Source organism: Taudactylus pleione, unplaced genomic scaffold, assembly GCF_031769625.1.
Source record: "Taudactylus pleione unplaced genomic scaffold, aTauple2 ptg000079l, whole genome shotgun sequence".
NCBI classification, from domain to species: domain Eukaryota; kingdom Metazoa; phylum Chordata; class Amphibia; order Anura; family Myobatrachidae; genus Taudactylus; species Taudactylus pleione.
Genome location: NW_028284481.1, coordinates 5678456 through 5966813, shown reverse-complemented (window position 1 = coordinate 5966813; position 288358 = coordinate 5678456). Strand labels below are relative to the sequence as shown.

At 46.4% G+C, this 288358-nt stretch overlaps 1 protein-coding gene across 1 annotated transcript; it reads left to right on the top strand.

The window, feature by feature from the left end:
• The first annotated feature begins 57328 nt into the window (after positions 1-57328).
• On the top strand, positions 57329-287279 carry CAPN13 (calpain 13). Its single transcript, XM_088467992.1, has 26 exons — positions 57329-57571; positions 79395-79646; positions 134389-134458; positions 136046-136164; positions 147781-147914; positions 149155-149329; positions 150323-150397; positions 163240-163325; positions 167241-167315; positions 170411-170571; positions 174799-174953; positions 176073-176084; positions 181594-181796; positions 184142-184210; positions 186407-186475; positions 194823-194891; positions 205172-205214; positions 211269-211331; positions 214361-214418; positions 217836-217906; positions 221359-221427; positions 224363-224441; positions 226542-226658; positions 232768-232823; positions 244730-244778; positions 286902-287279. The coding sequence occupies exons 2-25, from the start codon at positions 79410-79412 to the stop codon at positions 244754-244756; spliced, it is 2292 nt and encodes a 763-aa protein (XP_088324118.1). The 5' UTR covers positions 57329-57571; positions 79395-79409; the 3' UTR covers positions 244757-244778; positions 286902-287279.
• The last annotated feature ends 1079 nt before the right edge of the window (positions 287280-288358 follow it).

Genomic DNA, 288358 nt, shown 5'->3' with positions numbered 1-288358 from the left:
GCCCCCTGTAGTGGTCCTCCCTATTTAGTGCCCCCAGTAGTGGGTCCCCTAGTAGAAAACCCCTTATATAGTGCCCCCAGTAGTAGTTTTCCCCCCAGTAGTAGAGCCCAGTAGAGGTTCCCCCTCCCGATGCAGTGGCCCCAGTAGTAGCCCCCCCAGTTGTAGTCCCCAGTAGTGTCCCACCCCCAGTAGAGGTCCCCCCCAATAATGGTGCCCCTAGTAGTAGTATCTCTCCCCCCAGTAATGGTGCCCCCAGTAGTAGTAGTAGTAGCTCCCCCCCCAATAATGGTGCCCCCAGTAGTAGTAGTATCTCCCCCCTAGTAATGGTGCCCTCAGTAGTAGTAGTGTCTCCCCCCCCAATAACGGTGCCCCAGTAGTAGTAATATATCCCCCCCAATAATGGTGACCCCCAGTAGTAGTAGTATCCCCCCCAAAATAATGGTGCCCCCATTAGTAGTAGTAGTAGTATCTCCCCATGTTCCCCGTAGTGCAGACACAAGTTACACACAAAAAAAAAATACACTTACCTCAATCCACGCTCCAGCTCCGGCCACTGCTCCTGCCGCACGTCAGTCCTCCCGGGCTGGCGCGCTCTGCATTATAGGAGAGACGTCACAACATCTCTCCCATTACCCACTGCAGGAGCCAGAAGGGAGCCAGCTCTTGCAGCAGCAGTCAATGAGTGGGTGCTGCAGCAGTCAATGAGAGTCTGTCTGACTCTCATTGGCTGCTGTTTAACACACACATCGCCGCCAGCGCTGGCGGCGATGTGTGTGTCAGCACAGCCTGAGCCCGCCCGCCTGCCACCCTCCTCCTGGCACTATCGGGCAAGCGCTCAGGGGGAGGAAAGGGCACATGCCCCGCTCGCCCTGCCCTAATTACGCCACTGCTGGGACCTGTAGTACTCCAGCAAAAGGCAATATTATGAAATCTAATTTTTAAACCACACTTTTATACACAATCAACCCAGCACCCACTGGCCAGGGGTGCCGGGGATAGCCATTGGCTATCAGCTCAGGCCTGGGGTGCCCTGGAGAGGGGGAAGCCCTTTTATTGGGTGGGTCCCCATCTCCCCAGGGATCCCTGGCCTGGGCTGACTAGCGGTCAGGTATAAGGCTTTGGCCAGTAGACCCGGTGATACGGTACCTAGGCTGTGGAATTACACCCCCATTAGAAAGAGTCCAGTGATTGTTTTGGAAAATACGGCGGACCCCTACTCATTTTGTCCCCGGTATTTCCAAAAACAGGACCAGCTTACTGAGCCATAAAAGCCTCAGTGAGCCAGTCCTGGTTTTGTAAATAAAGGCGACAAAATCAGAAGGGGTCCCCCTGGTTATACAAAATACGGGGAACCCATATGTCTTTTGTACCCCATATTTTCACTAGGACCGGCTCAGAATAGCCTGCTGCTAGTTGTGCATTTAGGGGGGCACCCATAATTGAACAAGAAACCACTAGTCAAATCGCACCGGATCGAATTCTATTTAAAAAAGGCTTAAAAAATAAAATTTCTGTAAATGTGGGATTTTGACAGGGATTTCTACATGTGATTTGATTCGATTTCAGGTGAGCATAATCGAATGCAAAATCGAACTTTGATAAATATAGCCCTAAGTCAGTGATTCCCAACCTCGGTCCTCAAGGCACACTAACAGTCCAGGTTTTAGTGATATCCATGCTTGAGCACAGACGGTTAAATCAAAATAACTGAGAAACTAATTAAGTCACCTGTGCTCAAGTATGGCTATCCTTAAAACCTGGACTGTTAGTGTGCCTTGAGGACCGTGGTTGGGAACCCCTGCCCTAAGTGTATAACTGTGAGTACGGCTGTTCAAACAACTTCTACTACGCTTAAATAAACCTCACACCTGGTTATTTGAGTTGTTTAGTGTATCTGGATTCCGCTGATGTTGCTGTTATACTCTGCATTCCACCAATTGCTCACACATACTGTATCAACAACAAAAATTATTTAAATGCTGTTATCAGTAGAAATGGGTGAGGTTAGCAGAGGTGCAAAGTCTATTGACTGGAGTTGGTATTATGACGTTGACATTGTGGGTGAATTTACTAGATTAGTGACACCAGTGGTAAAATTGAAGACTGGGACATATGCCAGTGGCGTATCTATAATGGGTGCAGGGTGTGTGGGGCACACGGGCCCCTGGGTCCAGGGGGCCGTGCACTGCACACCCTGCACCCATATAATTTAAGACTCACCCGTCCGTGGTCCCGCGTCGGGTGTCAGCGCTGCACAGAACACCAGAAAATGGCCGCCGTGGCCATTTTCCGGTGTTCTGCGCATGCGCAGAAGACTCCGGGCAACACTCTAGTGCAAAGAGTCTACTGCTTCTGCGATGGCCAGCCAGCCGCGTCAGTCGGCTGCCGGGGAGAGAGGAGGGGGCCCTGCATGGAGAATGCGCACGGGCTCCCTCCTCTCTTAAGACGCCCCTGTGCTGTACTGCTAATAAATAGATCCATATTGTAGCAAAGCTCATGGACTCTGGCGGCCGTTGTAGTAAAGTAGTCAGTGATTGTTGTCACACCCGATCCATATTGTAGCAAAGCTCATGGACTCTGGCGGCCGTTGTAGTAAAGTAGTCAGTGATTGTTGTCACACCCGATCCTTATTGTAGCAAAGCTCATGGACTCTGGCGGCCGTTGTAGTAAAGTAGTCAGTGATTGTTGTCACACCCGATCCTTATTGTAGCAAAGCTCATGGACTCTGGCGGCCGTTGTAGTAAAGTAGTCAGTGATTGTTGTCACACCCGATCCTTATTGTAGCAAAGCTCATGGACTCTGGCGGCCGTTGTAGTAAAGTAGTCAGTGATGGTTGTCACACCCGATCCATATTGTAGCAAAGCTCATGGACTCTGGCGGCCGTTGTAGTAAAGTAGTCAGTGATGGTTGTCACACCCGATCCATATTGTAGCAAAGCTCATGCACTCTGGCGGCCGTTGTAGTAAAGTAGTCAGTGATTGTTGTCACACCCGATCCATATTGTAGCAAAGCTCATGGACTCTGGCGGCCGTTGTAGTAAAGTAGTCAGTGATTGTTGTCACACCTGATCCATATTGTAGCAAAGCTCATGGACTCTGGCGGCCGTTGAAGTAAAGTAGTCAGTGATTGTTGTCACACCCGATCCATATTGTAGCAAAGCTCATGGACTCTGGCGGCCGTTGTAGTAAAGTAGTCAGTGATTGTTGTCACACCTGATCCATATTGTAGCAAAGCTCATGGACTCTGGCGGCCGTTGAAGTAAAGTAGTCAGTGATTGTTGTCACACCCGATCCTTATTGTAGCAAAGCTCATGGACTCTGGCGGCCGTTGTAGTAAAGTAGTCAGTGATTGTTGTCACACCCACATCGCAGTTTAGGAGATAAATTACTTTGTGTTCTAATTACCTTTAAGTAGATGTGAACCCCTGGACTTTCCTCCCGAATAACTCACTACTCAACCCACACAGTAAAGTGACACATTAACATATCCAAGTATTTCAGCTCTACATCTTATCCTTAACGACTTAATAAACAGCACTCACAAGATCCTCCCCAAAGCTGAGCACCAGAGCAAACACTTCTAGGTGGCCGTAATATTTACATTTATAAACTATATTTACATGTATACACAATATTTACATGTATACACTATATTTACATTTATACACTACTGTATATTTACATTTATACACTATATTTACATTTATACTCTATATTTACATATATACACAATATTTACATTTATACACTATATTTACATTTATACACAATATTTACATTTATACACTATATTTACATGTATACACTATATTTACATTTATACACTATATTTACATTTATAAACTATATTTACATGTATACACTATATTTACATTTATACACTATATTTACATTTATACACTACTGTATATTTACATTTATACTCTATATTTACATTTATACTCTATATTTACATATATACACAATATTTACATTTATACACTATATTTACATTTATACACAATATTTACATTTATACACTATATTTACATGTATACACTATATTTCCATTTATACTCTATATTTACATATATACACAATATTTACATTTATACACTATATTTACATTTATACTTTATATTTACATATATACACAATATTTACATTTATACACTATATTTACATGTATACACTATATTTACATTTATACTCTATATTTACATATATACACAAAATTTACATGTATACACTATATTTACATTTATACTCTATATTTACATATATACACAATATTTACATTTATACACTATATTTACATGTATACACTATGGGGGTCATTCAGACCCACTCACAAGCGGCAGTGCGCTAACAAGTGGATCGATGTTCCCCACTGCGCATGCGCACGATGGAGGGAGCTCCGTCGTGCGCATGCGCGAGACCCGGCGAGCGACGGGGAATCCGTCGCTCGGAGTCTCGCACCAAAGGGGGCGTGCTGTCGATGGTGACTGACAGCACGCCCCCTTTGGTGGGCGTGCCGGGGGCGTGCCTGCCAGACGGAGGCGTTCCCATGGGAACGCCTACCGTCTGAAGCCGGCCCCACTGACATCACTAGTGATGTCAGTGGGAGTGATTTTGGCTCTGAAAGAGCCAAAATCACTCCAGGGCTTGTGGCTGAGAAACCCGACTGCAGGGTTTCACTCGCAAGTCCGATGGTCGCGATGGTCAAGACCGTCGCGGCCATCTTTTTAGACGCTCGTATATGCTGTGGGTGGTGACCCACAGCTATACGAGCGTCCAGGAGGACGCTCCATTTTAATGGAGGAGGGCCCTGATTCAGAGCGAGCGCTCTGGTCAGAGCGTCCGGCTCTGAATCAGGGCCTATATTTACATGTATACACAATATTTACATTTATACATTATATTTACATTTATAAACTGGTGAAAAATGTCTTGAAAGAGCCAAAAAGGCTGCTCTTAACCAAAACCAACAAAAATAACAAAACTAAAAAAAAACAAAGGGGATCTAGATTTGAAAGACTATTATCGATATTTATACAGTAGTTAACATTTTAACAGTATAAACAGAGAGAATTTAACATTTCTGTCATTATGACACATTTAGAAATATGTTGCAAAACTAATTTTGTGCATGAAATATTTTCTAGAACAAATAGAATTTTTTTATTTTTTTAGATTTTTGGCATTTCAATACTGTTAGAGTGTGTTAGTGAATCTGGGTCTTCTCAGCTGCTGTAGGACTACAAGTCACAGCCACTCATTTCAAACCAGCTATTGATGGAGGAGTCAAAGATCGCTTATTGCGGACATATGCAGAACGGCACCCAGGTGCTTATACCTCTGACTAGCCGTATTATTATTTGCTGGGTGGCCAGGTGCTGGTGTAAACATGATAATGGCGGCTAGCGCAACGAACCCGCTTCTGATTAGCTGAGTTGATAAATAAGGCCCTCACTGAGGATTGCATAGGCAAGAAGCTATATAGGAGACCTCAGTTTTTTGTGATTGGTCAGGATTATGTAACCTGTTGCTAGGTAGTTTTCTCTGGTGTTAGGTTTTATTATTTGTTGACAGTTAGCTAAGCAGTATTTTAAGGGGGCGTGCATAATTAACTACCTACTTACTGTAAGGCTGGATTTTGAATTGGCCCAGCCTCTTTCCCAGTTGGTTAGTAGCGCCGGGAAGGCACATCCTAGGTGACTGTAACCTTGCATAACAAAAGAGGATCTTGGTCCACACAGTCACCTGCCCCTGCTTTCCCTAAATTTATAATGGTGCTCACATTGGACTGGAGCTCTGGGACCACTGGACTACGTCAGGGATGACCATTGGAAGGGTCATAAAAAAGTGGCAGCATTGCAGCAATCGCACGGCCATTACTTATAAACCATTCCATGGCCCAACCAGTGATAGTGTGCAAGCAGCAGGCATACGCAATGGAGCTCTGCTACGGGCACTAAGTCCCGGTGACCGCAGCATGGTGACGTCTGCAGCCATCAGAAAGAAGCATACATTGGTGGCAATTATTAGAAATCCTGGCATTGAATGGAAAAAGCAATTCCATTGTATTGGGGACATCAATGGTTGCCAGTCATATTTTTCCGATGATCACCCCTAGGCCATGGTTAGTTGCTGTCTCTGCCCCATGTGTTTTGGAAATAATCTGCCTGCTCTGCATTATCTCATATAAAGTGTTCACGTGTGTGACTGTGTGGTGTGGCTGTGTGTGGCTGTGTGTGACTGTGTGGTGTGGCTGTGTGTGACTGTGTGTGGCTGTGTGGTGTGGCTGTGTGTGACTGTGTGTGACTGTGTGGTGTGGCTGTGTGTGACTGTTTGTGACTGTGTGGTGTGGCTGTGTGTGACTGTGTGGTGTGGCTGTGTGTGACTGTGTGGTGTGGCTGTGGGTCACTTTAGACGGGAGATCCGCACCGCGAAAGCAATTGAATACCGCCCTGTGTGTGCACTGTGTGTGTGGCTGTGTGTGACTGTGTGTGACTGTGTGTGTGCACTGTGCAGACATCTGAGTTTGTGTTTTTTTCAAAGCATCTGAAAGATTTAGCATAACAAATCAGGAAATGGGGCACAATTAATGGGGAAAATATAATTAACTGTGATTAAGGAGATATAGTGAGACTTCATATTATTATGTAATAGATCAAACATTTAACAGTTTCTTATCACTCATTTGCTTTCACAAGAATTGTCAACAATCCATATATTGATTATCTGCAGTATGTGTTTCCCTGGTAGTGGTTTTATTAGCATATTACATACTGTAAATTCTTTTTCCTGGTGAATGACTCAGTTGGAATTGTTAGATGGCCCTAAATAGCCCGACACTAACCGAGTTCATCTCCAGGGCGGATCTTGCACCAGCGATTCAGCAGCTCTAGTTCTTGGCATGCACGGCACGGGCAGTACAAATTTGCGCAGTTTACGTGCCCGCAAATTAATATCAGCCCATTACCGGTAAAATGTAATCAACTAATCAGACTGAAAAGATAACATCGTATAAGTCCGCATTGCATTAAATATGTTTAGTTAAAGAGAAGTGATCATTTGGGAAGCATCAAAGGCAAAAAGGTCATCAAACCTCCGCAAATGCAGTTTTCTGAGTTTTGGCAACATTTCACATATGTCCCCAAGGTCCAAGCTCCGGAAAATAAAACTTTCCGGAGACTGGTCCCACAAGGCAACACCAGTTACAGATTTACCATCTACAGATGGCATTGTCTAATAGAAGAACATGAGCTTCTTTTTTGAGTTTTCCCCTGGAGGGATCAATAGGATCCCTTTCAGGGTCCCCCTCGGCTTGCACATGTGCTTGCTGACGACCGCGCATGCACAGAAGGACACCAGAGGGACTTTTGGGTAATAAACCTGGAAATCCCCACACTACAAAGAACAGGTCTTATTGGGAGAGCTGTCCTTTGCTTAAATGATATGCATATGGTGTTACTAAACGCATGCAATCATTGGCGGGATGGATCCCGCTCCGTTGTGTTTTAATTAGCATTTTTCACAGTTCCTGGTAAATGACACAGCTGGAATTGTTCACAATTCTGGGCTCCTACAGCAATTGTAACTCCTATGCGGCTATCTGCCCGTATCCTGTCAGACACATCTATGTCATGACGTCGCACCCAGCTGCAAGAGTACCCGTCATCAGGCCCGCCAAGAGCCCCCTCAGCCCGGCACAAAGCCAGGGGGCGCGATCAGTGTGATCGCTCCCCCCCCACAGGCATAGAAGAGTGCAATGGCTGCCACGAGCAGTCTCCCACTGCAGCTCAGCACACGCTGTGTGCTGGGCTGCTGTGAGGGAGGGGTGGGCGCATTGTACCTGGGCCCCCGCCGGGCCCCTCAGGAAGCCCGGGCCCGGGTAATTTGTACCCGCCCCCCCTCGGCGCTCATGCCCATCATGACTAGAAGCAGCCCTTACACCTGCCCCATCCTAAATGCAGAAGCTGTAATTGAAAATGGCGTGTGCTGTGCATACACCCAACCAGAATAGGATGTAACTCTGGTTACACGCCCACAGGACATTTCTCTTATGCCTCGTTACCACCCTGTTGCCACCCAGTAATATCTGTGTACAAAGCAGCAGCTTTAAGATATGTATGTCGGCTGCAATGCATGCGTAGTTTGTGAAACAAATTCCTTGATACAATATGGCCACATTCTAAAGTGCGTGTCACACAGAAGTGTGCCCTCAGGGCCTGATTCAGAGTCGGACGCTCTGACCAGATATCAAGAATAAAGCACCTGGAAGAAAAAATGCATATAGTAAAATACTGTTTTAATCAATAAAAAACACAACATGAAATCAATATCCAGAAAGTAAAAAGTGGCAAATTCTCCATCGGATTCATATGGATATAAAAGGGCTAATTACCAGCAGGGCTTTCAGAACTGGATGGAAACTATCTGCTGGAAATGATCCTCCGTTCCTCTGCACCACCAGGGGGGAATAACCACAATCGTGCCGACGCGTTTCAACCCTCATCTAGGGTCTTTTTCAAGGCAAGTTAAATGTTCAAAGATCCCTCCCCTCCTTAAATATGGCTATCAGCCAATCAGCACATGAATGAATGCAACCTAACTATACTCAGAAATCTGCTACCTAATGCTAAGTCTCCTCCTCACCCGGTGGGGGATAAGCCAATAAGATGTTGTGTCACTATAAACGACTCTCTAAAGAGCTCCACTAGTCTGATCACGTGACATCATGTGATCGGCTAGTGCCATGGCAACAGTGTCTATACGGAAGTGTCCCTCCATGCGGCGTATGAACAAAGTCCTGAGCGCCCTCCAAAAGACTCCGCTCACGTGATCAGACCTGGTGATCCTATGAATGGTCCATCGTCGCCATGGAGATATGTAAACAAGGAAGTCACTCCGTGTACACTGTCCGGACACTTCTCCGTTCATGAAACACCTCGAGGAATGCATAGGTGAATGGGTTCTGTTTAGTCTCTGAATCAGTCCCCTTTCATCATGAAAGCATCAATAAATATAACAATAAAACGTGCCAGAATCACAAAATACAATGAATATAATATAATAAAACAAAGAGGCTAAAATTACGTAGAATATATGAAATTTATAAAAACCATTTTAGCTCAAAATCTAAATTTATGCCTCCTGGTTGCAATGTGTTAAAATTAGGGGTGAGCGGGTTCGGATTTCTGAAATCCGAACCCCCCCGAGCCCCCCCGATCCGAGTCCGATCCGAATCAGGCTCGACTTTTCCCGCCTGACTCGGATCTGAAATCGAGGCAAAACGTCATCATCCCGCCTTCCGAGTCTCGCGGGTTTTGGATCCTATATAAGGTACCCGCGTCGGCGCCATTTTCTCACTCGGCTGTGGACAGTGAAGAGGGAGGGTGGGAGTTAGGGCTGTGTAGTGTAGTGTAGTGCTGCTGTTGTCCACTACTTCAAAGTCCATAGGGGCTGGCTGTGTTGTGCTGTGCTGCTGTTGTTAATAGGGGCTGTGTCCACTACTTCAAAGTCCATAGGGGCTGGCTGGACTGTGTTGTGCAGTCAGTTCTCCATAGGGGCTGTGTCCACTCCAAAGTCCTGTGCAGTGTCCCAGTCCTAAAGGGGTGCTGTAGTGTTGTCCAGGGGGTGCTCTGTCCATCAGGGGTGCTCCCCCAAGTGCTAAAAAAATAATATATTTTCTGTGTTTGTGAATTGTGTGCGCAGTAGGCGCACGTGCATCAACAAAGTAGTACCAAGCGTGCGCCTGTGTCATAAGTAAAGGGCCGGCTGGCTTGACCGTTAAGGGTGCTGTAACCCCCGAAAGTACACTCCAGTCCAAACCAAAAAAAAAATTATTTTCTGTTTGTGAATTGTGTGCGCAGTAGCCGCACGTGCATCAACAAAGTAGTGCCAAGCGTGCGCCTGTGTCATAAGTAAAGGGCCGGCTGGCTAGACCGTTAAGGGTGCTGTAACCCCCGAAAGTACACTCCAGTCCAAACCAAAAAAAAAAATATTTTCTGTGTTTGTGAATTGTGTGCGCAGTAGCCGCATGTGCATCAACAAAGTAGTGCCAAGCGTGCGCCTGTGTCATAAGTAAAGGGCCGGCTGGCTTGACCGTTAAAGGGTGCTGTAACCCCCAAAGTACACTCCAGTCCAAACCAAAAAAAAAATTATTTTCTGTGTTTGTGAATTGTGTGCGCAGTAGCCGCACGTGCATCAACAGAGTAGTGCCAAGCGTGCACCTGTGTCATAAGTAGGGATGTGCAGGCTCGGTTCTACTCGGTTCTGTTCGGTTCTTTTTACCGAACCTTATTGGCTATCCAAAACTCGTGACAGCTGAAACCCAATAAGATCCGGTAAAAAGAACCGAACGGAACCGAGTAGAACCGAGCCTGCACATCCCTAGTCATAAGTAAAGGGCCGGCTGGCTTGACCGTTAAGGGTGCTGTAACCCCCGAAAGTACACTCCAGTCCAAACCAAAAAAAAAATTATTTTCTGTGTTTGTGAATTGTGTGCGCAGTAGCCGCACGTGCATCAACAAAGTAGTGCCAAGCGTGCGCCTGTGTCATAAGTAAAGGGCCGGCTGGCTTGACCGTTAAAGGGTGCTGTAACCCCCGAAAGTAAAGTCCAGTCCAAACCAAAAAAAAAATTATTTTCTGTGTTTGTGAATTGTGTGCGCAGTAGCCGCACGTGCATCAACAAAGAAGTGCCAAGCGTGCGCCTGTGTCATAAGTAAAGGGCCGGCTGGCTTGACCGTTAAAGGGTGCTGTAACCCCCAAAGTACACTCCAGTCCAAACCAAAAAAAAAATTATTTTCTGTGTTTGTGAATTGTGTGCACAGTAGCCGCACGTGCATCAACAAAGTAGTGCCAAGCGTGCGCCTGTGTCATAAGTAAAGGGCCGGCTGGCTAGACTGTTAAAGGGTGCTGTAACCCCCGAAAGTACACTCCAGTCCAAACCAAAAAAAAAATTATTTTCTGTGTTTGTGAATTGTGTGCGCAATAGCCGCACGTGCATCAACAAAGTAGTGCCAAGCGTGCGCCTGTGTCATAAGTAAAGGGCCGGCTGGCTTGACCGTTAAAGGGTTCTGTAACCCCCAAAGTACACTCCAAACCAAAAAAATATATATTTTCTGTGTTTGTTACTTGTGTGCACTGTGGCTGCACGTGCATCAACAAAGGAGCAGCGCCAAGCATGCGCCTGTGTCCCATAAGTAAAGAGCCGGCTGGCTCATTTCTTAAAGGGTGGTGTAACCCACAAAGTGCACTACTCTCCAGCAAAAATAAAAAAATATTTTCTGTGTTTGTGTGCGCTTTAGCCGCACGTATATATATCAATATAACATAAATGGAGGACCAAACTTTCTCCGATAAAAATAAAATATGGAAAGATCAAGAACCACTTCCTCCTAGTGCTGTTGCTGCTGCTGGGAGTTGTTCATCATCCCAGAGAGGAAGTAGGAACATCACTACTTTTACTAAACAATTGACCCTCCAACAGTCCCTAGCGATGAGGATGAAGTACGACAGCAGTCATCCTGAAGCAAAACGTATAACTGAGGCCTTGACTGCTATGTTGGTGTTAGACGTGCGTCCGGTATCCGACATTAGTGCAGTGGGATTTAGACAATTGATGGAGGTAGTGTGTCCTCAGTTCCAAATCCCGTCTAGATTCCACCTGCATCCTCAAAGCAGCAGCGACAAGCGTGCGTCTGTCTGTTAAAGGGTGGTGACACCCTCAAAGTGTGCTACACAAACAATTAAAATATTGTTCTTTTTTTTCTGTCTTTGTGAATTGTGTGGGCAGTAGCCGCACCTGCATCCTTAAAGCAGCAGCGACAAGCGTGCGTCTGTCTGTTAAAGGGTGGTGACACCCTCACAGTGTGCTACACAAACAATTAAAATATTGTTCTTTTTTTTTCGGTCTTTGTGAAATGTGTGGGCTGTAGCCGCACCTGCATCCTTAAAGCAGCAGCGACAAGCGTGCGTCTGTCTGTTAAAGGGTGGTGTAACTCTCAAAGTGCTCCAAAAAATAAAAAACTATTTTTTTAATGTGTTTGTGACTTGTGTGCGATGTAGCCGCACTTGCATCCTCAAAGCAGCAGCGACAAGCGTGCGTCTGTCTGTTAAAGGGTGGTGACACCCTCAAAGTGTGCTACACAAACAATAAAAATATTCTTCTTCTTTTTTCTGTCTTTGTGAATTGTGTGGGCTGTAGCCGCACCTGCATCCTTAAAGCAGCAGCGACAAGCGTGCGTCTGTCTGTTAAAGGGTGGTGACACCCTCAAAGTGTGCTACACAAACAATTAAAATATTGTTCTTTTTTCTGTCTTTGTGAATTGTGTGGGCTGTAGCTGCACCTGCATCCTTAAAGCAGCAGCGACAAGCGTGCGTCTGTCTGTTAAAGGGTGGTGACACCCTCAAAGTGTGCTACACAAACAATTAAAATATTGTTCTTTTTTTTTTGGTCTTTGTGAAATGTGTGGGCTGTAGCCGCACCTGCATCCTTAAAGCAGCAGCGACAAGCGTGCGTCTGTCTGTTAAAGGGTGGTGACACCCTCAAAGTGTGCTACACAAACAATAAAAATATTCTTCTTTTTTCTGTCTATGTGAATTGTGTGGGCTGTAGCAGCACCTGCATCCTTAAAGCAGCAGCGACAAGCGTGCGTCTGTCTGTTAAAGGGTGGTGACACCCTCAAAGTGTGCTACACAAACAATTAAAATATTGTTCTTTTTTTTCGGTCTTTGTGAAATGTGTGGGCTGTAGCCGCACCTGCATCCTTAAAGCAGCAGCGACAAGCGTGCATCTGTCTGTTAAAGGGTGGTGACACCCTCAAAGTGTGCTACACAAACAATAAAAATATTCTTCATCTTTTTTCTGTCTATGTGAATTGTGTGGGCTGTAGCCGCACCTACATCCTTAAAGCAGCAGCGACAAGCGTGCGTCTGTCTGTTAAAGGGTGGTGACACCTCAAAGTGTTCTACACAAACAATTAAAATATTGTTCTTTTTTTTCGGTCTTTGTGAAATGTGTGGGCTGTAGCCGCACCTGCATCCTTAAAGCAGCAGCGACAAGCGTGCGTCTGTCTGTTAAAGGGTGGTGTAACTCTCAAAGTGCTCCAAAAAATAAAAAACTATTTTTTTAATGTGTTTGTGACTTGTGTGCGATGTAGCCGCACTTGCATCCTCAAAGCAGCAGCGACAAGCGTGCATCTGTCTGTTAAAGGGTGGTGACACCCTCAAAGTGTGCTACACAAACAATAAAAATATTCTTCTTTTTTCTGTCTTTGTGAATTGTGTGGGCTGTAGCCGCACCTGCATCCTTAAAGCAGCAGCGCCAAGCGTGCGCCTGTGTCCCATAAGTAAAGAGCCGGCTGGCTCATTTCTTAAAGGGTGGTGTAACCCACAAAGTGCACTACTCTCCAGCAAAAATAAAGAAATATTTTCTGTGTTTGTGTGCGCTTTAGCCGCACGTATATATATCAATATAACATAAATGGAGGACCAAACTTTCTCCGATAAAAATAAAATAGGGAAAGATCAAGAACCACTTCCTCCTAGTGCTGTTGCTGCTGCTGGGAGTTGTTCATCATCCCAGAGAGGAAGTAGGAACATCACTACTTTTACTAAACAATTGACCCTCCAACAGTCCCTAGCGATGAGGATGAAGTACGACAGCAGTCATCCTGAAATAAAACGTATAACTGAGGCCTTGACTGCTATGTTGGTGTTAGACGTGCGTCCGGTATCCGACATTAGTGCAGTGTGATTTAGACAATTGATGGAGGTAGTGTGTCCTCGGTTCCAAATCCTGTCTAGATTCCACCTGCATCCTCAAAGCAGCAGCGACAAGCGTGCGTCTGTCTGTTAAAGGGTGGTGACACCCTCAAAGTGTGCTACACAAACAATTAAAATATTGTTCTTTTTTTTCTGTCTTTGTGAATTGTGTGGGCAGTAGCCGCACCTGCATCCTTAAAGCAGCAGCGACAAGCGTGCGTCTGTCTGTTAAAGGGTGGTGACACCCTCACAGTGTGCTACACAAACAATTAAAATATTGTTCTTTTTTTTTCGGTCTTTGTGAAATGTGTGGGCTGTAGCCGCACCTGCATCCTTAAAGCAGCAGCGACAAGCGTGCGTCTGTCTGTTAAACGGTGGTGTAACTCTCAAAGTGCTCCAAAAAATAAAAAACTATTTTTTTAATGTGTTTGTGACTTGTGTGCGATGTAGCCGCACTTGCATCCTCAAAGCAGCAGCGACAAGCGTGCGTCTGTCTGTTAAAGGGTGGTGACACCCTCAAAGTGTGCTACACAAACAATAAAAATATTCTTCTTCTTTTTTCTGTCTTTGTGAATTGTGTGGGCTGTAGCCGCACCTGCATCCTTAAAGCAGCAGCGACAAGCGTGCGTCTGTCTGTTAAAGGGTGGTGACACCCTCAAAGTGTGCTACACAAACAATTAAAATATTGTTCTTTTTTCTGTCTTTGTGAATTGTGTGGGCTGTAGCTGCACCTGCATCCTTAAAGCAGCAGCGACAAGCGTGCGTCTGTCTGTTAAAGGGTGGTGACACCCTCAAAGTGTGCTACACAAACAATTAAAATATTGTTCTTTTTTTTTTGGTCTTTGTGAAATGTGTGGGCTGTAGCCGCACCTGCATCCTTAAAGCAGCAGCGACAAGCGTGCGTCTGTCTGTTAAAGGGTGGTGACACCCTCAAAGTGTGCTACACAAACAATAAAAATATTCTTCTTTTTTCTGTCTATGTGAATTGTGTGGGCTGTAGCCGCACCTGCATCCTTAAAGCAGCAGCGACAAGCGTGCGTCTGTCTGTTAAAGGGTGGTGACACCCTCAAAGTGTTCTACACAAACAATTAAAATATTGTTCTTTTTTTTTGGTCTTTGTGAAATGTGTGGGCTGTACCCGCACCTGCATCCTTAAAGCAGCAGCGACAAGCGTGCGTCTGTCTGTTAAAGGGTGGTGTAACTCTCAAAGTGCTCCAAAAATAAAAAAACTATTTTTTTAATGTGTTTGTGACTTGTGTGCGATGTAGCCGCACTTGCATCCTCAAAGCAGCAGTGACAAGCGTGCGTCTGTCTGTTAAAGGGTGGTGACACCCTCAAAGTGTGCTACACAAACAATAAAAATATTCTTCTTCTTTTTTCTGTCTTTCTGAATTGTGTGGGCTGTAGCCGCACCTGCATCCTTAAAGCAGCAGCGACAAGCGTGCATCTGTCTGTTAAAGGGTGGTGACACCCTCAAAGTGTGCTACACAAACAATTAAAATATTGTTCTTTTTTTTTCGGTCTTTGTGAAATGTGTGGGCTGTAGCCGCACCTGCATCCTTAAAGCAGCAGCGACAAGCGTGCGTCTGTCTGTTAAAGGGTGGTGACACCCTCAAAGTGTGCTACACAAACAATTAAAATATTGTTCTTTTTTTTCGGTCTTTGTGAAATGTGTGGGCTGTAGCCGCACCTGCATCCTTAAAGCAGCAGCGACAAGCGTGCATCTGTCTGTTAAAGGGTGGTGACACCCTCAAAGTGTGCTACACAAACAATAAAAATATTCTTCATCTTTTTTCTGTCTATGTGAATTGTGTGGGCTGTAGCCGCACCTACATCCTTAAAGCAGCAGCGACAAGCGTGCGTCTGTCTGTTAAAGGGTGGTGACACCTCAAAGTGTTCTACACAAACAATTAAAATATTGTTCTTTTTTTTTCGGTCTTTGTGAAATGTGTGGGCTGTAGCCGCACCTGCATCCTTAAAGCAGCAGCGACAAGCGTGCGGCTGTCTGTTAAAGGGTGGTGTAACTCTCAAAGTGCTCCAAAAAATAAAAAACTATTTTTTTAATGTGTTTGTGACTTGTGTGCGATGTAGCCGCACTTGCATCCTCAAAGCAGCAGCGACAAGCGTGCATCTGTCTGTTAAAGGGTGGTGACACCCTCAAAGTGTGCTACACAAACAATAAAAATATTCTTCTTTTTTCTGTCTTTGTGAATTGTGTGGGCTGTAGCCGCACCTGCATCCTTAAAGCAGCAGCGCCAAGCGTGCGCCTGTGTCCCATAAGTAAAGAGCCGGCTGGCTCATTTCTTAAAGGGTGGTGTAACCCACAAAGTGCACTACTCTCCAGCAAAAATAAAAAAATATTTTCTGTGTTTGTGTGCGCTTTAGCCGCACGTATATATATCAATATAACATAAATGGAGGACCAAACTTTCTCCGATAAAAATAAAATAGGGAAAGATCAAGAACCACTTCCTCCTAGTGCTGTTGCTGCTGCTGGGAGTTGTTCATCATCCCAGAGAGGAAGTAGGAACATCACTACTTTTACTAAACAATTGACCCTCCAACAGTCCCTAGCGATGAGGATGAAGTACGACAGCAGTCATCCTGAAATAAAACGTATAACTGAGGCCTTGACTGCTATGTTGGTGTTAGACGTGCGTCCGGTATCCAACATTAGTGCAGTGGGATTTAGACAATTGATGGAGGTAGTGTGTCCTCGGTTCCAAATCCCGTCTAGATTCCACCTGCATCCTAAAAGCAGCAGCGACAAGCGTGCGTCTGTCTGTTAAAGGGTGGTGACACCCTCAAAGTGTGCTACACAAACAATTAAAATATTGTTCTTTTTTTTCTGTCTTTGTGAATTGTGTGGGCTGTAGCCGCACCTGCATCCTTAATGCAGCAGCGACAAGCGTGCGTCTGTCTGTTAAAGGGTGGTGACACCCTCACAGTGTGCTACACAAACAATTAAAATATTGTTCTTTTTTTTTCGGTCTTTGTGAAATGTGTGGGCTGTAGCCGCACCTGCATCCTTAAAGCAGCAGCGACAAGCGTGCGTCTGTCTGTTAAAGGGTGGTGTAACTCTCAAAGTGCTCCAAAAAATAAAAAACTATTTTTTTAATGTGTTTGTGACTTGTGTGCGATGTAGCCGCACTTGCATCCTCAAAGCAGCAGCGACAAGCATGCGTCTGTCTGTTAAAGGGTGGTGACACCCTCAAAGTGTGCTACACAAACAATAAAAATATTCTTCTTTTTTCTGTCTTTGTGAATTGTGTGGGCTGTAGCCGCACCTGCATCCTTAAAGCAGCAGCGACTAGCGTGCGTCTGTCTGTTAAAGGGTGGTGACACCCTCAAAGTGTGCTACACAAACAATTAAAATATTGTTCTTTTTTCTGTCTTTGTGAATTGTGTGGGCTGTAGCCGCACCTGCATCCTTAAAGCAGCAGCGACAAGCGTGCATCTGTCTGTTAAAGGGTGGTGACACCCTCAAAGTGTGCTACACAAACAATTAAAATATTGTTCTTTTTTTTTTGGTCTTTGTGAAATGTGTGGGCAGTAGCCGCACCTGCATCCTTAAAGCAGCAGCGACAAGCGTGCGTCTGTCTGTTAAAGGGTGGTGACACCCTCAAAGTGTGCTACACAAACAATAAAAATATTCTTCTTCTTTTTTCTGTCTATGTGAATTGTGTGGGCTGTAGCCGCACCTGCATCCTTAAAGCAGCAGCGACAAGCGTGCGTCTGTCTGTTAAAGGGTGGTGACACCCTCAAAGTGTTCTACACAAACAATTAAAATATTGTTCTTTTTTTTTTGGTCTTTGTGAAATGTGTGGGCTGTAGCCGCACCTGCATCCTTAAAGCAGCAGCGACAAGCGTGCGTCTGTCTGTTAAAGGGTGGTGTAACTCTCAAAGTGCTCCAAAAAATAAAAAACTATTTTTTTAATGTGTTTGTGACTTGTGTGCGATGTAGCCGCACTTGCATCCTCAAAGCAGCAGCGACAAGCATGCGTCTGTCTGTTAAAGGGTGGTGACACCCTCAAAGTGTGCTACACAAACAATAAAAATATTCTTCTTCTTTTTTCTGTCTTTCTGAATTGTGTGGGCTGTAGCCGCACCTGCATCCTTAAAGCAGCAGCGACAAGCGTGCATCTGTCTGTTAAAGGGTGGTGACACCCTCAAAGTGTGCTACACAAACAATTAAAATATTGTTCTTTTTTTTTCGGTCTTTGTGAAATGTGTGGGCTGTAGCCGCACCTGCATCCTTAAAGCAGCAGCGACAAGCGTGCGTCTGTCTGTTAAAGGGTGGTGACACCCTCAAAGTGTGCTACACAAACAATTAAAATATTGTTCTTTTTTTTCGGTCTTTGTGAAATGTGTGGGCTGTAGCCGCACCTGCATCCTTAAAGCAGCAGCGACAAGCGTGCATCTGTCTGTTAAAGGGTGGTGACACCCTCAAAGTGTGCTACACAAACAATAAAAATATTCTTCATCTTTTTTCTGTCTATGTGAATTGTGTGGGCTGTAGCCGCACCTACATCCTTAAAGCAGCAGCGACAAGCGTGCGTCTGTCTGTTAAAGGGTGGTGACACCTCAAAGTGTTCTACACAAACAATTAAAATATTGTTCTTTTTTTTTCGGTCTTTGTGAAATGTGTGGGCTGTAGCCGCACCTGCATCCTTAAAGCAGCAGCGACAAGCGTGCGTCTGTCTGTTAAAGGGTGGTGTAACTCTCAAAGTGCTCCAAAAAATAAAAAACTATTTTTTTAATGTGTTTGTGACTTGTGTGCGATGTAGCCGCACTTGCATCCTCAAAGCAGCAGCGACAAGCGTGCATCTGTCTGTTAAAGGGTGGTGACACCCTCAAAGTGTGCTACACAAACAATAAAAATATTCTTCTTTTTTCTGTCTTTGTGAATTGTGTGGGCTGTAGCCGCACCTGCATCCTTAAAGCAGCAGCGCCAAGCGTGCGCCTGTGTCCCATAAGTAAAGAGCCGGCTGGCTCATTTCTTAAAGGGTGGTGTAACCCACAAAGTGCACTACTCTCCAGCAAAAATAAAAAAATATTTTCTGTGTTTGTGTGCGCTTTAGCCGCACGTATATATATCAATATAACATAAATGGAGGACCAAACTTTCTCCGATAAAAATAAAATAGGGAAAGATCAAGAACCACTTCCTCCTAGTGCTGTTGCTGCTGCTGGGAGTTGTTCATCATCCCAGAGAGGAAGTAGGAACATCACTACTTTTACTAAACAATTGACCCTCCAACAGTCCCTAGCGATGAGGATGAAGTACGACAGCAGTCATCCTGAAATAAAACGTATAACTGAGGCCTTGACTGCTATGTTGGTGTTAGACGTGCGTCCGGTATCCAACATTAGTGCAGTGGGATTTAGACAATTGATGGAGGTAGTGTGTCCTCGGTTCCAAATCCCGTCTAGATTCCACCTGCATCCTAAAAGCAGCAGCGACAAGCGTGCGTCTGTCTGTTAAAGGGTGGTGACACCCTCAAAGTGTGCTACACAAACAATTAAAATATTGTTCTTTTTTTTCTGTCTTTGTGAATTGTGTGGGCTGTAGCCGCACCTGCATCCTTAATGCAGCAGCGACAAGCGTGCGTCTGTCTGTTAAAGGGTGGTGACACCCTCACAGTGTGCTACACAAACAATTAAAATATTGTTCTTTTTTTTTCGGTCTTTGTGAAATGTGTGGGCTGTAGCCGCACCTGCATCCTTAAAGCAGCAGCGACAAGCGTGCGTCTGTCTGTTAAAGGGTGGTGTAACTCTCAAAGTGCTCCAAAAAATAAAAAACTATTTTTTTAATGTGTTTGTGACTTGTGTGCGATGTAGCCGCACTTGCATCCTCAAAGCAGCAGCGACAAGCGTGCGTCTGTCTGTTAAAGGGTGGTGACACCCTCAAAGTGTGCTACACAAACAATAAAAATATTCTTCTTTTTTCTGTCTTTGTGAATTGTGTGGGCTGTAGCCGCACCTGCATCCTTAAAGCAGCAGCGACTAGCGTGCGTCTGTCTGTTAAAGGGTGGTGACACCCTCAAAGTGTGCTACACAAACAATTAAAATATTGTTCTTTTTTCTGTCTTTGTGAATTGTGTGGGCTGTAGCCGCACCTGCATCCTTAAAGCAGCAGCGACAAGCGTGCATCTGTCTGTTAAAGGGTGGTGACACCCTCAAAGTGTGCTACACAAACAATTAAAATATTGTTCTTTTTTTTTTGGTCTTTGTGAAATGTGTGGGCAGTAGCCGCACCTGCATCCTTAAAGCAGCAGCGACAAGCGTGCGTCTGTCTGTTAAAGGGTGGTGACACCCTCAAAGTGTGCTACACAAACAATAAAAATATTCTTCTTCTTTTTTCTGTCTATGTGAATTGTGTGGGCTGTAGCCGCACCTGCATCCTTAAAGCAGCAGCGACAAGCGTGCGTCTGTCTGTTAAAGGGTGGTGACACCCTCAAAGTGTTCTACACAAACAATTAAAATATTGTTCTTTTTTTTTTGGTCTTTGTGAAATGTGTGGGCTGTAGCCGCACCTGCATCCTTAAAGCAGCAGCGACAAGCGTGCGTCTGTCTGTTAAAGGGTGGTGTAACTCTCAAAGTGCTCCAAAAAATAAAAAACTATTTTTTTAATGTGTTTGTGACTTGTGTGCGATGTAGCCGCACTTGCATCCTCAAAGCAGCAGCGACAAGCATGCGTCTGTCTGTTAAAGGGTGGTGACACCCTCAAAGTGTGCTACACAAACAATTAAAATATTGTTCTTTTTTTTCGGTCTTTGTGAAATGTGTGGGCTGTAGCCGCACCTGCATCCTTAAAGCAGCAGCGACAAGCGTGCGTCTGTCTGTTAAAGGGTGGTGACACCCTCAAAGTGTGCTACACAAACAATTAAAATATTGTTCTTTTTTTTTCGGTCTTTGTGAAATGTGTGTGCTGTAGCCGCACCTGCATCCTTAAAGCAGCAGCGACAAGCGTGCGTCTGTCTGTTAAAGGGTGGTGACACCCTCAAAGTGTGCTACACAAACAATAAAAATATTCTTCATCTTTTTTCTGTCTATGTGAATTGTGTGGGCTGTAGCCGCACCTACATCCTTAAAGCAGCAGCGACAAGCGTGCGTCTGTCTGTTAAAGGGTGGTGACACCTCAAAGTGTTCTACACAAACAATTAAAATATTGTTCTTTTTTTTTCGGTCTTTGTGAAATGTGTGGGCTGTAGCCGCACCTGCATCCTTAAAGCAGCAGCGACAAGCGTGCGTCTGTCTGTTAAAGGGTGGTGTAACTCTCAAAGTGCTCCAAAAAATAAAAAACTATTTTTTTAATGTGTTTGTGACTTGTGTGCGATGTAGCCGCACTTGCATCCTCAAAGCAGCAGCGACAAGCGTGCGTCTGTCTGTTAAAGGGTGGTGACACCCTCAAAGTGTGCTACACAAACAATAAAAATATTCTTCTTTTTTCTGTCTTTGTGAATTGTGTGGGCTGTAGCCGCACCTGCATCCTTAAAGCAGCAGCGACAAGCGTGCGTCTGTCTGTTAAAGGATTACATCGGTGACAGCATCCAAGTAGGCATGTCAGACAGTCCGTACCTGTACTGGCAGGAAAAAGAAGCAATTTGGAGGTCCCTGTACAAACTGGCTCTATTTTACCTGAGTTTCCCCCCCTCCAGTGTGTACGCCGAAAGAGTGTTTAGTGCAGCCGGGAACCTTGTCAGCGAAAGGCGTAGGAGGTTGCTTCCACAAAATGTGGAGAAGATGATGTTCATAAAATGAATTATCAACTCTTCCAGGGAGACCAGCCTCCAGAACGTACAGAGGGACCTGTGGTTCCAGCAGGGACGAATTAATACTCTGTGAGGATGAGGATGTACTCACTGAAGAGGGTGAGGAATCGGTGGATGAGGAGGATGAGGATGACATCTTGCCTCCGTAGAGCCAGTTTGTGCAGGGACAGATAAATTGCCAGCTTGTTTTGTGGGGGCCCAAACGAACCAATCATTTCAGCCACAGTTGTGTGGCAGACCCTGGCGCTGAAATGATTGGTTTGTTAAAGTGTGCATGTCCTGTTTATACAACATAAGGGTGGGTGGGAGGGCCCAAGGACAATTCCATCTTGCACCTCTTTTTTTTCTTTGCATTATGTACAGTTTGGGGCCTAGTTTTTCAATGCCATCCTGTCTGCCACTGCAGTATCACTCCTAGATGGGCCACGTGTTTGTGCCGCCCACTCGTGTCGCTTAGCATAGTCATCCAGCTACCTCGGTGCAACCTTTTGGACATAAAAACACTATTGTGAGGTGTGAGGTATTCAGAATAGACTGGAAATGAGTGGAAATTAAGGTTATTGAGGTTAATAATAGCATAGGAGCAGAAAAACCTACAAATTCTGTGATTTTAGCTGTTTTTATGCTTTTTTTCAAAAAAATACAGATCCAAAACACAAAACCCAGAACCCAAAACACGGAAGGGTGGTTTTTGGCAAAACCAATCCAGATCCAAAACACGAAGAAAGATCCAGATCCAAAACCAAAACACAAAACACGAAAAGTGGCCGGTGCACACCCCTAGTTAAAATCACAAATAAATTTAATTTCACTGTTTGCAAGTTGTGTGACTAGGTCATTTCTTCTCCAGTTTCCTTTGACCAATTTTATGCCAGCAAATCATTTGATATTAGTAATAGAACAATTATGCATTAATTTGAAGTGTTGGGATAAAGCATGTGAATCTAAGCCTTTTTTAATATTTCTAATATGCTCACTTAGGCGTATTTTTAAAGGCCTAGATGTTCTACCTATATACACCAAATTGCACGTACATTCTATCATATATATGACACTCTTTTACTCATTAATGGTATGTTTGTTCGGATTTCTGAAATCTGAACCCCCCCGAGCCGCCCCCGATCCGAGTCCGATCCGAATCAGGCTCGACTTTTCCCGCCTGACTCGGATCTGAAATCGAGGCAAAACGTCATCATCCCGCCTTCCGAGTCTCGCGGGTTTTGGATCCTATATAAGGTACCCGCGTCGGCGCCATTTTCTCACTCGGCTGTGGACAGTGAAGAGGGAGGGTGGGAGTTAGGGCTGTGTAGTGTAGTGTAGTGTAGTGCTGCTGTTGTCCACTACTTCAAAGTCCATAGGGGCTGGCTGTGTTGTGCTGTGCTGCTGTTGTTAATAGGGGCTGTGTCCACTACTTCAAAGTCCATAGGGGCTGGCTGGACTGTGTTGTGCAGTCAGTTCTCCATAGGGGCTGTGTCCACTCCAAAGTCCTGTGCAGTGTCCCAGTCCTAAAGGGGTGCTGTAGTGTTGTCCAGGGGGTGCTCTGTCCATCAGGGGTGCTCCCCCCAAGTGCTAAAAAAATAATATATTTTCTGTGTTTGTGAATTGTGTGCGCAGTAGCCGCACGTGCATCAACAAAGTAGTGCCAAGCGTGCGCCTGTGTCATAAGTAAAGGGCCGGCTGGCTTGACCGTTAAAGGGTGCTGTAACCCCCGAAAGTACACTCCAGTCCAAACCAAAAAAAAAATTATTTTCTGTGTTTGTGAATTGTGTGCGCAGTAGCCGCACGTGCATCAACAAAGTAGTGCCAAGCGTGCGCCTGTGTCATAAGTAAAGGGCCAGCTGGCTTGACCGTTAAAGGGTGCTGTAACCCCCAAAGTACACTCCAGTCCAAACCAAAAAAAAAATTATTTTCTGTGTTTGTGAATTGTGTGCGCAGTAGCCGCACGTGCATCAACAAAGTAGTGCCAAGTGTGCGCCTGTGTCATAAGTAAAGGGCCGGCTGGCTTGACCGTTAAAGGGTGCTGTAACCCCCGAAAGTACACTCCAGTCCAAACCAAAAAAAAATTATTTTCTGTGTTTGTGAATTGTGTGCGCAGTAGCCGCACGTGCATCAACAAAGTAGTGCCAAGCGTGCGCCTGTGTCATAAGTAAAGGGCCGGCTGGCTTGACCGTTAAAGGGTGCTGTAACCCCCAAAGTACACTCCAGTCCAAACCAAAAAAAAAAATATTTTCTGTGTTTGTGAATTGTGTGCGCAGTAGCCGCACGTGCATCAACAAAGTAGTGCCAAGCGTGCGCCTGTGTCATAAGTAAAGGGCCGGCTGGCTAGACCGTTAAAGGGTGCTGTAACCCCCGAAAGTACACTCCAGTCCAAACCAAAAAAAAAATTATTTTCTGTTTGTGAATTGTGTGCGCAGTAGCCGCACGTGCATCAACAAAGTAGTGCCAAGCGTGCGCCTGTGTCATAAGTAAAGGGCTGGCTGGCTTGACCGTTAAAGGGTTCTGTAACCCCCAAAGTACACTCCAAACCAAAAAAATATATATTTTCTGTGTTTGTGACTTGTGTGCACTGTGGCTGCACGTGCATCAACAAAGGAGCAGCGCCAAGCGTGCGCCTGTGTCCCATAAGTAAAGAGCCGGCTGGCTCATTTCTTAAAGGGTGGTGTAACCCACAAAGTGCACTACTCTCCAGCAAAAATAAAAAAATATTTTCTGTGTTTGTGTGCGTTTTAGCCGCACGTATATATATCAATATAACATAAATGGAGGACCAAACTTTCTCCGATAAAAATAAAATAGGGAAAGATCAAGAACCACTTCCTCCTAGTGCTGTTGCTGCTTGTGGGAGTTGTTCATCATCCCAGAGAGGAAGTAGGAACATCACTACTTTTACTAAACAATTGACCCTCCAACAGTCCCTAGCGATGAGGATGAAGTACGACAGCAGTCATCCTGAAGCAAAACGTATAAATGAGGCCTTGACTGCTATGTTGGTGTTAGACGTGCATCCGGTATCCGACATTAGTGCAGTGGGATATAGACAATTGATGGAGGTAGTGTGTCCTCGGTTCCAAATCCCGTCTAGATTCCACCTGCATCCTCAAAGCAGCAGCGACAAGCGTGCGTCTGTCTGTTAAAGGGTGGTGACACCCTCAAAGTGTGCTACACAAACAATTAAAATATTGTTCTTTTTTTTTCTGTCTTTGTGAATTGTGTGGGCTGTAGCCGCACCTGCATCCTTAAAGCAGCAGCGACAAGCGTGCGTCTGTCTGTTAAAGGGTGGTGACACCCTCACAGTGTGCTACACAAACAATTAAAATATTGTTCTTTTTTTTTCAGTCTTTGTGAATTGTGTGGGCTGTAGCCACACCTGCATCCTTAAAGCAGCAGCGACAAGCGTGCGTCTGTCTGTTAAAGTATGGTGTAACTCTCAAAGAGCACCAAAAAATAAAAAACTATTTTTTTAATGTGTTTGTGACTTGTGTGCGATGTAGCCGCACTTGCATCCTCAAAGCAGCAGCAACAAGCGTGCGTCTGTCTGTTAAATGGTGGTGACACCCTCAAAGTGTGCTACACAAACAATAAAAATATTCTTCTTCTTTTTTCTGTCTTTGTGAATTGTGTGGGCTGTAGCCGCACCTGCATCCTTAAAGCAGCAGCGACAAGCGTGCGTCTGTCTGTTAAAGGGTGGTTATACCCTCAAAGTGTGCTACACAAACAATTAAAATATTGTTCTTTTTTCTGTCTTTGTGAATTGTGTGGGCTGTAGCCGCACCTGCATACTTAAAGCAGCAGCGACAAGCGTGCGTCTGTCTGTTCAAGGGTGGTGACACCCTCAAAGTGTGCTACACAAACAATAAAAATATTCTTCTTCTTTTTTCTGTCTATGTGAATTGTGTGGGCTGTAGCCGCACCTGCATCCTTAAAGCAGCAGTGACAAGCGTGCGTCTGTCTGTTAAAGGGTGGTGACACCTCAAAGTGTTCTACACAAACAATTAAAATATTGTTCTTTTTTTTTCGGTCTTTGTGAAATGTGTGGGCTGTAGCCGCACCTGCATCCTTAAAGCAGCAGCGACAAGCGTGCGTCTGTCTGTTAAAGGGTGGTGTAACTCTCAAAGTGCTCCAAAAAATAAAAAACTATTTTTTAATGTGTTTGTGACTTGTGTGCGATGTAGCCGCACTTGCATCCTCAAAGCAGCAGCGACAAGCGTGCGTCTGTCTGTTAAAGCGTGGTGACACCCTCAAAGTGTGCTACACAAACAATAAAAATATTCTTCTTTTTTCTGTCTTTGTGAATTGTGTGGGCTGTAGCCGCACCTGCATCCTTAAAGCAGCAGCGACAAGTGTGCGTCTGTCTGTTAAAGGGTGGTGACACCCTCAAAGTGTGCTACACAAACAATTAAAATATTGTTCTTTTTTTTTTGGTCTTTGTGAAATGTGTGGGCTGGAGCCACACCTGCATCCTTAAAGCAGCAGCGACAAGCGTGCGTCTGTCTGTTAAAGGGTGGTGACACCCTCAAAGTGTGCTACACAAACAATAAAAATATTCTTCTTCTTTTTTCTGTCTATGTGAATTGTGTGGGCTGTAGCAGCACCTGCATCCTTAAAGCAGCAGCGACAAGCGTGCGTCTGTCTGTTAAAGGGTGGTGACACCCTCAAAGTGTTCTACACAAACAATTAAAATATTGTTCTTTTTTTTTCGGTCTTTGTGAAAAGTGTGGGCTGTAGCCGCACCTGCATCCTTAAAGCAGCAGCGACAAGCGTGCGTCTGTCTGCTAAAGGGTGGTGTAACTCTCAAAGTGCTCCAAAAAATAAAAAACTATTTTTTTAATGTGTTTGTGACTTGTGTGCGATGTAGCCGCACTTGCATCCTCAAAGCAGCAGCGACAAGCATGCGTCTGTCTGTTAAAGGGTGGTGACACCCTCAAAGTGTGCTACACAAACAATTAAAATATTGTTCTTTTTTTTCCGGTCTTTGTGAAATGTTTGGGCTGTAGCCGCACCTGCATCCTTAAAGCAGCAGCGACAAGCGTGCGTCTGTCTGTTAAAGGGTGGTGACACCCTCAAAGTGTGCTACACAAACAATTAAAATATTGTTCTTTTTTTTCCGGTCTTTGTGAAATGTGTGGGCTGTAGCCGCACCTGCATCCTTAAAGCAGCAGCGACAAGCGTGCATCTGTCTGTTAAAGGGTGGTGACACCCTCAAAGTGTGCTACACAAACAATAAAAATATTCTTCATCTTTTTTCTGTCTATGTGAATTGTGTGGGCTGTAGCCGCACCTACATCCTTAAAGCAGCAGCGACAAGCGTGCGTCTGTCTGTTAAAGGGTGGTGACACCTCAAAGTGTTCTACACAAACAATTAAAATATTGTTCTTTTTTTTTCGGTCTTTGTGAAATGTGTGGGCTGTAGCCGCACCTGCATCCTTAAAGCAGCAGCGACAAGCGTGCGTCTGTCTGTTAAAGGGTGGTGTAACTCTCAAAGTGCTCCAAAAAATAAAAAACTATTTTTTTAATGTGTTTGTGACTTGTGTGCGATGTAGCCGCACTTGCATCCTCAAAGCAGCAGCGACAAGCGTGCGTCTGTCTGTTAAAGGGTGGTGACACCCTCAAAGTGTGCTACACAAACAATAAAAATATTCTTCTTTTTTCTGTCTTTGTGAATTGTGTGGGCTGTAGCCGCACCTGCATACTTAAAGCAGCAGCGACAAGCGTGCGTCTGTCTGTTAAAGGGTGGTGACACCCTCAAAGTGTGCTACACAAACAATAAAAATATTCTTCTTCTTTTTTCTGTCTTTGTGAATTGTGTGGGCTGTAGCCGCACTTGCATCCTCAAAAGCAGCATCGACAAGCGTGCGTCTGTCTGTTAAAGGGTGGTGTAACCCTCAAAGTGTGCTCCACAAACAATAAAAATATTCTTTTTTTTTTTCTGTCTTTGTGAATTGTGTGGGCTGTAGCCGCACTTGCATCCTCAAAGCAGCAGCGACAAGCGTGCGTCTGTCTGTTAAAGGATTACATCGGTGACAGCATCCAAGTAGGCATGTCAGACAGTCCGTACCTGTACTGGCAGGAAAAAGAAGCAATTTGGAGGTCCCTGTACAAACTGGCTCTATTTTACCTGAGTTGCCCCCCCTCCAGTGTGTACTCCGAAAGTGTTTAGTGCAGCCGGGAACCTTGTCAGCGAAAGGCGTAGGAGGTTGCTTCCACAAAATGTGGAGAAGATGATGTTCATAAAATGAATTATCAACTCTTCCAGGGAGACCAGCCTCCAGAACGTACAGAGGGACCTGTGGTTCCAGCAGGGACGAATTAATACTTTGTGAGGATGAGGATGTACACACTGAAGAGGGTGAGGAATCGGTGGATGAGGAGGATGAGGATGACATCTTGCCTCCGTAGAGCCAGTTTGTGCAGGGACAGATAAATTGCCAGCTTGTTTTGTGGGGGCCCAAACAAACCAATCATTTCAGCCACAGTTGTGTGGCAGACCCTGGCGCTGAAATGATTGGTTTGTTAAAGTGTGCATGTCCTGTTTATACAACATAAGGGTGGGTGGGAGGGCCCAAGGACAATTCCATCTTGCACCTCTTTTTTTTCTTTGCATTATGTACAGTTTGGGGCCTAGTTTTTCAATGCCATCCTGTCTGCCACTGCAGTATCACTCCTAGATGGGCCACGTGTTTGTGCCGCCCACTCGTGTCGCTTAGCATAGTCATCCAGCTACCTCGGTGCAACCTTTTGGACATAAAAACACTATTGTGAGGTGTGAGGTATTCAGAATAGACTGGAAATTAGTGGAAATTAAGGTTATTGAGGTTAATAATAGCATAGGAGCAGAAAAACCTACAAATTCTGTGATTTTAGCTGTTTTTATGCTTTTTTTCAAAAAAATACAGATCCAAAACACAAAACCCAGAACCCAAAACACGAAAGGGTGGTTTTGGCAAAACCAATCCAGATCCAAAACACGAAGAAAGATCCAGATCCAAAACCAAAACACAAAACACGAAAAGTGGCCGGTGCACACCCCTAGTTAAAATCACAAATAAATTTAATTTCACTGTTTGCAAGTTGTGTGACTAGGTCATTTCTTCTCCAGTTTCCTTTGACCAATTTTATGCCAGCAAATCATTTGATATTAGTAATAGAACAATTATGCATTAATTTGAAGTGTTGGGATAAAGCATGTGAATCTAAGCCTTTTTTAATATTTCTAATATGCTCACTTAGGCGTATTTTTAAAGGCCTAGATGTTCTACCTATATACACCAAATTGCACGTACATTCTATCATATATATGACACTCTTTTACTCATTAATGGTATGTTTGTGCCCATTCATTTAGAGTAGGGGTGAGCGGGTTCGGATTTCTGAAATCCGAACCCCCCCGATCCGAGTCCGATCCGAATCAGGCTCGACTTTTCCCGCCTGACTCGGATCTGAAATCGAGGCAAAACGTCATCATCCCGCCTTCCGAGTCTCGCGGGTTTTGGATCCTATATAATGTACCCGCGTCGGCGCCATTTTCTCACTCGGCTGTGGACAGTGAAGAGGGAGGGTGGGAGTTAGGGCTGTGTAGTGTAGTGTAGTGTAGTGCTGCTGTTGTCCACTACTTCAAAGTCCATAGGGGATGGATGTGTTGTGCTGTGCTGCTGTTGTTAATAGGGGCTGTGTCCACTACTTCAAAGTCCATAGGGGCTGGCTGGACTGTGTTGTGCAGTCAGTTCTCCATAGGGGCTGTGTCCACTCCAAAGTCCTGTGCAGTGTCCCAGTCCTAAAGGGGTGCTGTAGTGTTGTCCAGGGGGTGCTCTGTCCATCAGGGGTGCTCCCCCCAAGTGCTAAAAAAATAATATATTTTCTGTGTTTGTGAATTGTGTGCGCAGTAGCCGCACGTGCATCAACAAAGTAGTGCCAAGCGTGCGCCTGTGTCATAAGTAAAGGGCCGGCTGGCTTGACCGTTAAAGGGTGCTGTAACCCCCGAAAGTACACTCCAGTCCAAACCAAAAAAAAAATTATTTTCTGTTTGTGAATTGTGTGCGCAGTAGCCGCACGTGCATCAACAAAGTAGTGCCAAGCGTGCGCCTGTGTCATAAGTAAAGGGCCGGCTGGCTTGACCGTTAAGGGTGCTGTAACCCCCGAAAGTACACTCAAGTCCAAACCAAAAAAATATATATTTTCTGTGTTTGTGAATTGTGTGTGCAGTAGCCGCACGTGTAACAACAAAGTAGTGCCAAGCGTGCGCCTGTGTCATAAGTAAAGGGCCGGCTGGCTTGACCATTAAAGGTGCTGTAACCCCCGAAAGTACACTCCAGTCCAAACCAAAAAAAAAATTATTTTCTGTGTTTGTGAATTGTGTGCGCAGTAGCCGCATGTGCATCAACAAAGTAGTGCCAAGCGTGCGCCTGTGTCATAAGTAAAGGGCCGGCTGGCTTGACCGTTAAAGGGTGCTGTAACCCCCAAAGTACACTCCAGTCCAAACCAAAAAAAAAATTATTTTCTGTGTTTGTGAATTGTGTGCACAGTAGCCGCACGTGCATCAACAAAGTAGTGCCAAACGGGCGCCTGTGTCATAAGTAAAGGGCCGGCTGGCTTGACCGTTAAGGGTGCTGTAAACCCCGAAAGTACACTCCAGTCCAAACCAAAAAAAAAATTATTTTCTGTGTTTGTGAATTGTGTGCACAGTAGCCGCACGTGCATCAACAAAGTAGTGCCAAGCGTGCGCCTGTGTCATAAGTAAAGGGCCGGCTGGCTTGACCGTTAAGGGTGCTGTAACCCCCGAAAGTACACTCCAGTCCAAACCAAAAAAAAAATTATTTTCTGTGTTTGTGAATTGTGTGCACAGTAGCCGCACGTGCATCAACAAAGTAGTGCCAAGCGTGCGCCTGTGTCATAAGTAAAGGGCCGGCTGGCTTGACCGTTAAAGGGTGCTGTAACCCCCAAAGTACACTCCAGTCCAAACCAAAAAAAAAATTATTTTCTGTGTTTGTGAATTGTGTGCGCAGTAGCCGCATGTGCATCAACAAAGTAGTGCCAAGCGTGCGCCTGTGTCATAAGTAAAGGGCCGGCTGGCTTGACCGTTAAAGGGTGCTGTAACCCCCAAAGTACACTCCAGTCCAAACCAAAAAAAAAATTATTTTCTGTGTTTGTGAATTGTGTGCGCAGTAGCCGCACGTGCATCAACAAAGTAGTGCCAAGCGTGCGCCTGTGTCATAAGTAAAGGGCCGGCTGGCTTGACCGTTAAAGGGTGCTGTAACCCCCGAAAGTACACTCCAGTCCAAACCAAAATAAAAATTATTTTCTGTGTTTGTGAATTGTGTGCGCAGTAGCCGCACGTGCATCAACAAAGTAGTGCCAAGCGTGCGCCTGTGTCATAAGTAAAGGGCCAGCTGGCTTGACCGTTAAAGGGTGCTGTAACCCCCAAAGTACACTCCAGTCCAAACCAAAAAAAAAATTATTTTCTGTGTTTGTGAATTGTGTGCGCAGTAGCCGCACGTGCATCAACAAAGTAGTGCCAAGCGTGCGCCTGTGTCATAAGTAAAGGGCCGGCTGGCTAGACCGTTAAAGGGTGCTGTAACCCCCGAAAGTACACTCCAGTCCAAACCAAAAAAAAAATTATTTTCTGTTTGTGAATTGTGTGCGCAGTAGCCGCACGTGCATCAACAAAGTAGTGCCAAGCGTGCGCCTGTGTCATAAGTAAAGGGCTGGCTGGCTTGACCGTTAAAGGGTTCTGTAACCCCCAAAGTACACTCCAAACCAAAAAAATATATATTTTCTGTGTTTGTGACTTGTGTGCACTGTGGCTGCACGTGCATCAACAAAGGAGCAGCGCCAAGCGTGCGCCTGTGTCCCATAAGTAAAGAGCCGGCTGGCTCATTTCTTAAAGGTTGGTGTAACCCACAAAGTGCACTACTCTCCAGCAAAAATAAAAAAATATTTTCTGTGTTTGTGTGCGTTTTAGCCGCACGTATATATATCAATATAACATAAATGGAGGACAAAACTTTCTCCGATAAAAATAAAATAGGGAAAGATCAAGAACCACTTCCTCCTAGTGCTGTTGCTGCTGCTGGGAGTTGTTCATCATTCCAGAGAGGAAGTAGGAACATCACTACTTTTACTAAACAATTGACCCTCAAACAGTCCCTAGCGATGAGGATGAAGTACGACAGCAGTCATCCTGAAGCAAAACGTATAAATGAGGCCTTGACTGCTATGTTGGTGTTAGACGTGCATCCGGTATCCGACATTAGTGCAGTGGGATATAGACAATTGATGGAGGTAGTGTGTCCTCGGTTCCAAATCCCGTCTAGATTCCACCTGCATCCTCAAAGCAGCAGCGACAAGCGTGCGTCTGTCTGTTAAAGGGTGGTGACACCCTCAAAGTGTGCTACACAAACAATTAAAATATTGTTCTTTTTTTTTCTGTCTTTGTGAATTGTGTGGGCTGTAGCCGCACCTGCATCCTTAAAGCAGCAGCGACAAGCGTGCGTCTGTCTGTTAAAGGGTGGTGACACCCTCACAGTGTGCTACACAAACAATTAAAATATTGTTCTTTTTTTTTCGGTCTTTGTGAAATGTGTGGGCTGTAGCCGCACCTGCATCCTTAAAGCAGCAGCGACAAGCGTGCGTCTGTCTGTTAAAGTATGGTGTAACTCTCAAAGAGCACCAAAAAATAAAAAACTATTTTTTTAATGTGTTTGTGACTTGTGTGCGATGTAGCCGCACTTGCATCCTCAAAGCAGCAGCAACAAGCGTGCGTCTGTCTGTTAAAGGGTGGTGACACCCTCAAAGTGTGCTACACAAACAATAAAAATATTCTTCTTCTTTTTTCTGTCTTTGTGAATTGTGTGGGCTGTAGCCGCACCTGCATCCTTAAAGCAGCAGCGACAAGCGTGCGTCTGTCTGTTAAAGGGTGGTTATACCCTCAAAGTGTGCTACACAAACAATTAAAATATTGTTCTTTTTTCTGTCTTTGTGAATTGTGTGGGCTGTAGCCGCACCTGCATACTTAAAGCAGCAGCGACAAGCGTGCGTCTGTCTGTTAAAGGGTGGTGACACCCTCAAAGTGTGCTACACAAACAATAAAAATATTCTTCTTCTTTTTTCTGTCTATGTGAATTGTGTGGGCCGTAGCCGCACCTGTATCCTTAAAGCAGCAGTGACAAGCGTGCGTCTGTCTGTTAAAGGGTGGTGACACCTCAAAGTGTTCTACACAAACAATTAAAATATTGTTCTTTTTTTTTCGGTCTTTGTGAAATGTGTGGGCTGTAGCCGCACCTGCATCCTTAAAGCAGCAGCAACAAGCGTGCGTCTGTCTGTTAAAGGGTGGTGTAACTCTCAAAGTGCTCCAAAAAATAAAAAACTATTTTTTAATGTGTTTGTGACTTGTGTGCGATGTAGCCGCACTTGCATCCTCAAAGCAGCAGCGACAAGCGTGCGTCTGTCTGTTAAAGCGTGGTGACACCCTCAAAGTGTGCTACACAAACAATAAAAATATTCTTCTTTTTTCTGTCTTTGTGAATTGTGTGGGCTGTAGCCGCACCTGCATCTTTAAAGCAGCAGCAACAAGCGTGCGTCTGTCTGTTAAAGGGTGGTGACACCCTCAAAGTGTGCTACACAAACAATTAAAATATTGTTCTTTTTTCTTCGGTCTTTGTGAAATGTGTGGGCTGTAGCCGCACTTGCATCCTCAAAGCAGCAGCGACAAGCGTGCGTCTGTCTGTTAAAGGGTGGTGTAACCCTCAAAGTGTGCTCCACAAACAATAAAAATATTCTTTTTTTTTTCTGTCTTTGTGAATTGTGTGGGCTGTAGCCGCACTTGAATCCTCAAAGCAGCAGCGACAAGCGTGCATCTGTCTGTTAAAGGATTACATCGGTGACAGCATCCAAGTAGGCATGTCATACAGTCCGTACCTGTACTGGCAGGAAAAAGAAGCAATTTGGAGGTCCCTGTACAAATTGGCTCTATTTTACCTGAGTTGCCCCCCCTCCAGTGTGTACTCCGAAAGAGTGTTTAGTGCAGCCGGGAACCTTGTCAGCGAAAGGCGTAGGAGGTTGCTTCCACAAAATGTGGAGAAGATGATGTTCATAAAATGAATTATCAACTCTTCCAGGGAGACCAGCCTCCAGAACGTACAGAGGGACCTGTGGTTCCAGCAGGGACGAATTAATACTCTGTGAGGATGAGGATGTACACACTGAAGAGGGTGAGGAATCGGTGGATGAGGAGGATGAGGATGACATCTTGCCTCCGTAGAGCCAGTTTGTGCAGGGACAGATAAATTGCCAGCTTGTTTTGTGGGGGCCCAAACGAACCAATCATTTCAGCCACAGTTGTGTGGCAGACCCTGGCGCTGAAATGATTGGTTTGTTAAAGTGTGCATGTCCTGTTTATACAACATAAGGGTGGGTGGGAGGGCCCAAGGACAATTCCATCTTGCACCTCTTTTTTTTCTTTGCATTATGTACAGTTTGGGGCCTAGTTTTTCAATGCCATCCTGTCTGCCACTGCAGTTTCACGCCTAGATGGGTCACGTGTTTGTGCCGCCCACTCGTGTCGCTTAGCATAGTCATCCAGCTACCTCGGTGCAACCTTTTGGACATAAAAACACTATTGTGAGGTGTGAGGTATTCAGAATAGACTGGAAATGAGTGGAAATTAAGGTTATTGAGGTTAATAATAGCATAGGAGCAGAAAAACCTACAAATTCTGTGATTTTAGCTGTTTTTATGCTTTTTTTCAAATAAATACAGATCCAAAACACAAAACCCAGAACCCAAAACACGGAAGGGTGGTTTTGGCAAAACCAATCCAGATCCAAAACACGAAGAAAGATCCAGATCCAAAACCAAAACACAAAACACAAAAAGTGGCCGGTGCACACCCCTAATTTCGAGGTCATCTATTTTTGATGTCTCACCTAAATTTTTAACGTTTTTACACATCATACAACTCCCACACCTTTAAAAACCCTTAGATTTCACATTGCACAATGGTTTGGCTAAAGGTAAAGCACTCTTAACTTATTTCTTAGCCAAATTAGGAGCTTTTTTATATATGCATTTGGGACGATCCGGCAATAAAACCCCTATAATGGGATCCTTTTGTATTAAAGGTCAATATATTTTTTAAAAGTATGCGCTTGTGTCTGTACCAAGTCTTCATATCAGAATTAAGCACATTTTTTTTGGAAACAGTTGTAAAACCATGGACATTCCCTGCACGTAAGGTACAGTAGCCAACTATGATGCTAACAGGCGCGAATATGTTTGCAGGCAGCCCTATTGTACAGGTACTGTAATAATCACAAAACAAGTTTTCCAAGTCTGCTGTGATGTTAGGGTCATATAACTAATTACTAGGGATGTGCGCCGAACTCCGTTCTTTGGTTTTGGATCCGTATCTCCTTGTGTTTTGGATCTGGATTTGGTTTTGCCATAACTGCACTTGCTGTGTTTTGGTTTTGGTTCTGTTTTTTTTTTTTTTTTTTTAAAAAGCATAAAAACAGCTAAAATCACAGAATTTGGGCCTCTTTATGTTCCTACAGTATTATTAACCTCAAAAACATTTATTTCTAGTCATTTCCAGTCAATTTTGACCCCCTCACAGCTCACAATATTGATTTCATCTAATTTAGACCAAAAGGTTGCATCCAGCTAGCTGGCTGACTAAGCTAAGCGACAGCAGTGGGCGGCACTAACATGTGGCAGTCCAGCTTCCAACATGGCACAGAGTAGCATTGCAGTGGTAGACAGGATGGAAGTTTAATAAACTATACGACCCCTAGGAAGTTTAAAAACCAATAATGTTTTCTTTAACTAGGTCAGAGGCCCGACGGAGTTGGAATATGTTTATGGATTGAAGACAGGGAAAGGACAGAAGGATTGGTTAGTTTTTAATTTATTTATTTTAATGTTTTGATTCTTGAAAAATAATATGAGGGAAGATCAATCTAGGATCAAGTTCTTCAGTTCCTAAAAGACAGCTTGCTAACGCACACACACAAAAAAAATATTTATATTTTTATTTCTTGTGGTTTGATAATATTAATTTTATTTCACTTTTATTTTTTTTACGCTGGGGAAGAGCACTGCTGAACCAGGCAGCAGCCCCTTGATGAACAACACAGACAGGATCCCTTTCTTATGGACAACAAAGCACCCCTGCTGAGTGCGGACAGACCACCTGCAGAGTCACAAATACGTGGACGATAAACTGCGGCAGCCTCACTGAACAATAATAGCGTAGCTGTTACTAACGCGCACACACACACAAAAAGAAAGAAAGAAAGAAAAAAGAACTTTTATTTTTTTTACACTGGGGAAGAGCACCCCTAATTGACAGATCCCCCCCACTGGGCAACACCAGAAATCCTTTATGGACCGCAGCCCTAGCCTGATGGGCAGGACAACAACACAGCAACAGCCACAGTTAATGGACAGGATAAGTAACACAGCAGCTGCAGCACCCACTGAAGGAAGCCCCCCCTTTATATACTGCAGCCTAAGCAGGGGCGTATCTATAATGGGTGCAGGGTGTGCAGGGCACACGGGCCCCTGAGTCCAGGGGGCCCCCGCACCGCACACCCTGCACCCATAGTATAACTTACCTCTCCGGAGTCTCACATCGGCGGGGGGGTCCGGCGCTGGAAATTGGGCGGCGCGGCCATTTTCCCATCTTTTGCGCATGCGCAGTACAGGGAAAATGGCCGCAGTCTAGTGCCCAGAGTCTATAACTCCGGCGCTGGCCGCGCACAGCTCAGTGCGCTTCCGGCCGCCGGACAGGGAGGAGGGGGCCTGTGTCGGAGACTGCACACGGGCCCCCTCCTCTCTAGAAACGTCCCTGAGCCTAAGCCCCTTTATGGACAACACAGCAGCAGCCTTCAGCCCAAGACCCCCGACTGGACACACACACTGACTGACAGTGACTACACGTCTGCTAGATTCTCTCTCCACAGCCTGTGTAGTGGGTGAAAATGGCGCCAATCGCGGGCACCTTTATATAATCCAAAACCCGCGAGAATCCGACAGCAGGAGGATGATGTTTTCCCTCGTTTTGATGGGATAACCTGAGCCAGTCTTGAATCTGACTCGGAATTGCAATGTTCGGGTGGGTCCAGTCTTGGAGAACCGGACCCGCTAATCTCTACTAATTACTTATTACTTTTAAACTGTCAGAATGGAAGGTCCGCACTGTACCAGGGTTATACGGTTGAATTATAAATTTTCATTGGTCAACTGAGCAAACGGAACAAGCTTTAAAGACCATTGTTCCTAATGCTAGGTACCGTACACCTGAGCAATGGCACTCGAGATCCAGATAACTTTATAATTATCTCAGTGATGAAATGACCTTGAGGACATCCGGTTTCCATTTGGCACAGCAGCGATTTATCATTCCGATTAGAACGATTATTTGTCATAGCGCTCGACACAAAGGTGACGTTTTTGAATGAACTGTGGACAGAAATGTCGGACAGATGGTGGGGAATGCGCACACACTACTGAATGTGCACGAAATCGGCTAATCGTTTTCAAAAATCGTTGCGCAGCAGGCGAGATCCAATCATCTGATTCATCTGCTTTTGGAATAATCAGTCCTATGTGCTGCGTACACAATGGGCCTGATTCTGAATGGACACCTGCGCCCGCTTTTCCGTAGGCCCGTGGCATTCTACTTACTTTCACATGCAAATGCGAGAATCTGCCGAAATGCGCAGAAAATCTGTGTGACTGATATTGGCAGCCCGTCCCGCCCACAGGGTATCCGTCTTCCGGCGCAGCTGTCATCACTAGTAAATTGGCTTGCACCAGCTGGGTGCTAAAGATCCATCAGAAACAGACATGGTATCTCCGTCTGAATGCCACAGTCACGCACGGAAGCTGAATTACCCACTCATGACACTCCCATCAAATGGGGCTGGGGCTGTTCCCCCCCCCACTTTTCTTTGCGGAAGCATCCGTACTGTGCCATAGAAAGAGGCAGTGACAGTCTGGGGCATGAAGGCCCCACCTGGGGATTGCAATAGCAGCGGCCCGCTGAAGGGGCGTAACCATCTGCCAAAGTGGTGTACCCAGTGAATAGAAAAAAGGGGGGAAGGGAATTGGAATATCACCGCACAGGTTCAAATAATAAGCTATTATATAGGTCAATCCTTATGAAATATTGAGTGTAGGTGTCCTGCTATAGCCACTATCTAGAACAGAAATTTTTGCGACATATATGTGTAAATGTGGTTGTGGCGGTGCTTCTCAGAGTGAAAGTATTATGGAAAGAAAATGACTTGTGGAAGGACTAGCCAACCACAGATAGACTCTTTAATGAGAGCACACAAAATAGCTATACCTAACCTCTATAAAACTTAACCTTTATTAGGTATCATGTGTAAAAAGGACTCACAGACATACACAACAATCAATATATAAACACATGTAAATCGGTAAGATGGAAGTGTGACGGTCACTTCAGTAGATATTATTACATAATAGGCGAATATATGTATATATCTATAAAAGATATGACATGTAACATCTTAAATCTATCATAACAAAGACACAAGGTTCATCAAAGTGAAATAATTAGTCCTCTTGTGGGACATATAAAGACCACCGTTAATTTTTGTCCATAAAAGTAAGAAGAGTAATTGAAATAAGGAAGTAGAAATGAAGATAAGGTGGATGTATCCTTGGATGCAACTGGGCTCTACTATCTTATCTCATACAGTGTAGTGGAGAGAGAATGAGAGATTTCCCAGTGCAGGCATCCCTTGAAAAAAATCAACAGTGAACCACTGCATCAGACCCAATCTCTGCTGTTGATTATTATACGATTCGCATTGGATAACCAATGAGAGGATTGTAGGTTCATGAAGTGAATAGTAAGACCTGGCAATAGTATCTGCAAATAGATGAAGGTGGAGTTAACTAGTGATAGACCTCCAAAAAGTCCCTCTCCCATAGTGCAGAACCAGGAGGACGGAGGAGCAGACAACGGTGGGCGCGGGAGGAGTGGGGATTCAGGTAAGTGTTTTTCTCTTTTCTGCATGTGTCTTTGTCCTATTTATGTAAATGTCACTGCATAAGGGGGGGCTACAACTAGGGGCACTATATAAGGGAGGCTGCATAGGGGGGACTACTACTAGGGGCACTATATATGGGGCACTGCATAGGGGGGCTACTACTGGGGGCACTATATAAGGGGTACTACTGGGGACACTGCATAGGGGGGACTACTACTGCGGGCAATACATAGACGGGCACTGTATGTGGGGAACTACTGGGGGCACTGCATAAGGGGCACTACTGTGGGCACTGTATAAGAGGCACTACTGAGGGCACTGCAAAGAGGCTTTACTGGGGCACTAAGTCCTGGTGACTGCAGCAGGGTGACGTCTGCAGCCATCAGAAAGAAGCATACATTGGTGGCAATTATTAGAAATCCTGCCTTTAATAGAAAAAGCAATTACTTTGTATTGGGGACATCAATGGTTGGCAGCTGTTGGTTTCCGATGATCACCCCTAGGCCATGGTTAGTTGCTGTCTCTGCCCCATGTGTTTTGGAAATAATCTGCCTGCTCTGCATTATCTCATATAAAGTGTCCGTCCACGTGTGTGGCTGTGTGCGTGACTGTGTGTGTGTTTGTGTGTGGCTGTGTGTGACTGTGGGGCCTATTCATCATACCTAAACATACGAGGGAGGTAATTAGGTTTAGAACTGGCATGGAGTTCTACCTAATTACAGGAGGAATTCTTCATTCCTCCTCTCCATAACTATCTATTCCGAAAAGCTGTCATTTTTGCGATGACAGCTTTTCGGGAAATAGATTGTTTTCCCTCTCTACTCTAACTTACCGCAGCTGGAATCCATGCTGCGCATGCGCTGTTACAATCGTAAACCCAGCGCATGCGCAGCACTGCCTACAGCTGCGGTAAGTTAGTGTGCGCCCCCCCAACGCCCCCTCCCCCCTCTGCTCACCTCACATTTTTTTTTTTTTAAACTTTATTGTGTTCTGCTGGTAGAACACAATGTCAGCATTGCAGACGGAGCCAGAGGACGCATCAGAGCGCCGGAGGGAGACGCCGGGGGACCTGCACAGCTGGAAGCAGGTAAGTCTGTCCTGCTATTCGCCACCTCACAGTGGCGGATAGTACACACATGCCTACCCTCCCGGTTTTCACGGGAGGCTCCCGATTTTTCGGGTACCCCCCCGCACCCCCGGAAGGGTAGGCATTTCTCCCGCATTCTGCCCACTTCCTAGTGAAGTGGGCAGAATGAGGAGAATATCCGCGGCGATCGCGGGTCTCCCGTTAGGGGGCGGGCTTAAAATGTGATTCTTCATGAATCACATCATTTGGCCCAGCCCCCTATGCAAATTCTAGCCAATCGTGGCAATTTTACCACGAGGGGGCGGGGCTTAATGACGTGAATCGTCAGGCCCTACCCCCCATTGCCTCCCTCCTGCTTCTCTTACCCGGGCTTCTCCCGGGAAGAGATCTTCAAAGGTAGGCAACTCTGGGATAGTAACTCCATCAAATTCCGAAAATACATAATTTTCGGAATTTGATGAATACCATAATTTCCATATCCCCATACTAATGTACTAATGTACTAATGTACTAATGTATGGGGAGTGTGGAAATTAACGCAGGGGAGCTTAGCAAGGAGATATCAGTGATATCTCCTGTGCTAAGTGGCTTCATGAATACTAAAATAACGTTATTTAAGGAAAATGTCCTTAATAACATTATTTTAGTGTTGATGAATAGGCCCCTGTGTGTGGCTATGTGTGGCTGTGTGTGTTTGTGTGTGGCTGTGTGTGTTTGTGTGTGACTGTGTGTGACTGTGTGTAGCTGTGTGTGACTGTGTGTGACTAGAGATGAGCGGTTCGGATTCTGTGGAATCTGAACCGCTCCGAACATTGGGGATCCGAGTCCACCTGAACCCTGTTCGGGTGTTCACCGCCTGACTCGGATCCCCGTTCGGGGCCGAACGGCGGCCGCTTAATGTCGGATTCTCACTAGAGAATCCGACATCAGGGCTCCTATTGTGTAGGGCAGAGCGCTGTGATAGCGCTCTGCCCTACACAGACACAAACACACAGCCGCCAGCGGCAGCTGTGTGTTTGTTACAGCAGCCAATGAGAGTCACACAGACACATGAGCTCCGTCTTCCGGCTCCCTCCTCAGCGTGTGACAGCAAAGCGGACGGCGCGGGAGCGGGGATACAGGTAAGATTTTTTTACATTTTTTTTTTACTTGTGCAAGGGCCGGGGGTGCTACTGGGGGGGGTCTGCTACTGGGGATGCGGGGGGGCCATACTACTGGGGGGCCTGCTACTGGGGGGCTATACTACTGGGGGGGTCTGCTACTGGGGGGGCTATACTACTGGGGGGCCTGCTACTGGGGGGGCTATACTACTGAGGGGGGTCTGCTACTGGGGGGGTCTGCTACTGGGGGTCCATACTACTGAGGGGCCTGCTACTGGGGGGGGCTATACTACTGGGGGGGGTCTGCTACTGGGGGGGTCTGCTACTGGGCATCCATACTACTGAGGGGCCTGCTACTGGGGGGGCTATACTACTGGGGGGGTCTGCTACTGGGGGGTCATACTACTGAGGGGCCTGCCACTGGGGGGGGCCATACTACTGGGGGGGGCATACTACTGGGGGGGCTTACTACTACTGGGGGGGCATACTACTTTGGAGGGGCTTACTACTACTGGGGGGGCATACTACAGGGGGGGCATACTACAGGGGGGCTACTACTGTGGCAGCCTACTACTGGGGGGGGCCTGCTACTGGGGCAGCCTACTACTGGGGGGGAATACTACTGGGGGGCCATACTACTGGGGGGCTGCTAATGGGGGGCATACTACTGGGGGGGCCTGCTAATGGGGGGCATACTACTGGATGGCATGCTAATGGGGGGCATACTACTGGGGGGGCCTGCTAATGGGGGGCATACTACTGGGGGGCATTCTACTGGGGGCACTGCATAGGGGACCCTACTACTAAGGGGACTGCATAGGGGCCACCACTGCTGGGGGCATTGTGTAAGGGACACTGCTACTGTGGGCATTGTGTAAAAGGGGCACTACTGTGGGCATTGTGTAAAAGGGTCACTACTGTGGGCATTGTGTAAAAGGGGCACTACTGTGGGCATTGTGTAAAAGGGTCACTACTGTGGGCATTGTGTACAAGGGGCACTACTGTGTGTCGTAACATAAATTAGAGACACTACTTTATGGTGTAATGTGAATCAGGCCCTATGTGCGGTGTAATGTGAATAAGATTGTGCACTGTGACTCTTTGGGCCATAGCCCACTATGTAAACAAGTAATGTGATTCTGCTGGCCGTACCCCACTGGGTGGGTGCACTACTTTTCATTTCTGCCACTGCTGTGTGGCAATGTGTCATAGATGTGCTTTATACTGTGGTGTCTGTGTCGTTGTGCCGCTGCTTTGTCGCTTAGTAACCAGTCAGCTCACTGCAACCTTTGGCCAATAATGTTGAAAACAATATTATAAGCTGTGATATGGTCTAAATTGACTGGAAATTAATGTTATTGAGGTTAATAATACTCTAGGAAGAAAAAAAAGACCAATTTATGTGATTTTAGCTTTTTTTGTCAATTTTTGTAAAAAAATCCAAATCCAAATCCAAATCCAAAGCCAGTCACCGCAGTTTGGCAAATCCAAATTCAAATCCAAAGCCGGACGATGAATTAGAACCAAATCCAAATCTGGCAAAAATGGTCCGGCGCACATCCCTATGTGTGACTGCATGTGGCTGTGTGTGACTGTGTGTAGCTGTGTTTGACTGTGTGTGGCTCTGTGTGTGACTGTGTGTGACTGTGTGTGTGACTATGTGTAGCTGTGTGTGACTGTGTGTAGCTGTGTGTGTGACTGCGTGTGACTGTGTGTGGCTGTGTGTGTGGCTGTGCATGACTGTGTGTGGCTGTGTGTGTGACTGCATGTGACTGTGTGTGTGACTGTGTGTGGCTGTGTGGCTGTGTGTGTGACTGTGTGTGGCTGTGTGTGTGGCTGTGTGTGGCTGTGTGTGTGGCTGTGTGTGGCTGTGTGTGTGGCTGTGTGTGCACTGTGTGTGTGCACTGTGTGTGTGACTGTGTGTGGCTGTGTGTGTGGCTGTGTGTGGCTGTGTGTGTGGCTGTGTGTGTGCACTGTGTGTGTGACTGTGTGTGGCTGTGTGTGTGGCTGTGTGTGGCTGTGTGTGTGACTGTGTGTGTGGCTGTGTGTGTGCACTGTGTGTGTGACTGTGTGTGACTGTGTGTGTGCACTGTGCAGACATCTGAGTTTGTCTTTTAATCAAAGCATCTGAAAGATTTAGCATAACAAATCTGAAAATGTTGCACAATGAATGGGGAAAATATAATTTACTGTGATTAAGGAGCTATAAAATGATCTAATGGATCAAACATACAGTAATTTCTCATGACTCACTTGGTTTCACAAGATATGTCAACAAGCCAAATGTATGATACAGTATATTGCTTATCTGTGCACTATGCTTTTCGCCGGTAGTGTTTTTATTGTCATATGTAAATCATTTTCCTGGAATCATTAGATGGCCCTAAATAGCTTTACACAAACAGACTTTGTGGTCGTCATCATCATCATCGTCATCATCATCATCATCATCATCGCCATCATCATCGCCATCATCATCATCATCGCCAGCACAGATTTTGCACCAGTAATTCAGCAGCCCCAGTTCTTGGTACGCTCGGGCAGTACAAATTGGCGTGGTTTACAGTAAACAAATGAACGAGCGTCCAAATCAAGTTCAGCCCATTAGCGGTCAACAGGGCTACCATCAGATATTGTGGGGCCCAGGACTGACAAAATAGGCAGGGCCCCTGGGCCCCCCTCCCGCTACTGCTGTCTAATTAATTATGACTTACCTTATCGCCTTGTGCTTCTTCCTTCTAGCTTCTTCTCCTCCTGGGCTGGCTGACGCTGCTCCTCACGCGCCGCGGCTCATCTGTCCTCTCCCTTCCAGTGGCGTGAAGTCATGCACCCCAACGCCAAAGGAAAAAAAAATTATTAAACAAGTGCAGGGGCAAACGCAGGATTTTCTGAGGGAGAGGGGGGGGTTTCTAATAATACATATACATATATTATGTATATGTGTGTGTGTGTGTGTGTTTTGTTAAACACACACATATACATATAATATATACAGCATAACACACATGTACATGTTATATATAACACATATATCCACGCTAACATAAGTACATACATCCACACTTAAACATACATACACTCTAACACATACAGATATATGCATACGCATATATACACACGAACACATAGACATACATACCCATATAAACACACTAACACAGACCTATACAGTACATACACATATATACACACTAACACATACAGACATATACAGTACATACACATATATACTAGGGGTGTGCACCGGCCACTTTTCGTGTTTCGTGTTTTGGTTTTGGATCTGGATCTTTCTTCGTGTTTTGGATCTGGATTGGTTTTGCCAAAACCACCCTTCCGTGTTTTGGGTTCTGGGTTTTGTGTTTTGGATCTGTATTTTTTTGAAAAAAAGCATAAAAACAGCTAAAATCACATAATTTGTAGGTTTTTCTGCTCCTATGCTATTATTAACCTCAATAACCTTAATTTCCACTCATTTCCAGTCTATTCTGAACACCTCACACCTCACAATAGTGTTTTTATGTCCAAAAGGTTGCACCGAGGTAGCTGGATGACTATGCTAAGCGACACGAGTGGGCGGCACAAACACGTGACCCATCTAGGCGTGAAACTGCAGTGGCAGACAGGATGGCAGTTTGAAAAACTAGGCCCCAAACTGTACATAATGCAAAGAAAAAAAAGAGGTGCAAGATGGAATTGTCCTTGGGCCCTCCCACCCACCCTTATGTTGTATAAACAGGACATGCACACTTTAACAAACCAGGGTCTGCCACACAACTGTGGCTGAAATGATTGGTTCGTTTGGGCCCCCACAAAACAAGCTGGCAAATAATCTGTCCCTGCACAAACTGGCTCTACGGAGGCAAGATGTCATCCTCATCCTCCTCGTCCACCGATTCCTCACCCTCTTCAGTGTGTACATCCTCATCCTCACAGAGTATTAATTCGTCCCCGCTGGAACCACAGGTCCCTCTGTACGTTCTGGAGGCTGGTCTCCCTGGAAGAGTTGATAATTAATTTTATGAACATCATCTCCTCCACATTTTGTTGAAGCAACCTCCTACGCCTTTCGCTGACAAGGTTCCCGGCTGCACTAAACACTCTTTCGGAGTACACACTGGAGGGGGGGCAACTCAGGTAAAATAGAGCCAGTTTGTACAGGGACCTCCAAATTGCTTCTTTTTCCTGCCAGTACAGGTACGGACTGTCTGACATGCCTACTTGGATGCTGTCACCGATGTAATCCTTAATTTTTATTGTTTGTGTAGCACACTTTGAGGGTGTCACCACCCTTTAACAGACAGACGCACGCTTGTCACTGCTGCTTTGAGGATGCAAGTGCGGCTACAGCCCACACAATTCACAAAGACAGAAGAAAAAAAAAAGAATATTTTTATTGTTTGTGGAGCGCACTTTGAGGGTTACACCACCCTTTAACAGACAGACGCACGCTTGTCGCTGCTGCTTTGAGGATGCAAGTGCGGCTACAGCCCACACAATTCACAAAGACAGAAAAAAGAAGAAGAATATTTTTATTGTTTGTGTAGCACACTTTGAGGGTGTCACCACCCTTTAACAGACAGACGCACGCTTGTCGCTGCTGCTTTAAGGATGCAGGTGCGGCTACAGCCCACACATTTCACAAAGACCAAAAAAAAAGAACAATATTTTAATTGTTTGTGTAGCACACTTTGAGGGTGTCACCACCCTTTAACAGACAGACGCATGCTTGTCACTGCTGCTTTAAGGATGCAGATGCGGCTACAGCCCACACAATTCACAAAGACAGAAAAAAGAAGAAGAATATTTTTATTGTTTGTGTAGCACACTTTGAGGGTGTCACCACCCTTTAACAGACAGACGCACGCTTGTCGCTGCTGCTTTGAGGATGCAAGTGCGGCTACATCGCACACAAGTCACAAACACATTAAAAAATAGTTTTTTATTTTTTGGAGCATTTTGAGGGTTACACCACCCTTTAACAGACAGACGCACGCTTGTCGCTGCTGCTTTGAGGATTCAAGTGCGGCTACAGCCCACACAATTCACAAAGACAGAAAAAAAAAGAACAATATTTTTATTGTTTGTGTAGCACACTTTGAGGGTGTCACCACCCTTTAACAGACAGATGCATGCTTGTCGCTGCTGCTTTGAGGATGCAAGTGCGGCTACAGCCCACACAATTCACAAAGACAGAAAAAAAAAGAACAATATTTTTATTGTTTGTGTAGCACACTTTGAGGGTGTCACCACCCATTTATCAGACAGACGCACGCTTGTCGCTGCTGCTTTAAGGATGCAGGTGCGGCTACAGCCCACACATTTCACAAAGACAGAAAAAAAAAGAACAATATTTTTATTGTTTGTGTAGCACACTTTGAGGGTGTCACCACCCTTTAACAGACAGACGCACGCTTGTCGCTGCTGCTTTGAGGATGCAGGTGGAATCTAGACAGGATTTGGAACCGGGGACACACTACCTCCATCAATTGTCTAAATCCCACTGCACTAATGGCAGATACCGGACGCACGTCTAACACCAACATAGCAGTCAAGGCCTCAGTTATACGTTTTGCTTCAGGATGACTGCTGTCGTACTTCATCCTCATCGCTAGGGACTGTTGGAGGGTCAATTGTGTAGTAAAAGTAGTGATGTTCCTGCTTCCTCTCTGGGATGATGAACAACTCCCAGCAGCAGCAATAGCACTAGGAGGAAGTGGTTCTTGATCTTTCCCTATTTTATTTTTATTGGAGAAAGTTTGGTCCTCCATTTATGTTATATTGATATATACGTGCGGCTAAAGCGCACACAAACACAGAAAATATTTTTTTATTTTTGCTGGAGAGTAGTGCACTTTGTGGGTTACACCACCCTTTAAGAAATGAGCCAGCCGGCTCTTTACTTATGGGACACAGGCGCACGCTTGGCGTTGCTCCTTTGTGGATGCACGTGCAGCCACAGTGCACACAAGTCACAAACACAGAAAATATATATTTTTTTGGTTTTGAGTGTACTTTGGGGGTTACAGCACCCTTTAACGGTCAAGCCAGCCGGCCCTTTACTTATGACACAGGCGCACGCTTGGCACTACTTTGTTGATGCACGTGCGGCTACTGCGCACACAATTCACAAACACAGAAAATAATTTTTTTTTTGGTTTGGACTGGAGTGTACTTTCGGGGGTTACAGCACCCTTTAACGGTCAAGCCAGCCGGCCCTTTACTTATGACACAGGCGCACGCTTGGCACTACTTTGTTGATGCACGTGCGGCTACTGCGCACACAATTCACAAACACACAAAAAATATTATTTTTTTGGTTTGAACTGGAGTGTACTTTGGGGGTTACAGCACCCTTTAACGGCCAAGCCAGCCGGCCCTTTACTTATGACACAGGCGCACGCTTGGCACTACTTTGTTGATGCACATTCGGCTACTGCGCACACAATTCACAAACACACAAAAAATATTTTTTTTTTGGTTTGGACTGGAGTGTACTTTCGGGGGTTACAGCACCCTTTAACGGTCAAGCCAGCCGACCCTTTACTTATGACACAGGCGCACGGTTAGCACTACTTTGTTGATGCACGTGCGGCTACTGCGCACACAATTCACAAACACAGAAAATTATTTTTTTTTTGGTTTGGACTGGAGTGTACTTTCGGGGGTTACAGCACCCTTTAATGGTCAAGCCAGCCGGCCCTTTACTTATGACACAGGCGCACGCTTGGCACTACTTTGTTGATGCACGTGCGGCTACTGCGCACACAATTCACAAACACAGAAAAAAATTTTTTTTGGTTTGGACTGGAGTGTACTTTGGGGGTTACAGCACCCTTTAACGGTCAAGCCAGCCGGCCCTTTACTTATGACACAGGCGCACGCTTGGCACTACTTTGTTGATGCACGTGCGGCTACTGCGCACACAATTCACAAACAGAGAAAATAATTTTTTTTTTAGTTTGGACAGGAGGGTACTTTGGGGGTTACAGCACCCTTTAACGGTCAAGCCAGCCGGCCCCTTACTTAGGACACAGGCGCACGCTTGGCACTACTTTGTTGATGCACGTGCGGCTACTGCGCACACAATTCACAAACACAGAAAATAGCACTTGGGGGGAGCACCCCTGATGGACAGAGCACCCCCTGGACAACACTACAGCACCCCTTTAGGACTGGGACACTGCACAGGACTTTGGAGTGGACACAGCCCCTATGGAGAACTGACTGCACAACACAGTCCAGCCAGCCCCTATGGACTTTGAAGTAGTGGACACAGCCCCTATTAACAACAGCAGCACAGCACAACACAGCCAGCCCCTATGGACTTTGAAGTAGTGGACAACAGCAGCACTACACTACACTACACTACACAGCCCTAACTCCCACCCTCCCTCTTCACTGTCCACAGCCGAGTGAGAAAATGGCGCCGACGCGGGTACCTTATATAGGATCCAAAACCCGCGAGACTCGGAAGGTGGGATGATGACGTTTTGCCTCGATTTCAGATCCGAGTCAGGCGGGAAAAGTCGAGCCTGACTCGGATCGGACTCGGATCGGGAGGGCTCGGGGGGGTTCGGATTTCAGAAATCCGAACCCGCTCACCGCTAATATATACACACTAACACAGACATATACAGTACATACGCATATATACACACTAACACATACAGACATACATACCCATATATACACACTCACACAGACCTATACAGTACATACACATATATACACACTAACCCATATATACACACTAACACAGACATATACAGTACATACACATATATACACACTAACACAGACCTATACAGTACATACACATATATACACACTAACACATAAAGACATATACAGTACATACACATATATACACACTAACACAGACATATACAGTACATACGCATATATATACACTAACACATACAGACATACATACCCATATATACACACTCACACAGACCTATACAGTACATACACATATATACACACTAACCCATATATACACACTAACACAGACATATACAGTACGTACACATATATACACACTAACACATAGACATACATAAACATATACTGTATACACACTAACACAGACATATACAGAACATACCCATATATATATATACACTAACACAGACATATACAGTACATACACATATACACACTAACACAGACATATACAGTACATACCCATATATAAACACTAACACAGACATATACAGTACATACACATATATACACACTAACACAGAGACATATACAGTACATACACATATATACACACTAACACAGAGACATATACAGTACATACACATATATATACACTAACACAGAGACATATACAGTACATACACATATATACACACTAACACAGAGACATATACAGTACATACACATATATACACACTAACACAGAGACATATACAGTACATACACATATATACACACTAACACAGAGACATATACAGTACATACACATATATACACACTAACACAGAGACATATACAGTAGTACATACACATATATACACACTAACACAGAGACATATACAGTACATACACATATATACACACTAACACAGAGACATATACAGTACATACACATATATACACACTAACACAGAGACATATACAGTAGTACATACACATATATACACACTAACACAGACATATACAGTACATACACATACACTACAGACTAACACAGACATATACAGTACATACACATATATACACACTAACACAGACATATACAGTACATACACATACACTACAGACTAACACAGACATATACAGTACATACACATATATACACACTAACACAGAGACATATACAGTACATACACATATATACACACTAACACAGAGACATACATAAACATATACTATATACGCACTAAAACACAAACATACTTATTACTTACACTTGTGCACAGCAGCTGGTTTCTATTGGGTGGCGGGCACCTTGCATTATTAGGCCCCGCCCCTAAGGAACGACGCGATTCGCGGATGTTTGGGGGGCGGGGCTTGATCCATTGGCTCCGCCCCCGTTACAAGCCGACCGAAGAGGGGAATCGTGAAGGAAGGGGGAGGGAGGGGTTTCTTCAGACTCGAGCATGGCTACTTAATCACTGCATGCCGGTAGGCAGTAGCTGTGCCCCACTCAACCTTTCACTCAAGGGGGAAGTGCGGGGGACTATGCAGCAGTTGCAGGAGCAGGCCAGGGCCCCCTCCCGTTCTGCCAGTGTCCGAGCCCGGGACTCTAGTACCGGCAGTCCCCCCCTGATGGCGGCCCTGGCGGTCAAATGTAATTTCCTAATCAGAAGGAAAGGATAATATTTCATAATTCCCCAATGGATTAAATATTAGTTAAAGAGAAGATGTGGGAATGCATTCTTTATGTATTTGTTTCTATCTATGGGGTGGGATGCACTAAAGGCAAAACTGCGCTCTAGCCTCAGAAAATGACGTTCTCTAAGTTTTGGGCGCATTTCGCATATGTCCCAAGCTCCGGACAGCTTGGTCCCGGTAGGCAACGCCATCTACAGATAACGATACCTAACAGGGCCGGATTAAGGCTTGTGGGGGCCCCAGGGCAACTAAGTTGTGGGGGCCCCATCAATAAAACTGTTAAGGCCTCACGTATGACTACTATGCCCCTTTCCTTGCCACTGGATTCTCCACCGACCAGCAAGATGGCAGCATACTCAATAATTTCCGCGACACTGCTGGGTACCGACTCCCGGCAGCATAGCAGACATGATTTCTGTCCTGCTGCAGTCGTTTTCTTGCGCTGACGAGTGCTATGCTCCCAGAATGCACTGCATCAGCAGATCCCCTTTCCCAGTACACAGCACCTCTCCATCCATTCCCACCCCCATCCCATTCTCTCCACAGTGCACGTCACCCAGTGTACCCCATTTCCCCAGTACACAGCAGCATTCCATTCACCCCCCACAGCACCCTGCAGACCCCTCCTCCCCAGCAGCGCCCGACCGCCCCTCAACCCCTCCCTCCCCCAGTACACACCATCCAGCGCCCCCACCCAAGAGAGGTTTGCCGCGGTGGCCAGGCTTCTTTCTGCGGACTGATGCTGATAACTTGCTGCCATTACAGCTCAGTTACGCTAGAGGGGAGGCAGCCAGGGACAGATAAGGGAATCAGCAACAGTCCGCGAAAACAATATGGCTCCCCTCCCAAATCACCTCAGCGTCTGGTCTGCTGGACTACGCATGCGCCCAGTTCACACATAAAAAAATCAACTTCATTCGGCATCGCTGTTTAAAGAGAGAAACAGCTCTGCCGGGTTTTTTAACACTAGCGCTTGCCAGCGAGCGCCTCTATGATGAATTCTGGATTTTAAAAAAATGTTGGCAAGCGCTACTGCTAAATATCTTTAGAGTAAAAAATGTGTTAGTAAATGGAGCCCTTAAATATATATATATATATATATATATATATATATGATAAATAGATATATAGATAAAGATAGATATGAGGTAGATAGATAGATAGATAGATAGATAGATAGATAGATAGATGTGAGATGGATAGATAGGTGGATCGATAGATATGAGATAGATAGATAGATATGAGATAGATAGATAGATAGATAGATAGATATGAAATAGATAGATAGATATGAGATAGATAGATATGAGATAGATAGATAGATAGATAGATATGAGACAGATAGATAGATAGATATGAGATGTAAGAGCGCAGAGTGGCCAGGTTCCAGCCAGGGGCTGGCTGGCAACTTTTAACCTGGGGGGCAAATGCATGCAGGCGGCCCTGGCAGAGGAGTAGCGTGTAGCCAGGGTGCCCGAAGGATGTGCGTGCTACGGCGCCGCCCCCCTCAAGTGTTTCAGGGAGGAGGCGGGCCCATATGGGATTAATGTAAGGTAAAAATAAAGATTAGCGGCAGCCCCCTGTCGTAGTGCCCATATGCAGTGCCCCCGTGTGCCACAGGAGAGAACACCCTTATGCAGGCCTCCAGTAGTGCCCCCAGTAGTGATCCCCCCCTATGCAGTGCCCCTTGTGCCCCCAGTAGTAAGCCCCTTATATAGTGCCCCCAGGAGTGGTCCCACCTGTGCAGTACCCCTTGTGCCCCCAGTAGTAAGCCCCTTATATAGTGCCCTCAATAGTGGTACCCCCTATGCAGTGCCCCTTAAATAGTGCCCCCAGTAGCAGTCCACACCCAATGCAGTGCCCCCAATAGTGGTAACCCTTATGCAATGCCCCTTAAATAGTGGCCCCAGTTGTAGTCTCCCCCCTATGCAGTACCCCCAGTATTGCCCTTTATATAGAGCCCCCAGCAGTGGTCCCTCGATGCAGTGCCCCCAGTGGTAGTCCCCTCCCCCTATATAGTGCCCCTAGTAGTAGTTCCCTCCCCTTGTAGTGCCCCTAGTAGTAGTCCCCCCCTTGTAGTGCCCCCAGTAGTAGTACCCCCTTGTAGTGCCCCCAGTAGTAGCCCCCCCTTGTAGTGCCCCCAGTAGTAGTAGTCCCCCCTTGTAGTTCCCCCAGTAGTAGTAGTCCCCCCCTTGTAGTGCCCCCAGTAGTAGTAGTCCCCCCCTTGTAGTGCCCCCAGTAGTAGTAGTCCCCACCCTTGTAGTGCCCCAGTAGTAGTAGTAGTCCCCCCCTTGTAGTGCCCCCAGTAGTAGTAGTCCCCCCCTTGTAGTGCCCCAGTAGTAGTAGTAGTCCCCCCTTGTAGTGCCCCAGTAGTAGTAGTAGTCCCCCCCCTTGTAGTGCCCTCAGTAGTAGCCCCCCCCTTGTAGTGTCCCCAGTAGTAGTAGTAATAGTCCCCCACCCCCCTTGTAGTGCCCCCAGTAGTAGTGGTCTCCTCTCTCTCTCCCCCGCAGTAGACACACGTAATATAAAAAAACAAAATTAAAAAATCTGCTCCTCCCGGGCCGGGCCGCTCTACATTATGGGAGAGACGTCATATGACATCATGACGTCTCTCCCATTGCCTACTGCGGGAGCCGGAAGATGGAGCGGCTCCCGCAGTGGGCGCAGCAGCAGCTAATGAGAGTCTGCCAGACTCTCATTGGCTGCTGCTTACAGCAAACACACAGCTGCGGAGCCAGCGGATGTGTGTTTGTCACTTGTGTAACGCTGACCGAACTCCGTCCGGTCAGCGCTACACACGCGGTGCAGTGTGTGTCACAGTGACACAGACTGCACCGGCCCGTGGCCCGAATGACGCTGCGGCCCGGGGGGCACATGGCACCCTGCCCCCCAGCCCAGCCCGCCACTGGTTCCAGCCAATATTTGCGGCGGTGTGGGGGCCCCTGGATGACCGCCCCATCCACCCCGCCTATTATCCGGCCCTGTTGCCTAATAGAAGCCATGGGATTTATTTAGGAGTTTTCCACGAAAGGGATCCAATAGGGTGCATTTCCCTGTAAAGCTCTGCGGAATATGTGTGCGCTATATAAATAACTGGTAATAAATAAATAATAAATAAATTTCCCTCTGACATGGATCCAATTGGATCCCTCTCAACACCCTCCGCAGCGCATGCGTCACTCGACACGTGCAGAAGATCCTATCACAAAGGACGTCACTTACCGGGAGAGCTGCCCTATGTGATTTTCTGCAAGCATACGGCATTGGTAAATAGTGTTATGCTTGCGATGAATGGCAGGATGAAAAAAAGCATTAAATATATGACGCTTCATGCATCCCGCCCCATGGTGTTTTAATGAGCAGTTTTCCCACAGTTCCTGGTAAGGCCACAGCTGGAATTGTTCACATTTCTGAGCACCTCTGGCTTACTTCTGACACAGAATTGTGCCCTCAGGGTGGCTGTCACTTTCAGTGTGTATGTGGGATATGAGATAGGCAGATGCCCCTTTTTGGTGGCATGATCAATTTCTAGCTGAGCACACACAATGACCCTGATTCAGAGCCGAACACTCTTTCAGAGCGCTCGCTCTGAATCAGGGCTTTTTTTTTGTGTCTCGGCCTCCTGGCCACTCGCATAGCTGTGGGTGACCACCCACAGCTTTTGCGAGCGGCCAGGTGATGGTCGCGATGGTAGGGTCTCGTTCCCGCAAGCCCCAGTGAGCTTCCGGCTCTAAATAGAGCTGGAAGCTCACCACTGACATCACTGGTGATGTCAGTGGTGCCTCCCACAAACGGCAGGCGATCCTTCAGGAACACCTCTGTTTGTGTAGCCACACCCCCTGCCTGCCTCCAAAACTCGCCCTGAGCTATCAATCACAATCGACAGCCGCCCCGTTTTGGTGTGAGACCCGTAGCGATGGAGCGCCCATTGCTGGAGGGTCTCGCACAGCGCACGCTGGAGGCGCCACATGCGCAGGGGGAAACATTGACCCGCTTGCGAGCACATAGTGATTGCGAGCGGCTCTGAATCAGTCCCCATGTCCCATGGATGTTGGACGGTATGAATCCCATAATGGGCAAAAATTTTTTATTGCAGAACGTGACCTGTTAACTGATCGATGAGAAATGGTTATTGTAATGAGTGACACTAATATAAGGGACTTGTTCTGTTTGCGTGACTTTCCCATTACTTGGTGCATAAACATGTATGTGTGCGTGTCTGTGCACCAGGCCTGTTTCTCAGTATGTATATTAGGGCTGAGCACAATTATATCGGAAACAGTTGTAAGACCAGGGACATTTCTTGCACGTAAGGTACTAAGGTGCTCATGGCTGCAACTAGGGGGGATAAAGGTCACGTGTCCCGGGTGTTGGATTTTAGGAGATGTAGAGAAGATGATCAGAGACAGGATTGAATCAACTGCCAAGGGGGCCCAGATGGCAGCAGCCGCAGGCAGGCACGCACTAGCAGGCAGCCGCACGCAGCCCTTGAGAGACACCACGCTGCCGTTATTCTAATGTGAGGACCATCGTGAGCCAATCAAAGCTCAAGGATCAGCAGCCAGTCAGCAGTGGCTGCAGTTTCTTGAGCTCTGATTAGCTCATAACATTACAGCTGCCTGTCGGGTGCGGGGATGTTCTGCTCCAAAACCACACCTGCTGATGCAGACAAGAGGCTGCTGTTTGTGGCATAATGTTATAAGGGGAATACTGTGTGTGGCATAATGTTATAAGGACAATACTGTGTGTGGCATAATGTGTAGAGGGCATTACTGTGTGTGGCATAATGATATAAGGAACAATACTGTGTGTGGCATTATGTGTAGAGGGCATTACTGTGTGTGGCACAATGATATAAGGAACAATACTGTGTGTGGCATAATGTTATAAGGACAGTACTGTGTGTGGCATAATGCGTAGAGGGTATTACTGTGTGTGATGTAATGTTATAAGGGACATTACTGTGTGTAGCATAATGTGTAAAGGGCATTACTGTTTGTGGCATAATGTTATAAGGGGCATTACTTTGTGTAGCATAATGTGAAAGGGGCATTACTGTGTGTAGCATAATGTTATAAGGGACATGATGTCATGTGTGTTGAAGAACAGGGGGAGAGATCCAGGATACTGCAGTGATATGTGATGTGGGAGGGGCATAGTCTATAGTTACAGAATGGATGGCAGGTGGGGGGAGGGGGCATATTACTGCCTTGCCCCAGGTGTCAAAAATCTTAGTTTCAGCACTGATAGTGGTTACAGGCATGAATATGTTTACACAGGCAGCCCTATTGTTAGAGGTACTGTAGTACTCACAAAACAGGTTTTCCAAGTCTGCTTTGATGTTAGGGCCATATAACTAATTACTTGTTACTTGTAAACTGACAGCATGGAAGGTCTGCACTGCATATACGTTTGAACGATAAATTCCATTGTCAACTGAGCAGACGGGGAACAAGCTTTAAAGACTATTGTTCCTAATGTCAGGTACTGTACACCTGAACAATGTCACTGGAGATCCAAACAGCTTTACCATTATCTCAGTGATAAAATGACCCTGAGGACCTCAGACTTCTAGTTGAAACATATCAACAATTTATCATTCCGATCAGAACGATTATCTGTCCTAGTGCTCGATACAAAGGGGACGTTTTAAAATGAACTGTGGACAGAAACGTCGGACAGATGACGGGAAATGCACACACACTGCCAGCTGGGTGCTAAAGGTCCGTCAGAAACAGACGTCCCATCTCCGTCTAAACGCTACGATCACGCACGGAAGCTGAATCACCCGCTCACGGCACTCCCACCAAATTGGGCTGGTTCCTTAAGAAAACATTGACGTCACTCGTCACCCAGTTATCCACCCGAAAATTTCCCATCTCACAGAAGTGTGGTCTGTCTGTTTGCAGGAGCGATCGCCATCAGTGTCAGTCTCCTCCAGCACATGCGCAGACCACGATTTCTTTCCCACGTGGGTATTATGCTGAGATCCGCAAGATCCATCCGCTTTCCCACTGGCGCCCGATTCAGAATGAGGACCTCTGGGATGATTGGGCCAAGCAGCAGAAAATCATCTGATTGGTCCAATTACTGAATAGTGTGTACTTATCTGAAGCTGGCCACACAAGGAGCGTACACACTACACGATATGCTCCCTGAGCGATATCGTGTAGTGTTGTCCCCGGCAGGGTGTGCTCAATGTCGTTCATGACATTGAGCACAGCCGCTGAACGATATCATTAACGATATCGTTCAGCGTCGGGCTCTCTCCCCCATTCCCTGACATGCAGCAACCTGACGAGATCGTCAGGTTGGCCTGCATGTCAGCACGATGAATGATGATGACGAACGACCCGCGGGAACACGCGTCGTCGTTATCGTTCATCTTTTTGGGCTTAAAAATGGACGATAAAGTGGACGACTGAACGATAACGATATCGTTATCGTTCAGTCGTCCACTTTATCGCCCAGTGTGTATGCACCTACACATGACGTTGTGCACACGATCAGCCGATGTGTACGATTTCCCTTGAAACTCTCACCGGCAGCTCAGCGCACGATCTGCACATGATTTGGTGTCCAATCTTCATACGATCTCTCCTGCAGTCAGACTTTCACAGTGCGTCGCCTCCTAGATTGTCAGATCTGCCCTACTGCACGGCAAATTTGAAGATGCGATGTGTGACCCTCGGGGACGGGCATTGCATCGTAATCGTGAGTGGGGACTCACGATTTACTCAGGATTTGGCCATATTTTACACGATCTGTCGTTCCAATGTGTCGGAATCGGCAATATCGGGTAAAATATCGCTTTGTGTGTGGCCAGCATGACTGTAAGTCCCTGCAACAGGTTATCTCACTTGCCAGGTGGCCGGATGTGTTAGAACTAGCCCTGCTAACCTGTATAGAACCAGAAGTTGTGGTTTGCAACCAGAGCGACCTGTACATCTGGCTGTTCTGCTATTTGCGTCTCTAAGAATAAACCGGTACATGGTCCAGTCTGCACTGAGGAGGCTGCTTACAGATATCCCCTGTGGTTAAAAAAACAAAAACTAAAACAAATCAGGCAGAACCTCTGCATTGCACGACTTTAGGAAAATGAAGCCAGGGAGGGAGCCTGGCCTGTCACTGCTGCAGGTAACACTATCACCCTGGCTGATTGCTTCCTGAGTGACGTATCCCCCCTTCCCAGAACATGCTACTCATTAGCCTAACAATAACAGGCAACACACAGGTAAAGCGTACACCTACATACACACAGCCGTGTCACCTGCCAGCAATACCCAGAACTCAAGTCCGTAATCATCACTGGCTGATATACATATAATAAATACAGGTATATATCCAGTCAATGTTTAACTAAGGCGAGGACGCCACTGACAGATGTATAAGAAGAAAGCAGGACGAGAAAAAGGAAATATCGAGGCAAAACTCTCAGCTGAACCAGAGGACGTCGATCATTTCCAGATCTTGTTCATTCTGGTTTTGCCCTCAGGTAAATTGTCATTTTCTATAGAATGATCTGTTGTACAGTAACATTAAGGTGTCTAATTACTAAGCAGTGTTAGGAGACAGAGTGAAAAGTGATAAGGTGCCAGCCAATCAGCTCCCAACTGTCATCTCACAGGCTGTGTTTGAAAAATGACAGTTGGGAGCTGATTGGCTGGCACCTTATCACTTTTCACTCTGTCTCCTAACACTGCTTAGTAAATAGACCCCTAAGTGTTGCCCATAGGATGCCGGTCGGTTCCCTGCAGACAGAGCTCACAGTACAATGACAGACGCAGAGATTCTGTCATTCCCACTAACATGTGATACCAGGGACAGTTAGTACTGGCATGTGCCACACAGCAGCGAGAGATGGTGTTTAGTATACAACATCCAATTATTATTATTATTAATAATATATTATTCAATAATATCATTTATATTTATTTCGTTTTTGCATTTATGCGCATTTTGGTGCGTTTATTACTGTATTAGCGCGGTGTTTACACTACAATGTAGTGTGTCTCGGTTATGCAGTATTCCTCTTTAGGAAACGTAATGCGTCATATTCTTTGGTTGCGTACTGTGGAGACGTAAAGGAATTATATTGTTCTGTAATTTCTAAAATGATGATACTGTATCATGTTATATTGTGTCTAGAGATGAACGACTCATCATTGGTTTTCTACAATTATCAGTGTTCTGTGTCCAGTGAGATATGTTATAAATATGTTTTGTTCCACAGTAAAAAAAATTGTACAAAAATTAGAGATGTGCGCCGACCCCCGTGTTTTGGTTTTGGATGCGGATTCATCTTCGTGCTGTGGTTTTTGTTTTGGATCTGTATTTAAAAAAATAAATAAATAAAAAACAGCTAAGTTTATAAAATTTTGACCTGTCTACATGCAATCCAAACCCCGATTTCGTTTTTTACATCTGAGTTTCAAACCGTGGGAAGATCCGAACCAGGATTCAGTTCGACTCGGTACCTTAAAGTGATGCCGAACTCGGACTCAATTCGACTCGGAACCCCTAAAATTGGTTGTTGTCGGTTTTCTGGGAACAGAACCTGCACATCTCTAATACAAATGGTTAAAATATCCACAATTTAACCACTGAAGCTACTGTACACTATGGGTCTGATTCAGTACGGATCGCAATTGCTATCGCAGCTGCGAAATTGCACGCAAAGCAGCTGCGAAAATATGCTAATGTCTGCCACAGCTCAGCCGACATAGAGACGCCCACTGCTGCTTTCTCAAATCCGTCCACTGACGCTCTTCTGCGCAAACATCGTTACCATTGATGCACATCGGCCAATCACGCAGCATTTACAGCAGGTCTGACCAGCCGCAGAAACTGTGAGTCTCGTCGCACGCAGTGGGCTCTAAAGCTGCGTATGCCACGGCAGTGGCTAATTTATGCGCGCCCATGCAACGGCGCTCACACGGACAGGCGCGCCTGCGTTTCTTCCGACCACTCCCCCATCACCACCCCCAAATGCTCACAGCCTGTCACTCACTCTGTGATGGATTCCTTTGTGCATCTGTAATCACAGTGCGTTTTCCACGCACTCGCAGTGCGGCTTATATATTCATGCGCAATGGCTAACAATCGCTTGAACTGCTTACGCAGTTGGAATTTGAGATCGCTGCTTAATCCGACCTTATGTACTGTACTTTATGAGGAGTATTTTAAAAGAAATGTCAGCTAGGAATATTAGTTGGCAGAAAGCTGGGAAGCAGCGCACAGCGCCAGGCAGGGACTGTAACGGCGAATTCAATTTAGCTCTATTCGTTGGGACTATAAATTCGCCAAAATGAGTATTTACAAATCAAAGGGTCCGGTTCATAGCAGCATCCAATCCTGGCCCATCCGCCATCACAGGGAATCGCTCACAGTGTTGACATTCAGAAATCAGAATGTCAACAGTCAAAATGCCAAAACCTGAATGTTGACAGTCAGAACGTCGACATGGACTTCAGGATAACAAGCAATTTGTCAACGTCCAAGAAATGTCGACATGGTTAAAATGGCCATACAGGCATATAGGTGCAGAGGCCCTGATTCAGAGCCAGTCGCTCTGATAGAGCGCTCTCTCTCAATCAGGGCCGGTCTTTTTTTTTTTTAGAACTGCCTCCTGGCCGCTCGCATAGGTGTGGGTGATTACCCACAGCTATAATGCGCGGCCAGGAAGATGGTCGCAATGGTCAAGACCATCACGACCATCGGGCTTGCGACAAGACCCTTGTGGTAGGGTCTCGTTGCCGCAAGCCCCAGAGAGCTTTCGGCTCAAACAGAGCCGAAAGCTCTCCCACTGACATCACTTGGGCCGCCCCCAGAAGGTAGGCGTTCTCATGGACAGCCAACCCCCCAGCCCACCCACCAAAGGGGTCGTGCTGTCACTCAACATCGACAGCACGCCCCCTTTGGCGTGAGACCCAGAGCGACGGCTTGCCAATGCTATACGGGTCTCATGCATGCCCACGACGGAGCCGGCTCCGTCGTGCACATGCGCTCTGGGCAACCATCGACCCGGTTGCGAGCACTCAGTGCTTGCGACCGGGTCTGAATCAGGCCCAGAGTCTGCACTAGGACAACAACAGTCTGTGTTGGTCTGCGCGGGAAAGGAATATATATGAAAAATCTTGGAAATGATATACTGATGTTTAACCGCAGGCTAATTGAACATACCTTGCCACACTTCTGTGTCATCGGACAAACTGGATCAGTTTAGTATTACACAACACTAATATAGAGTTACATAGGGGTCTATTTACTAAGCTGTGTTAGGAGATAAAGTGAACGGAGGTAAGGTACCAGCCAATCAGCTCCTAACTGACAAGTCACAGGCTGTGTTTGAAAAATGTAATGAAAAAGCAAAAGAAAGCAAAGTATTCCTATAATGGGGCACACACGGACTAATCTGGATGGAAAATTTGTTATTTGTGACCCATCAATAAATGAAATAAAATACCTGTTGTTATATCCTTTTAAAATTAGATTGGCGAAATATATCAAGAAATTGAAGTGTAAATAAAATAAATTATTTTTATTTATATATTTATATCGAGTTAAAACTATTAGTCTCCACAATGACCAACTCTTATTTAATTGTATTAGGATTATACATCCTTTAGTGTCACTTCTGTATTTAATGTGTTGTGTACATAAATCAACAGTCTGTCCATTAGAATCGTTATGGTGTGATAATGTTATCTAGATTGCACAATATCCAAGATGTTATTCAGATATAAGCCACCCTGGTAAATACAGTCTCATATATCATTACTTGATCTCAATATTACTGTATGTACTCTAACTATCCTCTACTGAGTGCCAGTGACTCAATATACATCCGGACACTCTGTATCACTGGGCCTGATTCAGAGCCGCTCGTAAGCGGCCGCTCGTTCGCTCCGAGCGATGTTCGCACATCTGCGCATGCGTATGGGTCGTAATGCGCATGCGCCAACCAGTCAGTGCGGTCGGAAAACGTGTGTTCGCAAAATTGCGAGTGCCTGCTAATTTGAGTGACAGGATGAGGCGTTTGTGGATGGTAACAGGGGAAGGTGCTTGAAAACGGGGAGTGGAGATCCGAACGCAGGCGTGCCAAACGGACAAAACGGGCATTTTAAGGGTGTGCATAATTAACAAAGCAGTGTCATCGGCCACGTCACTTGGTTGTTTCTTAGCCTGAACTGTTCACACGATTGCGGTAGGAAAATCCAACCACAAGCACTGTGAGCAGTTCAGACGCCTTTCGATGTACTCGATTAATCTAATAAATAGCGGAGATGACGTATGATGCGAGCGGCCAGGGGGCGTCTTTACAAAATAGCGAGCGCATGTTTCGTTCGCTCGCTCAGACATAGAGGCGTCAACAGACCGCAAAGAGCGAGCGCTCAATTTAAATAGCCGGCCCCTTTTTCTGAACAAGCGTCCGCAAATAGCATCTGGCTCTGAATCAGGCCCACTGTCCAGTGTCTGTGTTTAATTATGTCAATTATCTGCAATCTAACAATTAATATGCAATATCTAGTTATGAAGGATATAGTTGCAGGCAAATCTCCCTTCACAGGGCTTATTGGTTTCACTCTGATGCTACACAGTGTTCAGTGTGTATCATTAGTCGTAGGGATATATGATATATTGATATTATATATATGAACATGTTGTTACATGATTTCAAATCCATATATCCAACCAAGACAGCTAGGGCACTTTAGTTATGTCATTACCCTGCTCATTCGCTCTCTAATATTGGAACAATATGTTGTAATTATAACTATGCCTTAACGAGAAGTATACACTCCTCTTAATTTACCCTCGTAACATTGTTCTGACACACTGCTGTTCTACTACAATCACTACTAAAGGCAGTGTAACTCTACCCAAACAGATAGCAATTGTGACCATTATAAGGCTACCCTAGCTAACCAACAATATCTAATTATGAGGGATATAGGGCCTGATTCAGACCCGCTCGCGAGCGCATAGCGCTCGCTAGAGGGTCGATGGTTGGCCAGTGTGCACGAGCGGCGTGCGCAATGCGCGTGCGCGAGCCACGGAGCGAGTGAGAACTTCACTCGCTCCGGGGCTCGCTACAAAACGGGGCGGCTGTCGATGTTGATTGACAGCTGGCCTCGTTTTGTAGGCGGGGAGGGGGGCTGGCTGGACAAGCGGAGGCGTTCCTGAAGGAACGCTTGCCCTTTGTGGGTGGCCCTACTGACATCATTCGTGATGTCAGTCGTGAACTTCCTGCTCTATTAGGAAGTTCACTCGGGTTTGCGGGAGCCGAGACCCTACCACAAGGGTCTCGTCGCAAACACGATGGACGCGTTAATCACGACCATCGCCAGGCCGCTCGCAAAAGCTGTGGGTGGTCACCCACAGCTATGCGAGCAGCCTGGAGGCAGATTTTTTTTTTTTTTTAAATCCGCCCTGATTCAGAGCGAGCGCTCGCAAACAGTGAGCGCCTCTGAATCAGGCCCATAGTTGCAGACCAATCTCCCTGCAAAGGCTTATCAATTAGACTCTTATACCAGACAGCGCTCAATGTATTGATATAACCATGGGGATATGTGGTGCACTAGTACTATACTAATAACCATATTGTTGCATAGTTTCAAATTCATATATTCATAATTTTAAATCACATCATTATTACATACGTGTGCCCCCAAACAAGAGTCTTCAATCTTTCTCTCTCCCTCTTCGAATGGTTAAAAAGGTAACATGTTCCTAATGCCGACATTTAACATGTTGACACCAGAATGTCGACATATATTATGCTCATGGCGTCATTTTAACCACGTTGACGTTTTTGAATGTCGATGTATTTGCTGTCAATCTAAAGACCATGGCGACATTTTCTACCGCTCCCGTGATCACATTGCATGCCCAGGAATAAATACAGATCTCTGCTCGTATTTACAGCTGTCCGCATCCATTTAGTCGCCATCACTATTAGCGTGAACTTGCGCCAGCCTTATCCTTGGTGCAAGAGATCTGGTTGAAGCCAGCCGTACCACGTGTACCCTCACCTCTGAATAGAACGCAATACCGCCTACCTGCCCATGACTCTCTTATCTTATGTGCAAATACCCAGCTGCCACTCAGTTGCACCCACAAGTGGCAGCTGGGCACAAGCTGATATGTGCACAAATTACACGTAGAAGCTCAGAGTTATGTATGAAAGCTCCGACGCCTACGAAGTTGCAGAAAATAGCTCGATCCGCCTGCAGAGCGTTACTGAATTGGGCCCAAAGTGTGTAAGGGGGCATTCTTCTGTAATGCTGCAGTAAAGGTATGTTTTTTTACAGTCACAATAAGGTACCTGAAGGGATTTTCCACAATTTCCCTAATTTTGTTACAGTTTACAGATTTTCAGTAGTTTTTGACAATTTACACCTCACTGCTAAAGCGATACATTTTGTGGCCCAAAACGTCTAAGTAACTAATACATCCATGGCCCCGATTCCCCGATCTGGCGAACCGACCCATTTTCCCGATCCATCAGCAGATCGGGGGAAAATATCCATGTTAAAAAATCCCCGACTTGCCGATGCCGACCATTTTTGGGTTAGGGTCAGAAAATCGAGATTGTTCAACATATTGGATATCCCTGATTCCCCGATCCCGGCGACGGCAGAACGGGGAATTGCGGCAATCAGTCACAGATGTATGGGCCCCTTTAGTTATAAAAGAAGACAGATGTGTTTTACCCATCCCTAAGAACAAGTTATTGAAGTCCTCAGCAGTCATCCAAAATTTGCTTAGAGTGACTCGTCATTGCGGTTTGGAATGCATGATAGGCAAAGTGTTTTGCATGATCTCTCATCAAAACATGAAGGGGTCTATTTACTAAGCTGTGTTAGGAGATAAAGTGAACGGTTATAAGGTACCAGCCAATCAGCTCCTAACTGCCATTTTTCAAACACAGTCTGTGACATGGCAGTTAGGAGCTGATTGGCTGGCACCTTATCACCGTTCACGTTATCTCCTAACACAGCTTAGTAAATAGACCCCTAAATCTGCCAGGAGCAAGTCACAAGCCAAATGGCTAAGCAATATATTTAAAGGTTGTATACAGTACATCTCATCCCAGATCAATTAATAATTAATATACTATATATTCAGAGAAATCTAAATTTACCATATATTCTCCTTCATTCTATCAGGCTCTTCCCAGGCTTCATTGCTTCAAACTCTCCTGCAAAACTCACTTATTCACTAAAGCCCACCCACCCTACCCCCATAATAATACCCTTTTTGTATTACCTCCTTTTATATCTACTCCAACCTCCATGTGAGTTATAGGGGGGTATTCAATTAGGCTGCGAAAAGTCAAAATCTGCGATAAATTATCGCCGATGACGTCATTTTCGCATGTTTCAATTATCCCCGTATTCAATTTCAAAGACTTTTCGCAGGTTCCAAAAGTCTTTGAAAAAAAAAAACGGGACAAGTTTTCACCATGTTTTACATGGCGAAAAAAAGTGCAGAATTGGTGTTTAGGGGTGCAGGCTTTAAAATGTAGCCTGCGCCCCTGGGAATGTCATTTAAAATTAAACTGTGTCAAAAAAAGTTTAAAAAAAAAGTAAGGACACCCCAAAAAAATAAATTAAAAATTTGGTGTGAAAAAAAGTGCAAACAGTGTTTAAAAATAGGGAAATAGGTTCAGGGCTATTGTGTAAGTATGCGGCAGGTGTATTCTAGAATAGGCTATTAGCGGCAGGTGCATTTTTGCAGAATTTGAAAAAAATGACTTTAGGGACTTAAAAATATGCTGGTACCCATTTTCATGTACCCCAAATTTGATGGGACCACTTAAAAAACAAAACCTAAGTGCTCTTCTGCATCATTTGTCGGGAAAAAACACCTGCCGCAGCTATTTATACCCCCCGACTTTCTTTTGCAGCCAGAAGCAGGGGTACTCACTGTGATCCCCCATGTCTGGACATCTTTAGGGGGGGTCCTACAATTATTTCCCGAAAATTCCCATTTTTTTTTCGCAGCTCCCAATTCGCCGTTTCCCGTTTTTGCTGATTTTAAATTGAATACGGGAATAAAGCGGGTGCGCGCCCGATACTTTATCCCAGGAAAAGCTCCGATGTGGAGCGAAAAGTCCAGCACGGACTTTTCGCTCCCATATTGAATACAGCTCATGTTACAAGCAGGGCCCTCCTTCCTCTTCCCTTATATCTCTCCCCTTGACCTTACCGCACCTGGGGCCTGATTCAGAGCCGGACGCTATTTGCGCTCGCTCGTTCAAAAAAAGGGGCCGGCTATTTAAATTGAGCGCTCGCTCTTTTTTAAAAGACGCCCCCTTGATCGCTCGCATCCTACGTCATCTCCGCTATTTATTAGATTAATCGAGTACATCGAAAGGCGTATGAACTGCTTGCAGTGCTTGTGGTAGCATTTTCCTACCGCAATCATGCGAGCAGTTCAGGCTAAGAAACAACCAAGTGACGTGGTCAATGACGCTGCTTTGTTAATTATGCACACCCTTAAAACGCCCGTTTTGACCGTTTGGCACGCCTGCGTTCGGATCTCCACTCCCCCGTTTTCAAGCACCTTCCCCTGTTACCACCCACAAACGCCTCATCCTGTCACTCAAACTAGCAGGCACTCGCTATTTTGCGAGCGCTCGATTTCCGACCACACTGACTGGTTTGCGTATGCGTATTACAACCCATACGCATACGCAGTTGTGCGAACATCGCTTGGAGCGAACGAGCGGCCGCTTACGAGCGGCTCTGAATCAGGCCCCTGGTTTCCTTCCTTTCTTCTGCCCACCTGATGAATAACGATATACAAAAAATTTATGATAATCTCCAAAATAAAAAAAATTCCATCTTTAATTCAACATTTTCCTTTCTTTGGCTTTTAACATTATTGAACTGGCTAAACCCTTAAATCTTTACATAACGATTCACGCCGGAAGCAGAACAAATTTTTGTACATTGATTTTTGCTGCAGCAGACTAAGTACATTGATTCTGATGTTTTATATAATGCAATTAAACCGCAAGGAAAGGGATTGTTGTCAGACCTCATCCTCAGGCTGTGTTAGTTCTAACCTTATTGATTTTGATTAGAAATACATTTTGCACTCACAGTGTGAAGAGACAATGATGTAATATTCATGCGCCCTTTAGGAGAAGCCCCTGATGCCGACCTTTCAGGGAACCCATTAGGGCTGGTTGCTCCATGTTCCTGTACCGCTCTTTTACGAATTACATTTATTGGGCCTGAAGAAAATTAGGATGGATATTGGGCATGTTGCTCCCAAACTGCGTACATGGAAATAAAATAAATGCGCATATTCGCACGTATTCAGTGTAGAGATGCGTGGTACGGTTTCTCTGAAATGCGAACACACTCAAACTTAGGGTATCCGAGTAAAATCGAGTCCCAGTTGGGAATCACGTTGGGGTTCTGAGGTGAACCGAGTACTGGTTTGGTTCTGTAGTCAGTTCAGAACTGAAATTTGAATAACGAACTCTGGGTTTTGTATTGCATGAAAACAGGTCCAAATTGCATGATTTTGGATGTTTTGCAGCAGATTGTGGATCTATGAACAAAATACGGGGGTCCACGTCAATCTCTAATTCAGAGTTGTATGCAATTTTGCGTATTTATGCTTGCGCCCAAGTCTCCATAGCCCTTGCTGAGACCCAGACAATTTACCAGGAGCTCAGCAATTTTGGTAACCAGCTTTAAATGGCAGCAGAGAAGGTGGACCAGTCACATACCATGATTTCCCTATTCCAGACCTGTAAGAGCAGCCCCATGAAAACAAACAGCTAGGGTGGGGGAGGGGTACCTTACTATAATCTTTTGCTACAGTAGGTAGTACAGCAGCGTTAAGGTGTAGTAATCCACCATCCAAATCACAATTTTTATTGCAATTATCCAGGAGATTTTCCTGGTAGGATGTGCACAGGTCATGTGATGTGCTTTTCTCTATAGCCAGGTCTGACGCTACTGGTATAACTCTCTGTCTGGGGGTGCCTCTCTCTCTGTAATCTGAGAGAGTAGAAGGAAACATAATGAAATAACGGATGTATCACAAAACTTGACATATTTGAAACAGCTAATATAGAAAGTCAAACCTAGCAGAGTACAGTCATGGGCAAAAGTTTTGAGAATGACACAAGTATTGGTTTTCACAAAGTTTGCTGCTTCGGTGTATTTAGACCTTTTTGTCAGATGTTACTATGGTATACTGACGTAACATTACAAGCATTTCATAAGTGTCAAAGGCTTTTATTGACCATTACATTAAGTTTAAGAGTCAATATTTGCAGTGTTGACCCTTCTTTTTCAAGACCTCTGCAATTCGCCCTGGCATGCTGTCAATCAACATCTGGGTCACATACTGACTGATGGCCGCCCATTCTTGCCTAATCAATGCTTGGAGCTTGTCAGAATTGGTGGGTATTTGTTTGTCCACCCACCTCTTGAGGATTGACCACAAGTTCTCAATGGCATTAAGGTCTGGGGAGTTTCCTGGCCATGGACCCAAAATGTTGATGTTTTGTTCCCCGAGCCACTTAGTTATCACTTTTGTCTTATAGCAAGGTGCTCCATCATGCTGGAAAAGTCATTGTTCATCACCAAACTGTTCTTGGATGGTTGGGAGAAGTTGCTTTTGGAGGATGTTTTGGTACCATTCTTTATTCATGGCTGTGTTCATAGGCAAAATTGTGAGTGAGCCCACTCCCTTGGCTGAGAAGCAATCCCGCACATGAATGGTCTCAGGATGCTTTACTGTTGGCATGACACAGGTCTGGTGGTAACGCTCACCTTTCCTTCTCTGGACAAGCGGTTTTCCAGATGCCCCACACAATCTGAAAGGGGATTCATCAGAGAAAATAACTTTACCCCAGTCCTCAGCAGTCCAGTCCCTTTTGCAGAATATCAGTCTGTCCCTGATGTTTTTCTTGGAGAGAAGTGGCTTCTTTGCTGCCCTTCTTGACACCAGGCCATCCTCCAAAAGTCTTGCCTCACTGTGCGTGAGGATGCACTCATACCTGCCTGCTGCCATTCCTGAGCAAGCTCTGCACTGGTGGTGCCCCGATCCTGCAGCTGAATCAACTTTAGGAGATGGTCCTGGCACTTGCTGGATGTTGTTGGGCCCCCTGAAGCCTTCTTCACAACTATTGCACCTCTCTCCTTCTTGATAATCCGATAAACTAGCAGCAATGTCCTTGCCTGTGAAGCTCTTTTTGTGCAAAGCAATGGTGACTGCACGTGTTTCTTTGCAGGTAACCATGGTTAATAGAGGAAGAACAATGATTCCAAGCTTCACCCTCCTTTTAAAGCTTCCAGTCTGTTATTCAAACTCAATCGGCATGACAGAGTGATCTCCAGCCTTGTCCTTGTCAACACTCTCACCTGTGTTAACGAGAGAATCACTAATCAATGATGTCAGCTGGTCCTTTTGTGGCAGGGCTGCAATGCAGTGGAACTGTTGTTTTTGGAATTAAGTTCATTGTCATGGCACAGAGGGACTTTGCAATTAGTTGCAATTCATCTGATCACTCTTCATGACATTCTGGAGTATATGCAAATTGCCATCATAAAAACTGAAGCAGCAGACTTTGTGAGAACCAATACTTGTGTAATTCTCAAAACTTTTGGCCATGGCTGTACAGTCTGGGACAGTGCAAGCTTTAGGGACACCCTAGGTGGTGTCGCTCCACCCCCGCCTATGGGAGTGTGCAGAATCCCAACTGGTGAAGGTAAGTAACCTAACCCTCCCCTCTCCCTCCCTTAGTGGTGCCTAACCCTAACTTCCCCCCAGTGGTGCCTAACGCAAACGCCCATTTCCTGCACCCTAAACCTAAGTCTCCCAGGGGGGTGCCAAACCCTAACCTCCCCCCGGTAGTGCCAAACCCTAACCGCCTCTCCCCGCAGCCTAACCCTAACTCTCACCGGGGGGTGCGTACACCTAATTTCCCCCCTAGGGGTCTCTAAACCTAAACTCCTCCTTCCCCGGGCTAACGTGAATACTTACCCGGATTTTACGTCCCGGATTCCGGCGGTAGGGATGATCCTATTTGGGAAAGCGGCGTCTGCATTTTGCAGGGCAGCAGGATTCCGGCGTCGGTATAACGGCGGCTGCTATCCCGTCCGCTGGCATATTCACTACATCCCTTTGGGAGTGGCACCCACCTAAGGTGCTGCACCACCACCCACTCTGCCTTTTACCATAGCAAGCTTCCCTTGCTCCTGAGAATGGCACTTGGCTGTGACATCACACTCCCATTACATCACTGACATTGAGGACAGCTTCATCAGTACAGTAAGAAGTCACGGGGGCATTGAGCAACATTATGCCACTCATTCAGTGTTTTAGTGTCCCTTATACCATACTCACAAATTTGGACAAGAGTCTCCCGGCTCCCGGGAAAGTGGGCAGTTCTCCCGCATCCCAAGTGCCAATCCATGAAGTGTGCAGGACACAGTTCAAGAGAACAATTCTCCCATTATACGGTGTATTTCCATCATGGCTTTCTAGCCTTCCATTCCCCTTGGAACTCAAAAACAAACTTCTTGTCTAGACAAACTGTAAAACATAAACATACTGTATGTAAACACGTATGAAGGTAATAGTCGCTCACATGACATTTTTATGGTCTGTTTTTGACCCGTGTTCTGAGCTATAAAGTCCTGCCATATTTCTTTAAAGCTTAGATAAAGCACAAGCTCTGCAATTTTTGTTGTACATAAAGACTGACATACGACAGACAGTAATCAATTTAACATACAGTGGCATCCATCACGCCATTGGTTTTGTGTCAGAACAAGGTCACGATCCCTAATTCCGGCCTCATACCGTAGATGATACAATAGAATTTTTACTTTTTTAGACACAATGTAGAATTAAATAATGTGTCAGTAAATGATGGTTGTGTCAGCAAATATTTTTAAAAAGTGAGAAAATAATTATTTAAGCGACCGGCAAGGGCCACCTATATGGCTGTATAAACTGTTGGAAGTATGTTATGTTATATTTTTATTAAATAGTAAAACTGATGCATCAGTTCCTACGCGATCTTACAGAGTTGGTTACAAGGCTGTAAAGAAATAAAAGGTTAATGATTGTAGAACATTTGTTTTTATGGGAGTGCACGGTGTGATACAATATGAAAACGAAAGGTAATCTACGCATTGCAATAACTTAGGCATACTTGCCAACTCTCGCTGATTGTCAGGGAGACTCCCTGAAATAGCAACAATCTCCCTGACTCCATGAAAGGTCTAGCAATCTTCCTGATTGCACCTTACCCCCATTATGAAGCTGTTATATATTTATATAAAAAGAGATATATACATTCAAATGGGATCATTAGTATAATGTCCCTGCCAGGGGCGTTACTAGAGAGGAGGGGGCCCGTGTGCAGTCTCCGACATGGGGCCCCCTCCTCTCTGTCCGGCGGTCGGCAGCGCACTGAGCTGTGCGTGGCCAGCGCCGGAGTTATAGACTCTGGGCACTAGAGTGCCCCCAGAGTCTATAGACTAGTATGCACAGGTCAACGGGAAAATGGCAGCGGCGGCCATTTTCCAGTCGTTTTTAGAGCGCTGGACCCACGCTCCTACGTGGAACTCTGGAGAGGTAAGTATGCTATGGGTGCAGGGTGCCATGTGAAACCAACATTTCTCTAGCATGTTACCTGGCAAAAGCTATACTTTTCCCTTCCCTAAACTTAGAAAATCGAAAAGTGCAGAGAATGTAACTATTTTTCTGCCTTTTTGTTTCACTATTAATGTTCCTGCAGACCCCCAGCCGGCTCTCTGCTTCCCAGGCTGTCTCTCTGCTCCCTAGGCTGGCTGTCCGCTCACCAGTCTGGCTCTCTGCTCCCCAGGTTGGCTGTCCTCTCACTGGTGTGGCTCTCTGCTCTTCAGGCTGGCTGTCCTCTCCCCAGTCTGGCTCTCTGCTCTCCAGGGTGGCTGTCCTCTCTACAGGGACTGACTCTCTACTCTTCAGGATGGCTCTCTGCTCCCCAGGTTGGCTGTCCTCTCACTGGTGTGACTCTCTGCTCTCCAGGCTGGCTGTCCTCTCCCCAGTCTGGCTCTCTGCTCTCCAGGGTGCTGTTCTCTCTACAGGGGCTGACTCTCTGCTCTTCAGGCTGGCTCTCTGCTGCCCAGGTTGGCTGCCCTCTCCATAGGCTGACTCTGTGCTCTCTAGACTGACTCTCTGCTCCTCAGGCTGGCTATCCTCTCCCCAGTCTGTCTCTCTGCTCCGCAGGCTGTCTGTCATCTCCCCAGGCTGGCTCTATGCTCTCCAGGCTGGCTGTCTGCTCCCCAGGGTGGCTGTCCTCTCCCCAAGCTGGCTCTCTGCTCTCCAGGATGGCTCTCCTCTCCCCAGGCCGGCTGTCCTCTACCCAGTCTGGCTTTCTGCTCCCCAGGCTGTCTGTCCTCTCACCAGGCTGGCTCTCTGCTCTCCAGGCTGGCTGGCTGCTCCCCAGGCTGGCTATCCTCTCCCCAAGCTGGCCCTCTGCTCTCCAGGCTGGTTGTCCTCTCCCCAGGCCAGCTGTCCTCTCCCCATGCTGGCTCTCTGCTCTCCAGGCTGGCTCTCCTCTCACCAGGCCTTCTGTCCTCTCCCGTCTGGCTTTCTGCTCCCCAGACTGGATCTCTGTTCCCCAGGGTGGCTGTCCTCTCCATGGACTGACTCTCTGCTCTCCAGGCTGGTTCTATGCTCCACAGGCTGGATCTCTGTTCCCCAGGGTGGCTGTCCTCTCCATGGACTGACTCTCTGCTCTCCAGGCTGGTTCTATGCTCCCCAGGCTGGCTATTCTCTCCCTTCGCCGCCTCCTCATTGCCTCCCGGTCACACATACACAGAAGCCGGCCATGGGGAGGTAAGTTACACTGAAGTAACCGTGTTACTGATTACGGGGACAGCTGCTGTTCAGAGCAGCAGTCCCCGCATCGGAGCAATGCTGAATTGCTCCGGTGATAAGTATCACCTGCGGAGATGTGGGTCCCCATCACCAACCTGCAGCTGGATAAATATGTAATGTAAATTTCAAAGACAGACACAAAGCACCCAATATTTAGAGGCAATGATCACATAGAAACCAGTAAATGAAGGCACTCAAGTAGGCCTTATGCAAACTTATTTTTAGAGATGTGCGTGTCTGATTCTCAGAGAACCGACAACAACCGAATTTAGGGTTTCTGAGAAGAGACTAGTTCGGAATCACTTTGGGGTACCGAGTCCCGCTTCGGATTTTCCTGCAGTTCAGATTTAAAACCTGATCTCTGGTTTTGGATTGCATGCTAACTAACAGGTAAAAATGGCGTCATTTTAGGTGTTTAATTAAAAAAAAAAAAAAAAAGGATCCATTAGAGTGGTTTTGCACAACCAAAACCAAAACACAAAGATGAATCCAGATCCAAAACCAAAACACGTGGGTTGGCGCACATCTCTGCGTATTTTATATAAAAGGCACAGCAGCAACATTTCAGAGAAATAAATTCCTTTCTGAAGCTTGAGAAAAGAGTCCGTTAAATTGGGTTATTATAATATTTATTTTGTTGGGAGTAAATAAAAATGGTTCATTTATGTTATAGCTACTAATATAGTATAAACAGTGGCGTCATGAGGGGGGTGCGGGCCACACCCGGGTATCACCCTCAGAGGGGGTGACACCAAAATGCTGACTCCTCTGTAGTGACGGAACAAGAGGAGCCAACAGTGCAAACTGGCCAGTTTCCAGGTGCTGCCCCCGGAGTGATGTTATTGGGACCATGTCCCCTTTATTTAGGCCACGTCTCCTTTTCGGCCGGGGCGCGCCTCCAGTGGGGGTATCCAGAGTGCGCACTAGGTGACGCCTCTGTCGTTTTAGCAGATGATTAGCTTCCTATATAATTTTTTTTTAATAAATAATATTAATATGAAGGGTCATTTCTTTTTCTTAAAAAAAAAAGTCCTGTTTCATCTCAGGGAGAGGAATACTGATAAATAAGCTACAACGTGTCAGTCACTTGTACAATGTTTTGGACATTCCACATGCAGTTTAAGGGCTCTATTTATTAACATTATTTTTACTAAAATAAAGTGAAAAAGGATGTTTTCACACCCTTTTCACATTATTTTAGTTTCACCTGTAGTTACTATAGGGCAATTGGAGTAGAATTAGTAAAATTCTACTCCAACCCCCAGTATCACTTATTTTTAGTAAAGCAGATCGCATTTCCCATTATTGTAATGGGAAATGTGATCCGACCTAAGTTACTAAAAATAAATTGTAAAAAAATACCGGGGGAAGCCCTGTGATAATAACGCCACCTGGAGGTGGCGTTATCCAGGGTCTCCCCCGGTTACCGGGCTCCCACTCTGCTCTAATGGGGATAGCAGAGGCGGGAGCTGGTACCAGTAATCAGCTATGTGGTCTAAGCAGACCGCAAGCTGATTGCTGTACAAAAAAGAAAAAAAAAATTAAACATTTTTTTTTTCCTTACCTGAATCCAGGGACCGGTGATCGGGCCTCCGGTGATGGCTCCTCTCCGGTCAGCTGGTCTCCCATAGTACACTGGGGCCCGGTCATCAGGTGATCGGGCCCCAGTGCAGTATGGGAGATCACCTGATCGGGAAGCCCGGAGAAGATCACCGGAGGCCAGGAGGATGCAGGCAAGTGTAATGAAGGGGGGGGGTCGCGGGGGTCCGCAATCGCGGGGGGCGGGGCTTAGCACCAGAGGACGGGGTTTAGCATCGGTGGGGGGTAGTAGCGGTGGTCGGTCGGCGCATGCGCGGGCTCTTAGTCGCGGTATTTTTTCCGAAAATACCGCGACTAGAGTGCGGATGGGATCCGCAGGGACAGAGCTTTATCACAAGCTCTGTCCCTGCAAGAGATTTATAGTAAATCCCTGTGATATTGCCTGAATTCGCAATGCGAAATCACTCGGTAATATCACACTACAATCCACATTCAATATGCGGATTGTAGTAAATAGAGCCCTTAGAGAGAAAAAGATACAGTATGCCACATTTGACATATAATAAAAATGCAGGTGATAAAAACATTGCAGTTAGAGATGTGCTGTTCAGTTCTCCAGAAATCTGAATCCAACCGAATTTTGTGAATCCAGACAAATCCGAGTCATGGTTCTGATCTTCCTGCAGTTTGGAATTTGGATTTTTAAAACCAAAATTTTGGGGGTTTGGACTGTAAAAATTACAAACTTTTTAAAAAAAAATGTCAAAAACTTTTTATCAATTTAAAAAAACAAAAAACAAAACTCAGATCCAAAACCAAAACACTTGAGGGTGGTTTTGCAAACCCGAAACATGAAGAGGAATCCAATACCAAATATAAATCCAAAATACAGGGGTCAGCGCACATCTCTAATTGTCCACCTGGTAGGGGTACAGCGCTCTAGCCCTTCTATGTAGTATCCCTAGCTGTACCACATATAGAGGTATCCCAATCTCTATTGAATTAGAATTATATAAAGAAAAAGCTGTGGTGCGCTCTGGACTTAGGGGTCTATTTACTAAGCAGTGTTAGGAGACAGAGTGAAAAGTGATAAGGTGCCAGCCAATCAGCTCCCAACTGTCATTTTTCATATACAGCCTGTGAGATGGCAGTTAGGAGCTGATTGGCTGGCACCTTATCACTTTCTTATCACTTTTCACTCTGTCTCCTAACACTGCTTAGTAAATAGACCCCTTAATATGATTATTCTTCCTGTATGTCCTGATAAGGCTCCCTTATTAGTAATTAATACTGAGAGGTTTATTTATCAAGCAGTGAAAAACTTTGTGAAGCGGACCAGTGGAGAAGTTGCCCAAGGCAACCAATCAGCTCCTACCTATTATTTTCTAAGACTGTACTTAATAAATGTTACTTCAAAGCTCATTGGTTGCTATGGGCAACTTCTTCAATGGTCCGCTTCACTAAGTTTTTCACTGTTTGATAAATAAACCCCTGAGGGAGGTAACTGCCATCCCTAGAAAATTCTACGGATGGCAGTTATCTACCTCAGTGTATAATTAATTACTAATAAGGGAGCCAGCAGGCCCGGCTCTTTAACTCAAGGAGGCAATGCCGGTTGTGGGCTGTTCAGCGGTGGTAAGAGCGCGTGGGCCCCGGCAGGCCCCACCACCATTCTGACAGTTTCCGAGCCGTTTCCGGGCCCGGGACTCCAGTATCGGCATTCCCCACTGATGGTGGCCCTGATACTACTTACAGTATTTATTCATTAATGAGTACACACTGTCGGGTCAAAACCTGGCAGTGTAAACGTTCGCTACTACTAACTAGTGACAAAAGTAGTGCAATAGGGTTTTCAGAGCAGCTGTCCCTACACTAGAGTAATTCTGAATTGCTCCGGTTGTTTGGTATCTACCACCGCAACATGCGGCAAGTCGGATGCCATAGTAACACGGAAGCTGATGTGGCCCCAAAGACAGGGCTAAGAACCCCAAGCACAGGAAGAAAAAATAAAACAATTGCAGGAAACATTTACTGTATTGTAAAATAAAATAAAAACATTTTTATTCGGAGCGTCAGTGGGAAGACTGAGGAAAGGGCCCTGATTGACCTTGCTTTTGATTTTCAAAGGCTAATTATCTTCGGGCCTGATTCAGCAAGGAACGCATTTGCTTATACGCACGAAAATGGCCGTTTGTTGCGTTCTACACATGCAGTGCACGAAGTAGTCATTGCGATCGCCGAGGATACACAGACCGATGGCAGAGTGATTGACAGGAAGTGCAGTTTGTGGGTGGTGACGGGGGGGATGGTCGGCTGAACGCAGGCGTGTCAGTGCGTTTCAACGGTGTTACAGGGGCGTGCATTTATTATCCACTGCGATACCAGAGGTCGCCTGAAGCCTCATAGTGTGTGCTGAAGTTAGCAATTCCTGAGTGAGGTCTGACCTGCCTTACTGTGCGTGAGACTTCGGTGGTACTCGATTGTACCGATGACTTCGCAGTCTCGCTATCCATTATGAATGTGCGTGTAGGTGAAGTAGGCGTCCTTATAAAGTGGTGCGGCTGCAATGCGATCGCTATGGATTAGCACCCTAATGCAGTGGAACTGCGTGCGTACGCTATATTGCGATCCGTAGTGAATCAGGCCCTTTATTCGCCGTAATTATTATACGTGCTCAAGCACAAAAAAAACAACAAGTTCTTGAAAAACAGATGCAGAGATAAAAACCAGTAAATGGAAACTTGGAAACTGCGGAACAGCCGGTAAATTTGACCCCTGCTGGTTATGCAGGAAATCAGGTTGTTTACATGCACCGAGAAACACGTAACAGCATAACTGATAATATGCTTCACAAAATCTCCTATTCATTGATAATTGGATAGAAACAAGTTCCTTATTTTAGCTGCAGGTTTCCTTGTTTTTCTTGGAAACTTAGCAGCTAATCACCAGGGTTATTGTTTTGGTTTTAAAGGGAATTTCCTAGCACAAAGTAGATTTCTACTCTTTATCAGAAATAACACATGCTGCTTTTTACCACAGCGCTGTTTTTGTAACTCTTCTTAATAGAATTGAATGGGTACAGAAGGGAACCCGGAACGGGATGCGCTCAATATCCCACCGATCCGTCAAGTGTGCCCGAAGTCTACTGCGCATGCGCAGTTCACCAGGAAAATGGCGCGGCAGACAATTTCCTGGTGATTTCCTATTGCGCATGCTGGGAATATGGCCATTTTCCAGGCGTTTTCAGCAGGGCTACTCCGTTGGACATCGGAGAGGTAAGTAGGAAATGAAAAACTATGGGTGCAGGGCAGACTTGCCTACCCTCCCAATTCGGGCCAGGATCCTCCCGGCCCCCCAGAAAGACAGGCAAGCCTCGCGGCACCTGCCAAACCCTCCAGCCCCACTCTACAGTAATAAGAGGATTCCCTTGCAGCAGGGGGCGCTGGAGACGCGATATTCACCAAATCGTGTCATTTTGGCCCCGCCCCCTGCTCACAATGCCGGTGATCTTGGCATTGTGCAGCGGGGCAGGGGCAAAATGACGCACTCACATGGCCACGCCCCTGCTCTATCCACACATGCCGCCCACGCCCTTTTGATTTGCCGATTTGGCTGCCCCCTCCCGGAAGTGGCAGCCAGAAAGTCGGCAACCCTGGTGCATGGTGTGCGGTCTGGGCCCCAGGGGCCCGTGTGCACCGCACACCTTGCACCCATTATAAATATGCCCCTGATTCCGGCACTTAGAATTCCGGCACCAGAAACCTGACACTTGTCAGTATCCCGGTGCCTGCATCCCGACTGCCGGTACTAGGGTTAGGGAGAGAGTTAGGGTAAGGGTTAGGCACTAGGGGGAGGGTTAGGTACTAAGTGGAGAGGGTTAAGTTTAGGGTGCATGGAGGGGTACAGATGGGCCCAGCTAGTTTATTGATCATAGCGCGCCATTCAGGCTTCTGTGTCGCTCCATGGAATGTTGCATGATGGCTGTACTGCGGCATACCGTGGTATTCTACAACAAAAGAGAATCCATGGCATGTACAATAACTGCTGGGTGTTTAGTGCTCCACTGATGAAATTTGATGAGCGGGCCAATCACATTCACGCAGTGCATTTGCATGTTGCATGTTCGCACAACCAATCTTTTTAATAATATCACAGAAAGCTCTTAGAACGAGACGCAAATACATAACTGTACAGTAGTGTAATTGCCGTGTTCTTATGATGGTATACCCTAACCGATGGTGTTCATTAATGAGATGCACACACAGCTTTCAATGAGACGGGATGAATTATTCTCTAATGGTGGGGTACTGTGTCTACATGTACTAGTATAATACTTTGAAAGGAAGACATTTTTTTATTATTAAAAACAGAAAAACAGCTGGAGTGCACACGGATGAGCCCGCTATTGACATTGTACACACTGCCTGCTGTAATTCGCACACGTCACATCACATACATGACAGGTGCAGGTTTTAACATGACTGGTGTGTGTGGGCTAGAGGTTTGGGTGAGCACCTTGCAGAGTAGGCGTCCTGGGTTTGAAACCAGGAAGGGGACAAATATATATATATTTTTTAAATCTTCACTACAGGATTAAAAAAAAATCACTTGGTGGTGTGTGAGTTCTGCCATTTATACAAATACATACAGGTATCTATCTGTGTTCACCAAAACACGCACACACAGCATTGCATAAATACCGAGCAATTGAAGTTCAGTATTCTTAAGTAAGTCTACTGAAGTCAATACATTGTCCACAACTTCCCACCACCTGCCATTTCTATGCTACTCTATCCAACCCAGCTGTATTTTACATGAAACCGCCCTGCACTAGACATTGTATTGTACACATTACAGGGTCTTCTCTCTGCGTGTATGGCCACCCAAGTTCCTTCACCACCTCCCCCCAACATCACACATTACTATTCAACTCCACTCAGCTCATTGTATGGCTCACCACCATCTCCCACCATCATTCGCTTCTATTCAATGCCGCCGCATTCTGAGCCCGCTAATGACGTTGTACACATTGCCTGCTTTAATTCACACACATCACATCACATACACGTCAGGTGCAGGTCTCAATATGACTGGCGTGTGTGGGCTAGAGGTTTGGGGGAGCATTAGTGAATATTTATTCATCCCATCTCATTGAAAGCTGTGCGTGCATGTGAAATATTTATATAAAATAGTACAGGACTCACACACATACTGTACTGTAATGATTTTAAACTTTATTACACATTCTTCTACAGCCCTGATTCCATTACGAAAACGCTGTACTATAGTGTACCCAATCACAGTCAATCATTGGGCGGTGATACAGAAAATGCATTGGAAATCTGACGCATGCGCTGTGTAGTTTAGAAAAAGCGACACCTGATGGACAAGTAATTGTATTACATGCTATTACTTTTTCCAGCGCCACGCTACGTTCCGTTACGATACATACTGGGCGTGTTACATGGCGTATGGAGCAACAAACTAGCTGGGCCCATCTGTAGGTTTGGTTTAGGCACTAAGGTGGGGGAGTTTAGGGTGCGGGAAGGAAGAGTTAGGGGTAGGGATACGGGGAGGGTTAGGATACTGACCAAAAAGTGTTGGTATCCTAACACTGTCGGGATCCCGTACCTGGGAGCCCTTAAGCAGTATTACTAGAAGGCCAGAGTAAGGAAGTTCAGGCCATGTTGGATCCAGTAGTTTGTTCAGGTCTTAATGCAAATTCCAAACATTTAGTTAAACAAACTGAACAAATTGCTAAATTACCAGCTAAAGGGACCAAATCTATGGAAAACGCTGAATAATCGGTTTGCTAATGCGCTTCTCCTGTGGCTTATCACAATATAAATGGTTTCATTTCTCTCCATAAACAGCACTGTGCGATAACCATGCCGATCCCCGGGGTGTATCAGAAAGTGGCAGAGGGGCAGCAGTCGCAGAGAAAGACGGGGACAGTGGAGAATCCCAAAAAGTTCAAAGGACAAGATTTCCTCAGCATTCGCGAAACCTGCATCAACCGGAAGCAGCTGTTTGAGGATGACGTGTTCCCGGCCAACCTGTATTCTATCGGGGAGCACTTGCTGACCCAGGATAAGCTGCTCAGCATCAAATGGAAACGGCCAACTGTAAGTTACCTGCTGCCCAACCTTTTATTTATCAGACAATTCATGGGCCTTTCAATAATATATACCTCCATGTACTAAGGCAGCAGTGCCCTCACAATCACACAACTCAATCAGCTTTTACATGCAGATGTATATCTAAGAGCATTTTGCCATAACAGTTCAGCCCCACCAGCTCCCATTTCTAAGATGAGCAGGGATGACAGGGGGTGTGTGTGAGTAGGGGGGGTACAAAATACACGAGCTTGCCAGGGGGGGCCACACCTCCTTTGTACAGAGGACCCCAGTATTCACAATGGGGTGGGCTCACATCCCACACCTTGACCATTGCCCCTGTACCGGGACCTGGAATATCTCATGACAGACCTAAAAAATTATCGCGACCAAAAAATTAATAGCGACTTTCATTATTAACGTACAAGTGTTTAAACACATAGGGGGGGAATGTAATAGAGTCCGAGTTCTAAAAATGTGCGAGTTTGCTTCTAGAAAAATGCGAGTTTGTAGTCATCGCATATATTAGTGTGTGAGAACCTTCTCGCCCCAGGAAAACACGCCATAGAGATGTTGCCCATGTTAAATATACAACTTGCACAATGTAATAGGGTGTGAGGTGTAAGCTCACACAAAAATAGTAAAAAAAAAAAACAACTCACAATAAAATCATTCAAGACTCATTTAAGGCTAGCGGGATTAGCCTCAGCAGCAGCATGTTTAGCAGAAGCCTGCACAGATCAGAGAGATCTGTGCAGGCTTCTTTGTGTTAAAAGTGAATGAAAGTGTTAAAAGCAAGGAAAAAAATGACATCCCCACCCCCACAGCATAACCAGCACTGGGATATGTGAACCGGTCCTGGTTGTGAAAATACATGAAAAAATAACGTAGGGGTCCCTCGTATTTTCATCGACCAGCAGCAGGCTTCTTATTGTCTACAACCAGCACCTAGGGATCTTCCCTTTGGGGCTATCCTCCGCACCTCTGGGCGATGGGTGCGGAGTTGATTGTGTAAAGAATAGAAATAATATTGTCCTTTAGAGGGGGACTACAGGTTCCAGCAAGCTTGTCCTGCTTGCTCACACTTGGAGAACTACAAGTGCCAGCAAACCCAGGCAGGCATTAAGGGGGAAGAGGACCGACCGGTGCTCAGGTGTGTGGAGAATAACCCTGAGCTATCTGCTTGGGCCCTGCTGGGGGAGGGGCCCTTAATTGGGGGGTTCCCACTTCCAAGTAATCCTCGGCCTGGGCTGACTAGTGTGGGGTTATGAATGCTTTGGCAGGGGTACCCTGTGCTGGTTGTGGATAATATGGGGTCTCCTGCTCATTTTGTATTTCCACAACCAGGACCCGGCTCAAAGTGCCTGGTGCTGGTTGAGAAAAATAAAAGGGACCCCTATGTTTTTTTCCCTCCGTATTTACACAACCAGGGCTGGCTTGCAGAGCCCAGAGCTGGTTAGGCTTTTTGAGGAATGGGGGGGGAAGCCACGGCATTATTTCTACTTAATTTTAACACTTTCATTCCCTTTAACACACAGAAGCCTGGCTGGAGAGCTCACTGATCTGTGCAGGCTTCTGTCAAACACGCCGCTGCTAATATTTACATTGGCCAACTGTAATGAAACTCGCATTACAATTTCTGAGTTTTCCCGCAGTGACAATAGCATAAAACTTGCATGAACTCACATTTCATATAAACTCACAACTTTCAACTCACAGTGCGAGTTTCAGAACAAACTCAGACCCTACTACATTTACCCCATAGAATGACATTGACAGTTAAATATTAAATTATCATGTTGTATGAGAATCCCCCACAGCGGGGGGACTGGTGACATGATTCACGCCGAATTGCATTATTTAGCCCCGCCCCCTGCTGCACAATTCCAGAAATCTCTGCATTGTGTAGTGGGGGGGGCAAAATGATGTAATTGTGTGGCCACACCCCTGCCTCGACCACTACTGCCGGCCACGCCCCCGATTTTGCAGATCTTGCTGACCCCTCCCGGAAGGGGCAGCCAGAATGTCGGCATCTATGACATACTGTGGGTTACCCTGCATTACAAATATAAGCATGTCTGTATTTTGCATGTTGACATTTTGACAATTCCAAAATACTGTACAGACAGTCAAAATGTCGACCTCGACAAAACAGGTCACTGCGCATATGGTAACCTGCAGTCAAAATATAGGCAAGGTGTACATTCTTTGATTATCATTTATTTAGTGCAACTAAACAGGTGATTAGTGCTACTGTTCTTGTCAATTAAGGGCGCCGTGGCAAATTAATGTATGCTTCTGTGGAACTACATATGCCAGCATGCCCTGCTGAGTTTGAGCAGGCCCTAACAGCAGCACTACTGTGATGGGGTTTAGTGGCCGCGGCAATTAGTGTATGGTGCGGTGGAACTATACATGCCAGCATGCCCTTTTCCAACAGTTTCATTACAATTAGCACTACAATGGAGTTGCTAATACAATCAGCCTGATGGGCCAGGCTCACTGTTTACTGTCTACATTTATTATACCCCTGCTACACCGGAGCTAAAACCCGGGTTATTGCAGGATTAACCCGGGTCGCTCCTTGGTGTAAAAGGGGAGAGGGTTGGATTGCTGGGTCGAGTGGCCCGGCAATCCAAACCAGGTAACTTGCAGGGTTTAACACGGGAGTAACCCGTGAAACCCTGCAGTCTGAACGACGCGCTCCGCGTCAGACCCGGAATTTAGGTGTAAAAGAGGTATAACTGTGTCTACTGGGCCCATTTATCAAAGATCATTTGAGGTAAATTCCCCGAAAACACCTGTTTTCGGTGGTTTACCTCAAATACTTAGTATCCCCCGAATGTATGAAGGAGGGACCGCAGCAGGTATCTCCGATACCTGCTGCGATCCCTCCATTGCCGCCGACAGCCGCCTCCCCCATAGGTTTCTATGGGGGATGCGATGCTGCCAAATGTATCAATATCGGGAATGCTTCGCATTCCCGATATTGACCCCAGCAGCTAACGCCATCTGCAGATAGCGTTAGCCGCTGTGTCCTATGGGCACTTACCGCATTTGAGCAGGCGGAGGGATCTTCCAGATCCCTCCGCCGGCAATGGGCGCCGCTCATGTGCAGTCCGCGGGACTGCGCATGCGCAGCAGCCCGGAATGCGCTCCGGCCACATCGCAGGGACGGGCTCTTTTCGGAGCCCGTCTCCGTGCATGTGCCGGGTCATACATGCGGCCGGTATGATCGCATTTTGCAATGCGATCATGGGCGATACTGCATGCCCTGATCACATTGCAAAATGCGATCCTTAATAAATGGGCCCCTCCATTTCGGTTGGTCCTTAAACATAGTAATAATGAAGACATATGAAAATGACTTGTTACAACCAACTTTCAACTATGTTGGCATAGGGCTAATTTTTCTGACATATTGTGGGGCTTATCGAATGTTGAACTATAAAAAGAACAATGTTGCATAACACCGCCAAAATCAATATGTACAGTATGAGTCAGGCTAACACCACATGTGTCTGTGAATAAGGAGATTACCACTATGAGTATCATATAATCATGTCGACGTATATTCATGACAAGTCACGTGTAGTAATACTAGTGTGTCATTCTCTGCTCTCTTTCTGGTAAGCGTTTAATGTATTAGCTGTCGAACTAGCAGGATGCGAAACAGTTTCTTCCCTGCTGTAATTATTAGTTTAAACCTTTACATTTTGTTTTTATGTAATTTATTTGACTGTGAGTACAGTATCTTGCATGACATTTTCGCTGACGCATTGTATGTGGATGTGACAATAAATTGATTTGATTTGTGTATACTGTATTTGACTTGAGTTTGCATCTGCCAATAACTACTACTGGATGCTAAATTTGTTTCTGTTTGTTAACAGGACATTTTTACTGCAGTTATTAATTCCTCACTGGGCGCTTTAGTTGGGTGCGATGTTCGGCTGCCATATTGCCGACGGTTACGGCGCACAATCTTCGCTAATGTTCCCGCGCACCTCTGTGGGGTACAAGGAAAAATTAGCAAAGATATTGATCACAAAGGGCCTGATTCAGAGCCGGTCGCTATTTGCGCTCGCTCGTCCAGAAAATAGGGGTGGCTATTCAAATGAACCGTTCGCTGTTTGCGGTCTGTTCACACCTCTAGGTCTGAACGAGCGAACAAAACTTGCGGACGTTTTTTGGGAAACTACGCCCCCTGGCCGCTCGCATCCTACGTCATGTCCGCTATTTATTAGATTAATCGAGTACATCGAACAGGGTATGAGCTGCTCGCTATTGTTGTGGTTGGTTTTTGCTACCACAATCTTGCGAGCAGTTCTGGCTAAAAAATAACCCAGTGACGTGGTCAATGACGCTGCTGTTTTAAATATGCACACCCATAAAACGCCCGTTTTGACCTTTAAGCACGCCTGCGATCGGATCTCCACTCCCCGTTTTCAAGCACCTTCCCCTGTTACCACCCACATACGCCTCATCCTGTCACTCAAATTAGCAGGCATTCGCTATTTTGCGAGCACATGAATTTTGGCCGCACTGACTGGTTCGCGCATGCGTATAACGATCCGTACGCATGTGCAGTTGGGCAAACATCGCTCGGAGCGAACGAGCTGCTGCTTACGAGTGGCTCTGAATCAGGCCCAAAGTGCCTTCACCTGTTCCGCTGGCACGGAGAATTGAATCCCCCCCTCCCCCCTCCGCTTGGAGACAGCTTTTACTAAAACAATCAGATATTTTTCACAATGGAAATGTACTGTAGCATCTATTTGCCTGTGATTTCATTTTAATTATATATACACTAATTGGTCTTTGTTCTACAATACTTCCTCCAACAGGCAGTAATATAAAGTAGTCACTTGTGAGATACTTTAGATACTATAGATTTCAGATTCCATCAGTAAGAAGCACTATAGCTTTTTTACATGCTCAGTAACAGACCCCTAAAGCTGACTATGATTACCGGCTAACAACAGGAAGATTATAGGGGATGGGTACGGGACGACAGCGTTCGGGTTAGGAAACCGACACCCTCCCCCTCTCCATACCCCTCCCCAGTGCCTGAACCTAACCCCCCCTTTAGTACCTAAACCTACCCCCCCCACACACCATAAACCTAACCCTTCCCCCTTAGTGCCTAATCCTAATCCTCCCCTAACCCAGCTACTTACCTTCGGGATTCCGCTGGTCGGGATTCCGGCCCCTGGATTCTGATAGGTGACAGGATTCTGGCGCCGGCATTTTGACCGCTGGAATCTCAGCGGTCGGGATATTGACCGCATCCCGTTTATAGTCTATCTCCAGTATTTAATGTTTTTTTTTGGTAACTGCCGCATCATCCTACATTAGTTGTTCTAGTCTGTTCCCTGTGGGCTGATTCATTAAAGGTCGAAAAATGCGCCAATTGTTTGGATCACCCTATGGATTGTCTGTTGTTTTAGTCTATACATAAAAGGGTTACTAGTGGCGATGACACTGCTATCATTGGCGGTGAATTTTGACAACTTCTATTACCGCCATAGCCTTGCCATGCCTTAGCAGATTTAGCAATTATTTATTTGTACCGCTGCAATATCAGTTCTGTCTTCACCATCTGAGTAAAGCACTTTCTTAATGAACAAGATTTTTCTAATATTTTTGTAATATTGAACTATAACTATTTAAAAAAACAAAACAAATGTAAATAATTATTTTTTTCCAACATGTTGGTGGAACTGGGAGGTTAAGCCTGTATTTCCAGACTGTCCTGGTGAAATGATAAGATAACCGTTTATCGGTTTAGACCAGTATCGCCTAGAGTGACAGAAGTAAACAAAAAATCTCCATAATCAGGGGGGGGGTCTATTGATAAATAGGTCCTAGAGACTAGTCCTCTCCAGGATTGTCACAAACACTGTTGCTGAACTTGAGCTGCAATTTTACCTATGACCTGCCAGGTACGGATGGCCATCAACCATCAATATTTTCAAAACATGGATGGTGGATACCGTATGTTAAATAGTTTTGTCATCGATGGCCGAGAACCAATGGTCCTCCACCATTGATGGAAAAGTGGAAGCCAATGTTTTAATTTTCTTCCTGATGGGCGCAGCTAGCTCCACCATTTTTGATTGGCCTGCTGCCCGCAGTGCCCCCAGCAGCAGTGCCCATCGAGGGGGTACATACAAACCATCGATGGTTTCACCATAGATGGTTTTCGTGTCATCGATGGTAATTACTGATGGGTCTCTTTCTGGTAAGCGTTTAATGTATTAGCTGTCGAACTAGCAGGATGCGAAACAGTTTCTTCCCTGCTGTAATTATTAGTTTAAACCTTTACATTTTGTTTTTATGTAATTTATTTGACTGTGAGTACAGTATCTTGCATGACATTTTCGCTGACGCATTGTATGTGGATGTGACAATAAATTGATTTGATTTGTGTATACTGTATTTGACTTGAGTTTGCATCTGCCAATAACTACTACTGGATGCTAAATTTGTTTCTGTTTGTTAACAGGACATTTTTACTGCAGTTATTAATTCCTCACTGGGCGCTTTAGTTGGGTGCGATGTTCGGCTGCCATATTGCCGACGGTTACGGCGCACAATCTTCGCTAATGTTCCCGCGCACCTCTGTGGGGTACAAGGAAAAATTAGCAAAGATATTGATCACAAAGGGCCTGATTCAGAGCCGGTCGCTATTTGCGCTCGCTCGTCCAGAAAATAGGGGTGGCTATTCAAATGAACCGTTCGCTGTTTGCGGTCTGTTCACACCTCTAGGTCTGAACGAGCGAACAAAACTTGCGGACGTTTTTTGGGAAACTACGCCCCCTGGCCGCTCGCATCCTACGTCATGTCCGCTATTTATTAGATTAATCGAGTACATCGAACAGGGTATGAGCTGCTCGCTATTGTTGTGGTTGGTTTTTGCTACCACAATCTTGCGAGCAGTTCTGGCTAAAAAATAACCCAGTGACGTGGTCAATGACGCTGCTGTTTTAAATATGCACACCCATAAAACGCCCGTTTTGACCTTTAAGCACGCCTGCGATCGGATCTCCACTCCCCGTTTTCAAGCACCTTCCCCTGTTACCACCCACATACGCCTCATCCTGTCACTCAAATTAGCAGGCATTCGCTATTTTGCGAGCACATGAATTTTGGCCGCACTGACTGGTTCGCGCATGCGTATAACGATCCGTACGCATGTGCAGTTGGGCAAACATCGCTCGGAGCGAACGAGCTGCTGCTTACGAGTGGCTCTGAATCAGGCCCAAAGTGCCTTCACCTGTTCCGCTGGCACGGAGAATTGAATCCCCCCCTCCCCCCTCCGCTTGGAGACAGCTTTTACTAAAACAATCAGATATTTTTCACAATGGAAATGTACTGTAGCATCTATTTGCCTGTGATTTCATTTTAATTATATATACACTAATTGGTCTTTGTTCTACAATACTTCCTCCAACAGGCAGTAATATAAAGTAGTCACTTGTGAGATACTTTAGATACTATAGATTTCAGATTCCATCAGTAAGAAGCACTATAGCTTTTTTACATGCTCAGTAACAGACCCCTAAAGCTGACTATGATTACCGGCTAACAACAGGAAGATTATAGGGGATGGGTACGGGACGACAGCGTTCGGGTTAGGAAACCGACACCCTCCCCCTCTCCATACCCCTCCCCAGTGCCTGAACCTAACCCCCCCTTTAGTACCTAAACCTACCCCCCCCACACACCATAAACCTAACCCTTCCCCCTTAGTGCCTAATCCTAATCCTCCCCTAACCCAGCTACTTACCTTCGGGATTCCGCTGGTCGGGATTCCGGCCCCTGGATTCTGATAGGTGACAGGATTCTGGCGCCGGCATTTTGACCGCTGGAATCTCAGCGGTCGGGATATTGACCGCATCCCGTTTATAGTCTATCTCCAGTATTTAATGTTTTTTTTTGGTAACTGCCGCATCATCCTACATTAGTTGTTCTAGTCTGTTCCCTGTGGGCTGATTCATTAAAGGTCGAAAAATGCGCCAATTGTTTGGATCACCCTATGGATTGTCTGTTGTTTTAGTCTATACATAAAAGGGTTACTAGTGGCGATGACACTGCTATCATTGGCGGTGAATTTTGACAACTTCTATTACCGCCATAGCCTTGCCATGCCTTAGCAGATTTAGCAATTATTTATTTGTACCGCTGCAATATCAGTTCTGTCTTCACCATCTGAGTAAAGCACTTTCTTAATGAACAAGATTTTTCTAATATTTTTGTAATATTGAACTATAACTATTTAAAAAAACAAAACAAATGTAAATAATTATTTTTTTCCAACATGTTGGTGGAACTGGGAGGTTAAGCCTGTATTTCCAGACTGTCCTGGTGAAATGATAAGATAACCGTTTATCGGTTTAGACCAGTATCGCCTAGAGTGACAGAAGTAAACAAAAAATCTCCATAATCAGGGGGGGGTCTATTGATAAATAGGTCCTAGAGACTAGTCCTCTCCAGGATTGTCACAAACACTGTTGCTGAACTTGAGCTGCAATTTTACCTATGACCTGCCAGGTACGGATGGCCATCAACCATCAATATTTTCAAAACATGGATGGTGGATACCGTATGTTAAATAGTTTTGTCATCGATGGCCGAGAACCAATGGTCCTCCACCATTGATGGAAAAGTGGAAGCCAATGTTTTAATTTTCTTCCTGATGGGCGCAGCTAGCTCCACCATTTTTGATTGGCCTGCTGCCCGCAGTGCCCCCAGCAGCAGTGCCCATCGAGGGGGTACATACAAACCATCGATGGTTTCACCATAGATGGTTTTCGTGTCATCGATGGTAATTACTGATGGGTCTATTGATGGTAAGCATCGATGGACACCCCACCGATGGCCATCCCTACTGCCAGGGCATGGACAGAGGACCTCATTCAGACCTGGGCGCAAGCGCTGAGCACTCGCAACCGGGTTGATGTTAAGGCCCTGCGAACGCGCAGTGCCTGCACTGCGCGTGTGCAAGCACCAGAGCGAGAGAAAAACTCTCTTGCTCGCTCCGGTGCTTGCGCACGCGCAGTGCGGCCACTGCGCGTGCGCAGGGCCTTAACATTGACCCAGTGAGAGAGACATCGACCGAGAGAGAGAAACTCTCTCGCTCTGGAGCTCACTACAAAAGGGCCGACTGTCGATGTTGATCGACAGCTCGGCCCGTTTTGTAGGCGGTGCGGGAGGGGTGGTTTCACAAACAGAGGCGTTCCCAACCGAACGCCTGCTGCTATGAGGGCGGCCACACTGATATCAGCAGTGATGTCAGTGGGGAGCTTCCTGCTCGATCAGAGCAGGAAGCTCCCTCGGATTTGCAGTTGCCGAGACCAAACCTTAGGGTCTTGTCGCAAGCCCCAATGGTCGCGATGGTCTTGACCATCGCAGCCATCAACCTGGTCGGTCGCTAAGCTGTGGGTGGTAACCCACAGCTTAGCTAGCGACCAGGAGGCCGCACTAATAAAAAGAAGCGGCCATCCTCATTCGGAGAAAGCGATTGCTTCTTGCGACCGCCTCTGAATGAGGGCCAGAGAGTTTTTCTCATCCATTTCAATGGCCAATTTATTTCAATTGGGTTTCCTACACGTGTACTTCATGCATTAACCCCATTGAAATAAATAGGAGGATCTTGGGCAAATAAATTCAATATTAGGCAGCATATCCACCTTCAAGTGCTCAAGCAGCCTGAATCTGCATGTATACCTGTAGAGAGGTATGTATAGGTAACAGTTCAGAACATATTTATTCTCGTTCCTTTGAGGTCCTTCTCTCTGCCCTGTAACAGAAAATCCTTTTGACTATGCAAATTTATTACTTTCCAATTGTGTCGTAGTCATGTATTGAGGAAAATAAGAGAAAATAAAATGTATATGTCAGTGTAAATATAATAGCAGGTGTTCGACTCTGGTGCCTAGTTCTGTAATATGATATAGGCAGTTACCTTGGCACAGTAGTACAATAATTCAGTCTAGCTTGATCTATGCGCTCGGGTCATTTAATCCTCTGAACACAAGTTATATCAGAGGTTCTAAAGTTCAGCTGCATATTCTTCCTTGTCACATACAGTAGATAATAATCCTGTACACAGAGGATTAGTTTCATACAGCTCAATGCTTTATTATATTCTCTGGGGAAAAAGCAATTCTGTACGCCTGATGGTACAGTGAGAAAGACAATGCTCACCCTTAATGGCACCTAGTATAGTGGGAGGCAGTTAAATTTCTAAATAGACCTTGCCGGGTGACAATAAACCCTGCCCTATTATGTAATACACACTGTAATAACACCACAATGATGTAATACGCACTGTAATACCACCACAATGATGGAATACGCACTGTAATACCACCACAATGATGTAATATGCACTGTAATACCACCACAATGATGTAATACGCACTGTAATACCACCACAATGATGTAATACGCACTGTAATACCACCACAATTATGTAATACACACTGTAATACCACCACAATGATGTAATACGCACTGTAATACCACCACAATGATGTAATACGCACTGTAATACCACCACAATGATGTAATACACACTGTAATACCACCACAATGATGTAATACGCACTGTAATACCACCACAATGATGGAATACGCACTGTAATACCACCACAATGATGTAATACGCACTGTAATACCACCACAATGATGTAATACGCACTGTAATACCACCACAATGATGTAATACTCACTGTAATACCACCACAATGATGTAATACACACTGTAATACCACCACAATGATGTAATACACACTGTAATACCACCACAATGATGTAATACGCACTGTAATACCACCACAATGTGCCTAGAAGCTGTTATATTATTAGAGGGTTTCCAAACATGAATAATGGTATCCACGCGTTACTATCCGATCGTTCAATTCATTCACATAATCCAATCATATCACGCAGTCGAGGCTGTATTCTTTCCGGCAACCATGTTGGCGTCTTTATGTTACTGCCGCGACTGATTCTTAGCCTACTCCATAATTGCCGGGAGGCTCCTGAAATTTGGGTGGTGCTCCTGGCCGCCTGCAAAAGAGGGCAAGTCTCCAGGACTGGCCGCAACCCCTCTGCAAATCACCGCACCTTCCCTCGCCCACCACACTTCCCTGCCGCCCCATCGCACTTTTCCCCACTTACCTGGCAAAAGTGGGCAGCCCGGAAGGGACCGCTGATGCGATTAGTTGTGAACTGCAACATTGTAGCCACACCCCCTGCATTACAATGCCGGTAATCTCTGCATCACCCCCGCGCTGCCCACCTATGCCGCCGCTGCGCTGACTTGGCTGCCCCCTCCCAGAGGTGCAACTGCGTTCTTTGACTCAGCTGCTGTCAGTGTCATGCCCATAATCATAATTGATCAAAAACATAAAGACATCTCTAGATGCTGCAGCATTTGGACTGGTGGGAGAATCAGGCCCATTATGTGCAAGAGCAAACGAAGGAATAACCTATCGGCATCAGCGGTGCATTCACGATCAGCCAATCACATGCTAGTTCTTACAACCATCATCATCAGCACCGGTTTTTAGACACCAGCAAATGGTATGGCTTGGGTCAGCATAAATGCGTCCGTGCCAGTTTGCGTCTGTTTGCAATTACGCAACCAAGTCTTTACTATACTAGGCTTATGCTAGAACGCCACTTCCCTCCCCCCTCTTGCAGCTCCAGTCGCAATCTGTCGTGTGTGTCAGAAACATGCAAATCCGCATATGCGTGCGATGGATTTTCTGCCCATGCACAGAGCAGATTTACATATTTTATGCTACACTAACAGGCGTGTGTCTCACGGTGTCAGCTCCTGTGTCTGCAAACAAATTAGCTATTTAATAGCTCATATAAGAGTTTGTCATTAAACGACAAATCTTGATACAGATTAGCCTGTGATTTGAATAAATAACCCTCGGAAAACCTTTAGAGTAATAAAAAAAAAATCAGATTTTTCTTTTTTCTGATTAATTTATCGCAGACCAGGGAATTCACAGTTTGTTCTTGTGTGAAAATGCAATACATTAATATTTTGTTAACAACTCAGTAAACATATTTCATATTTTATAGTCTGTTTTTATTTTATATTGTAGCTTATAGGTTATTTATTTTTTCCATTAAAAAAAAAACATATATCATCTTAATTCTAATTTCGCTGAGAATTAACAAAACAATGCAAATTAAAGGCACCTTCTTAATTATAATATACAGAATTATTTAAATAATTTAGATACTATTTCATTACGGGGCCTAATTCAGGAATGGATGCAGTGTTAATGTTGGACGAATAATATAAGTTTGCACATGTGTCTGAGTTGCACTGCCTTAGGATGTTCAGGGAAATGCTCTACTAACCTGAAGCCGGTGACCCCACCTCTTAGGCGTGATTTCATGACTTCACGGGTTTAAAGGGGGGCACAGGGCGGCATAGAGCCCAGGTACGCCACTGTAAATGGATTGTGTTGTTGATGGCATTACGGGCATAACCGACTTTACATATTTTTGCATATGGCTGTTCTATTCGGACAGGATCTGTCTTGTAGGTCAATGTACTAATTATTATTATAAAAATTATTATTTATGTACATTATTATTATTATTATTATGCATATTGTTTTTGTTGTTGTTATTATTATTAATAATAATAATAATAATAATAATATTCACATTGTTGTTATTAACATTATTTATATTATTATTATGTACATTATTATTATTTTATTATGTACATTATTATTTTTACATTAATATAATGTACATTATTATTATTTTAATATGTACATTGTTGTTGTTATTATTATTATTATTATTATTATTATTATTATTATTAATTATTATATAATAGATGGACTGCAAAAAACATATTTTAATCTCACATGTCAAATGTTAGTACCCAAAAACTATATGTTTATATTATTTTATATATTTCCATTTTGGCTTAATAGCCATAATCATATTTGTAATTTTCATATTTGGGGTTATGTATCCAAAACACTTCCGTAGAGAAAGAGAGCTTAATAAGCAGGTGTCAGTTATTCCCGGCAGATGGTGGTTTCCAGAAGAATATATTTCTTCAGGATACATATTTATATTCCTCAGCATACTTTTTTTAATGTGTTTTTAAATATTTATTGCATGTCAAGTTGGTTTCAGTCTCCTCAAATATTAAGTTATGCAGATTTGTTACACCAGGTAAACACAGCAGCCCGCGTCTTACTCCAGAGGTCACCTTCGGGGAGAATTAATTGGCAGTCACTTTCTCATTATAGCGTTACATAAATACATAGATTTATTATGTGCTCTTAAGGTCACACACACTTCAGGTCTATTGTGGCAGTCTCAAAATAATAAGATGGTTCTTCTGCAGCTCAGAAAACACAATTACCCTTACTGTACAATATACCGTATAGACAAGGCCCCTTGGGTCCCTCTGTATATCATCGATCACGTAAGTACGTATATTCTACACGTCTTATTATATATACAGTATTTAGAATTCTACAGCATGGAATTTATATCATGTACATTACAAAAAATAAAAATTAGGATTCCCCGTCTCTCTGGCATCTAGAAATTAAAATCCACTCAGTTGTTTCTTGTTAATGGTTAATAAGGCAATTTGCAAATCATTGCAATCACTGTGTATTATATAGGGTGTACATTTCAGAGTATACTCTCAGATAACATTATCTCACAGTACTGTATATCCTATGCAGTAAGATGCTGCAGTCCACCTATATATAAAGACGCTACTTCTTAAGATGGCGATCTACAGACACTGCATGCGTCATTCGGGCAGTCGTTGCTGATAAGTTTAACAGAAGCTTTTATGAAACACGAGAGAAATACATATTCCCAACATTTATAATGAGAGCAAGAAACCACCTATTACACCTATATACCTATAAGAACTATATATGGAATCGGTATGATTTATGACGCATGTGTGGCGGTTGGAATCCCGACACCAGCATCCCGACAGTAGTGTAAATCCCGATCGTCCTCAGGTAAGTATTAACTAACCTAATTCTACCCCCTAACCCTAACCCTCCCTTAGAGGTGCCTAACCTAGTCTCCCCCCCAGTACCTAACCCTAATCCCCCCTCTAAGTGCCTACACCTAACCCCCCCCTTCCCCACTGCCTAAACCTAAGTCCCCCGGGGGGGGGTGCCTAACCCTAACCCCTCCTTCCCCTAGCCTAAACCTAACCTCCTGGGGGGTGCCTAATCCCAAGTCCCCCCCGGGAACCCTAAACCTAACCCTCCCCCCCGGCTATCCGCACTCGGCGCCCGGTGTCCCTTCAATCGGGATGCCGGGGGCGTCAGTCTCCCGGCGTATGTCTAATGACAGGCGTTGGCATATCGATGCCTGTCTTTAAAAACCCTTGCCGGGATATGACAGTCGGGAAGCCGGCTGTCAGGATTAGGTCCACCGGCTTCCCGACTGCATACCCTATATATAACTATACATACAACTATATGTAAATAAATATATATGTAACTATAGCAGCATAATATAATATAATGTACATGAAACATTACAATGTAGGCGGTGTAGAATGCTGAGAGATTAACCCAGCGGAGAGATTTGGGAATGAAAATGTGAGGGGGCAGGACTGGAAGTAGAAGGAGTACTGAGTAGAGTGGGGAGGAGTCAGGATTAATAAACTAAACTGGCCCCCCTGAAAAAAAAGTCTAGATCCGCCCCTGCCCCACTGTCCAAATGTTTAATTTGAAGTACTTATTTACCATAATTTATACTGAACCCAAAGACAGAGAATAAGTTGGAATCCCATCCTTTAACTGCACCAGGTGACACCATCCAAGAGGGTAACAACAAAATAGCTGAGCGGTGATGGACGGTAACAAGGACAGGGGTGCAACACACTGCTACGCCCCCAAAATTGCTCACATCAGGGGGTCCTAAAAGTAGATAAAGAGAAGCAAATCAAACAAATGAGACCGAGAATTAGACGTGCAGTGAATGGAAAAAGTATGTGAACTTTTGCTTTCAGTATCTGGTATGACCCCCTTGTGCTGCTTCTAAACATTATACGGGAATTGTTGATTAGTCCTGAACATCGGTTCGGATAAATTTTACCTCATCCCTACATACAAAACAGCTTCAACTCTGTTATGTTCCTCCCATGAACTGCTCGCTTCAGGTCCTTCCACAACATTTCCATTGGATTAAGGTCAGGACTTGACTAGGCCATTCCAAAACTTTAAATGTATTCTTCTTTAACCATTTGTTGGTTGAATTACTTTAGTGCTTTGGGTCGCTGTCTTGCTGCATGACCCACGTTCTCTTGGGATGCAGCTCATGGACAGATGTCCTGACATTTTCCTTTAGAATATTCTGGTATAATTCAAAATTCATTGTCCCATCAATGATGGCAAGTCGTCCTGGGCCAGATGCCGTTAAACAGGTCCAAACCATGGAACCACCACCACCACCGTGTTTCACAAATGGTATGAGGTTTTTATGCTGGAATGCAGTATTCTCCTTTCTCCAAACATAACACCTAATTTACACCAAAAAGCTCTATTTTGTACTCATCTGTCAACAAAATATTGTTCCAACAGTCTTCTGGCTTGTCCATGTGATCTTTAGCAAACTGAAGACGGGTAGCAATGTTCTTTTTGGAGAGCCATTCACACCATTGTTGTTCAGTGTCCATCTTATGGTGGACTTGAACATTAACATTAGCTAATGTGAGAAAGGCCTTCAGTTGCTTAGAGGTTACCTTGGGTTCCTTTGTGACCTTGTGAACTATTAGACGCCTTGCCCTTGGCTTGAACTTTGTTGGTCGACCACTCTTGGGGAGCGTAATAATGGTCTGGAGTTTCCTCCATTTGTACACAATCTGTCTGACTGTTGATTGGTGGAGTACAAACTCTTTAGAGATGGTTTTGCAACCTTTTGCAGCCTGATGAGTATCGGGTCCTCAGAAATCTCCTTTGTTCATGGCATGATACACTTCCACAAACATGTGTTGTGAACATCAGATTTTGGTCCTGATTCAGTAAGGATCGCTATTACGGTATGCAGTCGGGATGCCGATGGTCTGAATGTCGACTGTCGGCATTCCGACTTTCTAATCCCGGCAAGGGTCTAATGACAGGCGTCGAAATCCTGATGCCTGTCATTTTACCTATGCCAGGAGCCCGACGCCCCGGCATACCTAACGAAGGTAAGCCACGGGGGGGAGGGGCTCCCAGGGGGGACTTAGGGTTAGGCAGCCCCCGGGAGGGTTAGGCTTGGGCTAGGGGAAGGGGGGGTTAGGGTTAGGCATCCCTGGGGGAGGTTAGGGTTAGGCATCCCCCGGGAGACCTAGGTTTAGGCTGCGGGGTAAGGGGAGTTAGGTTTAGACACTTAGAGGGGGGTTAGGGTTAGCACTTGGGGGGAGGTTGGGGTTAGGCACCCTAAAGGAGAGGGTTAGGGTTAGGGGGAGAGAAAGGTTAGCAATACTTACCTTAATTAACGATCTGGATTTTCACCGCTGCCGGGCTGCTGCTTTCGGGATTTGAACCGCCGGCCATGCGGCCGGTGGTAAATCATACTGATTCCGCTATTCCAGTTCAACTTGTGAGGGTATGCTAATCCATTGCGATCGCTATGCCGCCGCAGCACTACATAAGGACGCCCACGTTACCTTACACACATCCATAATGTTTAGCAAGACTGCGAAACCATCGGTACAATCGAGAACCATCGCAGCCTCACGCACACTTGCGCAAGGTCAGACCTTACTCAGAAATGACTAACTTCAGCGCACGCTATGAGGCCTCAGGCTGCCTAGGGCATCGCAGTGGATAATTTATGCACGCTCCTGCAGCGGCGTTCACCACCCATAAACGACACTTCATGTCAATCACTCTGCGATGGGTCTGCGTAGTCACTGCGATCACAGTCCCGATCGCAGTGGCCGGTTCGTGCTTGCGCACTGTGATGCAGACGCATGAGCTGTAAGCCACAGTTGGCCGATTGCGTGCGTATTAGCTTCTGCGATCCAAGCTGAATCAGGCCCTTTGTTAAGGCCCCCATACATCAGAGATTGATTGCAGCAATTGCGCAATTTGCAATCGATTGTGTATAAAAATCTTTCCCTCTTTCAATCGATTGTGGCAAGTCTGTAATCTGCAATCGATTGAAAAAGGGAAAGATTTTTATACACAATCGATTGCAAATTGCACGATTGCTGCAATCAATCTCTGATGTATGGGGGCCTTTAGATCCTTGGCCCTCATTCAGAGCCGTACGCTATTTGCGTTCGTTCGTTCAAAAACAAGGGGTGGCTATTCAAATGATCCGTACGCACATTGCAGTCTGTTCACACCTCTAAGTCTGAACGAGCGTGCAAAACATACGCTCGTTTATTTGTTAAAAACGCCCCCTGGCCGCTCGCACCATACGTCATGTCCGCTATTTATTAGATTAATCGAGTACATCGACCAGCGTATGAACTGCTCGCTATTCTTGTGGTTGGTTTTTGCTACCACAAATTTGCGAGCAGTTCTGGCTATAAAATAACCCAGTGACGTGGTCAGTGACGCTGCTGTATTAATTATGCACTCCCTTAAAACGCCCGTTTTGACCTTTAAGCACGCCTGCGTTCTGATCTCCACTCCCCGTTTTCAAGCACCTTCCCCTGTTACCACCCACATACGCCTCATTCTGTCACTCAAAATAGCAGGCCCTCGCTATATTGCGTACCAACGATTTTCGGCCGCACTGACTGGTTCGCGCATGCGTACTAAAATCCGTACGCATGCGCAGATGTGCAAACCTCGCTCGGAACGAGCGTACTGCCGCTAACGAGCGGCTCTGAATGAGGGCCCTTGTTCTTTTAAAAATACAGCTTGTCCACCCACACCTGATTGTCATCCCATAGATTGAAAACACCTGACTCTAATTTCACCTTCAAAATATCTGCTAAGCCTAAAGGTTCACATACTTTTGTCACTCACAGATATGTGATATTGGATCATTTTCCTTCAAAAAACAAAAAAAATGAGCGCGTCTAATTATTTCCTCTCATGCGTTTGATTTGGTTCTTTATCTACGTTTATGTACTTTAAGGACTTTTCGTGAAAATTCTGAGGTAGTTTTAGGCCAAATTTCAGCAGAAATATAAAAAATTCTGAAGGGGTCACAAACTTTCAAGCACCACTGTATATATAGTATACATATAAATAACCGTAAGGGCTGTCTGCCGGGAGTTTGCCGGGACAGCGTATTAACGCAGCCGCGTTACTGTGAAGTATTTTGCTAAATATAAGGGAAAACTAAGTAAAAACTGGCAAAAATCACGACAATAATGGCTGAAATTTTCAAGCCAGTGGAGGTGTGGCCCATATCAACCAATCAGCTTCTAGATATCATTTATCCAAATCATTCGATAAAACGACTCTGGTTGTTAAGTTCTACACCTCCACTCTTTAGAAGGTTTGCCTGATATGATGAATCTATTCTGTAAGAAGGGGCTGGGGGCTTATGTAATAGGGTGCAAGCTTGTGCCGCTGCGGGAATACGGTACATGCAAGTGTTGAGATATTTTTAAAGCAGCAATCATTTTAAAGGAAAAAAACAGGCTGGTGTTCCCTTTAAAATGATTGGCGCTTTAAAAATACAGGTACGCGCTCGCATGTATTTCCCGTAGCTGCACAAGCTCGCACCCTATTACATAAGGCCTCCGGTGCAAAAAAACAGGTCTCCGGTAAAAGTATTCTGATCCATTTTAGCTTCACTTTGCCATTAATGAATGAATATATGTATTTAATGTAAGCAACGCACGCACCAGATGGCAGGGTTATTAAAGAGCCAAGTGACATCCAATGTCAGGACAAGGGGAAGGGGTTATTCTAAAGCCATCAAGGAGAATGTAACCTTGAGAACAGAACCTCTGTAGATGGATGTGTGATGAGGCGGATATTCCTCCCTGATCTTCGCAGAACTGCATTTTACAGACGTATCCCTGTAGGGGTTTGATGCAAATGATGAACATGCAAATGCAATGCAGGGCGCTCAGCGTACCTTAAAGTGCACATTCTGCTGTGAAGGAGACACAGACTGACAGATGCACTTTAGTTAATGCTGTAAAAGAAATGACTTAGGGATAAGAAAAATAAATGAGCAGATTTAAATGCTAAAAAATATTTTAACGTGTATAAAAAATAATGTGTAGTGAGGCAATAGCCATTCTGTGGTTGTAATACTGCTTATAGCGAGTCAGAGGCTTATAGAAGCTGAAGATTTCATTTTTTATTTAATGTATCAACTTCCTCAGCAGTCTTTAAAAAAAAAAAAAAAACAGTGAGCAACGTGTGCGGCTGTGCCGCTACGGCAGAACTACAAGTCCCAGCGACAACCGGCAGCATGTGGATGCTGGGGAATAGCCTACACTAGAGGAAGTCATGAAACTTTCATCATTTGGGAATGATATGCCCAGCTACATCCTTGCCGCTGGTGTGGCAAATCGCTGCACTTGACCGCAAGCGGATACGCGCATTGCATTCACACTCGAGCCTCTATAGGAATGCATGGTGTGATTGCAGTGCACGCCATATTGTTCCGTAGCGTATACAGGTGCGGGGAATCGCATGGCGCGATGCGTGCGCATGTTTGTGGTGCTATCAGCAACAATGTAATTGGGCGCATCTGTAAGAATAAGGCTTATAGGGAGAGATTTATCAATGCTTGGAGGGAGATTAAGTACCCACCAATCAGCTCCTAACTGTCATGTTACAGGCTGTGTTTGAAAAATGACAGTTGGTAGGTGATTGGTTGGTACTTTGGACCTCATTCAGAGTCGGTAGTTGTGGCCGCACGGTCGTACGCCACCGATGTTCGCTATACTGTGCATGTGTAAAGTTTGCAATGCGCGTGCGCAAACTAGCTGCTACGATCAGAAATTTCTCTCTCCTTGAACACAGCCAGGTCGGTAGTTTGAGTGACAGAATGAGGCGTTTGTGGGTGGTAACAGGGGAAGGTGCTTGAAAACGGGGGAGTGGAGATCCGAACGCAGGCGTGCCTAATTATGCGAACGGCGTTTTACGGGAGTGCATACGGTTTATGGGAGTGCATAATTAACAAAGTAGCGTCATGGCACATGTGACATGGGAGGTTTCTACACTGACATGATCGTAGAGCTTAAGAGAGGGTATGGTCAACCTTAAGCTCTACGACCAGTTCCGATGGTTCCCGATGGTCTCGATTAATCCTTATATGCCCGGAGATGACGTGCAATGCGTACGAGAAGGGGGCGTATTTTTTTTAATTCCGACCGCTTCCTCCCCTTGGTCGGCCAGCTACCGATCCGAACTTAGGGACGCAACTTGCGAGGGAATCATTTGAATATCCGGCCCCTTTTCCCGTACGACCGTGCGGCCGCTTCGACCGACTCTGAATGAGGTCCTTTATCTCTCTCCACTTTATATCTCTCCAAGCTTTGATACATCTCCCCAATAGTTTTCATGCACAGATTTGGGCTTTGTGCAATGAATAAGCCAAGAGTGGAACTGCCTCATTCACTGATAACGACCGTGTAGCATAGCGACGAGGACCAACCCCCGGAACTATTGGCCAATAGAGCTCCATTCTCATTTCTGCACCAAACTCCAACAGCCAATTAGAGATCAGTGTAGGCAAGGAAAATGCATCTACAGTATAACAGTCAATACTTACATTGGCTAACAGCATCCCCTGGGAATGTGTGGAAGGGGTGCGCCTTAAACCCTTGTTATGCCACTAAAACTTTTTTTATTGTTTTATTTACATTTTTTTTTTAAAAGTTGCTCCCATTTGTTTCTAAAATTGCTTTTTAGAGTATCGCTGCACAGGGCTATATTTTTTATGGGACTATTAAGGTGCTACGAATGTGCGACTTTATTTCCTTCAGCTTCAGGACTGTAGTCTGCAAGTGATATCATGAAAAATATACTTTTATTGTCAGCCCCTGGACTAGATTAGCAGAATTAATGCACTGTAAAATGATCTACACTTTTCAATTTTGTGTGTGTTTTTAAGCATGAATCAGTGAATTATTTTTTTTTATTGTCTTTTTAACTTTCCAAAGCTTTTAGATTGCAGTTAATAGAGTGTAAAATAGTTAATTTATTTCAAAATGGAATTGTATACTAATGGGATATACAAACGGCCACGTAATGGTTGAACTGCATCTGAAATTATAAAGGAGAGGAAGTAAACCTGTCTGCAAATGTTTAAATATATAATACCACAAATAGCAGGATATCAAAAGAAAATCCTGTACCTGGTTTGCATAAAATTATTTTTTGTTTACTAGTACTGTAATTCTCTATACACACTCATAAGTAAAACCTGCTAAAAAATCGAGATCATTTAAAAGTTCCAACTAGAAGTGAACTTCCCCTACACCAGGGGTGGGGAACCTGTTTTCTGCCGAGGGCCATTTAGATATATAGAACATTATTTGCGGGCCTGGTGCAGGACACGCCCCCTCTGTGTGATGTCACTCAGGGGCGGGCCACAATTGGCGGGGATTACAGCTCCGCGGAGCTGTGAGGGCAGCAGCGTAACCGTCTGAAGCGTCCTACGAATGCTCCTGGCGGCGCTGCTGCATAGATTTTGGCTACAGAGTGCCATTCTAGGCACCCTGCTAGCCAGATGAGGCTAGCAGAAAAAAGCTCGGAGTGCCAGACCAAATGGTTGGCCATAGACCTCACCGGGAGTTTTCCCGGTGAGCCTGGACTGTTTTGGGGTCAATTTATTTTTCAGGATTTTATTTATTTATTTTTTTAATATGCGACCCGACCCACCGAATCGAAGTTGGTCCTGGCATATTAGTGGCTGAAGCCGACGGGATTTGTTCATGGTGGTTGACCCCTACCCAGTGGCTGTGCTTTTCAGATCGGCCCACCTTTCCTGATCCACTACACCCTCCCTTGGCTCCCCGCTGGTGGTGTCAGGTGCTGGAAAGTAGGGATGTGAGGTGAGAGGCACAGGCAGCGTCTCAAAGCCGGGCTCACCACACACACACTGACTGCCTGTGGATCTATTCTGTGGATGCTGGGATTGGCAACTGCTGCTGCCCCTCCTGGTCGCTGTTGCAGAGGTCACCCTTTGCTCCCCCCCCCACCTACCTGCAGACCCCCGGTGACCATCTTCACATTCATTACTGGGCCTGAGTTAGCCACTAGTGGAATTCCGAGGTGTGGATGCACCTGGGGGGCTGTTGTCTGGGATGCTCGGGTTGTTTACCCACCTGGTTGTCTGTGGGGGCTGCAGCATCTTTCATAGCATTGCATTACAGGCCCCAGGAAGTACGCCAGGGTATATAGGCAGGCAGACTGGAAGTATAGTATGGTATAGGCTGGTGGTGTATGTGTTCCCCTTACAGGACTTGGTCATACTTTGAGGCACCTCTGGAGCTGGGTGCCCTCTACTCCTGGTAATCCAACTCCTGTAGTGTCTGCAAACACGTGTGCACAAGTTGTGACTCTTGCTGTTAGTGCAGCTGGGGGCACCCCAAGGGCACTCATTGCTGAGGGGTACCTATACTGGGACCAGCCCCTTGGGCATTCACTGCTGAGGGGGTATCTACACTGCGTTCAGCCCCCTGGGCACTCACTGCTAAAGGGGGTACCAACACTGGGGGCAGCCCCCTGAGCACTCACTACTAAGGGGGTAACTACACTAGGGTTAGGCCCCTGTACACTCAATGCTGAGAGCATGGGCGGATAGGCCATAGCTTTACCAGTAATTCCCAGTGTACTGCTTTGTGTTTTTTTTGTATATACTGTAAAAAGAGAGTTATGGTAAAACTTACCTTGGTTAACTCTCTTTCTTTGAAGTCCATAGGGTCCACAGGGAGGCATTGCAGTGTAGGTGGGACCTGGAGGACCGGACACCAACAGCAAAGCTTTTCAATCTCAGGATGCTGCGGTCCTTCCCCCTATACCCCACCCAGAGTCTGAGGGCACTTTAGTTTTGTCAACAAGCCCAAGGCAGGAGCAGGATCAGAGAGAAGGAAGACTGGTACACTGAGGAATCTCACTCTCACACAGAGAATGAAACTAGTGACCAGGAGAAGAAAACCCATAGATGCTAGGAGTGCCAGGGCAGGTGCCCTGTGGACCCTATCGACTTAGAAGAAAGAGAGTTAACCAAGGTAAGTTTTACCATAACTCTCCTTTTCTTCTTCAGGGTCCATAGGGCTCCACAGGGAAACATTGGGGATGTCCCAAAGCAGTTGTTCAAGGGCGAGAACACTCCTGAGCTGATAGGAGAACCCTACACCCAAAGGAAGTATCCTGAGAGACAAATGTTTCAAACGCATAAAACTTAAGAAAGGTGTGTACAGAAGACCAGGTGGCTGCTTTGCATAGCTGTTCAGCTGAGGCGCCATGCCGGACTGCCCACAAGGGACACACAGAGCGAGTAGAATGAGCAGAGACTGTAGTCAGCACAGGAAGGTCCATGCATGTAAGCCTGTGAGATAGTCATGCGAATCCATCTGGCCAGAGTCTGTTTGTTAGCTGGCCATGCCTTCTTATGGAATCCATATAGGACAAAGAGAGAGTACGATTTCCTGATGTAAGTAGTACGGTCCACATAGATCTTTAAAGTATGGACCACATCCAAAGAGGCCTCACCTGCCGAAGGTCTGGTGAATTAAAGGCCGGAACCACAATTTCTTCATTCAGGTGGAAGCGAGAAACCACCTTGGGAAGGAAGCCTGGGTGTGTTCGAAGAACAGCCATGTCCTGATGAAATATCAAAAAGGGGGAGCGACATGAAGGCTCCCCTAAATCCGATACCCTACGGGCACATGCTATAGCCAGAAGAAACAGAGGGTCTCATTCAGACCTGCTCGGTATAGGAGCAATTTTGCGCTGAACCCAGATAGACAAAGCAGAGACCTGCAATTTCAGAGACGCTAGGCGGAGGAGGCCTAAATCCAATCCAGCTTGAAGAAAGGCAAGAATTCTAGAATCCTTAAAGACCTGAGGTCATAGTTTCTTGGAGCACACCATTGGAAATATGTATTCCATATTCTGTGATAAATCCTGGCTGAGGCTGGTTTACGTGCTTTTAGCATGGTCTGGACCACAGAATTGGAAAAACCCTTAGCTGTTACGAGGGATGTCTCAAGAGCCATGCCATTAAAAACAGACGGGCTAGGTCCAGATGGAGACATGGACCCTGAGATAACAGGTCTACTCATAGAGGGAACTGAATAGGAATGTCTATGGAGAGCTTTGAAGATCGGAGTACCAGTGACGTCTGGGCCAGTCTGGAGCTATTAAAATAATTGTGTCTTCCTCCTGTATGAACTTTTGAAGTCCATTTTTTGGCTGGTAGGATATAGCTCTGTATAATATGGCCCATGGGAGAGTTATACAGGGAGACTGGACCCAGCGTTTCCCGGAGACCTGCTTGCCTAAAATGGCTGGCGCCCGTCTTTGAGGGGGCGGAGGGTGAGGGAGGAGCAGCTCAGGGAACTCCAAAAGACTGCAGTGGAATGGAACCTTGAGATGGGGGAAGGGCTGCAGGGAGAGCGCCTTATCCCCTGGCTGACTTTAACCACCTGGTCCCCATGCCTTTATAATATACCTCTGCGCCAGTATCGTTATGCCCTAGTGGTCTAGTGGAGTAGTGGGCAAGCCAGTGTCCACATCAGCACCTCTGGTCTGTCTCCTGCGACTGGAGTCAAAACTGCATCAAAACGCAGGACCCCTGCGAACGGGTTTCCACCTTACCTGTCCCCTGGATTCCGGGCTGCAGTCTGGGGTCTGGGGAGCCTGCTAGCTAGTCCCTCTCGGAGCCCCACCGGGAGTACCTAGTACAGGCTTGGTGTCACTGGGCTGCGGAGGGGTGATGGGGTGGCAGCACAGATGACCGGAGGACAATCTGGTACTGCTCGCTCCGTTTGGTAAAAAAAAATAAAAAGTAAATAAAATCATAAAATAAAAGCTTGGGCTGCTTAAGGCAGCCTTTTGTTATAATAATGGTCCAGCTCCTGCTGGACACCAACGAAGCAGAAGTGCCCTCAGGCTGTGGGTGGGGTATAGGGGGAAGGACCAGAGCATCCTGTGATTGCAAAGCTTTGCTGTTGGTGTTCTGTCCTCCAAGTCCCACCTACTCCCCAATGTCTCCCTGTGGAGCCCTATGGATCCTGAAGAAGAAATATTTTTTTATGCTGCCCAGTGGTGTAACTCCCCTGTGTGTAGCCATTCAAATAGGTGACATTACTTACCCCAGCTGAAGTTCCACCACTTGCCCAGCCCCCTCTGAAGAACAAGCTGCCGAAACAGCAGCTTTAAGGGCTACATGGGCCTTGGGCTGTAAATGTTCAATAGACTGTATTGAGAAGGGGAGAATCTGTGACCAGTGCTGTGTGGGTGTGACCAGTGCTGTGTGGGGAAGACCAGTGTTGTGTGGGTATGACCAGTGTTGTGTGGGTGTGACCAGTGTTGTGTGGGTGTGACCAGTGCTGTGTGGGTATGACCAGTGTTGTGTGGGTGTGACCAGTGCTGTGTGGATATGACCAGTGTTGTGTGGGTGTGACCAGTGTTGTGTGGGTATGACCACTGTTGCGTGGGTGTGACCAGTGTTGTGTGGGTATGACCAGTGTTGTGTGGGTGTGACCAGTGCTGTGTGGGTGTGGCCAGTGTTATGTGGGTGTAACCAGTGCTGTGTGGGCGTGACCACCCCCTACACTCTCAACCCCACTGCCTCCCTAAATACATAAAAATAGAAAAATTGCAGAATTTTGTTGAAAAAAAAATAGAAATACCATTTTAATTAGGGGTGAGCGGGTTCGGATTTCTGAAATCCGAACCCCCCCCGAGCCTCCCCGATCCGAGTCCGATCCGAACCAGGCTCGACTTTTCCCGCCTGACTCGGATCTGAAATCGAGGCAAAACGTCATCATCCCGCCTTCCGAGTCTCGCGGGTTTTGGATCCTATATAAGGTACCCACGTCGTCGCCATTTTCTCACTCGGCTGTGGACAGTGAAGAGGGAAGGTGGGAGTTAGGGCTGTGTAGTGTAGTGTAGTGTAGTGCTGCTGTTGTCCACTACTTCAAAGTCCATAGGGGCTGGCTGTGTTGTGCTGTGCTGCTGTTGTTAATAGGGGCTGTGTCCACTACTTCAAAGTCCATAGGGGCTGGCTGGACTGTGTTGTGCAGTCAGTTCTCCATAGGGGCTGTGTCCACTCCAAAGTCCTGTGCAGTGTCCCAGTCCTAAAGAGGTGCTGTAGTGTTGTCCAGGGGGTGCACTGTCCATCAGGGGTGCTCCCCCCAAGTGCTAAAAAAATAATATATTTTCTGTGTTTGTGAATTGTGTGCGCAGTAGCCGCACGTGCATCAACAAAGTAGTGCCAAGCGTGCGCCTGTGTCATAAGTAAAGGGCCGGCTGGCTTGACCGTTAAAGGGTGCTATAACCCCCGAAAGTACACTCCAGTCCAAACCAAAAAAAAATTATTTTCTGTGTTTGTGAATTGTGTGCGCAGTAGCCGCACGTGCATCAACAAAGTAGTGCCAAGCGTGCGCCTGTGTCATAAGTAAAGGGCCGGCTGGCTTGACCGTTAAGGGTGCTGTAACCCCCGAAAGTACACTCCAGTCCAAACCAAAAAAAAAATTATTTTCTGTGTTTGTGAATTGTGTGCGCAGTAGCCGCACGTGCATCAACAAAGTAGTGCCAAGCGTGCACCTGTGTCATAAGTAAAGGGCCGGCTGGCTTGACCGTTAAGGGTGCTGTAACCCCCGAAAGTACACTCCAGTCCAAACCAAAAAAAAAATTATTTTCTGTGTTTGTGAATTGTGTGCGCAGTAGCCGCACGTGCATCAACAAAGTAGTGCCAAGCGTGCGCCTGTGTCATAAGTAAAGGGCCGGCTGGCTTGACCGTTAAGGGTGCTGTAACCCCCGAAAGTACACTCCAGTCCAAACCAAAAAAAAAATTATTTTCTGTGTTTGTGAATTGTGTGCGCAGTAGCCGCACGTGCATCAACAAAGTAGTGCCAAGCGTGCGCCTGTGTCATAAGTAAAGGGCCGGCTGGCTTGACCGTTAAAGGGTGCTGTAACCCCCAAAGTACACTCCAGTCCAAACCAAAAAAAAAATTATTTTCTGTGTTTGTGAATTGTGTGCGCAGTAGCCGCACGTGCATCAACAAAGTAGTGCCAAGCGTGCGCCTGTGTCATAAGTAAAGGGCCGGCTGGCTTGACCGTTAAGGGTGCTGTAACCCCCGAAAGTACACTCCAGTCCAAACCAAAAAAAAAATTATTTTCTGTGTTTGTGAATTGTGTGCGCAGTAGCCGCACGTGCATCAACAAAGTAGTGCCAAGCGTGCGCCTGTGTCATAAGTAAAGGGCCGGCTGGCTTGACCGTTAAAGGGTGCTGTAACCCCCAAAGTACACTCCAGTCCAAACCGAAAAAAAATTATTTTCTGTGTTTGTGAATTGTGTGCGCAGTAGCCGCACGTGCATCAACAAAGTAGTGCCAAGCGTGCGCCTGTGTCATAAGTAAAGGGCCGGCTGGCTTGACCGTTAAAGGGTTCTGTAACCCCCAAAGTACACTCCAAACCAAAAAAATATATATTTTCTGTGTTTGTGACTTGTGTGCACTGTGGCTGCACGTGCATCAACAAAGGAGCAGCGCCAAGCGTGCGCCTGTGTCCCATAAATAAGAGCCGGCTCGCTCATTTCTTAAAGGGTGGTGTAACCCACAAAGTGCACTACTCTCCAGCAAAAATAAAAAAATATTTTCTGTGTTTGTGTGCGCTTTAGCCGCACGTATATATATCAATATAACATAAATGGAGGACCAAACTTTCTCTGATAAAAATAAAATAGGGAAAGATCAAGAACCACTTCCTACTAGTGCTGTTGCTGCTGCTGGGAGTTGTTCATCATCCCAGAGAGGAAGTAGGAACATCACTACTTTTACTAAACAATTGACCCTCCAACAGTCCCTAGCGATGAGGATGAAGTACGACAGCAGTCATCCTGAAGCAAAACGTATAACTGAGGCCTTGACTGCTATGTTGGTGTTAGACGTGCGTCCGGTATCCGACATTAGTGCAGTGGGATTTAGACAATTGATGGAGGTAGTGTGTCCTCGGTTCCAAATCCCGTCTAGATTCCACCTGCATCCTCAAAGCAGCAGCGACAAGCGTGCGTCTGTCTGTTAAAGGGTGGTGACACCCTCAAAGTGTGCTACACAAACAATTAAAATATTGTTCTTTTTTTTTCTGTCTTTGTGAAATGTGTGGGCTGTAGCCGCACCTGCATCCTTAAAGCAGCAGCGACAAGCGTGCGTCTGTCTGTTAAAGGGTGGTGACACCCTCAAAGTGTGCTACACAAACAATAAAAATATTCTTCTTTTTTTTCGGTCTTTGTGAAATGTGTGGGCTGTAGCCGCACCTGCATCCTTAAAGCAGCAGCGACAAGCGTGCGTCTGTCTGTTAAAGGGTGGTGTAACTCTCAAAGTGCTCCAAAAAATAAAAAACTATTTTTTTAATGTGTTTGTGACTTGTGTGCGATGTAGCCACACTTGCATCCTCAAAGCAGCAGCGACAAGCGTGCGTCTGTCTGTTAAAGGGTGGTGACACCCTCAAAGTGTGCTCCACAAACAATAAAAATATTCTTCTTCTTTTTTCTGTCTTTGTGAATTGTGTGGGCTGTAGCCGCACCTGCATCCTTAAAGCAGCAGCGACAAGCGTGCGTCTGTCTGTTAAAGGGTGGTGTAACTCACGAAGTGCTCCAAAAAATAAAAAACTATTTTTTTAATGTGTTTGTGACTTGTGTGCGATGTAGCCGCACTTGCATCCTCAAAGCAGCAGCGACAAGCGTGCGTCTGTCTGTTAAAGGGTGGTGACACCCTCAAAGTGTGCTACACAAACAATAAAAATATTCTTCTTTTTTCTGTCTTTGTGAATTGTGTGGGCTGTAGCCGCACCTGCATCCTTAAAGCAGCAGCGACAAGCGTGCGTCTGTCTGTTAAAGGGTGGTGACACCCTCAAAGTGTGCTACACAAACAATTAAAATATTGTTCTTTTTTTTTCGGTCTTTGTGAAATGTGTGGGCTGTAGCCGCACATGCATCCTTAAAGCAGCAGCGACAAGCGTGCGTCTGTCTGTTAAAGGGTGGTGACACCCTCAAAGTGTGCTACACAAAGAATAAAAATATTCTTCTTCTTTTTTCTGTCTTTGTGAATTGTGTGGGCTGTAGCCGCACTTGCATCCTCAAAGCAGCAGAGACAAGCGTGGGTCTGTCTGTTAGAGGGTGGTGTAACCCTCAAAGTGTGCTCCACAAACAATAAAAATATTCTTTTTTTTTTTCTGTCTTTGTGAATTGTGTGGGCTGTAGCCGCACTTGAATCCTCAAAGCAGCAGCGACAAGCGTGCGTCTGTCTGTTAAAGGATTACATCGGTGACAGCATCCAAGTAGGCATGTCAGACAGTCCGTACCTGTACTGGCAGGAAAAAGAAGCAATTTGGAGGTCCCTGTACAAACTGGCTCTATTTTACCTGAGTTGCCCCCCCTCCAGTGTGTACTCCGAAAGAGTGTTTAGTGCAGCTGGGAACCTTGTTAGCGAAAGGCGTAGGAGGTTGCTTCCACAAAATGTGGAGAAGATGATGTTCATAAAATGAATGATCAACTCTTCCAGGGAGACCAGCCTCCAGAACGGACAGAGGGACCTGTGGTTCCAGCAGGGACGAATTAATACTCTGTGAGGATGAGGATGTACATAACACTGAAGAGGGTGAGGAATCTGTGGATGAGGAGGATGAGGACGACTTCTTGCCTCCGTAGAGCCAGTTTGTGCTTGGACAGATTAATTGCCAGCTTGTTTTGTGGGGGCCCAAACGAACCAATCATTTCAGCCACAGTTGTGTGGCAGACCCTGGCGCTGAAATGATTGGTTTGTTAAAGTGTGCATGTCCTGTTTATACAACATAAGGGTGGGTGGGAGGGCCCAAGGACAATTCCATCTTGCACCTCTTTTTTTTCTTTGCATTATGTACAGTTTGGGGCCTAGTTTTTCAATGCCATCCTGTCTGCCACTGCAGTTTCACGCCTAGATGGGTCACGTGTTTGTGCCGCCCACTCGTGTCGCTAAGCATAGTCATCCAGCTACCTCGGTGCAACCTTTTGGACATAAAAACACTATTGTGAGGTGTGAGGTATTCAGAATAGACTGGAAATGAGTGGAAATTAAGGTTATTGAGGTTAATAATAGCATAGGAGCAGAAAAACCTACAAATTCTGTGATTTTAGCTGTTTTTATGCTTTTTTTCAAAAAAATACAGATCCAAAACACAAAACCCAGAACCCAAAACACGGAAGGGTGGTTTTGGCAAAACCAATCCAGATCCAAAACACGAAGAAAGATCCAGATCCAAAACCAAAACACAAAACACGAAAAGTGGCCGGTGCACACCCCTAATTTTAATAGTTAAGATTTATGGCCGACTATTTGATGCAGCTGGTCTTCACCACGCTACCATGATGTTGGGCCTTTTTTTATGTAGAGGCCTGGAGCTGTAGCTCCATCCATCCCATTGTTAATCTGGCCCCGCTGACAGGGGGAGAACAACCGCCCCATGTCCAGCAGCTGGGAAACTCCCTCACAGAGAGGAAAGTCCTGTGTACTTAGTTACCAACCAGCTAGAATATACAGTACACCTCTGGGGAGTAACAGAGTGGGTCCCAGTCAACAAGAACTCCCCTCCTCAACATTGAATTGACTCCTCCTCTCTCATAAATGGGTGAGGGAAATACATACCTCCCAACATTTGAATGATGGAAGTAGGGGTGTGGCTTCCGGAAAAAGGGGCAGAACCAATTGAAACTGGGGCAGAGCCTCGCAGCTTCCCCCGTCTTCGTCACTTTGGGGGAATGCCCAGCACTCTCCGAGATGATGGGCAGCCCCCAGGCAGTCCGTACATAAGAGAACATGCGCACGGCATCTGTTCTCCTCCTGCACACGCGCTGTTCTGCTATGCAGAGCAGCGGTTTTTGTTCTCCCCAACGTACCTCCCACCGCGGGACACTCCGGCCCGCGGGCAGCACAGCGGGACAGTCCCAGAAAAACGGGACTGTCCCACTGGAAGCGGGACAGTTGGGAGGTATGGAAATATTACATAGTCATTCAAACATACAGTGCACATATGAAGATCCCTTTATCAAACTAACAGAAACACACACTATGTAGATTGCCAGCAATCAAAATGCAATTGTGATTAAACCAGCTCACGGATATTTAATTTGGCATTCTCGTACTCTATGGAAAAATAATATGTAGTGGGTTTCAACAAAGGCTCCTGAGTGAGCCGAAACACGTGTTGACTTTAAAGGAAGTGTGACTCCACATTTTTTACTCCTTTTGTCTTTTTATATTAATTTTATTGTTCCAGTTATTTTTCTGGATGGCGTAATTTTTATGTACATTTTACTATGTTTTATTGTTATTTTTGATATTGAATAAACCTTTTCTTCATCAAAAAACATGATTGGTGAACATTGAGACATATTTTGTGTCTGAGATTGGATGCCACACTTCAGGGGTTTCTGGAGTAACCAAGTGAAAAGAAACCTTGATATGCAAGATCATCTTGATTAAATTGTGAGTTTGGGGTACGCATGTCATCTAAAGATACATTTTTGAGTAATCTTCTACTTACTATTAAGTGAGTGATGGTACGCAGCACCTTGGTCTTAACTGTGTGAACACATTTGGGTGAAGAATTTTCTTAAAAGAAACCTTTTGAAGAACACACATCTTGTTTCCTTTGTGAGTGGGGTACGCTTGCCTGCTACATAGGACTTTGGGACTGCATGTTACCAATTCCTTTCTAGCAGCATATATGATGTTACATTACACTAATATAAGGGTGTCTCTCTTTGCATATTGTATGTACTTCACAGAGAGAGATACCACATCAACAAGCACACATAAAGATGGACCTTTTATGAGTACTGACAGTCTAAATATTCAGATTTATTCTTTCTGTTTTTCACATTTTAAAGTGCCCGCTTGTGTATCCCCCTTTCTAATTTTTTGTATATATTCTCGTACTCTAGTCTACAGAGTACTAACTTTAAATAGTGGCAAGTTATAAGAAAACATACCTCTATATAATAACTTAAACTAGGGATGAGCGGTTCGGATTCTGTGGAATCCGAACCGCTCTGAACATCGGGGATCCGAGCGGCTTGGGTGTTCCCGCCTGACTCGGATCCCACTGCGAGGCCCGAATGCCATCCTCCTGATGTGGGATTCTCGAGAGAGTTTGGCTCTACATAAAGCGCCGAGATCGGATACAATGCTTGCAGGCATGGAACAAGGAGTTCCGTGCTGCATGCATGAAGACACAGATGCATAGACAGATCTCCATCCGTGCATCTGTGTGTAATAAAAAATAATAAACCTGGATAAAAAAAAAAAAACAGCGTGACCCCTCCCCCAAAAGAGCAACCAGCCCTGGGCTTTAGTGACCCAGTGCTGGTTGTGCAAAAAACGGGGGACAAATGATGTAGGGGTCCTCCGTACTTAAGCACAACAAACACCAGGCTAGTCAGAACCAGCCCTGGTTGCCAAAATACGGGGGACAAACGACGTAGGCGTCCCCCGTATTCTGTGCAACCAGTACTGGGCTCTGTTCCCATCCTGTTTCTGGAAATACAGGGGGAAAAAATGCGTAGGGTTCCCCTGTATTATCCAGAACCAGCACCTGACTTTTTCTAGCGGGCGGCTAATGCCCACAGCCAGGGGAGCCCTTTCATTAACCCTGACCGCTAGTCAGCCCATGCTGGGGATCCCTGGGGAACTGGGGACTGCCCCAATAAAGGGGTCCCCCTCTCCAGGGCACCCATGGATTAGGCTGATAGCCTGGGGCTATCTCTGCCACCCCTGGGCGGTGGGTGGCGGGTTGATAGTGCAAGTGTAGTGTAATAAAAGAAAAGTAAAAACATTGTCTATACAGTAGAACTGCAGGTCCCAGCAAGCCTCCCCTGCATACTGGTACTTGGAGAACCACAAGTACCAGCATGCAGGGCGTTAAGGGCTCGCTGGTACCTGTAGTTCACCTGTAAAGAAATGTTTAAATAAACACAATACACACACACCGTGATAGTAAAGTTTTAATACATACATACATACTGTACACACTCATACACACTCACACATACTCACCTACATTACCTGGACTGGTCCCCTTCTCCCTGTAGGCATCCATGGTCTTGGTAAAACAAAAAAACGAGTAACGCGATCCAAGCAACAGGCTTTGGATCTTACTATGAAAAAGACCCCAGAACGGGGGTCAAAACGCGTTTGTACGGGGGATACCAGGTGGCATTCGAAGGTCCCTTACCCGGTGATTGGAGCTGGGAGACCCTTGCAGTGTCCGGAACTACACGGTGATATTACAACATATGATCATAAGAACTGTCCGTTGCCAGTTCTCACCTTCACTTGGTAATTGTTTCCTTTTCAGCCACTAGAGGATACCCCCATGATCTTTTAATGTACTTCTGTTTATGTTTTCATATTAAAACTGTACTTCACTATATACATCCTCTCTTTTTTTATCTGTGGATACTACATTGGTGTCCCACGAGGGAGGTGCTTCAGGAGATTGGAACATATACCAACTACACCTTGGGATGTACAGTATATTCTAGCACAAGTTGATGAGATTGTTTATTGTCTTTGCTATACTGTGGTCTTTTTGAAGGGGTGGGAGCACCTTCTATAGCTTATTTCATACACTTGCTGCTGGTATTTGCGCACGGTTATCTCTATTAATTTTTTTCACGACTAATGGTGAAAACAATATTGTGAGCTGTGAGGTGGACTAAATTGACTTTAAATTACTTGAAATTACTGTTATTGGGGTTAATAATACTCTAGGAACAAAAAAAGCCCAAATTATGTGATTTTAGCTTTTTTTTGTAAATTTTTGTAAAATAATCCATATCCAAATCCAAAACCAGTCACGGCAGGTTTGGCAAATCCAAATCCAAAGCCGGACGACGAATCAGAACCAAATCCAAATCTAGCAAAAATGGTCCGGAGCACATCCCTGACTTAAACCAAAATACTGGCTGATTGTACTAAACTATAGGAAACAATTACGTAAAATACTGATGTAGACTAGAATAATTATGCGCACCTAAGAAGTAGGGCGGATTGGTCGTAGGCTTTGCAAGTGTGCAAGTGGCTTGTGACCACATTGCTTAAATAAATAAAAACAGAAAACTCAGCACTCACCATTGTTAAATCACTCACAATAATATATAAATAAATAGTGGGGTTTTGGGGTCACCAAACATAGCTTGTATCATACTACTTGGTGACTGCCTTGCCTTTAAAAGCCATTAGTGGCAGGTGAGCTTTAAACCAGTTAACATCTTTTCAGTTTGAACTCTGTGATAGCAGCTACCAGGTTTCCATCAGTGTGACAGATAGTGTAGGACCTGCAGAGAAGTGGGGTCCTGTGATGTGGGCTGCAGGCTTAAATGCATTGATCAATCCATGAACCAAAACCCAATTATTTATTTATATATTATAGTTAGTGCTGAGTTTTCTGTTTTTCTGATTAAGGGACATGTGTGTCCCGAAACGTCGGAACATGTATTGATTGCAATACACTTTTCGTATTTTTTCTACAAGTCCCTGAGTGCCGCTGTCTGTTTTCAAGTTGCGTGTATATATATATATATTAGGGGTGAGCGGGTTCGGATTTCTGAAATCCGAACCCCACCGAGCCCCCCCGATCCGAGTCCGATCCGAGTCAGGCTCGACTTTTCCCGCCTGACTCGGATCTGAAATCGAGGCAAAACGTCATCATCCCGCCTTCCGAGTCTCACGGGTTTTGGATCCTATATAAGGTACCCGCGTCGGCGCCATTTTCTCACTCGGCTGTGGACAGTGAAGAGGGAGGGTGGGAGTTAGGGCTGTGTAGTGTAGTGTAGTGTAGTGCTGCTGTTGTCCACTACTTCAAAGTCCATAGGGACTGGCTGTGTTGTGCTGTGCTGCTGTTGTTAATAGGGGCTGTGTCCACTACTTCAAAGTCCATAGGGGCTGGCTGGACTGTGTTGTGCAGTCAGTTCTCCATAGGGGCTGTGTCCACTCCAAAGTCCTGTGCAGTGTCCCAGTCCTAAAGGGGTGCTGTAGTGTTGTCCAGAGGATGCTCTGTCCCCCCAAGTGCTAAAAAAATAATATATTTTCTGTGTTTGTGAATTGTGTGCGCAGTAGCCGCACGTGCATCAACAAAGTAGTGCCAAGCGTGCGCCTGTGTCATAAGTAAAGGGCCGGCTGGCTTGACCGTTAAAGGGTGCTATAACCCCCAAAGTACACTCCAGTCCAAACCAAAAAAAAAATTATTTTCTGTGTTTGTGAATTGTGTGCGCAGTAGCCGCACGTGCATCAACAAAGTAGTGCCAAGCGTGCGCCTGTGTCATAAGTAAAGGGCCGGCTGGCTTGACCGTTAAAGGGTGCTGTAACCCCCGAAAGTACACTCCAGTCCAAACCAAAAAAAAAAATATTTTCTGTGTTTGTGAATTGTGTGCGCAGTAGCTGCACGTGCATCAACAAAGTAGTGCCAAGCGTGCGCCTGTGTCATAAGTAAAGGGCCGGCTGGCTTGACCGTTAAGGGTGCTGTAACCCCCGAAAGTACACTCCAGTCCAAACCAAAAAAAAAATTATTTTCTGTGTTTGTGAATTGTGTGCGCAGTAGTCGCACGTGCATCAACAAAGTAGTGCCAAGCGTGCGCCTGTGTCATAAGTAAAGGGCCGGCTGGCTTGACCGTTAAGGGTGCTGTAACCCCCAAAAGTACACTCCAGTCCAAACCAAAAAAAAAATTATTTTCTGTGTTTGTGAATTGTGTGCGCAGTAGCCGCACGTGCATCAACAAAGTAGTGCCAAGCGTGCGCCTGTGTCATAAGTAAAGGGCTGGCTGGCTTGACCGTTAAAGGGTGCTGTAACCCCCAAAGTACACTCCAGTCCAAACCAAAAAAAAAATTATTTTCTGTGTTTGTGAATTGTGTGCGCAGTAGCCGCACGTGCATCAACAAAGTAGTGCCAAGCGTGCGCCTGTGTCATAAGTAAAGGGCTGGCTGGCTTGACCGTTAAAGGGTGCTGTAACCCCCGACAGTACACTCCAGTCCAAACCAAAAAAAAAATATTTTTCTGTGTTTGTGAATTGTGTGCGCAGTAGCTGCACGTGCATCAACAAAGTAGTGCCAAGCGTGCGCCTGTGTCATAAGTAAAGGGCCGGCTGGCTTGACCATTAAAGGGTGCTGTAACCCCCGAAAGTACACTCCAGTCCAAACCAAAAAAATAATTATTTTCTGTGTTTGTGAATTGTGTGCGCAGTAGCCGCACGTGCATCAACAAAGTAGTGCCAAGCGTGCGCCTGTGTCATAAGTAAAGGGCCGGCTGGCTTGACCGTTAAAGGGTTCTGTAACCCCCAAAGTACACTCCAAAACAAAAAAATATATATTTTCTGTGTTTGTGACTTGTGTGCACTGTGGCTGCACGTGCATCAACAAAGGAGCAGCGCCAAGCGTGCGCCTGTGTCCCATAAGTAAAGAGCCGGCTGGCTCATTTCTTAAGGTTGGTGTAACCCACAAAGTGCACTACTCTCCAGCAAAAATAAAAAAATATTTTCTGTGTTTGTGTGCGCTTTAGCCGCACGTATATATCAATATAACATAAATGGAGGACCAAACTTTCTCCGATAAAAATAAAATAGGGAAAGATCAAGAACCACTTCCTCCTAGTGCTGTTGCTGCTGCTGGGAGTTGTTCATCATCCCAGAGAGGAAGTAGGAACATCACTACTTTTACTAAACAATTGACCCTCCAACAGTCCCTAGCGATGAGGATGAAGTACGACAGCAGTCATCCTGAAGCAAAACGTATAACTGAGGCCTTGACTGCTATGTTGGTGTTAGACGTGCGTCCGGTATCCGCCATTAGTGCAGTGGGATTTAGACAATTGATGGAGGTAGTGTGTCCTCGGTTCCAAATCCCGTCTAGATTCCAGCTGCATCCTCAAAGCAGCAGCGACAAGCGTGCGTCTGTCTGTTAAAGGGTGGTGACACCCTCAAAGTGTGCTACACAAACAATTAAAATATTGTTCTTTTTTTTCTGTCTTTGTGAAATGTGTGGGCTGTAGCCGCACCCGCATCCTTAAAGCTGCAGCGACAAGCGTGCGTCTGTCTGTTAAAGGGTGGTGACACCCTCAAAGTGTGCTACACAAGCAATTAAAATATTGTTCTTTTTTTTCTGTCTTTGTGAATTGTGTGGGCTGTAGCCGCACTTGCATCCTCAAAGCAGCAGCGACAAGCGTGCGTCTGTCTGTTAAAGGGTGTTGAAACTCTCAAAGTGCTCCAAAAAATAAAAAAAAAATTTTCATGTGTTTGTGACTTGTGTGCGATGTAGCCGCACTTGCATCCTCAAAGCAGCAGCGACAAGCGTGCGTCTGTCTGTTAAAGGGTGGTGTAACTCTCAAAGTGCTCCAAAAAATAAAAAAAAAATTTTCATGTGTTTGTGACTTGTGTGCGATGTAGCCGCACTTGCATCCTCAAAGCAGCAGCGACAAGCGTGCGTCTGTCTGTTAAAGGGTGGTGACACCCTCAAAGTGTGCTACACAAACAATAAAAATATTCTTCTTTTTTCTGTCTTTGTGAATTGTGTGGGCTGTAGCCGCACTTGCATCCTCAAAGCAGCAGCGACAAGCGTTCGTCTGTCTGTTAAAGGATTACATCGGTGACAGCATCCAAGTAGGCATGTCAGACAGTCCGTACCTGTACTGGCAGGAAAAAGAAGCAATTTGGAGGTCCCTGTACAAACTGGCTCTATTTTACCTGAGTTGCCCCCCCTCCAGTGTGTACTCCGAAAGAGTGTTTAGTGTAGCGGGGAACCTTGTCAGCGAAAGGCGTAGGAGGTTGCTTCCACAAAATGTGGAGAAGATGTTGTTCATAAAATGAATTATCAACTCTTCCAGGGAGACCAGCCTCCAGAACGGACAGAGGGACCTGTGGTTCCAGCAGGGACGAATTAATACTCTGTGAGGATGAGGATGTACACACTGAAGAGGGTGAGGAATCGGTGGATGAGGAGGATGAGAATGACATCTTGCCTCCGTAGAGCCAGTTTGTGCAGGGACAGATTAATTGCCAGCTTGTTTTGTGGGGGCCCAAACGAACCAATCATTTCAGCCACCGTTGTGTGGCAGACCCTGGCGCTGAAATGATTGGTTTGTTAAAGTGTGCATGTCCTGTTTGTACAACATAAGGGTGGGTGGGAGGGCCCAAGGACAATTCCATCTTGCACCTCTTTTTTTTCTTTGCATTATGTACAGTTTGGGGCCTAGTTTTTCAAACTGCCATCCTGTCTGCCACTGCAGTTTCACGCCTAGATGGGTCACGTGTTTGTGCCGCCCACTCGTGTCGCTTAGCATAGTCATCCAGCTACCTCGGTGCAACGTTTTGGACATAAAAACACTATTGTGAGGTGTTCAGAATAGACTGGAAATGAGTGGAAATTAAGGTTATTGAGGTTAATAATAGCATAGGAGCAGAAAAACCTACAAATTCTGTGATTTTAGCTGTTTTTATGCTTTTTAAAAAAAAATAAAATACAGATCCAAAACACAAAACCCAGAACCCAAAACACGGAAGGGTGGTTTTGGCAAAACCAATCCAGATCCAAAACACGAAGAAAGATCCAGATCCAAAACCAAAACACAAAACACGAAAAGTGGCCGGTGCACACCCCTAATATATATATATATATATATATATATATATATTCTCCCTAATCCTAAATGTTTATGATATGATACGGTATATAAGAAGGCTATGATTCACTAATAAATCAGTTAGTGGTGAGAGATGGAGGCAGAGGCGGCTTGGGCCTCATAGCAGCCCTACTCTCTGCACCTACTGCCTGAGATCTGCTGCAAAATTGGACAGGTGTGTAGGGATATATTGAGTGTTGAATCTGTGTCCAGGTCTTCAGTAGGATTGTGTCAATAGTCTCGTCTGGAGTTTGATCCCCGAGGATTGGACAAGTGTGTACCCATAGGCAAACGCAGAGGGGGGTTTCCGTCTGCCTGGAAACCCCCCTCCCCAGCACATACCATGACCACAGTAGAAATAGTAATATAATATAATTTTACTATTGCTACATGTTCTTCTCCGTATCACAAATGAAATAATTAGCACCACCTGTGGATCTTTTAACATGTATCAGCCAGTAATAAGTAACCTGTGCCCCAACTAGGAGATCTGGAAAACATGCACTGTTAGGGATGCACTGCTCTAGAGCCCAATATGTACGTATATGACCAGGGCAGTGCTAGGTTCTTCTGCTGCTCCTCCAGGCTCCCGGACTTGCTCCCATGCCCTGGAATGGTGCCCACATCTAAAATAAAGACATTCAGCTCAGACAGGATGGTCCTACTGCCGCATCTAATGGGTTACTGTGATCACTGGTCCTGTATATGCTGGGATTATGACACACAATACACTTTGTATGACGCATATTAAAGCTGGATAAGTACTAATTCTGCCCTCTTCGTGGACTGGCCACACTCACTCTAAAATCAAGCATTTGGAAACCCCCCTCTAGAAATCCTGCTTTTGCCACTGGTACCCATCTTAAATCATTGTGTGTCATATCAGATGTATAATTTGCTTTATCCATGGTTTCTATTTTAAAAACTGCAGATAAAATGGAGGGAAGTGTCTGAAGGAGTAAGGGCGACAGGCCAAAATGTGTTATATAGTCCTTACCTGAAGATGTTATTCAGATTCTTTTTGATGTTGCCGTTCAACACCTTATTAGAATATAATTCCAAAGTTCATATCGGTAGTCATTATCCAAAGTCACCTAAATATAGCAGGAACTACTCAGAGAGGATCAATGTAGGACAAACTGTCACCACAAAATGGCTGCCAGTAGCTGTTCTTCCCTTATATAGGGCTGTGACCTGCACTGTGACATCACAATATATACAGGCAGCAGCTAGAGATGGCTATAGCCACAAAATGGCTGCCAGTAGCTGGGCATCCCTTATATAGGGCTGTGACCTGCACTGTGACATCACAATACATACAGGCAGCAGCTAGAGATGGCTATAGCCACAAAATGGCTGCCAGTAGCTGTTCTTCCCTTATATAGGGCTGTGACCTGCACTGTGACATCACAATACATACAGGCAGCAGCTAGAGATGGCTATAGCCACAAAATGGCTACCAGTAGCTGGGCTTCCCTTATATAGGGCTGTGACCGGCACTGTGACATCACAATACATACAGGCAGCAGCTAGAGATGGCTATAGCCACAAAATGGCTGCCAGTAGCTGGGCATCCCTTATATAGGGCTGTGACCTGCACTGTGACATCACAATACATACAGGCAGCAGCTAGAGATGGCTATAGCCACAAAATGGCTGCCAGTAGCTGGGCTTCCCTTATATAGGGCTGTGACCGGCACTGTGACATCACAATACATACAGGCAGCAGCTAGAGATGGCAGCAGCTTAGATCAGCTCTGGGCCTAGATTCCCTGCACCATCACTCCGGTGAGATAAGGAAAGCCGGGACTCAGGAGATGTCAGGGAAAGGCTCGGGCTCCAGAGGCGGCCTGAGCCCCGTAGCAGCCGCCTTCTCTGCACCTACCATATGACTATGATGCTGTTTTTGCTGATTGGCAGGCACAAAGACGCTCTCTGTCACTATGATAGTTCGGTAGCATCACTTTTGTTTGTGTTTGGGCGCCTACAGTTTAAATTTCAATGAGGCCACTGTCAGATTTTTTTTCCAGGGCCACTTTAAGTTCCCAGTCTGCCCCTGTCCAGGACCCCGTCCTGCCTTGTTTTGTCCAAATTTGCTGTCATTCAGAAACAATTGTTTGCTCCTAGGAAATGAGACTGAAGTTGTGATTCTGAGTCACACGCAATCCACACGCAATGCCGGCATTCACGTAGTTGGGCGATTTTTAGCAACTGCGTATGCACGAAAAAGTTTAAAACCCCTACAGCCACAGAGACCAATGTCAGGCTTAGAAGCTGCACCTGACATAGGAATGGTACAAGTGCTGATGGTGCGTGCGATGGTGGCGTCTAAAGAACTACCGGCGGCAGGACGGCGTGCAGAGGTGCTGAAAGCGGGCGTCACAGTCACTGCACCAGGGGAAGGCTCATATTAGCATTTGATCACAGCCGCAATTCCGGCAACAAATGCAAGAGTGAACGCAGCTGCATCATACTTACCTACCCTCCCGGGACCTGCAGGAGGCTCCAGATTTTTCAGGTAACTCCCCTACACCCCTGGAAGAGTAGTCACTTCTCCCGTAATGGGGAGAATTTTCCCGGGGATCGACAGGTCCGTGTGTAATGGGTGGAAGCTAATGACACAATTCTATGAGAATCGTGTTATTTGGCCCCGCCTCCTAATCAAATATGCAGGATTCATGTCATTTTACAGTGAGCGGGTGGGGCTTAATATTGCAGATCATCTGGCCCCGCCCTCATCACCACCCACCTGCAACTCCCAGAGAGGAAATTCTGATAGTCGGTGAGTATGAGCAGGCCCGCTGAGAGCTGCGGCGGGCCCGGGTAATAGGGGGGCGCTCTGTGCCCTGCTCAAAGCCAGGGGGGGCGCGATCAGTGTGATCGCTCCCCCCCACAGGCATAGGAGACTGCTGTGGCTGCTGCTCCGCAGTCTCCACTGCAGCTCAGTACACACTGTGTGCTGGACTGCTGTGAGGGAGGGGGAGCGGTGCTGGGCCCCCGCCCGGCCCCTCAGGAAGCCCGGGCCCCGGTAATCTGTACCTGCTCCCCACCCTCTCGGCGCCCCTGAGTATGAGCTGCAGCCATCTCTGAATCTCCCTTAATCACTGTAATTTTTAAACTTGTTATACTGTACTGCGTATCATTTTTAAAAAACGCATTTCGAACACACGAAAACAATTTGATATAAAGTGAAATGTGAATAATAAAATAAATAAATATAGACAGTAAATAAAGAGAGAGTTAGGAGCTAATCGGTTGGTGCTTTATCTCTATCTAAGGTTTACTATATCTACCTCTCAATGAGCTCGTACTGCGAAGGAGATCTCAATGGCTAATTTACGCACACCCATGAAATGGCGTTTAAATGGTCAGACACGTCTGCGTTTGCCTAGCCACCCCCCATTACCTCCCCCAAACACTGACTACCTGTCACTCACTGTGAACCAGCCTACTCTTAAACTAGAAATTTAAGGAAATGCAAATTTACAAGGTAAGGATGGTAACCGGAAGCTATTCAATTGTTTTGGGCCCCCAACCCTGAGGCTGAATTCTGCTCATACCGAAATCCACCTAAAGTAGAGCTTTGGGGCTGGGCACAAGCAAGGGACTGGATGTGCAAACAATTGAATAGCTCAACCACGTTAGACAGGGGCTACGAATGTACAAAACAATTGAATTGTCCCCATAGACTGCATCTACAGAAAAAAAGCCTGTACCAAAGCATAATTTGACTCACGTAAAATCATACTTGCCGATATCCTGGTGACCCCTTTCCCGGGAGGGAGCAGCCAGGTCGGCTTAGCAGGGGGAGCGGGGCCGGGAAAAATGTGTGCCATTTAGGGGCGGGGCTAAGGGCGGGGCCACTCACGCACATCATTTTGGCCCGGCCCCTGCTTCATAATGCCGAGATTTCCGGCATTGTGGAGCAGGGGTCAGGGTCATGATGACGCGATTCAGTGAGAATCGCGTCATCAACCCCCCGCTGCGGGTGTTTGGGTAGGTATTGCTGGGGGGACTGGAGGGGCCGAGAGACATGCCTACTTTTCCAGGGGGCCGGGAGCAGCACCCGATTTAAGCATTACTCACTTAAATCCGCTGTCGGAATCTCCAGCCCTGACGGGCTTCCAGCGTCGGGATTTGAACCATGCGGCCGGCGGTAATACATACTGATTCCTTTCAGTGTCTCTTATGCTTCCTCATTTATCTAGTTACAGTATAACAATACCAGCAGTTACAGACCATAATCTATATAAATGTGCATGCCTTGTTGCCAAACTAATGGATTCATGTGTATAGATGTAGATATTGTGATGTAGATAAAGGGGGGTATTCAATTTGGAGCGAAAAGTCTGTGCTGGACTTTTCGCTCCACATCGAAGGTTTAACGGGGATAAAATATCGGGCGAGTGCCCGCTTTATCCCCGTATTCAATTAGGAATCAGCAAAACCGGGAGCCGGCGGAGAGGCAAGTATCGCAAAATAATCAGGAATTTTCGGGAATTGTTCCTGGGAACCCCTAAAGATATCTAGACATGGGGGATCACTATGGGTACCCCCATTTTTGCCTGCTGAAGGAAGTCGGGGTTTGTAATAGACGCGGCAGGTGCATAAATACGGCTTAAGAAGAAGGGGTGAAGAATAGCACTTAGATTTTTTTTTTTTTTTTAAACTATTTCCATCAAATTTGGGGTACATGAAAATGGGGGCAAGCATATTTTTAAGTCCCTAATGTTATTTTAAAAAATTCTTCAAAAATGCACCTGCCGCTACCACCCGCAATGAAGAAAACACCTGCCGCATACATGGGGACCCCTGTGGAATCTATTTCGCTACTTTAGGATTTTGTTCCCCCTTTTTTTTCTTTTACCCCAAAATTCAAGTTAATTTTTTGGGGTGTCCTGATTTTTTTTTAAAACTTTTATTGACACACATTATTTTTAGGGGCCATTCCCAGGGGTACAGGCTATTTTTTTTAAGCCTGCACCCCTAAACCCCAATTCTGCACTTTTTTTTTTCGTCATATAAAACATGGTGAAAACTTATCCCCGTTTCTTTACAAAGACTTTTCACACCGGCGAAAAGTCTTTGAAATTGAATACAGGGATTATTAAAATAGGCGAAAATTACATCATCAGCGATAAATTATTGCTGATAACGGCTTTTCGCAGCTAAACTGAATACTGTCCTATATGTATGTACATCAGGAATTAGTGTTTTATATGGTTATTTGCCAGATTACTTGTTTACTTTATATTGGTTATGTTTAATGTTTATTATAATTTATGTATGAATTCTTTATGGATCTTTTTTTTTTTAATTGCTGCTATTGTATTACTGTAGGTGATTTTTAGTGCAGATCTTGCCTTTATTTGGCACTTAAACTGCCTCTGCAATTACTCTTGGCAGCTATATGTACCCGTGCACAATACTCCTGGCACCGGGAATGACGCTATTTATTATTCCTGGCACCAGGCATGTCTCTGCACATTAGTCTTCTGAGGGATCATTCATATAATATGTTCTTTCAGTCCACTGGCCTCATTTATAATCTCATTCACAATCATGCAAAAGTCACGTGTAGTATCTGTAGATCTCAGAATGAGGTGTAACAGCGACACTTCCGTTCGTCAGGAAAAATACCTTCATATCCCCCCAGTTCCAACCCTTCTTCCCGCTGAAACCGCTTTTCCTATGAAAAACACACGAAATCCGGTTTTTAGATCCGAGTTTCAGTCTTGGGGCCGGATTCAATTAGCCGACGAAAAGTGCCGTTTGGAGAACAGTTCCCGCCAATTTAGTACTTTTCGGCTGTTTTCAAAGTAAAGTGGGGAGACAAGTATAAAAACTAGCAAAATAGGGGTGCTGTAAGGAGGGGCCAAGTGTTTTTGGGATTGCAGGTGCATATATGAGGGTGGTTTTTCAAGTTTTTTCAAAGTTCACTTTAGAGACACAAAAATATGCTAGCACCCATTTTCAAGTACCCCAAATTTGACAGGACAATTTATTTTCACCAAAATATACTGTTTTCTAGCATTTTTCAGCACTTAAGCAGATATAAAGCTTTTAACGCAAATTAATGACACAAAGTACCTTTATTAGGGCTAATAGTACACATCTGTACTGATTTCCAGTGTCAGTGCATTTATTTTGGGGTACAGACTGATTTCCCCAATCTATTCAGTACTTTCCGCCTGTTCTGCATTCGCCGCTTTTTGTTTTCCACTGTTTTGGAATTGAATTAGGCGAAAAGCGGGGACGCGCACGGAAAGATTTTGCCTCTGAAACAGGCGAATGAGGCGGAATGTCGGACAGGCGAAACTTTTCAGACTTTTCGCTTCTAATTGAATCCGGGCCTTGGTGAGAAGATTCAAGTCGGGACTCAGGGCCTGATTCAGACCCGCTCGGGAGAGCTTAGCGCTCGCAAGCGGGTCGATGTTGGCGCAGTGCGCATGCGCATGAGGGAGCCGGCTCCGTCGTGCGCATGCGCGAGACCCGGATAGCGACGGGCAAGCCGTCGCTCCGGGTCTCGCTACAAAGGGGGCGTGCTGTCGATGGTGAGTGACAGCACGCCCCCTTTGGTGGGCGTGCCGGGGGCGTGGCTGCCCAGACGGAGGCGTTCCCATGGGTACGCCTACCATCTGGGGCCGGCCCCACTGACATCACTTGATAGAGCCAAAAGCACTCCAGGGCTTACGGCAACGAGACCCTACCACAAGGGTCTCGTTGCAAGCCTGATGGTTGTGATGGTCTTGACCATCGCGACCATCTTCCTGGCTGCTCGCTATAGCTGTGGGTAGTCACCCACAGCTATACAAGCGGCCAGGAGGCCGCTCTAAATATTAAGAAGGACGGCCCTGATTCAGAGCGAGCGCTCTGTCAGAGCGTCCGGCTCTGAATCAAGGCCTCAGTTCTACTCGGAATTCCAAAGTGATCAGAGCCGGGACGCGGTTCTACTCAGCACCCCAAAGTTCGGGTGTGTTCTGTTTTCAGCAATGCCAAACTGTTCATGTCTGATTATTATTATTATTAACCTTTATGCAGTGATAGTATACTCCATAGTCTTTACAATAGGTGATAAACACAATAATAATACCACTTACTGGGCCCATTTGATGCAGTCGGGGTCATGGAGTTTTTGAATATAGTAGTAGAGTAAATGTAAGTGTGGTGATAATTGGATAGAATAGAATAAAGGGGGAGGGGCTTTGGCATGTCTAGAATGGGTGCAGGGTGTGCACAGCAGACGGTCCCCTGTAGGGATGGCTATCGGTGGGGTGGCCATCGATGGCACACAAACGATCTATGGTGAATCATCAATAATTTGCAGCCCCTTGATGGTCACCTCTGCTGAAGGCACGCTGGGCCGCTGGGCAATGGAAAATGGTGGCGGGACTTAGCGACCACTGGGGGCGGGGCTAAGTTTCAACCCGTCACTAAAAAAACCCCAATAAACATAGACTCCTACTCATCCATCGATGGCAGAGAACTATTGGTTCTCTTCCATCGATGGCAAAAGTAGTTGATATCGGCCAGCAACCATCAATGTATTGGAAACATGGTCGATGGCCATCCCTAGGCCCCTGCACCCATTAAATATACATACCTTGTGGACGCAGCTGAGAAATCTTTGGGAAAATGGTTCTGGCACCATATTCCCAGAGAGATGTACATGCACCATAGAGAAATCCAGGGCCGCGGTAGGGTTAAAATGCGCCGAGGAGGCGAGGCTGCTGAGACCAGCAAGCAGAGGATTGTCCGGAGCCTCCCATGGATACTCCAGCCAGCTGTACAAGCTGCAGGGCAAGTGCCTGGAATGTCCTAAGCTGCAGGGTGCCGTTCCGGAGCATTTCTGATGGAACCTTGTGATAATTGAATCGCCCCATTCATAGGCAAACTCAGGGGGGGATTTCCGTCTGCCTGGAAACCCCCCTCCCCAGCACACACAAGACCACAGTACAAATAGTAATATAATAGAATTCTGCTAGTGTTGCATGTTCTTCTCAGTATCACAAATGAAATAATTAGCACCACCTGTGGATCTTTTAACATTTATCAGACAGTAATAAATAACCTGTGCACCGCCACCAACTAGGAGATCTGGAAAACATGCATTGTTAGGGATGCACTGCTATAGAGCCCAATGTGTACATATATGTCCAGGGCAGTGCTAGGTTCTTCTACTGCTCCTCCAGGCTCCCGGACTTGCTCCAATAGTCTGGAATGGTGCCCACATCTAAAATGAAAACATCCAGCTCAGGAAGGATGGCCCTACTGCTGAATCTAATGGCTTACTGTGATCACTGGTCCTGTATATGCTGGAATTATGATACATAAAACACTTTGTATGATGCATAATAAAACTGGTTGAGTACTAATTCTGCCCTCTTCATGGACTGGCCACACTCGCTCTAAAATCAATTGGAAATCCCCCTATAGAAATCCTGCGTTTGCCACTGACATTATTGTCCCTCTTGCTCAGCTGTCACCATTTAACGCCGTGTATAGGTACGACCCCTTTGAAGATGCGCAACATCAATTTTGGTGGCTTTATATCTCCCTTCTTCCCTTGTTTACCATTAGGATGTCAATATTACTGCAAGAGGCTCATCTACCTCTGCAATACAGGGACAGTCGTCTCCAGGGGAAACTGGGAGAACTCCAGCTCAATGTATGCACATAATGAGCTGCTTCTGGACAATCTGGGGAGTGTACAGTTCTGTGCGATGGCCGCAAAGTGCCTCCGGAATGGTCGGGTGAACACACTCGCATTCCTTAGAGGTGCACAGAAAAGATTTGCAAAGATTGCCTACCGTAATAGGTGGCAGTGTGCGCTGTCGGAGGTTGTGGTGACGTGCCACAGCATCACATCACGAGGAATTGAATCTGCCAGTGCTGACGTCTTCTTCCTCTCCCAGTCCTCTAATAGCCGGAGATGACCTAAGAAGGACAATACATTTAAGTTACTGACCATGAAAATGGATGACTGTCAATAATTAACGCCGCCGTTGCTGAGGACCTAATATGTTATTGGCGCTTAGTTGACGAAACAGTGCAGGAAATCCCAGTCATGTCAGTAAAGCGATATAACTAGAGATGTGCGCTGACCCCTGTGTTTTCATTTTGGCTCCGGATTCATCTTTGTGTTTTGGTTTTGGATCTGTATTTAAAAAAGAAAAGAAACTGCTAAAAAGACGTAATTTTGACCTGTTTACATGTAATCCAAAACCTGAGTCCGTTTTTTAAATCTGAGTTGCGAACCGCGGGAAGATCTGAACAGGGACTCTGGGCCTGATTCAGACCCGCTCGCAAGTGCTATTCGCTCGCAAGCGGGTCGATGGTGGCCCAGTGCGCATGCGCACGACAGAGCCGGCTCCGTCGTGCGCATGCGCGAGACCCGGGTCTCGCTACAAAGGGGGCGTGCTGTCGATGTTGAGTGACAGCACGCCCCCCTTTGGTGGGCGGGCCGGGGGCGTGTCTGGCCAGACGGAGGCGTTCCCATGGGAACGCCTACCGTCTGGGGCCGGCCCTACTGACATCACAAGTGATGTCAGTGGGAGTGCTTTTGGCTCTGATAGAGCCAAAAGCACTCTTGGGCTTGCGGCAACGAGACCCTACCGCAAGGGTCTCGTCGCAAGCCTGATATCGCGACCATCATCATGGACGCTCGCTTAAGCTGTGGGTGATAACCCACAGCTATGCGAGCGGCCAAGAGGCCACACCATGAAAAAAAGAGGCCGCACTATGAAAAAAAAAACCGCCCTGATTCAGAGCGGGCGCTCGTTCAGAGCATCCGGCTCTGAATCAGGCCCTCAGTACGATAAGTGATTCCGAACTCAGACTCGGTTCAACTCGGAAACCCCTAACTTTGGTTGTTGTCTGTTCTCTGGGAACTGAGGGCCTGATTCAGACCCGTTCGCTATATGCGTGCACTCGCAAGCGGCCCAATGTTCTGCGTACCGCTCACTCGCCCTGCAAAGACAGCCCAGTGTAATGAGTGACAGGAGAGGCCGTTTGTGGGTGGTAACAGGGGCAGGACACTAATAATGGGGGGTTGGAGATGAGAACGCAGGCGTGCCTGAGTGTTTCAACGCCGTTTTACAGCCGTGCATAATTAACAGGCAGCGTCATAGTACACGTCACTTGCCTTTTTTTTTACACTGATTTCCTCGCAATGCTTGCGGTAGGGTAAAGCTACCTCAAGCACTGCGTTCACATGCGATGGTGCTCGATGTACCAATGTTTTAATATACTTCCTGGAGATGACGTGGTGCTGTTGGGCGTCTCTGCCTGTGCGATTGGGCGTACGCATACACAAAGTGGTCGCTCGCTAAGACATGGTGGGCATGCTTATGCCTTGGCGAGCGATCGCTTCCCGTGGCGTCACTTTGACAAATTTGCATACGCATCCAGCGAGCGTACGCAGATAGTGACCGGGTCTGAATCAGGCTCTGAACCCGCACATCTCTAGATATACAGTAAATGAGATAAAACATGGTCTGCACCAGATAACTCAATGCAGTGGTTCCCAACCATAACAGTCCAGGTTTTCAGGATATCCATACTTAAGCACAGGTGATTTAATTAGTACCTCAGTCAAGCATGAATATTCTTAAAAAATGTACTGTTAGGGTGCTTTAAGGATCGAGTTTGCGGACCCAAGATAACGCGGTTTACTGACCAATTACAGTATAGTGAAATAAAGTGAGATTAAAACCTATAAATAAATAGCCTATACTCAGTACCACGTTAAATGTGCCACTTACTGTGGCTCTAGTCTGGTGAGCTGTTCAAAAGCCAAACATAAAGTAGAAGTTATTCCAGGAAAGTTTGTGATCAGAAGCCTTCTTGTTCAAACCCAGCTCAGTAATTAGATGAAAGCAGCTTCTCAAAGAGACCGAATTAGATAATCACTTCACCTCTGAATGAGACACTGATGAAAATCTCTTCTGTAATTGAGAGAAACGGAACAGATTACAATCTATAGCTATTGTCATAAAGTGTATCCTGAATATCAAATGTAATGTTATGTAAAAGACTAGTCATGCGGGCAGCAGCATTTAGCAAAAAAAAAGTTTAAGTAGCAAGTCTGTCTGTTTTACATTCACAGTAACATATTAGTATAATTACAGCAAACACTATTGTCAAGCTTAGTTTCTGTGGTTGTGAAAGGCCGATGGCTCCGCAATGTAACATTGTTACAGAGGTAGGAGTAATGGCAGGTCTTTGTTCTAGTGCGTTGAGATGCTGGGTACACACTAGTTGATTTCTCGGACGATATGACGGATCGGACTGACATATCGCACGGATCACCATGTGTGTGTATGCACTGTGCGCACTCCCGCATGCCGACATCGGGGTCATTCCGACAGAGAGACCCAGCTGCCAACTCCTGGAAGGTGCATGGTGCAGGCGAATGATATATCGGGAGGTCGTTCACCAGATCGTGCAGTATATACCGACCGCCCAATATATCGTAACATCGGGTGTTGCATAGGCCGGTCGCTTACTGTGTAGCCTCTTTAAGGCAGAGCCTTAGCTGGAGAGTCGCACTGATGTATACAATTAAGTGACTGAATATTAAAGTTTTGCATTGTGGGGATGAGATACATTAGCGAACTTTACGTGGTGTTTGGGAGCTGTCCCTGGATTGGTTGGTACCTTTTGTTGTGTTATGACATGCCAATTGTATTGCTATAAATGAAGATATACAACAGAAAAAAACAAAGTGGATGCCTTGCCATAAAGGGCCTAATTCTGAGTGGCATGTAAAGTGGGCGCAAGTGCGCCAGCCGTGGCAGCGAGACACTTAAAACATTGTGGTTTATTGCCAAGAAAAAATATAGAGTTTGGGGTCTAGTTACAGTTCTAAGCCTTAGATGCAGTGGCTAATACGCACACGCACATCGCGCAATTGTTTTCCATTGTGCATGCATATAAGCCGCACTGCGTGTGCACACTGTGATTATAGATGCACAGAGAATCCCATCACAAGTGAGTGACAGGCTGTCAGCGTTATGGGGTGGTAATGGGGAGGGGTCATAAAAATTCAGATGCGCCTGACCGCCTGAACGCTGTTACATGGGCGTGCATAAATCAGCCCCCCTGCGATCTTCTATGCAGCTCTTCGTGTCAGGAGAGCTGCCAAGGCTGTGGTAGGTCAGACCTACCGCAAAGGAAAGATGGCTGCTCGATGTGCGTCGATGTTACCGATATTTGCGCAGGTAAACAACATTGGGCCTGATTCAGCTGCGATTACACACGCAGTTCAACTGCGATAGTATGCTAATTCATTGCGCTCGCTATGTGCCGCAGCACTACATAATGACGCCCACTTTACCTTACACACACCCGTAATGTTTAGCAAGACTGCGAAAACATCGGTACAATCGAGCACCATCGCACCCTCATGCACACTTGCACAAGCTCTGACCTTACTCAGAAATTGCTAAACGTCAGCGCATGCTATGAGACCTCAGGCTGCATAGGGCATTGCAGTGGCTAATTTATGCACGCCCCTGCAACGGCGTTTAAAGGCGCCTACGTTTAGCCGACCACCCCCCGTCACAACCCACAAACGGCAATTCCTGTCAATCACTCTGCGATGGGTCTGCGTAGTCACTGCGATCCAAGTCCCGATCGCAGTGGCCGTCTTGCGCACCCGAACTGCGATGCAAGCGCAACAATCGGCCGACTGCATGCGTATTAGCAACTGCGATCTTTGCTGAATTAGGCCCTCTGTACGCATGTGAGAAGGCAGCAGTGAGCATCTTTATGCCGACTGTGCATTGGCATGCATTAGTATATTTTTGCAGCTGCGATCCAAGTACCAACCAACCAGGTCCTAACTGTCATTTTCAAACACAGCCTGTGACATGGCAGTTAGGAGCTGATTGGCTGGTACTTTATCTCCGTTCACTTTACCTCCATGCAAGGCTCAGTAAATAGACCCCAGTATCTTTTAGAAGGTGATGCCAAATACTGCATCTGCGCGGTCACAGAGGCAATTTGATCCCAAAGATGGCTAACAGGATAACCGAATGTGTTCTAGTACACAGATGTTCCATCAGTCATAACAGCAAATGAGTTGGGAAGATATGGAGGAGATGATGTAGAGATACTAGGTAGGGTCTGTGCAGGACTAACCGCTCTCTCTGGTTAGCTCATCTGTAAAAAATCCTTCCAATCCAAACATATTGAAATTTGTAAATCCGGTTCCCCTTTAGGGGTCTATTTATTATTTTTATTTTTATATTTTTAGAGCTCCACCAACAGAGCAGATAGAGGGCCTGATTCAGAACCGTTCGCAAGCACTGTGCGCTCACAACCGGGTCGATGGTAGGCCAGTGCGCATGCACACAACGGAGCCGGCTCTGTCGTGCGCATGCGTGAGACCCGGATAGCGACGGGCACTCCGTCGCTCCGGGTCTCGTACCAAAGGGGGCGTACTGTCGATGTTGAGTGACAGCACGCCCCCTTTGGTGGGTGGGCCGGGGGCGTGGCTGCCTAGACGGAGGCGTTCCCATGGGAACGCCTACCGTCTGGGGCCGGCCCCACTGACATCACAAGTGATGTCAGTGGGAGAGCTTTCGGCTCTGTTAGAGCCGAAAGCTCACTGGGGCTTGCAGCAACGAGACCCTACCGCAAGGGTCTCGACGCAAGCCCGATGGTCGCGATGGTCTTGACCATCGCGACCATCTTATCGCGACCATCTTCCTGCCCGCTCGCTATAGCTGTGGGTGGTCACCCACAGCTATGCGAGCGGCCAGGAGGCCGCTCTAAAAAACAAGAAGGCCGGCCCTGATTCAGAGCAAGCGCTCTGTCAGAGCGTCCAGCTCTGAATCAGGCCCTGAGAGTGACTGGTAGCTTTCCAGTCTTGCTTTGCAAAAATGAACTGTGTGCACGGATTCATACACAGGCCCAGTGCTGTCAGTGTAACTTAGATGACTGCAGTCTGCGCTTTTTGCCCTGCATGAGATCCGATTATGACACTTTCTTCTACAGTAGGTTTGTGGAGGATCGTCATCTGCCTGCTACAGTGGAGATTAAGGGGTCTATTTACTAAGCAGTGTTAGGAGACAGAGTGAAAAGTGATAAGGTGCCAGCCAATCAGCTCCCAACTGTCATTTTTCAAGCACTGCCTGTGAGATGGCAGAAAGGAGCTGATTGGCTGGCACCTTATCACTTTTCACTCTGTCTCTAACACTGCTTAGTAACTATACCCCTAAAACATTAACGCTAAACAACATATTTTAGATGCACCGGTCACACATGTCATTCCATTTTCAATTTTGAGGTGGAAAGGTCTTTGATTTACAGCTCATTTTTGGGGAGATGGATCAAGCCTTTTAAAGAGTGGAGAAGTGGACAATTGGAGAAGTTCCCCAATGGCAACCAATCGGCTTTTAGCTAGTATTCAAGTACATTCTTTGCATAATTGCCTACACTCCTGGAAGCTGCAGGAAACTCACGATTTATCAGGAAGCCCCCCCCCCATTCCAGGAAAAGTGGCCCGACCTCCTGCATCCTGGTGAAGTGGGCAGGATGGGGAAATAATACCACTGGGAATTGTGGTCCGTAGGGAGGGGGTAAATTATGAGATTGCCTCAAATTAGCCTGTGAAAGCTTGGAGAGGAGATGAAAACTTCCAGGAGAGTAGGCACCCACCACATCCAAGTGCATACTGGGGCTTGGTGCATGTCAGAATTGTGATCAAACCCCCAAAAACTACACTTTCAGGTATTAGACTGCATTTTTAACTTTGCTGCATCCCGCCCAGTGTGACTCTAAGGAACATATTGTAAGTGGGATCCCTGTTGGAATGCCAGACTACAGACAATTTGATGTGTTTCCACTTACATAATAAGATTCAGGACCTCATTCAGAGTCGGTCGAAGCGGCCGCACGGTCGTGCGGGAAAAGGGGCCAGATATGCAAATGATGCACTCGCATGTTGCGTCCCTAAGATCGGATCGGCAGCTGGCCGACCAAGGGGAGGAAGCGGCCGGAAGACAAAAAATACGCCCCCTTCTCGTACGCATTACACGTCATCTCCGGGCATATAAGGATTAATCGCGAGCATCGGGAACCATCGGAACTGGTTGTAGAGCTTAAGGTTGACCATACCCTCTCTTAAGCTCTACGATCATGTCAGTGTAAAAACCTCCCATGTCACGTGTGCTATGACACTACTTTGTTAATAATGCACTCCCATAAAACGCTGTTCACTTAATTAGGCACGCCTGCGTTCGGATCTCCACTCCCCCTTTTTCAAGCCCCTTCCCCTGTTACCACCCAGAAACGCCTCAATCTGTCACTCAAACTACCGACCTGGCTGTGTTCAAGGAGAGAGAAATTTCTGATCGTAGCGGCTAGTTTGCGCACGCGCATTGCGAACTTTACGCATACCGGTTTAGCGAACATCGGTGGCGTACGACCGTGCGGCCGCTTCGACCTCAGTGCTAACTGCAGAGAGAATCCCAAAACAGTTACTGTATGTCACCTGCTTCAACACATGACCGTGCCATGAACATTGGATTGGATCCAGTGGCGGTGGTGGAGCCGCAGTGCAGTCCAAAATAGAAATAGGGGAACCACACCAACTGCCATTTCAAATGCTGCCAAACCTAGATGGCCGGGACTCACTGGTAGTTGGTGTGGCTCCCCTGTTTGAATTTTGGACTGCGCTGGATCCCAATCTGTGCAGTATGCCGTATGGTGATACTGTAGGTAGACACAAGCTCCTATATGGCTAAATACACTATAGTGCATGGGCGTGCACACACACTGCTTGCTATAAAGAACTGCAATTTTAATAAATATAAAGGTAATAATAAGTGACTTAATACTTGCACGATATGGAACTGTAAAAGAGCAGCTCGGTGACAATGTTCTTATCATTAATATGCTCTTCAATTTCTCTTTCAGGAGATAAACGGAGACGCCCGCTTTCTGGTGGATGGTGCTAGCATATTTGACATTGTTCAAGGAGAAATAGGTAAGAAGGTTTTGGGTTTATTGTGCAGACACAGGGCCTGATTCACACGCACGATTGTTGTGTACGGCGCATTTGTATGCTACGCAGCGAGCGTGCGCGAACGAGCCATTGCGATCGGGACTGCGATCGCAGTGACTACGCAGACCCATCACAGAGTGATTGACAGGAAGTACCGTTTGTGGGAGGTGACGGGGGGGGGTGGTCGCGCACATGCAGGCGTGCCAGTGCTTTTCAACGGCGTTGCAGGGGCGTGCATAAATTATCCACTTCGATGCCCTACGCAGCCTGAGGTCAAATAGCGTGCGTGGTTGTTAGCAATTTCTGAATAAGGTAAGGGCTTGCGCAGGCGTGCGTGAGGCTACGATTGTACTCGATTGTACCGATGTTTTCGCAGTCTTACTAAACATTACGGATGTGTGCAGTGTAAAGTGGGCGTCCTTATGTTGTGCTGAGTTTGCATTGCGATCGCAATGGACTAGCTTGCTATCGCAGTTGAACTGTGTGCGTACGCAATATTGCGTTCCGTAATGAATCAGGCCCACAGTCTGATGTCCCTGTACAAAACTTCCTGTTGTAGTTGATATTCCAAGGGAAACGTGCAGAAGGCAGGGGACATAATAATGCTGCTTTTCCCAACAAATTGCCAGAATACGCTCAGGTGGGATCTCATTATGGCTGTGGGTCCAATTCTCAAAGCTGGGAACTCGTCTGGAGAATAACAATGGGCCGGATGAGACTAGAGCACCAGGCCTCCGCATACAAATAGGCCCAGCGCCATGGCAGCCTGTTGGCGACCAGCCGACCAGCTGGCCACAGTTTCGGCCGTAAATTATAAATATTAAAATTGTATATCTACTTTCCTCACAAAGCGATGCAATATTTCTACTTTTATGTATTCAGTTAGACATTAGGGAATTGCTCTGACAAGTGTTGAATTATTAAACCAAATGTGGCGATGTGGCAGCCAGATTAATGGGCAATTTTCCACGTACGTTGCAGGCAGGGGCGTATCTATAATGGGTGCAGGGTGCGCGGACCCCCAGGTCCAGGGGGGCCCGCACCGCACACCCTGCTGCACCCATATTATTTAAAACTTACCTCTCCAAGGTCTCACTTTTAATTGGTCAGCGTTGTGCAAGAAGCCGGAAAAATAAGAGCTGTCCTTTGCGATGCCCCCGGATAGAGGTGTGCAGGAGACCGTGGGCCGCGGGGGGAGATGGGAGAGATCCGATTGGATCCCTCTTAGGGGCAGCGTCCTACAGGCTTCTTTTGGGTAATGCCACCTGAATATGGCGTTACCCACCAGGACAAAGCATTCCGGTGCTTTTTACAAATGGAAAATGCAGTAAAAACCTTGAAAGCTGCATTTTCAGGGGTCTTACTGCATTTTTCCCTTTAGTACATCCCGTCCAGAAGCTTTTGTCGAGCTAGAAAGCGCAGTAGGTGAATACTGTACATTTCCATTGGGCCTTTAAGTGTCTAACTGATGTCACTAGATAGCGATCGGGATAAACGCTCACTTGGAGAGTGGTGATAATTTTTGTCATCGTTTTGTATTAACTCTAAAAGATATTTCCATGTTTACAGGTGACTGTTGGGTGCTTTCAGCCGTTGGAGCGTTGACATTACACAGACGATTCCTGGAGAATGTTATTCCCAAAGACCAGGAATTTACACAGAAATATGCTGGAATTTTCCACTTTAGGGTAAGAGGTAACTACTGTATGTGTTTCTGGCAGTGAGGGGTGCTGGGCCCGTTGGTATTTATATATTAAGTTCCAGGTTTCTCACACACTGAGGACCTCACTCAGAGTCGGTCGTTGCGGCCGCTCGGTCGTAAGGGAAAAGGGGCCGGATATGCAAATGAAGCGCTCGCAAGTTGCGTCATTAAGATGTGATCGTTAGCTGGATGAGCGAGGGGAGGATGCTGCCCTAAGACTAAAAAAACGCCCCCTTCTCGTTCCCATTACACGTCATCTCCGGGCATCGGAGCTGGTCGTAGAGCTTAAGGTTGACCATACCCTCTCTTAAGCACTACGATCAAGTCAGTGTAAAAACCTCCCATGTCAGTGTAAAAACCTCCCATGTCACATGTACCATGACACTACTTAGTTAATTATGCACTCCCATAAAATGCCGTTTGCATAGTCAGGCACGCCTGCGTTCGGATCTCCACACCCCCGTTCACAAGCACCTTCCCCTGTTACCACCCACAAACGCCTCATCCTGTCACTCAAACTAACGACCTGGCCAAGTTGAAGGAGAGAGAAATTTCCGATCGCAACAGCTAGTTTGCGCACGCGCATTGCAAAACTTACACATGCGCTGTTTTGCGAACATCGCTGGGTATAACCGAGCGGTCGCTTATGACCGACTCTGAATGAGGTCCTGGAATCTGTAGGTATATGCTAAGTGTGGTTGGCGGAAGATGCATCATGCCAACCACTTCTTTTTCAGGAAGCACCCTGTCAGCCATGTTGGTTATGCCTTCAGAGAGTCAGGAATAACTGAGAGGGGGGGAGCAGATACTAATTATCCGGGCCGGGCTTGTTAGAGGGGCCCGGCCGGGGTCAACTGCTAAGGGGTAAATTGTCCTGTACAGCAGCGAGGTGGAGGGAACATGAGAACAGGGGGGGGACTCAAAGAATTATCTCCCCATAGTTGATGGCTACTGTGGACAGGGCACCTCCTGCAGATTCCTTAGCTCCACTCAGAGCAGCCGGAACCTATTGGGAGAGAATGTCTTGAGTTGCAAACTACTGTACAGCTTTGCAGAGCCGCTTATAAATTTTTATTCCATTTTTTAAGAGGGGCAGTGGCCACACCTCTTCAGATTGGCCATACCCCCTCTCAGTACCTTGGCCTAAGGCCACTGTCTATGACCCTGCATAGAGTGAAGACTACTCATGGGCAGAGCGATTCATTGAACTGAGTCAAGTCACATGACTCAGCTCAGTGGAGTGCCTCGGGACACGGCACTTAGTATGAAGTCTGCAGTTGGATTTGGTGGGCTTCAGCAGGGGGTGTGCCACTGAGCAGTGCGAGCACATAGGGCCACCGCCGACTCCAAATGAGTCGCTGACAGCTCCGCCCCCCCCCCGCACTGCTGCTGTGACACTCGAGATAGACTCTTTGCAGACAAGTCGTATGCACTGGCAATGAGTCTGTCGTGAGTGTCGCAGCAGCAGCCCTAAGCAGAATCATCCACTGCTCCATCCCAGAGGGGTGTCACCCAGAACGCCGCCGCCCAATCACACTGAGTGAAGTAATCGCGTGTTCCTGACCTGGGGGAGACTGACTCTGACTGAGAGGCAAGAGAGGTGGGCGTCTCGACAGACCAAACTTTGAGTGACTCGAATCATTAGATCATCCAAATGATTCGAGTCATTGTGTCGAGACACTCACTCACTAGCCATCTCCAGTTAAGACATACTTCTGTAGTTCTGACCACTTTACAAAATCTACTTAGTAAACCCCCCTGCACACTTAGGGGTCTATTCATTATGCTAATTATTGGGTTCCGAGCTGACCCCGATAATTAACATTCTAACTGGACGTGAGTCCGAAAATCACCCCAAAGTGTTTCACTGCTCCTTTCAGAGCAGTGAGACAAGTTTGCATGCACTACAGGTCACGCATGCGCACAAGAGCCCTGACGTCTGGCGGAAGGAGCCGGACAGGGGCGGAGGGATCCAAAAGGAATCCTCTTCACAACCCGGGACTCGTTCCCATAGGGAGGTAGCGTGGAGCGAACCACAAGTGGGAGCATTCGCCATCTGTGCGTTTTCACCGATTAAACCGATTAGCAGCAAGCAAGGTACAGTACAGGGGGGACTTTTTCTCGCCTCATTTAGAAGATTAGACTTTTTTTTTTTTAAATGAAACTCCTCCCAAAATGTATGTTATTGTTTTAAAAGCCTGTGTTCAAGCACCTCATTTGCTGGCTATTTAATTCCTCTATTTTAGTGACTTCTAACATCCATTCATTCCTCGTCCATATAGGAATTAGGGGTGAGCGGGTTCGGATTTCTGAAATCCGAACCCCCCCGAGCCCCCCCGATCCGAGTCCGATCCGAGTCAGGCTCGACTTTTCCCGCCTGACTCGGATCTGAAATCGAGGCAAAACGTCATCATCCCGCCTTCCGAGTCTCGCGGGTTTTGGATCCTATATAAGGTACCCGCGTCGGCGCCATTTTCTCACTCGGCTGTGGACAGTGAAGAGGGAGGGTGGGAGTTAGGGCTGTGTAGTGTAGTGTAGTGTAGTGTAGTGTAGTGCTGCTGTTGTCCACTACTTCAAAGTCCATAGGGGCTGGCTGTGTTGTGCTGTGCTGCTGTTGTTAATAGGGGCTGTGTCCACTACTTCAAAGTCCATAGGGGCTGGCTGGACTGTGTTGTGCAGTCAGTTCTCCATAGGGGCTGTGTCCACTCCAAAGTCCTGTGCAGTGTCCCAGTCCTAAAGGAGTGCTGTAGTGTTGTCCAGGGGGTGCTCTGTCCATCAGGGGTGCTCCCCCCAAGTGCTAAAAAAATAATATATTTTCTGTGTTTGTGAATTGTGTGCGCAGTAGCCGCACGTGCATCAACAAAGTAGTGCCAAGCGTGCGCCTGTGTCATAAGTAAAGGGCCGGCTGGCTTGACCGTTAAAGGGTGCTGTAACCCCCGAAAGTACACTCCAGTCCAAACCAAAAAAAAATTATTTTCTGTGTTTGTGAATTGTGTGCGCAGTAGCCGCACGTGCATCAACAAAGTAGTGCCAAGCGTGCGCCTGTGTCATAAGTAAAGGGCCGGCTGGCTTGACCGTTAAGGGTGCTGTAACCCCCGAAAGTACACTCCAGTCCAAACCAAAAAAAAAATTATTTTCTGTGTTTGTGAATTGTGTGCGCAGTAGCCGCACGTGCATCAACAAAGTAGTGCCAAGCGTGCACCTGTGTCATAAGTAAAGGGCCGGCTGGCTTGACCATTAAGGGTGCTGTAACCCCCGAAAGTACACTCCAGTCCAAACCAAAAAAAAAATTATTTTCTGTGTTTGTGAATTGTGTGCGCAGTAGCCGCACGTGCATCAACAAAGTAGTGCCAAGCGTGCGCCTGTGTCATAAGTAAAGGGCCGGCTGGCTTGACCGTTAAAGGGTGCTGTAACCCCCAAAGTACACTCCAGTCCAAACCAAAAAAAAAATTATTTTCTGTGTTTGTGAATTGTGTGCGCAGTAGCCGCACGTGCATCAACAAAGTAGTGCCAAGCGTGCACCTGTGTCATAAGTAAAGGGCCGGCTGGCTTGACCGTTAAGGGTGCTGTAACCCCCGAAAGTACACTCCAGTCCAAACCAAAAAAAAAATTATTTTCTGTGTTTGTGAATTGTGTGCGCAGTAGCCGCACGTGCATCAACAAAGTAGTGCCAAGCGTGCGCCTGTGTCATAAGTAAAGGGCCGGCTGGCTTGACCGTTAAAGGGTGCTGTAACCCCCGAAAGTACACTCCAGTCCAAACCAAAAAAAAATTATTTTCTGTGTTTGTGAATTGTGTGCGCAGTAGCCGCACGTGCATCAACAAAGTAGTGCCAAGCGTGCGCCTGTGTCATAAGTAAAGGGCTGGCTGGCTTGACCGTTAAAGGGTGCTGTAACCCCCGAAAGTACACTCCAGTCCAAACCAAAAAAAATTATTTTCTGTGTTTGTGAATTGTGTGCGCAGTAGCCGCACGTGCATCAACAAAGTAGTGCCAAGCGTGCACCTGTGTCATAAGTAAAGGGCCGGCTGGCTTGACCGTTAAAGGGTGCTGTAACCCACAAAGTACACTCCAGTCCAAACCAAAAACAAAATTATTTTCTGTGTTTAGCCGCACGTATATATCAAATCGATATAACATAAATGGAGGACCAAACTTTCTCCGATAAAAATAAAATAGAGAAAGATCAAGAACCACTTCCTCCTAGTGCTGAAGCTGCTGCCACTAGTCATGACATAGACGATAACATGCCATCAACGTCGTCTGCCAAGGCCGATGCCCAATGTCATAGTAGAGGGCACATACAATCCCAAATGGCAAAGTTCAGGAAAATGACCTTGAAAAAGACATTTAAATCAGCTGAAGAGAAACGTAAACTTGCCAATATGCCATTTACGACACGGAGTGGCAAGGAACGGCTAAGGTCGATCCCTAGTATGTTCATGACTAGTGGTTCAGCTTCACATGACGATGGAAGCCCTCCTCCCACTAAAAAAATCAAAAGAGTTAAGCTGGCAAAAGCACAGCGAAGAACTGTGCTTTCTAAGAAGATATCACAAATCCCCAAGGAGAGTCCAAGTGTGGTGGTGGTTGCGATGCCTGACCTTCCCAGCACTGGACGGGAAGAGGTGGCTCTTTCCACCATTTGCACGCCCCCTGCAAGTGCTGAAAGGAGCACCCACAGTCCACTTGCTGATATGCAAATTGAAGATGTCACTGTTGAAGTACAACAGGATGAGGATACTGGTGTAGCTGGCGCTGAGGAGGAAGTTGGCGAGGAGGATTCTGATGGTGATGTGGTTTGTTTAAATCAGGCTCCGGGGGAGACAGTTGTTGTCTGTGGGATGAAAAAGCCCATCACGGTCATGCCTGGGCAGAAGACCAAACATTCCACCTCTTTGGTCTGGCAATATTTCTATCCAAATCCGGACAACAACTGTCTTGCCATATGTACCATATGTAAAGGTGAAATAAGTAGGGGTAGGGACGTCAACCACCTAGGAACATCCTCCCTTATACGGCACCTGCAGCGCGTTCATAAAAAGTTACTGTCAAGTTCAGAAACTTTGGCTAAGACCGTAAGCAGTCCAGGGACACCTAAATCCCGTTGTCCTGTTGTATCCAAGCGCCTGCAAACCACACCGTCAACTCCCTCCTCGTCAATTTCCTCCTTAGTCAGGATCGGAAGTAGTCCTGCAGGCCATGTCACTGGCATGACTGACTCTCCTATCCGGGATTCCTCTGGAGGATCCTGCATTGCTACGCCTACTGCTGCCGCTGCTGCTGTTGCTGCTGCTGGGAGTCGTTCATCATCCCAGAGAGGAAGTAGGAACACCACTACTTTTACTAAACAATTGACCCTCCAACAGTCCTTAGCGAGGAGGATGAAGTACGACAGCAGTCATCCTGAAGCAAAACGTATAACTGAGGCCTTGACCGCTATGTTGGTGTTAGACGTGCGTCCGGTATCCGCCATTAGTGCAGTGGGATTTAGACAATTGATGGAGGTAGTGTGTCCCCGGTTCCAAATCCCGTCTAGATTCCACTTCACTAGGCAGGCGATACCGAGACTGTACAGAAACGTCAGAAAAAGTGTCCTCAGTGTCCTGAAAAATGCCGTTGTACACAATGTCCACTTAACCACGGACATGTGGACAAGTGGAACAGGGCAGACTAAGGACTATATGACTGTGACAGCCCACTGGGTAGATGTATCACCTTACGCAGCAACAGCAGCAGCGTCACCAGTAGCAGCATCTCAGAAATGCCAGCTCGTTACAAGGCAGGCTACGCTGTGTATCACCGGTTTCAGTAAGAGGCACACCGCCGACAACCTCTTAGAGAAACTGAGGGAAATCATCGCCCAGTGGCTTACCCCACTTAGACTCTCCTGGGGATTTGTGATATCTGACAACGCCACCAATATTGTGCGGGCATTACATCTGGGCAAATTCCAGCACGTCCCATGTTTTGCTCACACAATAAACTTGGTGGTGCAGAATTTTCTGAAAAGCGACAGGGGCGTGCAGGAGACGCTTTGGGTGGCCCGAAAAATTTCTGGCCACTTTCGCCATTCAGCGACTGCGTGCCGAAGACTGGAGCGCCAGCAAACACTCTTGAACCTGCCCCGCCATCACCTGAAGCAAGAGGTTGTGACGCGGTGGAACTCAACCCTCTATATGCTTCAGAGGATGGAGGAGCAGCAAAAGGCCATACAAGCCTATACATCCACCTATGACATAGGCAAAGGAGGGGGTATGCACCTGACTCAAGCGCAGTGGAGAATGATTTCCGTGTTGTGCAAGGTTCTCCAGCCCTTCGAACTTGCCACACGTGAAGTCAGTTCAGACACTGCCAGCTTGAGTCAGGTCATTCCCCTCATCAGGCTTTGCAGAAGCAGCTGGAGAAAGTGAAGGAGGAGCTAAGACGGAGCGATTCCGCTCGGCATGTGGGACTTGTGGATGAAGCCCTTCATTCGCTTTGCCAGGATTCCAGGGTGGTCAATCTGTTGAAATCAGACCACTACGTTTTGGCCACCGTGCTCGATCCTAGGTTTAAAGCCTATGTGGTGTCTCTCTTTCCGGCCGACACAAGCCTGCAGAGGTGCAAAGACCTGCTGGTGAACACACTGTCAGCTGAAGCGGAACGTGACACGTCAACGGCTCCTTCTTCATTTTCTCCTGCAACTGGGGCTGCCAGGAAAAAACTTAGGTATCCTAAGCAACCCGCTGGCGGTGATGCAGGGCAGGCAGGACCAAGTTTGGACATCTGGTCCGGACTGAAGGACCTGGCAACAATTTCTGACATGTCTACTGTCACTGCATATGATACTGTCACCATTGACAGAATGGTGGAGGATTACATCGGTGACAGCATCCAAGTAGGCATGGCAGACAGTCCATACCTGTACTGGCAGGAAAAAGAGGCAATTTGGAGGCCCCTGTACAAACTGGCTCTATTTTACCTGAGTTGCCCCCCCTCCAGTGTGTACTCCGAAAGAGTGTTTAGTGCAGCCGGGAACCTTGTCAGCGAAAGGCGTAGGAGGTTGCTTCCACAGAATGTGGAGAAGATGATGTTCATCAAAATGAATTATCAGCTCTTCCAGGGAGACCAGCCTCCAGAAGGTACAGAGGGACCTGTGGTGGTGGATTCAAGTGGGGACGAGTTAATACTTTGTGAGGATGAGGATGTACACACTGAAGAGGGTGAGGAATCGGTGGATGAGGAGGATGAGGATGACATCTTGCCTCCATAGAGCCAGTTTGTGCAGGGACACATTAATTGCCAGCTTGTTTTGTGGGGGCCCAAACGAACCAATCATTTCAGCCACAGTTGTGTGGCAGACCCTGGCGCTGAAATGATTGGTTTGTTAAAGTGTGCATGTCCTGTTTATACAACATAAGGGTGGGTGGGAGGGCCCAAGGACAATTCCATCTTGCACCTCTTTTTTTTCTTTGCATTATGTACAGTTTGGGGCCTAGTTTTTCAAACTGCCATCCTGTCTGCCACTGCAGTTTCACGCCTAGATGGGTCACATGTTTGTGCCGCCCACTCGTGTCGCTTAGCATAGTCATCCAGCTACCTCGGTGCAACGTTTTGGACATAAAAACACTATTGTGAGGTGTGAGGTGTTCAGAATAGACTGGAAATGAGTGGAAATTAAGGTTATTGAGGTTAATAATAGCATAGGAGCAGAAAAACCTACAAATTCTGTGATTTTAGCTGTTTTTATGCTTTTTTTAAAAAAAATACAGATCCAAAACACAAAACCCAGAACCCAAAACACGGAAGGGTGGTTTTGGCAAAACCAATCCAGATCCAAAACACGAAGAAAGATCCAGATCCAAAACCAAAACACAAAACACGAAAAGTGGCCGGTGCACACCCCTAATAGGAATATGCCTCTTATGCCGAATTCTAACATCAAATGTGTAATTACTGTATGTGGCCTGTTCACTTTTCAATTTTAATGTAGATTTCAGTGTCAGCAATGCCGCGCTGATGTCCCAAAGAACCTTTTCTGATCCCGTCCCCCCATCCCTCTAAAATGAGTTTAATTTCCCTGTTGATAATTACGATGAATACCTGATGTCGTGGAGACATTACCCTCAGCAACTCTGCAGTTGGATTTTTATAAACCCTTAATCCCATCTTTTAATTTATTATTCTTTGTTCCCTCACCTGGATTATGCTGGATAAACTATTCCAAACAACGTACAAATGACAAATGCAGAGCAAATCCCAGTTTGTAAACATTCGTATATTCCACGTGACGGGCGGCTTCGTGCGGTTACTTTGCATGTTACTATGTACATTTGGCACTCGAAAACATGATTAGTTTGCACAAAGTTTGCAATAATATCCCACACCAGTACAAAAACAGGGGATTATTATTCTGTGTCTGTATAATATAAAAGACAAATGCACCCAACTAATGGACGATATCTCTGTAACAACAACACCTGTAGACTATCTAATGCTAAATAATATATATAAAAAATAATACTAATTAAATACTGATTTCCATAGCTATAGGTCATGGAAATGACATTCAAAGTGTTTTCAATGAAGGCAAATTTCCTTATATTATAATGTATAATTTTCCTAGAATATAAACAGGTCAGGCTGCCACACTCACAGCATCATAGGTAATAACTGTCTGGGGTGCACAATCCTAGTGACTGTCATCCAGAACGTCACCATTATATTCCAGGACTAAAACAGTGCACTCACCAGGGTTCATTTTCTTCAAAACAGTGTAAATAATTGTATTACTCACAAATCCATCCTACAGAGTCGAAAATTGGGTCTGGTCACAGACAATTGTCTCCTCCAACAAGAAATAATACCATTAACCCCCCAATAATGGACATAGGACATAGACATTAACCCCCCAATAATGGACAATAATTCAGACCCACTCGCGAGCGTCTGTCCGCTCGCAAGTGGGTCGATGGTCCGCACTGCGCATGCGCGCGACGGAGGGAGCTCCGTCGTGCGCATGCGCGAGACCCGACGAGCGAAGGACTTTCCTTCGCTCGGAGTGTCTCATCAAAGGGGGCGTGCTGTCGATGTTGACTGACAGCACGCCCCCTTTGGTGGGCGTGCCGGGGGAGTGCCTGCCAGACGGAGGCGTTCCCAAGGGAACGCCTACCGTCTGAAGCCAGCCCCACTGACATCACTAGTGATGTCAGTGGGAGTGATTTTGGCTCTGATAGAGCCAAAATCACTCCTGGCCTTGCGGTTGAAAAACTCAACCGCAGGCTTTTGCTCGCAGTTTCGATGGTCGCGATGGTCAAGACCATCGCGACCATCATCCTGCACGCTCGTATATGCTGTAGGTGGTGACCCACAGCTATATGAGCGTCCAGGAGGACGCTCCATATTAATGGAGGTGGGCCCTGATTCAGAGCGAGCGCTCTGGTCAGAGCGTCCGGCTCTGAATCAGGGCCATATTCTCCCTTTAACGACAGCTGTATCCTCATACATCAGGCCTCAATATGACATGTTGTGCGAGGCGCCGCGCCGAGCAGTGTAGCGTAGAGACTTTTCTTTAAATTTGTGTCTTATTCGCACCACTTTCTTTAAGCACTGGTTGGGGGTCATATTTTAAGAGGGATGCAGTTAACTTACCACTGCCCGGAATGCCGGTCGTCAGAATCCCGACACTGGAAGTCCGACCTGGTACTAAAGATAGGCATCTAAATCCCGACGCCTATTTTTAGCCAGATGCCGAAATCCCGTCGCCCGGCATCCCGGAAGAAGATAAGTGGGGACTGTTAGCCGCGGGTGGAGTGGGGGAGGTTAGTTTTAGACACCCCCCAGGGAGGGTTAGGGTTAGGCTAAGGAAAGGGTGGGTTAAGGTTAGGCATAACTGGGGGGAGTTTAGGCACCCCCGCCGGGAGAGTTAGGATTAGGGTGCGGAAGGGGGGGTTAGGGTTAGGCAGCACTAAGGGAGGGTTAGGGGGGGGAGGGGGAAGGGTTAGGGTACTTACCAGCCCCAATCGGGATCTCCACTATCGGGCTTCCGGCATCGGTATTACATCTGCCGGGAACACATCCAGGGGCATTACATACCGATTCCATTTTAAGATGGTACCCCCAAGGTTGACGTCACTTCCACTTCTGTCCAACATTGATCAATGTCAATGGTAGGAAATCTTTGATGGGAAAACAGGGTCAGGTGATATCAGTAGACCAATCATGTAAGGGGGAATGGCTAAGCAAGGTGACGGGGGCATGGTACAGAGGATAAAAAAACAACTACCATCAATGGAGGAGAAACATCGGGTCTCTGCCATTGATGGCAAAGTCATCAACCATCGGTGGCTATTCAGGGTCCAGGGATGCTACAGCAGAAGGACCATCCCCCAAATCTTGCTACATTGCCCGTTGATGCCCAGTTCTGCCCGGTGACGTGCGGTGAGGAAAATGGCTGGGGAGGCACTGGCTAGTATCAGAGTCAGATTTACAGATACTGTACATATATGAACCCGAGGGTTCATTTGGGCAATATACAAAGGTGCAGCAGTATATGGTGCAGTAAATTTGGTGAGTTTTGATTAGGGATGTACGGAAAAGGTAAACAGGGGAGGCAGTGCCTCACCTGCCATACACGTTTTACTCCAGAGTTTTGACTATAAGGGGTAAAATTACTAAAGTGAGAGTTTTTAGAAGTGAGTTTTAAAAGTGATGTTGCCCATAGCAACCAATCAGATTCTACTTAACATTTAACTAGCACCTTCTAGAAGATAATAGCTAGAATCTGATTGGTTGCTATGGGCAACATCACTTTTAAAACTCACTTTTAAAAACTCTCACTTTAGTAAATTTACCCCTAAAAATGATTAGAATAATACAAAGAAGATATTTATAATTTTTTCTATAATTTTTTCTTATAAGTCAAAACTCTGGAGTATTCTTAAGTATGACAGGAAAGGCTCTGCCTCACCTCACTGCACATCACTGGTCTGCCCCTGTTTATTATTATCATTATTTAATGTCCATGCTATGCTATAACATTGATTTTAGCATAATAAGGTTATTTTTGTAAAAGGTTTCCTCCTTCAGACAACGTTAATCTATTGGTTTGGCACGTGGCCTCCTGCAACTTTTACTAAACAAACGTCTTTATCTTACTGGCTTCTCTCTGTGGTTATTTTATTGGCTGTAGGTGTTTCTCTTGGATAGAATATGGATACTGTTTTCTCTGTGCAATAACCATAATTGTCTAATGGAGTTCTGTACCGTATCCAAGTATAATAAAACAAACAAAGATAAAAGCAACGTGTTCAGTAGAAGTTGCTGCAGGACATGGACGAAGATTAGTTGCTGCTGGCTGGTGAACTAATAAATAAGATGTTTCTGACATAGAAGCAGGAAAATATGTTATGTTAGTTTGGGGGGAGCTGTATCAAACTTTCGAAACAGCACAACCAATCAGCATTTAGATATCATTTTATAGAATGTACTTTATAAATGAAAGCTACCATCCTGATTGGCAACTTCTCCACTTGTCGTCTTTAGAAGTTTTGCTTCATCTCCCCTTTGTGTGTGTACAGTCCAGATGCTGAATCTCCCTTGTGGTTTCTCTCTCTCCCTTTAAGTTTTGGCAGTATGGAGAATGGGTAGATGTGGTTGTCGATGACCGGCTGCCTTTCCTGAATAAAAGATACTTGTCCGTGCAACCACGCAGCAACAATGAATTCTGGCCGTCCCTGCTAGAGAAGGCATATGCTAAGTATGACTTATATTTTGTAAATACATTCTGAAGTCAATGTCTGCTTTCATTACTACTTATATCAAGTTTCCCAATGCACTGTGCAGTACAGGTACGCTACCTATAGCCTGCCAAGTGATGCAGAACTAACTGGTCCCAAGACCTCCATGTTATTTATTTTTGGTCAAACACAAAGACAATTTGTATGTTAGTCTGTCCATAGAGATGATGGTCAACACCTTAGCTCAGCATTTACTGGTCGCGCTACCAGCCAATCATAATCTTATCCAAATGGATTGAAATTGAACCAGTGGGATTGGATTGAAAATCCAGTTGACCATCAGCCCCAGTCGGCCATCATTGGGCAACTGAAATAAGAAAGTTGCAGCTAGAGTGGTTCGTGAGCCACTGAGGATTGAGTTTGGCCACCGCTGGCCTACGGTATAATTGCTCCATATGGGTGGGGGGCATGACACCCCGATGTTCCCCAACACACATGGATAGGAGCAGCCATTGCCTTTTTTAGTTGATGATATTCCCTCTATTATTTCAAAAAGAAATACTGAGTACCCCAAAAATTCCTAAATAAACTGCAACTTGCTGCCCTTCCAACTGTGCAATAACACTACAGGCAAATAACTGCCCCCTACTGTAGCTGTCATGAAAATACAATTACAGTATGTTCTATAAGTGGCAATTAGTACAGCCAGACGAGGGTGCAGATTCTGATTCAGACGCCAAATGGGAAAGCGGACGCATCTGGCTGGATTTCAGTATAATGCGTATGCGCAAAAGAGAAGATTGGCACTAACTGATGGAGATCACTCCTGCGAACGGACTGGTCTGTCTGTTGCTATGGGCAACATCTCGACTTCTAAAACTCTCACTTTAGTAAATTTACCCCAATGATTGCACCACAAAGTTAAGTTGCAGCACTCATGAATGGTATTTTATAGTTCCCAATCCTATAATAACTTGGCATTTTGGGCACATTTATGATAACGATTAATTGTAAACCTGCCTAACTGTCTACTGAAGAAACAGCATGTACTGTATGGGCAACCTAGTCTTGAAAAACCTTGGTAAAGATTCTATACAGCAATTGAAGGTATAGTTCAATAGTTTATTAAACGTCTGATAATTTAACTTATTTTTTTCAAAGTCAGTTTCTGTCCATGTAATAAGTTATTGTCCTTCTCATGTACTGCATTAATGACAGCTCACACTACCCCTCCTCATGTGCTGTTTATGTCCCCTGCAGGCTGCGAGGCTCTTACCAGAATCTGCACTGGGGGTTCATCTCGGAAGCGCTGGTGGATTTCTCTGGGGGGGTGCAAATGGATTTTAATCTATCCAAACCCCCACCAGACCTGCGAGATATCGTTTTGGCAGCCGCAAGATCGGGGTCTCTTGTGGGATGCACAACGCCAGGAGATGTAAGTAATAGGAGATCATTTGCGGCTATATATTTTATTGATTGGACAAAACTTACATGAAAAAATAAATAATATTTGGTGTATAAAGTTTTTTATGTGATAAATACCTTAACATTAAAGGCTAAATAGAAACTCTATATGGAAAGTAGGTTAAAAAAACACCAAACAGAAATATGCTCCCTACAAGTCATCTCAGGGGAAACTCTGTAACGAAATGAAACCTGTGTTTTACATTATAACTCTTGTCTATGAAATAGTCTTCATGAAATTATGGGGGAGATGTATCAAACCTTCTAAACAGCTGATAACTGGACAAGTGGACAAGTTGCCCGTAGCAACCAATCAGCTTCTAGCTAGTATTTATCAAGCACCTTCTATAAAATGATAGGTAGAAGCTGATTGATTGCTATGGGTCCACTTCTCAACTGCTTAGAAGGCTTGATAGTTGATACATCTCCCCCTAAATGTCGGGTGACAGCATGGGCCTATTGTTGTGTGGAGGCACTGTTTGTTTTTTTATGGAGGAGCACATGGAAGTGTGAGCTAAATTGTACAGGATCTACAGGTGGGGGCAAATCTCAGCATTTTCTGTCGAGGCGTGCTCCCTGATGTATTTGGTCTAAGCACATTATAATATCACCCTAAATGCTTTTTATGGGCCAGAATAAAGGTGTTGTGTTGGTGTCCCAGTTAGATATAATGCAAAAGGTTCTGTTCTGAACCGGCTGGTTTCAGCTTCCAGTTCCACTGCTATATAAAATATAGCAATAGATGGGAGTATAATAAGAATAATTATATATATCCCCTCCCGCCTTAATTGTTTCTTTTCTGGCAATGGGGCAAAAGTCGCAGTTATATCAAGCAGTGCTGTTTTTGAAAATCCCCTTGTAGCTACAGTGTCCTAGGTGCGTACAATAATTACAAAGATTGCGTTACTCATGACATCACGGATGAAACAATGACATTTGTATTTTGTACTGCATTTTCTTTTAGTTAAATACCGGAAACATAGAACTACAGAACGGTCTAGTACAAGGTCACGCCTACACCATGACGGGGGGTACACAGGTAACACAGGACTTTCTTGTTTTTGGGACTATTATTTTTGGTTCACAGTGTAATTATTTATACATTTTTCTCAACTGGATTTTGTCCGTTTAAGGAATTCACAGTTCCCCTTATCTGTATAATTGCTGCTCATGGAGGTCATAGTTCCACCCAACTCCGAATATCCCGGGGCCCCCAATGCACAGGAATGTGTACAATGAAAACAAGACTGTAACAGAGGACAATAAGTGACTGTTATATTTGTAGCCCTTTCCATTGATTCAGTGAGGTTGGTCTATAAGGCCCAGCAGAAAACCATGTCCTGCGCTGAAGAGATCTAGGGGCCTAGTTACTAAGCAGTGTTAGGAGACACAGTGAGAAGTGATAAGGTGCCAGCCAATCAGCTCCCAACTGTCATCTCACAGGCTGTGTTTGAAAAATGACAGTTGGGAGCTGATTGGCTGGTACCTTATCAGTTCTCCTAACACTGCTTAGTAAATAGACCCCCTAATAAGAGTTGAACTGTCTGTCTGTAGGAAATTCCATCTGAGCACTGGGTTCTGTCATGTTGTGGGCATCTAGCGCAGCGATGGGCTACAGGTGACTCGAAAGGCAGCTGTATAAAATAATAGCATTTCCCAAAAGTCTGTGGCTTAACCCACTTCTTCAAAATCCTGATGACAAATGCCCCCGAATATAGTATTGTGCATTATACCAGATAATTAAAGAAGTAATATCCTCAAATGACTCTTTTGTAAATGCTAGATATAATTAAATATAAATGAATTTATTTTTCTATGATATTTTGCAATGTGTTCCTATATTCCTCCTATTTATTAGGTTATTCTATGGGTGTAGCATATACTTATAGCTTTTTGGCAACATCAGTAGCAACGAGTTCGGTATATTTTTGTCAACATAATGTCAGCATGAGAATGTCAACATGGTCGTAACTTCGACATGCTGCATGTCAAATTGTTCGGCAAGTCGACATTGATATTCATCATGTCAAAACTGATGAAATGTTAACATGATTAGAATGTTGACAAAATGTTCCTGGTGGCCTAGCGGTGACTTGGCGTGTTCGGCAGGTATGGCGGCTCCGGCGGTGTCTTCTGGGTCTGGCAGTGATTATCGCTAACACTCCCCGTAGTGCATCATCCTAACCCCCCTCTCCCTCAGCTAAACCCTCCCCTTCCACAGCCTAACCCTGAAGGCATTCTTAGAATGTCGGCACTTCACATGTCAACATTGTGAACATGTCAACATTCTATAAGTAGCATAATAGCCTGTTCGATGTTGAACTTTCAACAATGTGTTGTCGACAGTAAGTACGACACATGATATTGTAAATGTCAACATAATAGCTGCATCGCGTATCAAAAATAAGCGAAACACAGTACAAAAGCAGAATGTTATAAAAAAAAATGACTTTCATTTTAATTCAATGAACTATAATTTGTATATACATGCAATATCTCACGACATATGAAAAGAATGTATGTTGATGATGATTGTTCTTTAAATGACAATAAATTCTGACCTGACCAGTGAAATAAATATATATATATACAACTAGTCGATCCTTTAGAGCGCCAGAAACTTGTGGTTTACCATAAAAACATATATATGTGTGTTCCAAAAAAATTTGATAATATATATGAATATCAAGTATGACATAAAACAAGGGGGGCACTTCCCAAAAATATATGGGGTGTCAGCTCAATCCAAAAGAAGTGAGGGGTGGTAAACCCCTTAAATAATTTTGTGAGACTAGCAGAGCTGGACCAGAGCGCCAAACGGTGCCACGGAGTATAAAAAACAGTATATAGATTTTAAAGTGCAAGTGCTAAAGTGCAATCAATGACCTATTGCGAAAAATAATATAGCACCAACCAGAAGGTATACATAAAAACAATGCAATTTATTTATAAAAGTGAAAGTAAAAAGAGGGAACAGATATATTATACAGACTGTATAATAACATATAACGAAATCAGACAATAAAATAATAAGATAAGATACTTTGTTTTAGAACTTATATTAATTTATATGCTCTTATCCTTGTTTCTTTTATTATTTTATTGTCTGATACTGTTTTTTATACTCCGTGGCACCGTTTGGCGCTCTGATCCAGCTCTGCTAGTCTCAAAAAATATATATATATATCCATATTGTCATGAGAATGTGCTGTCTGCAGATTAGTGCTCACTCATTAAAGCTGGCTGATCAGTGACAATTTATATTCCTGCAGGATCTTAAAGAGAATTATTTTATAGAACTAGGAAATAACAGAGAGTAGTAATTATATATTTTTTTCAATGGAAACAAAGCGCAAAGTGTGATTGTAGTAATGTAATAGTCCCCCTCGCTGGTCATTATGCGCATAATTATAATTATTATTATTGCATTACAGAAGTTTTAGTGCTGTCTGGCGTTTTAGCATTAAACAGACAAACCCGCCACTAAGTACCGTGTTGTAACCAGTGAGACCCCGCAGGCGGGTTTATGTAAAATAATTTTTCCCTGAAACTATATTGGCAAAATATAATGGTGTAGTTTATAAAGGCAAGTAAAAATAAATTAACTATTGTTTTCATATAGGAAATGTAAAGGGTAAAATACAGTTTTCAGTACACATATATTTAACTGGCAAGTCTGGCTTTCACCTATAACAACCATAAAGCAAACAGGTGTCACCAATCCTCCACACCACCTTGTATTCACTCATTGCTGTAGATGTTCATAGGGAGGGTAGGTAGAGTATGCCAACAGACAGGAAATGCAGATTATCTGTCTGGTTTGGGTACGGAATGCCAGCGCCTCGGGATCCTGGCCATCAGAATCTAGAAATCCAGACACCGTCATCCCGACAGAGTTAGGATACTGACACCTGTTGGTCAGTATCCTAACCCACCCCCTAAACCTAATCCTCCTTCCCTGCAGCCTAAACCTGACCTTCCCCCCATACTTGCCTACTTTTGAAAAAGCAATTCAGGGAGATTGTGAAAGCAGCACCTATGAGCGCGGCAGTAAAGTGGGCGTGTACTGCTACATCTGAGAGGCGTGTCATAAAATCGATTTACAAATGAGCCCCAAAGCAGTTAGTAAGATCTATTTGTTGAAGAAATCACACTAAAACTTTTCAGAAAATGCATGTAGCCATAGGCCAGTTTCACATTTGCCGGTTTTGGCCGGCCCGGGAAGAAACTGGCGGTAGCCGGCCTGGTCTTTTCAGGCACTGTGTGCCTTTCACAAGCAGCAACTTTGAGCCGCTTTTTATGTTTTTGTTTTTTTAAACCAATTGGGCATGCGCAGTAGCAGCTGCTGCAAAAACCCGCCTGGCAGAAGCTCATGTGTGTGTGAAAGGAAACATTGTTTCCTTTACACCACTGGCGTGCAGGAACGGCACGGCCACGGCACGGCACCATCCTGCACAGTAGATATTCCCGGCTGTAACACGGCGACCGTGCCATGGCTGTGCCGTGTGAAAGGACCTAGCTGATTCCCTGCATTACTATATTCCACAACCGGCTAAAAACCGGGCAGCTTTTTGCCGCCCGGCCAAAACCGGCAAATGTGAAATAGCCCATAGAAATCATTGTGCCTTGTGCAGGGAAAGTATACAAATTATCCCATTTGAATGTACAGTATATATCTGTTGTTTTTTTTTTTAATATAACAGCTTCACAATGGGGATAAGGTGCAATCACATACCCCCCAACTGTCCCAATTTTCGCCGGACAGTCCCGTTTTTTGGGAGCTGTCCGCCTGCGGGCTGCAGTGTCCCGCGGGCGGGGGGAGGTGAGCATGCCGTGCTGTGCGCGCACCACACCCGGCTAAAGATCCATGCTGTGGGCGGTCTGCCAGCTCCGACAGGGCTGGGCACGCCCATCAGCGTGATGACGCGGGGACGTTCCGGCCGGCCACGCCCACCCTCCCGACTACTGACCACAAGCTGCAGAGAGCTGTGGGGGACCTAGCAATACAAAAGATGCTCGGCCACGCCCCCCAACCGTTGCCTGACTGCAAGTGGCAGAGTTTTATTCTCTGCTTTCCTGGGGCTGGCTGTAACCATGTGGTATACTTGGGTGACCTACCTGGCATTTAGGATTTTAGATTGAGATTGCAGGTAATAACTATTGGTGTAAAAGGGTCAACCATGTATTTAAAAGGAACAAGGTATTGAAAATGTAAAAAAAATTTAGATGAAGGATGTTCATGTTTTTAATATAAACATGAACATCCTTCATCTATTAATTTTTTTAATTTTCAATACCTTGTTCCTTTTAAATACATGTGTGTGTATATATATATATATTATATATAGATATATCTATATATATATAGATATAGATAGATATAGATCAGTGGGTGTGACAAGACGCGCCCACTGGGCGTATAACACACGCCCACAAACAGTAAGCCACACCCCCGCCGGCGCACCACGGCGAATTGTCCCTCTTTACAAATTACAAATGTTGGGAGGTATGCAATCAGGGAGATTACTAAACTCTTCAGGGAGACAGGGAGATTTCTACTATTTCAGAGAGTCTCCCTGACAATCAGGGAGTGTTGGCAAGTATGCTTCCCCCAGCAGCCTAATCCTAACCTCCCCCACAGCAGCCTAAACCTTATCTTCCCCCCGCAGCCTAAACCTAACCTCCCCCACAGCAGCCTAAACCTTACCTTCCCCCCGCAGCCTAAACCTAACCTCCCCCACAGCAGCCTAAACCTTACCTTCCACCTGCAGCCTAAATCTACCCTCCCGCAGTCTAACCCTAACCCTCCCCTTAGTGCTTAACCCTAACCCTCCCCCTAACCCTTATACTTAACGTCGGGATGTCAGCGGTCGGAATCTAAGCACTGGCATCCCAACCACCAGGATTTAAACTCTATCTATCTATCTATCTATCTATCTATCTATCTATCTATCTATCTATCTAACTATCTATCTATCTATCTATCTCATATCTATCTATCTCAGATCTATCTATCTATCTCATATCTATCTATCTATCTATCTATCTATCTATCTATCTATCTCATATCTATCTATCTATCTATCTATCTGCCTATCTATTTCATATCTATCTATCTATCTATCTATCTATCTATATATCTATCTATCTCATATCTATCTATCTATCTATCTATCTATCTATCTATCTATCTCATATCTATGTATCTCAGATCTATCTATCTATCTCATATCTATCTGCCTATCTATCTCATATCTATCTATCTATCTATCTATCTATCTCATATCTATCTATCTGCCTATCTATCTCATATCTATCTATCTATCTATCTATCTATATATCTATTATAAAATATCTACCTCATATTTATCCAGTGATTAGCATCTCTGCCTCACATCACTGTGGTCTTGTGATTGAATCCATATCTGTCTGGAGTTTGTATGTTCTCCCAGGGTATTTTGTGAGTTTCCACAATCCAACCGAATTTAGGGGTTCCGAGTCAAACCGAGTCCGAGTTCGGAATCACCGCTTCCCGGTTTGGATCTTCCCACGGTTCGGAACTCCTATGTAAAAAACTCGGGTTTTGGATTGCATGCTAATAGGTCAAAATTATTTTTTTTTAGCCGTTTATGAAAAAAAAATAATAATAATAATAGAGACTCAAAACCAAAAGACGAAGCTGAATCCATATTCTGCTAACTACACACTGCCTGACACTGCGCTGGTAATATGGAGTCTGCAAATGTGATATGATATCTACCTCACAAGTCACAGGTTGTCACTTCTTCAAGTTATCAGTTACACAAGCATGGGGGGGATAATCCCTTGGAGTCTGATTGGCTCAATTTCCTGCACTGACTAGCGCTGTGGAGAGCTTCCGCTGGGTCCTAACTCTTCTGCTGATCAGCGCTAGAAAGAAAATACGGGACGTCAGCGTTTGGGGGTGGTGACGAGGGGGTTGTCGGAGAAGTGCAGGTGTGTCTGTCCGTTTGAACGCCGTTGCATGGGCATGCTAAATTAGCCACTGCGACAGCATACGCAGCTTGTGTACTCACTGTGTGCGACGAGAGTTGAAATTTCTGAGACAGATCAGACCTGCTGTAATTCTGCGTGAGGGGCCGATGTTACCGATGTATACGCAAAACTGTGAAGCCTTACGGATGTGAGAAAGCAGTAGTGGGCGTCTCTATGCTGGCTGAGCGGTGGCAGACATTAGCATATTTTCGCAGAACTGCATGCGAAAACGCAGCTGCGATCGCCATGGTGATCCTTAGTGAATCAGGCCCGTAGATTGCAAGCTCCACTGGGGCAGGGACGGATGTGAGTGACTGAAATTCTCTCTGTAAAGAGCTTTGGGAATATGGGCCTGATTCAGCTCCGGAAGCAAAGAGATTGTTTACCATTGCACGTGCGCTAGAGCGCCAATGCGCACACACAGCGATTGATTAGAGATCATCACACGTAGAGGAATCCATCGCAAAGTGAGTGGCAGGTAGTCAACGTTTGGGGGAGGTAAGGGGGGTGACTAGGCATAAGTGAGCCATTGCGGTCTCCTTTGCACCAGGTCAGACTTGACTCAGAAGCCACGTGACTGCCCTACAGTACCTGCATCAATGTTACCGATGATCACACTGTTGCACGTCGCTGGACAGATATGAGAAGGCAGCAGTCTCTCTGCTCGGGGAGGCTTTGGAGACATTAGCATATTTTTATTTGCTTGCGGATCTGAATCAGGCCCAATAAAGAACTGCTAATAAACCTAAAATCTATCTGTTCACATATCTATCGGTCCAGGGGCGTATTAAGAGAGGAGGGGGCCTGTGTTCACTCCGTGTCCGGAGCCCTCTCCTCTCTCCCGGGCTGCCGTCAGCGAAGAGCGAACTGACAGCAGCAGTAGACTCCATGCACTAGTCTGTGCCCGGAGTCTACTGCGCATGCATAGGTCACCGAGAAAATGGTGCGGCAGCCATTTTTCCTGTGATTTCCTACTGCGCATGCTCAAAACACTGGGAAAATGGCCGTGTGGGCCATTTTCGGTGTTTTGTGAAGCGCTTCTCCATGAGACTTCGGAAAGGCAAGTATGAAAAAAGAGCAATGGGTGCAGGGTGGGCCGTGCGGGCCCCCACTGGACCCTGCACCCATTATAAATACGCCCATGTATCTGTCATAAGTGGCCCTCTTCAAAGACCAAAACATGGACATTAGAAAGGTAGATCATTGGTTCCCCTTTCCCTAAATTGAGCCCACCAATACCATTTTCCTCCCCTGACATTGTAACCTGCTCTATCTATTTCCAGCATTTTTTGGAAGTAAACTTTTTAAACACGCTGTGCCTTGGCTTTCCTAGGGCAGTCCTGCATTGTGCCCAGTGCTGTGTGGGTGTGGCCAGTGCTGTGTGGGTGTGGCCAGTGCTGTGTGGGTTTGGCCAGTGCTGTGTGGGTTTGGCCAGTGCTGTGTGGGTGTGGCCAGTGTCGTGTTGGCATTTACACCTCTACACTATCAGCCCCAATGTCTCCCGATTAAGGGGCAGATGTGCTAAACCTTGGAGAGTGATAAAGGGTAGAGAGATAAAAGTACCAACCAATCAGCTCCTAACTGTCATTGTTCAAATTCAAACACAGCCTGTAGCATGGCAGTTAGGAGCTGATTAGCTGGCACTTTATCTCACTCCAGTTTATCACTCTCCAAGGCTTAGTCCATCTCGATGTAAGCAAAAGTATAACAATTGCATCATTTTGTGCGGAAAGTAGAATACAATTCCTCCTTTAAAGTCATGTGCAGGAGGAGAGAAATAAAGATGTATATTTTTATAAGAGAAGTACTGTTGTATATACAGTATGTCTATACCTGACTTGTGTCTGTATGTGTGACTGTTATAAATTCTGTATGTGCAGAGACACCTTCTCAGGTACTGCCCACACGCTGGAGAGCTAGCCTGGGGCAATGGAAAGTATATCACTCCAAAAAATGCACCTTGCAGCACACTGAAGGGGTTATATACTGTTACACAGTATGGCGTTAGTAAGAACGTTACTTCAACTGTCTCTACATAGTCCTACTGCCGCCCACATAAGTTTGTCCCATTATTGCTGCAGATTTCACTATAAACGTTTCCATTAGGGAAACAAACAATCCTAATTTGCTGCCTGTGCGCGCTGCTAATTACCCTGCTTTTGTCCGATTATTGTCACAGCAAAGATGAAACAAGCAAAGCCTCGGTTCAATAGGTTACTGAGGTTCTCAAATATAATTAATCGGGGGACGACAAAGCCTTATCTGAATTTATTTTTTCATCATTTCACTAGAAAGGCTTTTTTTTAGTTGTTTTTTTTTGTGTGAACAAGATTAAAAGAAGTGCTCGCCGGTCTCAGCGGCTGAGCCTCGCATTGTACTGGAAGGCGCCATCGTGTGATTGTGCTAACAATCTGTTTGTAGAAACTCTTTCAGTGCAAATATTGTCCCAGGGTGTAAATTGTTTCCTAAACAGCTCACAAAGCGGTAAGATAACTCCAGGTGTGAATTGCCCTGGCCTGTAAATGTATGTAACATTGGTCATCCAAGATCTATAGACCTACAAAGGAGACGTAGAGCTCCGAAAGCATGGGGTCGTGGCTATAGTGACGCGGTTCAGCACAAATCGCGTTCTCGGCCGCTTGGCCCATCCTCTTTACTCAGGAAAGTGGGTGGCGCTGGGTGGATGGGGGGCACTGCGGGTTAATTCATACTTGTCGACTTTTCGGATGCCCCCTCCAGGAGGGGGCAGCCAGGTCGGCGCAGATGGGGCAAGGCGGCGTCATAGGTGGGTGGTGCGGGGGCACGGCTCCACGACCGCTGCCCTGTCCCCCACTATACAATGACGAGATTACTGCCATTGCAAAGCAGGGGGCGGGGATACAGTGACGCGATTCAGCGAGAATCGCGTCATCGGCCCCTTTTAGACCGCCCACTATCACTTAATTTATATTTGAATATATTAGTTTTGATTGATACAGACTGCAGATGTTCTGATCTGGGGGGAATATGTATCAAAGCTTGATGTGAGATACAATTGTGAAATATATATCACCAACCAATCAGCTTCTAACTTACATTTTGCAGGCTGAGTTTAAGAAATGATAGTTTGGAGCTGATTGGTTGGTGATATATATTTCACAATTTTATCTCACATCAAGCTTTGATACATATGCTCCTATGAGTACTGAAAGCTACTAGTCAGCAAATGAATATAAGTCAGTTATGTTATATATAATCTGCCAACTCTCTACCATCCCATCGCATCATAATACAGCTGAATCACAAAGTCCCGCTGGTATAAGCTGCGTTCTTATAATCTCTGCAGTATTTTTAGAATTGCTGATTTTACTAATAACAGACAAATTAGGACATACAAGGTGCTTCAGGGTTCTCCAGTACGTTGGAAGGTTCAGGGCTATAGGCGCAAACTAGTTCTATTATAGTCTGTTTTGTACAGACAACACCTGCAAAATATATATATATATATATATATATATATATATATATATATATATATATATTAAATAAATAAATAATAAAGTGTAGATATCTATTGTGCTGTGTGTCCCAGAAAATAAACACAATGTGCTTTGGGAGTAGAGTTTATTCTGTGCTGTATAGAAAACATTCCCAGCTAATCCCGGGCTGATACTGCCATCTACCTGCAATGGTGGAGAATGCTTTCCCATACACAGTTATGCCGTGTACTAACAAGGGATTGATTCAGAGGTTCTCACAAAGCCGATATTTACGTAGATCGAGCGACAGTTTGCAGATGCCCTTGCATGAAACCCGTACCGTGCGTGCGCAATGATTGCATTGCAAATACGTTCGCACAGACGAACCAGTTGCAAAGTAAGTGATAGGCAGTCAGCGTTTCGAGGTGGTAAAACACAGGCATGTCGGACCACTTAAACGCCGTTTCATGTGAGTGCATACTTTAGCCATTGTGATCATCTTTGCAGCGTGAGAGCTGCCGTGTTTGCAGCTGGTCAGACTTGACTTATATCCTGCGTGACTGCCCGACCACTTGTGTGTTGACCACTTGTGTGTCGACCTTTTATCCCTGGCGTCCTTTTGCACTGTCAACCTTTTGTCAGTTGATCTTTTATACCTGTTGACCTATTGCATGTCGACCATCTGGTGACGACCTATTCATTGTCGATCTTCTACCCGTATACCCCGAAATTCTTAACCTATCACTGTGATATGACGTTGCCGATAATATAATGTCCTTGCCAATGTAAAGGTGGGCAACGGTATATGGGTCTCATTCAGACCCGCTCGCAAACGCTGTACGCTCGCAAGCGGGTCGATGGTGCCCAAGTGCGCATGCGCACGACGGAGGGAGCTCCGTCGTGTGCATGCGCGAGACCCGGCGAGCGACGGGGAAGCCGTCGCTCCGGGTCTCACACCAAAGGGGGCGTGCTGTAGATGGATTGACAGCACGCCCCTTTGGTGGGCGTGCTGGGGGCATGGCTGCCCAGACGGAGGCGTTCCCATGGGAACGCCTACCGTCTGGGGCCGGCCCCACTGACATCACTAGTGATGTCAGTGGGAGTGATTTTGGCTCTGATAGAGCCAAAATCACTCCAGGGCTTGCAGCAACGAGACCCTACCGCAAGGGTCTCGTCGCAAGCCCGATGGTCGCGATGGTCTTGACCATCGCGACCATCATCATGGACGCTCGCATAAGCTGTGGGTGGTAACCCACAGTTATGCGAGCGTCCAAGAGGCTGCTCCAATTTTAGGTAGGCCGGCCCTGATTCAGAGCGAGCGCTCTGGTCAGAGCATCCGGCTCTGAATCAGGCCCTATGTTTCTATATGTGAGAAAGCCCCAGGCTTTATCCAACATTGTCATATAATTCATATATATAAACTGGCCGATGATCCAGTATATTCAGACCCGCTCGCTAGGGTGCGTTCTCATGCAGCCAGCCGATTTTTGCAAACTGCGCATGCGTACGCATCGCAGTGTGTGTGCGCGAACCAGTGCCAGCGATTGGGAAGCGTTCACTGGCTGCGCAAAGACAGCCCGGTTGATTGAGTGAAAGGAGAAGCCGTTTGTGGGTGGTGACAGGGGCTGACCGCTAGAAACGGGGGAGTGGAGGCGCGAACGCAGGCGTGCCTGAGTGTCTTAACGCCTTTTCAGAGGCATGCATAATTAAGACGCAGCATCATAGTACATGTCACATGGTTGAAAATCACACTGAATCACTCGCAGTGCTTGCGGTAGGGTATGGTCAGCCACAAGCACTGCGATCGCTTCCGATGGTTGCAGACACTTGCAGATGACGTGCGCAAGTGGGCATCTTAAGACAGGCTGGTGGGCATCTGCATACACAGAGCAATCGCACGCTAAGGCATAGTGGCCGTGCTAATGCCTTGCCGAGCGATCGCCTGCCTGGCTGTGGGTTGGCCGGATTTGCATACCCTGGTTGCGTGCAAACGTATCTTGCGAGCGGGTCTGAATCGAGCCCTTAATTCATGGATAAGCCGTTGGGATCTGAAGCATACTGTAATATTCTCACACAAAGAAACGTGATCCAACTGAAGAACCCGGGTCACTCGGTGTTAACAGTGAGCCTGGCTTATCCCTACAGCAGATGATTCAACAGTGGGCAATAATGTGCCGCTGTGTTTCCCCGATGAGCTGCTGAGAAAATCCAATAGCTGCAAATATCCATGATAGACTACTGCCTGGAGTACACTTGTTGATGAAGATTTCTCGATCCACTTTAAAAACAAGTAACAAGTGTCACTGACGCGTTTCCTCTCCAAGGCAATTTCCTCAGGGGGCAATATCACTATACTCACACGCAGCACCACTCAGTGCTACAAATACACTAAATATCCATATGCTCACACAGCTTGACTGCACACTGGTTGATACATGCAGCAGATAAGAGTTTTTACCTGTAGCTGTAATGAAGGACATTGTGTTATTATAAGTCAATTCAATTCTGTACAGTGTACACCAACAGAGCCGCCATCTTACTAGGAATGTGCGCCGACACCCATGTTTTGGATCTCTGGGGTCTATTTACTAAGCAGTGTTAGGAGACAGAGTGAAAAGTGATAAGGTGCCGGCCAATCAGCTCCCAACTGTCATTTTTCAAACACAGCCTGTGAGATGGCAGATGGGAGCTGATTGGCTGGCACCTTATCACTTTTCACTCTGTCTCCTAACACTGCTTAGTAACTAGAGCCCTATATCTCCTTCAAGGTTTTGGATCTGGATTTGGTTTTGCAAAACCACCCTCAAGTGTTTTGGTTTTGGATCTGGATTTAAAAAAAAAAAAAATAGATAAAAAGTTTTAAAAACAGCTAAAACCATGTAATCTATGCAATCCAAAATCTGAAATTCGGATTTAAAATCCGAAGTCCGAACCGCAAACAGATCAGAATCGCGACCTGGATTTACCCGGATCTCCTCAGGAGATTAGAACTGCCTCTCTGATTTACCCGGATTCACGAAATTCGGGCGGATTCGGATTTCTGGAGAACCGAACCGCACATCTCTACATCTTACCTGCAGAAGCATCACAAATGAAGGAACATTGGGGTCTATTTTATCAAGCAGTGAAAAGTGTGGAGGAGTGGGCCATTGCCCATAGCAACCAATCAGCTCCTACCTAATATTTTATAGCCTGTACATGATAAATGCTACTTGAAAGCTGATTGGTTGCTATGGGCAACTTCTCCACTGTTTCACATCTCCACACTTTTCCCTGCTTGATAAATAGACCCCATTGTCTCTATGAGCCTCTATGGCATAAATAGCCCCCACTTGTTTTTAGCAATATATCATATATGGACTTTTGCTGCCAAGAGGGTGAGATAAGCACTTTGCATTGTGTCCCACAGATTGCCTACAACAACAGATCGGAAGATATCGTTCGGGTTTGGAATCCTTGGGGACAAGGCGAATGGAACGGGCGCTGGAGCGATGAGTAAGAAGTCTTAATTAAATTCGCAACTGCTTTATTAAAATGATTTAAATTGAATTTTCATATCACACATAGGGGCTGATTCTGCATGGGAAGCAGATAAAAAGTGACTTTGCACCTACACAAACCATATGCTGCAATGCCAGAGATGTGCAAATACATTTATTATGTTTGCATGCAGAGTAAATACTGGCTGCTGCTGCTGCATGCAGCCACAAATGCTGGGCAGCTGTATTGTTACACTGCAATTTATATTCGAGTTTGGACACCTCCCTCCCAATTCCACATCTCTCTGCACATGTTACACATACTTACCGGCTTTGAATATCTCCTTCCCGGGAGATGCCCAGAGGGGAGACACAGCTGGACACTTCGGGGGCGAAGACCCCGCCCCCATCACGGTAAATTGCCGTGAATCGCGGGACCGCATTTTTGCATCATTTAGCCCTGGCCCCTCCATATGGATCCACGATTCCCGGCGATTATCTCTGCATCCCGCCCACTTCACTAGGAATGTGGGAGATGCAGTTACTCTTTCAGGGGTGCGGGGGGCTACCCAAAAATTTGTGAGCCTCCCGCAACAACCGGGAGAGTAGGTAAATATGACATTACATCTCGCCCACCTGCAGTGCAGCATGGTATTACCAAGGGACAAAGGGCCTGATTCAGAGGCGGACGCTATTTGCGTGCGCTCGCTCTGAATCAGGGCGTCCCTTTATTTTTAAATTCCGTCCTCCAGGTCTCTTGCACAGCTGCGGGTGACCACCCACAGCTTGTGCGAGCGGCCTGGTGATGGTCGCAATTATCGCGACCATCAGGCTTGCGACAAGACCCTTGTGGTAGGGTCTCGGTTCCCGCAAGCCTGAGTGAACTTCCTGCTCTAATAGAGCAGGAAGTTCACTACTGACATCACGAATGATGTCAGTAGGGCCTCCCACAAACGGCAGGCGTTCCTTCAGGAACGCCTCCGTTTGTACAGCCACCCCCCCTCCCAGCTTACAAAACGGGGCGAGCTGTTGATCAACATCGACAGCCGCCCCATTTTGTTGCGAGCCCCGGAGCGAGTGATTAATCACTCGGTACAGGGCTTGCGCACACGCGTTGCGCACACGACACGCGTGCGAATTGGCCCACCATCGACCTGCTTGCAAGCGCAATGCGCTCGCGAGTGGGTCTGAAACGGGCCCAAAGTTACTTGCTGTTTTCTGCTTTGCTCCCAACTTAGAGCCAGCCCTATTATGGGCTCATACTGTATATACAGCATTCAGGGAAGCAGGAGGTTTTTTTTACACGAAAACCCAAAAGTCTGTTAGAACAACACTAAACCCAACATATGTTTGCAGAAGTCTAAGCTAACTGGGAGCTATTGTCCTCTGTTATCAACCATTTTAGAACCTATTTCTGAATGATTCCCTGTGGTGTCCCTCAATATACATGGGATATTTGTGAATGCTGCTGTAGCTATTAGCAGCTGTTTCAGAGACTTGCAAATGACATTAATGGCCCAATAAACTTAGCTCTGTGAAACTAAATGTTTGAAAATTGTGCATATGTGGCAATAATCAAATCAATAGAAATATACAGTTGCAAAATGTGTTTATCAACCGTGGCGCTTGCTGAGGAACTGTATCAATGCCCACATGTTGTATATATGCATATTCTTCATTAGGAGGGGGTATGTTTATACAATGTTTCCCCAATAAATTGGAAATTAAGGCCCTCATTCAGAGCCGTTCGCTATTTGCGGTCGTTCGTTCAAAAACAAGGGGTGGCTATTCAAATGATCCGTTCGCAAATTGCAGTCTGTTCACACCTCTAAGTCTGAACGAGCGAGCAAAACATACGCTCGTTTATTTGTTAAAAACGCCCCCTGGCCGCTCGCACCATACGTCATGTCCGCTATTTATTAGATTAATCGAGTACATCGAGCAGCGTATGAACTGTTCGCTATTCTTGTGGTTGGTGTTTGCTACCACAAATTTGCGAGCAGTTCTGGCTATAAAATAACCCAGTGACGTGGTCAATGACGCTGCTGTATTAATTATACACACCCATAAAACGCCCGTTTTGACCTTTAAGCACGCCTGCGTTCGGATCTCCACTCCCCATTTTCAAGCACCTTCCCCTGTTACCACCCACATACGCCTCATTCTGTCACTCAAAATAGCAGGCACTCGCTATATAGCGTACAAACGATTTTTGGCCGCACTGACTGGTTCGCGCATGCGTACTAAAAACCGTACGCATGCGCAGATGTGCAAACATCGCTCGGAACGAGCGTACTGCCGCTAACGAGCGGCTCTGAATGAGGGCCTAAGTTCTATTCCCCAATGTATAGTAAAATGGTGTACCCCACTCACAATGATAGTAAGGGAAACCAATATATAACGGTATCTTTAATGGCCCAGTCACATATACAGGAAACTTCTGCTGCTTTAAATGATCCCACCAGTGGGCGTACCCCAATCTCTCAGCATAATCATGGTAAGTAATCCTATATAGTATCTTTTAAAGCAGCATGAATGGTATACCCAAACTCACACCGGATCTGGAGTTATAATTCCCATAAAGGTAACTTTACACTGTAATAAAGGTTGCGTACTCCCAACTCACACTTAGTAGGATGATGGCAATCCCATAACGGTATCTTTATGTTTGTACGCCTTGTGTCACCCGAATTCCTCAATAAATTCCCACAAAAATTTCAAGTTTGTTTAAAAATCCAAAACAATTATTTTATTAATAAAAAGATGGGGTGCACAAGTAGGGAAAAAAAACCCAAGAAGATAAAAAAACCACAATGTCGATACAAAGTACATAAAAAAGTCAGGTAGCAGAAAAAAAAGATTTAAAAATGAATACAAAAACATAGCAAAAAATTTCAGAATAAAAGACTATCGTGTCGAGAGTTTTCAAAGCTACTCACACCCTTTGTATGTCAACGTGTTTCGGTCTCGTTGCACAAAAGCCCTTACATTCGTCGGAAGGAGCTGGGCAGTGGCGGAGGGATTCAAATGGATCCAAGTTTGCAACCTGGGGACTCCTTCGGATAGGGAAGGAGCAAGGTGGAGGAGCAAACGCCATCTGAAAATGGCGAATGCTCCCGCAGTCAAGCTCCAAAAATATTGCGTATTTTCAGAGCTTGATTAATTTAGGTCCCCATACTAGTGTATGGGGACAGAGGGACAGATGGGAGCTGAAAGGTAAGCAGGAGATGTCTGTGATTACTCCTGCGTTACTCTTTTAATGAATAGCCCTGATCATTAATTTATGCAAAAGTAAGTGAAAATGTTTTATTTTATAAATTAAGTGATGAACAGACCAGAGCAAAAGAGAAATGTACAAGCTCTGCTGATGGTAGAACGCAAACAAAACAGAAAGTGTTACCGATGCGACCCAAACAGACCAGATACTAACACTGAAAGGTAGAAAATACTCTTCTAACCGCCCCCCCCCCCCTCCCAAATTAAATAATTGCTGCCAAATGCAAAACAGGGAAATTTCACTTTTGAATCTGGCGGTTTTATAAAATTATGATTTTAAAAAAACTTTTTATTCCTACCGTATGTTGAATCTTTGTTAATTTGTCCTACAAAATGATCCTCAATTCGCAATGAAACGCACCCTCCCGAGAGTCTCCCAGCTGTCAGACAGAACATTTTACTGAGGAGTCTAGTAGCAGGTAGAGGAAACTCGGCCAGGTGCGGTTATATTGTGCGTGACGGCCAGTCAGATTGTCCGCCTGTACCAGCAACGCACATCCACATAATTGGATAAATGCTAGTTTGAAGCTCACTGACCGCTCTTTAGAAGCATTGATACATTTCCTCCAGTGTCGTTTATTGTATAACTGATGCATCAAACTGCATAAAACTCAGCCCGTGCTTTGAATATACACCCTCATTTTATCTATTACAGGTCACCACAGTGGGACAGAGTCAGCCCTGAGTTACGGAAAAAGCTAAACGTTGAGAGAAATGATGGAGAATTTTGGTACTTTCTAAACTTGATCTTTGGATTGGACGATAAAGTTTATGGGCCCGGCTCCGAGTTGAGCACAATTCGGCCATAGATGTCCCCACATTGCCTGAGAGTAAAATAAAGGCATATATATTCGCCCATTTTCAGGGTTGTACACATCATTACGGTCCGTCCACTTCTATCCGTATGCTTGGGTTAATGCTGGTCATCCCCACCAGGTTGCCTATACTTGGTGAAAACAATGTTTAATAAATTGTCGTATTTACCCCTAACCCTGCACAGCCCAAAGAGACGTCAACACATCCTCCTTGAACTTTGCCAGCATGATATCGCCCCCTACATCTCTGCATGCCTCTACTTACCTAGTGTTGGAGCGAAAACCACACAGCATATGTTCCGCAAATGGGCAAACATTCAATTCAGTACCAACCAGGCCGAGATGTATCATTAATCACATTCAATATGCCATTAAACACGCAGCTTACTGTCTGCCAACATCGATGATGTGCAGGGAATGTTGCGAAAAGTAGCCCACAGACTACGGTACCCAAAGCGATCTAACGCCAGCTAGATTGTACCGACTTTTTCTAACCGATAACGTATTGTGTGCCCTTAGCGTGACAGAGATGATGTGTACGTACAGCATGAATTCACTGTTCCCTCTGCACATACAGATGGAGTTTAGTTCATTTGGTGGAACAGATGTTATAAAATATCATGTTCTCAATGTGCTTTCTGTATGATAAATGTTCTCCCGCCCCAGTCACGCCCTCCACGTTTAGTTACAGGTGGACACACAGCCATGGCAGGAAAGGCCAGAATCAGGGCCGTAACTAAGAGCGAGCAAGCGGTGCCCTCACCGTGTGCGCAGAGTTTTGGGGGCATCACCTCCCTGCCACACAGCCCTTGCATCTGGCTAGCAAGGTGCCTAGAATGACACCCTGCAGCCAGTCCCGCCCTGAGCATAACTGGAGACCCCGCCCCCTTGGTGTGACATCATGATGTCATGCACTGCCACCCTGTACCGGCACTGGCCAGAACTATGGGCCCCATTTATGAACGAGACATAATCCCTGTAGCACTCGCTAAAAGGATTATGTCCTCCTTTTAATATTTAGCAAACAGCGGCAATCTAAGATCACCACTGTTTGTCACTGCTTGGCTCTCACCATCTCTATATGGCGAGGGCTATACGGTCCCCATTGTCTCTCAGGCTTCAACCAAGCCTTCCAGGCACTGTCGGATCCCAGCCGGGTGAAAGTGTCAACCACGTGCGCACTGAAAACTCGTCACTGGCTGCGATAAGCTGCCAGCAACAGGACAGGAGGCGCCGTTATGGAGTGGGACGCTGGACCTCACTGGAGCAGTGAATACTCGTAATGCTGAATACCAGTGTCATATTCGTTAGTATCACTGACGCTGAACGAAATATGCTGCTGGTAATAAGAAATGGGCTGTATGCTAGGTTATCACAATAATCCGATAAATCTATTGAATGTTAATCCAACAAACAATGGGGGTCATTCAGACCCACTCGCGAGCGGCAGTACGCTCGCAAGTGGGTCGATGTTCCCCACTGCGCATGCGCACGACGGAGTGTCTCATCAAAGGGGGCGTGCTGTCGATGGTGACTGACAGCATGCCCCCTTTGGTGGGCGTGCCGGGGGCGTGCCTGCCAGACGGAGGCGTTCCCAAGGGAACGCCTACTGTCTGAAGCCGGCCCCACTGACATCACTAGTGATGTCAGTGGCAGTGATTTTGGCTCTGATAGAGCCAAAATCACTCCTGGCCTTGCGGTTGGGAAACCCAACCGCAGGCTTTTACTCGCAGTTCCGATGGTCGCGATGGTCAATACCATCGCGACCATCTTTTTGCACGCTCGTATATGCTGTGGGTGGTGACCCACAGCTATACGAGCGTCCAGGAGGACGCTCCATTTTATTGGAGGTGGGCCCTGATTCAGAGCGATCGCTCTGGTCAGAGCGTCCGGCTCTGAATCAGGGCCTATATTCATATTTACCTTCTTCCATACAGCACGTGGCTCATGCTAGATGAGAATTAGAGGAAACGTTGAAGGTTTTTTTATAGGGGATCTATGTACTAAAGCCTTGGAGAGAAATAAAGTGGAGGGAGATAAAGTACCAACCAATCAGCTCCTAAGTGTCATTTTTCAAACACAGCCTGTAAAATGACAGGAGCTGATTGGTTGGTACTTTATCTCCCTTCCACTTTATCTCTCTCCAAGGCTTAGCACATAGACCCCATAGTTTGTGGAATACAGAGATTTCTGAAATATAGGCGAGAGAGATTTGCTTTGTATTAGCAACACAGGGCCTGATTCAGATCCGCTCTTGAGCGCATAGCGCTCGCAAGTGGGTCGTTGGTGGGGTACATGTGCAAGCCCCGGAGTGAGAGAGAAATTCTCTTGCTCCGAGACTCACTACAAAAGGGGCGGCTGTCGATGTTGATCGACAGCTCTGGGAGGGGAGGGGGGTGGCTACACAAATGGAGGTGTTCCCGAAGGAACACCTGCCGTTTGTGGGAGGCACCACTGACATCACCAGTGATGTCAGTGGAGAGCTTCCTGGTCTGTTAGAGCAGGAAGCTCTCTGGGGCTTGCGACGGACGAGACCCTACCACAAGGGTCTCACCGCAAGCCCCGATGGTTGCAACCATCGCGACCATCACCTGGCCGCTCGCAAAAGCTGTGGGTGGTCACCCACAGCTTAGCGAGCAGCCAGGAGGCCGCTACAAAAAAAAAAATGCCCTGATTCAGAGCGAGCGCTCTTAAAGAGCGTCCGGCTCTGAATCAGGCCCCCAGTCACATAACTAAGAGGGAGATTTATCAAACTTTTTAAAGGGGACAAGTGGAGGTATTGCCCAACCAATCAGATTCTACTTATCATTTATCTAGTACATTATCTGAAATGATAGCCAGAAGCTGACTGGTTGCCATGGGAACACCCCCAGTTTTCCTTTTTAGCTGATTCGCTGATTCTCTCCCTGTAGTATCAGAAACAAGCTCAGATTAGTCCATTACTACTTTTCCTTTGAACATAATGTAGAAAGTTATTATTATATTATTATTATGATTATGTTGTTTGCAGGATGTCCTGTCCAGATTTCGTGCAGAATTTCAGACAAGTGAACATCTGTAACCACATCCCGACTTACTTAGACTTCGGGGAGCCGCAGTACGTCTGGGAGCCCTGCAGTTATTACAACCAGTGGGTGAGGGGCAGCACGGCCGGAGGCTGCAGCTCTGCAGGTTGGTCACTCATTATAAACACTGAAGCTTTAGCCACTGTCCTCCTGGGCACTTAGGCCCTGATTCAGAGCCGCTCGCTCTGACAAAGCGCTCGCTCTGAATCAGGGCGTTTTCTTTTCTTTTTTTTTGTGCGCACAGCTATAGCGAGCGGCCAGGACGATGGTCGCGACCATCGTGCATGCGACGAGACCCTTGTGGTAGGGTCTTGTGGCCGTAAACCCCAGAGAGATTTCAGCTCTAACAGAGCCGGAATCTCTCCCACTGACATCACTCGTGGTGTCAGTGGGGCCGCTCCCAAACGGCAGGCGTTCCCATGGGAACGCCTCCGTTTGGGCAGCCACCCCCCCCCTGGCCCGCCCACCAAAGGGGGCGAGCTGTCACACAACATCGACAGCTCGCCCCCTTTGGTGCGAGACCCGCAGCGGCGGATTGCCCGTCGCTAGCCGGGTCTCGCGCATGCGCATGACGGAGCCGGCTCCGTCGTGCGCATGCGCTGTGGGCCACCATTGACCCGGTTGCGAGTGCTCAGCGCTTGCGACCGGGTCTGAATCAGGCCCTTATTTCCGGCAGCAAGTTTTGTTTATTATCACAGTGATATTATGCCTGCGGCATTTACCATAACTTATCCGACCGACTTAGGGCCTGATTCAGACCCACTCGCGAGCGGCTGTCCGCTCGCAAGTGGGTCAATGGTGTGCACTGCGCATGCGCACGACGGAGGGAGCTCCGTCGTGCGCATGCGCGAGACGCGATAAGCGAAGGACTTTCCTTCGCTCGTTGTGTCTGATCAAAGGGGGCGTGCTGTCGATGTTGATTGACAGCACTCCCCCTTTGGTGGGCGTGCCGGGGGTGTGCCTCCCAGACGGGGGCGTTCCCAAGGGAACGCCTACCGTCTGAAGCCGGCCCCACTGACATCACTAGTGATGTCAGTGGGAGTGATTTTGGCTCTGATAGAGCCAAAATCACTCCGGGCCTTGCGGTTGAGAAACTCAACCACAGGCTCCGGCTCGCATTGGCGATGGTCGCGATGGTCAAGACCATCGCGACCATCAACCTGCACGCTCGTATAGGCTGTGGGTGGTGACCCACAGCAATACGAGCGTCCAGGAGGACATTCCATAATTATGGAGGTGGGCCCTGATTCAGAGCGAGCGCTCTGGTCAGAGCGTCCGGCTCTGAATCAGGGCCATAGTCCAGGACTGCTTTCCTCCTCTGCGGTGTCCGAGCTTACCCCTGTTTGCTAAATACTGAAAGAACGCCATAAGCCCCTTCCTCTGACCACACGCACATAGGTGTATTGGTATAATGGGTGCAGGGTGTGCAGTACACACGGGCCCCTCGGTCCAGGGGGCCCACATCACACACCTTGCCCCCATAGTATACTTACCTTGTGCCAGCAAGCGGGTCCCTCCACCTGCGAGGTGCCATCTTCCCAGTGAGATGGGGGGAGCGCTGCTCAGAGGAGGGGGCCCGCTGTACACGGGCCCCCCTCGGGTGTTAATGTGCCCCTGCACACGCAGCTTTCTATATGACCCTCATCTTTTAAAGAAAAGATTTATGTGACTAGGTTGCCCAGATTTTTTTTTTTTACAAACAGTCGACGAATTAATCTTCCCGAAACTTTTTTATACATTTTCCTTCTCATTGTCACTCTCCAGCTAATACATCTTCAGGTTGTCATCCTCAGCTATTACAGCGCAACGTACCGCGCACTCCAACCACAGAGGAATCTCATTTACATATCATTTCTATGTGTCACGACTGCTCGCTATCTAGGTCGCGCTTTATTTAGCATTTGTCTCCTTAATAGTTCAATTCGTACATTTTAAATAGCCAGGTTTTTAGGCTCATAGTGTACAGGTAACGTATAGAAGTTTATCTCTTCGTTTGCTGCTGACGTGTGTATAATGTAATTGCCATTTTTTTGTAACAATATATTATGTACATGCTGCCATCTAATATACTAGTCTTGTCTGTGGGCCTGATTCGTTATGGAACCCGAATGCAATAGCGATTATGCACGCAGTCTCACTGCGATAGTATGCTAATCCACTGCGATCGCTATGCCGTCACAGCACAACCTAAGGACGCCCTTACCTTACACACATCCGTAATACTTAGCAAGACTGTGAAACCATCGGTAACAGTGAGTACCATCGCAGCCTCACGCACACTTACACAAGCTCTGACCTTACTCAGGAATTGCTAACCTCATTGCACACGAGAGTAAGTACTCACCACCCCCAAACGGTACTTCTTGTCAATCACTCTGCGATGGGTTATGCGTAGCCACTGCGATCACAGTCCCAATCACAGTGGAGTGTTCGTGCACACGCACTTCGATACATACACCTGCGCAGAATGCAACAATCGACCGATTGCACGCGTCATGACAGTTGCGATGGGTAATGAATCAGGCCCTGTGTCCGTTATTATAGACTGTCTCAGGGGTAGGCAGTGTGTGGCAGTCCAGCTGCTATGGACCTACACATTCCAGTATGCGGAATGTGTTACTGATTACTTGCCTACCCTCCCGATTTGGCCAGGAGCCTCCCGAAAATCGGGTGCAGCTCCCGACCCCCCGGAATGGCAGGCAAGCCTCCCGGCAGCGCCGATCCCCCCCCCGACCCCCCTGCGATTAACCGTTAAACCCACTCAGTGGAGGGGGCCGGTGACTCTATTCATGCTGAATCACGTCATTTTGGCCCCGTTCCCTGCTTCACAACGCCTGTATTATCGGCATTCTGTAGCCGGGGCGGGGCCAAAAATATGCGATCGCGTGGCTCCGCACCCGTCACGCCCACATATGCCATTCACCCACCCTGACACGCCCCTTTGTACCGACCACGCCCCCCTGCCCTGCCGATCTGGCTGCTCCTTTCCGGGAACGAGCAGCCAGAAAGTCGGCAAGTATGGTTTAGGGCAACCTAAAACCGTGGCAGGGCATGCTGGGATCTGTAGTTCCTTAACAGTTGGAGTGTCACACATTGCCTACCCCTAGGTTATCCAAGTGTTATTGTATGCTGCTTTCATATAGTATGTGAATGGTTGAGTCCCAGGCATTATTCTTCTAGTAATGACCATAAATGGTAGTAGACCGTGTGTGCTGCCAGTGCCAGGTAACAGTCACTGCTATGGTGACGGACCCTGGTTCACCACAACTACAGTAGCGCTTCTCAGTCCTCAGGAAATGTTCCTGCACTCCTATCCTGGATGCTTTCAGAGCTCTATCCTTCTGGGCGGGAATAGGACACTCCCTGGCTGCCGGTCTGCCTCCTCTAGCAGCCGGTAACACACTCTTTATCAGGACGCCAGCCCTGGAATGACTATGCTGCTGCCGTGACACTGACAAGAATAGCTGTTAAACAGAGGAGGCCATATTTCCTGAGGGCAGGGGGCTATGCGTAGTGTCATCATGATTAGACCATTCAGCATGGTGGCATGGTGGCAAACACTATGCAGGAAAGGTAAAACACCCCCCTTAGCACAGAGAGCCTGATTCAGAGCCGCTCGTAAGCGGCCGCTTGTTCGCTCCGAGCGATGTTCGCACATCTGCGCATGCGTATGGGTCGTAATGCGCATGCGCCAACCAGTCAGTGCGGTCGGAAAACGTGTGTTCGCAAAATTGCGAGTGCCTGCTAATTTGATTGACAGAATGTACCGTTTGTGGGTGGTAACAGGGGAAGGTGCTTGAAAACGGGGAGTGGAGATCCAAACGCAGGCGTGCCAAACGGTCAAAACGGGCGTTTTAAGGGTGTGCATAATTAACAAAGCAGCGTCATCGACCACGTCACTTGGTTGTCTCTTAGCCTGAACTGTTCGCATGATTGCGGTAGGAAAATCCAACCACAAGCACTGCGAGCAGTTCAGACGCCTTTCGATGTACTCGATTAATCTAATAAATAGCGGAGATGACGTATGATGCGAGCGGCCAGGGGGCGTTTTTACAAAATAGCAAGCGCATGTTTCGTTCGCTCAGACATAGAGGCGTCAAAAGACCGCAAAGAGCGAGCGCTCAATTTAAATAGCCTGCCTCTTTTTCTGAACGAGCGAGCGCAAATAGCGTCCGGCTCTGAATCAGGCCCAGAGCATCACTGAGACCAGCACCTCAGACCTTTAACTCCCCCGGCCAGGGGATTATTGGTCACCATGATACCTATTGCAAAGAGCAGTTGTGTATAATAAGATATACTATATAATGTAATTTTGCTCTTCTGATTGTTACAGATGACATATGGAAAAACCCCCAGTACGTGATCACTGTGACGGAGTCGCAAGCAGCAAAGAAGGGTTACAATGTGACTGTAGCTCTCATGCAGTGTCTTAGTAATGAGCGGAAGTACAGCCCTCGCTGGTTACCCATCGGGTTCTCCTTCTGCAAGGTACAGCAACCATCCAATCAGAAACATGCTTTCCTTTACAGCGGTCAGGTGATGACCCGGCGCACGCAGGACCAGCTACAATATCATCAAGTAAAGTGTAGCCTCCTGTTATAATAAAATATTGGCATGTTTCATATACACACTGGTGCTGAGTTTGTGCATTCTATGTCCATTTTTACGGTGGCTTCAATTGCGCCTTTCATTGTGGCTGATCCAGGTTTGTGCGACTTTTTCACTGAAACTGTGCGTCTTATATGCATACATAAAGCAGCTGGGAGCAAAAGTACTGCATCGCTGGCTTATTCTGACCCCTGGGGTGTGCGACATTTGTATATCTGTGTGCGACTGAGTCCGTATATGCGTAAAAAGGGATCCGATGCGAGCAGCTGCTGATTTTCCTCCAAACCAATTCCTGCGTGCATAAAGTCGCAGCCTAGAGCCTCTGGTACACTGCGAGCGTCTTTTTGCTGCCAGTGCGAAGTGCCTAGGACGCAAAATGTAAATAAAAATACGGGACGCTGCAAATCTCGCATAGTCTCAGATGCACCGGGCATCTACCGCCATACAGTACATGAGGACACATCTGTACATAGTAAGCACACTTTGATGCTGATAATGTAGAAAATAATGTTAGTGGAATGGACCTCTATGTAACACCTTCTGGCAAGCGCTCACTGCCCTTTGCGGCAATTTCAAATTTATTTTAATACAGTGTTATAAGAACATTTTAGTGCATTAGTATACTGTGCTGTAGGAAGGCTCTGATAATGTTACCAGGAGAACAAAAGCAGATGTTTAACTGATTTAGGGGTCTATTTACTAAACCGTTTTAGGAGACAGAGTGAAAAGTGATAAGGTGCCAGCCAATCAGCTCCTAACTGTCATTTTTCAAACACAGCCTGTGAGATGACAGTTGGGAGCTGATTGGCTGGCACCTTATCACTTTTCACTCTGTCTCCTAACACTGCTTAGTAAATAGACCCCATCATTTCTTACTGCCTTTGTGTACGGACCCTAAGGAACACAAGTGTAGGTGCAGCACTGTATCTGGCAGAAATTCAGCATGCAAAGCCACATAGCCTAGAAGGAAAAAACTAATTGTTATGTTTATTTTCACAGGTGGTAGTCAAGGTAAGAAATCCATAAGATGGTGGTTATATCGGCAGGTAGGTGAAGACATTTTTTTTTTTTTACCACCCACCAATGAAAACATTGAAAAGGGAAATGCATCAAGACTTGGGGGCAGGGTTGGACTGGCCCACAGGAGTACAGGGGAAATCCCCAGTGGGCCCCACTGCCTGTGGGCCCACCCCTCTCCTCTAGGTGTCAGGATCCAGACCTCAAATCATACATTGTTACTCTACATGTTGATCAGTTACCACTGATCAACAGGGTGCTTGGTTCCTTTCTATAGAAACTAAACAAACATTTCCCTATTGGTTAGCCAAGTGTCTGTGGTGGCTGGCCACACCCCTTAAGCATGGGCCCCTACCAGGGATGGACTTGCCCATGGGTACAGGGAAAATCCCCATGGGCCCCACTGCCTGAGGGCCCACCCACATACTAGAGGTGTCAGGTTCCAGACCTCAAATCATACAATGTTGTTACTCAATTATATGGTCAGTTACCTGGTAGAGTAGTAGTACCACTGATCAACATGGGTGCTTGGCTCTTTTCTATAGAAACTACAACCAGATTTGCCTATTGGTGAGCCAAGCATCTCTGGTATCTGACCACACCCCTTAAGCTTGGGCCCCTACCACTGCATTCCCCCGGTGGGCCCTTTATGCGCCAGTCCGACACTGGCCCCTACCACTGTATTTTCCCGGTGGGCCCTTCACTGTTTGAGGGGTCTATTTACTAAGCCTGGGATGGAGATAAAATGAACGGAGATAAGGCACCAGCCAATCAGTGCCTAATACCCCTTTCAGACATACGACCAGGGAAATTTCCTTCTCAGACCCGGGAATTTATCCTGTGCAAAATCCCGGGTATTTGGTCGAGACCCCCCTTTCACACTACAGCGTCTACCCAGGAAATTCCCAGGTAGACCCTTTTCAGACAAGAGCAGGGTTTTTTAGATTACCTGCCTCTCCTCTGACGTCTGCCCTTCCTAGCCTATCCCCTTTCTGGCTGCCGTTGATGAGGTCATCAAAATGCAGCAGGCAACCGGCCAATCCCAATCCAGCCATTTTTTTTCTTAATAAATTACTTGTTTTATCTCCTATTTGCCGCCCCCCCCCCTAATGGGGAAGAGATAGAACCTCTTCCGTTAATGTACTGCCCTGGTGGTCCAGCGGAAGTGCGGGCGGCCTGTTGTGCCAGAGACCTGTCGGCGGTCTCCAGCACTGGCGGGTGTCACTGGGGTCATCTGTGTCACGATCTACAATGACACAGTCACCAGTGCGGGGGCTGGTGAGCGGCAGCGCTGAGCGTCCTATAGGACGCTCTGTGCTGCCAACTGAAAGCAGCAGCGCTGAGCATCCTATAGGATGCTCTGCGCTGCCAACTCAATGTAAAAGCTGCTTGGTGCAGCCCGGGAATAGTAAATTCCTGGGTAGCACCTTTCAGACATAAGCAGGGTAATTTCCTGGCAGTTAGGAGCTGATTGGCTGGTACCTTATCACTGTTCACTTTATCTCCAGCCAAGGTTTAGTAAATAGACTCCTTGAAGGGAGAGAGAGTGGATGAGTTGCCCAGAGCAGCCAATCAGCTTGTAACTGTCATTTATCTAGCACAGTCTATAAACTGACAGCCAGAAGCCGATTGGTTACTTGTTCCTACTTGCTTACTCCTAGGTCACGCCCCTGCGCTTGTTACTTAACTTCCCTTCTTGTCCAAAATGTAGGTCAGTATGTTCTTGTTCCTATAGGACCTGACACAGTTTATGAAATAGTAAAGAGTCCTATTGTGATTAAAATCGGGTTCTCTTAGCCCGATACAAAAAAGGGTCTCTTCCCTGCAGCTGTCCCTGATGTCCGGGTACAGATTTCTGTAAGTATTATAACCCCCCCTAACCCTAGCCCACCCCTCCCTCAGCCTACCCTAACCTTCCCCTCCCACAGCCTAACCCTAACCCTCCCGCAGCCTAACCCTAATGCTACCCTCCCACAGGCTAACCCTAATGCTTCCCTCCCACAGCCTAATCCTAACCCTCCCGTCCCACAGCCTAACCCTAACCCTCCCACAGCCTAACCCTAAAGCTACCCTCCCACAACCTAACCCTAAGCCACCTTTCCCAGAGCCTAACCATAACCCTCCCCTCCCACAGCCTAACTCTAACCCTCCCGCAGCCTAACCCTCCCCCTAGTGCCTAATCCAAACCCTTCCATCCTGCAGCCTAACCTAAACCCTCCCACAGCCTAACCCTCTCCCCGCAGCCTAACCCTAACACTTCCCCCCACAGCCTAACCCTCCCGCAGCATAACCCTAACCCTCCACCTAGTGCCTAACCCTCGTGTCCTGCAGCCTAACATTTCCCTCCCACAATTTAAACCTAACCCTCCTGCAGCCTAACTGTAACTCTCCTCCTAGTGCCTAACACTAACCCTTCCATCCTGCAGCCTAACCCTCCCCTCACAGCCTAACCTTAACCTTCCCCTCCTGCAAGCCTAACCCTAATCCTTCCATCCTGCAGCCTAACCCTCCCATCCTGCAGCCTAATCCTAACCATCCCATCCTGCAGCCTAACCCTCCCATCCTGCAGCCTAACACTAACCCTCCCATCCTGCAGCCTAACCCATACCCCCCCCACAGCCTAACTTAACCTTCCCCTCCCGCAAGCCTAACCCTAACCCTCTCATCCTGCAGCCTAACCCTACCCCCCTAGTGCCCTACTCTAACCCTGCTTCTATCCCTAACCCTCCCCCTAGTACTAATATACCTCCGCAATCTGTCGGGATTCTGACTACATCCCATGTTCAAGGCCAAGAAGAGTCCAGAGCCTTCATTCCACTTGGGCGGTGCAGGAATCATTAGCTAGCAAAATCTAATTCATATAAAATTACTATAAAGTTGATGCTTATCTTTACCATTATCTTTACCATTACTTAGCTGAATATTAATATTAATAGAATATATATAAAATATATATATTCTATTCGAATATATATAATATAGCTCTATATATTAGAATATATAGAATATATTCTATTGGGTAACGCCACCTTTAGGCGGCGTTTCCCAGTAGAAGCCTATAGGCTTCTTATCAGGACGCTCCAGGCTGGGAGGGATCCAATCGGGTTAATGTTAGATTAGGGTTGGCGTTAGGCTGCAATTAGGGTTATTATTAGATTAGAGTTAGTGTTAGGCTACAATTATTGTTAGGTTTAGTGTTTTAGATTAGAGTTAGTGTTAGGCTGCAGTTAGGGTTAGTGTTACAGTAGTTTAGAGTTAGTGCTAGGCTACAATTAGGGTTAGGTTTAGTGTTAGATTAGAGTTCGTGTTAGGCTGTAGTTAGGGTTAGTGTTAGTTTAGAGTTAGTGCTAGGCTGCAGTTAGGGTTAGTGTTACAGTAGTTTAGAGTTAGTGCTAGGCTACAATTTGGGTTAGGTTTAGGGTTAGATTAGAGTTCGTGTTAGGCTGTAGTTAGGGTTAGTGTTAGTTTAGAGTTAGTGCTAGGCTGCAGTTAGGGTTAGTGTTACAGTAGTTTAGAGTTAGTGCTAGGCTACAATTAGGGTTAGGTTTAGGGTTAGATTAGCGTTATTGTTAGGCTGCAGTTAGGGTTAGTGTTAGTTTAGAGTTAGTGCTAGGCTGCAGTTAGGGTTAGTGTTACAGTAGTTTAGAGTTAGTGCTAGGCTACAATTAGGGTTAGGTTTAGGGTTTGATTACAGTTAGTGATAGGCTGCAGTTAGGGTTAGTGTTACAGTAGTTTAGAGTTAGTGCTAGGCTGAAATTAGGGTTAGGTTTAGTGTTAGATTAGAGTTAGTGCTAGGCTGCAGTTAGGTTTAGGTTTAGTGTTAGGCTGCAGTTAGGGTTAGTGTTACAGTAGTGCAGAGTTAGTGTTAGGCTGCAGTTAGGGTTAGTGTTAGATTAAAGTTAGTGTTAGGCTGCAGTTAGGGTTAGTTTAGCATTAGTGCTAGGCTGCATTTAGGGTTAGGTATAGTGTTAGATTAGAGTTAGTTTTAGGCTGCAATTAGGGTTACGGTTAGTGCTAAATTAGAGTTAGGGTTAAACTGCAATTAAGGTTAGGGCTAGTGTTAAAATGGAGTTAGGGTTAGGCTACAAATAGGGTTAGGTTTAGGGTTTGATTACAGTTAGTGATAGGCTGCAGTTAGGGTTAGTGTTACAGTAGTTTAGAGTTAGTGCTAGGCTGAAATTAGGGTTAGGTTTAGTGTTAGATTAGAGTTAGTGCTAGGCTGCAGTTAGGTTTAGGTTTAGTGTTAGGCTGCAGTTAGGGTTAGTATTACAGTAGTGCAGAGTTAGTGTTAGGCTGCAGTTAGGGTTAGTGTTAGATTAAAGTTAGTGTTAGGCTGCAGTTAGGGTTAGTTTAGCATTAGTGCTAGGCTGCATTTAGGGTTAGGTATAGTGTTAGATTAGAGTTAGTTTTAGGCTGCAATTAGGGTTACGGTTAGTGCTAAATTAGAGTTAGGGTTAAACTGCAATTAAGGTTAGGGCTAGTGTTAAAATGGAGTTAGGGTTAGGCTACAAATAGGGTTAGGTTTAGGGTTTGATTACAGTTAGTGATAGGCTGCAGTTAGGGTTAGTGTTACAGTAGTTTAGAGTTAGTGCTAGGCTGAAATTAGGGTTAGGTTTAGTGTTAGATTAGAGTTAGTGCTAGGCTGCAGTTAGGTTTAGGTTTAGTGTTAGGCTGCAGTTAGGGTTAGTGTTACAGTAGTGCAGAGTTAGTGTTAGGCTGCAGTTAGGGTTAGTGTTAGATTAAAGTTAGTGTTAGGCTGCAGTTAGGGTTAGTTTAGCATTAGTGCTAGGCTGCATTTAGGGTTAGGTATAGTGTTAGATTAGAGTTAGTTTTAGGCTGCAATTAGGGTTACGGTTAGTGCTAAATTAGAGTTAGGGTTAAACTGCAATTAAGGTTAGGGCTAGTGTTAAAACGGAGTTAGGGTTAGGCTACAAATAGGGTTACGTTTAGTGTTAGATTAGAGTTGATCACACCTGTTGGATGAACCGCATGTAACATATATACGAGTACACTCGCATTTCCGGCATTACGCTTTGCAATTAAAAGGACCATACAGTATGTGGAAAATATGAAAATGCTTTAGTTACCTAAAAAAGGGGTTTATGTACTAAGCCTTGGTGAGAGATCAAATAGGACGGAGATAAAGTACCAACAAATCAGCTCCTAACTGTCACTTTACAGGCTGTGTTTGAAAAATTACAGTTAGGAGCTGTTTGGTTGGTACTTTATCTCCATCCACTTTAGCTCACTCCAAGGCTTAGTACATAGACCCCCCTATAAAACCTTGAACCCCTAAGATTGAACTCCTCCAACTAAACAAGTCAAACATTGTGATTCCCATACACTTGTCTCAATCGGAGTTCATTCATGGGAACAAGACAAAGGTGTAATTTGGGAAACCAGTAGAGCACAGTAGGTAAATGGGTTATTGAGTCTACGGTGGGATTAATATTTACGTCTATAAATTTTAATTGGGCGTTTTCTGTCTGCTGCATACTTGCAGGGCGTGAAGAATGGATCGCAACAGAAATTCTCCCGCCAGCACGTGACGGAAACCATAAACTCGGGACTAGAAAGAGCTCGCGAGGTCACCAGGTCATTCATAGCGCCGCCCGGGACCTACGTCATCGTTCCTTTCACAGAAAACAAAGGGCAGGAGTCGGAATTCCTCCTGAGAATCTTCACCAAGACCTCAGAGATCGCAGAGTAAAATATTTTAAGATTTTCTTTTCGGATGGAAGACTAGCAATATACAGTATACTGTGCAATATACCATGTATAATCAGCGTACTGTATTCAGTATACACTCAGCAGAACAGTGCAGTGTTCATAGAAATATTTCCATAAAATAATGCGGGACCTCTATTAACGGTGATCGGATTGCGGGCGCACGCGATTATCCTGGCTCCCGTTCCTGATGATATGGATGAAAGAGTTACTGTATATACTGTATAGTAAAGTTTTACTATAGATAAAAATATCAGATGGAGGAGATAATGCAAGGAAATAGGACTATTCGGCCAATAACATGTTACATTATTAAACGGACAGCTGAACTAATCAGGTGTGCTATATTTTGTTGACTTTGAGAATGTTGATTGCATAATGTCGAGATATTGCCAGAATGCCGACATTGTGAATATCAACAGTCGGCATGCAAATGTCGATATTATGTCGCGTTGACGTTTTCTGGGGTGACATTAAGACCAAGAAAATGTCATCATTCTGGTGTCGACGATCTGAATGTCGACAAACAGGCTACATACTGCCTAATCCTATCCCACTGTATCTTGTAATGACCTTATAACTTCCAACACACAAAAATGAAAGTGATGGCAAAACACCCCAGCCTTTTTTTATAATCCGCCTAGCCACTAATCTATGGCAATACCGCCAGTCTGATAGGTCATGCCCATTTATATGCAAAATCCTGGGTTACCCTGCACAAATCAACATTGAGTATAGGTATAACTAACCCCAGTAAGGCAGACAGGAGATAATCTGACCACACCTTCCCCTCCTATAGAACTTCACGTCTAGTACTGATAAATGTTACAGTAGGACCTAGGGGAGATACTGTAGCATGAAGACATCAGGTAGCTCAGTAATTCCTGCAGGGGTTAAGGTAATCCTCACTGTCACGTTTGGAATAGGGATGTCATAGAACAGAGAGCCTGAATATGGTTCTGCCTGCTAGTTATGCTGCTAGCACAGTGGTTCTCACACACGGTCCTCAGGACCCCAAACAGTTCACATTTTCCAGGTCACCTAGCTGGGCACAGGTGTATTAATTACGCACTGACACATTTTAAAAGATCCACAAATGGAGCTAATTATTTTCACTTGTGATTATGTGGGGAGACCTGGAAAACATGCACTGTTTGGGGTCCTGAGGACCGAGTTTGAGAAACTGTGCTAGCATATACTTAAATTGAGGTAGATTATTTCTGAAGGCATTCAATTACATTTTGGAAGCTCGCCACCTTCTGGTGATAGAAGGTACAGCTGACTTAAAAAGTGTAAAATGTTCCTTATATACAATACATTACTTAATGTTAGCAATGAAGTTTTCCTGGTATATTTGTAACTAAGAAAAAAGAAAATTGCCCCCCAGCACACTGCAGATAAATCAAATATTATTTATTATTATATTTGTAACTAATCCTACTGTGGTTTCCAACATTCAAGCTTCATCCTTTCCATTGATAGCAATGATAACTGCATCTCCATTGTGGTCTCTATGTAATTATGACATCTGTGGATTATGATTATGTACATATGTAAAGTTTTTAACTTGTCTATACCTGTCCTGCCTGATCATACATTATATAATTTGGCTGTATACATCCACTATGTTTGGCGTTACGGAGCTCTTGTGACGCTATATAAATATAAGATATTAAATAGACACAAGGAGCATTTTCCAATTATTCAAAAGTTTCTGATATTACCTAGTCTATCATATAGTTATTATTGTAGACACATGGGGGCCTATATTTCTAAATGATCAGGTTGTAGACCCGATAATTGCAATTTCTTATCTGGGCAATAAGAAATTATAGATCTGCCAGATTTACCAAAAATCACATCCATGGATAGGGGCTCCGATAGTGCGATGTGTGACAGTGAAGTTAGCGCTGATACGATCCCTTTGCTCTCAGTTTGGGACCGCTGGCACGCTACTGCTGCTGCACATGCGCGGTCTCCTATGAATCTCTCTGTACTTTTTGTGTAATGTACAGTAGCTCATAGGCAGATCATGCCATCTAAAGGTGACGTTACCTACCGCGGCACGCTCGCTAAAGTCGCCAATTAAAGGGGCTGCTTTTGCTGTCGGAAATGGTGGGACCTCCGATATGTGCTGTGGACCCTCCATGTTACACCTAGGGGATACTTACTTTTTGTGGGGATCCCTAAAAAAAATCTATTTTTTGTTGGATTTCTGGAAAAATAACATTGGTAAATATGCCCCCAAATCCTTCATATTTATAGGATTGGATTTCATTTCTGCTGTATATGCTATTATTGCTAACGGCGTATTTGTATTTTAGATATGAAGATACCAAAGTAATGTCAAGAGACGACAGCCAAGAACTGCACCCCAGCAATGCTTCATCACAGTAAGTGCCGCGTACTTGTGCGCTCTCCCGGATGTTTATCATGGTTCCCCGGCAGGATCCGTAGCAAGTTATCAAGTGACGCTATTCTAATCCTGGGACGCGATCCGGTTACATTATCAGCAGTCGCCATGGTGACATTTATAATGTCGACACCGCAATGTTCACACTAGAATGTCAACATGGCTCAACAATTGGAATTTTTTTAAAAACATTTTTCTATTCTTTTTAAATACTATTTCACTTAGATTTTGAAATAATGTAAAAAAAATAAATTCCTTTTTTTTTTTTAGTTCGAACAGTGAACATTACGATATTGAAAATTTGAATTTCGACGTTCGTGTTCAAGTCTCAACATTTACCAAAGTCCCAGTGGTCACATTTTAAATATAGTCCATTTAGTTTTTTTAAAATTTAAGTGCCAACATGTTTTTAAGTCAATTTACACACGTGCAAACCATCTTGAGCAGCCCTGAACTTGGTCAGACCAGCTCAACTATGGTCCAAGCTTTTATGTCATTTATCGACATTCTGAGAAATTCTGGTGACTGTTAGGAGTCCAGTAGCGGCTCCAGAGGTGGGGCTGCAGGACAGTCCAAAATTCAAATAGGGCAACCACACCAACTGCCAGTGAGTCCCGGCCGGCGATGTTTGGCAACGTTTGGAGTGGCAGTTGGTCTGGACCCCCTATTTGAATTTTGATCTCTGCTGCAGCTCCACCTCTGGAGCCGCCACCGGTTGGGACTGATTTGTTTAACTGGTTTGAGTAACAGTTTGCAACGCTATTTAGGACAGTATTCAGAGATGGGCAAAATGCCAATGTTTGCGCAGTTGAGCAATAATCAATATTCTGCGCATGCATCTGAGTTGCACTGTGCATGCGTCAAGTTTCATTTTCATTTGCAGTGCATCCGGAAAGTATTCACAGCGCTTCACTTTTTCCACATTTTGTTATTTTACAGCCTAATTCCAAAATGGAATAAATTCATTTTTGTCCTCAAAATTCTACACACAATACCCCACAATGACAACGTGTAAAAAGTTTATTTACGATTTTTGCAAATTTAATTAAAAAAAAACTAAGAAATCACATGTACATAAGTATTCACAGCTTCAGCTCAATACATTGTTGATGCACCTTTGGCAGCAATTACAGCCTCAAGTCTTTTTGAATATGATGCCACAAGCTGGGCACACCTATCTTTGGGCAGTTTCGCCCATTCCTCTTTGCAGCACCTCTCAAGCTCCATCAGGTTGGATGGGAAGCGTCGGTGCACAGCCATTTCCATATCTCTCCAGAGATGTTCAATCGGATTCAAGTCTGGGCTCTGGCTGGGCCACTCAGGGACATTCACAGAGTTGTCCTGAAGCCACTCCTTTGATATCTTGGCTATGTGCTTAGGGTCGTTGTTCTGCTAAAAGATTAACCGTCGCCCCAGTCTGAGGTCAAGAGCGCTCTGGAGCAGGTTTTCATCCAGGATGTCTCTGTACATTGCTGCATTCATCTTTCCCTCTATCCTGGTTGACAAAAAGTTGTATTACACCTGGTGGACAAAAAGTTGTATTACACGTTATGGCTTTTTTTTCCAGTGCTACGCTATGTTCCGTTACAAAACAGTCTGTGTGGTGCGAGATGCATGTCGTGCTACATGGTGTATGGAGCAACAAACTAGCTGGGCCCATCTGTAGCTATTATCTCCTAAAAGGTGCTAGATAAATGTTAAGTAGAATCTGATTGGTTGCTATCGGCAACATCTCCACTTTTAAAAACCCGCACTTTAGTAGATACACCCCTTAGCCTCCCAATGTGAACAGTGAATGGCCGGCAAACTTGCGAACACACATCTATTCCGTCTAGTTGGACTGTCAGTGTGTAGGCCAACTATCGTGTTTAATTGTAGCGTGCGCACGGAGTTGGGACGTCTGTTTCTGAAGGATCTTTTGCACCAGCATAAGGTGGGAGCAAGTGCAGCTACAGCACAAATGACGCCGGCTGATGCTGCGGACGGGAAAACAGTGGGCGAATTCTCTGCGCACACAGGAGAACGCACAGGTGGAACTGCGTATGCTGGAACTGCCCATCTCCGCCTTCTCAGCAGCAACGTTCTACAGTACTAGTGCGGAATTCCAGTGTATAGACATTGCAGGACATCTATTCTAAGTGTAGTCTTTCATCAGGTTTTTTTTTTTTCACTTTAGATATCAAAATACCAAAGAAATACAAAGTCACGGCAGCCAATCGCTGTACCCAGACAACGCTGCATTAAGGTAGGTTACAGTTTTTTCCCCATTTGCCTAACGGGATCACATAAAATATCAAAAATACCTTATAATAAACTGAAATCTACAAATCTATATTAAAGCAAGTTCAATGCAACAGTTGACCAAAATTGGGATTCAAAAGGGGACTATTGAAGCATTTATGAAGCATTTATAAACCCTATCTCCACTTTTTTTTGCCGTAGAAAGGGGCCATCACAGCTTCCTCCTATTTTACATGAGGTATACAGCAAAGAAATCACTGATTTCCCTGTGGTCCTTCTAATTTTGCAGTTTACCACGTCCATCACAGTCCCCATAGCCTGTACTAAATATTAATATAGCAATAGTTGGCAACTAGGTTTCCGATGCCACATCCATGCAATCAGCTGCAACAGTATAGTGAAAGGATAGCGAAAGCTCGTTAGCCAACACTCACCACTTTCCCACGGCAGAGTCCTAAAGCCTTCGTTCCCGAATTACCAGCTGGCCTATAATCCTGATCCTCTTCACCAATTAAGTATCAGGTTCAAACCAGCCTGAAGCTGTAAGAGAATGGGGTAATCAATAATAATCCTCCTATGCCTGATGACACTATAAACGCTAGGGATGATCGCGACCTTCACCGGTTGGGTGAATGGTCATCATCGGCACGAGGCCTCAGCTACCAGTTTTCACCTATACAGTGCTCACACACTCAGGTGTACTTTGGACCGTTGTGCGAGATCCCCTAACCGGTGCTCAAGGGGAGAACAGACAGAGAAAGAGAAATATAGAATGTTTTTATCTCTCACCATTGTAAGAGATCCCCTATCTGACGCTCAGGGGAAGGACAGACAGACATTGAGAGATACTCACACTAGACCTCTTGTCACCTTGACAAGTCGTCCACCAGCCCCTGAGAATTAGGGGTGTGCACCGGCCACTTTTCGTGTTTTGGTTTTGGATCTGGATCTTTCTTCGTGTTTTGGATCTAGATTGGTTTTGCCAAAACCACCCTTCCGTGTTTTGGGTTCTGGGTTTTGTGTTTTGGATCTGTATTTTTTTTTTAAAAAAGCATAAAAACAGCTAAAATCACAGAATTTGTGTGTTTTTCTGCTCCTATGCTATTATTAACCTCAATAACCTTCATTTCCACTCATTTCCAGTCTATTCTGAACAACTCACAGCTCACAATAGTGATTTTATGTCCAAAAGGTTGCACCGAGGTAGCTGGATGACTATGCTAAGCGACACGAGTGGGCGGCACAAACACGTGGCCCATCTAGGAGTGGCACTGCAGTGGCAGACGGGATGGCAGTTTGAAAAACTAGGCCCCAAACAATACGTACTTCAAAGAAAAAAAAGAGGTGCAAGATGGAATTGTCCTTGGGCCCTCCCACCCACCCTTATGTTGTATAAATAGGACATGCACACTTTAACAAACCAATCATTTCAGCGCCAGGGTCTGCCACATGACTGTGGCTGAAATGATTGGTTCGTTTGGGCCCCCACAAAACAAGCTGGCAATTAATGTGTCCCTGCACAAACTGGCTATACGGAGGCAAGATGTCGTTCTCATCCTCCTCATCCACCAATTCCTTGGATAAAACAGGAAAAAGGGATTTAGGTGTCCCTGGACTGCTTACGGTCTTACCCAAAGTTTATGAACTTGACAGTAACTTTTTATGAACGCGCTGCAGGTGACGTATAAGGGAGGATGTTCCTAGGTGGTTAACGTCCCTACCCCTACTTATTTCACCTTTACATATGGTACATATGGCAAGACAGTTGTTGTCCGGATTTGGATAGAAATATTGCCAGACCAAAGAGGTGGAATGTTTGGTCTTCTGCCCAGGCATGACCGTGATGGGCTTTTTCATCCCACTGACAACAACTTTCTCCCCCGAAGCCTGATTTAAACAAACCACATCACCATCAGAATCCTCCTCGCCAACTTCCTCCTCAGCGCCAGCTACACCAGTATCCTCATCCTTTTGTACTTCAACAGTGATATCTTCAATTTGCATATCAGCACGTGGACTGTGGGTGCTCCTTTCAGCACTTGCAGGGGGCGTGCAAATGGTGGAAAGAGCCACCTCTTCCCGTCCAGTGCTGGGAAGGTCAGGCATCGCAACCGCCACCACACTTGGAATCTCCTTGGGGATTTGTGATACCTTCTTAGAACGCACAGTTCTTCGCTGTGCTTTTGCCAGCTTAACTCGTTTGATTTTTTTAGTGGGAGGAGGGCTTCCATCGTCATGTAAAGCTGAACCACTAGTCATGAACATAGGGAAGACCTTAGCCGTTCCTTGCCACTCCGTGTCGTAAATGGCATATTGGCAAGTTTACGTTTCTCTTCAGATGATTTAAATGTTTTTTTTAAGGTCATTTTCCTGAACTTTGTCATTTGGGATTGTATGTGCCCTCTACTATGACAATGGGCATCGGCCTTGGCAGACGACGTTGATGGCATGTTATCGTCTATGTCATGACTAGTGGCAGCAGCTTCAGCACTAGGAGGAAGTGGTTCTTGATCTTTCCCTATTTTATTTTTATCGAAGAAAGTTTGGTCCTCCATTTATGTTATATTGATATATACGTGCGACTAAGGCGCACACAAACACAGAAAATAATTTTTTATTTTTGTTGGAGACTAGTGCACTTTGTGGGTTACACCACCCTTTAAGAAATGAGCCAGCCGGCTCTTTACTTATGGGACACAGGCGCACGCTTGATGCTGCTCCTTTGTTGATGCACGTGCAGCTACAGCCCACACAATTCACAAACACAGAATTTTTTTTTTTATTTTGTTTGGAGTGCCCTTTGGGGGTTACAGCACCCTTTAACGGACAAGCCAGCCGGCCCTTTATTTATGGGACACAGGCGCACGCTTGGCACTACTTTGTTGATGCACGTGCGGCTACTGCGCACACAATTCACAAACACAGAAAATATTTTTTGATTTTGTTTGGAGTGTACTTTGGGGGTTACAGCACCCTTTAACGGTCAAGCCAGCCGGCCCTTTACTTATGACACAGGCGCACGCTTGGCACTACTTTGTTGATGCACTTGCGTCTACTGCGCACACAATTCACAAACACAGAAAATATTTTTTTATTTGCTTTGGAGTGTACTTTGGGGGTTACAGCACCCTTTAGCGGTCAATCCAGCTGGCCCTTTATTTATGGGACACAGGTGCACGCTTGGCACTACTTTGTTGATGCACGTGCGGCTACTGCGCACACAATTCACAAATACAAAAAAATATATTTTTTTTATTTTGTTTGGAGTGCCCTTTGGGGGTTACAGCACCCTTTAATGGACAAGCCAGCCGGCCCTTTATTTATGGGACACAGGCGCACGCTTGGCACTACTTTGTTGATGCACGTGCGGCTACTGCGCACACAATTCACAAACACAGAAAATATTTTTTGATTTTGTTTGGAGTGTACTTTGGGGGTTACAGCACCCTTTAACGGTCAAGCCAGCTGGCCCTTTATTTATGGGACACAGGTGCACGCTTGGCACTACTTTGTTGATGCACGTGCGGCTACTGCGCACACAATTCACAAATACAAAAAAATATATTTTTTTATTTTGTTTGGAGTGCCCTTTGGGGGTTACAGCACCCTTTAACTGACAAGCCAGCCTGCCTTTTATTTATGGGAAACAGGCACACGCTTGGCGCTGCTCCTTTGTTGATGCACGTGCAGCCACAGTGCACACAATTCACAAACACAGAAAAAAAAAATTATTTTGTTTGGAGTGCCCTATGGGGGTTACAGCACCCTTTAGCGGTCAATTCAGCCGGCCCTTTATTTATGGGACACAGGCGCACGCTTGGCACTACTTTGTTGATGCACGTGCGGCTACTGCGCACACAATTCACAAACACAACAAAATATTTTTTTTTTAAATTTTTTTTGGAGTGCCCTTTGGGGGTTACAGCACCCTTTAATGGACAAGCCAGCCGGCCTTTTACTTATGGGACACAGGCGCACGCTTGGTGCTGCTCCTTTGTTGATGCACGTGCAGCCACAGTGCACACAATTCACAAACACAGAAAAAAAATTTTATTTTGTTTGGAGTGCCCTTTGGGGGTTACAGCACCCTTTAGCGGTCAATCCGGCCGGCCCTTTATTTATGGGACACAGGCGCACGCTTGGCACTACTTTGTTGATGGACGTGCGGCTACTGCGCACACAATTCACAAACACACAAAAATATTTTTTTAAATTTTTTTTGGAGTGCCCTTTATGGGTTACAGCACCCTTTAACGGACAAGCCAGCCGGCCTTTTACTTATGGGACACAGGCGCACGCTTGGCGCTGCTCCTTTGTTGATGCACGTGCAGCCACAGTGCACACAATTCACAAACACAGAAAAAATAATTTTTTTTTTGCACTTGGGGGGGAGCACCCCTGATGGACAGAGCACCCCCTGGATAACACTAGAGCACCCCTGTAGTACTGGGATACTGCAAAGGACTTTGGAGTGCACACAGCAACTATGGACAACTGACTGCACAACACAGTCCAGCCAGCCCTATGGACTTTGAAGTAGTGGACACAGCCCCTATGGACAACAGCAGCACAGCGCAGCACAGCACAGCACAACACTACACTGCACTACACTACACTACACAGCCCAGCCAGCCCTAACTCCCACCCTCCCTCTTCACTATCCACAGCCGAGTGAGAAAATGGCGCCGACGCGGGTACCTTATATAGGATCCAAAACCCGCGAGACCCGGAAGGCAGGATGATGACGTTTTGCCTCGATTTCAGATCCGAGTCAGGCGGGAAAAGTCGAGCCTGACTCGGATCGGCCTCGGATCGGGGGGGTTCGGATTTCAGAAATCCGAACCCGCTCACCCCTACTGAGAATCAAAACAAAACAATCCCCCTTCCTTCGCGGACAAATCACACATACAATGCTGTACCAACTGGGTTACCTGATCGTATGCCCAATAGCATGAACTTCACTTCCGGAAACTAGGTGTGCAGGTAAGATACGTTTCTCCACAAACTCTCCGCTATAGTAACGAGAAGATTCAATGCAACCAACAAATAAACATTTTCTTACACACTATATGAACTAGGCTTGGGAACAATACACATCTAGCAGAAACACTCTCGTTACAACTGTCCCTCTCTTTCTCTTCCCGGCCGGCCGGCCCTGTCTGTGCCCTTCTGAGAAAACACCACTGCCTTGACCCTCTAGGCTGGATCTTCAGAGTTCCCAATACAGGGGTTCAGCACCGGAGCCGGACAACCCCTTGCACTGACTCCCGAGTGGAACTTACTCAATATCCTGTGCCTAGTACTCAATCCCATCAAGCTGGGGCCAACGCAGGTGATCTGAGTCTAATACTCAGATTACTTTATTCCACAAGCCACCTACCAGCACTTGGTACCCAGTGATCCAGACCTCAAGCGCCGGTCACTCTACTGCGCAGGCCCACCGACTTGTGGACGATCTCTTTTGTTCTGGCCGGTTACCAGAACACCTTTCAGTTCAGGCCCACCTTCCTGTGGCGAATCCCTAGGGATCTGAGCCTAACGCCCAGACCGCTTTGATGCTGGGCCGCCTCTGGTGAGTCTAGTGGTCTGGGCCTAATGCCCAAACCACTTTATACAAAGGGCCGCCTCTGGGGGTCGTTTAGTGATCTGGGCCTAATGCCCAGACCACTTTATATGCAAGGCCGCCTCTGGTGGTCACTTAGTGATCTGGGCCTAATGCCCAGACCACTATATATACAAGGTCGCCTCTGGTGGTCACTTAGTGATCTGGGCCTAATGCCCAGACCACTTTATATGCAAGGCCGCCTCTGGTGGTCACTTAGTGATCTGGGCCCAATGTCCCGACCACTTTATATACAATAAATATCTCTTATTTACAGGCCTTAGGCCTGGCTGGTGGCACGGGCCTGGTGCCCGCCTACTTAAGCCCTAACGACCTGGGACTAGTGGCCAGGTCGCTGACAACAGAGGGCAAAGAATTCGCTATAGGGCCTAATGCCCCCTGATATCCCCGGGGCCTTGTGCCCCCCCTATATGGCCACAGGCCTAGTGCCTGATTATGCCCACGGGCCTTAAGCCCGACAACAGGTGACCTGAGATGACTTTAAATATAAGTAACGGTGGCCCACGGCCGCCTACCCTTTCCGTTGGGAGAGCCTGCAGTGGGGAACTTCGATAAGCTGTTTAACTTCCCTCCACTGCAGAACTCTCCGGTCCTCAGCTTCGGCTCCTCTGCCCGCCGTCCGCCGCCGTCTTCCTGCTCCAGCAATAGCTTCTGGGGTTGAGCGCGGCGTCTTCCAGCGTTTTCCGGCGCCTCTGGAACTCTTCCTCTCCGTGGACAGTCTTCCTGGCTTGCTCTCCGCCAACGGACTGACTCGCCCTGCTCAGCAGTGCCTAATATATGGAGCCACGAGGGGGCGGAGCCATGACGCGGCGAGCCATGACTGGCTCACCGTGCCAGAACCGGATTGGCTGTCCGCCCGCGAGCCATTACTGGCTCGCAAGCAGCGCCAAATGCAAAATCCACGTCGGTGGTTGGACGAGCTTGAATCTTTTCAGATGCAAGCTCGTCCAGCCCCGTCTCCCGCCGCCGCACCGCAATGCCCGAACCGCCGACGCCTGCCGGTCCAGTGGACACTGGATTTCGGCCCGGATCAGGCCCTGTACTGATGACCCTGCTCACATTTCCACCCCCTGTGTCCTTTGTAGTCCCTACAAAGGAGGTTCTGAGACCAGACAAAGTCGGGATCAGCATATCGAGGCCCAGGCACGCCACGATTGAATATTTGGGTCTGATTAAAAATTATAGAAAGAAAGTGTTTTTCTGCAAATAAATGCTCTAGACTAATTTGGGGTGCATACAAATGCATATAATTTGATTTTTGTGTAATTTAAGCAATTTTAAAAAATTTGTTAAAAAAATACCTTCAGAATAAGAAAAAAAACCTCTTAAATCCTATTCAGAATTACCACGGGCTGGTATGGCTGGCCCTACTGCCATATATAATGGGTTACTGTGATCACTGGCCCTGTCATTTAATCTATGCCGGTAGCCCGACGTCCAGCATACCGTCGAAGGTAAGCCAGGTTCTGGGCGCGGACAGCCGTGGGGGCAGGGTTAGGTTAGGGGCTCCTGGGGGGGATTTAGGGTTAGGCACCCCCCGGGAGGGTTAAGGTTAGGCTAGGGAAAGGGAGGGTTAGGCACCCCCGAGGGGAAGTTAGGGTTAGGCACCCCCTGGGAGATTTAGGTTTAGGCTGCGGGGAAGGGGGGGTTAGGTTTAGGCACTTACAGGGGGAGTTAGAGTTACTCATTTGAGGGGGAGATTATTGTTAGGCACCCCTAAAGGAGGGTTAGGGTTAGGGGGGGTTAGGTTAGTTAGTACTTACCAAAACAGCTGTCAGGATCTTCACTGGTGCCGGCCTTCCGGCGTCGGCGACCGACCAGCGTACCGATCCCATCTGGGACAGTGCCGAAATTGAAGCAAGTGTGCAGATTGAAACGCACAGTCATTGCGTGCGTGTGAAATAATTTTATATAAAAGTACAGGACTCACACATTTAATGCTTTTAAACTTTATTAGACATTCATTTACAGCTCAGCCCGTTCGGTGATACAGAAAATGCATTGGAAATCAGAAGCATGCGCTGTGTAGTTTAGGAAAAGTGACACCTGGTGGACAAAAAGTTGTATTACACATTATGGCTTTTTTTTCCAGTGCTACGCTATGTTCCGTTACAAAACAGTCTGGGTGGCGCGACTCATGGCGTAGTGTGCGGCGCGAGATGCATGGCGTGCTACATGGTGTATGGAGCAACAAACTAGCTGGGCCCATCGGTAGCTATTATCTCCTAAAAGGTGCTAGATAAATGTTAAGTAGAATCTGATTGGTTGCTATCGGCAACATCTCCACTTTTAAAACCACCTGCACTTTAGTAGATACACCCCCTTAGCATCCCAATGTGAACAGTGAATGGCCGGCAAACTTGCGAACACACATCTATTCCGTCTAGTTGGACTGTCAGTGTGTAGGCCAACTTTCGTGTTTAATTGTAGCGTGCGCACGGAGTTGGGACGTCTGTTCCTGAAGGATCTTTTGCACCAGCATAAGGTGGGAGCAAGTGCAGCTACAGCACAAATGACGCCGGCTGATGCTGCGGACGGGAAAACAGTGGGCGAATTCTCTGCGCACACAGGAGAACGCACAGGTGGAACTGCGTATGCTGGAACTGCCCATCTCCGCCTTCTCAGCAGCAACGTTCTACAGTACTAGTGCGGAATTCCAGTGTATAGACATTGCAGGACATCTATTCTAATTGTAGTCTTTCATCAGCTTTTTCTTTTTTCACTTTAGATATCAAAATACCAAAGAAATACAAAGTCACGGCAGCCAATCGCTGTACCCAGACAACGCTGCATTAAGGTAGGTTACAGTTTTTTCCCCATTTGCCTAATGGCGGGATCACATAAAACATCAAAAATACCTTATAATAAACTGAAATCTACAAATCTATATTAAAGCAAGTTCAATGCAACAGTTGACCAAAATTGGGATTCAAAAGGGGACTATTGAAGCATTTATGAAGCAGTGATAAACCCTATCTCCATTTTTTTTGCCGTAAAAAGGGGCCATCACAGCTTCCTCCTATTTTACATGAGGTATACAGCAAAGAATTCACTGATTTCCCTGCGGTCCTTCTAATTTTGCAGTTTACCACGTCCATCACAGTCCCCATAGCCTGTACTAAATATTAATATAGCAACAGTTGGCAACTAGTTTTCCGATGCCACATCCATGCAATCAGCTGCAACAGTATAGTGGCCAATAGCAAAATATTTGGGTCTGATTAAAAATGATAGAAAGAAAGTGTTTATCTGCAAATAAATGCTCTAGACTAATTTGGGGTGCATACAACTGCATATAATTTGTTTTTTGTGTAATTTAAGCAATTTTAAAGAATTTGTTAAAAACACCTTCAGAATAAGAAAAAAAACCTCTTAAATCCTATTCAGAATTACCACGGATGATGTATTACATACACTACACTATGTATGGCTGGTCCTAATGCCACATATAACAGGTTACTGTGATCACTGGTCCTGTATATGGCTGATGTATTACATACACTGCACTATGTATGGCTGGTCCTACTGCTGCATATAACAGGTTACTGTGATCACTGGCCCTGTATATGTCTGATGTATTACATACACTGCACTATGTATGGCTGGTCCTACTGCCGCATATAACATGTTACTGTGATCACTGGTCCTGTATATGTCTGATGTATTACATACACAGCGCTATGTATGGTTGGTCCTACTGCCACATATAACAGGTTACTGTGATCACTGGTCCTGTATATGTCTGATGTATTACATACACTGCACTATGTATGGCTGGTCCTACTGCCGCATATAACAGATTACTGTGATCACTGGTCCTGTATATGTCTGATGTATTACATACACTGCACTATGTATGGCTGGTCCTACTGCCACATATAACAGGTTACTGTGTTCACTGGCTCTGTATATGTCTGATGTATTACATACACTGCACTATGTATGGCTGGTCCTACTGCCACATATAACAGGTTACTGTGATCACTGGCCCTGTATATGTCTGATGTATTACATACACTGCACTATGTATGGCTGGTCCTACTGCCGCATATAACATGTTACTGTGATCACTGGCCCTGTATATGTCTGATGTATTACATACACTAAACTATGTATGGCTGGTCCTACTGCCGCATATAACAGGTTACTGTGATCACTGGCCCTGTATATGTCTGATGTATTACATACACTGCACTATGTATGGCTGGTCCTTCTGCCTCATATAACGTATCACTGTGATCACTGGTCCTGTATATGTCTGATGTATTACATACACTGTACTATGTATGGAAGGTTCTACTGCCGCATATAACAGGTTACTGTGATCACTGGTCCTGTATATGTCTGATGTATTACATACACTGCACTATGTATGGCTGGTCCTACTGCCGCATATAACAGGTTCCTGTGATCACTGGCCCTGTATATGTCTGATGTATTACATACACTGCACTATGTATGGCTGATCCTACTGCCGCATATAACAGGTTACTGTGATCACTGGCCCTGTATATGTCTGATGTATTACATACACTGCACTATGTATGGCTGGTCCTACTGCCGCATATAACGTGTTACTGTGATCGCTGGCCCTGTATATATCTGATGTATTACAAACACTGCACTATGTATGGCTGGTCCTACTGCCATATATAACGGGTTACTGTGATCACTGGTCCTGTATATGGCTGATGTATTACATACACTGCACTATGTATGGCTGGTCCTACAGCCACATATAATGTTACAGTGATCACTGGTCCTGTATATGTCTGATGTATTACATACTCTGCACTATGTATGGCTGGTCCTACTACCACATATAACAGGATACTGTGATCACTGGTCCTGTATATGTCTGATGTATTACATACTCTGCACTATGTATGGCTGGTCCTACTGCCACATATAACAGGTTACTGAGATCACTGGCCGTGTATATGTCTGATGTATTACATACAGTGCACTATGTATGGCTGGTCCTACTGCCTCATATAACAGGTTACTGTGATCACTGGCCCTGTATATTATATGTCTGATGTGTTACATACACTGCACTATGTATGGCTGGTCCTACTGCCGTATATAACAGGTTACTGTGATCACTGGTCCTGTATATGTCTGATGTATTACATACACTGCACTATGTATGGCTGGTCCTACTGCCTCATATAACGGGTTACTGTGATCACTGGCCCTGTATATGTCTGATGTATTACATACACTGCACTATGTATGGCTGGTCCTACTGCCGCATATAACGTGTTACTGTGATCACTGGCCCTGTATATGTCTGATGTATTACATACACTGCACTATGTATGGCTGGTACTACTGCCGCATATAACAGGTTACTGTGATCACTGGTCCTGTATATGTCTGATGTATTACATACACTTCACTATGTATGGCTGGTCCTACTGCCACATATAACGTGTTACTGTGATCACTGGTCCTGTATATGTGTGATGTATTACATACACTGCACTATGTATGGCTGGTCCTGTATATGTCTGATGTATTACATACACTGCACTATGTATGGCTGGTCCTACTGCCGCATATAACAGATTACTGTGATCACTGGCCCTGTATATGTCTGATGTATTACCTACACTGCACTATGTATGGCTGGTCCTACTGCCGCATATAACAGGTTACTGTGATCACTGGCCCTGTATATGGCTGATGTATTACATACACTGCACTATGTATGGCTGGCCCTACTGCTACATATAACGGGTTACTGTGATCACTGGCCCTGTATATGGCTGATGTATTACATACACTGCACTATGTATGGCTGGTCCTACTGCTACATATAACGGGATACTGTGATCACTGGCCCTGTATATGGCTGATGTATTACATACACTGCACTATGTATGGCTGGTCCTACTGCCGCATATAACAGGTTACTGTGATCACTGGCCCTGTATATGTCTGATGTATTATATACACTGCGCTATGTATGGCTGGTCCTACTACCCCATATAACGGGTTACTGTGATCACTGGCCCTGTATATGTCTGATCTATTACAAACACTGTACTATGTATGGCTGGTCCTACTGCCGCATATAACAGGTTACTGTGATCACTGGCCCTGTATATATCTGATGTATTATATACACTGCACTATGTATGGCTGGTCCTACTGCCGCATATAACGTGTTACAGTGATCACTGGTCCTGTATATGTCAAATGTATTACATTCACTGCACTATATATGGCTGGTCCTACTGCCGCATATAACAGGTTACTGTGATCACTGGTCCTGTATATGTCTGATGTATTACATACACTGCACTATGTATGGCTGGTCCTACTGCCTCATATAACAGGTTACTGTGATCACTGGCCCTGTATATGTCTGATGTATTATATACACTGCACTATGTATAGCTGGTCCTACTGCCTCATATAACGGGTTACTGTGATCACTGGTCCTGTATATGTCTGATGTATTACATACACTGCACTATGTATGGCTGGTCCTACTGCCGCATATAACGGGTTACTGTGATCACTGGTCCTGTATATGTCTGATGTATTACATACACTGCACTATGTATGGCTGGTCCTACTGCCGCATATAACAGGTTACTGTGATCACTGGTCCTGTATATGTCTGATGTATTACATACACTGCACTATGTATGGCTGGTCCTACTGCCTCATATAACAGGTTACTGTGATCACTGGCCCTGTATATGTCTGATGTATTATATACACTGCACTATGTATGGCTGGTCCTACTGCCTCATATAACAGGTTACTGTGATCACTGGTCCTGTATATGTCTGATGTATTACATACACTGCACTATGTATGGCTGGTCCTACTGCCTCATATAACAGGTTACTGTGATCACTGGCCCTGTATATGTCTGATGTATTATATACACTGCACTATGTATGGCTGGTCCTACTGCCTCATATAACAGGTTACTGTGATCACTGGTCCTGTATATGTCTGATGTATTACATACACTGCACTATGTATGGCTGGTCCTACTGCCGCATATAACGGGTTATTGTGATCACTGGCCCTGTATATGTCTTATGTATTACATACACTGCACTATGTATGGCTGGTCCTACTGCCGCATATAACAGGTTACTGTGATCACTGGTCCTGTATATGTCTGATGTATTACATACACTGCACTATGTATGGCTGATCCTACTGCCGCATATAACGTGTTACTGTGATCACTGGTCCTGTATATGTCTGATGTATTACATACACTGCACTATGTATGGCTGGTCCTACTGCCGCATATAACAGGTTACTGTGATCACTGGCCCTTTATATGTCTGATGTATTACATACACTGCACTATGTATGGCTGGTCCTACTGCCTCATATAACAGGTTACTGTGATCACTGGCCCTGTATATTATATGTCTGATGTGTTACATACACTGCACTACGTATGGCTGGTCCTACTGCCTCATATAACAGGTTACTGTGATCACTGGCCCTGTATATTATATGTCTGATGTGTTACATACACTGCACTATGTATGGCTGGTCCTACTGCCGCTTATAACAGGTTACTGTGATCACTGGTCCTGTATATGTCTGATGTATTACATACACTGCACTATGTATGGCTGGTCCTACTGCCTCATATAAGGGGTTACTGTGATCACTGGCCCTGTATATGTCTGATGTATTACATACACTGCACAATGTATGGCAGGTCCTACTACCGCATATAACGTGTTACTGTGATCACTGGCCCTGTATATGTCTGATGTATTATACACACTGCACTATGTATGGCTGGTCCTACTGCCGCATATAACAGGTTACTGTGATCACTGGCCCTGTATGTGGCTGATGTATTACATACACTGCACTATGTATGGCTGGTCCTACTGCCGCATATAACGTGTTACAGTGATCACTGGTCCTGTATATGTCTGATGTATTACATACACTGCACTATGTATGGCTGGTCCTACTGCCGCATATAACAGGTTACTGTGATCACTGGTCCTGTATATGTCTGATGTATTACATACACTGCTCTATGTATGGCTGGTCCTACTGCCTCATATAACAGGTTACTGTGATCACTGGCCCTGTATATGTCTGATGTATTATATACACTGCACTATGTATGGCTGGTCCTACTGCCTCATATAACAGGTTACTGTGATCACTGGTCCTGTATATGTCTGATGTTTTACATACACTGCACTATGTATGGCTGGTCCTACTGCCGCATATAACAGGTTACTGTGATCACTGGTCCTGTATATGTCTGATGTATTATATACACTGCACTATGTATGGCTGGTCCTACTGCCTCATATAACAGGTTACTGTGATCACTGGTCCTGTATATGTCTGATGTATTACATACACTGCACTATGTATGGCTGATCCTACTGCCGCATATAACAGGTTACTGTGATCACTGGTTTACTGTGATCACTGGCCCTGTATATGTCTGATGTATTACACACACTGCACTATGTATGGCTGGTCCTACTGCCACATATAACAGGTTACTGTGATCACTGGTCCTGTATATGTCTGATGTATTATACACACTGCACTATGTATGGCTGGTCCTACTGCTGCATATAACAGGTTACTGTGATCACTGGCCCTGTATATGGCTGATGTATTACATACACTGAACTATGTATGGCTGGTGCTACTGCCGCATATAACGTGTTACAGTGATCACTGGTCCTGTATATGTCTGATGTATTACATACACTGCACTATGTATGGCTGGTCCTACTGCCGCATATAACGGGTTACTGTGATCACTGGTCCTGTATATGTCTGATGTATTAAATACACTGCTCTATGTATGGCTGGTCCTACTGCCTCATATAACAGGTTACTGTGATCACTGGTCCTGTATATATCTGATGTTTTACATACACTGCACTATGTATGGCTGGTCCTACTGCCTCATATAACAGGTTACTGTGATCACTGGCCCTGTATATGTCTGATGTATTATATACACTGCACTATGTATGGCTGGTCCTACTGCCGCATATAACAGGTTACTGTGATCACTGGTCCTGTATGTCTGATGTATTACATACACTGCACTATGTATGGCTGGTCCTACTGCCGCATATAACAGGTTACTGTGATCACTGGTCCTGTACATGTCTGATGTATTACATACACTGCACTATGTATGGCTGGTCCTACTGCCGCATATAACAGGTTACTGTGATCACTGGTCCTGTATATGTCTGATGTATTACATACACTGCACTATGTAAGGCTGGTCCTACTGCCACATATAACAGCTTACTGTGATCACTGGCCCTGTATATGTCTGATGTATAACATACACTACACTATGTATGGCTGGTCCTACTGCCTCATATAACGGGTTACTGTGATCACTGGCCCTGTATATGTCTGATGTATTACATACACTGCACTATGTATGGCTGGTCCTACTGCCGCATATAACGTGTTACTGTGATCACTGGCCCTGTATATGTCTGATGTATTACACAAACTGCACTATGTATGGCTGGTCCTACTGCCGCATATAACAGGTTACTGTGATCACTGGTCCTGTATATGTCTGATGTATTATACACACTGCACTATGTATGGCTGGTCCTACTGCCGCATATAACAGGTTACTGTGATCACTGGCCCTGTATATGGCTGATGTATTACATACACTGCACTATGTATGGCTGGTCCTACTGCCGCATATAACGTGTTACAGTGATCACTGGTCCTGTATATGTCTGATGTATTACATACACTGCACTATGTATGGCTGGTCCTACTGCCGCATATAACAGGTTACTGTGATCACTGGTCCTGTATATGTCTGATGTATTACATACACTGCACTATGTATGGCTGGTCCTACTGCCTCATATAACAGGTTACTGTGATCACTGGTCCTGTATATGTCTGATGTATTATATACACTGCACTATGTATGGCTGGTCCTACTGCCTCATATAACAGGTTACTGTGATCACTGGTCCTGTATGTCTGATGTATTACATACACTGCACTATGTATGGCTGGTCCTACTGCCGCATATAACGAGTTATTGTGATCACTGGCCCTGTATATGTCTTATGTATTACATACACTGCACTATGTATGGCTGGTCCTACTGCCGCATATAACAGATTACTGTGATCACTGGTCCTGTATATGTCTGATGTATTACATACACTGCACTATGTATGGCTTGTCCTACTGCCGCATATAACGTGTTACTGTGATCACTGGTCCTGTATATGTCTGATGTATTACATACACTGCGCTATGTATGGTTGGTCCTACTGCCACATATAACAGGTTACTGTGATCACTGGTCCTGTACATGTCTGATGTATTACATACACTGCACTATGTATGGCTGGTCCTACTGCCACATATAACAGGTTACTGTGTTCACTGGTCCTGTATATGTCTGATGTATTATATACACTGCACTATGTATGGCTGATCCTACTGCCGCATATAACAGGTTACTGTGATCACTGGTCCTGTACATGTCTGATGTATTACATACACTGCACTATGTATGGCTGGTCCTACTGCCACATATAACAGGTTACTGTGTTCACTGGTCCTGTATATGTCTGATGTATTATATACACTGCACTATGTATGGCTGATCCTACTGCCGCATATAACAGGTTACTGTGATCACTGGCCCTGTATATGTCTGATGTATAACATACACTGCACTATGTATGGCTGGTCCTACTGCCGCATATAACATGTTACTGTGATCACTGGTCCTGTATATGTCTGATGTATTACATACACTGCACTATGTATGGCTGGTCCTACTGCTGCATATAACATGTTACTGTGATCACTGGCCCTGTATATATCTGATGTATTACATACACTGCACTATGTATGGCTGGTCCTACTGCCGCATATAACAGGTTACTGTGATCACTGGCCCTGTATATGTCTGATGTATTACATACACTGCACTATGTATGGCTGGTTCTACTGCTGCATATAACATGTTACTGTGATCACTGGTCCTGTATATGTCTGATGTATTACATACACTGCACTATGTATGGCTCGTTCTACTGCTGCATATAACATATTACTGTGATCACTGGTCCTGTATATGTCTGATGTATTACATACACTGCACTATGTATGGCTGATCCTACTGCCGCATATAACGTGTTACTGTGATCACTGGTCCTGTATATGTCTGATGTATTACATATACTGCACTATGTATGGCTGGTCCTACTGCCGCATGTAATGGGTTACTGTGATCACTGGCCCTGTATATGTCTGATGTATTACATACACTGCACTATGTATGGCTGGTCCTAATGCCGCATATAACGTGTTACTGTGATCACTGGTCCTGTATATGTCTGATGTATTACATACACTGCACTATGTATGGCTGGTCCTACTGCCGCATATAACAGGTTACTGTGATCACTGGTCCTGTATATGTCTGATGTATTGTATACACTGCACTATGTATGGCTGGTCCTACTGCCGCATATAACGGGTTACTGTGATCACTGGTCCTGTATATGTCTGATGTATTACATACACTGCACTATGTATGGCTGGTCCTACTGCCGCATATAACGGGTTACTGTGATCACTGGTCCTGTATATGTCTGATGTATTACATACACTGCACTATGTATGGCTGGTCCTACTGCCGCATATAACGGGTTACTGTGATCACTGGTCCAGTATATGTCTCATGTATTACATACACTGCACTATGTATGGCTGGTCTTACTGCCGCATATAACGGGTTACTGTGATCACTGGTCCTGTATATGTCTGATGTATTACATACACTGCACTATGTATGGCTGGTCCTACTGCCGCATATAACATGTTACTGTGATCACTGGACCTGTATATGTCTGATGTATTACATACACTGCACTATGTATGGCTGGTTCTACTGCTGCATATAACATGTTACTGTGATCACTGGTCCTGTATATGTCTGATGTATTACATACACTGCACTATGTATGGCTCGTTCTACTGCTGCATATAACATATTACTGTGATCACTGGTCCTGTATATGTCTGATGTATTACATACACTGCACTATGTATGGCTGATCCTACTGCCGCATATAACGTGTTACTGTGATCACTGGTCCTGTATATGTCTGATGTATTACATATACTGCACTATGTATGGCTGGTCCTACTGCCGCATGTAATGGGTTACTGTGATCACTGGCCCTGTATATGTCTGATGTATTACATACACTGCACTATGTATGGCTGGTCCTAATGCCGCATATAACGTGTTACTGTGATCACTGGTCCTGTATATGTCTGATGTATTACATACACTGCACTATGTATGGCTGGTCCTACTGCCGCATATAACAGGTTACTGTGATCACTGGTCCTGTATATGTCTGATGTATTGTATACACTGCACTATGTATGGCTGGTCCTACTGCCGCATATAACGGGTTACTGTGATCACTGGTCCTGTATATGTCTGATGTATTACATACACTGCACTATGTATGGCTGGTCCTACTGCCGTATATAACGGGTTACTGTGATCACTGTCCCTGTATATGTCTGATGTATTACATACACTGCACTATTTATGGCTGGTCCTACTGCCGCATATAACATGTTACTGTGATCACTGGACCTGTATATGTCTGATGTATTACATACACTGCACTATGTATGAAGCAGACAATAGCTTGTTAAGTTCTAGTTTTTCCCAATGGCTTTTCTCTAAAATTTAGCATTATGAAACCCCTTTCTTGAAATCCTGCATTTGCACCTGGTAATCACCAGCCTATTGGACCAGTACATTTAGATATTGAGTATGGGAGTGGGAGTGGGGTTTTGGGGGGCAGGGGGGTGTAATATGTAATTCAGCTTGGAGGCCCCAGGCTTAAGACCCACAAGATTCGTTGAATGGGAGGTCGGAGGCTTTGAAAGACCAGTAAAGCAGCTATTTTATTCTTTAATTACACAGCGACACTGACAAAATTTAGATATAACATTATGCTTTATACAGACCCATAACGTTTTCTATGCTTGCTTTTCTCCCAGTGACTTTGGCCCGAGGCTCAGCATAAACACTCCGAATCCTAAGGTAAATGGATACTCGTCTCCTTAATTGCTTTTATCAATATCTGTCAGAAGTTATAATGCCCAACTTAAGGGTTTTGCCAGCTAACATTTTTCTTGTATAAATCGTGCAGTGCCGTGGTCTTGTATGGCATGTCCCGGAGACTTTGATTTACAGCCTGGTAAAAACAAGCTGCCTTTATGTCCGTAGAGTGGCCATGTATAATTAATCGTGCAGTCACAAAATACAGTTTTCAGCGCCTAGTTGCATGCACAGCACTCTCACTTACTGCAATGCTAGCCCATAAGTCATATGTTCATTAGCCTACAGATAGTTTGTATTCTACATAAATCACTAAATAATCTCCAGCCATACTGTGTTGCCTGTCTCTGGGATCCAGACCCAGAATATAATTCTTTGTCCAAGTATCAAATGCACAGGGAAAGATTGTTCGATAAACTTTGTCATGTAAAGTTCATAACATATCATGGAAGACTAACAAGGCGATTCTGGAAGGCAGTTCACTAGCACAACATCTAGAGACTATTCAGTGACAGCTTAAGACGTAGCGCCACCTACTGTCCCTCCAGTATAGGTTCTCAAGTAATAGTCAGCCTGTAGCTGTTGTTGTATTCCAACAACCCTAAAGTGACCGATGCATGAGTCAGGTTTGGCTACTTAGCAGTGGTGGTACTGGCTGCGCTAAAACCAGCATTCGTCTGAGTCCAGTCATTGTATACACTACACAGATAATGGGCTCTATTTACTACAATCCGCATGTTGAATGCAGATTGTAGTGTGATATTACCGAGTGAATTCGCATTGCGAATTCAGGCAATATCACAGGGATTTACTACAAATCTATTACAGGGACAGAGCTTGCGATAAAGCTCTGTCCCTGCAAATCCCCTTCAGAGCCTTATCACGGTATTTTCGCAAAAAATACCGTGATTAAGTGCCCGCGCATGCGCCGACCGATCGCCGCTACTACCCCCCTGGCGCTAAGCCCCACCCCCCGGTGCTAAGCCCCGCCCCTGTGATCACGGACCCCCGTGACCACCCTCCCCCCCAGCGACCCCCCTCCCCCCCAGCGACCCCCCCTCCCTTAATGGCACTTACCTGCATGATCCGGGCCTCCGGTGATGTTCTCCATTCCTCTGGTCAGGTGATCTCCCATACTGCACTGGGGCCAGATCACCTGATGACCGGCAGCAATGCACTTTGGGAGACCAGCTGACCGGAGGGGAGTCATCACCGGAGGCCCGATCACCGGTCCCTGGAGTCAGGTAAGTAAATTTTTTTTTTACTATATTTTTTTTTCTTTTTTTTTTACACCAATCAGCTTGCGGTCTGCTTAGACCACGACCGGCTCTGCTCTCCCCGTTAGAGCAGGGCAGGAGGCCGGTAACTGGGGGAGACCCTGGATGACGCCACCTCTAGGTGGCGTTATTATCACAGGGCTTCCCCCAGTATTTTTTCACATTTTATTTTTAGTAACTCTGGTCGGACCAGTGAGGTCGAACAGGGGCACCATCCTATAAAGGGTGCTCTCCTCCCAACCTTCCCGATTTCAGCGGCACAGTTCAGTTTTTGGGCACTGTCCCACTGTTCTACCTGCAAAACGAAGTGTCCTGCAGGCGGTTGGGAGGTTGGGGCGTTGGACTCCGTAGAACCTGAATGGATGCCGTGTGCATGCGCATGGCACCCATTCAGTGCAGGAAGAGGGCTGAGGGCAGCCCAGCTACTGACGGAGTGCTGTTCTCGTCCCCAGTCTGAAGTTAAATGGGAGGCGTGCCGTACGGGCACGCCCCCAAATAATGTAATTTAGGGGGTGTGGCCTACCCATTCTGTTTCTGCACAGGGTGCAGCTCCTCCTGGAACCGCCCCTGTCCAGTGCTCTTGCTGGATTTCTTATAATCTAATGTACAATGTACAGATTAGTATTTCCAAACCCTTATCAGTTGAACAATACAGAGAAATGTTAGTACATAAGTGAAGCGGGACAGAAATATACATTATAAATACAAACACTGGGAAGGGGAGATTTATTAAGCTTTGGAGAGAAATAAAGTGAAGTTACCCATAGCAACCATACAGCTTCTGACATTCTGGGCAACTACTCCATTTAATATCTGTCCAAGGCTTGATACATCTCCCCCTAGGTGAGAAGATGTTCCAGGACTCAGGAAGGCTTAAGGTTATAAACATCAATGTTGCAAAACACTGGTGTCAGGGATCCATACAGCAGGACACCATAGGTCAACCAAACCCAACCTGTGGATGGCCGTGAGCAATTTCAAGTAGATTCTGGAGGACATGGGGAGCCAGTGTGTAAGGATCAGCTAATTGGTGCATCAGATGTGGAACGTTGAGAGAGGAATGCTGGTTTTGGCGTGGCAAATGCACTGAAGCGAGGAAAGATGGGTAACAGTTGATGAGAGGATGGGTGAGGGTTGTAGAATGTACTTTCGTATTCACGCTTCAATCACACAGGATAAAGATTGGGGAACATTACTGTGACTAGTACATCTAAACCTCACAACATGGAAGGGGGAACAAAAGGCATTCTGGAAGACGGAGCACTATAAGGGCTTGTTTCAATTGTCAGCCATGTCGCACATTGCCGGGAATTACAGTACAGCAACATCACAGATCTCCACAGGCTGCGAAGGATAATCCGCGATGTTGATGGCTGCGAATTGCGGAAAAATGTAGACAAACTCCATCACTAAGTATTTAGAGATCTGTTTACTAAGCCTTTGATATAGATAAAGTGGATATATATAAAGTACCAGCCAATCAGCTCCTAATTGCCATGTCACAGGCTGTGTTTTGAAAAATGACAGTTAGGAGCTGATTGGTTGGTATTTGATCTCCGTCGACTTTATCTCCATCCAAGGCTTAGTAAATAGGCCCCTTAGCCTCCCCTTATAAACAAAGAGGAACTACACAGTGATAATTTACAAGACAGCGCCACCTACTGTCCTCCCAATATAGCTTATGAAGTAATGCTTGTCCTGTTGTTATACTCTCACACTATCTTGGCAAAGAAAAAACATTCTAGCAATAATATCTATCTATCTATCTATCTATCTATCTATCTATCTATCTATCTATCTATCTATCTATCTATATCTTACTTATCTCATTTAGGGGTCTAGTTACTAAGCAGTGTTAGGAGACAGAGTGAAAAGTGATAAGGTGCCAGCCAATCAGCTCCCAACTGCCATCTCACAGGCTGTGTTTGAAAAATTACAGTTGGGAGCTGATTGGCCGGCACCTTATCACTTTCTTATCACTTTTCACTCTGTCTCCTAACACTGCTTAGTAAATAGACCCCACAGTATCTGTGTATCTAAAAAGTAGATTAATAGAGAGATACATTGAACACAGTGGAAATTCAGGTAATTAAGAGGTCAAACCGCCATCTACAATTTCACTGTGGCATTAATTAAATAAGTTAATTACATTTGCTGTAATTATTCATTAGTGCTGTCTGATAATGAATGGAGTCTTTGACCTTGTAGAGGTCACTGTGACACATCGGAGTGATGAAAACGTCAGTAATTACGCAGTGAGACCTGTCTGCATCTACAAGTGCCAACCACAAGTCCTCGGTAGAAGATGAAAGGCTTGCGCTAGTGTATTTTCTTTCATAACTTTGCCCACTGGCGGGATCTTGGCCACAATTGGATTAGGGGGCAAAAACGAATAAATGGCAATTGACACAACAAACCTACCCGTCATTACATGAACTTTTACAATGGACAATATAGTTAATAAATATATTTGAAATATAGCGAAAATTCATTTGCTATTGTATCATAAATTCCAACAGATATATGATAAAGTATATAGTATTGTAACTGAACTACAAATATACGTTTACCATTAAAGCAAGACATATTTCTTTTCAAGAAGCTGACGTGTATACTTTATACACGGTGCACATTAAATTCTTTCTGAACAATATATACACACAATCCGTACTTGCCTACTCTCCCAGAATGGCTGGGAGGCTCCCGAAAATCGCTTAGTGCTCTCTGCCACCCGCAAGACTGGTCGCTAACCCCCCCCTCGGATCCCACCTAACTTCCCGCACTTACCTAGTGAAGGTGAGCGGTCTGGTGGGGTCGTTGGCACTAACCATAGCCCATGCTGGGTGCGAGCAGACATCGACATCCCATACGAATATGTAAATTATGTAGGGGAGATGTATCAAGCTTTGGAGAGAGATAAAGTGGAGACATGGGGCCTGATTCAGAGCCGCTCGTAAGCGGCCGCTCGTTCGTTCCGAGCGATGTTTGCCCAACTGCGTACGGATCGTAATACGCATGCGCGAACCAGTCAGTGCGGCCGAAAATCGTCTGTTCGCTAAATAGCGAATGCCTGCTAATATGAGTGACAGGAGGAGGCGTATGTGGGTGGTAACAGGGGAAGGTGCTTGAAAACGGGTGGAGATCAGAACGCAGGCGTGCTTAAAGGTCAAAACGGGCGTTTTATGGGTGTGCATAATTAATACAGCAGCGTCATTGACCACGTCACTGGGTTATTTTGTAGTCAGAACTGCTCGCATGATTGCGGTAGGAAAAACCAACCACAAGAATAGCGAGCAGTTCATACGCTGGTCGATGTACTCGATTAATCTAATAAATAGCGGACATGACGTATGATGCGAGCGGCCAAAAAAACGACCGCATGTTTTGTTCGCTCGTTCAGACATAGAGGCGGCAACAGACCGCAAAGAGCGAACGGTTCATTTGAATAGCCACCCCCTTTTTCTGAACGAGCGAGCGCTAATAGCGACCGGCTATGAATCAGGGCCATTGCCCAAAGCCACCAATCAGCATCTAACTGTTATTTCATAGACTGCACAAGAAATGTTACACTGCGCAGGGGTGTCTCAGTCACAAAATCAGATTAAATCACATTATATTATTAAAGAAAAGAAAATAAACATGTAAAAACAGCAAATTGTATCATAGACACTGTATAGCAGCTTTGATAATACAAAGCCATCCGAATCTTACATAGCATTACTTTCATTGGCTTTAAGCCGCTAATCAAAGCATTTAGCTGTAAGTGACTTGATGACAGAACATATCTGTATTTTTCTAGAATATTAGATCTCGTTCGTAGTCAGCAGCAATAGTTCTCTTACCCATATCCCAGATAAAGGACATGGTGCCTGCACAAGCGCTCGCATGCGGGTCGATGTTCCCCCACTGCGCATGCGCGAGCCCCAGCGAGTGACAGCAGCTATGTCGCTCCGGGACTCACTACAAGACGGGGCGGCTGTCGATGTGGATTGACAGCTTGCCCCGTTTTGTAGGCGGGGAGGGAGGGTAGCTGCACACCCTTAGGAACGCCTGCCGTTTGTGGGCGGCCCTACTGACATCACCAGTCTATTAGAGCAGGAAGTCCACTCTGGCTTGCGGAAGCCGAGACCCTCCTACAGGGTCTCGACGCAAGCCCGATGGTCGCGATAATCGCGACCATCGCCAGGCCGCTCGCACTAGCTGTGGGTGGTCACTCACAGCTTTGCAAGCGTCCTGGAAGCCGAAACAAAAACAAACACCCTGATTCAGAGCGAGTGCTCGCATACAGCGTACAGCGAGCGCCTCTGAATCAGGCCCATAGTGTTTGTAACAATTATCAGCGACTGCTTCCCCTCAGCTCCATATATCACCTCCGGTCTTCAGCTAAGTGTACTGTAGTTGTACTTGCTGGGTCTCTCTAGTGAGGAGCAGGCGGTCAGTATGAATCACCGCCATATGCAGCGTCTGGGTGGCACAGTGCCCTTGGATCCTTTGGGTTAATAATCGGGTTAATAATCGGAACAGACAGTGACTAAAAGCACCTTGATTCCTCCTTCAATAGGTAATGAGTAAAAATCAGAGCCCCTGGATCACTACAGGAACAGCCACGCGTTTCGCATTTGCCTTTTTCAAGCTGGAGAAATGACAGTTAGAAGTTGATTGATTGGTTGCTATGGGCAACTTCTCCATTTTTTTTCCCCGTAAATCCGTTACTGTTGTTACTTTATGTTGCTTTAATATTCTTGTGTTTCCTACACAGGCAGTTTTAAAAAAATATATAGATGGCGGCTATGAAAATGTTTTTGTCCACTATGCAAACCAGGTGAGTGAGTGTATTCTTGCAGAGAATGTCGGTTTATTAACAGCTCTAAAGTTTTGTAGTATTTTTTTTATTTTTCTTGCTTTGTTTTTTTCCTTTAACGCCTTAATATGTCTCTGTCCCTCTGTATGGCGTCAGCACTATGTGTCCGTACAGGTGTGTCCTCATACGCCGTATGACGCTAGCCAACCGGCACGAGTGAGACACTCCAAGAGGAGCAGCGTTCCGTATTTTCTTAAAATTTTGCATCTTATTTGTATCGCAGACGCAGCAAAGCACCACTTCAGTGTACCAGAGACGCTGGGCTGAGGCTTTAACGCGTACAAACTTGCAGGTGAAACACCATGGAACATGGCGCAAGAAAAAGCTGCGCCCACTGCGTTATATACCTTTTTACAGTTGCAGACTCAGGACCTGATTCAGCAAGCAATGCAAAAGAGAGAACGAACACACTTGGCCGATGTTTTTGTACTGCGCATCATATGTATGCATCGCACTGCGCGTGCGCGAACTAGCCAGTGCGTTCGGGTACACGCAGCGTGCACGTAGACTCCTCCTGACATTGATTGACAGGAAGTTCCGTTTGTGGGTGGTGACGAGGGGTGGTCAGACGAACGCAGGCGTGCCTGTGCGTTGGGACGCTGTTTTAAGGGCGTCCACAATTAAGCCATTGCGGCGATGGACGTTGTGATGAGACTCTGTACACACATGAAGTTGCCAAGATCCTGCGCGTGGTCTGGTCAACCACTATTATGCAAATGTAGCCGATGTTACCGATGTTTACGGCTTAATATAGGGCTGTGCGTCTGCGCCTTGTCCTGCGGTCTCCGTGCGTATGCATTGATTAGCATATTCTCGCAGCGGATGGGTGCGTGCGTTCTCTCCTTTGCGTTGCTTGCTGAATCGGGCCCTCAGTCGCACACAGATGTGCATCTAGCAAAGTAGTTTATTCGCTTCCAGTTTCATTTATGCGCATAACATGCACATTTTTTTGAGCAAGAGAGACACTCGGCGCGGCAGAGTTGCACGGGACTTGGCGCACTGTGTGGGGCCACTTACCACAACATGAGCAATGGTGTATGAGGCCACATCTGTAATTGCTATTGAATGGCCTAATCGCATGCGCAAGATGTCTTTTATTTATTTTTTGAAAGCTCAAAGTTACTTTGACAGGACTGCAACTGCGCAGCTATGCCCAATTGTTGGCAGCGGAACTGTAAGTTAGCATAATGCCGCCTTTAGATGGCGCTATGTGTCCTTCGATAAGTTGCCAGCGCGCTCTGCCTCCATAGCTAATTATAGCGGCGGCATTATTAAGAGAAAACACAGGCTCCTCGGGAGAAATCTCTGATTTATCTATGCCTTTTTTTAATACATATAGAGAAGAGGTAGAAACCCCTTTTTTTGTGGCAGAAATGCCAGAATCGGTTATCACCGATTTATACATTGACCCCTTAAGCTGGGTACCTATACCTGGCGGTCGTTATGTCTGACCTGACATCACAAATGTGCCAAGTTGTGAGGTGAGTGTCAGTGGGTCCTGCAGCCAGTGTACGGGTGGTCGTACACACACCCAGCCATACGGATATATCTGCATGAAAACATCGGCATCGGCCGTGCTGCAGGGCAGACCTGATATGCCTGTGAATGACCTAAACACTACAGCATACTTGCCTACTTAGAAGTTAATTGGTTTATTGCTTCAACCCCTTAACAACCTTGTATAGCTTACTTGATTAGACTAATAAATAACGACACAGACAACAAGAGCTTGGATAAAAGGTCACAGCTTTTATTTATAATTAATTCACCTAACCAGGGTGGCAAAGAGACGCTGCAGACTCAGTTCCAGCTTTCACCTCACTCAAATACTCGGGGAACGACTGACACGTCCCCCCTCAAGACGCACTAACGATGCGAGGGTCTCACTTCCACTCTGGGCCAATCCGAGGCGCTTGCGCACTGAAAAGCGCCCGGGTCCTCCTGCACAGAGAAGGACAAATTCGCCAGGTTCATCGAGAGCAAGTGCCCCCACACAGTTATCTTACACCTCATTACTTATCTTACTTTTCACTCTGTCTCCACTGAGCTGCATCGTACTGCCGCCATGCTGCGCCTCCCCTATTTGGGAAAGAAAAGGTTAGTGTGACACAACAAAATTCATTAACGGGTGGGATGGTGGGTTTCAAAGATCCATCACCAAAGAGGCTGTCATCATGCAAACGAGCCAATATATACTGATAAACTGACCACTCCCTCAAGCAATGTCATTGGCTTTACCAAACATCTGACCAGTCAGCTCTATAATCTGCCCAGTAACAAGGCTGTCATAGCTAGCCATACAGCAAAAAAACAGTAATATTACATATTCTCACGCTTATGCAGCCTTCGCCTACTATAGTATCTGCTCCCCGGGACACGCCCGGGGAGCAGACACAGAGGGCCACTTTGGGGGGCAGGGCCGGTTTCCTATATCATTAGGCCCTGCCCCGTTACGGCAAACTGCCACGAATCGCGAGAGCGTGAGGAGGGGGCGAGACTAAATGATGTGAAAACGTGTCATTTAGCCCCGCCCCATCCATACAGAGCCGCGATTCACTGCAATTTTGCCGTGATTCCCAGCGATCATCTCCCCATCATGCCCACTTCATTAGGAAGTGGGAGGTGGGGTGAGATGCAGATACTCTTCCGGGGGTGTGCGGGGCTCTCCGATAATTTGGGAGCTTCCAGACACTTCCAGGAGAGTAGGTAAGTATGCACCACAGATGCATTAGCTATGTATCATCCGACCGAACAATATACCGACAAGTGTGTACCCGGCGTTAGACTCTGACCACAGACTTCAGGATATTAAACAAAAGACAAAATCAGAACTGTAGGTTTTTCAATTTATATACTGTATATTGCATATATTTCTATGGCAAAGCATCTAAATGAATGAATGTAAGTCATCAAAATACACTACCAACATAAGACTAAAATTAAATTAATAAAGCACAATAGCAATAAACACGGCATCTCCCTTTTCCTAGAGCTCAGAAATGTACGCCGAGCAGCTACAGAAGCTTCTAAACGATGTCGTCATTACAGGTGAGTGTAAACGTGCGCAGAAATCAAAAGCGTCACCGTCTGCCATTAGCAATGAATGAACACTTCATACCGTATGTGTCACCTGGATTGAAGTCTAGTCAATATCCGCTTTCTACTGAATTTTTCACTGAGATGATTTATTGTATTAGTAAAAGTGTTTTGTCCCCTTTGGCATTTTCCACATTTTTATTTTCTCACATCTTTAACCCCTTCGCCGCTGAGGCTTTTCTCACCCCCGTGCTGAGCCTGTTTTGCGACGGTCACATTCCAACATTAATATCAGTCATGTATTTGTGAAGTACTCTTATACCTTGCTTTCCCCCACAGACTGCGTTTTCAGAAAGTATCGTTCATTTGTTTATACATTTACATCCATTCTTAGGGGTCTATTTACTAAGCAGTGTTAGGAGACAGAGTGAAAAGTGATAAGGTACCAGCCAATCTGCTCCTAACTGCCATCTCACAGGCTGTGGGCCTAATTCAGACCCGCTCACGAGCGCTCGCAAGCGGGTCGATGGTGCCCTAATGCGCATGCACACGACGGAGGGAGCTCCGTCGTGTGCATACGCGAGACCCGCATAGCGACAGCCAAGCTGTCACTATGGGTCTCGCACCAAAGGGGGCGTGCTGTCGATGGTGACTGACAGCACACCCCCTTTGGTGGGCGTGCCGGGGGCGTTGCTGCCCAGACGGAGGCGTTCCCATGGGAACGCCTTCCTTCTGGAGCCGGCCCCACTGACATCACTAGTGATGTCAGTGGGAGTGCTTTAAAAGCACTCCTGTGTTTGCGGCAGCGAGACCCTACTGCAGGGTCTCGTCGCAAGCCCGATGGTCGCGATGGTCTTGACCATCGCGACCATCATTTTGGCCACTCGCATAAGCTGTGGGTGGTCACCCACAGCTATGCGAGCGGCCAGGAGGCCACTCCATTTTTAGATAGGAGGGCCCTGATTTAGAGCGAGCGTTCTGGTCAGAGCGTCCGGCTCTGAATCAGGCCCTGTGTTTGAAAAATGACAGTTGGGAGCTGATTGGCTGGCACCTTATCACTTTCTTATCACTTTTCACTCTGTCTCCTAACACTGCTTAGTAAATAGACCCCTTAATCAGGTGCTATAATCTGCTCAGGTCTGTCCCGTCTCCAACAGCATTGCGCAGTGGGAGTTGGGGAATGCACCTCCCCTCCAACAGTAACAATGGAGGTGGGGGTGGAGCAGCGGACTGTGAGGCAGGGTGGGACGGAGCAGCAGACATGTCGGTACACAGCAGGGGACAGAGGAGCAGGCACAGAGGGAGTGGGGTGGTACAGAGCAGGGGGCAGAGGAGTGGGCAGAAAGTGGGGGGGGCTGGATGGAGCAGTGAAGGGGTGTGGCCAGAACTGAGCGGACCATGGTGACCCGGGTCCTTTTACTAGTTCATAATAAAATGTTAATGCTTTTTTTGTTTGGGTAGATTGAATTATACTTGGCTACTCTCTCCAGCTGATACCAGGAGATAGGTGACCATCCCACATCCTGCCCACTTCCCAGTGAAATGGGCATGATGAGGTGGCGTGATTAGGCCCAATTCTCACAGAATTGTGTAATCTAGGCAAAGCCCCCTTCCACAGTTTGCAGCATTATGCGATGAGAGGGTGGGAACTAATACTGAGAAGCGCCTGCCCCATGTTAGCGAGGAGTGGGTTCCCGCGCTGCCTCCTCCTATGTACTGTGACACGCCAGCGAGATGACATCACTACTGTGTTTGTGAGAATGCACATACCCGGTTTTTCAGGTCGTCCACCGGACCCCCGATAGAGTGGGTGGATCTCCCCCCTCACACCCATTTCCTAGTGAAGCGGGCGAGATAATATTGGGGATCACGGGTCCATAAGGAGGGGGCGGAGCTACAATGATGCAGATCACATTGTTTTAGCCCCACCCTGTCTCCACGGAGACGCGATTTTTGTGGCATTTTGCCATAACGGGTTGTGGTTTAATGACGTAATGAGCCCAGCCCCGACCCCAAAGTGGTCAGGCGCATCTCCTCTTCAGGAGAAGCCCAGAAATGGAGAGTGGAAAAGTGGGTAAGTATAAACTCTACTCTTTCCAGTGGGGGTGGCCGCGAGTTTCTAGGGAGGCAGTTTTGGGGAAATCAGACATTTTTAGCATCTACCCCCATCTCCTGGCTGCACTGATTCTGTAGTACAGGGTGATACTGTCTGGTGATCACATGTGGTTACCATGCAATAACCAATAAGAGGACTCTCCGCTTTCAAAAGAGGGTACCACTGAGGGGCCTATTCATCAAACGATAAATGGACCGGTAACCATGCGGAGGGAGGTTAATGTTGTCATCACACCCCTGGCATGGTGAGTCAAGCCCGACCCCTTGCAGGCCCCATCAGTTGCTACCAGTAAGGGAGACCCCCCCCCCTTTTGAACTCCTGCAGTGCTTAGGACAAGAACTTTTAATGTACATAATAAGCACAAGTTTCCCTCATCCCGAGTCCTGAAGGGTTTACATCAAAGTGGATTTTTTTTTCTACTAAGTAACACCAAGGGGGAGATTTATCAAACCGTGTAAACAGGAAAAGTGGAGGCATCGCCCATAGCAACCAATCAGCTTTGAGCTATAACATAACAGCATGTACTAGACCACAGGTTCTCAAACAGTGCATGTTTTCCAGGTCTCCTCATAGAATCACAAGTGAAATAATTATCTCGCCTGCGGATCTTTTAAAATGTGTCAGTGAGTAATAAATACACCTGTGCTCCAGCTGGGTGACCTGGAAAACGTGACCTGTGTAGGGTCCTGAGCACAGAGTTTGAGAACCACTGTACTAGACAGGAATGGGATCGAAATAGCGGCGGCTGTTCAGCTGTTGGTTCAAATCCCCACAGCGAAAGCCCGACCTGAAGAAATCCCGACTGGAGCTCGTAAGTAGTTTAACCCTCCCCTCTCCCCCCCCCCCCTCTAACCCTCCCTTAGTGGTGCCTAACCCTAAAACTCCTGGGGTGGTGAATAACCAGAAGTCCTCCTGGGGGTGCCTAAACCTAACCCCCCCTTCCCGCACCCTAAATCTAACCCTCCCGGGGGAGGCCTTGGTCATCCCTGGGTGGGCTGTGGGGGCTTTGGTCATCCCTGTGCTGTGGGGGGCCTGGGTCATCTCTGGTCTGTGGGGGGCTGGGTCATCCCTGGGCTGTCGGGGGCCTGGGTCATCCCTGGTCTGTGGGGGGCTGGGTCATTCTAGAGCTGTGGGGGCCTGGGTCATCTCTGGGCTGTCGGGGGCCTGGGTCATCCCTGGTCTGTGGGAGGCTGGGTCATCCCTGGGATGTGGGGGTCAGGGTAATGCAGCTACCTCAACAGAGTTGAAAATTGCTGTTAGATATTTTCTGTTTTCTACCATCAAGTCATTATTTTCGCCTCCTTCATTTTTAGATCAGACCTTCGCTGCTGGCCGGGAAGAGTTCACCTTGGACGCCTGCCGAGCGATACTAATGCTGATGGATGTATCTTTTTTAGCTGCCCTTCAAATGTTACTGGAGCTCATTAAAAGTCACTGGTAAATGCGATTCGGCCCTGCCCAGGAATTTGGCCACAGAGATTCATCTTCAGTGAATGAATTGGCGAATCGATCTGATTTGCCCAAATTTGCTAAATAAATATTGGAAAAAAAATAGCTAATCACAGTACATGGATGGTCAGAAGGCCAATTGTCAATTCTAAATTCTTGGGGGTATATTTACTAAACTGAGACTTTTTAGTAGTGGAGATGTTGCCCATAGCAACCAATCAAATTCTACATAACATTTAACTAGCACCTTCTAGAAGATAATAGCTAGAATCTGATTGGTTGCTATGGGCAACATCTCCACTTCTAAAAACTCTCACTTTAGTAAATTTACCACTAGGAATTGGGGGGGGGGGTCTGAATTTCAATTCAACAGTTTTGACTGGAATTTTGTCCATTTGGCACAAATAGAATTTCTGTATCTTGACTACATTGCAATTTATTTCATCATTTAGTTGTATGCTCACAAAGGGGTCTATTCACCGAGCCTTAGAGATAAAGGGCCTCATTCAGAGGCAGTCATAGGATGCAAGCGGTCGTTCTGAAACAGGGCGGCCGCTTGCATTCTGAACGGCCGCCTCCATGTCGGTCGTTAGGATGTTGGTTAACACCCACAGCTCTAACGACTGCTAAGGGTGATGGTCGCGATGGTCAAGACCATCGCAACCACCGGGGCTAACGACGAGACCCTAAGGTAGGGTCTCGTCAACCTTAAGCCCCAGGGAGCTTCCTGCTCTGTTTGAGCAGGAAGCTCCCCACTGACATCACTGATGATGTCAGTGGGGCCGCCCCCAAACGGCAAGCGTTCCGACAGGAACGCCTCCGTCTGGCCAGGCACGCCCCCAGCCCCCCAGCAAACGGAGCGAGCTGTCACTCAACATCGACAGCTCGCCCCGTCTGCTACGAGACCCCTAACGATGGATCACCCGTCGTTAGCCGAGTCTCGTGCATGCGCATGATGGAGCCGGCTCCGTCGTGCGCATGCGCACTGGAGAAACATCGACCCGGTTGCGAGCTCGTAGAGCTAACAACCGTGTCTGAATAAGCTCCAAAGTGGAGAGAGAAAAAGAAAAACTAGCAACCAGTCAGCTCCTAACTGTCATGTTACGGGCTGTGTTTGAAAAATGACAGTTAGGAGCTGTTTGGTTGGTACTTTATCTTTCTCCAGGACTTAGTACATCTCCACCATAAGGCCTGATTTTGGTCTGGCACAGCTGAAAGGAAGCGGATGTCCAATACCGTCCGGCAAATATTAGAACACTGCAGGAGGCGTCTCTAGGAAGCAGCAACAGTGAACCAAGTGCTGTGTCCGGTCATTGCAGTATTTTAGGAACACAGTAACGCTGCCACAGTAACAGGTGTTACATAAAAAAATAGCATTTTTACACCATCAAAAAAACTAAATGTCAAATTCTATAGACTGTTAGTCGGTGTGTCCCAATTACCGCGGCGAGGGGTGGATGATTCGGGGCAGTGTAGCAATTTGGAAGCACAAAGATTAACCCTGGAGTGCCTATGATGTGATCATGCCCTCATAATCACCTAGCCACACCTTTATTTTTTTTAGAAGCCCCTCACTGACAGTAACGAATACTCATTGCACCCTCTCTCCAGCTGCAAATGTTCTGGAGGATGCAGAAAGGGTTTGCTTCAAAGCCGGGTGCAAATCCAAACAGAAAACAAAAAAGGAGCAATTTGCACCTTGGTAAAACCATGTTGCACTGCAGGCGGGGCAGATTTATAATGTGCAGAGAGATATATAGTTGGGAAGGGCGTGTCCCGGGCTGGCTCTGACCAATTTGGTGCGAGAGAAAGATTTTAGCTGGGGCCCCTTTTATTGCTGCTGGAAGGTGGCCGGCTGCTCCTGGATGCTGAGGCCGGGGCAAACATAGGAATGACGAGGGGGGGTTTCCAAGTGTACAGTATGCGCACATGTTCTGCCACAATATCTATATTGTAATCGCCATATCAGAACAGTGATACTAGATTAATGTAAGTTCCAAAAACTCTTGCTACTTTCAATAAAGCATTTTTTTAAGAGTAAATGTAGTGGCGGAGCGCAATGTATAAACCATATGGCTCCATGCTGCCTTCTCAAAGGTACAGTTCTTCCTCTTTTAGCTGTTTCCCTCCCTCTGGGGCCTGTTCCACATCTGTAATGGGCCCATTAGACTTGCAGAAATGCTAGTTTCCACATGTTTTATGTAACGGGCGCATTCATTATTAGGGGCTCGTTATTAGATGGCCATGCCCAAGCCTGACCTCAGTCGGCCGGCTCCAAGGGCTAAGTAACGCTGCTCCTTCTGTAGCTGTGATACTGATCATTGGGACAGCTGCTTTTGCCAGTAATTACACTACATGCCAAAAAAATAGTTGCACCCCTTGTATTGCAGCATGGTTTGTTCCAGGTGCAATGGCTCCTTGTATTGGTTGGCTCTTAGCTCTGAATTAGGCCCAAAATGTAAAACTCTGCATTAATGAATAAATGAATAAAGTACGACCACTTACAGAATACCTGACACCGGGGGTGTATCTAGGGGTCCGGCCACCCCTGGCAAGTGCCATCCTGGCCAATAGGAAGATTCGCCCCTGCCTGACACTGATAGGGTAGCTGCATCCATCTCTACACGAAAATGACGCAGGGCCTGATTCAGAGATGGACGCTATTGCGATTCTCACGCAGATCGAGCATTTGTTAGTCATGGCGCATACGTATAACCCGGAATTCGCGGGAGGCTCACGATTTTTCGGGTAACCCCCCGCAGCCCCGGAAGGGTAGGCACTTCTCCCACATTCTGGCCACTTCCTAGTGAAGAGGGCAGAATGGGGAGAATTCCTGCAGCGATCGCAGGTCTCCGAGCAGGGGGCGTGGCTTAATGATTCAATTCCAAATTTATGTAATTTTGGCCCCGCCCCCTTTTAAAATTTTAGCCAATTGCAGCATTTTGCCGCCAGCAGGCGGGGCTTAATGAGGCAAATCATCAGGCCCTGCTCCCCCGTCGCCACCCTCATGCTTCTCCCAGGAAGAGAAAAAAAAAGGTAGGCAAGTATGCTCCCAAGGCTACAGCAGGTCAGACCTGCCTCAAGGCCAAGATGGCCATCGATGTTGCGGCGATGTTACCGATATTTACGCAGGTATGCATCGTCGCACGCAGGTAAGAAGGCAGAGTGGGTGTCCTTATGCTCGGGTGACCTTGGCAGACATTAGCATATTTTCGCTGCTGCGTTGCATGAGAAATCGTAGCTGCGATTACATTAGCGTCCATCTGTGAATCATGGCCACTGCTCATCGTAAGGTGTAAGTGGAGTTAGGGCGCCATCTAGCCGCAAGTCCCTTTCAGCACAACAGGATTGAAACTGAGAGTATACTGTACTTTACTAAACATCCAGCTTAATGCAAATGGAAGACTCAGCCTCTCCGAATTCGGCCGTCTGTGGAAACGCGTGAACATGTGTAAGGTAAAAGCAACTCTCTGTGTTTATTTGCGACAGACATGTTTCACTAGTAATGTTGCCCATCATGTCAGCACCTAAAAGTGCACCCGTCAGCTATCTATACACTGCAGTAATGTTTTGGGGTTGAAGCTAATTTTGAGGAATGCAGAGTGAAATTGATAAAGAACTGGTGACATCACTGAGGCACACGCAAAATCGCCGATAAATGACATTTCACAGCGCAAAAGGTCAATTTGCACAGGAGCCAAGTTCCAGCGACACTTTTGCCTCAACATTCCTCACAGCGGGCCTGATTCGAAAACAGCCGCGAATGTCGCCGCAGGTGCCGATTGGTACGCAGCAGCTGTGCAAAAATACGCAAATGCCGCAGCCGCCGGGAAGCAGCGTGGGCCACATGTCAGTGGATTGTCGGACTTATGAGAAACCCAGCGGCGTCACTTACTTTAGTGACACCCGCTGTGGTTGGTGGGGCTTCTCTCCCGTGTGAGGGGTGTGTGGTCTTGCTCTGTGAAGCCATGCCCCCTTATGTGCACCTCTTGGGGGCATGTCCACATGCCACGCCCCCTTATGTGTGCAAATCTTGGGTCACGCCCCTGTTCTCAGCACAGCCACACAGTGGGCTTACCCAGCACTCCAGCAGCTGCTGGGGGCAGCCCACACAGCCTGCCCCCTGCCTCTCTCTCTGCGTTGTGGCTGCTCAGTGACACCATACGATAGGGTGGCACCAAAAAAGCAACACAGCTCTGCTATTTTGGTGTCACCCGGTGTAGTGACGCCAGTGGATAAACCCTATGGACGCGCAGAACTGTAATGCTGGAGACATTTTTACTGTGCAAGGGATCGCAGTTGCAGGCAGGCACATGCCCCAAAAACGGTCATGTCACGTCTGTGTTTGACTCGCCACACCCCATTGCCAGTGTCAGTGACCCTGGCACATAGGCAAACGCAGGGGGGGTTTCCGTCTGCCTGGAAACCCCCCTCCCCAGCCCACAACATGACCACAATAGAAAGAGTAATATAATAGAATGTTACTAGTGCTGCATGTTCTTCACAGTATCACAAATGAAATAATTAGCACCACCTGTGAAACTTTTAACATGTATCAGTCAGTAATAAATATCCTGTGCACCAACTAGGAGATCTGGAAAACATTCACTGTTAGGGATGTGCTGCTATAGAGCCCAATATGTACATATATGTCCAGGGCAGTGCTAGGTTATTCTGCTTCTCCCCCAGGCTCTCGGACTTGCTCTAATACTCTGGAACGGTGTACACATCTAAAATAAAAACATCCAGCTCAGACAGGATGGCCCTACTGCCGCATTTAATGGCTTATTGTGATCACTGGTACTGTATATGCTGGAATTATTACATACAATATACTTTGTATAACGCATATTAAAGCTGGACCAGTGGTAATTATGCCCTATTCATGGACTGGCCCCCCATAACTCTAAAATCAAGCATTTGGAAACCCCCCTCTAGAAATCCTGCGTTTGCCACTGCTGGCACGTGCCACAACTCAAGGCTGTTTTTAGGGGATGGGAATCTGGGCTCCCAGCAATTCAGATGCTCTGGGATCACCTGCAAGAAATGTTTCCACCTGCAACGTGGGGCAAGAATTCCCCCTTTCATCCTGGGCAATAGAGGGAAGGGGGGTGGGGAGGGCTGGCATGCACAGGTTCTTGGGTGTTTTCTCAAACTTTTAGGTAAATATAATAAAAGAAAGTTGAGGAAAGAAACATTTAAACAACAATTGAATTAGTACATTTTAGCACAATATATATAGATGAAATAATGTGTGACAAAGAATCCTGTACACATCTGTATAGGGGCAGCCCTGAATAATTTGGTGCCCTAGGCAAGATTTTAGCTGCCCTCTCCCCCCTCCTATAATGGGGGGTATGGGCCTGGTCTCTGCATCACTTTTGCCAATACCCTGGTGGTCTACCGTGACCATTATAAATACAGGGTGTTCCATTGGGACCTTGACTCTGCCGGCTACTTCAATCTCACTTCATGGGAACAGTAAGGGGGCCAGTATAAGCTTGTTTGCGAGAGTCCCCTTGCTGTTAGAGCTTAGACGTCCTGGAGTCTTCTGTCTTCCTTCAGCCGGCTCTCCTGGGCTTCTGTCTTCCTTCAGCCGGCTCTCCTGGGCTTCTGTCTTCCTTCAGCCGGCTCTCCTGGGCTTCTGTCTTCCTTCAGCCGGCTCTCCTGGGCTTCTGTCTTCCTTCAGCCGGCTCTCCTGGGCTTCTGTCTTCCGACACCTCTGATCTTATTCCCACCGGGTTGCCCCTTCTGTGTGGTGCCTCCCACGCCTCTTTGGGAGCTCTTCTATGCTCCCCTACCACCATCATACTGACTTTGCACTAGCTAATAGGGATGGCCATCCACCATCGATGATTCATAATCATCGATGGTTTATGGCTGATGTCGAATGTTTTTCCCATTGATGGGGGAGAACCAGATGGTTTCCCTCCATCAATGCAAGGTGCCGGGACACGGAGCATAGCTCCTCCCACCGACACTCACGAAGCCACACCCCCCGGTTCTGATTGGCCCACGGGTCAAACAGTCATAGAACAGGGATGACCATTGGTTGGTGAAGCTATCGATGATCATCCATTGCATAGTTGGTTACCATCGATGGCCACTTTCGATTTTGTGATCGATGGTAACCATACTGATGGCCATCCCTACTAGCTAATAAAAGCAAGAATGAGTGGGTGGAGCTTTAACACGTTGAGCTGCGTTTAGGTTGCTCCTGATTGCCAAACCGTGAATGGTACCAAATTTGAAAACGCGCAGCGTATCCTCAGATTGTACAAGTTATTGAACAATACAATATTGCAGTTGTACATGTAACCACTTGGGGAGCTCTAATAACAACATAGACATGAAAAACATTTCATTCATGTGTACGGTTGAATATTTGCAGGACATTTTCCGGTCTATTGACGTGAACAACTCTGGGTTTATCGATGGATTTGGTTTAGAAAGGGCTGTCCATGAAGCTGGTATGTTCCCTAGTCTTTTTATTCTTATTTCTGTTACTGTAACATAGAACCTGTCACATAAAGCAGCATTGGTGCCCCCAAGGGTCCCTCTTCATTTCACAGTCTGAATATTGATCCCCAGAAAATGACAATTTATAAACACAGAAAAGTCCTGACCGCTAACAAAAAGCCTCAAACAAACCGTGTCCTGATCTTATAGCAACAATTACATTTAATTAGGCAATGTTAATTCACAAATGAATGTGTGAATATTAAAATGCCCCTAGGCACCAAGATATCATCAATGGGTTCAATTAGTGTGGCGTGAATTACACTGACGGTACATTTGCACCCCTGCCCACCTCCCCCACTGCCACTCAGCAAATTATAAAGAATCATATTATATTTGCATGAAAATAGGGACTGAGGGCCTGATTCAGAGCCGGACGCTATTTGCGGACGGTCGTTCCAAAAAAGGGGCCAGCTATTTAAATAGAGCGCTCGCTCATTGTGGTTTGTTGACGCCTCTATGTCTGAGCGAGCGAACGAAAAATGCGCTCGCTATTTTATAAAGACGCCCCTTTGCCGTTCGCATCACACGTCATCTCCGGTATTTATTAGATTAATCGAGTACATCGAAAGGTGTCTGAACTGCTCGCAGTACTTGTGGTAGGTTTTTCCTACCGCAATCACTGCGAGCAGTTCAGGCTAAAAGACAACCAAGTGACGTAGTCGATGACGCTCCTTTACTAATTATGCACTCCCATTAAACGCCATTTTTACCGTTAGGCACGCCTGCGTTCGGATCTCCACCCCCCCGTTTTCAAGCACCTTCCCCTGTTACCACCCACAAACAGTACATTCTGTCAATCAAATTAGCAGCCCCTCGCTGTTTTGCGAGCGCACGATTCCCGACTGCAATGACTGGCTTGCGCATGCACATTACGGCCCATATGCATGCGCAGTTGTGCGAACATCGCTCATAGCGAACAAGCGCCGCTTACGCGCGCCTCTGAATCAGGCCCTGAGTTGCGCACCTAGGGTCTGATTTTGAGGCAGAAGCACTATCGATGCCACACGCAATTGGCCGATGTCTGCATGCGATTGAGTCGCGAATGCAAATGTATCCCCTTGGTTACTGCAGGGAGACGCAGAACAATTTTGGGCGACAGAGTGTGGATTTTAGTGGTCGTTCCCAGGAAGTAACAGGAGGGTGGCTAGCCAGACGCTAGTGTGCCCACCCTAGAAGCTTAAATAGCTATTATTACCAACCAGACATGCAGTACAGTATGCCCCTTAAGTTCATTCAGCTATAAACATAACAGCCTTATGGACTTCATGCTTCCTAACTCATTGCACTTATAGACCAATTTTAACTGTTCAACCTAAACTCTTTGCAACTTGGCCTAGCAGCCGTTATGCTGCTTATCAGGGATGTGCAGTCACGGTGGGCAGGCGAGGCAAAGTATCATACTCCTGAGATTTGATATAAAAATTATTAGAATAATACAAAGAAGATATTTATAACTTATAAACATCTTCTTTGTTTATTGTAATAATTGTTAGAGTTAACACCAGCTTAGTGGAGCTCCATGGAACTGCAGGGAGATGAGAGATGAGGCAGGAACAGGACAGCCTCGCAACTATATAGTCAGACACTGCTTGCAGAGCTGGGGACGGGGCCACACCACAGGCAGAAAGCTGCACAGAAAGATAGCTAATAGAGGCATGCCTCTGATTATGGTGGGAGGGTGCCTTGAACACTGATGGACAGCTTGGATGTGTCATGTGACCAGGAAGTATACTGCAGTGTTTAGAGATTGGAGCTCAGTCAGCAGCAGCAAGAGAAGAAACAGTGATACAGGTATGAAAATCAATAGACACTGAAGCTTAGTGTAGTGAGTGGAGAGTTACAGTAAGTAGGAGGTGGGACGGGCTCCCAGCACTCAGACCCATCTCCATGTGTGCCTCCCCAGCTATTGATATCACCCCCATTATGCTGCTTATGGTGGATAATTCTCTTTAGAAGTCATCTTTGCACAATTGTGAAATCTCAGCTTTAAATGCAAATCTGAAATCTTCCTACAAGAGTCATTAATTGTATCTTGTTTTGTTGCACAGGGCTCGTGGTCAGTGACGCCGTACTTAATATTATGCTTCTGAGATATGCCAATTATGTACAGAAGTTCTCCTTTGCCGGCTTTGTGTGTTGCATGATTCGGCTGGAAACTGTGACCAGTAAGTGGAATAATGATACAATAAAAAAATAATAATTAAACCATCACTGATGAGAGGGCGTAGAGATGGGAGTTAGGAACGTGAGAACATCAGATAGACTTTGGGGAACAAGTGCTATTTCAGGGAACATATGAAGCAGTGCAGGCTGGTAGACAGTCTGATACAGAGGCGTATTTATAATCGGTGCAGGGTGTGCGGTTCACACGGGCCCCCTTGGGCGTTAATACGCCCCTGGTCTGATAGGATGGGGAGAGTGAGGTGGGGAAGAGTGGGGGAGAAATCTTGGAAGCAGGAGTGGGAGGAGGTAGTCAGCACGGAAGCAAGGCAACAGTCAGAGGAAGAGCGGGCAGAGCGAAGGGGAGAGGGGGCTGAGATGAGGACAGAGGCATAGGAAGGAGAGGAGTGATAAATGTAAGAGGGGAGAAAGACCAAAGAGAAGAGGAGGCACTAGGACAATAAGGTCAGTCTTAGATATGTTGAGTTTACGAAAGAGCTGGGACATCCATGGAGACAGTTGGATATAAGAGAGAGGGTGGTGAGGCTAGAGGTCAGAGGAAGAGTGGTAGATTTGAGTATCATCATCATAAAGTTGTTAATGTAGACCAAAGGAGCTGACGAGTTCCCCAGGAGAGGAGGGTTAGATAGGAGAGAAGAGGACAAAGCACAGAGAAAAAGAAAATACACAAATCGGGGCGCTATACAACTAAAGGGAATTGTTATCTAGGTGTATAGGCAACACCGTGAATATAAAGGGGGACAATGCAAAGAGACAATTATAGGCCTCAGGTGATTGCCGCTACCAACAGAGGAGCTGACCCTCTTAGAAACAACCAATACAATACAGATAGGAGCGCTATCTCTAGAGGCCTGAATGTATGACTTGTTAATAGATAATAAATCCACTATGGGAAGAATTGGCAAGGAATATCAAGAATGGAGAGTCCCAAAAAAAATTGATTCAAATAAAATGGCGTGCCTAATTATGCGAACGGCATTTTATGGGAGTGCATACGGTTTATGGGAGTGCATAATTAACAAAGTAGCATCATGGCACATTTGACATGGGAGGTTTTTACACTGACATGATCGTAGAGCTTAAGAGAGGGTATGGTCAACCTTAAGCTCTACGACCAGTTTCGATGGTTCCCGATGGTCTCGATTAATCCCTATATGCCCGGAGATGACGTGCAATGCGTACGAGAAGGGGGCGTATTTTTTTGAATTCCAACCGCTTTCTCCCCTTGGTCGGCCAGCTACCGATCTGAACTTAGGGACGCAACTTGCGAGGGAATCATTTGAATATCCGGCCCCTTTTCCCGTACGACCATGTGGCAGCTTCGACCGACTCTGAATGAGGTCCTTTGTCCCTGTACTCCACAATAGATCCCAGCTTTGGGACTATCATCTATTTGTATTATTAAAAGGAGACTATACCAGCGGTGCTCATTTGGGAAATCAACATTTCTTGCAATTTACTCATTATTAAAACTGTGCTTTAGGATTGAGACTTGATACTAATTCCCTTCTCTGGGTGCTCACATGGATATATAATGAACTAACTCAGCTGCTGATTTTTATCAGACTATATACAAGATGGGAGGATTTCAATTCCATTCATCCCACCTATATAGGACATTATTGTTACGGACTGGCAACATTGTTGCACATTATTGGAGATTTGATACTCTAGTCATCAATCACGGCAGTTTCCAGAATAGGGTTTACAGGTTTATCCTAGGATCATTGATCCAATGCTTTTGCCATCATTTGGCTACATCAATTATTTTATTTATTTATGTTCAAGGAAATGAAATTGAACAGACTTTTGGAAGATGAGTTGTTCCAAGAGCTTGGAGGAAAATAGGGAGAGAGAAGGGCAGTAATTAGAAAGGGAGACAAGATTGAGAATGGGAGAGACGACATCATGTTTAAAGGAGACGGGGATAGTGTCATTGGAAAGATAGAGAGGTCCAACAGGTGAGCAAGGAGGGAGCAAACACAGAGAGAGTGTGTGTGGGAATGGGGTCACGGGGGCTGGCGGAGGGGGAAGAGGATGGGAGGAGGGAGTGGGTTTTGTCACCAGCGGTGAGGGGAGAAAGATGAAAAAGCAGGCTAGCCAGAATTAGAAGGAGGGGCGGAGAAGGATTTATAGATAAAATATTCTGATAGGTAGCTGCGATCTTTGGAGGAAAACTAAGTAACAAAGATAAGGGCCATGAGGGAGGAGCCAGGAGGCATAGGAGGTAATTGAAGGAAGTGAAGATGTGACTGGGGTCGAGGAACGATATGAGAGGTTTGAAATAAGACTGTTTGGAGAGAGAAAGAGCAAAGCTGTAGGAGCAGAGACTGAAGTGAAGGGAGTCAGAGAGTGAACAAGATTTTCTCCAGTGCTGTTCCAAAGTGTCAGAGCATCTTTGGAGATAGCAGGTCAGTCTAGAGTGCCAGGATTGGGGAGTGGATGGCTGGTTGGAGAAATGACATGGGCAGGAAACGGTGGGGATGGGTGACAGGAGAGAGTCAAGTGTTGCAGAAAAATAGTCAGTGTCAAGGGCATCAAGGTTGTGATGAGTGAGGGCTGTCTTGGGAGAAGGGGGTAGTGAATCAAGAATGTGATGGACAGATTGAGGATGGTGGAGTTGGATAAGCCAGTGAGAAAACAGAGTGTGGTCTCTGGAATGAGAAGGAAGAAGATCCATTGGGGAAGGTTCAGGGAGGCAGAGAAGGAGAGAACTTTGGAAGCAGCAGAATCTGTGGCAGAGGCCAGTTTGTCACACACAGACATGGCATTCCTCAAAGCACAGGAGAGAGAAGAGTGAAAGGGGGAAAGGGTGGTGAGGTCAGCCATATTACTAGCACACAGGGCATGGTCAAGGTGAGTGGAATTGGAAGAGTGGGTATTGGACTAGAGCTAGAATGGACTAGAGCGAGGAGATGGGGTGACTGGATGAGGCAGTGGAGCAGCCGGAGGGAGCAAAGGGTGGAACAGAGGAGAGAATGGAGGTTGAAGAGAAGAGGAGGGAAGATGGAACAGGACAGATAGGAAACAAGGACAATTTAGGGGAAAGGAGGGTAGAGAAGGGGAGGAGCCACAGAAGATCCAGATGATGGAAGAGAGGAGAAAGTAGAATGGCGGTTCAATGACGTGAATGGGGGTGAAATGGAGTGGGGACATAGAAATGTGAATGAAGGAGGTGAGGCTCATCATCCCGCCATGTACTGTAGTGTGACCAGCATTATAGCACTGTACTTTGTCCATCATACTATACTCATCACCCCTCCATGTACTGTACGACCAACATTATAGCACTGTACTTTGTCCATCATAATATGCTCATAACCCTACCATGCACTGTACTGTGACCAGCATTATAGCACCGTACTTTGTCCATCATACTATGCTCATAACCCTACCATGTACTGTACTGTGACCAGCATTATAGCACTGTGCTTTGTCCATCATACTATGTACATCACCCTGCCATGTACTGTACTGTGTGACCAACATTATAGCACTTTACTTTGTCCATCATACTATGCTTATCACCCTGCCATGTACTGTACTGTGCCCAGTATTATATCACTGTACTTTGTCCATCATACTATGCTCAACACCCTGCCATGTACTGTACTGTGACCAGCATTATAGCACTGTACTTTGTCCATCATACTATGCTCAACACCCTGCCATGTACTGTACTGTGACCAGCATTATAGCACTTTACTTTGTCCATCATACTATACTCATCACCCCATCATGTACTGTGACCAGCATTATAGCACTGTACTTTGTCCATCCTACTATGCTCATAACCCTACCATGTACTGTACTGTGACCAGCATTATAGCACCGTACTTTGTCCATCATACTATGCTCATAACCCTACCATGTATTGTACTGTGACCAGCATTATAGCACTGTGCTTTGTCCATCATACTATGTTCATCACCCCACCATGTACTGTACTGTGAGCAGCATTATAGCACTGTGCTTTGTCCATCATACTATGCTCATCACCCCGCCATGTACTATACTGTGACGAGCATTATAGCACTGTACTTTGTCCATCATACTATGGTCATCACCCGCCATGAACTGTACTGTGCCAAGTATTATATCACTGTACTTTGTCCATCATACTATGCTCATCACCCTGCCATATACTATACTGTGACCAGCATTATAGCACTGTACTTTGTCCATCATACTATGCTCAACACCCTGCCATGTACTGTACTGTGACCAGCATTATAGCACTTTACTTTGTCCATCATACTATACTCATCACCCCATCATGTACTGTGACCAGCATTATAGCACTGTGCTTTGTCCATCATACTATGTTCATCACCCCACCATGTACTGTACTGTGACCAGCATTATAGCACTGTGCTTTGTCCATCATACTATGGTCATCACCCTGCCATGAACTGTACTGTGGCCAGCATTATAGCACTGTACTTTATTCCATCATACTATGGTCATCACCCTGCCATATACTATACTGTGACGAGCATTATAGCACTGTACTTTGTCCATCATACTATGGTCATCACCCTGCCATGAACTGTACTGTGACCAGCATTATAGCACTGTACTTTGTCCATCATACTTTGCTCATCACCCCGCCATGAACTGTACTGTGACCAGCATTATAGCACTGTACTTTGTCCATCATACTATGCTAATCACCCTGCCATGTACTGTACTGTGACCAGCATTATAGCACTGTACTTTGTCCATCATACTATGCTCATCATCCTGCCATGTACTGTACTGTGACCGGCATTATAGCACTGTACTTTGTCCATCATACTATGCTCATCACCCTGCCACGTACTGTACTGTGACCAGCATTATAGCACTGTACTTTGTCCATCATACTATGCTCATCACCCTGCCATGAACTGTACTGTGACCAGCATTATAGCACTGTACTTTGTCCATCATACTATGCTCATCACCCTGCCATGTACTGTACTGTGACCAGCATTATAGCACTGTACTTTGTCCATCATACTATGCACATCACCCTGCCATGTACTGTACTGTGACCAGCATTATAGCACTGTACTTTGTCCATCATACTATGCTCATCACCCTGCCATGTAGTGTACTGTGACCAGCATTATAGCACTGTACTTTGTCCATCATACTATGCTCATCACCCTGCCATGTACTGTACTGTGTGACCAACATTATAGCACTTTACTTTGTCCATCATACTATGCTCATCACCCTGCCATGTACTGTACTGTGTGACCAACATTATAGCACTTTACTTTGTCCATCATACTATGCTCATCACCCCGCCATGTACTGTACAGTGACCAGCATTGTAGCACTGTACTTTGTCCATCATACTATGCTCATCACCCCGCCATGTACTGTACAGTGACCAGCATTGTAGCACTTTACTTTGTCCATCATACTATGCTCATCACCCGCCATGAACTGTACTGTGACCAGCATTATAGCACTGTACTTTGTCCATCATACTATGCTTATCACCCCGCCATGTACTGTACAGTGACTAGTGGCATCATGTCAGTAAACGATATAGTTTGTCTGTATACACCTAATTGGCTTCTGTTATAGTATAGTATGGTACTGTATGTGTGACTCCATACTACCTCCTGCTGTGTTGTTGTCCATGAATATTTCCATTAGGCACCCCTACTCTCTTCCCTATGCCCCCTAATAACTCACATCACCATCTGCCACAGGAGCTTCTGGGGTCTATTTACTAAGCTGCGTTAGGATATAAAGTGAACGTTGATAAGGTACCAGCCAATCAGCTCCTAACTGTCATTTTTCAAACACGGCCTGTGACATGGCAGTTAGGAGCTGATTGGCTGGTACCTTATCACCGTTCAATTTAGCTCCTAACACAGCTTAGTAAATAGACCCCACTGTCTCAGTCCCACAATATATGGCTCTGACAGTTTGACAGCGCTATTTAAATTTGCTGATATTGCAAAATAATATTGTTATTTTGTATTTGTGCTCTATCACAATGTTCACTTAGGTTACAAAGGATAAGATATATAATAACTGACAAAGAGTCCGAGGACTGATATAACATTACACATTGTTGTTATTTTTCTCCAGAGGTATTTCAGAACCTAACGAAGGATGGACGAGGGGTATACCTGAGCGCAGAAGAGGTAAGACTATATGGCACAGCGCGCCGCTGGGGAATACTGACACAGGATCCTTACAGAGGAGACGATCTATTCATTAATACACATATTGTACATGCAAATACTGACACAGGATCCTTACAGAGGAGACAATCTATTCATTAATACACATATTGTACATGCAAATACTGACACAGGAGCCTTACAGGGGAGACAATCTATTCATTATACACATATTGTACATGCAAATACTGACACAGGATCCTTACAGAGGAGACAACCTATTCATTAATACACATATTGTACATGCAAATACTGACACAGGATCCTTACAGAGGAGGCAACCTATTCATTAATACACATATTGTACATGCAAATACTGACACAGGATCCTTACAGAGGAGACAATCTATTCATTATACACATATTGTACATGCAAATACTGACACAGGATCCTTACAGAGGAGACAACCTGTTCATTAATACACATATTGTACATGCAAATACTGACACAGGATCCTTACAGAGGAGGCAACCTATTCATTAATACACATATTGTACATGCAAATACTGACACAGGATCCTTACAGGGGAGACAACCTATTCATTAATACACCTATTGTACATGCAAATACTGACACAGGATCCTTACAGGGGAGACAACCTATTCATTATACACATATTGTACATGCAAATACTGACAGGATCCTTACAGGGGAGACAACCTATTCATTAATACACATACATGCAAATACTGATACAGGATCCTTACAGGGGAGACACTCTATTCATTAATACACATATTGTACATGCAAATACTGACACTGAATTCTTACAGAGGAGACAACCTATTCATTAATAATACACATATTGTACATGCAAATACTGACACAGGATCCTTACAGAGGAGACAACCTATTCATTAATACACATATTGTACATGCAAATACTGACACAGGATCCTTACAGAGGAGACAATCTATTCATTAATACTAGGGGTGTGCACCGGCCACTTTTCGTGTTTTGTGTTTTGGTTTTGGATCTGGATCTTTCTTCGTGTTTTGGATCTGGATTGGTTTTGCCAAAACCACCCTTCCGTGTTTTGGGTTCTGGGTTTTGTGTTTTGGATCTGTATTTTTTTGAAAAAAAGCATAAAAACAGCTAAAATCACAGAATTTGTAGGTTTTTCTGCTCCTATGCTATTATTAACCTCAATAACCTTAATTTCCACTCATTTCCAGTCTATTCTGAACACCTCACACCTCACAATAGTGTTTTTATGTCCAAAAGGTTGCACCGAGGTAGCTGGATGACTATGCTAAGCGACACGAGTGGGCGGCACAAACACGTGACCCATCTAGGCGTGAAACTGCAGTGGCAGACAGGATGGCAGTTTGAAAAACTAGGCCCCAAACTGTACATAATGCAAAGAAAAAAAAGAGGTGCAAGATGGAATTGTCCTTGGGCCCTCCCACCCACCCTTATGTTGTATAAACAGGACATGCACACTTTAACAAACCAATCATTTCAGCGCCAGGGTCTGCCACACAACTGTGGCTGAAATTATTGGTTCGTTTGGGACCCCACAAAACAAGCTGGCAATTAATCTGTCCCTGCACAAACTGGCTCTATGGAGGCAAGATGTCATCCTCATCCTCCTCATCCACCGATTCCTCACCCTCTTCAGTGTGTACATCCTCATCCTCACAGAGTATTAATTCGTCCCCGCTGGAATCCACAACCACAGGTCCCTCTGTACGTTCTGGAGGCTGGTCTCCCTGGAAGAGTTGATAATTCATTTTATGAACATCATCTTCTCCACATTTTGTGGAAGCAACCTACTACGCCTTTCGCTGACAAGGTTCCCGGCTGCACTAAACACTCTTTCGGAGTACACACTGGAGGGGGGGCAACTCAGGTAAAATAGAGCCAGTTTGTACAGGGACCTCCAAATTGCTTCTTTTTCCTGCCAGTACAGGTACGGACTGTCTGACATGCCTACTTGGATGCTGTCACCGATGTAATCCTTTAACAGACAGACGCACGCTTGTCGCTGCTGCTTTGAGGATGCAAGTGCGGCTACAGCCCACACAATTCACAAAGACAGAAAAAAAAAGAAGAATATTTTTATTGTTTGTGGAGCGCACTTTGAGGGTTACACCACCCTTTAACAGACAGACGCACGCTTGTCGCTGCTGCTTTGAGGATCCAAGTGCGGCTACAGCCCACACAATTCACAAAGACAGAAAAAAGAAGAAGAATATTTTTATTGTTTGTGTAGCACACTTTGAGGGTGTCACCACCCTTTAACAGACAGACGCATGCTTGTCGCTGCTGCTTTGTGGATGCAAGTGCAGCTACAGCCCACACAATTCACAGAGACAGAAAAAAAAAGAAGAATATTTTTATTGTTTGTGTAGCACACTTTGAGGGTGTCACCACCCTTTAACAGACAGACGCACGCTTGTCGCTGCTGCTTTGAGGATGCAAGTGCGGCTACAGCCCACACAATTCACAAAGACAGAAAAAAGAAGAATATTTTTATTGTTTGTGTAGCACACTTTGAGGGTGTCACCACCCTTTAACAGACAGATGCACGCTTGTCGCTGCTGCTTTGAATATGCAAGTGCGGCTACATCGCACACAAGTCACAAACACATTAAAAAAATAGTTTTTTATTTTTTGGAGCACTTTGAGAGTTACACCACCCTGTAACAGACAGACGCACGCTTGTCGCTGCTGCTTTGAGGATGCAAGTGCGGCTACAGCCCACACAATTCACAAAGACAGAAAAAAAGAACAATATTTTTATTGTTTGTGTAGCACACTTTGATGGTGTCACCACCCTTTAACAGACAGACGCACGCTTGTAGCTGCTGCTTTGAGGACAGTATCATATGCAGTGACAGTAGACTTGTCAGAAATTGTTGGCACGTCCTTCAGTCTGGACCAGATGTCCAAACCAGCCCTTGACTTATAACACAGGCGCACGCTTGGCGCTGCTACTATGTTGATGCACGTGCGGCTACATCGCACACAAGTCACAAACACATTAAAAAAATAGTTTTTTATTTTTTGGAGCACTTTGAGGGTTACACCACCCTTTAACAGACAGACGCACGCTTGTCGCTGCTGCTTTGAGGATGCAAGTGCGGCTACAGCCCACACAATTCACAAAGACAGAAAAAAGAAGAAGAATATTTTTATTGTTTGTGTAGCACACTTTGAGGGTGTCACCACCCTTTAACAGACAGACGCACACTTGTCGCTGCTGCTTTGAGGATGCAAGTGCGGCTACATCGCACACAAGTCACAAACACATAAAAAAAATAGTTTTTTATTTTTTGGAGCACTTTGAGAGTTACACCACCCTTTAACAGACAGACGCACGCTTGTCGCTGCTGCTTTGAGGATGCAAGTGCGGCTACAGCCCACACAATTCACAAAGACAGAAAAAAGAAGAAGAATATTTTTATTGTTTGTGTAGCACACTTTGAGGGTGTCACCACCCTTTAACAGACAGACGCACGCTTGTCGCTGCTGCTTTAAGGATGCAGGTGCGGCTACAGCCCACTAATTTCACAAAGACCGAAAAAAAAAGAACAATATTTTTATTGTTTGTGTAGCACACTTTGAGGGTGTCACCACCCTTTAACAGACAGACGCACGCTTGTCGCTGCTGCTTTGAGGATGCAGGTGGAATCTAGACGGGATTTGGAACCGGGGACACACTACCTCCATCAATTGTCTAAATCCCACTGCACTAATGGCGGATACCGGACGCACGTCTAACACCAACATAGCAGTCAAGGCCTCAGTTATACGTTTTGCTTCAGGATGACTGCTGTCGTACTTCATCCTCATCGCTAGGGACTGTTGGAGGGTCAATTGTTTAGTAAAAGTAGTGATGTTCCTACTTCCTCTCTGGGATGATGAACAACTCCCAGCAGCAGCAACAGCACTAGGAGGAAGTGGTTCTTGATCTTTCCCTATTTTATTTTTATCGGAGAAAGTTTGGTCCTCCATTTATGTTATATTGATATATACGTGCGGCTAAAGCGCACACAAACACAGAAATTATTTTTTTATTTTTGCAGGAGAGTAGTGCAATTTGTGGGTTACACCACCCTTTAAGAAATGAGCCAGCCGGCTCTTTACTTATGGGACACAGGCGCACGCTTGGCGCTGCTCCTTTGTTGATGCACGTGCAGCCACAGTGCACACAAGTCACAAACACAGAAAATATATATTTTTTTGGTTTGGAGTGTACTTTGGGGGTTACAGAACCCTTTAACGGTCAAGCCAGCCGGCCCTTTACTTATGACACAGGCGCACGCTTGGCACTACTTTGTTGATGCACGTGCGGCTACTGCGCACACAATTCACAAACACAGAAAATAATTTTTTTTTTGGTTTGGACTGGAGTGTACTTTCAGGGGTTACAGCACCCTTTAACGGTCTAGCCAGCCGGCCCTTTACTTATGACACAGGCGCACGCTTGGCACTACTTTGTTGATGCACGTGCGGCTACTGCGCACACAATTCACAAACACAGAAAATAATTTTTTTTTTGGTTTGGACTGGAGTGTACTTTGGGGGTTACAGCACCCTTTAACGGTCAAGCCAGCCGGCCCTTTACTTATAACACAGGCGCACGCTTGGCACTACTTTGTTGATGCACGTGCGGCTACTGCGCACACAATTCACAAACACAGAAAATAATTTTTTTTTTGGTTTGGACTGGACTGTACTTTCGGGGGTTACAGCACCCTTTAACGGTCAAGCCAGCCGGCCCTTTACTTATGATACAGGCGCACACTTGGCACTACTTTGTTGATGCACGTGCGGCTACTGCGCACACAATTCACAAACACAGAAAATAATTTTTTTTTTGGTTTGGACTGGAGTGTACTTTGGGGGTTACAGCACCCTTTAACGGTCAAGCCAGCCGGCCCTTTACTTATGACACAGGCGCACGCTTGGCACTACTTTGTTGATGCACGTGCGGCTACTGCGCACACAATTCACAAACACAGAAAATAATTTTTTTTTTGGTTTGGACTGGAGTGTACTTTCAGGGGTTACAGCACCCTTTAACGGTCTAGCCAGCCGGCCCTTTACTTATGACACAGGCGCACGCTTGGCACTACTTTGTTGATGCACGTGCGGCTACTGCGCACACAATTCACAAACACAGAAAATAATTTTTTTTTTGGTTTGGACTGGAGTGTACTTTGGGGGTTACTGCACCCTTTAACGGTCAAGCCAGCCGGCCCTTTACATATGACACAGGCGCACGCTTGGCACTACTTTGTTGATGCACGTGCGGCTACTGCGCACACAATTCACAAACACAGAAAATAATTTTTTTTTTGGTTTGGACTGGAGTGTACTTTGGGGGTTACAGCACCCTTTAACGGTCAAGCCAGCCGGCCCTTTACTTATGACACAGGCGCACGCTTGGCACTACTTTGTTGATGCACGTGCGGCTACTGCGCACACAATTCACAAACACAGAAAATAATTTTTTTTTTGGTTTGGACTGGAGTGTACTTTCGGGGGTTACAGCACCCTTAACGGTCAAGCCAGCCGGCCCTTTACTTATGACACAGGCGCACGCTTGGCACTACTTTGTTGATGCACGTGCGGCTACTGCGCACACAATTCACAAACACAGAAAATAATTTTTTTTTTGGTTTGGACTGGAGTGTACTTTCGGGGGTTACAGCACCCTTAACAGTCAAGCCAGCCGGCCCTTTACTTATGACACAGGCGCACGCTTGGCACTACTTTGTTGATGCACGTGCGGCTACTGCGCACACAATTCACAAACACAGAAAATTATTTTTTTTTTGGTTTGGACTGGAGTGTACTTTGGGGGTTACAGCACCCTTTAACGGTCAAGCCAGCCGGCCCTTTACTTATGACACAGGCGCACGCTTGGCACTACTTTGTTGATGCACATGCGGCTACTGCGCACACAATTCACAAACACAGAAAATAATTTTTTTTTTGGTTTGGACTGGAGTGTACTTTCGGGGGTTACAGCACCCTTAACGGTCAAGCCAGCCGGCCCTTTACTTATGACACAGGCGCACGCTTGGCACTACTTTGTTGATGCACGTGCGGCTACTGCGCACACAATTCACAAACACAGAAAATAATTTTTTTTTTGGTTTGGACTGGAGTGTACTTTCGGGGGTTACAGCACCCTTAACGGTCAAGCCAGCCGGCCCTTTACTTATGACACAGGCGCACGCTTGGCACTACTTTGTTGATGCACGTGCGGCTACTGCGCACACAATTCACAAACACAGAAAATAATTTTTTTTTTGGTTTGGACTGGAGTGTACTTTCGGGGGTTACAGCACCCTTAACGGTCAAGCCAGCCGGCCCTTTACTTATGACACAGGCGCACGCTTGGCACTACTTTGTTGATGCACGTGCGGCTACTGCGCTCACAATTCACAAACACAGAAAATATATTATTTTTTTAGCACTTGGGGAGAGCACCCCTGATGGACAGAGCACCCCCTGGACAACACTACAGCACCCCTTTAGGACTGGGACACTGCACAGGACTTTGGAGTGGACACAGCCCCTATGGAGAACTGACTGCACAACACAGTCCAGCCAGCCCCTATGGACTTTGAAGTAGTGGACACAGCCCCTATTAACAACAGCAGCACAGCACAACACAGCCAGCCCCTATGGACTTTGAAGTAGTGGACAACAGCAGCACTACACTACACTACACTACACAGCCCTAACTCCCACCCTCCCTCTTCACTGTCCACAGCCGAGTGAGAAAATGGTGCCGACGCGGGTACCTTATATAGGATCCAAAACCCGCGAGACTCGGAAGGCGGGATGATGACGTTTTGCCTCGATTTCAGATCCGAGTCAGGCGGGAAAAGTCGAGCCTGATTCGGATCGGACTCGGATCGGGGGGGCTCGGGGGGGTTCGGATTTCAGAAATCCGAACCCGCTCACCCCTAATTAATACACATATTGTACATGCAAATACTGAGACAGGATCCTTACAGGGGAGACAATCTATTCATTAATACACATATTGCACATGCAAATACTGACACAGGATCCTTACAGGGGAGACAACATATTCATTATACACATATTGTACATGCAAATACTGACACAGGATCCTTACAGAGGAGACAATCTGTTCATTATACACATATTGTACATGCAAATACTGACACAGGATCCTTACAGGGGAGACAACATATTCATTATACACATATTGTACATGCAAATACTGACACAGGATCCTTACAGAGGAGACAACCTATTCATTAATACACATATTGTACATGCAAATACTGATACAGGATCCTTACAGAGGAGACAATCTATTCATTAATACACATATTGCACATGCAAATACTGACACAGGATCCTTACAGGGGAGACAACATATTCATTATACACATATTGTACATGCAAATACTGACACAGGATCCTTACAGAGGAGACAATCTATTCATTAATACACATATTGCACATGCAAATACTGACACAGGATCCTTACAGGGGAGACAACATATTCATTATACACATATTGTACATGCAAATACTGACACAGGATCCTTACAGAGGAGACAATCTGTTCATTAATACACATATTGTACATGCAAATACTGACACAGGATCCTTACAGAGGAGAAAACCTATTCATTAATACAGATATTGTACATGCAAATACTGACACAGGATCCTTACAGAGGAGACAATCTATTCATTAATACACATATTGTACATGCAAATACTGACACAAGATCCTTACAGAGGAGACAATCTATTCATTAATACACATACATGCAAATACTGACAGGATCCTTATAGAGGAGACAACCTATTCATTAATACACATATTGTACATGCAAATACTGACACAGGATCCTTACAGAGGAGACTATCTGTTCATTAATACACATATTGTACATGCAAATACTGACACAGGATCCTTACAGAGGAGACAACCTATTCATTAATACACATATTGTACATGCAAATACTGACACAGGATCCTTACAGAGGAGACTATCTGTTCATTAATACACATATTGTACATGCAAATACTGACACAGGATCCTTACAGCGCTGACAACCTATTCATTATACACATATTGTACATGCAAATACTGACACAGGATCCTTACAGCGCTGACAACCTATTCATTATACACATATTGTACATGCAAATACTGACACAGGATCCTTACAGAGGAGACAATCTATTCATTATACACATATTGTACATGCAAATACTGACACAGGATCCTTACAGGGGAGACAACCTATTCATTATACACATATTGTACATGCAAATACTGACACAGGATCCTTACAGAGGAGACAATCTGTTCATTATTACACATATTGTACATGCAAATACTGACAGGATCCTTACAGAGGAGACAATCTATTCATTAATACACATATTGTACATGCAAATACTGACACAGGATCCTTACAGAGGAGACAATCTTCTCATTAATACACATATTGTACATGCAAATACTGACACAGGATCCTTACAGAGGAGACAATCTATTCATTATACACATATTGTACATGCAAATACTGACACAGGATCCTTACAGGGGAGACAATCTATTCATTATACACATATTGTACATGCAAATACTGACACAGGATCCTTACAGAGGAGACAATCTATTCATTTATACACATATTGTACATGCAAATACTGACACAGGATCCTTACAGGGGAGACAACATATTCATTATACACATATTGTACATGCAAATACTGAGACAGGATCCTTACAGAGGAGACAATCTGTTCATTATACACATATTGTACATGCAAATACTGACACAGGATCCTTACAGGGGAGACAATCTATTCATTAATACACATATTGTACATGCAAATACTGACACAGGATCCTTACAGGGGAGACAACATATTCATTATACACATATTGTACATGCAAATACTGACACAGGATCCTTACAGGGGAGACAACCTATTCATTATACACATATTGTACTTTCAAATACTGAGACAGGATCCTTACAGAGGAGACAATCTGTTCATTATACACATATTGTACTTTCAAATACTGACACAGGATCCTTACAGGGGAGACAACCTATTCATTAATACACATATTGTACATGCAAATACTGACAGGATCCTTACAGAGTAGACAATCTATTCATTAATACACATATTGTACATGCAAATACTGACACAGGATCCTTACAGGGGAGACAATCTGTTCATTAATACACATATTGTACATGCAAATACTGACACAGGATCCTTACAGAGGAGACAATCTATTCATTAATACACATATTGTACATGCAAATACTGACACAGGATCCTTACAGAGGAGACAACGTATTCATTATACACATATTGTACATGCAAATACTGACACAGGATCCTTACAGAGGAGACAATCTGTTCATTAATACACATATTGTACATGCAAATACTGACACAGGATCCTTACAGAGACAATCTATTCATTATACACATATTGTACATGCAAATACTGACACAGGATCCTTACAGGGGAGACAACCTATTCATTAATACACATATTGTACATGCAAATACTGACACAGGATCCTTACAGAGGAGACAATCTGTTCATTAATACACATATTGTACATGCAAATACTGACACAGGATCCTTACAGAGGAGGCAATCTGTTCATTATACACATATTGTACATGCAAATACTGACACAGGATCCTTACAGGGGAGACAACCTATTCATTAATACACATATTGTACATGCAAATACTGACACAGGATCCTTACAGGGGAGACAATCTATTCATTATACACATATTGTACATGCAAATACTGACACAGGATCCTTACAGGGGAGACAATCTATTCATTATACACATATTGTACATGCAAATACTGACACAGGATCCTTACAGGGGAGACAATCTATTCATTATACACATATTGTACATGCAAATACTGACACAGGATCCTTACAGGGGAGACAATCTATTCATTATACACATATTGTACATGCAAATACTGACACAGGATCCTTACAGAGGAGACAACCTATTTATTAATACACATATTGTACATGCAAATACTGACACAGGATCCTTACAGGGGAGACAATCTGTTCATTAATACACATATTGTACATGCAAATACTGACACAGGATCCTTACAGAGGAGACAATCTGTTCATTAATACACATATTGTACATGCAAATACTGACACAGGATCCTTACAGAGGAGACAATCTGTTCATTAATACACATATTGTACATGCAAATACTGACACAGGATCCTTACAGGGGAGACAATCTATTCATTATACACATATTGTACATGCAAATACTGACACAGGATCCTTACAGGGGAGACAATCTATTCATTAATACACATATTGTACATGCAAATACTGACACAGGATCCTTACAGAGGAGACAATCTGTTCATTAATACACATATTGTACATGCAAATACTGACACAGGATCCTTACAGAGGAGACAATCTATTCATTATACACATATTGTACATGCAAATACTGACACAGGATCCTTACAGAGGAGACAATCTGTTCATTAATACACATATTGTACATGCAAATACTGACACAGGATCCTTACAGAGGAGACAACCTATTCATTATACACATATTGTACATGCAAATACTGACACAGGATCCTTACAGGGGAGACAACCTATTCATTATACACATACTGTACATGCAAATACTGACACAGGATTCTTACAGGGAGACAATCTATTCATTATACACATACATGCAAATACGGAAATTGGTTTAGGAAACTAAACACATAGGCCCTCATTCAGAGGCGGTCATTAGATACAAACGGTCGCTCTGAATGAGGGCGGCCGCTTGTGGTGTGAAGTGCGGCCTCCTGGTCGATCGCTAAGCTGAGGGTTACCACCCACAGCTCTAGCGAGCGACCAGGTTGATGGTCGCGATGGTCAGGACCATAGCGACCATCGGGGCTTGCGACGAGATCCTAAGGTTGGGTCTCGGCACTCGCAAGCCCCAGGGAGCTTCCTGCTCTGATCGAGCAGGAAGCTCCCCACTGACATCATTGCTGATGTCAGTGTGGCCGCCCACAAAACGGCAAGTGTTCCGTCGAGAATGCCTCAGTTTGGTCGGCCATGCCCCCTGCCAGCCTCCCAAACGGGTCGAGCTGTCACTCACCATCGACAGCTCGCCCCCTTTGGTGCGAGACCCCTAGCGACGGAGCGTCCGTCGCTAGCTGAGTCTTGCGCATGCACACGTCGGAGCCAGCTCTGACGTGCGCATGCCCAGTGGGGAAACATCGACCCGGTTGCGAGCGCTCAGCACTTGTGACCGGGTCTGAATGACCCCCATAGTCCTGGTTTCTTCACTATTAAAAAAAACATTTTGTTCTATTCACAGATGGCCAAACCTCAGGGGCGTATCTATAATGGGTGCAGGGTGTACGGTGTACACGGGCCCCAGAGTTAAGGGGGGCCCACACTGCTCACCCTGCACCCATTGACTATAATTACTAACATGCTTTTTCTGACCTTTACCTAAGTGAGAGCACCCATTGCCCATCGCACTCTCATAAGTGTTGATGCGTCATTGGCGTATTTCTGTGCGCCCATTGTCTGAGTCTGCGCATAACTGCAAGATGCATTCCGCTAACGGGCATACGTGCGCCACTGCATCAGCCCCAGGCAATGTGATGCGTATCGGGAAAACATTTCCCCTCACAATCGCAGCGTTTTAGCATTTTTTTCATATTGACAAATGTTGGTGTCAGACTATAATTACTGTGCGCTGTGTCATTTATATTAGTAATAGATATTGTTATGCTGAGTACTGAATATAGGACGTTGTGTTTTATACAGTGTATTTGTGTTTCATTTTCAGTGGATGCAGATTATTATGTCCAGCTAACCCCAAATCACTCTCCTGGCTGGTAAGTTATAGTGGAAGGGGAATAGGTTACTGCTGATATTCCAGGATAATGAACACAGAGACAAGATATGATCCCCAGCTCACGGTTATGGGCACCACGCCCCCAATGTACTGTAGGCAGAGCTGTCAGTATATATATATATATATATATATATATATATATATATGCCCCAAAATTTCTCACTGGGAAGTTGGGACACATTTGGTCATCTCCCCAATTCACTGAAACAGCCCCCTGTGCCCCCCCCCCCCCAGAATCCATGACCTTGTTAGCCTGCATGGCTGTCTCATTAGGACTTATAAGGGATTTACATTAAGGATCAAGCAGCAATATAGAATAACAGCAGGCTATTCTATCACACCCTGGGCTGGATGTACTAAATGGAAAATGCGATAAAAACCCCGTTTTCGGGGTTTTACTGCATTTTCCATATGTACTATTGGGTGGCCGCCAGGGCTCCGATGCGTAGAGTAACGCCAGCTTTTGCTAGCGTTACCCTATAGAAGCCTATGGGCTTCTACCGCATCGCGCTGGTATGAGGGATCCGATTGGATCCCTCCCAGCATGCCCCGAGGCCGCTGCGTCACTCTGCTGATGCACAGATGGACTCCTAGGCCATAAACCCGGAAGTCCAGGGCACAGCGCTGATTGCAAAGGACGGCTCTTATCAGAAGATCTGTCCTTTGCGGTACTGATCGCATATGTTAGTACATATGCGATCAGTAGGGATGCGATGTTTGGCGGGATGTACCGCCCAATGTTAATACATTCCGCCCTACGTCTGGCTCTTTTTAGATGCTTGAAAATTTAGTGGGCCCAAAAAAAAGGGCAGTCTGGGTCTAGTAAATAAATGGTATAGCTACTAAAATCACAATTTATTGTGTCTGCCAGAGGTTCCCAAACACCGTCCTCAAGGCACCCCAACTATCCAGGTTTTAAGGATATCCATGGTTGAGCACAGATGGTTAATTCAAAAGACTGAGGTACTAATTAAGTCACGTTTGCCCAAGAATGGTTATCCTTAAAACGTGGACCGTTAGGGTGCCCTGAGGTCCGAGATTGGGAACCTCAGGAGTATGCATTAAAGGACACTTGAAAATCTCCCAAACTTACAACACAGCAAAATATAAACAGTGTGAAATTAAATCATACACAAAAATGACAGAACAACATACAACATGAAAGTTTAGATCCACGGTTCAGGCAGGGCCGTAGCTAGGGTAGTGCGGCCGGTGCGGTAGTGCGGCCGGTGCCATCACACAGGGCACCAGAGGTCAGGGGGCGCTGTTTGGGCCTGTCAAATTTCTGTTTATTATCATTCTTGCTTGTAGCTTCCTCTTATTTCATCCCCAGCATCTCCTGGCCTCCCCTAACTCTTCCCTGGCCCTCCCCCATGAAGCCATGGCCCTTTTTTGGGTGCATTATGTCCCTTTGAAAAATGAGGGGGGCGCCAATGCTCTTTCTGGCACAGGGCACCAAAAAATCTAGTTACGGCTCTGGGTTCAGGTTTCCAAATATATGTAAATGAATAAGCAGCAAGTTGCTAAATCTGCAAATTTTTAATATTCTACCAGTAGACATAGGGGCCTATTTATCAGCATTGCCATTATGGTTTGAAAAATAACATTGGTTATTGATGAATATCGTGCCCTTTTGAAATGTTATTTTGTTTTCTATTTAACGATCTGGTACTCCCCTTGTTGCCCTGGCGAAAACCCTGCTACGCAGTGGCTTCCTCACTCCCACCAGCAGCCTAACACTGACGAGCTTGAGCAAAATGCGCATGCGCGCCCATCAAAAATGTAGCCAAAAAGCTACAGCGGCAAACGCAATCTAAAGGCGGAGCCAAGTTACAAAAAGCTAAAGCTGGCTGCGATGTGTAGCCGGCAATACAACGGCTGATCCGACCGCTGACATATCCCCACACACGGAGCGATGTCGGGAGTCCGACCGTCCGATATGGCGCCTCCCCCCCGCATAGTGCTGCATGGGATCGTTCATCGCTTCTCCAGATCTCTTGTGCAGCATGAAAGATCTGGGGGAGCGACGGACAACCCCACGGGAGCGCGTAGCGGATGATAGAATACCCACACACGCGATATCGGATCGGCCTCTATATTGCTCTGTGTGTGGGGCCCTTAAGCTTTTCAGAGCTTCATAAATAGGGCCGGGCCTCTATACGCTTTGGGAATATTGGGAACTGTGCTCCGCAGTGTTATTAATACCCCTTTTTACACCAGAGCAAACACCTGGGTTATTACTGGGTCTACCCGGGTCACAACTCAGTGTAAAAGGGTCCCTGAAAAATAACCCGGGTCAAGTGACCCGGCAATCCAACCCAGGGAGCTACCAGGGTTGGACCCAGGATGGACCTGGGTAATGGTGCAGTGTAAACGGCGCTACCCGGGCTATCCGACCTGGGTCATGCCTAAAATGAGCTGATTGGTGTTTGTGGAGCAGTCACCTCCCACTTTTTATGACCTCACAAGTTTAGCAGGGCAGACCTGGGTTCAGTGTGAACGGGGCTGACCTGAGAATAACCCAAATCGATGGTGCTGTGTAAACGGTGTCTGACCTGGGTTGGACCCATGTCTGCAAACCCAAGTCGGACCCAGGTTTTTGGTGGAAAAGAGATATTAGCCTAATGCAGCAAATATCTCCTGCTTTGGGCTGTTGCTAATTAGAGTTGTTACCTAAATCATGCAGAACTGCGGTTTACACATGATATTAAGGTCCAGGTTTTAAGGATATCCATGGTTAGGCACAAATGGTTAATTCAAAAGACTGAGGTACAAATTAAGGGCCTGATTCAGAGCCGCTCGTTAGCGGCTGCTCGTTCGTTCTGACCGATGTTCGCACATCTGCGCATGCGTACGGATTGTAATACACATGCGCGAACCAGTCAGTGCGGCCAGAAATCGTTTGTTCGCAATATAGCGAATGCCTGCTATTTTGAGTGACAGGAGGAGGCGTATGTGGGTGTTAACAGGGGAAGGTGCTTGAAAACGGGGAGTGGAGATCCGAACGCAGGCGTGCTTAAAGGTCAAAATGGGCGTTTTATGGGTGTGCATAATTAATACAGCAGCGTCATTGACCACGTCACTTGGTTATTTTATAGTCAGAACTGCTCGCAAGATTGCGGTAGGAAAAACCAACCACAAGAATAGCGAGCAGTTCATACGCTGGTCGATGTACTCGATTAATTAAATAAATAGCGGACATGACGTATGATGCGAGCGGCCAGGGGGCGTAGTTTCCCAAAAAACGACCGCATGTTTTGTTCGCTCGTTCAGACATAGAGGCGTGAACAGACCGCAAAGAGCGAACGGTTCATTTGAATAGCCACCCCTTTTTTCAGAACGAACGACCGCAAATAGCGACCGGCTCTGAATTATGGCCTAAGTCACATGTACCCAAGCATGTTACCTAAATCATGCAGAAACTGCTGTTTACGCATGATAATAAGGTATAAGGAGCTTAATAAATAGGCCGCATGAGAGAACAGTGGACGGTCAGGAGTTTTGATCAGGTGTAAGCTTCCAGATATATAGCAACTTACAGGAGATGGGAAAACATTATTTTCTGAGTTAATCAAACTGCTTCAATAACTGTGATAGCTGAAGAAGCGTATTTCATCCTACACTGTAACATGCAGGAACGTCTGCAGTTTCTCTATAGACAATAACTGGGGGGATGTTAAAATGAAAAATATGATGATACATAGACGTTAAGCCCTGTGATATACTGAGCTGGTATCTGATTGGAAACACACACCTTGAGAATACTGTATATTTATTTATTAGCAGTAATTTCTGTAGCGCATACATATTACGCAGCGCTTTACAGAGAGTATTTTCAGTCGCTCACATCAGTCCCTGCCCCCTGGAGCTTACACTCTATATCCCCTACCACACATACACAGTAGGGTTAATGTTTTGTCAGAAGCTAATTAACGTACTTTGGAGCATGGAAAGAAATGTGACTTTCTGTGCAGCCTCTATACAGTTATCACTTTCAGGAGCTCAAATTACAGTATTATGGGGTCTAGTTACTAAGCAGTGTTAGGAGACAGAGTGATAAGTGATAAGGTGCCAGCCAATCAGCTCCCAACTGTCATTTTTCAAACACAGCCTGTGAGATGACAGTTAGGAGCTGATTGGCCGGCACGTTATCACTTTTCACTCTGTCTCCTAACACTGCTTAGTAAATAGACTCTTTAATGTTTTAGGCACCTCCTTAACCCGTTCCACCTGTGTAACGAGTAACGTTCTGCAGGGGTGGGACTTTCCTCCTCTTCCCAACTCACACGCTACAGCCGGGCTGATTGTCACCTGTTATGATGGAAACTAACGGGATGTGGTCAATATCTCGACCGCTGGGTTTCCAGTGGTCAGAATGCAGGTGCCGGTATTCCAACCGGGGTTAGGGGACAGGTTAGCGTTAGGGGTTAGGGTTAGGCACTAGGGAGAGGGATAGGGTTAGGCACTAAGGGGGAAGGGTTAGGTTTAGGGTGCGGGGAAGGGAAGGTTAGGTTTAGGCACCGGGGAGGGAGGGTTAGGGTATGGAGAGGAGGATGGTTAGGATACTTACTGACAGGTGTCAGTATCCTAACCCTGACCGGGGGGAACCCGAGCGCCGGAATCGCGTACCCATCCCCGAAACGAGCATAAGTGTCATGGTTATTGGTACAGGTCATAGTTATTTAGTTAAAGCATTAGGGTAGGGCGACTCCCCATGGGGTGCTCGCTGACCTCCCATTGGTAATGGCGAATGGACACTAGTTGTTGGTGTCATTCAGGTCTGGTCTTGACAGGTCCTGATTCATGCTCACGTTGGGCCTGATTCTGCGACCACGTTTTCGTAGGCCCGTGGCATGCTACTTACTTATATATGCAAATGACGGAATCCGCAGAAGTGCGCAGAAAATCCATGTGACTAGAAAGTGGAAGCCCATCCCGCACACTGGGCTTTCGTCCATACGCAGAGCCGTCGTCATTCGTATCGGGGCTTGCTGCAGCCTCCACCCTAAACGCAAAAAATCCATGATAAACAAATGTCCGCCCGAACGCTCCGATCACGCATGGAAGTTGGATTGTCCGCCCGTGACACTCCCACCATGTTTACAAAACATGGTCGCTGCCCAGTTATCGCCCAGAAATGCCCATTTCACCGACCGCGTGATCTGCAAACAAATCAATCGGTTCGCAGCAGCAGTCTCCGTCATTTAGTATCAGTCTGATCCGGCCCTTATGCAGTCGCCGATTTCCGCGCATGCGCATTATAGTGATATCTGCCGGCGCCAGTACCCAGGATGCATTGTAATTTTGCCGCATTAGCGAAGCGTCTAAGATGTATCTATCTGTGGTGTGAGGCGTGGCGCAGCTTAATCGCAAAGCCTGCGGTGCGCCATACGGGGATATTTGGCCTGATATGCAGATAGGTGTACAGTATGTGGACATATCTGTACATTTGTGAAAAATAACTACTCCCTACTGTTAAAAATTCTGAGGTTGATCCTTGGGCACCAGGGTTGGCGTAGTGGTTAGCGTTACTGCCTCACAGCACTGAGGTCATGAATCGAATTCACGGTCATGGGTGTTCTGTGTGGGGTTTGTATTTGTTTCAATTTGTTTGCCTGGGTTTCCACTGGGTGCTCTGGTTTCCTCCCAAACATACTGGGAGGATGTTAATAGGGATTAGGTATTTTAATAGGGATTAGGATTATACATTGTAAGATTTCTCAGGGCAGGGACTGATGTAAATGACTAATATTCTCTATATTCACTAACTAGTAAATCTGTGTGTGGTCGGATCACTGGTTACACTGTAAAATAACATAATAGACTAAGGGCAAATAGAAACCAATAGACACCCCGGGCAGGAAACCTTTATGTACAGTACTGGCTAGAAAACCAGCAGCTACTGTAGTATTAGGGGACAGACTTTCCACCTGATTAGATTTCCCTTTGACAGACTGACACATAATCCCCAGCTCATTACGGAGGAGCTAAGGAAGCTTTATATGACACTATACTCTGCGGACCAGACATATAAATCCCTTCCTCTCCGCAGTTAGTCTGCCAAAACCCTTTAGTGCTCAGAAGGAGTTTATCATCTCCCAAATGACGCTTAATGAAGTACAGGCTTTAATCCAGTAGTCGTAGGAACATAAATCCCCTGCTCCGAGGAGAGTTTCAGGAGTGTTTTATAGACTATTTCCCTCTGCCCTGCACCTGGTAAATGTTTTCAGTGCGATTCCGTCTGCCAAGAATATTCATGATAATTCTACAAAGTCCATAATCACAGTTATTCCCGAGCCGGACAGAAATCCTCCTTAATGTGCGCATAAAGATCAGGGCAAGAATATTAGCAGCTCATCAAGGGGGGATTCCTCACCTCCGCCACCGGGACCAGGTGGGATTCTGTCCTTTATACCAGCACACGAACATTATCGGGGAGGGCGAGGGGGGGATTAAGGATTGAACATCACAACTTGTGCAATGCAGGCAAAAACACTGAGAAGGTTGTTTGACTGCGGTGGGCCCAGCATTGCACTTCATTCATATTATTTGGTGGTTGGAGAGGGGAGTCCATTGTCCCTACCTATATTTAAATTAACAACGGAAAAGCATAGGTTATGGCCTCGGCATATGTGGGGTACATATTGGGCAAAAGCACTAGAAATGTTCCCTGTTCACGGTTGATGTTCTCACAAAGTTTTATATGCTCCTTTATCCCTGCCAAATAGACTTTCCTAATCCTCACCGGATACTTTCTATGCTAATTAAAGACTTAGAATAAATCAAGATCCATCAGAGGCCCTTTACAGTGAGTTAATCAAAATGAACGTATCACTTACAAGGCAGGAGAAATATATGGAATGCCCGAGGTGAGACTCGAACATGGTTTGGACAAATCACTCCCCAGTGTTCTCCCATTTATCTACCCATGTGCAATCCTTGCTGAAGCCGGACCAACAAAGAACAGATAGACTTCATTCACCTACAATGATTAATGATTGTTTTGCCCAAACTTTTATTGTAAGGTGGCCCAACTGATGCGACAGGTAACGCTGAGTTAGAAAATACGTCTGTGCACACTAGTACATACTTAAGGTTCCTGCAGGGTGGTAATTGGATGAAATCAATTTGTATCACCTGGAAAGGTCCATCAGTCGGTGGAATGTGGGACGGTTCGGTAGGGATCGCTTTCCCTATGTTCTTTCTCAAACAGGTCAGACAGGACATTGCTAACTTCTCTGCTTGTGAAGAAAAACCTGGTGCGCACCAGTATGCCCCCACCAACTTGCACATACCCTGTTTACCCAGATGAGTCAGACCGTGTGCTGCCTCAGCCAGGCTGGGGTAATATGCCTTGGGGGCTACTGGCTTACCATGTCCGTCCCTCCAGAGCCCAGAGGACTCTTGCCCACACCCCTTGGACTTCCAAATGGATTTTTCCTGAATTGAACACAAATTTTGCATCTCAATTAATTTCAGCATATCAATAGTTTGAAATGACATAATTGTTTCAGTTGGAGGAAACATTTTGCAGCTTCGTCAGCTCTGTTGTTGCCCAGTGACACCGGGTCATCCTCACATGTGTGGGGCTTTGCATTTAATTACTGCCACTGCTTTGGGCAGTTGGATTTCTTCTAAAAGATGTTTTATGTGTCGGGAATGTGCAACTGGTGTGCCTGCAGCTGTCATAAAATTTCTCAGATGCCATAGAGCCCCAAAATCGTGCACCACCCCGAACGCGTACCTCGAGTCAGTGTAAATGTTAGCAGATTTGCATGCTGCCCGTTCACATGCTCTAGTCAGTGCTACTAACTCTGCCACCTGGGCTGAGTGAGGAGGACCGAGAGGTTTAGCTTCTATGGTGTCTGTGTCATTTACAACAGCATAACCTGTACATAATTCACCTGTGTCTGTTTGTCTATGACAACTCCCATCCGTATAAAAAGTTACATCCACATTCTCTAAAGGTGTGTCATGTATGTCAGGTCTAGCAGTAAAGGTCTGATTCAGATATGTCATACAATCGTGCGTATCATTATATCTGCCGAACTCACCTCCCGCCAGCAACTCCTCTCCTTCCAACCTTTGTACATCATGTTGTACATATGGTAGGTATGTTGCTGGATTCAGCATACTGCAACGTTTAACTGTAACATTTGCAGGAGCGATTAGAGCTAGTTCCCATTTCGTGAACCTAGCCGAGGAGACGTGTCTGGTTTGAGCTGAGTTCAACAGAGCAGATACAGCATGGGGAGTGTAGACAATCATCATGGCCCAATACTATGTCCTCACTTTGACTCACCAATAAAGCGGTAGCTGCTACACTTCTCAAACAGGTGGGGAGTGATCTTGCTACCGTGTCCAATTGGGCACTGTAGTATGCTATGGGCCTACTTTCATCACCATGTTTTTGTGTAAGGACACCTGCAGCACAACCATCGGCTTCCGTACAATACAAATCAAAAGGTTTTTCATAATCAGGTATTCCCAATGCAGGAGCTCTTGTCAGACTATCCTTATGATTAAGGAAAGCCTGTTCTGATTCCTCTGTGTGTATGACACGATCGGGCTTTGAGGAAGAGACTAATTCCTGTAAAGGTAAGGCCAAAATAGAAAAACCTGGGATCCACATTCTACAGTATCCACACATTCCCAAGAAGGTACGAATTTGCTGTTGATTCTATCTGTTGTAAGGTGTCGTAACCCCTGGGTTAGGCAGTGTCCCAAATATTTTACTCTGGATTGGCACGGCTGTAGTTTGTCCTTAGCCACCTTGTGTCCTGTTTGTGAGAGATGAAGTAACAAAAGTTTAGTATCATTCAAACATGCGAATAGATACTGACAGTCAGGATGGAGAGGCACAGAGAAGAAAGCTGAACAGAGGTCAATGACAGTGAAATGGGTTGCATTTGGTGGGATTTGCATCAAAATGACAGCTGGATTCGGCACTACGGGGAATTGGCTCTCTACTACCTTATTAACACCTCTAAGGTCTTGTACCAGCCTATAACCCCTCCCACCACTCTTATTCACTGGAAAGATGGGACTGTTAGCTACACTAGCTGTACGAGCTAAAATTCCCTGTTGCAATAATCGCTCAATTATTGGAAAAACCCCTAGTTCTACCTCCTGCTTTAGTGGGTACTGGGGAATTTTTGGAGCTTGCCTTCCGCTTTTTAAATTTGTCATTACTGGGCTTACGTTTGCCATTAATCCAGTGTCCTGTCCATCTTTAGTCCAAAGGGAATCTGGAATTAGGGACAACATTTCATCTACTTGTGATGGAGTTTCATTTAAAATGGTAGAGTGATACATTATCCTTTGAGGAGTGTCTAACATATCCCGCACCTCGTATACCATTCTCTCTGGGATATCCAAAAATACACCATCAGGGGTGCAATATATAACACATCCCATCTTACATAACAAGTCTCTGCCCGGTAGGTTAGTAGGAGCCGCAGCAGCAAGGGGAAAAGAATGCCTGGTATGCAACTGCCCAATAGTAACCTCTGTGGACTTTGTTAAAGGATAATGTTCCACTTTACCTGTTACACCCATTGTTGGTACTGTCTCGTTGGTCACCTGCAAATTAACGGGAGATTTTATCACCGACCTGGTCGCCCCTGTGTCTACAAGAAAAGGATATTCAGAACCAGCTACATAAACCATCATGACCGGTTCTTCCCTAGTACTTCCCGTTAACCTGACCATCTGTAGACTACAGGTATGACCTGACCCCTAGTGTTGGCTACCATTCTCCAATAAAGCATTTACGGCCACAATTGGAGCTGGTGCCTGCTGAACATTTGCTGGCCTCTGTGCATATCCCTTATGGGGATATCTAGGTCTTTCCTGATGTGAGATCCCTACTCCTTTTACTGTACAGTTTTTACTTGTGTCCTGTTTGTTTACAGTTAAAACATGTTCATGTTTCGGGTGAAGACATGTGGTGTTGTGAGGTTTGCGCAGAGGCTAAAGGTGGTGGATATGGGTAAGGATAGGGAAGGTAAGGGTATTGTGGGGGATAAGAGGTTGGTGGATAGCCTGGGACCTGTGGTTGCATCGGGCTAGTGGGATAGAGTTGTGTTTGTTGTTGAGTGGGGTTAGTGAGAGCACATACTTGTTCAGAAGTGAGTGTGTGTGCAAGTGCAAGTGTGTCTGTTGGCTGTGGTGTTACCGTCATTCCCTCCAGAGCTTGTATACTGACAGCCATTAGTTTTTCGCTCTGGGCTTCTCTCTTTTTGGAGATGTTTTTATAATGTTCAATAGCGGTTTCTATGAGGGTATCTATTGTAAGTCCCCGCCAGCCAGGCTGTGAGGTCTGAACCCGAGTTTTTAAACTCTCTTTCAGACCGTCCACAAGTACCGTAACTATCATTCCCCTGTGGTGAGTGCTATCTTTAATATCTTCTATCCCAGTGTACTGGGTGATAGCCTGCAGAGCCCGATCGCAGTAATCTTCTGCAGTCTCACTCTCTTTTTGTTTAATGGTGAAAATTTTGTTCCAGTTAACTACTACTGGAAAATATATACCCAATTGAGTTACAATGCGGGAAATGTTACCTTGGTTTACTTGGTCTGTTAAGGGAACATCACCATCCAATACACAATCCGTGATAAATTTTGTCACGTTGGTATTGCGTGGCAGGCAGGCCCTTAACACCACACGCCAATCTTTATTAGTGGGCTCATGTGAACTACCCAAATTTCTCAAAAATCTTTGACATTTTGCTAATTCCTTTTTGGGATCGGGGAAATCATTTATGATGGAATTTAGTTCTGCTCTTGTCCAAGGGCAATGCATTACTACTTCCCTCGTGGGCACTATACCGTTTGCGTCTGCATTTCCATTTGGAACAGTTATTGTCCGAATGGGATGCAGACTGGTAGCGCTGCTACCTTTGACCTGGTTACCTGCTGGGGGTTAAGTCTGCTGCTGCTGCGTATGGTATGAACAACTTCCTCTACGGGTGTAGAGGTCACTAACACTTCCCTTGCTGTTACCGATGGAGATGGCGGCACCACTCGTGATTGTGGTGATGCAGCATCTATCATCTGCACAGCATGGGAAATGGCAGACATTACAATTGGCTCATCATCCGCATCATGAACATTTTCTTTATAGTTGCTTAAGAGAGGGTACAAGTTGCTTGTTACATTTTTATGGGTATTTTTGGTTACTGTACTTACACCTCCATCCACATAAGGTGGGGGAGGTGAGCGTGAACTGCTGGCAATACTCTCCATGATGCTACCTTGTCGCACGTGCGCGCCATTTTGCGGCTCGTCCGTATTGCAATTTAGCGTCGCAGACGTATTATCTGACAATGTGCTCACGATGCTAGTTTGCATCATTTGCACATTTTTAAGCCACGCATCCCCTTCATGCTGCCACAGTTTTAAACATTCAAAATATTTAACCTTTTTCTCTCGGGAGCGCATCAAACTGATGTGATCCCGGACATTGTCTAACACATTTTTATTGAAAAAAACAATTCTGGGAAACGGTCTAACACTCTTTCTCGTCATATTAAACCATAAATCACAATACCTTATTGCATAAGTACCGTACTTGGTATGCATGATACGACGGGCCGATCCGATCAGCGCCTCCATTAGCAGCACATCATTGCCTAACATCTCTACTGTTTGCGCGGCTCCCATTCTGAGACAACTCCTACGCTTTTCAATAAAGATTTAAACTGGTGAAAGACAATCAAGACACTTTCACTTACCTGTGGACGATTTAAGTCGGCGGCGCCCACACACCTGGATAAGATTTAGTAAGGCAACTTCCACACCTGGATAAGATTTAGTAAGGCAACTTCCACACCTGGATAAGATTTAGTAAGGCAACTTCCACACCTGGATAAGATTTAGTAAGGCAACTTCCACACCTATGAGAGTTTGTATGTCGGCTACTCTCACGCACCTCTCTACAACAAAAACAACATGTACACCTGCTACTGTGTATAGAACGGTAAAGCTGCTTACCGAGCGGCTAGACTAACCCTTGCACCTAGCCTTTAAGGATCATACGATACCCTTAACTTTGTTCAACAAATATTCACTGTTACACACTTTTTTCCTGCGCAGAAAAATACAAGTTAACCCAGATATTGGTAATAGAAAAAAATGAAAACCTCAATGGCTTTGTTCAAACACGTGGCAGCACAACCGGAAGTACGTATACGTTATTGTGCGACCAGTCGCATACACAATAATGCGACTACCCCACAACCGTATAATGGCTTTTTAACTGCGTTCGCAAAAGTGCTTCTTTGCTATGCGCAAACCTGCGACTTAGGCACGTACTCAGTACTGCGACACCCCTCTAAACGTAAGGTTCTATCAACAGAGGAAAACAAACTTTTTCCTCTCTTGTCCCTGGATTCTAGTCAGCTCCCTTGATTCACACGGAGACGGATAGCGATTTTTTCAGGACAAAGCGGTTGCAGGCAAACCCTGCATGTGGCCACTCCACCCTTTGCTGAAATATCGATGATCGTATTTACCATGTGAGCAGGTAAGTGACTTCACTACGAGCCCCCAACTGGCTGATATCATTGGTTCTCAGGGGTGAAGCATCTGTTACAGCACATTTAACAGGCTGGTTCAAATAGACTCTCCCTGCCTCTAACAGCTGGGGGTCTTCCTCTTCACGCCTCCGGCAGCATCCTAACAGTTGTTTCTAAAATATACATTTTGTTGCTTGTAGGCTCTGCGATCCATAACTCGGGAATGCATGATGCGATCTCCCCACCGATAACACCGGAATACTGTGAAAAGAGTACGCATCAGTACAACTCCAAACACGACTGGTTTAGCATGTGTAATACCTTAGTTATCAAATATCTTTATTTCTCAGCATTTAAACTAACTGAACCTACTTAAATCATACACTTTAAAGCTTATTGAACTTTATGTGTGAATATGTAATGTGTGGGTATTCAGGGTTTGAAATGAGGACGCTAGTTAACTTGGGGCAGATGCGTGCGCATAAAGCTAATAAAACAGCGGTTTCATACAAAGTCCTATGCATTCACTAATATGTGACTAGTTAACAGCGCTATTCTACGTATTAATGTGTGTATGGGAAATGATGAAAAATGCAATTGCATGGTGCTATTAGTATTATCGTCACATGTACTAAAATGTGAGTTTACCTAAAATGGCGCTTAGGCGGCCACTCGCAAAATGGCGTATTGCGATCTCATTTTCAAGATGGAGTCTTGTGGCCATTCGCAAGATGGCGTCGCTGCAATTAAATTTTAAACTGAACTTGTCTTAGCCAATTATTCAGCTTCGACAACCTCCTGACCCCTCCATACTCACCACTACCTATCTGCACTACCTCCCTGACTCCTCCATACTCACCATTACCTATCTGCACTACCTCCCTGACCCCTCCATACTCACTACCTATCTGCACTACCCCCTGACCCCTCCATACTCACCACTACCTATCTGCACTACCTCCCTGACCCCTCCATACTCACCACTACCTATCTGCACTACCTCCTGAGCCCTCCATACTCACCACTACCTATCTGCACTACCCCCTGACCCCTCCATACTCACCACTACCTATCTGTACTACCCCCTGACCCCTCCATACTCACCACTACCTATCTGTACTACCTCCCTGACTCCTCCATACTCACCACTACCTATCTGTACTACCTCGCTGACACCTCCATACTCACCACTACCTATCTGCACTACCTCCCTGATCCCTCCACACTCACCACTACCTATCTGTACTACCCCCTGACCCCACCATACTCACCACTACCTATCTGTACTACCTCCCTGACCCCTCCTTACCCACCACTACCTATCTGTACTACCTCCCTGACTCCTCCATACTCACCACTACCTATCTGTACTAACTCCCTGATCCCTCCACACTCACCACTAACTATCAGCACTACCTCCCTGACTCCTCCATACTCACCATTACCTATCTGCACTACCCCCTGACCCCTCCATACTCACCACTACCTATCTGCACTACCTCACTGACTCCTCCATACTCACCACTACCTATCTGCACTACCCCCCTGATTCCTCCATACTCACCATTACCTATCTGCACTACCCCCTGACCCCTCCATACTCACCACTACCTATCTGCACTACCTCGCTGACTCCTCCATAATCACCACTACCTATCTGCACTACCTCCCTGACCCCTGTATACTCACTACTACCTATCTGTACTACCTCCCTGACCCCTCCATACTCACCACTACCTACCTCCCTGACCTCTCCTTACCAAACACTATCTGTCTGCACTACCCCCCTGATTCCTCCATACTCACCACTACCTATCTGCACTACCCCCTGACCCCTTGATACTCACCACTACCTATCTGCACTACCTCCCTGACTCCTCCATACTCACCAATACCTATCTGTACTACCTCCCTGACATCTCCTTACCAAACAATATCTGTCTGCACTACCCCCTGACCCCTCTATACTCACCACTACCTATCTGCACTACCTCCTTGACTCCTCCATACTCACAACTACCTATCTGTACTACCTCCTGACTCCTCCATGCTCACCACTACCTTTCTGCACTACCCCCTGACCCCTCCATACTCACCACTACCTATCTGCACTACCCCCCTGATTCCTCCATACTCACCACTACCTATCTGTACTACCTCCTGACTCCTCCATGCTCACCAATACCTATCTGCACTACCCCCTGACCCCTCCATACTCACCACTACCTATCTGCACTACCTCCCTGACTCCTCCATACTCACCACTACCTATCTGCACTACCTCCCTGATTCCTCCATACTCACCACTACCTATCTGCACTACCCCCTGACCCCTCCTTACTCACCACTACCTATCTGCACTACCTCCCTGACCCCTCCATACTCACCACTACCTATCTGCACTACCTCCCTGATTCCTCCATACTCACCACTACCTATCTGCTCTACCTCCTGACCCCTCCATGCTCACCACTACCTATCTTTACTACCCCCCTGACCCATCCATACTCACCACTACCTATCTGCACTACCCCCCTGACCCCTCCATATTCACCACTACCTATCTGCTCTACCTCCTGACCCCTCCATGCTCACCACTACCTATCTGTACTACCCCCCAAACCCCTCCATACTCACCACTACCTATCTGCACTACCTCGCTGACTCCTCAACACTCACCACTACCTATCTGCACTACTTCCTGACCCCTCCATACTCACCACTACATATCTGTACTACCCCTCTGAGCCCTCCATACTCACCACTACCTATCTGCACTACCCCCCTGATTCCTCCATACTCACCACTACCTATCTGCACTACCTCCTGACCCCTCCATACTCACCACTACCTATCTACACTACCTCCTGACCCCTCCATACTCACCACTACCTATCTGTACTACCCCTCTCACCCTCCATACTCACCACTACCTATCTGCATTACCTCCCTGACTCCTCCATACTCACCACTACCTATCTGCACTACCTCCTGACCCCTCCATACTCACCACTACCTATCTGTACTACCCCCCAAACCCCTCCATGCTCACCACTACCTATCTGTACTACCCCCCAAACCCCTCCATACTCACCACTACCTATCTGCACTACCTCGCTGACTCCTCAATACTCACCACTACCTATCTGCACTACTTCCTGACCCCTCCATACTCACCACTACATATCTGCACTACCCCCCTGATTCCTCCATACTCACCACTACATATCTGCACTACCTCCTGACCCCTCCATACTCACCACTACCTATCTGCACTACCTCCTGACCCCTCCATACTCATCACTACCTATCTGTACTACCCCTCTCACCCTCTATACTCACCACTACCTATCTGCACTACCTCCCTGACTACTCCATACTCACCACTACCTATCTGCACTACCTCCTGACCCCTGCATACTCACCACTACCTATCTGTACTACCCCTCTGACCCCTCCATACTCACCACTACCTATCTGCAGTACCTCCTGACCCCTCCATACTCACCACTACCTATCTGTACTACCCCTCTGACCCTCCATACTCACCACTACCTATCTGCACTACCCCCCTGATTCCTCCATACTCACCACTACCTATCTGCACTACCTCCTGACCCCTCCATACTCACCACTACCTATCTGCACTACCTCCCTGACCTATCTGCACTACTCCTAACCCCTCCTTACTCACCACTACCTATCTGCACTACTCTCCTGACCCCTCCATACTCACCACTACCTATCTGTACTACACCCCCTGACTCCTCCATACTCACCACTACCTATCTGTACTACCTCTTTGACTCCTCCATACTCACCACTACCTATCTGCACTACCCCCTGACCCCTCCATACTCACCACTACCTATCTGCACTACCCCCCTGATTCCTCCATACTCACCACTACCTATCTGCACTACCTCCCTGACTCCTCCATACTCACATCTACCTATCTGTACTACCTCCTGACCCCTCCATACTCACCACTACCTATCTGTACTACACCCCCTGACCCCTCCATACTCACCACTACCTATCTGTACTACCTCGCTGACTCCTCAACACTCACCACTACCTATCTGCACTACTTCCTGACCCCTCCATACTCACCACTACATATCTGTACTACCCCTCTGAGCCCTCCATACTCAGCACTACCTATCTGCACTACCCCCCTGATTCCTCCATACTCACCACTACCTATCTGCACTACCTCCTGACCCCTCCATACTCACCACTACCTATCTACACTACCTCCTGACCCCTCCATACTCACCACTACCTATCTGTACTACCCCTCTCACCCTCCATACTCACCACTACCTATCTGCACTACCTCCCTGACTCCTCCATACTCACCACTACCTATCTGCACTACCTCCTGACCCCTCCATACTCACCACTACCTATCTGTACTACCCCCCAAACCCCTCCATGCTCACCACTACCTATCTGTACTACCCCCCAAACCCCTCCATACTCACCACTACCTATCTGCACTACCTCGCTGACTCCTCAATACTCACCACTACCTATCTGCACTACTTCCTGACCCCTCCATACTCACCACTACATATCTGCACTACCCCCCTGATTCCTCCATACTCACCACTACCTATCTGCACTACCTCCTGACCCCTCCATACTCACCACTACCTATCTGCACTACCTCCTGACCCCTCCATACTCATCACTACCTATCTGTACTACCCCTCTCACCCTCTATACTCACCACTACCTATCTGCACTACCTCCCTGACTACTCCATACTCACCACTACCTATCTGCACTACCTCCTGACCCCTGCATACTCACCACTACCTATCTGTACTACCCCTCTGACCCCTCCATACTCACCACTACCTATCTGCAGTACCTCCTGACCCCTCCATACTCACCACTACCTATCTGTACTACCCCTCTGACCCTCCATACTCACCACTACCTATCTGCACTACCCCCCTGATTCCTCCATACTCACCACTACCTATCTGCACTACCTCCTGACCCCTCCATACTCACCACTACCTATCTGCACTACCTCCCTGACCTATCTGCACTACTCTCCTAACCCCTCCTTACTCACCACTACCTATCTGCACTACTCTCCTGACCCCTCCATACTCACCACTACCTATCTGTACTACACCCCCTGACCCCTCCATACTCACCACTACCTATCTGTACTACCTCTCTGACTCCTCCATACTCACCACTACCTATCTGCACTACCCCCTGACCCCTCCATACTCACCACTACCTATCTGCACTACCCACCTGATTCCTCCATACTCACCACTACCTATCTGCACTACCTCCCTGACTCCTCCATACTCACATCTACCTATCTGTACTACCTCCTGACTCCTCCATGCTCACCACTACCTATCTGCACTACCCCCTGACCCCTCCATACTCACCACTACCTATCTGCACTACCCCCCTGATTCCTCCATACTCACCACTACCTATCTGTACTACCTCCTGACTCCTCCATGCTCACCAATACCTATCTGCACTACCCCCTGACCCCTCCATACTCACCACTACCTATCTGCACTACCTCCCTGACTCCTCCATACTCACCACTACCTATCTGCACTACCTCCCTGATTCCTCTATACTCACCACTACCTATCTGCACTACCCCCTGACCCCTCCTTACTCACCACTACCTATCTGCACTACCTCCCTGACCCCTCCATACTCACCACTACCTATCTGCACTACCTCCCTGATTCCTCCATACTCACCACTACCTATCTGCTCTACCTCCTGACCCCTCCATGCTCACCACTACCTATCTTTACTACCCCCCTGACCCATCCATACTCACCACTACCTATCTGCACTACCCCCCTGACCCCTCCATACTCACCACTACCTATCTGCTCTACCTCCTGACCCCTCCATGCTCACCACTACCTATCTGTACTACCCCCCAAACCCCTCCATACTCACCATTACCTATCTGCACTACCTCGCTGACTCCTCAATACTCACCACTACCTATCTGCACTACTTCCTGACCCCTCCATACTCACCACTACATATCTGTACTACCCCTCTGAGCCCTCCATACTCACCACTACCTATCTGCACTACCCCCCTGATTCCTCCATACTCACCACTACCTATCTGCACTACCTCCTGACCCCTCCATACTCACCACTACCTATCTGCACTACCTCCTGACCCCTCCATACTCACCACTACCTATCTGTTCTACCCCTCTCACCCTCCATACTCACCACTACCTATCTGCACTACCTCCCTGACTCCTCCATACTCACCACTACCTATCTGCACTACCTCCTGACCCCTCCATACTCACCACTACCTATCTGTACTACCCCCCAAACCCCTCCATGCTCACCACTACCTATCTGTACTAGCCCCCAAACCCCTCCATACTCACCACTACCTATCTGCACTACCTCGCTGACTCCTCAATACTCACCACTACCTGTCTGCACTACTTCCTCACCCCTCCATACTCACCACTACATATCTGCACTAACCCCCTGATTCCTCCATACTCACCACTACCTATCTGCACTACCTCCTGACCCCTCCATACTCACCACTACCTATCTGCACTACCTCCTGACCCCTCCATACTCACCACTACCTATCTGTACTACCCCTCTCACCCTCTATACTCACCACTACCTATCTGCACTACCTCCCTGACTCCTCCATACTCACCACTACCTATCTGCACTACCTCCTGACCCCTCCATACTCACCACTACCTATCTGTACTCCCCCTCTGACCCCTCCATACTCACCACTACCTATCTGCAGTACCTCCTGACCCCTCTATACTCACCACTACCTATCTGCACTACCTCCCTGACTCCTCCATACTCACCACTAGATATCTGCACTACCTCCTGACCCCTCCATACTCACCACTACCTATCTGTACTACCCCTCTGACCCCTCCATACTCACCACTACCTATCTGCAGTACCTCCTGACCCCTCCATACTCACCACTACCTATCTGCTCTACCTCCTGACCCCTCCATGCTCACCACTACCTATCTTTACTACCCCCCTGACCCATCCATACTCACCACTACCTATCTGCACTACCCCCCTGACCCCTCCATACTCACCACTACCTATCTGCTCTACCTCCTGACCCCTCCATGCTCACCACTACCTATCTGTACTACCCCCCAAACCCCTCCATACTCACCACTACCTATCTGCACTACCTCGCTGACTCCTCAACACTCACCACTACCTATCTGCACTACTTCCTGACCCCTCCATACTCACCACTACATATCTGTACTACCCCTCTGAGCCCTCCATACTCACCACTACCTATCTGCACTACCCCCCTGATTCCTACATACTCACCACTACCTATCTGCACTACCTCCTGACCCCTCCATACTCACCACTACCTATCTGCACTACCTCCTGACCCCTCCATACTCACCACTACCTATCTGTACTACCCCTCTCACCCTCCATACTCACCACTACCTATCTGCACTACCTCCCTGACTCCTCCATACTCACCACTACCTATCTGCACTACCTCCTGACCCCTCCATACTCACCACTACCTATCTGTACTACCCCCCAAACCCCTCCATGCTCACCACTACCTATCTGTACTACCCCCCAAACCCCTCCATACTCACCACTACCTATCTGCACTACCTCGCTGACTCCTCAATACTCACCACTACCTATCAGCACTACTTCCTGACCCCTCCATACTCACCACTACAAATCTGCACTACCCCCCTGATTCCTCCATACTCACCACTACCTATCTGCACTACCTCCTGACCCCTCCATACTCACCACTACCTATCTGCACTACCTCCTGACCCCTCCATACTCACCACTACCTATCTGTACTACCCCTCTCACCCTCTATACTCACCACTACCTATCTGCACTACCTCCCTGACTCCTCCATACTCACCACTACCTATCTGCACTACCTCCTGACCCCTCCATACTCACCACTACCTATCTGTACTACCCCTCTGACCCCTCCATACTCACCACTACCTATCTGCAGTACCTCCTGACCCCTCCATACTCACCACTACCTATCTGGACTACCCCTCTGACCCTCCATACTCACCACTACCTATCTGCACTACCCCCCTGATTCCTCCATACTCACCACTACCTATCTGCACTACCTCCTGACCCCTCCATACTCACCACTACCTATCTGCACTACCTCCCTGACCTATCTGCACTACTCTCCTAACCCCTCCTTACTCACCACTACCTATCTGCACTACTCTCCTGACCCCTCCATACTCACCACTACCTATCTGTACTACACCCCCTGACCCCTCCATACTCACCACTACCTATCTGTACTACCTCTCTGACTCCTCCATACTCACCACTACCTATCTGCACTACCCCCTGACCCCTCCATACCCACCACTACCTATCTGCACTACCCCCCTGATTCCTCCATACTCACCACTACCTATCTGCACTACCTCCCTGACTCCTCCATACTCACATCTACCTATCTGTACTACCTCCTGACTCCTCCATGCTCACCACTACCTATCTGCACTACCCACTGACCCCTCCATACTCACCACAACCTATCTGCACTACCCCCCTGATTCCTCCATACTCACCACTACCTATCTGTACTACCTCCTGACTCCTCCATGCTCACCAATACCTATCTGGACTACGCCCTGACCCCTCCATACTCACCACTACCTATCTGCACTACCTCCCTGACTCCTCCATACTCACCACTACCTATCTGCACTACCTCCCTGATTCCTCCATACTCACCACTACCTATCTGCACTACCCCCTGACCCCTCCTTACTCACCACTACCTATCTGCACTACCTCCCTGACCCCTCCATACTCACCACTACCTATCTGCACTACCTCCCTGATTCCTCCATACTCACCACTACCTATCTGCTCTACCTCCTGACCCCTCCATGCTCACCACTACCTATCTTTACTACCCCCCTGACCCATCCATACTCACCACTACCTATCTGCACAGCCCCCCTGACCCCTCCATACTCACCACTACCTATCTGCTCTACCTCCTGACCCCTCCATGCTCACCACTACCTATCTGTACTACCCCCCAAACCCCTCCATACTCACCATTACCTATCTGCACTACCTCGCTGACTCCTCAATACTCACCACTACCTATCTGCACTACTTCCTGACCCCTCCATACTCACCACTACATATCTGTACTACCCCTCTGAGCCCTCCATACTCACCACTACCTATCTGCACTACCCCCCTGATTCCTCCATACTCACCACTACCTATCTGCACTACCTCCTGACCCCTCCATACTCACCACTACCTATCTGCACTACCTCCTGACCCCTCCATACTCACCACTACCTATCTGTACTACCCCTCTCACCCTCCATACTCACCACTACCTATCTGCACTACCTCCCTGACTCCTCCATACTCACCACTACCTATCTGCACTACCTCCTGACCCCTCCATACTCACCACTACCTATCTGTACTACCCTCCAAACCCCTCCATGCTCACCACTACCTATCTGTACTAGCCCCCAAACCCCTCCATACTCACCACTACCTATCTGCACTACCTCGCTGACTCCTCAATACTCACCACTACCTATCTGCACTACTTCATGACCCCTCCATACTCACCACTACATATCTGCACTAACCCCCTGATTCCTCCATACTCACCACTACCTATCTGCACTACCTCCTGACCCCTCCATACTCACCACTACCTATCTGCACTACCTCCTGACCCCTCCATACTCACCACTACCTATCTGTACTACCCCTCTCACCCTCTATACTCACCACTACCTATCTGCACTACCTCCCTGACTCCTCCATACTCACCACTACCTATCTGCACTACCTCCTGACCCCTCCATACTCACCACTACCTATCTGTACTACCCCTCTGACCCCTCCGTACTCACCACTACCTATCTGCAGTACCTCCTGACCCCTCCATACTCACCACTACCTATCTGTACTACCCCTCTGACCCTCCATACTCGCCACTACCTATCTGCACTACCCTCCGGATTCCTCCATACTCCCCACTACCTATCTGCACTACCTCCTGACCCCTCCATACTCACCACTACCTATCTGCACTACCTCCCTGACCTATCTGCACTACTCTCCTAACCCCTCCTTACTCACCACTACCTATCTGCACTACTCTCCTGACCCTCCATACTCACCACTACCTATCTGTACTACACCCCCTGACCCCTCCATACTCACCACTACCTATCTGTACTACCTCTCTGACTCCTCCATACTCACCACTACCTATCTGTACTACCCCCTGACCCCTCCATACTCACCACTACCTATCTGCACTACCCCCCTGATTCCTCCATACTCACCACTACCTATCTGTACTACCTCCTGACTCCTCCATGCTCACCACTACCTAACTGCACTACCCCCTGACCCCTCCATACTCACCACTACTATCTGCACTACCTTCCTGACACCTCCATACTCACCACTACCTATCTGCACTACCCCCTGACCCCTCCATACTCACCACTACTATCTGCACAATTTCCCTGACTCCTCCATACTCACCACAAGCTATCTGCACTTCCTCTCTGACCCCTCCATACTCACCGCTACCTATCTGTACTACCCCCCTGACCCCTCCATACTCAACACTACCTATCTGCACTACCCCCCTGACCCCTCCATACTCACCACTACCTTTCTGCACTACCCCCCTGATTCCTCCATACTCACCACTACCTATCTGCTCTACCTCCTGACCCCTCCATGCTCACCACTACCTATCTTTACTACCCCCCTGACCCATCCATACTCACTACTACCTATCTGCACTACCCCCCTGACCCCTCCATAATCACCACTACCTATCTGCTCTACCTCCTGACCCCTCCATGCTCACCACTACCTATCTGTACTACCCCCCAAACCCCTCCATACTCACCACTACCTATCTGCACTACCTCGCTGACTCCTCAACACTCACCACTACCTATCTGCACTACTTCCTGACCCCTCCATACTCACCACTACATATCTGTACTACCCCTCTGAGCCCTCCATACTCACCACTACCTATCTGCACTACCCCCCTGATTCCTCCATACTCACCACTACCTATCTGCACTACCTCCTGACCCCTCCATACTCACCACTACCTATCTACACTACCTCCTGACCCCTCCATACACACCACTACCTATCTGTACTACCCATCTCACCCTCCATACTCACCACTACCTATCTGCACTACCTCCCTGACTCCTCCATACTCACCACTACCTATCTGCACTACCTCCTGACCCCTCCATACTCACCACTACCTATCTGTACTACCCCCCAAACCCCTCCATGCTCACCACTACCTATCTGTACTACCCCCCAAACCCCTCCATACTCACCACTACCTATCTGCACTACCTCGCTGACTCCTCAATACTCACCACTACCTATCTGCACTACTTCCTGACCCCTCCATACTCACCACTACATATCTGCACTACCCCCCTGATTCCTCCATACTCACCACTACCTATCTGCACTACCTCCTGACCCCTCCATACTCACCACTACCTATCTGCACTACCTCCTGACCCCTCCATACTCACCACTACCTATCTGTACTACCCCTCTCACCCTCTATACTCACCACTACCTATCTGCACTACCTCCCTGACTCCTCCATACTCACCACTACCTATCTGCACTACCTCCTGACCCCTGCATACTCACCACTACCTATCTGTACTACCCCTCTGACCCCTCCATACTCACCACTACCTATCTGCAGTACCTCCTGACCCCTCCATACTCACCACTACCTATCTGTACTACCCCTCTGACCCTCCATACTCACCACTACCTATCTGCACTACCCCCCTGATTCCTCCATACTCACCACTACCTATCTGCACTACCTCCTGACCCCTCCATACTCACCACTACCTATCTGCACTACCTCCCTGACCTATCTGCACTACTCTCCTAACCCCTCCTTACTCACCACTACCTATCTGCACTACTCTCCTGACCCCTCCATACTCACCACTACCTATCTGTACTACACCCCCTGACCCCTCCATACTCACCACTACCTATCTGTACTACCTCTCTGGCTCCTCCATACTCACCACTACCTATCTGCACTACCCCCTGACCCCTCCATACTCACCACTACCTATCTGCACTACCCCCCTGATTCCTCCATACTCACCACTACCTATCTGCACTACCTCCCTGACTCCTCCATACTCACATCTACCTATCTGTACTACCTCCTGACTCCTCCATGCTCACCAATACCTATCTGCACTACCCCCTGACCCCTCCATACTCACCACTACCTATCTGCACTACCTCCCTGACTCCTCCATACTCACCACTACCTATCTGCACTACCTCCCTGATTCCTCTATACTCACCACTACCTATCTGCACTACCCCCTGACCCCTCCTTACTCACCACTACCTATCTGCACTACCTCCCTGACCCCTCCATACTCACCACTACCTATCTGCACTACCTCCCTGATTCCTCCATACTCACCACTACCTATCTGCTCTACCTCCTGACCCCTCCATGCTCACCACTACCTATCTTTACTACCCCCCTGACCCATCCATACTCACCACTACCTATCTGCACTACCCCCCTGACCCCTCCATACTCACCACTACCTATCTGCTCTACCTCCTGACCCCTCCATGCTCACCACTACCTATCTGTACTACCCCCCAAACCCCTCCATACTCACCATTACCTATCTGCACTACCTCGCTGACTCCTCAATACTCACCACTACCTATCTGCACTACTTCCTGACCCCTCCATACTCACCACTACATATCTGTACTACCCCTCTGAGCCCTCCATACTCACCACTACCTATCTACACTACCCCCCTGATTCCTCCATACTCACCACTACCTATCTGCACTACCTCCTGACCCCTCCATACTCACCACTACCTATCTGCACTACCTCCTGACCCCTCCATACTCACCACTACCTATCTGTACTACCCCTCTCACCCTCCATACTCACCACTACCTATCTGCACTACCTCGCTGACTCCTCAATACTCACCACTACCTATCTGCACTACTTCCTGACCCCTCCATACTCACCACTACATATCTGCACTACCCCCCTGATTCCTCCATACTCACCACTACCTATCTGCACTACCTCCTGACCCCTCCATACTCACCACTACCAATCTGCACTACCTCCTGACCCCTCCATACTCATCACTACCTATCTGTACTACCCCTCTCACCCTATATACTCACCACTACCTATCTGCACTACCTCCCTGACGACTCCATACTCACCACTACCTATCTGCACTACCTCCTGACCCCTGCATACTCACCACTACCTATCTGTACTACCCCTCTGACCCCTCCATACTCACCACTACCTATCTGCAGTACCTCCTGACCCCTCCATACTCACCACTACCTATCTGTACTACCCCTCTGACCAACCATACTCACCACTACCTATCTGCACTACCCCCCTGATTCCTCCATACTCACCACTACCTATCTGCACTACCTCCTGACCCCTCCATACTCACCACTACCTATCTGCACTACCTCCCTGACCTATCTGCACTACTCCTAACCCCTCCTTACTCACCACTACCTATCTGCACTACTCTCCTGACCCCTCCATACTCACCACTACCTATCTGTACTACACCCCCTGACCCCTCCATACTCACCACTACCTATCTGTACTACCTCTCTGACTCCTCCATACTCACCACTACCTATCTGCACTACCCCCTGACCCCTCCATACTCACCACTACCTATCTGCACTACCCCCCTGATTCCTCCATACTCACCACTACCTATCTGCACTACCTCCCTGACTCCTCCATACTCACATCTACCTATCTGTACTACCTCCTGACCCCTCCATACTCACCACTACCTATCTGTACTACACCCCCTGACCCCTCCATACTCACCACTACCTATCTGTACTACCTCGCTGACTCCTCAACACTCACCACTACCTATCTGCACTACTTCCTGACCCCTCCATACTCACCACTACATATCTGTACTACCCCTCTGAGCCCTCCATACTCACCACTACCTATCTGCACTACCCCCCTGATTCCTCCATACTCACCACTACCTATCTGCACTACCTCCTGACCCCTCCATACTCACCACTACCTATCTACACTACCTCCTGACCCCTCCATACTCACCACTACCTATCTGTACTACCCCTCTCACCCTCCATACTCACCACTACCTATCTGCACTACCTCCCTGACTCCTCCATACTCACCACTACCTATCTGCACTACCTCCTGACCCCTCCATACTCACCACTACCTATCTGTACTACCCCCCAAACCCCTCCATGCTCACCACTACCTATCTGTACTACCCCCCAAACCCCTCCATACTCACCACTACCTATCTGCACTACCTCGCTGACTCCTCAATACTCACCACTACCTATCTGCACTACTTCCTGACCCCTCCATACTCACCACTACATATCTGCACTACCCTCCTGATTCCTCCATACTCACCACTACCTATCTGCACTACCTCCTGACCCCTCCATACTCACCACTACCTATCTGAACTACCTCCTGACCCCTCCATACTCATCACTACCTATCTGTACTACCCCTCTCACCCTCTATACTCACCACTACCTATCTGCACTACCTCCCTGACTACTCCATACTCACCACTACCTATCTGCACTACCTCCTGACCCCTGCATACTCACCACTACCTATCTGTACTACCCCTCTGACCCCTCCATACTCACCACTACCTATCTGCAGTACCTCCTGACCCCTCCATACTCACCACTACCTATCTGTACTACCCCTCTGACCCTCCATACTCACCACTACCTATCTGCACTACCCCCCTGATTCCTCCATACTCACCACTACCTATCTGCACTACCTCCTGACCCCTCCATACTCACCACTACCTATCTGCACTACCTCCCTGACCTATCTGCACTACTCTCCTAACCCCTCCTTACTCACCACTACCTATCTGCACTACTCTCCTGACCCCTCCATACTCACCACTACCTATCTGTACTACACCCCCTGACCCCTCCATACTCACCACTACCTATCTGTACTACCTCTCTGACTCCTCCATACTCACCACTACCTATCTGCACTACCCCCTGACCCCTCCATACTCACCACTACCTATCTGCACTACCCACCTGATTCCTCCATACTCACCACTACCTATCTGCACTACCTCCCTGACTCCTCCATACTCACATCTACCTATCTGTACTACCTCCTGACTCCTCCATGCTCACCACTACCTATCTGCACTACCCCCTGACCCCTCCATACTCACCACTACCTATCTGCACTACCCCCCTGATTCCTCCATACTCACCACTACCTATCTGTACTACCTCCTGACTCCTCCATGCTCACCAATACCTATCTGCACTACCCCCTGACCCCTCCATACTCACCACTACCTATCTGCACTACCTCCCTGACTCCTCCATACTCACCACTACCTATCTGCACTACCTCCCTGATTCCTCTATACTCACCACTACCTATCTGCACTACCCCCTGACCCCTCCTTACTCACCACTACCTATCTGCACTACCTCCCTGACCCCTCCATACTCACCACTACCTATCTGCACTACCTCCCTGATTCCTCCATACTCACCACTACCTATCTGCTCTACCTCCTGACCCCTCCATGCTCACCACTACCTATCTTTACTACCCCCCTGACCCATCCATACTCACCACTACCTATCTGCACTACCCCCCTGACCCCTCCATACTCACCACTACCTATCTGCTCTACCTCCTGACCCCTCCATGCTCACCACTACCTATCTGTACTACCCCCCAAACCCCTCCATACTCACCATTACCTATCTGCACTACCTCGCTGACTCCTCAATACTCACCACTACCTATCTGCACTACTTCCTGACCCCTCCATACTCACCACTACATATCTGTACTACCCCTCTGAGCCCTCCATACTCACCACTACCTATCTGCACTACCCCCCTGATTCCTCCATACTCACCACTACCTATCTGCACTACCTCCTGACCCCTCCATACTCACCACTACCTATCTGCACTACCTCCTGACCCCTCCATACTCACCACTACCTATCTGTTCTACCCCTCTCACCCTCCATACTCACCACTACCTATCTGCACTACCTCCCTGACTCCTCCATACTCACCACTACCTATCTGCACTACCTCCTGACCCCTCCATACTCACCACTACCTATCTGTACTACCCCCCAAACCCCTCCATGCTCACCACTACCTATCTGTACTAGCCCCCAAACCCCTCCATACTCACCACTACCTATCTGCACTACCTCGCTGACTCCTCAATACTCACCACTACCTGTCTGCACTACTTCCTCACCCCTCCATACTCACCACTACATATCTGCACTAACCCCCTGATTCCTCCATACTCACCACTACCTATCTGCACTACCTCCTGACCCCTCCATACTCACCACTACCTATCTGCACTACCTCCTGACCCCTCCATACTCACCACTACCTATCTGTACTACCCCTCTCACCCTCTATACTCACCACTACCTATCTGCACTACCTCCCTGACACCTCCATACTCACCACTACCTATCTGCACTACCTCCTGACCCCTCCATACTCACCACTACCTATCTGTACTCCCCCTCTGACCCCTCCATACTCACCACTACCTATCTGCAGTACCTCCTGACCCCTCTATACTCACCACTACCTATCTGCACTACCTCCCTGACTCCTCCATACTCACCACTAGATATCTGCACTACCTCCTGACCCCTCCACACTCACCACTACCTATCTGTACTACCGCTCTGACCCCTCCATACTCACCACTACCTATCTGCAGTACCTCCTGACCCCTCCATACTCACCACTACCTATCTGCTCTACCTCCTGACCCCTCCATGCTCACCACTACCTATCTTTACTACCCCCCTGACCCATCCATACTCACCACTACCTATCTGCACTACCTCCTGACCCCTCCATACTCACCACTACCTATCTGCACTACCTCCTGACCCCTCCATACTCACCACTACCTATCTGTTCTACCCCTCTCACCCTCCATACTCACCACTACCTATCTGCACTACCTCCCTGACTCCTCCATACTCACCACTACCTATCTGCACTACCTCCTGACCCCTCCATACTCACCACTACCTATCTGTACTACCCCCCAAACCCCTCTATGCTCACCACTACCTATCTGTACTAGCCCCCAAACCCCTCCATACTCACCACTACCTATCTGCACTACCTCGCTGACTCCTCAATACTCACCACTACCTGTCTGCACTACTTCCTCACCCCTCCATACTCACCACTACATATCTGCACTAACCCCCTGATTCCTCCATACTCACCACTACCTATCTGCACTACCTCCTGACCCCTCCATACTCACCACTACCTATCTGCACTACCTCCTGACCCCTCCATACTCACCACTACCTATCTGTACTACCCCTCTCACCCTCTATACTCACCACTACCTATCTGCACTACCTCCCTGACTCCTCCATACTCACCACTACCTATCTGCACTACCTCCTGACCCCTCCATACTCACCACTACCTATCTGTACTACCCCTCTGACCCCTCCGTACTCACCACTACCTATCTGCAGTACCTCCTGACCCCTCCATACTCACCACTACCTATCTGTACTCCCCCTCTGACCCCTCCATACTCACCACTACCTATCTGCAGTACCTCCTGACCCCTCTATACTCACCACTACCTATCTGTACTCCCCCTCTGACCCCTCCATACTCACCACTACCTATCTGCAGTACCTCCTGACCCCTATATACTCACCACTACCTATCTGCACTACCTCCCTGACTCCTCCATACTCACCACTAGATATCTGCACTACCTCCTGACCCCTCCACACTCACCACTACCTATCTGTACTACCCCTCTGACCCCTCCATACTCACCACTACCTATCTGCAGTACCTCCTGACCCCTCCATACTCACCACTACCTATCTGCTCTACCTCCTGACCCCTCCATGCTCACCACTACCTATCTTTACTACCCCCCTGACCCATCCATACTCACCACTACCTATCTGCACTACCCCCCTGACCCCTCCATACTCACCACTACCTATCTGCTCTACCTCCTGACCCCTCCATGCTCACCACTACCTATCTGTACTACCCCCCAAACCCCTCCATACTCACCACTACCTATCTGCACTACCTCGCTGACTCCTCAACACTCACCACTACCTATCTGCACTACTTCCTGACCCCTCCATACTCACCACTACATATCTGTACTACCCCTCTGTGCCCTCCATACTCACCACTACCTATCTGCACTACCCCCCTGATTCCTCCATACTCACCACTACCTATCTGCACTACCTCCTGACCCCTCCATACTCACCACTACCTATCTGCACTACCTCCTGACCCCTCCATACTCACCACTACCTATCTGTACTACCCCTCTCACCCTCCATACTCATCAATACCTATCTGCACTACCTCCCTGACTCCTCCATACTCACCACTACCTATCTGCACTACCTCCTGACCCCTCCATACTCACCACTACCTATCTGTACTACCCCCCAAACCCCTCCATGCTCACCACTACCTATCTGTACTACCCCCCAAACCCCTCCATACTCACCACTACCTATCTGCACTACCTCGCTGACTCCTCAATACTCACCACTACCTATCTGCACTACTTCCTGACCCCTCCATACTCACCACTACAAATCTGCACTACCCCCCTGATTCCTCCATACTCACCACTACCTATCTGCACTACCTCCTAACCCCTCCATACTCACCACTACCTATCTGCACTACCTCCTGACCCCTCCATACTCACCACTACCTATCTGTACTACCCCTCTCACCCTCTATACTCACCACTACCTATCTGCACTACCTCCCTGACTCCTCCATACTCACCACTACCTATCTGCACTACCTCCTGACCCCTCCATACTCACCACTACCTATCTGTACTACCCCTCTGACCCCTCCATACTCACCACTTCCTATCTGCAGTACCTCCTGACCCCTCCATACTCACCACTACCTATCTGGACTACCCCTCTGACCCTCCATACTCACCACTACCTATCTGCACTACCCCCCTGATTCCTCCATACTCACCACTACCTATCTGCACTACCTCCTGACCCCTCCATACTCACCACTACCTATCTGCACTACCTCCCTGACCTATCTGCACTACTCTCCTAACCCCTCCTTACTCACCACTACCTATCTGCACTACTCTCCTGACCCCTCCATACTCACCACTACCTATCTGTACTACACCCCCTGACCCCTCCATACTCACCACTACCTATCTGTACTACCTCTCTGGCTCCTCCATACTCACCACTACCTATCTGCACTACCCCCTGACCCCTCCATACTCACCACTACCTATCTGCACTACCCCCCTGATTCCTCCATACTCACCACTACCTATCTGCACTACCTCCCTGACTCCTCCATACTCACATCTACCTATCTGTACTACCTCCTGACTCCTCCATGCTCACCACTACCTATCTGCACTACCCACTGACCCCTCCATACTCACCACAACCTATCTGCACTACCCCCCTGATTCCTCCATACTCACCACTACCTATCTGTACTACCTCCTGACTCCTCCATGCTCACCAATACCTATCTGGACTACGCCCTGACCCCTCCATACTCACCACTACCTATCTGCACTACCTCCCTGACTCCTCCATACTCACCACTACCTATCTGCACTACCTCCCTGATTCCTCCATACTCACCACTACCTATCTGCACTACCCCCTGACCCCTCCTTACTCACCACTACCTATCTGCACTACCTCCCTGACCCCTCCATACTCACCACTACCTATCTGCACTACCTCCCTGATTCCTCCATACTCACCACTACCTATCTGCTCTACCTCCTGACCCCTCCATGCTCACCACTACCTATCTTTACTACCCCCCTGACCCATCCATACTCACCACTACCTATCTGCACAACCCCCCTGACCCCTCCATACTCACCACTACCTATCTGCTCTACCTCCTGACCCCTCCATGCTCACCACTACCTATCTGTACTACCCCCCAAACCCCTCCATACTCACCATTACCTATCTGCACTACCTCGCTGACTCCTCAATACTCACCACTACCTATCTGCACTACTTCCTGACCCCTCCATACTCACCACTACATATCTGTACTACCCCTCTGAGCCCTCCATACTCACCACTACCTATCTGCACTACCCCCCTGATTCCTCCATACTCACCACTACCTATCTGCACTACCTCCTGACCCCTCCATACTCACCACTACCTATCTGCACTACCTCCTGACCCCTCCATACTCACCACTACCTATCTGTACTACCCCTCTCACCCTCCATACTCACCACTACCTATCTGCACTACCTCCCTGACTCCTCCATACTCACCACTACCTATCTGCACTACCTCCTGACCCCTCCATACTCACCACTACCTATCTGTACTACCCCCCAAACCCCTCCATGCTCACCACTACCTATCTGTACTAGCCCCCAAACCCCTCCATACTCACCACTACCTATCTGCACTACCTCGCTGACTCCTCAATACTCACCACTACCTATCTGCACTACTTCATGACCCCTCCATACTCACCACTACATATCTGCACTAACCCCCTGATTCCTCCATACTCACCACTACCTATCTGCACTACCTCCTGACCCCTCCATACTCACCACTACCTATCTGCACTACCTCCTGACCCCTCCATACTCACCACTACCTATCTGTACTACCCCTCTCACCCTCTATACTCACCACTACCTATCTGCACTACCTCCCTGACTCCTCCATACTCACCACTACCTATCTGCACTACCTCCTGACCCCTCCATACTCACCACTACCTATCTGTACTACCCCTCTGACCCCTCCGTACTCACCACTACCTATCTGCAGTACCTCCTGACCCCTCCATACTCACCACTACCTATCTGTACTACCCCTCTGACCCTCCATACTCGCCACTACCTATCTGCACTACCCCCCGGATTCCTCCATACTCCCCACTACCTATCTGCACTACCTCCTGACCCCTCCATACTCACCACTACCTATCTGCACTACCTCCCTGACCTATCTGCACTACTCTCCTAACCCCTCCTTACTCACCACTACCTATCTGTACTACTCTCCTGACCCTCCATACTCACCACTACCTATCTGTACTACACCACCTGACCCCTCCATACTCACCACTACCTATCTGTACTACCTCTCTGACTCCTCCATACTCACCACTACCTATCTGTACTACCCCCTGACCCCTCCATACTCACCACTACCTATCTGCACTACCCCCCTGATTCCTCCATACTCACCACTACCTATCTGTACTACCTCCTGACTCCTCCATGCTCACCACTACCTAACTGCACTACCCCCTGACCCCTCCATACTCACCACTACTATCTGCACTACCTTCCTGACACCTCCATACTCACCACTACCTATCTGCACTACCCCCTGACCCCTCCATACTCACCACTACTATCTGCACAATTTCCCTGACTCCTCCATACTCACCACTACCTATCTGCACTACCTCCCTGATTCCTCCATACTCACCACTACCTATCTGCACTACCCCCTGACCCCTCCTTACTCACCACTACCTATCTGCACTACCTCCCTGACCCCTCCATACTCACCACTACCTATCTGCACTACCCCCTGACCTCTCCTTTCTCACCACTACCTATCTGTACAACCTCCCTGACCCCTCCATACTCACCACTACCTATCTGCACTACCTCCCTGATTCCTCCATACTCACCACTACCTATCTGCACTGCCTCCTGACCCCTCCATACTCACCACTACCTATCTGCACTACCTCGCTGACTCCTCCATACTCACCACTACCTATCTACACTACCTCCTGACCCCTCCATACTCACCACTACCTATCTGTACTACCCCTCTGACCCCGCCATACTCACCACTACCTATCTGCACTACCCCCCTGATTCCTCCATACTCACCACTACCTATCTGCACTACCTCCTGACCCCTCCATACTCACCACTACCTATCTGCACTACCTCCCAGACCCCTCCATACTCACCACTACCTATCTGTACTACCCCTTGACCCCTCCATACTCACCACTACCTATCTGCACTACTCTCCTGACCCCTCCTTAGTCACCACTACCTATCTGCACTACTCTCCTGACCCCTCCATTCTCACCACTACCTATCTGTACTACCCCTCTGACCCCTCCATACTCACCACTACCTATCTGCACTACCACCCTGATTCCTCCATACTCACCACTACCTATCTGCACTACCTCCCTGACCGCTCCATACTCACCACTACCTACTGCACTACCCCCTGACCCCTCCATACTCACCACTACCTATCTGCACTACCTCCTGACCCCTCCTTACTCACCACTACCTATCTGTACTACCCCCCTGACCCCTCCATACTCACCACTACCTATCTGCACTACCTCGCTGACTCCTCCATACTCACCACTACCTATCTACACTACCTCCTGACCCCTCCATACTCACCACTACCTATCTGTACTACCCCTCTGACCCCGCCATACTCACCACTACCTATCTGCACTACCCCCCTGATTCTTCCATACTCACCACTACCTATCTGCACTACCTCCTGACCCCTCCATACTCACCACTACCTATCTGCACTACCTCCCAGACCCCTCCATACTCACCACTACCTATCTGTACTACCCCTTGACCCCTCCATACTCACCACTACCTATCTGCACTACTCTCCTGACCCCTCCTTAGTCACCACTACCTATCTGCACTACTCTCCTGACCCCTCCATTCTCACCACTACCTTTCTGCACTACCCCCCTGATTCCTCCATACTCACCACTACCTATCTGCACTATCTCCCTGACCTCTCCATACTCACCACTACCTATCTGCACTACCTCCCTGATTCCTCCATACTCACCACTACCTATCTGCACTACCTCCTGACCCCTCCATACTCACCACTACCTATCTGTACTACCCCCCTGACCCCTCCATACTCACCACTACCTATCTGCACTTCCTCGCTGACTCCTCCATACTCACCACTACCTATCTGCACTACCTCCTGACCCCTCTATACTCACCACTACCTATCTGCACTACCCCTGACCCCTCTATACTCACCTCTACCTATCTGCACTACCTCCCTGACCCCTCTATACTCACCACTACCTATCTGCACTACCTCGCTGACTCCTCCATACTCACCACTACCTATCTGCACTACCCCTGACCCCCCTATACTCACCTCTACCTATCTGCACTACCTCCCTGACCCCTCTATACTCACCACTACCTATCTGCTCTACCCCTGACCCCTCCATACTCACCACTACCTATCTGCACTACCTCCCTGACCCCTCCATACTCACCACTACCTATCTGCACTTCCCCCTGACCCCTCCTTTCTCACCACTACCTATCTGTACTACCTCCCTGACCCCTCCATACTCACCACTACCTATCTGCACTACCTCCATGATTCCTCCATACTCACCACTACCTATCTGCACTACCTCCTGACCCCTCCATACTCACCACTACCTATCTGTACTACCCCCCTGACCCCTCCATACTCACCACTACCTATCTGCACTACCTCGCTGACTCCTCCATACTCACCACTACCTATCTGCACTACCTCCTGACCCCTCCATACTCACCACTGCCTATCTGTACTACCCCTCTGACCCCTCCATACTCACCACTACCTATCTGCACTACCCCCCTGATTCCTCCATACTCACCACTACCTATCTGCACTACCTCCTGACCCCTCCATACTCACCACTACCTATCTGCACTACTCTCCTGACCCCTCCTTAGTCACCACTACCTATCTGCACTACTCTCCTGACCCCTCCATTCTCACCACTACCTATCTGTACTACCCCTCTGACCCCTCCATACTCACCACTACCTATATGCACTACCCCCCTGATTCCTCCATACTCACCACTACCTATCTTCACTACCTCCTGACCCCTCCATACTCACCAGTTCCTATCTGCACTACCTCCCTGACCCCTCCATACTCACCACTACCTATCTGCACTACCTCCCTGACCCCTCCATACTCACCACTACCTATCTGCACTACCTCCCTGACCTCTCCTTACTCACCACTACCTATCTGTACTACCTCCCTGACCCCTACATACTCACCACTACCTATCTGCACTACCTCCCTGACCCCTCCATACTCACCACTACCTATCTGTACTACCTCCCTGACCCCATCATACTCACCACTACCTATCTGTACTACCTCCCTGACCCCTCCATACTCACCACTACCTATCTGTACTACCTCCCTGACCCCTTCATACTCACCACTACCTATCTGTACTACCCCTCTGACCCCTCCATACTCACCACTACCTATCTGTACTACCTCCTGACCCCTCCATACTCACCACTACCTATCTGTACTACCTCCCTGACCCCTCCATACTCACCACTACCTATCTGCACTACCTCCTGACCCCTCCATACTCACCACTACCTATCTGCACTACCTCCCTGACTCCTCCATACTCACCACTAGCTATCTGCACTTCCTCCCTGACCCCTCCATACTCACCACTACCTATCTGTACTACCCCCTGACCCCTCCATACTCACCAGTACCTATCTGCACTACCCCCCTGACCCCTCCATACTCACCACTACCTATCTGCACTACCCCCCTGATTCCTCCATACTCACCACTACCTATCTGCACTATCTCCCTGACCTCTCCATACTCACCACTACCTATCTGCACTACCTCCATGATTCCTCCATACTCACCACTACCTATCTGCACTACCTCCTGACCCCTCCATACTCACCACTACTTATCTGTACTTCCCCCCTGACCCCTCCATACTCACCACTACCTATCTGCACTACCTCGCTGACTCCTCCATACTCACCACTACCTATCTGCACTACCTCCTGACCCCTCTATACTCACCACTACCTATCTGCACTACCCCTGACCCCTCTATACTCACCACTACCTATCTGCACTACCTCCCTGACCCCTCTATACTCACCACTACCTATCTGCACTACCTCGCTGACTCCTCCATACTCACCACTACCTATCTGCACTACCCCTGACCCCTCTATACTCACCTCTACCTATCTGCACTACCTCCCTGACCCCTCTATACTCACCACTACCTATCTGCACTACCCCTGACCCCTCCATACTCACCACTACCTATCTGCACTACCCCCCTGACCCCTCCATACTCACCACTACGTATCTGCACTACCCCCCTGACCCCTCCATACTCACCACTACCTATCTGCGCTACCCCCCTGATTCCTCCATACTCACCACTACCTATCTGTACTACTTCCCTGACCCCTCCATACTCACCACTACCTATCTGCACTACCCCCCTGACCCCTCCATACTCACCACTACCTATCTGCACTACCCCCCTGATTCCTCCATACTCACCACTGCCTATCTGTACTACTTCCCTGACCCCTCCATACTCACCACTACCTATCTGCACTACCCCCTGACCCCTCCATACTCACCACTACCTATCTGCACTACCCCCCTGACCCCTCCATACTCACCACTACCTATCTGCACTACCCCCCTGATTCCTCCATACTCACCACTACCTATCTGTACTACTTCCCTGACTCCTCCATACTCACCACTACCTATCTGCACTACCCCCCTGACCCCTCCATACTCCCCACTACCTATCTGCACTACGCCCCTGACCCCTCCATACTCACCACTACCTATCTGCACTACCCCCCTGATTCCTCCATACTCACCACTACCTACAGTATTTACACTGTTCCCTTGACCCTTCCAAACCAAACACTATCTCTCTGCTGTTTGCACTTTCCCGCTGGCCCCTCACTGCACTGCCTACATGACCCCTCCAAGCCAATATACCGTATATACTCGAGTATAAGCCGAGTTTTTCAGCACAAAAAATGTGCTGAAAAAGTACCCCCTCGGCTTATACTCGAGTCAAGTGTAGAGCTGACCGGACGGAGTTCGGTCAGCGCTACACACTGCCAAACACACAGCCGCCGGAGCCGGCAGCTGCGTGTTTGGTGTAATCAGCAGCCACTGAGAGTCTGTCAGACTCTCAGCGGCTGCTGCTGCTCCCACTGCGGGAGCCATCTTCCGGCTCCCGCAGTGGGTGATGGGAGACACGTCGTCATGACGACGTCTCTCCCATGCAAAGCGGCCGGAGGAGCGGACAGCGGCGGGACCAGGAGCGGGAGTTTCAGGTAAGTGATTTTTTTTTTTTATTCTTGTCACGTCTCTCTACTGGGGGGGGGACTACAGGGGGCACTACCAGGGGGCGATTACTACAAGGGGCACTACCAGGGGGGGGATTACTACAGGGGGCACTACCAGGGGGGGATTACTACAGGGGGCACTTAAAGGGGGGATTACCACTGGGGGAACTACCAGGGGCGGATTACTACAGGGGACACTAAAAGGGGGGATTACCACTGGGGGAACTACCAGGGGAGGAATACTACAGGGGGCACTACCAGTGGGGGATTACTACAGGGGGCACTAAAAGGGGGGATTACCACTGGGGGTACTACCAGTGGGGGATTACTACTGGAGGCACTGAAAGGGGGGATTACCACTGGGGGCACAACCAGGGGGAATTACTACTGGGTGCACTACCAGCTGCTGCCATTTCCCACACTAGGCTTATACTCGAGTCAATAAGTTTTCCTAGTTTTTTGTGGTAAAAGTAGGTACCTCGGCTTATATTCGGGTCGACTTATACTCGAGTATATACTGTAACTGTCTGCCATGCATAGGAGTAGATCACTGACCTCTCTCTCTAATATATATAAAGAGAGATTTATAGTATTCTATTGTTAGTATATAGGAGGGTTATACATTGTATCAATACTTTCTCCCATTATAGATGGCCACACCCCCTCCAGTGACTGGCCACACCCCCTCCAGTGAGTGGCCACACCCCTTCGTGGGCCTCTATTATTGCTTCCCCCTGTGGGCTCTTCATGCTCCAGTCCGCCACTGCCTGTTGGGGGTTCTTGAGGGTTGAGGTTGAGAACCTCTGACCTAAAGGCTATTTTTGATTTGTTTCTTCTTTTTGTTGGAAACGAGTGATTCTGCGGGATATGCTCGGCCTCTAGGATGTCTATCTATGCCCAACGGCCAAGGCAAAGCAACTGAGACTACCAAAGTATTAGACAATTTTATACATTTCTACTATTGTGTTTTTTTTTATTTCATTCTTAGGGCCCCATTTACAAACGAAATATAACCCCTTTAGCGCCCGCTATCATGCACATGCGCAGACGGACCGTCGCGCATGCGCATGACACTGGCGCCCCGTCGCTGGCAGCGTTAGGCTGCCAGCAGCCCAGCAGAGGACCTCGTCGAGGACAAGGATTCCGCTGGACTTCGCAGGACCTCGCCGGTGGGGGTAAGTATTCCTAAATACCAGTGGAATTTTCGTTTGTAACACACTGATACTAAACGAAAATTCCCGCTGGTATTACCCTTCGTTTGTAAATGGGGCCCTTAATATGGGAGACACTTATCTCAGGTACTAGTTTGTAAGTTTGGGTTTGATGTACTGATGGCAAATGCTCCAGTTGTTGCTCCTAGTTATGGGAGTTACTGGGAGCTGTATTATGCGCTTTGAACCATTGGTGCTGACCCATCATCCTGTTTACTACCTTATGCATCTTCATGCAGAAGGCCAGCCCGACCACTGTTTTTCCGTCTACTTCCGCAGCTGTTATTGTTAGTATCGGGACTTGTACCCACTCCATGCTGGGTACAAAAGATCCATCTGAAACAGGCGTACCCTCTCTGTCCGCATACTTTGAACAAACACAGAATTCATCTTACATTTCCAGTGGCGCACAAAGTGGGGGTTTCTGAGTACACAATGACAGAACAATTTTTTTGCAAGTTTTTCCCCCCGATGCTCTATTGATTGGGGGGGGGGGAGGGGCAGTCTGGGAGGCTTATTGGAAGATATGTGCACCTTAAATAAATTTCTCCTATATTTAAAATGTACATTGCTCAGCATGCCATGCACAGGACTCAAACTCACAACCTCAAATACTGCAGTCAGCCACTTAACACATGAGCTCCTGCATAGGAAGCCTGATAATCTTACTATATAAAGCTGGTTGTAATTGTTAGTTTAAACCATTGCTAAGTAGGACTGTGTAGTGAGCAGCCACACGCCACATAGATCTGTTTTTAACTGCAATGGTATATCTATAAAGTGACAATTACAACTAGCTTCATATATTGTAGTTAGAATGACAAGGTTTGTAACACAGGTCCAAACAGAAAGGTGTGGAGCTTTGATGTATGAGGTTCCTGAGCAATGCGTTTTATTAACAGGGGGATTTAACTAGAAGTTACTATTGACAAGGTGCACACAAATCGCACTGTTACTGATAGCTCATAAAGTAAGTGTATGACTATGGATCAGGAGGTTTGGTGTTCAAATCCCTTCCTTGGAGTGTTTGCAAGAAGCTGGTTTATTTCAGACTAGTAGACAAATTGGATACTGTGGGCCTGATTCAGAGACGGACGCCCTGAAAGAGCGCTCGCTCTGAATCAGGGCAATTTTTTTTTCTGTGTGCGGCCTCCTGGCCACTCGCATTACCTGTGGGTGACCACCCACAACTATTGCGGGCAGCCAGGATGATGGTAGCGATGGTCAAGACCATCGCGACCATCGGGGCTTGCGATGAGACCCTTGTGGTAGGGTCTCGTGGCCGCAAGACCCAGAGAGCTTCTGGCTCTAATAGAGCCGGAAGCTCTTGCACTGACATCACTGGTGATGTCAGTGGGGTCGCCCACAAACGGCAAGCGTTCGCATGGGAACGCCTACGTTTGTGAAACCACCCCCCCGCCACGCCTACAAAACGGGCGAGCTGTCGATCAATATCGACAGCCACCCCTTTTGTAGTGAGCCACAGAGCGAGAGAATTTCTCTCTCGCTCCGGGGCTTGCGCACACGCAGTGCGGCTGCTGCGCGTGTGCAGAGCCCACCATCGACCTGCTTGAGAGCGCGTCTGAATCAGGCCCTGTGTTTCGGAACCAATGTTCTCTTTCGATGTCCCATCTCTATTCTCTGGAAGGGGGTTGGGCCAATGTGACACAATTCTTTTTTTGCATTATTTTGGCTCCGCCCCTCCCCATACACATACATGGAAACCTCGTCTTACAAATCCTCTGACTTCCAGGACACTTCTATTATATGTGTATGCACCCTGTAAAGTATTATACTGTCAGAATCTTTCATGAATGTCCACAGAGTATATCACCAGAACGTAATGCACCTAATGTACGTTTACATCTTTAGGCTCTTGATGGGAGAATGCGCCGAGGACTGGAAACACGAGACGGACAAGGTCAACGTAAAACACGCAGAGCGATGCAAGAGGACATTTGCTGCTTGTTTTGTATCCTGCAGATTAATTTTAAACCATTTGAAACCTTCTGTCTTTAATAAGTGACAATTTGAAAAGTTTATTTTTGAAACTTTGTGCTAGGTGGGGAACAGGCTGTTTCTGACACATCAACCTGAACACGACACCGCCGAACGAAAAGAACATTTCTCTTTGTGTGACCGTAGTTTTTATCGTGCCTTGGATATTTATTTTTCTATTTTGCGCTTTTCTTGTAGGTAATGTGTTAGATGATCTAAGTAAAAGTTCAAGACAGTAACTTGAATATCAGATGAGAGTTTGATTGACTTTTTTTTCAATTTTGAAATGTATTTAATAAAAGTAATAAATATAATTATTATAATAAATAATGATAGTCTGTGTGTTCTGGGATATAGAATGGGATGCAGTTAGAAGGTTGACATTCTCAATGTCGACATCACAATGGCGACAGTTATGGTGTGGAAATGTTGACAGGCAACACGCGGACATCCTCAGAATGTTTACATTAGGGTTAGGCTACATGATGGAGGGGTTAGGGTTAGGCACTGGGGAAGGGTCAGAGGGCCTGATTCAGAGCTGAACACTCTGACCAGAGCGCTCGCTCTGAATCGGGGCCCTCCTACCTGTTTTTGGAGCGTCCCCATGGACGCTCGCATAGCTGTGGGTCATCACCCACAGCTTATGCGAGTGTCCATGATGATGGTCGCGATAGTCAAAGACCATCGCGACCATCGGGCTTGCGACGAGACCCTGCGGTAGGGTCTCGCTGCCGCAAGCCCAGGAGTGATTTTGGCTCTATCAGAGCCAAAGTCACTCCCACTGACATCACTACTGATGTCAGTGGGGCCGGACCCAGATGGTAGGCGTTCCCATGGGAATGCCTCCGTCTGGGCACCACGCCCCCGGCACGCCCACCAAAGGGGGCGTGCTGTCAGTCACCATCGACAGCACGCCCCCTTTGGTGCGAGACCCCGAGCAACGTATTTCTCGTCGCTTGCCGGGTCTCGTGCATGCGCATGACGGAGCTCCCTCCGTCGTGCGCATGCGCCAAATATCGACCCGCTTGCGAGCGAACTTCCCTCGCGAGCTGGTCTGAATGACCCCCAGAGTTAGGCTGCAGGGGCCGGGAGTTTGAGGATAAGGTTAGGCTCTGCAGGGGGGTTTTAGGTTGGGGGGTTAGGCTGCAGGGAGGGTTAGGCACTAGGGGAAGGGTTAGAGTTAGGCTGCAGGGGGCAGGGGTTTGAGGTTAGAGTTAGACTCTAGGGAGAAGGTTAGAAGTAGGAATTAGGATTAAGGGGGAAAGTACTCACCGGAATGGCACTCGTCGCATGTCTCCAGTCTCCATTGGTTCTGCTCCTAAAGTGAACGC

Bases quoted from the DNA above. Each gene is read 5' to 3' on its own strand.
- CAPN13 (XM_088467992.1), top strand. From the start codon at position 79,410: ATGCCGATCCCCGGGGTGTATCAGAAAGTGGCAGAGGGGCAGCAGTCG. The intron at 147,915-149,154 runs GTATGACTTATA...TGTCCCCTGCAG, and splicing joins CTAGAGAAGGCATATGCTAA to GCTGCGAGGCTCTTACCAGA. The intron at 163,326-167,240 runs GTAAGAAGTCTT...TATCTATTACAG, and splicing joins AACGGGCGCTGGAGCGATGA to GTCACCACAGTGGGACAGAG.